The 259,163-nt window shown below is 38.0% G+C and overlaps 7 protein-coding genes and 1 pseudogene across 7 annotated transcripts in view; 2 read left to right on the plus strand and 6 right to left on the minus strand.

The window, feature by feature from the left end:
- Nucleotides 1-5,039, minus strand: part of LOC139744711 (calumenin-B-like) — an 8,473-nt gene extending 3,434 nt beyond the window's left edge. The window contains exons 1-4 of the mRNA XM_071655134.1: nucleotides 4,834-5,039; nucleotides 3,467-3,572; nucleotides 2,057-2,238; nucleotides 470-583 (exon numbers count right to left, since the gene is read on the minus strand). Coding sequence (XP_071511235.1) covers nucleotides 470-583; nucleotides 2,057-2,238; nucleotides 3,467-3,572; nucleotides 4,834-5,028 — 597 coding nt within the window. The 5' untranslated portion in view covers nucleotides 5,029-5,039. The remainder of the gene's footprint in view (nucleotides 1-469; nucleotides 584-2,056; nucleotides 2,239-3,466; nucleotides 3,573-4,833) is intronic.
- Nucleotides 5,040-6,957: 1,918 nt separating this feature from the next.
- On the plus strand, nucleotides 6,958-76,448 carry LOC139744709 (uncharacterized; annotated as a pseudogene).
- Nucleotides 29,610-33,625, minus strand: LOC139744702 (torsin-1A-interacting protein 1-like). The gene is made up of 2 exons (XM_071655125.1): nucleotides 33,528-33,625; nucleotides 29,610-30,941 (listed from the first exon to the last, which is right to left on the minus strand). The coding sequence occupies exon 2, from the start codon at nucleotides 30,939-30,941 to the stop codon at nucleotides 29,712-29,714; it is 1,230 nt and encodes a 409-aa protein (XP_071511226.1). The 5' UTR covers nucleotides 33,528-33,625; the 3' UTR covers nucleotides 29,610-29,711.
- Nucleotides 46,961-50,336, minus strand: LOC139744704 (torsin-1A-interacting protein 1-like). Its single transcript, XM_071655127.1, has 2 exons — nucleotides 50,234-50,336; nucleotides 46,961-48,157 (listed from the first exon to the last, which is right to left on the minus strand). The coding sequence occupies exon 2, from the start codon at nucleotides 48,155-48,157 to the stop codon at nucleotides 47,009-47,011; it is 1,149 nt and encodes a 382-aa protein (XP_071511228.1). The 5' UTR covers nucleotides 50,234-50,336; the 3' UTR covers nucleotides 46,961-47,008.
- LOC139744710 (uncharacterized) lies at nucleotides 54,485-105,905 on the minus strand. Its single transcript, XM_071655133.1, has 5 exons — nucleotides 105,731-105,905; nucleotides 68,198-68,393; nucleotides 61,462-61,601; nucleotides 60,113-60,400; nucleotides 54,485-56,042 (listed from the first exon to the last, which is right to left on the minus strand). Exons 1-5 carry the CDS (start codon nucleotides 105,849-105,851, stop codon nucleotides 55,717-55,719), a joined length of 1,071 nt encoding a protein of 356 aa, XP_071511234.1. The 5' UTR covers nucleotides 105,852-105,905; the 3' UTR covers nucleotides 54,485-55,716.
- Nucleotides 105,906-117,868: 11,963 nt separating this feature from the next.
- On the minus strand, nucleotides 117,869-132,495 carry LOC139744695 (uncharacterized). The gene is made up of 7 exons (XM_071655117.1): nucleotides 132,468-132,495; nucleotides 130,835-131,072; nucleotides 129,475-129,617; nucleotides 128,574-128,690; nucleotides 120,942-121,241; nucleotides 118,591-118,742; nucleotides 117,869-118,204 (listed from the first exon to the last, which is right to left on the minus strand). Exons 1-7 carry the CDS (start codon nucleotides 132,493-132,495, stop codon nucleotides 117,869-117,871), a joined length of 1,314 nt encoding a protein of 437 aa, XP_071511218.1.
- Nucleotides 132,496-149,676: 17,181 nt separating this feature from the next.
- Nucleotides 149,677-162,562, plus strand: LOC139744696 (NMDA receptor synaptonuclear signaling and neuronal migration factor-like). Its single transcript, XM_071655119.1, has 13 exons — nucleotides 149,677-149,680; nucleotides 150,280-150,472; nucleotides 152,635-152,703; nucleotides 153,414-153,568; nucleotides 154,150-154,248; nucleotides 156,664-156,788; nucleotides 157,992-158,069; nucleotides 158,699-158,732; nucleotides 159,304-159,374; nucleotides 159,801-159,886; nucleotides 160,431-160,533; nucleotides 161,907-161,982; nucleotides 162,436-162,562. Exons 1-13 carry the CDS (start codon nucleotides 149,677-149,679, stop codon nucleotides 162,537-162,539), a joined length of 1,197 nt encoding a protein of 398 aa, XP_071511220.1. The 3' UTR covers nucleotides 162,540-162,562.
- Nucleotides 162,563-175,798: 13,236 nt separating this feature from the next.
- Nucleotides 175,799-243,283, minus strand: LOC139744712 (spectrin alpha chain, non-erythrocytic 1-like). Its single transcript, XM_071655135.1, has 46 exons — nucleotides 243,125-243,283; nucleotides 233,302-233,565; nucleotides 232,554-232,580; nucleotides 226,803-227,069; nucleotides 226,205-226,288; nucleotides 225,470-225,574; nucleotides 225,054-225,145; nucleotides 224,438-224,582; nucleotides 223,898-224,014; nucleotides 223,431-223,604; nucleotides 222,880-222,981; nucleotides 221,709-221,846; nucleotides 219,384-219,494; nucleotides 218,906-218,983; nucleotides 218,159-218,314; nucleotides 217,177-217,381; nucleotides 216,415-216,527; nucleotides 215,519-215,704; nucleotides 214,589-214,838; nucleotides 213,894-213,961; nucleotides 213,428-213,577; nucleotides 212,838-212,930; nucleotides 212,121-212,150; nucleotides 207,684-207,818; nucleotides 207,002-207,147; nucleotides 206,123-206,237; nucleotides 205,573-205,656; nucleotides 194,866-194,970; nucleotides 194,277-194,368; nucleotides 193,723-193,867; nucleotides 193,032-193,148; nucleotides 192,367-192,531; nucleotides 191,575-191,723; nucleotides 190,473-190,521; nucleotides 189,581-189,831; nucleotides 188,373-188,620; nucleotides 185,564-187,217; nucleotides 184,979-185,155; nucleotides 183,947-183,967; nucleotides 181,933-181,987; nucleotides 181,319-181,413; nucleotides 180,550-180,651; nucleotides 180,116-180,169; nucleotides 179,131-179,277; nucleotides 178,075-178,222; nucleotides 175,799-176,314 (listed from the first exon to the last, which is right to left on the minus strand). The coding sequence occupies exons 2-46, from the start codon at nucleotides 233,539-233,541 to the stop codon at nucleotides 176,189-176,191; spliced, it is 7,311 nt and encodes a 2,436-aa protein (XP_071511236.1). The 5' UTR covers nucleotides 233,542-233,565; nucleotides 243,125-243,283; the 3' UTR covers nucleotides 175,799-176,188.
- Between the last annotated feature and the right edge of the window lie 15,880 nt (nucleotides 243,284-259,163).

A 259,163-nucleotide genomic window follows, 5' to 3' on the forward strand; every position in this document is an offset into this window, starting at 1 on the left:
ACTCAATGATAGACTTACTTGGATATCTTTACTAAAGAGTTCATCAAAGTGTTCATAAAGATCTCCTCAACTGATAAATAAAGAATTATCTGCACATTGATGGCAGTGCCTATCCTTTTTTTTTTTTTAGACCACTTAGCATGCTCCCATAAAATCATCAATATCTCCACAACCAAGTACTTTTCTGAGATGTGTTATGTATGCAATTAAAGCAGAAGAGTAAGGGAATAATGTCATGTCATTTTCAGAAAGTCTACCTCCCCTGACTTTTTGATCCTTTTGTTGAAGCGGGTAACATATATTCCTTATTGTCTGAAATGTTCCCTGACTAAGCAGGGAGGTGGAAGGAATAGTTCAGTATCTCCATTCTCAGGTGCATAGAGTTTACATTAAATCCTTCTCTTATTGTAGAGTCTTGTTTGGTTTGTTGCATGAGATCACACAGATTGATGAAATTCCTTGAACTCACCTCCATTTCTCTGTAGAATTTAGGATTGTGAAACATGTGAAATTCCTTGGCATTCAAGAAGCCATCACCATCCATATCAGCGATGTCATAAGTCCTTTTAGCTCTCCTGATGTACTGTAGATAAAAACAAAACAAACCACGATAAGAAAAGAAGAATAAAAACAGCAAAATTGTTCATGAAAGCAAGAGAATATCAAGCACAGGGGTGAAGGTTGAGGGGACAAATTGAAGAAACTTCACACCTCAAAAATCATTCATGTGTGTAAAGTGACAGGCACAGGATTGATATGTCATGACTGATATGAAAAGGACGTCCAGGACAAGATCAGTGGATCATTTACATCCTCATTTAACCCATTGAGGACAAGTCCCGAATATACTCGGGTAAGTGTCTATGGGAAATGCTTGTTGCAGCAAAATCAGTCCATCCTCAATGGGTTTAAGATCAAATTATTTCAATTTCTTTACTGTAGATGAATCTCTTTTTACCATGTGATAAACAAAAACCACTTAAATAAATTGCATTTTCTTTTACATGAGATTCTTCAGTTCACATTGCCCATTTTACCTGGGGATGTTATTATTTTTGTTCTCAAATTTTCAATAATAAGCTCAGAACTATAAAGCCCTTTTGACTTAAGGCATTCAAACCAGCAATGTTGTCACATATATGCACAAAAACTGTAAACAGTGCAATGTGAAAGCCAAACTTAGTCAACAGAAAAATTGGGAGGTCTGAAATAAGATCATGAGATTTGCTCTTATATAAAATGAAAGCTGGCGTAAATTTGGTCTCCTGACTTCAAACCACTGCAGGTAGATATCATCAAAAATTAACAACAGATAGCCCACAACTTTTCTTTGAGTACCTTAGTACATGGAATTTTCCACTGACATTTAGAATGTTTTATGGCTCCATCTTCAAATCAGAGTCAGAAATTCACAGAATGACAGAATACACTGGATGTGAACAGACATACACTGTACATTTCCATTGCTACACTGTACATTCCATTTCTTCACTGTTATTATCACACAATGTGAGTTATCAGCTCCAGCAATCACAACCATTTCCGTTTAAACCCTCCATCTTTACATTCACCAATGATGTAGGGTCATGGAGTCAGTGGTAGTAAAACCAAGGCAAACTAAGGAGTTCACAAAAACATGAATATTCAGCTGTATGAAACAATCCACAGCAACGATTTTGTGGGGATTAGAAAGAGTTCTCTCTTCCATAATTATCAGTCTATTCGGGATGCCAAAACTTACCTAAAACACCTCATTAACACACATTTGAATTAGATAGCTTTTTTAAATGTAACATTTCCACTGAGGAAGTCATTAAAACATGTCCTCTGACATTCAGTTCCAGCCCTGTATTCATGACCATGTGACCAATACCTGTAAGTCTCCTGTATACTATGACTCTGCAATGAGAACAAAGTGCCTTGCCCAATGTCACTAACACTAATGCAGCCAAGGGAGTCCAAAGCACGGACCACATGACTGAGGGCAAGTAGTGCGGTATTTATTTAGCTAAAGGAACTCCTCAAAGTGAATGAAGAAAAGAATTTGAAGTGAAACCTTTTGATGCTCCTCCTTGTTCTCCTCCTCATCATCACCAGGCATGTAGCCATAGACATGGTCATGGTACTCAAACCAGGACACTTTCCTATCCTGGTTGACGTCAATTGGCTCCATGCTCTCTATTGTATCCTCCTTGTCAACGGTGACCAGGGCCTCGTACATCCAATCTGTCAGCTCATCTTATCCCGGTGGGCGAGGAAAAGAGAACCACAGACAACATAATGAACACTCATGCCTCTTCCGATGGTTACTAACCAGTCCTAAAACACACATACAACACATATACACAAGCACTTGTAAGGCTTTCACACAATGACTCCACCATTGTCAGTGCTTTGTTGTTTTGATTTATCGTAGCTATAATTTTTGGCCCACCCACTTCCCCCCCCCCCCCCTTCCAAAAAAAGACTGAATGATGCAAAGGTGCTCTTTAATAGACATCATGAGATTGCACCTGAATTTGTGCAAAACCATATGAATTATTTCAAATTGCATTCATGTACATGTCTTACATTATACTTTTTACATTTTTTCTTTAACTTGCATTGCTTTCATTTGTAAAGAATCACTCTTAACAAAATTGTGCTTTCCATGTACGTTCATCGGCATGTCATTTGACACACTCTGTACGTTGGGATCAGATCAGTGTATCAAATTAATATCGAATTGAGACTGAATTGAAGTGAGTTTTAATATAAACTGCACGATTTCACACAAATTGAGTCACCTATAATAATCTTTGTGTGTGTGTGTGTGTGTGTGTGTGTGTGTGTGTTCGTGGTTATCAACTGTGTATTTCTGCAACAGAAGATGGTTGAAGACATATCTAAGTAGAGGCTTTTATCAATTTATTTTCCTAAGACTGTATAAACTTTGTAGCGAGCAGTGATAACAAGAAATGAATACTGGCAAGCCTCAGGACCTCATTACATTTGCATGCATGGCACAGGCTATGTTTGGACTATAGAATGAATATCACAAACTTAATCCATACTTCAAGTGATTACTGTTTTGAAAATGACTGATATAATGTAGAAGAGATTAAACCTGTAAACACAAATCATGTGTGACATATCCATAATTTTAGATGAATTCAAATACAAGTTGGTACATTTCTTCAACAGTCTTTTCACAAAGTAATCATCAATAAGCATAAAAAACAAACAAACAAACAAACAATCTTGAAAGGGCAAGCCATAGTTCCGTCAACAAGGATAAGACTTAGATAATGTCTGTTATTGTCCTATTAGGTAAACACTCACAGAATCACACTTAAATTAATGTCCAAACACATTTCTTTGATGCCCAGTATTTCAAAGGGTGTGTAGACCATAAACCAAATCATATCTCTTCACCTTGTTTATGTTACATATATGCATCATAGTGAATGTTCTCTTAATCTAGTACCTTTGTCAATAAGCCCATCTGCATTCACGTCCACAAGAGTGACAATCTTGGCAAATATTTTTTTTCTCTCTTCCTCTGGCAGTTTGCGGAAGTCTGAAGCTTTTTGCTGTCACACACATACACATAAAAAAATAAAAGAGAAGAAAAACATTCAAATATTCACTTAGAGGAGACCTCTGGATGATTTTCATACTTTTATATTTGAACAAGAACAAATTGTTTATACTGGGTACAGAGTTTCAGAATCTAAAGTAATTGGGATGAAGGATAAGATATTTATAACAAATCACAATGAACAAGGATGTTTTTCTTGCAGTTTCCTTATAAGAATACATGAGTGGATGCTTAAGGAAGTAGAAACAAAAAAGAAAGCATGCATGAATTCTGCACAGGTGAACTTGTTAAGCAAGCAGTGTTGTAAAGAAATTACATTGCTACATTTCTAAAATATGTGAGCCTCCTATGTTATCATCCTTGTTAAGTGTATTTTGGTTTTGGTTTTTACAGTTGGATTTCTCTGCTAAAAAATCACAATAAATTCCACAATCTATAGGCCTACATAAAGTTGTCAATTTATGTATTACATGATGTAAAAATCTGAAAATCGTCTAAACGACCCCTCTAAAATAATGGTAGATTTCCCACTGTGCAGATATATTGTTGAGGTAAATGTATTCACTAGGAAGGTGACTGCCTTGCTATGGTAAATTGTTTAGTTTTTGAAAATCTCTCAAGTGTACATATAGAGATTAATATCATAATCATGCAAATTGTGATCTTTTGTGGAAACTCTTTTTCCATGCACCAAATCTCCATGAAAATGCAATTTTGTAATTTAATCCATGTACCACAGACATATGCATATTAAAGTAAGTGTTGTATCCACTCAAAACACAGAGGCAACATCTAAATCTACTGACCACGATTAAAGGTGAAACCATAACACAAATTCAGAATTTGACAGTGATAAATTGTTCATTGTAAAGTGTTCATTGAATTAATTTCACTATCACACATATTTATTACACATACAACAGGCAAACAACTGTCAGCTTTTGAAGATTAAAATGATTCCTATATACCCCCTTACACACTATGTGTGGGCGGGGGTATAAAAATACTGATACTTTGTAGGGGAAAAAACCCCAACATTTTGGAGGCAAAATATTATTTTGTTTGAAAATTGCAAGACTGCACAGTGTAAATGAAGTTTTTGGACAGTATTTTACTTTTAACAGAGTCATAACAATAAAACATATTTGGTGGTTGCTTGGTACACATGAGCTCAAAATCACAAATACACACACAAAGAGAGAGTGTGTGTGTGGGGGGGGGGGGGGGGAGGGGGCTACAGCGGGCAATCATACCTTTCCTCCAATAAATAGGGTCTGGTCAAAGGAGTCTAAGTGCTGGTCTCCTGCATAATGAGGGAGAATGTCTTCAATCTTGTTGCTCTCATCATCATCATCATCATAAAGGGAGATCTTGGGCTGAGCAGCTCTGAGCACCATCAGCAGAATTACTGCCATGGAGATAAGTCTGGCCAGAAAGTGCATTTCCATGGTGGTGTAGTATACTACTACACATATTCAAAACAAAAAAGAAGAATGTCCTCATTTGCAATTGTTGTAGTGTATGAAAATATAAAATGAATAACATGAGTAGCTACATGCTGGGGACCATACAGGTGCTGGTTGTGCATGAAAGATAAATTATACACAGTATATAACTAACTTCATTTTATTTAGAACAGTACTAGTGGATAAGTAAACAGTGGTGAAAGCTAGCAGAGCTTTTTTCTTGATTTATAAAATATGTTAAAACTTAATGTTATTTTGAATCAAGTAGAATATGATTTTAGTGTTCTACAAATAGCAGTCACAAGGGCAAAAACTGAGATTCATTGTGGGAATTAGAATTAATGTACCAGAACAATGATTGTGGCAAGGTGACAGAAGCCCATTGAGAAATGTTTGTATGTGTGTGGTCATGTGTGCTCTAGGAACTGCATTTCTCAACTAACTTGCACTCAACTTGTCATAAATTGTTTAATACAAATTTACATTGATTTTCAGCTCCCAGTTACTGGAAAGATTTGTCACCTATTATTAGATGGCTGACTTCTGTTTCAGATTGTGCAGGCAACATGTGTACACTATGGAATCGTTCGCCAAGCATGAAGAGCGATTTGTTTTGATCAACAGCATGAAAGTCAACATCGATATTGACATTTCCCAATGACCGATTTGGTTCAAATCCATGAGTAATTGAAAATAAGTTATTAACTCAGCTCTGTCACTTTTCATCTTGTTTTGCCTCCTCTCTCTCTCATGTCTATTTTCCTAATTTCTATTAGTTCCTTCCTTCAATGTGCATAGAGACATTCATCTATTTTTTGTGACATGCGCTATCCAAATATTACAGTGTATTATTATTATTATTGTATCCTGTGTGATTTTGGTGCAATTTACACGGGCTATAATCGAGATATCTACATTAAGAAAGTGCATTAGCGCAATCATCAATCCTATCATGCATCACACAGAATAGCTGCATTTTGGTTCTGGAGTTACTGTTTGGATGTCGACTGTCTAGACCTAGAGTGACTAACTGAGTCGCAGAGTAGAGAAGTCAGAGGAGATAGGCCCCTACTTTTATTTTTAAACTTCTCAAGTGTTTGATCATACCCGCCAAGCCCATCTGGCATCTATCGATCTAGACCGACTCATTACTGTAGCCTGTAGGTTCACGGTGAAGTAATCGAAAGTTGACCCAACTTCCAAGGAAATGTATATACGGTTGATAGGTAGTCAACCACACAGATCACTCTCATATATTCATCAGTCTGAGTGATACAGTCAGCACCTTGAGCATAAATGTTATCAATATAAACTGTCTCCAGTACAGACACGCGGTAAGCAACGAGTGGGACTGGGCAAACACACAAGCTGCACACTTTTGGTAACAACACACTTATACGAGGCAAAATAGTTTCAAGACAAATACACATGTATTACGAACATGCCAAATGATATCCGATGACAAATTGAATTTAAAAACACAGGGTATTTACCCCGTTATATTCGCTATATCTCTCACCTCATTCACCGTTTGCCACAGAATGCAAGCATCTAATTTTACTCTTCCGGTTCAGGGGAACGCGTACGCGTACGCCTAAAGCTCAGCTGTCAATTTAAATCTGTCTTTAAAAATTAAACTTAGAAAAACAAATAATCCTGTGATTCAAAAAATAGAGCTAGGTACCTATCTAATAAATATTTGAATATTATTTGTATTTATGATACTTTGAATTAATGTTATATATCATAAAATTTACACAGTGTTTGCTTCTTGAGATGCATTACAGATCTTTTTGTCGTCTGCTAGCAGTAAGCACGCGCGAATGTGACACAGGCTAGCCCTTTCATTCGCTCTCATCTTATGATAATACATTAGAATTGCGTACGCCTATGTGTTTTTTGTACACGACGAGCTGTCGGACAGCTGCTCTGACAAGACATTTTGACAGAAATTAATTGCAGAAAAACGAAGATATCTTGAAAATCTGTACTGTTTAGTGTTTCAATCCTTTTCCTGAGAGTCTGTACTGTATTTTCATCTAAATGGTGAGTAAACAACTGGATGATTTTTATGCGTATTTTCGATATTTTTCGAGAGACAGAAACAAAGAAAAAGAAAGAGAAGGAGAGAGACGACCTAAACACTGTACCTTTTACTGTGTGTATGTGTGTGTATGCTGTACGCGTACTCGGTATTGAGGATCCGAGCTTGAGGGTGGTCTCAGTGTCTCGTATTTTCAACAGAGTTCAGTGACCTAATGTGAAGGTATATTGAGAATCGAAATGGGGAGAACGATATATTATTGTGTCAATGTAAAGTGAGCTCTTATTTCCATTCGTAATAATCTTGAATATCCTATGAAAATATGGGCAGAAAACCGTGTTTAGATTTGTCCGCGACGCGATCTCCGAGCCGAGGCCTCGCACGCTCTGTATACACCATACCTGGGCTCTCTCGGATATCGGACAAGTGGAAAGCTGCTAACTGCTGTCAAGGCAATCTTTTGCACTGTGTATACGTAGTGGACATTTTTGAGCGAGGGAAGTGAGAGTACCGGGTTGGGGGTGGGGTGGGGTGGGGTCATAAGGTAGCAGAGTGGATGGAACAAGATGAAGTGTCATAATCTATGACTATGTTAGGGCTTGGAATGCACAGACATGTGGACAGAGTTGTGTGGATTATCATGCCTCTTTGACTGAAAAACCAGTCATACATAAATACGGTATATATTCCACAGTGAACTCCTGTTAAGTTATAGCCCGACCAGACGCCGGAAACTGTAGTAGAAGTACCCGTAGCGACAGGGCAGTGTAGTTACTGCATAACAAAGTCCTTGGGACCGGCAGTTTTCTTTTGTTATATCAAAATTTGGTAACAACCAAACAAATAACCAATAAAAAGACATTGAGTGGATAGTGTTCCGGCCTTAATTTTCACTTCGTTGTAACGGAAATTTTGTTAATAGGAGTGCACTGTACATTGCATGCTCCACTAAAACTGCTTGTCCCGCTAAAACTACGTCTACATCGTAGTCTTGTCTAGCTTCATGTAATTCCCATGGAAATGTCCTCTGAGTCTGTTATACGAGTCGTATCATGTTTAGGAGGAGAACCATCAAAGCTTTTCTTTCTTTTCTTTTTTAATATTTCATTGTAAAGCTCCTCAAAACAGATTTTCCTGAGCTATCATGCCTAAAAAATACACAATAAGGCTTATGGTTTCAAGATCATAAATTAATATGAATACTAATAGAGCCTATTTCAAGTACACAAAAAAATAACAAATAACTTACAGCCTTTTACATACCACATACATGTATAATTACATCAAGGCTCAACACTAATTTTTTTTTTTTTTTTTTGGGGGGGGGGGGGGGGGGGCGGGGGCAGCAAAGAAATCTGGGGTCTTGATTGAGTCACCAAAACATCTTTTCTTAGGAAATGGCAGCCCAGCATGTATATCTCTGGTGGTCCCAGGCCACTGGGCCACTGTTAATGTCGGGTCTTGAATATTAATAAGATGGATGACACATATAAGAAAAATGATATGATTGTAAGACTAAACCTCAATACTTCGGTACCGGTATCTTCTTTAGAAAAAAAAAAAAAAAGAGCCATCCCTGACACTCGTGTTCATGCACCACACTGATAATAGCATTGCAGTATATAGCAATCAAAATTTCAATGCATAGGAGTCTACCATTGATTCTAAAGGTGCATGTAGTTTGGTGATTGCAAATTTCGTAAGCTTTCAATGTAAAGGTACCTAGGTACCCGTTAAGTTTCCATGAATGTTTCACTCTCAAGCCTACATACACTTTAAAGAAGAAAACTGTGCATGCATACTACCCCAATACTTCGGTCCCTACACTGGTTTTAACTTCAAGATTCTTCTTCTTGTTTACTGTACATTGCGCAAATTTGCCCCTGTCTACTTTCAAAATACTCTTCATCTTCACCAACCACCATGTAATCTCCGTTCATCAAACTCGCTAGAATTGAAGGTACCTCGAATCAAGCATAATTGGGGGATCGGGCTTTTTCATAATGGGCCCAAAACTATGGAATGGCCTACCAAAATCTCTTAGAGAAGCATCTTCCAGTGATGGTTTCAAAAAGAATCTCAAGACATATATTTTCAATTTAAATTGACAATATTGTATACCTGTATGTATAGTATGTGTACGTATAGACCTACTGTTTGTTGGTTTATTGTCTTATTATTTTCTGTGATACTGTTGTAACGTGACACAATATGTACTCTGTTCTATAGCACTTTGAGTATCTTTTTTAGGTAGAAATGTGCGCTTTATAAGAGTCTCACTATTATTATTTAAAGGACAAGTTCACCTTCATAAACATAAGGATTGAGAGAATGTAGCAATATTAGTAGAACACATCATTGAAAGTTTGAGGAAAATCGGACAATCCGTTCAAAAGTTATGAATTTTTGAAGTTTTTGTGCAGTAACCGCTGGATGAGAAGACTACTGCAGTGTGTGAAAAACTTAGATGTCACATGCGTACAACAATATAAGGAAAATATAAAGAGAATTTCACAAAATTTCATCTTATGAAAAAAGTACACATTCCCCCGACTCGTTACCGACAAATGTTATGGGTAATATTATTCCCCCTGCCTTTAGAAAGAGGCAAGTCAAGTGCTCTTTTATTATGCGAAAAAAGTGAAAATATGTTGAATTTTCTTTATATTTTCTTTATACTGTTGTACGCATATGACTCACAAGCTGTAGTAGTCTCCTCATCCAGCGGTTTCAAAACAGAAATTTTAAAAATTCATAACTTTTGCATCGATTGTCCAATTTTCCTCAAACTTTCACTGATGTGTTCTAGTAATATTGTTGCATTCTCTCAATCCTTATGTTTATGAAGGTGAACTTGTCCTTTAAAAAAAAAAATATATATATATATATATATATTTCTAAATATATAATATATGTTTCATATGTATCAATCGCATGATTTACATCTAAAAAAGTGGTTACCGGGGGGGGGGGGGGGGGGGGGGGGGGGGGGGGGGGGGGGGGAGAACACCTCCCACACACATCCCTTCCCCCCAACCCCATCCCCAGCTCAGTTGCTGCACTCCCTTTGGGTGGTGCTTGAAGGGATGGTACTACCTGTGATTTTGGTTGAGATGGGCTTCATGCATCCAATTTTCATGAGATAATGAGGAACCATCTATGAAATATTAAAAAGCATACAATTCTAATTGGAATTCAAAGTTTCTTTGATGAAAATTGGTTTTGAGATGTTTTAGATATACATATCAAAAATAAAGTCCTAGAATAAAAGGTGGGACCCATGTTTTATTAGGACCACTTTTGTTGGTTTTTTTACTTTGTCTTTGGATATCTCAGCCCTTGCTTGAATATAACTGTAGGTCAGTTCTTTTTCATCAATGGAAAACGTTTAAAAATTTTCTTTGTCCTGAGATTCATATTTAGTAATATAGAAGTGTATATATCATATTTATATAATAGTAGAAGAGATGTGGTTCCATACAGTATGTTCTTGCTTTCTGTACATTATACATACATATTGTATCTTATTCTTTTGTTCTCACATTGCAGTTGAACCATGTGATATTGAATTTGCTTGTGGATTTAAGTGTATTGTGGCATTGGGCGTATGCGAATATGTCACATGTTGCAGTGTATTTGCTCAAGCTAAATTACACTGCCTCCATCTTGTTTGCTACAGTCCATGCCGAACAATGTTGTATTGGTTTTAGTGTTGAATGTAGAAACCATGCTGTTATGATCATTCATATGATTTGATTTACTGCCCAAGGTTGTTGTTTTTTTCTTTTTCCCAATTGATGCGATTATGGGTTTGTACATATATCATCCAAGCTTAGACATTGTCTGGAATAATTTTCGGGTAAAGATACTCCCATTGTAAACAAATTAGTACTAATTGTAGTTGTCTGGGTTATGGCAGGCAACAGGTCTGTTGTTTACCTGCCCTAAAATCATCTCCACAGTGAATCACCCACTAACAGAGCTACCAAGTCTCATGCATTGTGAGTGAGACTCAAGCATTTAGGGTCGCGTCTCACGATCTCACGCATAACACCTATTTTTCTCACGCATTGGGAGCATAGCTTAAAGGATTAAAGTAATAGTTGCAATTGAAGGCATATTTCCCTTTTGTCTTTCAAAATAAGTAAAAAATAGTCACTTAACCCTAACTAGGCCGGGGGGGGGGGGGGGGGGGGGGGGGGGGGGGGGAACGAGCCTCCAAGGCCCCCCTCGACGTTTCGCGCGGTGTATCGCTATCATGAAAAGCTATCGCCGCGATGTTTCATGACTTTTTTCTCTCAAGTTGCGCATAAATATGTACGTGCATGTCAGACCAAAAATTGCTCAAAAACGTGAATTCGTGTACAATTTCAGTGCAAACTGTGTTTACAGGCAAATTTCATAAAAGCATGATTATTTGGGGGTTTTATTGATCAAGATCAATTCATAACATATATTCTTGTTCGGAACAATGTCGCGGACAAATTTCATCGAAAAAACAATAAAAAACATAAAGTCTAAAAAACAATGAAATACATAAGAAATTCAAAAAAACAATAGAATACTTAAGAATTTTTTTTTTCTGATAACACAATTTTTTTCTCTTATATTTGCTGAGGACACTAAAAAGAATATTTACGGGCAAGTCCAAGATAATGCGCGCGTTACATATGGGACATTCAGAGACTTTTATGACCTGAAAAATAGTGTTATGGCCTTTGATCATATTGAACTTTATCATAGTGATGGAGAAGTATAATCATGTAAAAAATGGAGAAAAATGACCTTCACAATTATATTCTAGAAGAGAAAATATGTGCCGTTACGTATGGGACCCGAAAAATTTTGTTTTTTTGATCATTTTTTTCAACCTCAAAACTCTCTGAAAGTATTTCATTCTACAACTTGTAACTCACTGTGATGAAAGTCACAACACTCAAGATTATCAGAGGTATTTACTGTAAGTTTCATGTCATGAAGCAAAAAGCTCTAATTACAGGTTCTGTAATTAAAGACAGACATGACGTGTTACGTATGGGACAGTTTCACACGTATGGGACACTTTGCCCCCCATTCGTTTAGTGTGAGGAGAACCATGTGTATGGGTATTTTGCATAATTATTGAAGTAAAAGCAGTTGAAACTACTCAAATACTGATCCAGATTGTCAAGGAAACAATATTCCCCAAATATTTACCATCATAATCACATTCAATCATATTTTTATATTTTTATGACCAACCTGAGTATGCATGCCCTTTGTCCCTCATTCACTTAGTGTGTGGAGAACCATGTTTATGGGTATTTTGCAAAATAATTTTGCAAAATACCTACATGTATAATCAAATTTTTGCATTTTAAGTATTGAGGTAGAATCAGTTGAAATTACTCAAATACTGATACAGATTGTCAAGGGAACAATATTCCCCAAATATTTACTATCATAATCATATTTAATCACATTCTATTGTTTTTATGACCAACCTGAGTATGTATGCCCTGTATTTTATAGTAAGGTAACGTATTTACTTCCATTGATGAAGGGCAGTTTGCCATTCAGTTTCAATAAAAAACAACTTGACACAAGAAATATTAATATGCAATACCTGCTGCGTGGAACCCCAGTAATCGAGTAGATACGTGATGTCTGTCTAGCAATCAGGTCATTGATTCGAGTCACACCTCAGTATGTACAGCTTGTATACCCATGATTTTTGTTGTGGCTACCACTGAAAACTGAATAAGGACAATTTGTTTTTTCACTTGCAATGAAAAAAGAAATGATGCAAAAACACTAATTTGAAGTAACATCTTCATTATCATCACATACATGTGTTATACAATGCAGCTACAATGTAGCTAGAGCTCTACATTGTGTGGTGAACAGTACTCAATATACTAGAAGTTGAACTGCAATTTTTCAGTCTGCTTTATGAAGTGTATTTGGTTTCAGTACCCTTTAAATCAGACATCTCTACTTCAAGGGACTGTATATAGTTCTGGTTCAGATGGGGATTCTGATTTCAACTTTTACGAGATAATTAGCACTTCTTTTATGAAATATTTAAATATCATACAATTCGAAGAGGAATTCAAAGTTAACATGACAAAAATCCGTTTTGAATTGGCTGAGATAATAAGAAACGTCGTGTCCGAATAAAAGGCGGGTCACATTTTTTATTAGGACCACTTCGTTTTACTTTGTATTTGTTTGCTTTTTGATATCTCAGCCATTTCAAATTGGATCTCCATCAAATAAACTTTGAATTCCTCTAGTCTTAGAATTGTATGCTCTTTAATAATTCATATGATTGGTTTCCAATCATCTCGTAAAATGTTGAAAACTGAATCCCCATTTCTATGAAAACTACAGTCTGTGTACCATCCTCTTTAATGCTAATTTTCATTACCGGTATGTATTTTGCCATATCCCCTCCCCCTTTCTGAAAATTGTTTAGTCAAGTACATGTATTGTTTCAAGTGTCTATAACTCAAAAGTAGCTGCAAAGTTGAGATGCTTTCTTCAGGATGATTGACCATTTGTGTACTGAGAGACCCTCCCAGCTAGCTACATGCATTCACATGCAATATGTATGAGGATCATCCGATGTCCCATACGTAACATTTAATTGCCTAGTAATAAAAAATATTTCTTTTACTATTTTTTCTTCCTTCTATGGTATTTAACTTCTCTAAACAATGAATTAGAACTTTCCAAAAGGGCATTCAAATAACCTTTGAAATTTTAGAAAAAACCTAAAAAAATGACCTCAATTTGTTACATATGGGACATCTCATGATAGGTCAAGAGCTAATTTGCGTAATCATTTGCATAATCCCTAAATTTTCATACCAAGATAAACTACTTGATGAACTTCTTATGTCCACATATTAATCAAATATAATTTTGCTTTCCTTTGAATAAATATGAATTTTTATGCCTCCGCCACGAAGTGGTGCCGGAGGCATTATGTTTTCGGGTTGTCCGTCCGTCCGTACGTCCGTACGTCCGTCCGCTTTCGTTTACGCGATAACTTGAGTAATATTTACTGGAATTTTACCAAACTTGGTCAAAGTATGAAGTATGATGGGGCAATTATTTGATTAGATTTTGGGTGAAATCGGCTAAAGGACAAAGGTCAAGGTCAAATCATGAAATTGTATCCGTTTACGCGATAACTCAAGTCTGGATAGAGTAAATTTCACCAAACTTTGTTGGAGGATGATGTATGATGAGACAATTACTTGATTAGTTTTTCAGTGAAATCGGACAGAGGTCAAAGGTCAAAGATCAAGGTCAAATCCTAATATTTATCTGTTTACGTGATAACTCAAAACTGGATGAAGCATCTTTCACCAAACTTGGTCCAAGGATGATGTATGATAGGACAATTAGTTGAGTAGATTTTAGTGACATTGGCAAGAGGTCAAAGGTCAAAAGGTCAAGGTCAAATGCTACAAATGCTGCAATTTCCCCCATATCTATGCAATGCCCAAAGGTATCTTCTTGAAACTTGGTGTGGACATGTACTACTGCGTAAAGATTCTCCAGAGAGTTTCATGTCATAAGGTCAAAGGTCAAAAGGTCAAAAGTTAGGTGAAAATGTCGCAATATCACTTTTCTCGCAAATGGTTCAATGTATCTTTATGGAACTTGGTACATACGCATGTACTGACTGGCAGGGATTATCTAGGGAATTTAGGGGTCATGGGTCAATAGTCAGGGGTCAAAGTTCAAGGTCATCTCCTCAAAATTTTACTATTTCCCTCATATACTAGTATATGCAATGCTTGCATTATTAGTTTCAAAACTTAATACATGCATTACCTAATGGAGATTCTCTGGGAAATTTCCAGCCAGAAGGTCAAAGGTCAATGGTTAAGGGTCAAAGGCCAGGTTTCAATGGCCCCCCTCAAAAAAAAAATTCATTTTGTACCGTCATTACACTCTTTCTTCATACCTTGGAAATTACTCAATGCATAAACTTATAAAAAGGTCTGTCAGAATTCAAGTAAAAATTCTCAATTCCTCAAATATGTGTACCTGCACTCTTAGAAAATTAAAGCAAACCCAGTTCAAGACATTTCTGACAAACCTGTCATTTCAATATTTTGCCAGTTATGTGAAACTGTCATGGATCATACATTGTGAAGACATTGTACTATACGCCTATTGGGAGAATCATACATTATGGCTGAGGCATCAGTCGCCATAGCGACATTTCTAGTTATAAATGTCTCATACGTATTTCACATAATGCAAATGAAGCCCTTGAAATTTGTATATATTTACATACATTGTAGTATCATTTTTTCCTCCATGGAAATCAAAACTTCAACTCATAAGCTTTAGAATGATACCAAACATGTCAATATTGAGCAAAGATGAAATTTTGCCTTCTGAGGGGACCTTATCTTGGACTTGCCCTTACACACACAAAAAAAAAAATGTGCCTGTTTTGAGCTTCATTTAGTGATTTATACCAAATTGTCTGATTTCATGCATCATTATGCATAATTAGCATAATTTAGCAATAATGATAATTCCAAAAAAAATTAACTTTATTGTACTTTAGATTACATCATAGGCAATGTGTGTGCCAAATTTCGTCGCGATCGTGCGGTCGACGGCCGAGATCTGGGAGGCCCCCCCGGCTCTATCATCTACCTAAATAGCCCGGCCTAGTTAGGTTTAAGTATGTACCAGCTTGCACCATTAAGAGCAAAAAATTGAAAAAGTTCAACCGTGGGAGGGTGGACACCCCCCTCCCACACCCTCCCCTCGCTCACGCACATGCGCGCGCGCCGAGACGCCGAGTCGTGAAAATCTCACTCATAAAAATCTTTTGAACTTGGCATCTATGCACTAACCTCTGACAGGCATGCATAAATGACAGGGTGAATTGGGAAGATTGCTTGATTTTTTCACTTAGTTCAAGTGAAAGTGTATTGCCAAAGGATGAGATGAAACATTGAGCTTTAAATAGAAAAATTGTTGCCTTCAAACAGTCTTTGTCCACGTGTACTTTGGTATCAATAAACCATGATTTACATGTCATTGAGAATTTCACTCGAAGGCTTTTCTGTCTCTTTCAAAGAGCAATACATAAAATGTCTCTTCCATTGAGTTTGACTACAAAAAACATCGCAACATATACACTTCATTGTGCATTTTCAGCAAATCTGCTAAAAAAAAAGAACAAAAAAACAAACAAGAAAATAGGGAAAATTTGGTTTTAAATGCACTCAAAGAATAATTCAGAAAGACAACACCTTTCACACAAGGCTTTGTCAAGGTCCTGTTGACTTTTAATCTTTTACCATTTTGTAGAGTCTTAAATTGTATTTTTGTATGATACTCAACTGTCCCAGAATCATTGCTTACCAGTCATACATGTAGGTACAGTACATGTACTTCGCAGCTTAAATTTGCAGTTACTTGGTTGTTGGATAACTTGTCCTGTAATTAGTTTATGATGAGTGTATGACCATTTTATGTACATGCTAGTTAAATTTGTGTAGCATGAAATACAGTCATGAACTGAATTATAGAGCTCTGTGTGTGAAATTCCATTTAAAAACCAATGAAGGTCATCCTATAAAAATCACCCATCTTCTTAGTGGACTACTTTGGTTTTCCTTTTAAAAAGGGAATGTACAGTGCAGCTAAGTGGAATTCAAATGTCATAAAATTGTGTTGTCTGCCATAACACAATGAAGACATATCCCTGAGGCAAAGCAGTACACTATGTCCTTTTGTGGTACATTTTGCATTGACATCACATTGTACAAACATGCACCGAAAAAAAAAAATAGTATAATGCTGTTGCAGAATCTTTTATTACACTGCTGTACGAGGTTTACAGTGCAAAGCCATACAATTAAAGTGTTTTGTTCTCACACTGAAAAATACAGTGTATGACAAAAGGCTAACTTTTAGCAGACATGCATTGTGCTGTTTGAATGAACATAAGAGAGGCTGGTGGGAGGGGGGGGGGATGTGATTTGTTGGTCATCAAATGAGAAATGAGTTACAGAGGAGTGGAATTAGACTTTCTTGATGTCGGTGACCTGCTACATACTGCAACAGTACTCTCCAGATAATTGGGACCTGCTTCGTAGCAAACTTTTTACATGTTACCAAGTAGTTTTACTTTTAGCAATAGGAACTACCTCTGGCTCGATCAGGACACTCAATTGTATTTTGCCCGAGTTCTTCTGTTGCATCTGAAAATAACATTGAAATACTGAGAAAGAATGAAAGAAATATAATTTCCTAACCAGAACCAAGTTTTGGTTTTTTTCTGACCATTCTTGGATACTGTCATTTATGGGACCGCACAAAAAGGTGGCATTGTGCAGGTGGTTATATCGTTCAACATCAGCTTCTACTCACACTCAAACGGCATATTGAAAATATGTTCAAGTTAAAGTGCTGCCTGTATCTTGACATTGGCAGGGTCATAGCCACTGGTCACAATTTGATATGCTCAGTGCAGTCCTGATGATCTGCACAGGTCAATACCAGTCACTATTTAGGTGGGAAAGTAGTATATACATGTACCCGTTCGCACCTCGTGGAGCAGTGGAGCTGTGGAGCGGTGGAGCTCCACAGCTAATGAATATTAATGAGCTCATGAATAGTAATGATCATGAATATGTATGAATATGTATTTATGTAAATGTACATGCATTATGTATGAGTGTGAGATATAATAGTCTGTGAATGGGAGTGGCAATAGCAATAGTGAATTGTGGAGCAGTGGAAAGCTCCACAGCTAATGAATATTAATGAGCTCATGAATAGTAAATGATCATGAATATGTATGAATATGTATTTATGTAAATGTACATGCATTATGTATGAGTGTGAGATATAATAGTCTGTGAATGGGTGTGGCAATAGCAATAATGAATTGTGGAGCAGTGGAGCTCTATGACCTAGCATATCATATTAGTGAGCTTAATTTATGAATATGCATGATTATGCAATTATGTTAACATTGTATAAACTATGCGTACGCGGTGGAGCTATGGAGTTGTGGAGTTGTGGAGCGGGAGTGACTCTCTTGCAACATGGCTAGTGTGGAGTGTATGTTGTGGAGTCTATGATTTTTGCACGTATATAGTTGATGCGAATATAATTATGCAAATGCGAGACGAAATGACGAAATGACGAAATGACGAAATGACGAATCGACGAAACGTCGAAGTGGTGGATATATGTCATTTCGTCATTTCGTCATTTCGTCATTTCGTCTCGCATTTGCATAATTATATTCGCATCAACTATATACGTGCAAAAATCATAGACTCCACAACATACACTCCACACTAGCCATGTTGCAAGAGAGTCACTCCCGCTCCACAACTCCACAACTCCATAGCTCCACCGCGTACGCATAGTTTATACAATGTTAACATAATTGCATAATCATGCATATTCATAAATTAAGCTCACTAATATGATATGCTAGGTCATAGAGCTCCACTGCTCCACAATTCATTATTGCTATTGCCACACCCATTCACAGACTATTATATCTCACACTCATACATAATGCATGTACATTTACATAAATACATATTCATACATATTCATGATCATTTACTATTCATGAGCTCATTAATATTCATTAGCTGTGGAGCTTTCCACTGCTCCACAATTCACTATTGCTATTGCCACTCCCATTCACAGACTATTATATCTCACACTCATACATAATGCATGTACATTTACATAAATACATATTCATACATATTCATGATCATTACTATTCATGAGCTCATTAATATTCATTAGCTGTGGAGCTCCACCGCTCCACAGCTCCACTGCTCCACGAGGTGCGAACGGGTACATGTATATACTACTCACACGGTGTTGCCTTTGTTGGTGCGATAACTATAGTTCTTAGGACCACCGCAAAGCCAGGTTTGAATGAACTCGCCTTCACCAAGTTCATCCGTCAAGTCACCAACGAAATCGCCGGTTTTGGGGTCGTGATGTTGTACTGTTGGGTCTGTTCTAAAGACTACACTATCAGTGTCGTAATACAAGACCCTATCGTTCAGCCTCTGCAAGACAGAATACAATTTCAGTCGCGCCAATGCCGTCGTGAAACTGGCTATTATGATATTTGTGTTGACGTTGTGGTCCACGAAGCCTTCGGCTTGATTGAAATGAATTTCTACCATGTCGTCGTTTAGAACGAGAATGTCTTGTAATTCGATAGTGCGATCCTTTAAGAAATCTAACAACTCAGCGCTGGTTTTGACAAAGCGCGTTTGTTTCAGATTTGGTCTCTCAGCAAATTTCCCCCACAGCACATTAACAATGCCCTTGGCAATGGCGCGTAAACCGGGGTTTTTCGCGATGTTTTTAGAGTCTAATTGAATTCCCTCATGGGCCAAATAATCTCGAATGTATTTTTCACGTTCTTCTTCAGTACTGGCATGGGCGGGGTAGCCTGAGGCTTCCTGCTTTATTTTCATAAAGCTGTCTATATACTGCGCAAACAGTCCTCCCGTTCTTGTTTTGGGATCGTACACTGTATACCTGTCAAAGTGTCATACTTCGATCATTCGGAGTTGCGTATACCCCATCTCTACAGCTTTTTTCAGTTCCTCCGATACCCACACGCCTTCTAACTCACGCTCCCTATCTGCGTGCTTGCAGGGCCCCTGATTCAAGGTGTCTGCACAGGTCCTGCATAACTCTTTGAAAGCATTTGCACCTTCTTCGACGCATTCCCATTATGGATCTCTCTTAGTTGACGTTGAATCAGACGGTCTAATTGACGGCTATCGTGACAATTTCAGCGTTGTTGGTAGCGTGCACGGTAGATAGCAGCGTTCAGGATCTTTGATATCATTTGCAGCTTTTTGAAATCGTCGACCGGTAGCGTTATGCCTTTTTTGGTTGGAAAATGCTTGCCTCCCAGTGTGAAAAATTCTCGGATATCAACGTAGACATTTTCCTTGAAGACTTTGACCGTAACGTATCTGATTTTCTTCGGCGTTGTGTTAATGGGGAATTTGCATACGTCGTAGCCATCACAATTTGTACCCATTTTGCTCGTGTTCCAGACACCTGCCTCGTCGGTTCCAGACGCTGTCTTGTCTTTGTCAATTTGTCCATTTCCAGACGCGTTGATTGTATTGCCATCTCCCCTAAAATCACGATCGCGACGTTGTTCTTGTTCCATTATCCCGACTGGTTCGGAGTTGGCCATAGTGTCTATTTGAAGTTCACCTCTGTTGGCTTCATTATCCATGCCTGGCAGTGCTGCCGTTGAACGAGTATCGTAGGCATTGCCGTAGTATGAGAACATGTTGACAGCTTTTCACGTAGCAATTCCTTCAGGGTATTCGAATGCTCCGTTCTTTTCGGAGCTGAGTTTTTATATCCCCATTCCGAAACTATTCTTAGTAACTGTACGTCGCTTTCCAAAGTTATGCGATGATGTCATACTTTTTAATATTTCTGTTGTCATTATGTATTTCTCCATTTTGTATACATTACCCTGTGATTGTGCAAGGATCGGTCAGAGAGCATGTCCGAACTCGTCACGGGCTCGAGTCCCATTTTTATGTATTTCTTTATTTTATAAGTTCTTTTGTCTTTGATTGCGCAAGCGGCGGTCAGAGTGCACGTCCGAACTCGTCACGGGCTCGAGTCCCATTTTTATGTATTTCTTTATTTTATACTGACTTTTGTCTTCGATTGCGCAAGCATTGCGCAAGCGTCGGTCAGAGGACACGCCCCCATTTTTATGTATTTCTTTGTTTTTTAAAGTTCTTTTGTTTTCGATCGGGCGAGCGTCGGTCAGAGGACAGGTCCGAACTTGTCGGAGTGACGTCATCAAACAAACAAATGTCATGAATACGATTGCAATCGTCATTATGACCATTTCGACCATTGCCTTCGAAAATATCTCTCGATGTGAGAACAAAAGAATATGATGAAACAATGACGCGGATTCTTAAAACAATAGCATATTTTTCATAATTCATTCTTCATATTTCATATCGATCCATAAATATTCATATTTCATAATCATCATTCATCGTTCATATCTATAATTCATATCTCATGAATATTCATCTTTCATTTTTCATATTTCATACATTCTTTTGTTCTTTCCTATTTCTATTGTTATGTAAATATCCATAATTCATATCTATTATCATAATTCATCGATTTATCATAATTCATATCATAATCCATCTTTTTATCATAAATCATATCATAATCCATATTTTTATCATAAATCATATCATAATCCATCTTTTTATCATAAATCATATCATAATCCATATTTCATAATTCATAATTCTTTTGTCTTTTCATATTTCTTTTGTTCTAGAACAATAGAAATATGAATCATATTTTTATGACGCTATACGTACACCTATACTACTTGGGAACCCTGCTCAAAATAACTGTCACGACAAAAACTGGATTCCGCGACTCAGAGAGATATAAGCGGGGACCACTACACTAGCTGCATAGTGCAGTTCACTGAAAGGGCAGACGACATGGCTTTATCTCCAAAGTTCCTGCATAAACTTTTTTTCTTTTTTTTTTAAAGTGGGGAGGGGGGCAAAATAGGAAACTTATCAAGTGTTTTACGAGATATCTTTATGGTCATGTGGCATAATACATTTTGTTTGTCTGTTTGTTTGTTTTTATTGTTCCATAATCCACATTTCAACAAATACATAAACCATAAACATAAGAATACAAAAGCATGTATGAATTGTCTAGTACAGCTTTTAAGACAATTTAACATGTGAAATCTGAGGAATCTACATAGAAGCATTGCTTGCAGGGTGTAGATTCCCAGATGCGGATGTGAGATTAATTCTTACTTAATATATGCAATTGAAGGAATGACAATTTGTGAATTGGGGAAATATAAACGTCGAAGAATAGAAAAGAAAAAGAAAATACAAAGAAAACAAAGTCCGCTGCACAAGACTTCTTGAGAGTTGCGTGATCACCCAAGCGCGGTACAAGTCAGATACGGTGTACAATAGCAGAAATACAAAATATGCACAAAGGAGGTTCAGGAGATAATAAGAAATCACGAGCGAGGCACATGTTACATAATCGATAATGACAGTAATACGAAGTATGAACAGAGAATGTCGAGGAGGATTGAACCTATAAGTATGAATTTAGATCTCATGTCCGTAAATCTCTTCATATACAAGTGTAGTTGCAAAAATGTGTTCGTATAGAGTCCGTATCTGAAATAGCAGTATAGAAATTGCAGCTTAACATTATAACAATATACAAGAGTATTACACCTGCACTATAGTTATATATGCACAGTGCAGTTTAACAAATATGATATGCCTGCAAGATAATACAAAATGTTCTCAAGAGATTTAGTAGTGTAGAATATGCAGTGGCCTCTCAAGTGATGCAAATCTCCATTGACAACTCATGTACTATAGTCACAAAAAATGTAACACCCCCCCCCCCCCCCGAAGGAATGGAAAATGTCAGAAGTTACAACTGTACAACTGTACAACTGTACAACTGTACAACTGTACTGTAAATCAAACAGCCGTCCCTGAGGTACATGTACAGTACATGTAAGTATTGTGCAGTGCTCATTGAACAATCCCAACTTCTAGCCAGCTTGCATGATCAAGAGAAATTACATGTAATTCATTTTTCTGTGGACTGCTTTGAAGTATATTTCAATGACATGAATTGTACTACATGTACCAGTTTTATCCCATATTCATCACACCCTAAAATGCACTGTCCATGAGGTATAAGCTGCACATCTTGAACCTGAAACATTTCTTGTCCATAAAAAATGGAAATTTGAGAAATCACTGAAAATGGTTTTGGGCAAGTTGTAAAAAAAGAAAAAAATAAAGTTTTGTAATGTCCTGAAGTAAAGTCATATCATTACATTTTCCATTCACAACTCATTCTTCACTTTTCTGTCATGCTTTCACACTACAGTTTATCTCCTCTTCCTCCTCTTATACATTTTCTCCCTCCTCTCTTTCCCTATACATGTATCTCTCTCAATTATGGTCCAACCATCAGGCCGATTACTTCTCTGCTCAATGCATCCACTGTGTGTGTGTATGGGGGAGCGGGAGCTACAGTAGTACGTGTACCAATGTATTCCCCTCTGAAGCCTTACACTTTTATACTACCTTTTCCATTCCTCACTCTGGTCTCAAATATTTTAGGGATTTCATTGTGTGCATGCAGCACCAAGTACTCATGAATATGTATTAAATTGTGCTACATGCACAGCTCTATACAACTTTTGTACCTACACCAGCTGACATGGGTGTTTAAGAAAGCACACAATTTAGTAGGCCTACCTGAACATACAATACTGTTACAGTTCATTATTCTGAAGGTTCGTTATTCCAAAGATTCGCTATTCTGAAGGTTCGCTAATCTGAAAATGAAATGTGGCTTGTTATTCCGAGGGTTCATAACGAACCCTATTTTATTTTTGGATTAACGAACCTTCGGAATAACGAACCGTATTTCATTTTCGGATGAACAAGCCTTTGGAATAGCGAACCCTATTTCATTTTCGAATTAACGAACCTTTGGAATAATGCCACAAATGTTCAGATTAACGAACCCTTTTTCATTTTCAGATTGAGGAACCTCTAGGTATAGAGAGTTTTTGTGTTTCAGAATAACAAACAGCACCTGAACATACAATTACACGGCTCAACATTATCAGTGGCCTGGGGCCAATAGAATTGGTGTTGGGCCAAGAGATAAATTTTGTGCCCCGTAACTAAAATTCAAAATAACAACTAGAGTGTTACTTTTGCTTTTATTTTGGACCAATAGAATTGAAGATTTAAAGATTTCAGTGGCCCAAAAGAGTGTCGAGCCCTGAATTAATTCACAGTGACAATGTCAGGCAGTCAGAGCAGCAAAAAAGTAAAAACAAAACAAAACAAACAAACACTGCATGACCATGATGTTACATGTGCCAACATAACATGGTTTATTCACACAATTATTCAAAACTGCCTGAAGTATCAAATTATTTCATTTTGGGGAGATGGTGATAGCTCAAATGCAATAATGGTACATACATGTATGGTAGCTTTATTTTCAATGTGCAATGTAATAGAGAAGAGTTTGATTAATTACAGAATCATGCAAGGCATGGCTATTTCTATGTTTGACTTTGTCAGTCACTGTCAACTAGAGGCCTTGGTCTGCACAAGATGTATGACTGTCAGTGAAACAGAATTAAGTGTACTGATACATATGACACCTAGTGGAAATTGGCAACTGACAATAAATCCAAAACTACGTGTAGATACATTGTATACTTGGGTGACCCGCACCTCGTCATAGTTAATGTTTGCCCATAATTGAATCACATTTCGCCACTGAAATTCTTTGAAATCCAACTCACATACAGGAAAAATGCTGAAAATTCCAATGGAATCACAAGTTCACTGATCGATATTGAAAATTTGCAGCTATCGTCGTCAAAGGCGAACGATGCGAAAAAGTTGCGCGCTAAGGAAGGGGCCCGCAACTCGTCACCCGCTCTCCCATAGACTTAGCACGTAAAAGACGTGTGCGGGTGACCGTGATGTTCCCATAGACAAAGATGCGTGCGGGTGACATATAACACGTATTCCTATAGCCCTATTAAAATTTCACATTTTTGCGAAACACTGTTCGGTTTTCACCACAATTTGCTTGGTTGTGGTAGCCCTGCCAAGTTTCAAGCGTACAGGACACAGTCCCGGGCATACATTTTTGTTCAGTGCGCTCAAAACGATTTTAAGCGGGGTGACGGTATTCGGGCCCCTGACGAGGTGCGGGCACCTGGCTATACACTGTATCCGCAATTTAAACTCATAAGCATTTTCTTTGACTCCAATGTTGATTAAAAATGTTTTGTTTTAAAAGTGAGATTGCAATTGTATCATGGCTCTTTATTCACTGTTCAAAAGATGGTAAGTGTAAACTTCAAATCCTGATTATAACAAGGAAAAGTAGAAATTACGCGGTGCGTAATATATGTCCCCGCCGGAAGTAGCATTTTGTAACAAAATGTGCAATATAGGTAAAAAATCAAGGTCAAAGGTCAAAGAAGTCAAAGGTCAAAATTCTGTGTGAAGTTTTGAAGCCCTCAACTAGTGCCCTCATATAAAGCAAACGGAATCGAAATCGGGTTAGAAATGGTGAAGGAGTAGCATTTTGTAGCAAAATGTACAATATAGGTCAAAAATCAAGGTCAAAGAAGTCAAAGGTCAAAATTCTGTGTAGAAGTTTTGAAGCCCTCACCTAGTGCCATCACATAAAGCAAACGGAATCGAAATCGGGTTAGAAATGGCGAAGGAGTAGCATTTTGTAGCAAAATGTACAATATAGGTCAAAGGTCACAACTGAAATTCTGTGTAGAAGTTTTAAAGCTCCCATGTAATAATACAATACATTTATAAGGCGCTTAATACCGATGTTTCTAAGCGCACAGTTTACCGGAAAAATTAATATCTATACCAGAATAATACCAAAATACCAAAATACAAGTACAAACATACCAAAAAAAAAAAATAGATACAGTGTATAATTACGATAAATAATGAAAATCAAAATCAGTGTGCACCTCCATTGACCGACCCACAACTGGACTATTCCAAAGAACTATCTACTAAAAAGATAAGTCTTAAGTAAAATCTTAAACTGATTAACGGAAGTGGCTTAATGTATATAGGCGGGTAGAGAATTCCAGAGAGAAGGGGCAATTGTAGAAAAAGCACGATCACCGTATTTTGTGGAAGTACGTGGTCCAGGAGTCAATTGCATTGTAGAGGATGAACGGAGGGATCTTGAGGAAGTAATGGAACGTAAAGAAACAAGGTCTGTGAGATACCTGGGGGCTATCTATCTATACCTGGGGGGGATACATGTAGTGCTATCATATAAAGCAAACAGAATCAAAATTGGCTCATAAATGACAGAGAAGTAGCAAATTGAACATTTTGATCACACACGGACGCACAGACGGACGGACGCACGGACGGACGCACGGACACACACACGTACGGAGCCTGTTTCATAGTCCCCTGCTCGAACTCGTTCGGCGGGGACAAAAACATTCTGTGGGTTACACTTAGCCAAAACATGAGATGGAATCACCATACAATACTGATTTTGCAGACCCACAATGAGATCATTGGGACCGAAAGAATTTTCCAGTTATAATGAAACCTCCTTAAAATGAACATAGTGACTCAGGGAAATAATTTCAGTATCACAGACAAAATCCTCTCATACTAAAAAAGATTGGCTTGTATACGTACATCCATATTTATTATATAATAGGATTTGTCTGTACATGTACCTGTTAATATCTCTTGGTGAAAGAGGTTTTTTTTCTTCTTCTACTGAAAATTGAAATAAACATTTATATTCCTTGGTTATACACGTACATATGCAATATATTTGTAAGTACCTTTAACAACTGCATGTCTTCAGACATTCTTGTCATTAAAATGTGGAGAAATTCAGAAGAGGATTATTTCAGAAGGATAATTAACAAGGTTTTGTTTTACAGTTGTTCAGTATTTGTAGTGCAGTGTGATCATCATACAGATTGTGTGACAATATACAGTCTGAATAACACTGATGTAAGGAGAGAGCTGGAGATACATGTACAGGAATCCACATTGTACAGATACATTGCATCAACATACTCTTGTATCTTTGATATTTATAAGACATACGATGCAGAATCAACCTTGGCTTACAATGTTAAGTAGACCTCGCATAAGTCGAATAATTGGCTATTAAAGTCGAGGGTGTTTTCAAGTCCTCTTATCTTCTAGTATTCTACTGATCTTTATATCCCTCATAAGTGAAACTTTCTTTAAGTCAAAGCAACATGTACAGTATTTCTTCAATCTAAAAGGATTCGACTTTAGGCAAGGTTGACTTTACATGACCAGCACACAAACACACAAATGCTAAGTTTGGATGAATATCGTGTAAGCATTAATGTACGACAGTGATTTGTTCAAGGGTCAATACAAATACACCTGGACAAATAATGTATGTACAGTATCATGTCACTGCTTGTACATGTATTTACTATATCAGTTTGCATTTGCATGATAGACCAACATAATCAACAGTATCGAAGGCAAAACAAAAGCACAAAAGAAAGGCAATGGAGGCCCATCAGACTGAAGCTAACCTTAGCTTCTAAACCATGGGATGTAGAGAAAACACTACTGAACTACAAATGTATTCCCTGTGGAAGTTGCCGAGGAAGGGGAACACAAACAAGCTCCGGCTTATTCCAATTACTGTATACGCTATAATTTTCGCGTACATAAATTTTCGCGAATTGCCGCTGTCACACATTTTCGCGAGTGGTTAAATTCGCGATTGGGGGACCAGAGAAAATATGAAGTGGCAAAGAAAGTGTGAATTTTCAACTTACTAGCAAATAAGAATGATACTAGTTATACACTGCATGAAAAAACTTACCAAGCTCTGCGAACTAGTAAGTTGGAATTCAACATTTTTGAAGTGGTTAAGTCCATCGTACTAGATTTCTGACGAGTGGTCCCCTTGCGATAATGGATTGGCTCTCTACAGTATTCGTAAGTAGACGTGGACGTGCGTAAACGTAAACAAGCTGAGCCAGTATGGTCTGTTCGGTAAGCCGTGACATGGTATACTAGTACTGAAATGTTCGTATCATCAAGGCAAGGGATTCATTTTGGAAAGTAATATTTTCGCGTGTTGTTAATTTCGCGAATAGCTCCCGACTCGCGAAATTCGCGAAAATAAAACCCACGCGAAATATATAGCGTATACAGTAATAAACCAGGACAAATTGGAAGCCATCTGAGCTGAAGCAGTGGATTGTGTGTGATAGAGATATTACACGAGGCCAGATCAGGACTCAAAACCTTCACTCATGAGCACATATCCAGCGCTAAAGTGATGAAACAGATTGCGTCTTGCCCACCTTGGACTATTCAGAACATACATCTGTACACTTTTACACGAAACTGATTAATGGAATCTGTTGTGAGTCATGCTGTTGAATTGAGAAGCATTTATGGGTCCATGATAAAATTACATCCATTGCAATGAAAAATGAGGGTGGGTTTGGGGTAATTTTGGGGAACATTGTATCCAAATGTGAATGGCAGATTGAATTTGAAAGTTCAAAGTTGATATCACATGACCTTTGACAGTGTGCTCTATCAATGTAAAACTTGTACGTTCACACAAAGAACCTACACTTGTATGACTCAAGCTTGGTTGCATTTGACAATTGCATTCAAGAATTATAGACAGAATGGTTTAATGTACACTGTTGTAAGTGGATTATATCAAAGTAAATAGCGGAAGTTTGATGACCACCTAGACAGAGACACAGACACAAAAATGGAGGGAAAGCAAAACCATAAGATGTACTACATGTATGTAGATTCACACAGCGCACCTACATGTACCAATCAAGATTGGTGATACATTTGTTGCTGCTCACTAAAATGAAGACATGGACAAGGCAATACCAAGAAAGACTTAGATGATCAATTTGACCTTAATTCATCCTTGGCCATAGCATGTCATCTCGGACAGCTCCATGATAAAAAGATCCCTTATAGTATGTGCATCACATTTGGAGAAATGGCTTCAAAGTCACTAAGCTTGACGCAAGAAAGCGGTGCAGGTAAAATGCGATATTTGTGATGGATGAAAAATGACGGACAACACGCAGACGATGTGCAGAGGCCATACAGATCCCCTAGCCCACCTCCGACAGTTGGCAAGAAAAAAACACAACAAAGATGGGCTATTGGATAATATTTAAAAAAATATGCATGTATAATGGTAAAAACTGATCTTGTATTGGCTTTAACATTTTTTTTCTTTGAAATTGGAATGGAATATATGAATACAAGTGCAGTAGATGTGATGCCTTGTTTTCTCTGGTACTTACAGTAGTATGCATACATGTACAGTGCACTCCCGTTACAACGAACACGGTTATAATGAAATTTCGTTATAAAGAAGTAAATCTTCTGGTCCCAAAATTATCACCATTAAAGTCTATGGTGCAAAATTCGCTTGTAACGAACACGGTTATAACGAAATTTCCGTTATAACGAAGTCTTTTCCGAGTGCCAAAGACGAAGAAAAACAAAAGAAATATGCTCCGTTATAACGAAATGCAAATTGCTTTCAAAAATACGTAGCGGAACAAGCATTTTAGCGTCTCTGCATGGGTGAAAGCTTCACACCAGTGTGTGTTCGCTCCTTGTGTCATGCACAGTTTCTGAGGGTAACTTGCGTTTATTATTGTAATACAGTTATCCCATCACATTTCACATAGCTTTCCAGTGTATGATGAGTATTCAGCAAACATAATATGATATAATACGTGGTTTCCTTGTTTTCATTATATATTGTATTTGTTCGGTTATAACGAAATTTCGTTATAACGCAAGAAAACTGCCGGTCCCGAGCATTTCGTTATAACGGGAGTGCACTGTCTGTCATGACAACACCAATGACTGTATCTTGAATATAATACACATTCAAGTATATTCACCCCAAAACTGCTTGCAGTCTACTTGATGAAGACAATGTTATTGGACACTCTGCTGTGCATAGCCATTATTTTATCACTAGAAAGTTCCTCTGGGCATTGTGACCACACCTGTGCAAGATGCTCCTGAAGGGATTCTTCTACAAGTTTTTGCCCTGCATCCAGTGGCAGTGTAAAATTGAGTTGAACTGTAAATATTAGAACTGCATCTTTGTAAGGGGCATATTCATTGTCACAGTAACTATGGAACAATAGAATGGAGCATGCCGGAAGTTTGTCAAAATCCTGAATAAGTGCTACTTTTTTACCCTTATCAAAGTCTGTCCTTAGTTTGGTATCCATTGCTAACTTTGCTTGGCCAGATTCTTTTGAGAAATAATCACTCCCCAAAATCTCCACAATACTTTCTTCATTAGTACTAAATACTCTAGAAAATAATGAAGCTATAGCTGATGAAACTCTGCTAAGTTTCAGCGAATTAGACTGTGCCACCAACATCAAAACCACTGGTCTAATGGGGGACTTGACTCCTCGCACATGGCTCCATGACGGACCCACAATAAGGTCCCAAAAATTACTGTCGATGTCACTGTGACTTTGCTCAAGGGATTCTAGCTCCAGTTTGAGTCTTTCCCAACGCTCTGACATTGGTACTGTGCTAATTTCTGTGCTAATGTCAGCAGTATTGGCACCAGCATCATGAAAATCATGACTGTCAAAGAAGTATACCTTTAATATTATGACAAGAACAATAAGAAGAAGAAATGTGAGTACAAAATAACCTACACAGTTCCTTTGCTTTACATGGTTTTGCTTGTTATCAGGTAAAGGTTGATGTTCATACTTCCCCTTTGACTCTTCCATTGTATCATTTCGGTTAGAACGATGCATTGCAGGAGAAGCCGACTTTTCCTCTTCACAATCATCTTTCTCTAAAGTTCTTGTGATGCCCCTTCTTCTCGATGCTTTAGATAGACTATCACTGACAGTTTCATTTCCATCCTCGTCAGTTGCTCCACTGATGGTAGTTAGGGTGGTGTCTGCACCAGGTAATGTATCCATGCCAGATGGTGTATCTGCACCAGGAGGTGTGTGTCTTCCATAACGTGTGTTGTCATGCTCAGATGAATCAGTCTCGGACCCAGAGTTCTTTGCATCATTCTCAGTAGCTGTAGTTTCATCATAGTTTGGTCTTGATGAACGCTTTCGTAAGTTGTAGCGTTCATGATTAAGTCTAGGTGAACTTGGCATCTGCATGTAACAGTAATAAAAAGAAAAAGAAACCAAAAAATTTTGAAGTTAGTAACCAATGTTCTATTCAATTCTACATTCTATACAACTTGTACTATGAACTGCATGCATTTGCAACAGGGAAAAAAAAAACCAGAAAAGGGCCTGTGATTATGGCGTCTTCTTCTATGGGTGCAGTTGTCAACTGATATGATGTAGATTCAAGTAATGCTACTTCATATTTTGATATGTAGGCCACTTAATTACAGAAGCATTTTTGGGTGTAGATGACAAATACATTGTACAGAGGAACCAAATGAAAATGGGATCCAGTATCCCATTTTCAACAAAACAAGATGACAGAAGGAAAGAAATTAGTTCAGCCAATTTTCACATTTTGCTCTGCTGCAATTTAACTGTGCTTGTTACAATACATAAAAGTAGGTTCATGTGTTAAAAAGTGTTTAAATCCTAATGAATGTGAAAGGCAATCTTCAAGTTAAGGCTCATTCTATAACTAGTCAGCTACAACATATCCATACTTCCTTCTCACAACTGTGCTTCTTGCTCTTTACATACAACAGATTTTGCAGTACAGATGTCCTGTGGTGAGCACACACACATACAACTATATTGTAGCATTCAGTTGTACTGTTCACTTCAAGATGTCCACACCAATCAAACATACAAGTGTGGGGTCAATGTGCAATATTTGCAGCCCTTTATTTTCCTAATTACATGTCATTTGATACTGCCGAAGTGCTACTCTCAGTTTGCATATGAATTTCCTACTTACTTCCTGAATTAATGCCAACATGTACATACACATGTGTTCAAAGAGTGCAGATACTGTTCATAAAATGTATATTATGACTATTATAAATCAGTCATTCATCCAGGCCATGTAAGTCATTCCACACTATTTTTGCATGTTATCACCTATCAGTTCATACGTAAAGGTAAAGGCACGATTGCACGAGTAGTGAAGTTACTTACAAACACAAAGAAAGGATGGACAAGACCACACTAGTCTAGATTATGGAAGGACAGACTACTCGTCACAGAGTGTGATTTGCAGTTTGACTTGATGGCATAGCAGACTCGCCAACATCAAACTCACAATTGGTACATTAAGACAAGTTCTCGGCCTGGGCTGCGCCACACAACGGCCATGGGTACTGCTGGTACTGACGATACTAAAATTACTTACGATACATGGCCCCACCCCATATACCATGGGCATGATGAGATGTGTATATGGTAACCAGTATGATACAAGTCAGTTCGGGAAACCCACTCACAAGGGGGGCCCCTCCTTATAAGTAACCCGTCCCCCTTATAAGTAACCCCGTCCCCCTTATAAGTAACCCCCGGGGCACCCCTTATAAGGAGTCTCCACGCTTTTTTGCAATGCAACGCGAAAATGAAAGGACTGCGGCAATTCGCTTGATTATGTCCATAAAGCTTCACAAGTTTCCTAGTTACTCACAAAATTTGAGCAAAATCGGTTTGAGGCATCATATCTAAAATCATGGATTTAAATGCGATGTCAAACGACCCATGCGAATGCTGAAATGCGAGCGATTACTGGCGTGAGTGTCGCCAGGCGCGGCGGCGCGGCAATGCTTGAGTGCAGACGTGGCGACTGACTCAGTCGCCACGTCTGCACTCAAGCATTGCCGCGCCGCCGCGCCTGGCGACACTCACGCCAGTAATCGCTCGCATTTCAGCATTCGCATGGGTCGTTTGACATCGCATTTAAATCCATGATTTTAGATATGATGCCTCAAACCGATTTTGCTCAAATTTCGTGAGTAACTAGGAAACTTGTGAAGCTTTATGGACATAATCAAGCGAATTGCCGCAGTCCTTTCATTTTCGCGTTGCATTGCAAAAAAGCGTGGAGACTCCTTATAAGGGGTGCCCCTTATAAGGGGGGGGGTTACTTATAAGGGGGACGGGGTTACTTATGAGGGGGACGGGTTACTTATAAGGAGGGACCCCCCTTGTGAGTGGGTTTCCCGAACTGAAGTAGAGTCGAGACTACCTACATTTGTAGACCGTGTGGGGGCTTACCATAGATCATGTAGATGGTCTACCATGTCTCAACGTCAGATAAGGAAAAAAAAAAAAACGCCCACCGTGAAGAGACACTCAGACGTAGATAGTCACACTGAGACAGACACCGAGATCACCAGCACCATCGCATCACCATCACTATCATCGGTCTATTTAGATAGAGACCGCACTCGTCTAGTGAGCCTGTATTTGAACATTGTTTTTTTTTTCTCAACAGAAATCCATCAAAATGATGAATTTAGACAGATAAAGCCCACGTATAACGTAGAAATGCGTGGACATGCATGATGATGGCGCACACACACGGTACGGCTTTCGTTTTTCCCCCAACTGTGCTGTGATAGCAAACTGATAGTAACTGACACCTGTGCGTATAGGTGGGACTACAATCTATTAAACCATTGTCTAGGTCTAGTCGTAGAACTAAAACCACTCCAGAGATCAATTTAGCATCGTAAAGTTCATCATGTAACTCGAGAATTACTCGATACATCTGAACCAAACAGATTTAGCGCAATAGAAACATACTTTGCTGTCCTCGTCCTTCCTTTTCGAGCTTCTGTAGTGTAATTTTCATGAGCTCCACCAGTTTGTACAGCATTGAAAGTTCGCCGCGGCCGTGGATGGCGAGCATGTAAAAAGGAAGAGCGTCCAAACCTGGCGAGGGGGTACGAGGCGAGGGGCACAGAACTCTGTCTGAGTTCTATGGATCGTCATGGAGGGGACGTACGTGCAGCTAGTGGCGGTAGGTTGATGATCAGCTGCGCCGCCGCCGCCCCGTCGTCTCTCGCACGGTCGCGCGCTGTGATCCATCCGTGCACTTCTCTGCATCAGCGCTATTTGGCTGTACTACAGTCAGGGAGGTGGGAATTCCCAACTCCCTGCTATTTTGAGCAGATGCACAAACGTGTAGTGCACATGTACTACTTGCACGTTGCGAATTGTCTGGTCAAGAGTCATTGTTTGTTTGTTTGTTTGTTTTTTAATGTCTATATTAACTTTCAACATACTGTAGCATAGCCACCTGTCGGTTGGTCACTCCAACAAAAGCCATCCCACGCACGCGGTCCTTTTTTTTTCTTTTCGTATTTAAAGAGTCGCAGCGACATCCCATAGTCTTGTATATACAGTTGTATAAACAGAGAAAATGAATTGTGTGGGTTGCTTTTGTTATCAGACACGAGGCTAGTTAAAAGGTTATGGATCATAAAAGGTTAGTGGAACCTCTAACACAAACCTGCAGTCATGCAGGCTGGCCTAGCTGTTCATTTTACCACTTCCATTGCCAGATCTCATCCACATCAATAAGACATTCAGTGTTCCTTCATAATAATGCTCAAACTTGGAAAAAAACGCAACTTGTCAGTGTTTGTAAAGTGGTGCTGAGTCATGCATGACATTTAATTATCAACACAGGTACCAATGGAAAGAAGAAGAGTTTCCCTTTCCTCACAACCATCATTGCGCTCTCCATTAGTTGATAATTTTGAACCAGTATATACTTAACGCTCACAAGTTGGATTACCGGGTTTTTTGTTTGTTTGTTTGTTTGTTTTTTGTTTTTTGTTTTCTACGCACTGCGTTACATCCGTCTTAATGAGCATATCCAATATAGAGAAGGCATTAGTTCATTTTTAGTGCGTGTTATAAAGTTTTGCCAAATCGTTACAAATATTTCTTTTAAAAAAAAATCTAAGTGTGTGTAAACTCTTCACTTCGATTCCGAAATTCTAGGGGTTGTGGTTGTCTTCTACGTGCCAGCATTACTTTCAGGTTATTCACCCGAAACTACTTCGGTATAATGATTTAGTTTTGCTTTGTTTTTGTTTTGTCACTTAATGCTCGCAGAAGCCGTTCTGTAGTGCGAGTTCCAATTAATTTCTTCTTTTTTTTTTCTCCTATAATGAGCGAAAACAATAGACTCACGAGAAGGTTTAAAAGACTCTGACAAAGATAAACTCGAGATGGTCATGGTGTGTAGAAAATTTCTGCAAGTCTATGCAAGGAGAATAAAGACAAAGAAGTATATACTAGTATAGAATAATGATAAAAAAACAAGGTAGAATAGGGAATGATGCACAATGATTATGTACTATGCAGGAGGGGACAATCGTATAATCCAATTCACATACTGAGAATATCCAGATGCCCTGTCAGATCTACTGCAGTAGCTGGAGCATCCAATACCTCTGATTTGGAAAAGGTCGCATTCTCCGACCTTCAAGATGGACTGGAGCATTGAAAATTGTCTTGGCTCGATGACCAACATCAACCTCATCATAAATGAGCGTGGCAATATCCCGGAGACTCGTTGTTGAATCAGTACTTCTATGTATTCGTATAGTCATTTTTGTGTGAGAATGGTTATGAAGTGTTAATTATTCATTAACACTTGAAACTGATGATGATATTCAAATTTGACTAATCACCATGTATACAAGTATATACGCTATTGAAGAAGAAGAGGAAGAGGCTTATTCGTGAGTTCTTTCCACCTCTCTGGTTGAACACATCGTGTTAGCTACACGTGCAACGTGGGTCACGCAAAACCTCCGTCTCTCCACTCGGTTTTGTAATGCCCCTCTTCAGGATTTGAGTGAGTTGTGTTGATGGACGTTACTTCTTGAACTGCCAGCCAAATTGTAAAAGGTATACTGTATAGGCATACATTCAGTATAGCAGAAGTGAGAATGTTCTAATTTCTCATCGTCTATATCATGTTCCTTGTCTTATCTATAGCTCTTCAGCATCTTCTATAGGTCTGTCCCTTTCATCTCGTTTCATAAAATGACTTCTTCCTCTTCACCTAGCTCTAACCAATATTAGGTTCTGCCCTTCTGTTCCTTTGCCAATTTCTTACATAACACAGCTGATATTGATTTCCCCATGCCCTTTTGAAAGATCTTGCTACATGCTCTATAGTATGATATTTCTGTGTATGGAGAATAATCCCACTCCTGTATATAGATACTGAGTAGACAACTTTGGAATTCCGGTGTTCGTGAAGTTATGAACAGCCAGTGAAGGAAATTACGACATGGTGACCTAATTGTTCTGTCAGTTCAGGTCTATATACCAAGTGTATAATATGCAGTGGAGACGGTGTTTTCAAACTAGGGTTTACGCCATCTATTGGTAGAATTTTACATAACATAATCTGTAAATTGTGATTTAAGGGAATGTTCATCCTCCAAGTGAATGATTTTTTGAGAGGAATTCACGAACAGCCAATATTGTAGGGTATTTTGTACTTATTCATTTACTAGTTTTTTATCTGTCTATTTGTGTGCGTGTGTGTATGTGTGTGTGTGAATTTCTTGCGATCTATTATATAAATCATTATTCGTCAAGAATGTGGACATGAGGGGACCTGAGATGATGTAAACGTAACTGTAATAGGTTGATGCAGATTTTGCGTCCTTGTGCTTGTTTGTGTACAAGACATAGTGTGCGTGTGTGATGTTTGCCGCAATATGAGCCCAAGTCGGAGTGGAGGTTGGAAATACCGTTGGAGTGTAAAATGAGAATGAATTATGCTTTGAATGATCTTATTGATTGTATTTTGTTGTGCACATTCGTGATGAATGTTATATAATAAGCACCTTACTATTTAAATCAAATATATATAATTATGTACATGTTATTGACAAACAAAATTAGCACGGCATATTACATGTATAGTGATGAGTCCATACGGAGGATTATGGGCATGCGCCTATGGATCAGTTGCGTGCATTCTGTCACAAAGGTCACATTTCGATAGTTGGCGGAACATGAATGCAAGTCGGTGCAAGTCCTCCTAGCAAACCAACCGAAGACACACTCTAATTCTTATTTGTCTCGTTCTGTCACACCATAAGCGTGCAACTTTTAATTAGAAAATGTCTAAGTATATAATAATGCATATCTTTTTTATTTGAAAATCATCATCATTATACAACTTAACATGCTATACAATACATTGTAATCATGTATTACGGAGTTACAATGACTGAAACAGATTTAACCAAAATCCAGCTTCTAAAGGAGACCCAAAGAGAAGAAGAGAATTGCGAGGAAAATAACATGCTACTATAATGTATACGTTAACGTGGCCTATACATAAACAGGACACGTAAATCATATTCATCAATATTCATGATAGCATGCAACAATATATGCAATGTACACAATATGATCAAGAACTCAATATACAATATAGTATTCATCCTATTAACATAAGGAATGAAACTGCATATCAGCGTTTCATACCCAGCGCCGTTTAGGACTCTCGTATATGTTTGATATGTTATAGAAGCTTGTTTAATACCTGTGTTTCATAGCGGAAGTGATAAAATTCATCTCCATGTAACCGGCTGTATGTCTATAGAGTGAATTTTCATTTCAGTGGGAAATTCTGAGAAATCATACAGGTATATTGGCACTTATTTGGGCCATATCATGAGAGCAATTTGGTTGAATATTAATCGGTCTTTTCTAATCTTTTGCTATGCAGAAGCAAATTGCTTGAGATATGCAAATAAACAGATCTTGCTTTCCATGGAAGCTACATTTTGTGTGTGTGTGTGTTCAACAGCTTTAACATGGACAATCCCAAAAAAAATGTGTTTTATTTTGCTACGATGATTCCGCAATAAAAAACGCAATGACTGACATCGCAATAACTGACATTGCATTAACTGTCCATCGCAAGTCGATAGCGTTATAATTGCATGAAATTGAGATGAGCAGAAAGGACCCCATTAATGGTAGTTGTGTGAATATGGTTTTGATAGCACCATTTGTTTTATTTGCTGTTTGACTATCTCGCGTCTACCAAACCTACTGTATTGTCATTATTGACGTAAACGAGACGGTGAAGTTTTGTAGTCTTTATATAACTATTTGCATCACACGGGTGCAACAAGGGAGTATTCATAATTTATGCATTATAATACAATTTTGTAATACAATTTTGTAATATATTTATATATTTATCAGTAGTAACCACAACTTAAGTACTCCAAGTTTGTCGTACGTACAAAATGATTCTTATTTTCACCGGTATTCCAAAATGCGCTTTTCCCCGTCATATTTATGTCGATGTTCACGGCAATGTATCCCTGACTTATACATCTATACACCAACAACAAACTCATACTTCCATGGATTCGTATTCATGGATTCGCAATAAGATGTCCACATCCTATTTATCTTTGTTTTTAAGAACGATGTACAGTAATTTAGAAGTGACTCAAGATATTCTTTTAAAGATGACGCCATTTCCAGACCATTATAAGAACAGACAAACTTGTCAACTTACGTAACGGAAGTTGTCCCCTATTTTCATAAGTGAATGAAATTGGCGATTACTTTATAGACCTATGTAGTGATTCACTATTTAAATACCAGTTATTGTGTCACACAGAGTGACTTAAATGAAAGCAAGATACTTTTAGTATTATGAAGCATAGGGATGAAGATTTAGGTATGATTTTTTTTTTTCCGTTTGTACAAATGAAATTTATAAGATTGCAACTGCTGATCTACACTGCACTGTTAGAACGCTGTGTAAAATTTCGTTGTTTAAAATATTGTTGTTTAAAATTCTAAACAATGTTGTTTAAATATAGAAAATTGGAGCTTGATTGCCTTAAACAGCGGTTGTTTAAAAACAATTCGGAATGATTGTCCAAACAATTAAACATCGTTGTTTAGAAATTGATGGGCAACAGTCATGTGATAGTCATGAACCAATCAGCGGGCCTGCATGTATCCTTCGCCGCAATCGATCGGTCGCCGCCGGGCGCCGCGGCCACCGCGCCTCACACACACACTGTACACGTACATCACACGTTTATGTACGTATAGCCCAGCTATACAGCTCCTACGCGGCTATTCATCATGATGGACGGCGGTGACGATGACTGCAATGCAGCTATATGGAGTCACGAACATTCTCAGCAAATGGGGTCTAGCTATAGAAGAACTTTGCCAGTCATTCGAAGGTATTTATTTATTTAACTGATAGTTACATCGCTTCATGCCCATCTGTAATTTGCATGATGTATGAAGCACGGCTCACGCTTTGGGTTCTTGGCCGGGCTGCGCTACGCCTCGCCTTTATGCATGTACGGTACATGTAACGTTAGATCTAACAAACTGTTAATGTTAACGTTAAGTTACATAGGTCGTCTGTACCGGTACGTACATTATGTTTTTCAACCAACTCGTGCTTGTATAAACACTTGCATAATTCAATCCTTACATACATTTTCAAAACTTCACATAAAATACGAATTTCTTTTACAAAAACTAATCTCTAAATCAGCGTACGGAATATTCCCATTGTTGACACAGTACAGTAGCCTATTCGTTGTACAGTATTCTAACTTCTAAGTTGTAACAGGCACCGTATCACATCATGCACAATTATATAGGCGCAGTGTCCGAGTTCGATGATGTAGAAATCTAACACAACTAACAAGTTAGTTAGGCATAGGGTCTAACGTGACGGTTAGGGCCTAGCTAGGCAATGCTAGGGCCTAGTCAAGGGCTAGGGCCTATATTTTAGACTGCTAGTGCTAACTAAGACTAAGTTCAATTACACAATGACATGTCTCGATCATTTCCTATGAATCCTAGTCTTCCTACCTCATAATTTAGAACTTATGGTCGGCTGTATGATAGCCCTACTACATCGACCACCCTCTTGTAATCGAATAGACCGACCGTGTATTAATTGGCGCACTGAACACTTAGTACGCACTTCACTGCACGCAAAGCACATAAAAATGGATTGGCTTTGACTGTTGATGAGGATGGTGTGGGAAAACGCGAAAATTCACCGTTCATTAACAAAGTTAATGGTTTTAATCAAGGACAAAATTTCGAATGAATATTTTCACCGAATCGTAATGTAATGTCTATGGAAGTTTCTAAAAAGCTTCGTACAACACGGTGTTCAATACAACTAGGTTTGCGTGCATTGTCAATGCAAAAACAGCGGTCGATCTCAATAAGGAGCGTTACCGCGGGGAGCTGAAACGAGGCCATGCAAGTTCGACGGCGATATTTTTGCACTGAAACTTCGAATCGAAAAGGGAACAAAGGCATTTGATAGCCTAGCTCTGGATTTTCTCAATCATGTAGGTCAAGTTTTTTGCATGAATTTTAGTAGTGTTAAATATTCTTATCAAGCAAATAAACATTAGGCGGTCGATGAGTAGTAGGTCCAACCGTACAACCAAAATCTACTGTAAACATAACGAACCCCCTAAAATCCAATACTAAAGTGCAAGTTAAGTTCTGCTACTTTTGCTGGAGCAATTCATTCTTTACTGAGCATCATTGCCATCAATGATGCTCGATGAATTAAGGTCTACGTAAGCTTTTAGTAGAAAAAAAGGCCTAGAACCCCTATAGAAAATGAAGATAAAGACAGAAAACAGATTGTGGTGTTTTTAACGCACAATATAGTCTATGCACCACACGTAAACTTAATGCCTGTAGTAATAATATACCACCTTAGTAGAGTTCTATTTGTTTCGTGTAGGTAGGTGGTTGGAACCAATTTTTGGCACTTTTGTCACTTTCAAATAAGTTTCTATGCAAAGATTAGGAGCTTTCTTCTCAGTCTGTCAAGATTTCCATGCCAAACGAAGCACATTGTGCAAATTCACACAAACTTGTGAGAAAAATGTATATAGAATGAACATTTTTGCAGAAGCTAATGATCATGCATAATTCACTCCATCATTTATGTTTTTGTTATTAACATGAGTATTATATCTTTTTCCATTTGGTTTATAGCATTCTGTCTGGGCCACCCTTAATATGATTACAAATGCAATCTTGTTCCCTAATTTGTACAGATCAAGCAAGACTTCAGCCAGGAGATCATGGCTGAAGACAGGATGTTTGCAGCATGGCCATGTATGCTGACAAAGTACTCTACTATGGGGAATCAAGATGTCCATCGTAGCAAACGCTGCTTATTCGTCACACGGGTGATACCGATGGCCTTTCCCAAGGTACATTTTAAATAGTATTGCTCTGTGTAGAGATTCTAATCTACAGCCCCAGTACCACCCTTTCCTTTTTTGCATTTGAGTTGAGGTGAATTTATTAACATTATTAACAAAATACTTACAGTATGAACATGACTATAAAAAAAAAAAAATTGTTAGACCGATAAATTCATTCAATGCTTGTTAATTAATTTCTAAGACTTTGGCAAAAACTTGCAAAAACTGAAGTGGATCTGTAATTTCAAAGCCAATATCAAAGCGATCATCCGGGCTCTTGATGACTCTGCTTTGTCCATCATTCAACTTGCATGTCATGTTCCCGTATTTGGTTTTGTTGCCGATTCGACATCATGAGCTTCCTTGGCATTTATCATGCACTGATCGAGTGACACATTGCATGCCTTTAGATCTTCATTGATGTACACACTTTTCATGTTCTTTTTTCCTTTCAGACTAGAATGCCCAGAATACAGTTTGTTCCTTTTGTTTGCAATAAAGTGGACTTTGATCTGCCTGCTCTTTCCTTCTTGCCTTTTCCTCAAGATGATGACAAGATCATGAAGATGAGATGTCCTCTTTCCAAATGTCTAAGCCAACTTCCTTGGCAACATTTGGCTCGCCCTCAGTAAGCTCTTCCTCTGTCTCCTCAGCCCCCTCTGGCAGGCCAGTCAGGCAGAGATTGTCCCTCCTTTGCTCATGTTGGACCTCGTCCTGCTGGAACTGAATCCTCAAGAGATGACATGTGGATTCAGAACATCTTTAATTGTGCTCATACAAGCTTCTTTCGCTCCTTGTATCACATGCGGTAGTGCAGCTTTAATGACTGTAACTACAGCTTGGACAATTATTTGGGGGAGGCTGTCTCCTGCCCCTCTCTCACATTGTAGCACCCCACGGCCACACAGTTCATGTACACTGAAACTTCTGGACGGTTTGTCCTTGCCTCCTTCATCTACCATTCCCCTTTTCTTCTCCACTGCCTGATCAACTCACATGATAATCAAGCTTTTGTCATTACAGGATAACATTAACAGAGAAGTCTTTTATGAACTATTAAATTTTTTGCATTCTTTTTCCTACTACTTGAAATAAAAATCACTGGACCTTGAACATCCCTTGCTCTTGCTAATCTAATTAAGATATATACATATCAACTGATCTTGCTTTATGCAATGCCAGAATATGACATGAACCTCCTGCAAAAGCCCAAATGTCATTCATATTGCAATAGTCTTTGTTAAGCACTTACAGTAGTGCAAGATTATTCTTATTAAGGCACTGGCTGTCAACACCATTCAACTTTCTTTCATTCAAGTTCATGGTAACTCTGATTGCTGCTTTGTAGAATATCATGATGATTATTACAGCATTATAATTCTAATGCTTGGCCTTACAAGTTTGGTTCTACTCATCCACAATTACTTACCCGTCTTGGTAGTAAATGCCGTTGCCAGAATCAGTCCCTCATTCAAAATGTGTAGTATTTTCTACAATACCCTCCAAACAACTTTAAAACAGCCCCCCCCCCCCCCCCACAGTTAGTAATCCTGGTTGCAATCAAGTACAATATAAGTACATAAGCTAGCATCTGAATATGAGCTGATACTTGTCAGCATTTCTCTTTATCAGCCTTGATTGTGTTAATATTTTTAAAGGGTATATTTGTACTTATCATTCAAAATACTCCCCCTGTGTCATACATTTTGCTCCACAGAGGAAAAAGAGACGCTTGCATTCAGCATGCTGCCGCTAGTTTGCCGAGGCTGGACTGCGAGGGTGTGGGGCAAGTGCTCCTTTCAGGAGTCGTTGGAGTTATTCTACGACTTTCAACCTGTAAGTACCTAACTGTTCGGAGGCTAATCTAAAACAAGTGATGTGTTGCCCTCTTATTAAAATGATGAGATGGACTTTGACATTGCAATACAAAATATAAAAATCATCAAGCTGTGGTCCATAGTTACAGAAATTCCCAGTTTATGCTGTTTCATTTGTTAGTTTAGTCCATGGATTCTACATATTTATGCAAATTTACTATGTTGCTAATGTATGCTGTGAATCACAATAATTTTTTTTTTATGAAAAAAAAAATCTTATATTTGAAATACATAGTCAACATACATATTTACTTTATTTTGTGCCTGACTGCTCAATCACACACTTGTCCAATATCAATATGTCCTTTTCATTTTGATAAAAAGGGGAAAAAAATTTGCATGAAATGCAAAATTGGTCCCAAATGTCGCCAATAAGGAATATTCCATTTATCAATAAATATTGCACTTGACCTATGGTATCATTATATTCAGCAAGATGCTGGAAATATATCACATACCACTCACATACATCCAATGTGATACAGGGTGTCTCCCCCCCCCCCCCCATACTAAAAAGAACAAAGACCTCGCATACTCCTTAATGTTCCTACAATGTAAGTGGACAAAGTTGTTATACTACTAGTATTGGAAAGAGTAACTTACCCAAAATAATGAAATGCAATTCAGAAATAGTTTTTGTTTGATAATACTTTTTGCCTGGGCTTGCCAGCAATAAAATTAATTGCCTTTCAGAAGTTCCCATAGGCCACACAGTTGAAAATTCATTCAGCCAGGTCATGGTTAGCCCTTGCAAGAATAGAAAATGTAATACATGGATGTTATATACTACATAAAATACCCAATTTAGGGTATATGTTTGCAAATGAAATGTTGCAGAATTTGGCCAGGCACTTTATTATGAACTCTACCTTGAACATTGGAGAGGTGTGGGAAATATATCTGTTCTGATGGACTTCATTATACCAATGCCTCAACCCAACACTTCTGCGTAGATTATTTCAAGATTTTATCGAGATGTATATAATGCATATTTCTTTTCCACTTCCATTTCATTTTACAGTAGGGCACAGACCTGGCTTTCTACATTGGACAAATTGACAGGAAGCAGAGACCACAGCCCTTCATCTTGCTGATGGGAGGATCCTGGAAGAAGCCACTGCAAACCTTTGTCATTAGGAAGTTTTTGCTACACGACGCGAAGACCGAGAATACGAGGAAGCGATCACTTGTGACAGTCCCCGTACTCTGACTCCTGTCCCCATATCTATGCAGTTTCGCTTTCCTGTACAGAACGGAGGCATGAGGACAAGATCGCTGAATAGTTGGCTGACTGGCTGGCTCACTCCTGCCCAGCATCGGGACCGAACGCTATTTTGGCCAATTACCGTACTCGTTTTCCCCCGGACGGGACGTTCCTCGGATTTGATCATGTGCAGAAGCAAATTTCGCACACGACATGCTTAACTCCAGGCCGCGTTGTGCTTGCGAAAACTCCCTATTGTAGAGAGACAGGGATTCTTGTTTCCAACTTTGACAAAGGCTGTGGACTGTGCATTCAAAGTGCATTATGTCCTAGATGTAGAGTACCAGGCTCAATGTTTTGCTGCCTGGCAGTTCTTGGAGACAGTTGTGTACAAAATGCCTGGTAAAGTGACGTCCAATTCTGTGAAAGAGATCAGGACATACCTGAACTCTTCAAATCAGGAAGATTAGATGCGTAGAATGAGATTTTCATGGTCATCAGAAGTTTAATTGACAAAGTTGACTTTTAGGTCATTCGTCAAAGCAAAGGTTTGGTATCTATATTTTATTTGTTTATAACTCAATAAGTAATGGATACATGTCACATGGAAAGATCAAAGGTCATGAGAAGATTGTTCTATTAGTGGGTAATGTTGGCCCTTGAAAACTTGTGATAAAGATGGGCTAGAAATGAATTAAAAAAGGTATTTTGCATAGTAGTCACTTAATGAAATATTGGGCAAGATCTTCACAGGTTTATACTGAAGCATGACAGTCAATTTTCAGAAATATAGCAATTGTGAAATTAAAACCTCATATCTGTTGAGCATAATGGAGGTGACACTCTGTACTGAATGTGGCCTTCATAAAATTCAAGATGAACTGTTTCGTAGAATGTATATTTCCATTATGAATTTATTTCATTGTATATAGAGTAATCTTCATTACTGCCATCTCTATCACAGGAGTGACAGAGATGATCTTTGCTGGACAGATGTGCTGTACTTTGCACATCCCAGTTATGAAAAAAAAACACAACTGTATGTGTTGGTAGCAGGTATGACTTCTCAAATTACACCAGTAAACAGGAGTAAGTTTCATTATAATTACAATGTACTGTATATGTTATTTGGTCTGTTCAGATATGCTGAATATAGGTATGGAGTAGAATTTTCACAAGAGATAAAACTTATTTCTTAATGTGAATGGTTTCTCCATCTGCAGTATATTTACAGTCATCATTGTACTGTCAAGGAAATATAATCTAATAACCCCTGACTTACAATTGCAGATGTTCCCCAAAAGCATTGCAACTGAAATGATTCAAAATGTTGTTACATCAAATTGAACATTGTTAAAAATGATCTTTTTAATAGAGAAGCTGTGTAGTGCAATACCTTCAGTAATATTTTCTTAGTGGGGCAACAAAGTACAGTATTGGGACAGAAAAGCAAATCCTTAGAGGGCCATTCCCTTATGCTTCGCTTATGAGATTTCCAAGCGCATGTAATAGTGACAAACACTTCAAGAACAAAGTCAGTGGTTCTAAGAATATCAGATAATTATTCCAGGAAATAAGACTCATTCAAGATTTATCTTGTCTTATCGGGGTATGATCACTATAAAACTGGATAATGTGTCTGTAAGGTGTGCATTGGACTGTAAAAGCATTCTGAAAAATTACATTCTCTGTGTACTGTTCATTCAGTTAGCCCTTTTGGACCCATCTGAGAGCAACTGATGGTTCCCATGCACCCACACAATATGAGAAATGAAGCAACAAAATATTCAATGTGGCACAGGTATAGATAATCTCAAGCTGAACACATCCATGTTATGCATAATAATTAATTCTTTAATTATTTCATGTTTCAAATTCAATTTGCCATTGCAGTTTAGTTGAAATATTGTGAAATGTGATTTTTACGGCATTAAGCGCCCCATTTGTATGTAAGTGGAATCAAAATGTACATTTGACAATACACTAAGCTTTAGATGAGTCGAGGTCAATTCAGCTGGGAAATCACTTAACTCAAGCATAACAAAAGCTCGTGATTTTTCCTCTGCAGTCAAACTGCATATTTTTACTAAATCCGCGCAAGTCGACACGTTTGTCTCGGTTCTCGAGAACTTCGACTTATCAAAGGTTAACTGTGTAAGAAGAATTGTTACTCTGTATATATTCTGAAAATGGATGAGACGATTCTTGATTGGCTCAATTTGTTATTTGTAATAAGTTTGCACATCGATGGACAGATTGACCGATTGAAGGTTTTCTAATGATACGCTGTCAGTGATATAGACAGTGAAAATGTGCTGAAATATATAATTGGCCAAAAAAATAAACATTTGTGTTATTGTGCTTATATACAAGTGAGTTGTACAGTAACATGTGATTACGAACTGTTTAAATTCTAAACATGAATATTTAATATTTGTTTTAAACAACCCAGTTGTATAAAATTACTTTTAAACAACCCGGTTGTATAAAATGACTTTTAAACAACAGTTGTTTAGAGTTTTAAACAACTTTTTTTAAACAACTCAGTTGTATAAAATTACATTTAAACAACAGTTGTTTAGACTTTTAAACAACTTTTTTTAAACAACCCAGTTGTATAAAATGACTTTTAAACAACAGTTGTTTAAATTTTTAAACAACTTTTTTAAACAACCCCAGTTGTTTGAATTTCTTTTAAACAACAGTTGTTTAGAATTTTTAAACAACAAAGGGTTAAAAGTTTAAACAACTACGTGTTGTTTAATTTTTAAACAACAGTTGAGCGATTCACCGGTTAACTTGTGGTTGTTTAAAATTTTAAACAACCTTGTTGATTTTTTTCTAACAGTGTGTTTGAAGAAAACTGTACCTCATACAATGACTTGTTCGGGATGTGACACCCGATTCTCCCAAGAGCATCCATTATTTCATGATTACCACATTATTAGCGACACGGCTGAGCATTGCTTCTGTCTTGTCCGGCGGGATTTCTTCCGGGCATTTGGTCCAACGCTTCTCCAGATGACTTCTGATGGCTTCGTCTGTACTCTTTTCTCTAAAGTCCGTATTCCCCAGTGCCTCTTTCAGCATCATAGTCAGGATGATGACTGCATCCTTGTACGGTGCGCTGTCGTTGTCGCAGTAAGCGTGAAACAAGATGGCCGAGCATGGAGGTACCTTGTCGAAGTCATTGACTAAGGCGACCTTACTACAGCCACTCAAACCTGATTTGAGCTGTTCATCGAGGCTTAGTTTAGCATCGTCGCCTGACTGGCCCGCTAGGCGAGCGCCTTCGATGTGTGCGATGTCTGACGCGTCGTGGTGGACAGCGAAGACTCCGGCGTACATGTCCGCGACCTGCGAAGCGAGTGCTCTTACGTCTGTATCTGCCCCTGGATGTCCGACAAGAAGTAGTACCACTGGATTGTCTGGATTCATGTCTTCGGTGACGTGCGCCATGGACGAACCGCCGATCACATTCCAGGCCATTTTGTTCATAGACAGGAATCGCTTCTTCAGGTTCGTCATTCTCTGCATGAGAGCGTCGTATCTTTCAGATCGCTTTCTCGGAGTGCACTTCTCTGTAACCGAAGATGACTTTGGAGTCTCTTGGAGCAAATACAACCAAGAGAAACCAATCAATGATATTACTAGTATGACCACGACACCTACATGTACTATCAGGAGAATGCTGCAACAGTGTGAAGGCGTGGACTCATGTTGATCCTCTTCCCTTCCTGTGCCCTTTCCCGACTCTGGTACGACACCAATGCCGGAACCGTCATCAGCATGACTGGGACTCTTGTGAGATGGAGAACGTTTAATGGCGCGACGAGAGAGTCCATCTGTCGGAGCATTTTTCTCCGTTGATGCTGATCTTTGTTTAGCCCCCTTCCGTTGTCTAGCATCAGTCCCAGGCACCTTCTTATTTCCCTGTAATTGATCCACGTCTGCGTCTACCTCCTCAACATCATCCTGTTCTTTGTTACCTTGTAAGCTTCCCTCTCCAGCATTCGTGATTGTTTTTTCTTTGTTCTCCATCTTAGTGGAGCTTTTCCCACTTTTTGGCATCTTCCTGTTGCAAAAGAAAGGGGAAAATGAACTTTCGTCACCAAAGTGTACTTAGGGCACGGAACAGGTGATATTCACAGACTATAATGTAGGATGTATTTTCATACATTACGCGACAATCGCAGAACCTGGATGCATCGTAACTCAAGTTGAGTGGCGATTGATGACACTTGAATACTCATCTTTTCTTAATACAATGTCATGTGCGCATAAAGGAGTTGTCTTTGTTATTGTTCATTCATTTTGTTTGTTTCACAGTTGAAGATACGTGTCAGAAGTCTAGAGTTAAAAAGGTCGCGATTGCCGATGATATGTATTAAACACAATATAGATGATGACTGGCGGGGGAGGGAACATATTTATACACCCGAAGGGTTTAAAATGCTATTGAGGGAGGTTATAAGTCCCGAGACGAAGTCGATGGACTTATAGCCTCCCGAAATAGCATTTCAGACCCCGAGGGTGGATCGTTTGGTACATGTTCCCGACAACAAAAGTCATCATCTGTTATATCATAGTGGGTTAGTCAAATACCATAATCTGTTCTGGGTTGATATTAGGCCGTGGAAGCCATGTTCGCAACGTCAACCACCAGCACAAACGTATTCGATCGATCGCGCAGAGCCAAATCCACTGAGCGCGGGTCTTTCAAAATCACAGTTTCATAAGCATTACAATCATCGGTCATCTGCTTTTTCACATCGTATGGAATAGGCAAATTTATCCTATCGATTGCGTGAAAAATATGGTCGTTCAATCGTTTGGTATCGTTTGTCATTTGTTACGCGGAAATGTTTTCCCATGAGAGAACATTACAGAAATATTCTGCCCATGGGCGAACATAACCAATGTGCCTCCATCACGTGACTGTGTTTAGCCAATCACTAACCGGTATTTGACTAACCCATTTAATATTAGACTATTATCACGGACTTCTTGTCTAACGCCACCCGACCTTCAGATTGATCGTGTGTATGAGTAAAATCACACAAACATTGAAACAGAAAATGATAGTTCCATTAAGGAACAGACAAAAAAGGGACACACTTGCTTCTTCATATAAAAATGAAAATAATTGTTTGTGTAAATGATTTGGCGAATATAATCCCCTTCTCTTACAGACACATTTTACATCATCACAGGTTGACAGCGCGAGAATATAATGCAAAAGATACTTATTATTCTACTTACTAATATCAATTTGAAAAAAAAAAAGAGTAGGGCCTAACTTACGTGAACGTCCCCTGATCTCATGAATACGTTAGACTTTGAAACTCTATACTGTACATTTTTTTTTTTCACTTATACATCCGAATTTTCCAGTCTGTTTACTATATCAATAAATGTCAACAGACTAACGCAAAAAAAAAAAAAAAAATCCAAAACTTAACGTCAAGTTAATGATGACCAACGACATTGCGTAGTGGTTAGCTTGACATGTAGAAATACAATCGATATTGTCCGCCTACGATATACACTCTCCCACTCTCTGCGGTAACTATACTGATAACTACACTTTATACCGTAGATCACCCGAAAAGCATAAAAAAGAAGCAGTCACCAAATATTATCAAGTGTCTTAATGACTAATCGACTGATTTGCTACAATAGAGTGTTGATTGCAAATGAAAACCAATATTACTCGAAGTCGGAGTCTGATGAAAGAATCACAGTGAAAGCTTGGTCCGGAAACAATGAACTTGAGATTTCCTGACTCTCCTCTCGGACCATTATGTCGTTTTGAGTAAAATTTATATCGACTAAGAATAACTTAAAGTATATGTCATATACTCGTCAATGCATGCCTGTGAATACATGCTGGCAGGCCTTCATCATAATGTCTCCAAAGCCGCCATCAGCGATCATTAATAATGTGTGATGTCGAAATCGTGGTGGGAATCCCCGCTCGGTTGCATGCAGGCAGGTGATAGACAGCAGACGTGTTTCCCCATCCCTAACTCCCTACCCGTGTATGGAATTTAAGGGAAGTGTCAGCAGGTAAATCATTGGATATCGCAAATGAATTGATCGGCATGTTACAAACGATAGATCACCGCATAATCATATCAACCATACCTCGAGATCACAGGGGTCAGAGTTTCTTCCAGTATACTTCTTGCCTGTAGCAGTCACATACGCAAGCGACGATCGAGCGAGCAGTGTCCGTCTGAATTTGGAGGTCGCTCTTCAACCTTCTTGATCAGAGACATTCAACCAAAATAGCGCCTCCTATTGTCGATGGCGTTAAACGTTTTTGCTTCACAACTATAGTGATTTGTTGCAACTTTCCAAGAACCATTGAGCCACACTTATCATGGGTCCATCCTTGCTACTCAGTTCATCTAGACATCAGACTTGCTGGTGCTTTGATTGGAACTTTTTAAGTATAATTGAGGTTGTTTACAATTATGTTGAGGGGGTATTACTCATGACTTATAATCTAATTCGCAGACTCCAATTACAGTTTTACAGTAACATTGTACATGCAAAGGTTGGGGGAATGAAACTCAAATGTAAATATTAATTGCGTGAATGCAGAAATATTTAGTAAAATATAACAGTGAAGTTTGAGGAAACAGAGAATCCATTCAAAAGTTATGAATTAAAAAAGCCTTGGTATATTGCTATTGCTGCATGATTAAGAAGACTATTGTGATGTCAACCTCACCGAAGGACAATGATATGGGAAATATAAAGCATAATGAAAGGGCACTGGGCTTACTTCTTCCAGAAGGCAACATCATATATCAGAAACTAGTGGAAGGAATGCATGCTTTTCATGAAAAATCACATTTCTTAGAAATATCTTTACACATTACAGTTTCTCAACAGCACTTGACTGAGTGTACATATACATGCATTTTAGTTGTATATCAATGGGATGATTGTAAAAAAAAAATATATCACAGCATACTTTACAGTGTTTTTAACAGATGAACAGCATTTTTTCTCAAAACTGGTAAAATCTTAAATTCCACTAAAGTTAGTCTTTTCTGCAGTTTGCTTGACTCTTCTTATTCTATCAAAGTGAACTGAACATAAGGTTAAGTTCCTTACTTTCCTCTTACACAACATTAGCTCTATCATACCGTGTACCCAAAATAATGGCAATGGAGGCATTATTGTGTTACATATATTTCATCATTCGTTTATTTGCAAAATGAGAAGATGTACACAAAACAAAGTATACTTATATGATGACAGGTCTGTTTAATAATAAAGGCTTTAATTATGTTCCTTGTAATGCTGAATTTCTTTGTTTGTTTTGGAAGAAATTGTACTTTTGCGACGACTTAAGTGCATTTTATCTGTATTACCCAACTTTCCCTCTGCTTCATAGCTATAGTACACTTGTAAATCTCTGTAAGTTATATTTAGTTTATGGACATGTGTGCTTGGGATATTTCAAGTTATTGTGCTGCTGAGCCTTGCAGTTTATTGATTTACACTATTGATACTTTTAACTAAAATTGATGATGAGTACTCAACATGAAGTAAAATTAATTTCAAGTCTTTGCTATCAAAAGTACACATGTACTCTCAGATAAGAAAGTGTAGCACCAGTGGACGACATTGATTTTGAATTTAGCATTATAACTGAAGAATATTAATGTGCAAACTTTTTTTTTCTTCTATAAATAAAGCATCTCACTGTTTGTCAAAGTTATTGGTGTTCTAATTCATACAAAATTTGCAAAATACTGCACACATTTCACATCAGTTGTGGCAACTTCAACCTTACATCAGGGTACAATAAACTGGCTGTTGCATACCTATTACTGTGCTTGCAGCAGTTACTGATCAGTTTTTATTTCTGGACCTTGGAAAGAAAACCAGTTGTATTGATGATATACTGTACATTTTGAATCTGAGAGCAACAGCCGCTTAAGTAATCCTAAGGAGCAGTTAGGACAAATTATTTGTGAATATCACTTTGAACAAATACAAAGTTGCCCCCAAATTTCCTTTAATGAGCAAATACTATACTGTTCATATTTACTAGTTGTTTGATAAATTACAATTACATTGTAACATTACTTTATATATCATGAAGGGTACTGTGAAGAGACTAATTTGAAATATGAATAGGCAAAAGAAAAGCTTCATTCATGGACTACAGTGCAATTCTTGCTTGGATAGACTCCCTTAGATGAAACAAAACAAAGAAAGCAAAGAGCCCCACAGTTTCATATAAAAAAGGGAAAAAATAGTCATAATTTGTATGTGATGCATCATCACAAAAGCCCTATAAAGTTGAGAATATATATATATATATATATATATTTTTTTTTTGGGGGGGGGGGGGTTGGGCAGATATGAATTAGCCTTAAATTGATATTATAATTGCCCCACTTCATTGCAAGCAAAATATAACAAAAAGCAATAAAAAACTAGAAAAATGTTAAGGTTGTACTGTTGAAGTCAGCTTACACGCATCATTCTTCCCTTTATGATCTCTAACTTTATATGGGTAATGTAGTGATGCACCACATATAAATGTTACAAAGAACCAGCAAAGAACTAAAAATGTTAAAACAAGAATTGAAATTAAAGGGTTTTTTTCTAGGTCTCTTCACACTGTTCACTCTATCACATTTACTTGAAATCAAGTATACTAAAAATCTGTGATAATCCAAACATTCAGCATGCCCAAGCCCAAACTTTTGAGATTTTGAAAATCTGTTGAAAATGTGTTGAAATCTTTACTAAAGTATGCACCAGAGTGCACCATTTGAAATGTAAAATTGTCAAAGTTCCCTCCAGTGGAAGGATGGGGGGGGGGGGGGACACTTCCCTTCCACACCATCCCCCCACCCCCACCGTCACTCTGATCGATCAGGTTTGGTCACTCACTCCCTTACAGCATCTCTCTTCAAACTCTCAACCCCGTGACATGCAGTCAATATAAGTGATGAAGAGAAGAAGATCAAACGCATAGTATCATTCCCTTGTAACAGTGCAAGAGTTGAAGAAGTTACAGTTGCAAAGATGGTAGCATCAGATAGTAAACTGAATGTATGTGGTACCTTGACTATAGCAGAGAAGTTGGAATACATTTATATCTCTTTCACACCTTCCTGGCCATACGCGTAAGTTGTAATCGAAATTGTAATAGAATCCCCCTCCACATTCATCACTTTCTGTGGACCAGTAATAAAGATTATAAAACAACAACATCAAATGTTTCTTATCTTGTATTCTCATCCTTTTTTTTTTTCAAATATGAATACTGTACTGTAAAACAAGATGTTTGTGTGCATTTTAATTTCGTGAATTTCATGAGAGCCAAGATTTGCGAAATTAAAATGCACATGAAAGTTCTTGTCTACACTGTATGCATTGAATGCCAGTGGGAATTCACGAAAAAAATTTCATGCTGCGAAAATATCTTGCTTGACAGTATTAGCATTCATGACTATGTTTTGTGAAATCGCTATTTTGTTGCAGCAAATATAATAATATGTCTACTTCATTTCTGTAATTGGGTCCATAAACATGATCTCTTGAAAATGTGTCTCACTTACATTGTATGTGTTATGTAATTTCTTTTGTATGCTCTTTACAATCTGCAATGGGAAATATCTTCAGAAGCCAAACTTATACGTTAACGTAGACTTTAAAATGCTGGTTATGATTTTTCTTCTTTCTCCCTCCCTAACAGGTCATACAATAAACACAAGGAGCTGGAGCATCTTTCTGCTAACATTAATCTAAAGGTAAGTCTGGTTTTCAAGACAGGGACTAAAAAGATATCATACAATGTACTGTACTTTTGTAGTACATGTAATCCATTTTACTCCCAGCTTTTGAAAGAAGGTTTATGTCTGAAGGACTTTACATTGCTCTCAGAGCATGTGGTAAATGTTAAACCTACATCATATCTAACATTTGCACTGAATTGTACAGCATGTGTGTAGAAATTATTTGTGGGGAATAAACATGCTTCCGGAATCTCATATTGCACAGAACACTCTGTGCATCCATATATACACTCTTGTGTGCCCATGGTGTGTGTAGAATGCAGCTGTGCATGTATAACACTCTATGGATCCAGCTTTAGGAAGACACTGTGAGTATTAAGCATTGTCGGCAGTAAAGCATGGATTGAATTGGATATAATATAGTTGAAAACGTTAAGGAGACACAAAATGTCTTCTTAACCTCTAGTGTCTCCTTAAGGTAATAACAAACACTTAGTGTCTCCCTAAAGCTGGATCCATAGTTAATATATGAGTGTCCATGGAGTATATTTCAGTGCCGGATTTTTTTTTTTTTTTTTTTTTGGGGGGGGGGGGGGGGGGGTAACTTCCATGGAATTCTTGGTTTTGATTGGCTGTTGAGTATTGTTGCCATGGTAGTTACCATTGGATGGCAAAGTTACCATAATTGTAACTTTTATGCAACGGGCCCCTGGTCTTCCATGAAAATTGCACAAATACACACTCACACACACACACACACACAAACACACACACACACACACACAAATCAGACTGAGCTTGCAGCATGTTGTTACATTCATGTATTCATGTGTACCTCTGATACTTTAAGAAGAATAAATGAAAGAGTGGTTAGCAAAGAATAGAGTGGAGGATTGAACTGAACAGATGATAAGTGAAGCTCTATACCAATGCTCAATTCCTTTGTAAGAATTGGCCCCTAGTGGTCACAATGTCATCCAGTGCACAATTGTCATCATTTCAATTCAACCACTGACACTTCTTAACATATTCATTCAACCATTGACACTTTAATTTTTACTGTAAAGAAACCAGAAGTTTAGAAGAAAAAAAAAGACAAATTGTATCTGACCAAGCCATCAAACATTATAACTTGTGTAATTAAGCAACTTTGGCAATTTGCTTTGATTTACACCCTGTGTATATGCAATGGGCAATATTCCTTTCACACTGTCCATTATAGTACATGTATTTCCATTTCTTTTAGTGATGAGGTACTGTACAGGCAGTAAAGGTGTAAATGCATTTCTGACTAACTTTTGTGTCATTTCCATGCCAAAACCATACCAAGGAAGAGAAAGACATCATGCATTGAAGTGAAAGGCTATGTTAGTTTGTTCTTACAGAATTGCAACCAATAAATGAGATGAATGGTCATGTAGACCTTTTTCATACAGAACTATGGATGACAACCCCTCCTTCCCCCCTTCAAAAAAAAAAAAAAAAGCCCGAGTAAGATGAACCTTCCACATGTAAGGCAGAACATCAACAATACTATATGTATGAGTGAAATAGATAAACATCAGTTATCATCATTTACATGTGCACTGTAGGTATAAGCTGGACAAGCTCTTCCCTTATAGCCATCAAATGCAATGATGACTGAACAACACAGATTTTACATTTAACATGAATAAAAAATAAGATGCAAAATCTTGCTGTGACAGACGTACATGCATAAATACCTCGAAATGCTTCAATGACAGATAAACATGTAGATAAACAATTCATATATGCACATATTTACAACAAAGAGAGAATGATGTAGTAGTCCATTAGTTTCTCCTCAAAAGGGAAAAGTTCATCCTAGTCAGCCAATCAGCTGAGAGTCTTGTATCCTATCCTCTCGTCCATACTGTCTGTGGACGTTGTGAATACTTCCGAGGGTTCCATGAGGTATGAATCATCCAGATACATGACATCGACATCATTGTAGTCTGTGAACGAGACCTGGTCATCTTGTTTTAGCTCTATTGTCCACAACGGCATCATTGGCTTCTGGTCGTTCCGCCTCCGCCTGACGTATATCACCGTGGAGATGACTGCAGTGAGAAGAAGAACCCCGCCCCCTGCCGCTGCGTACACATAATAGTTGTGCAAGGCATTCTTCCCACTTCCATTCTGGGCAGGATCGCTGGGTGTCTCTGAAATGTCAAATGACAAGAAGACAAGAACGCAAGGAAGCAACAGTGAGTGAATTGAATTAGAGAACACCTGTCATTCAAGGACATAGCCAACCAATAAACTAGTTTGTTGTGTAATGATGTCAAGTCAGGGTTGCAAAAATCTTAGACACCATCACTCAAGTAAGTTTAAGTTGAAGATATTTGACAATACATCTTTTATTCGATGAAAGTTATTTTACACAGCCTAAAATCAGAGGGCATATCAATTCCCATTGGTAAAAATGGAAGCTGGAAAAAAAAATTACATGAAGCGCCAATTTACAGTGTGGAATGATCCTTTTTTTTTTTTTAAAATGGGGAATCACTTCATAACGTTAACAACAATTTGAATAACGCACTGCTTTGTTTGAAATGTTATGTGTATAAACAGTAAAAAGAAATACATTGTACGAAGGGTGAAAGAAAGATATAGGATTAATTGTTCCTGCATTACCATAATGCATACCAATGTCCTCACTGTAATTATGACTCCTTTTGGGGAACAGTGAATTATTTCTTTCAGATAGCAGGGATGATAAGCAGTGAGTGTGGAAGAGAATATTAGGGGTTTGGCCATCTTTTGAGGATATTAGGGGTTTGGCCATCTTTTGAGGATTATTTCAAGGTGGAGTGACTGTGGGATGCCCTAGGCAAAATTTCCTGACCAACTCTCCCCACAGTCCCTCCCAAGGGGAGACTTCCCCTCCTTAAGAATTACTCATTGTTCGTCAAACTGTCCCCTCCCATCTCTCTTTCGAATCTCCGACTAAAATTTTCACCTTGCCGGACATTTCCCTATAACACAAGCCTGTGTTGAAATCAATGATAAGACAATCGTGGTCCGACTGATGTGAAACATTTCGTCAGCTTCCTTCCCACCGAACGACTACTTGCACATGGGCTTATCCCATATCTCTCCTGCCTGGGATTGATGAGTAGATGTGACTGACAGGTAAAAACCACATGCCCAGGCTTAATCTATACCTCGCACCCACGTTAATAACTTAGTGAACAGGTGATTAATGCTCTTGTGGTAATGATTCCATGATGTGAGTTCTAGCTTTTCATGCCTATCCGTAACATTTCTAGTTTGGATTTTTACGAACATGAAGCATAACATGAATTTAATTTACATTGAACTCTTCACTCATTGCTTTGCCATTCATGTTAGACCTCATAACAACCTTAATAAATTCATTCTGGCCGTGCCGCTCTTTCCTTAGGAAGTGCATATCAAGGTAACAGAATGATCCCATTAATTTGACAAGGCTATCTAATTGGGATTAAAAAGGCTGGAAGAGAATGTCTATTATACATTATTTGATGAGCAACATCAGTAAGTGATGCAGATTTCAGGTGGAATTTTGAACATCAATTGTTGACACTCAGGAAAAAAAAAAAATCAATCTTGTTACCCTATCACCATGCAGATAGTAACCGTCAGCTCTATTGACATGTAAACAGCAATAAATCGCATGGAAACTGGAGAAACACGACCTTGACTACATCCCCTCATCTCCTTGGTGAACCCCAGCGGCCAGTGACACAGAAAGGAGAGAGAGGAGTGTTTTCTCAAACTCATGCGGCAATGACTCACTAGTTTTATTTCTTCAAGATTTGATTGAGGCTGACAGACAGGTGCTTAGCTGGCACTCATCTACCCCTGGTATCCTCCAGGACCGGGTGTCAGAAAAGCGTGTGTCCCCATGGCAACAGCCTCTGGAGGACTCATTCATGTGTTCGACCACCATGAGTAGACTTCCGCCAGGAGTCCAGTAGGTGTTTTTTAACTGTTCCATGTTCATGCGGCAATGATAAAAGAATTTGTTTCCACTTAAAAGTTCTTTCTCCTATTAGGAAGTACCATAGCATGGACTGAAGAGCATCGTTTCTAAGTAGATGCTTTACGGATCCATACATATACATATAACTTCAGGGTCACTTCCTTGGGGGGGGGGGGGGGGGGGGGGACACATAGGCCTACAATCTGAGATTAAGTTGACCGCTACCACGCTCCACGACTAGGGGAGACGGTGGCTTTGGACTGTGTCTAACCCCTTGGCATGAGGTGGACAGTAATTAGAAACAGAGCAGGTGAGTTGGCTGTATGCCAGCACCTGACACCTGCTGAATGAGGGTTGCATGACCTAGGATAATTGATTGGTCTGATCAATGCAGACTGCTGATTCAACTTGCAGTTTGGCATATGATGAACATATTTGTGTCACTAATTAAGACATGCTGCAGACTTGATTAAACATGTTCCAGTATCATCTAAATTTATGCAAATTGATAGACAAATCACATCAATTTATGTATGCATCATACAATCTAAAATGCCCTAGAACAGTTCCCTTTACAGGCCATATTTTGACTGGAATGCCAACAAAATTACCAATCATATGTCAGAAGATTTGTATCACCTGCCCAAATTTTTGATGGAGGTTTCTGCAAGAAGGTTGATATACCTTTTGCTAAATGACATCAGTAAAGTCTCTTTGTACAATGCATATGATGTCAGAAGAAATGAAACACAGGCTCTGGACTTCATGCCAAGCTGCTTCACATATTTGACAACTTGTGTGCTTATTTAGTTAGAAAGCACATCAGAAAGTCTTCAAGCAAATTACTGATGTCTAAAAAGGATCAATCCACCTTATATAGCCTCTGTGTGTGGGAGATGGGATAGTGGACACACTATGAGAGAAGAGTTGATGGGAGGGACTGAAGTATGCCCTTCCCAATCCCAGACAGTTTTCTGACTCATTTCCTCCATCACTGATTGGTCCAAGCTTCCAAGGGGGTCCTTATGTTTCTGGATAAAATGTTCTGCCCCAGACAAGCTTACAATAGAGACTTTTGAATATATATTGATCAGGACAAGAATTCTTGTCAAGAATAAAGAATTATCATCCTGTATTCTTATGTTGTGCGTAAACATCATTAAAACATATTGGCTTTGCTGTTTAATGTGGACTTGGCATAGGTGGCAACCGGACAGTAATTTATTTTTTTCTTTTTTTTTAGTGATAGCAATGTGTTATTCATAGTTTCTAATGCACTTGAGTATTCTATCGAATCGATGAAATTATCTATGTTTGATGTAGGAAAGTTTGTCAATCAGTTGGAATTGTGTATTCTATATTGGAGAAAAAATACCATGCTTGTTATGCTATGAGCATGGTGGATTATCACCACTGGTTGCAGGCACTGAAACTACTCTCGAAGTGAATCATGGACCATATTTTTTCTGCGGTGCTAATTTCTATTTTCAGATGCTGCTGACTTGTTGGGTAGGCATACTCAGTTCTTTGCCAGACTTTGGTTTTTACACTCACAGGGTGGATTAGAAGGGGATTTTGGTCCACACAACGACAGGTACCACCTATCTAAAAGTAAGTCTGCCCTGCCCTGGGAGAAGGAGTAGGTCACTCACTGCTTCTTTGTTTTGAGCCTGTCAGGTGACTTCATTGCTCACTGGACTGGACTCTACCAGACATCACCATCATGCTGGTGGACTTAACCCTTTGTTTGCTTTGAGTGTCCATTGCCTCAGAAAAACCCCATAGCATTGTACACACCCTCCAATAGTCCCCGGCACAGAAGGGCTAGGTAATGAAGGAATGAGTATGGCAAAGACTCTCCATTGTCAACATAGAATATCATTATATAGCTTTTCATGACCCATGCATAACATGATGTTTGCGTGTGTGTGTGTGTGTGTGTGTGTGTATGTGTGGTTTTTTTTTTTTTGTTATACCTATACAAACGTATTGTATAGGCCTACCTAATGTAAAAAGCTTACCTTTAACTGAGAAAAAAAAGTTAAAAGTACATGTGCAGTGCAAAGATGAATGGAAATGAATGGCCACTTGAGCCCTTTTGGATCCACCAAAATAATGATTGGAGAAGTTTGTGGGATATTTCACAGAATTCTATACTTTGCTTGCACCACATAAAACTTTGCTCAGCATCAATGAAAATGAGGACATGCCATCTGGCCGCAAGGGTGGTTCTTATCAATGCACAAACTATACTCAGCATCTCACCTATGTTTGTGCAATTCCACATTGCACTGAAGCTATGACATGTGCTGCATTCTTTGACGCTATCTGCAGCAGCATGGGAACATCTACTCAGGCATTGCTGGGAGAAGTTACGACATTCTGCCGGTATGGTTGCTGTTGCGGGATCTGTTGAATTCGGTTCGGCCATCTGGCAGGCTGGGCATGGGGAACAGATGTGATCGCCGTCCTTGTAGTAGCCTTGACCACACGCTCTGGGGCAGTTCTCGGTGATTTTTACAGAGTTTGCGCATGTCTGGCACATTATACTTGCTGTGATGAGATGAGCAAAACACACACACAAAAAAAAATCAAAGACAAACAGCATGACAAATCAATTGCAAAAGTCTCAATTGCATTTACCGGCTAAACTTTTGTGCATACATGTATAACATGATAAAATGTAAACAAATGTGATTCATGCTATCAGAAGTCACCTAGACCTTTTTTTTTGAAGTACCATGCTACATAATCAGTTTTAGTTTCATTTTCAAGCAGCTTGCAGTTGTAAAAAACTTGGTATAACCCCTACTAGTTAGGTCTCTGATATACACTGTAGTAGTAAAAGTGTTAGCAATTTATTTATACAGTGATAAGGCAATGAAGCATCAAAAGCTGTCAAAACTGATTAAATCATCATGTGGGGAGGTTTTGTGGCACCCATAACTAATAAGTGATCCTGTTATGAATGACCAGCACAAAGCTTGCCAGTTTTTAAACCACTGAGGGTTCTTATCATAATTTTGCATCTACAAACTCCCATCACCCCAGAGCTTGGCAATCACTGAATTCCTAACCAGCACAGATAGGGTGAGGGAGCAGGAAATCAAGGGCCTTGTCATTTCTGAGTAACAGATTTCATTGTATCGTATTTCTTTCACAGCATGGGTACTGTAAAACCAGAAATTTTCGCATGCACAAAACTTTCGTGAATTTCACAAGGAGCCAGAATTTGTGAAGATAAAATGCATGTAAAAGTTTCTGTGTACATAATGCACTGAATGCCAGGGGCAGTTTGCGAAAAATTTCATGCCATGAAAAAAGACTGTCGGCTCCAATTCATGGAAGTTTCATGCCACAAATGTTTCCGTTCTTTCAGTATAGAAATTATGATATATCAAATTCTATCACTCATCATGGTGTAATTATAGCTGAGCAGTATTGAGCATTTTCTTTGCTCTCCACTCCCATCTCTCAGTTTCTCTAGCTAAGCTAGTTTTGCTAGACTGGCAATAGATGTTTATGGAATCAAACAGACATTGTGTAAGCAAGACCATTTCTCAGTTTATAGAAATGGCATGACAACACTTAAACAATCGATGGATGATACATACCATTGGTATCACTGCATTTTGCAGAATATTCAGTGCAGTCACATGGCCTGCATGTCTCTCCATCCAACCAGTGAGAGCTATCGGTGCACCTGTCACAGAGGGGTCCACCAATGCCAGGCTTACAGCTGCACTCACCAGTACTGCACAAGAGATACGAAAAGGAATGTATACATGTAATAATAATGATAAATAATAATTAAAATTTATATTATGCCATGTCTATTCATGAAATGCTCAAGATAAAGAAATAAGAAATTTTAAAATATCATTAAAAAAATGAGTCTTCCATTTATTCTTAGATTTAGGTCATCTTTTCACAACCTGTGATTTCAACAACAATATACAAAAAAAAAAAAAGATATCACCATTCAGTGCTTGTTTGCATTGCATTCTACATCATAGTTACTCTATCATCCATAAGAGCACAGTTCATACAATGTGTAGCACTGTGCACGTTGTCAAATCAATAAAAGTCTGGAGCAATGACCAATAACATCACCCCCCATGCAGCTTAGCTGAAGGAAGAAAAAAAACCTTGGTTGAGGACAGCTGCTGGTCATTCCATACTTAAATAGTGTCAAACTCTGATTTTATCGTTTGAGTTTCCGAGCATCTCCCTTGAATCTGGCTGTTCACTGACTAATTAAAGAGCTGCCACCTTATCTAGGATTACTGCTCACACTGAATGATGCCGTAATTATCATTACTACACATATAGGGCCACTAAATGTCTTTGTTTCTGTAATTTAATCAAGTATGGCAGGGCAAATTAGTGCCAAAAATCATGACTGACACAGCCAGTGACACCTTGATGTTCTCAGCTGAGAGGGAAATCATAAAATCTGTGAAGCGACAGAGTTAAGTCTCTATCCTGAGCCGTGAGACAGAGTGATGTAAGAGGCGTGCGTTGTGTTCATCCTTGGCTGTGGTCATGTTTCCAGGGACAACATTTGGTAAAGCTCCCTCAATGTCGATGTAAATCATGAACATGCTGTCAACCTTCTTCAGAACAAATATGATCATAATCTTTAGACTTCTTCTGAGAATAGGTTTTTGCGGTTTATTTCTTTAATCCTTTTTTTTTTTTTTCATGCAAGAGCAACTGACAGTCTTATCATGCATTTGAGATGTAAGTGACAACCACTCACCCTTCAAAATGTATGCTATGAATGTTTGCAAGAGTATGATGAAACAGAAAACATATGAACCAGATCAGTATTAAGGCTGTGCGTGGATATGCTGTAACGTTATGTTTTGGTAAAAATCTTTGTTGCTTCTGCCTTTCATGCAGCCAGTAGGGTTGTATGTATTTTACTTTGGCAGCACACTCAATACTATTTCATCGATGAAAATTATGATATATTAATGATTATCAACAAAGTATACATACACATATTAACGCACAATGTCTGTGTTTGAATGTCAAGGTGACAAAAATGTGACAGAGAACACTGAGTTTGCAATTTTTTGCAAATCATTTATGGTTTAGTCTCACGAGTCCAGATTATTCTTCGCTAAATTGAATTTCCCAGCAAAGACAGAGATACATGTGGATGGCAAATCTGTGATTCAGGACCTGGCAGACTAGTCTAATTACTGTAGATGTATCAAGTAAGGGTCACCTGTCTCTTGGAGGAGAGCTAATTGTGTTTCAATGAGTGACAGCATCATTGGTTCACCTAGTATCTCCTGAGGTTATTCAGGGTCTAGAGGTGCGGAGGTGGTAAGCCTCCTCCCCCCCCCCCCTCCAATCTATCCTTTCTCTCAATTGTTCAAGTTACCCTTAGTGATGACTACAGAATGGGCCAACTGCATGCCTTTAGAAGGCAATAGCTAACCAGAGTGTTTTAGTTACCTACTTGTTAAGCATCACTAGGATGTGGTATTCTGAATGACAGTTAATATTACATGATTTTAGATGTACAACCATATGTCCAATGTACTGAAGGTTGTTGATCATAATTATCATATTTTATTACAGTTTTGAATTAGACACTATCCTGTCACAAAGAGAAAATTTGTTCTGAATTCTTTGAGATTTTTGTTTCAAATATCACTGACTGGAGTGTTTTGTTATGTATGTGGTTATTCCGACTAAGCTAATAAAAAGGTGTGACGTCGTGGGAAATTGTTTGTTTTGCACAAAGTGACCAGAATGACAGAGTCGTAATGTTTATATTGGTTACAAGTAAATGATGATCATCCACACACTCCCTCTGGTCAGTAAAAGAGGATCAAGCAATTATGCTATGATGAAGAAAATTAATGGTCATCTTACAAACTTAACTCTTTCATTGTCAGCCAAGAATTTGACATCTATGGCACATCATTATATCTGTAGCTGGGTATGGGTTAAGTAGGTTTCTGGTATCCATGTCATTGTTGGCAAAGACCTTAACGACAGATCATCCGTCCCTAGTCCTCCTGCTGATTCCCAGTGGAGGAGAAACCGCAGCTTACCGTACCAGATTATCAAATTACAGTATTTGCAAGTCATGACAAAGATATTGCAACGTACATCTAGTGTCTGGTCCAACAGAAACTCTCCAGGACATTCAAGCATCACTCCTTGTCCTACTTCAATAAAATGTCTTTTATTTTTCATTGTCAGTCAATGAAATAAGAAACCAAAAACTATGAAAAAGGTGTATGACATCTGAATTTTCTCCTTTAGTAATGGTTTCCTGTAATAAGCCTGCAGTGGATATTTCATTTTGACCAAAATGCATTACTACATTACAAGGTTTATTTTTTCACGTAAAAACTATCACGCCAAGAACAGTCTGTAAAGACCATTTAAAAACATGGTAAACTGGTGAATGAAACATCACTTGGTCTCTGAAGAAGTCTATGCATGGCCACATTTGTCACAATCAATTTATTCCTTTTAGTGCTTTATGTAATAGATACTCCTGCTGAAAAAAACAAGAAGCAGTTTTCCTCTTTATAAAAACACACATTAAAGAACAGCTGAGATTGAAGTTTAAAATCAGCTTCAGGCTTTAGCAAATGGAATTCTCCAAGTCCCTTTCATAACCAGTGAAGTTCCATGACACTTGCTCCGTTGTCCCCGATCTAGCCTCCTTCTGACCCCACTTTGCTTCTGTTTGTGACTAACCCCCCTGATGACACACACCCCTCTGTCTCCACTTTGAGAAGGAATCAGACCAACTGTGAGCGCACTGCGTGGTCATGTGGGTGTGATCATGTGACACATCACATGATGTCACAGACCACAAGTCTGGACATTTTTTAATAATTATTTTTTGAGAATCAGTTTCATGACACTCATGGCGTCTCCACAAGTGACACATCAAGAAAGCCTGCAGAGAAACAAGAACTTGTAATATATCTGTACAGAAGTTAACCAGTGGTACAATTGTGGTGAACCACTTTTGGCACTAGAAAGGCAGGTTTTTGAAGAAAATTGGAGCTCAGAGAGGGGGCCCCTGGTACCACAACTTTAATGCCATGAAAGATGTGTTTTAGATAGTTTCCCTGGTGATATGCCAAACCACAGCAACAGCCACTAACTAGGCTCCGTTTAGTGGTGGAAGACAAGTGGCTGTTTGTGGTCTGAGGAGGAGTACCCCAGTAAGGTGCAGACAGGTGAAATTGGATGCATGCTTGGTCAATGGCATTGTGGAATTGACATTCAAAAAAAAAACTTTAAAAATTACGTTTTGGGCAGACTGTATGGGATGTGAAAGGGCAGCCAACATGGCTTATACTTGAAGGAAAGTGTCATATAACAGGCCTTTTTGAAGGAGAAGGAAAGGGGTTATGAACCAGCACGTAAATATCAAAAATATTTATGATTTAGTGAAATTGAAGAAATGAATTGTTTCATTACCAAATCTATGTCCTTCTCAAAGTGAGTATTTAGAAAACATAGTGGCTGTTTGATATCCATACTCTCACAAACTACTAACATAAGGTTAGGACGGCAATAGTCGATATATTTCTTTGAAGGTAGATTACGCAGACAGTTACGAAGAAACTAAAATTGTTATCGAAATTCCAAGGCACAGTGTATCACCATTGATTTCCTACAAACATCAGTCGCTTGAGTTACTCGAGTCGGATTGATTGTCTGTTGTGTGTTTGATGTGATGCTTAATACACCTGCCATTTCAGAGGTTGATGCACGCAAGCAATTAACTCTGAAACTATGACTTGCATACATGCGGTGTCTGCAAATGCTCCTGAATTGGACCACAATAAATGAAGGCAATGTTAAGATGATTCTTGCCTGAGTTGCTAGTGATGTCATAGGTGATTTAACAGATCACAGCAAGGTTAGTTGGTTGTGTCTCTTGTGCCTATGATTTCCTGCCATTCATTTGTCACAGTGGTCAGCTGATGGACATATAAGTGTCTGCTGTCCATCTCTCTTTGTTCTGGTCACAAAGTGACTCTAAACCTTTTGTCTTTTCTTGACCATCATTTCAATGACATATACCACTTTTCGACAGCTATAACATCTTTCATCAAGAATGAATTGTCTACATGAGAAACTGGAACTTTGGATGCATACCCATCACACACTCTTGACTGAGATTTTAAAAAGTGAAATAAAAGGTTAAAAGTTCAAATATCACTACAGAAAAAGAGAAGACAGCACATGTATGTCATCTTGAAGAGGTATAATTTTCTAGGAAATGATTCATGTTTCAGCTTCACCACAACACATGGTTTTCAGATTGTAAGAACACTGATATATGTGGTCAATATTGCTTGATGACAAATATACTGGAAAAAGAAATCTGTGACAAAAATGTCATCGGGTCATACAGCAAAACCCACGTTTCACTTTTAATACAATTTTCAGAATATACACCTGTAGTTCATGTCATTAAACACTTAGTCAATGTCTCCAAATTGACTGCCAATCAAGCTGTGCAGGTTCGTTCATCAAGGGCAAGGGATATGTAGCTCACCACAGGGTGAGTCACCCCCCTCCTCCAACCCTCTCCCTCCTATGAAGGAAAAAAAAAATATCAGAGGGAATCCCCTTCAGAGCCAACCATCCAATGTGTCACATTCGGCTGGCAGCGAAATCCAGAGTCCATATAATGTCAAACATAACTAGACTAGCAGCCAGCGATGAAATATGAAATTAGGGATTTTGCAAAGGATAAGTGGTGGAGTAGCATTAGTAGGGAGACACTCTCTGCGATCTTGGTTTACAGGGGAGTTATCACGAGCTTTACAGTCATTTTTACTGTTGTCTTTGTATTCTTCCTTTTCCATTTAAATTCTTGCGAATTGAGGTTTTATTAGTAAATAAAACATCTTCAATCAGAGTTCATTCCCCTTTGACTATGTGCATGGAATCTACAATTGTGCATGCTTTACATTAAACACCAAATAAAATATAATGTGTATACAAATGATACCTATTTACTTACACATGTACATGGTGCACCATTTTATTTTGAACTACAGAAGTATGTGCATTTGCAAGATTTTTGGCTACAAATAGATAATATAAAAAATGTAACTGTTTAAATTTGATCACCCAAATACATTGTACTCTGATTTTGTTTGAAACAGATTATTTTGAAGGACATTTCTGGAACTTTGTTGTAACAGATATATCAGACAGAGTAAAAAAGAGTACATATGCTCTAACAGGCTCAACGCTAAGTTCTCAATATTGAAAAAACATGAAGTCCCGCTGGCAAGTTTAGACATACACAAAACATTTTCCTTGTTTTCTCTTTGTCGGGGGGGGGGGGGGGGGGGGGAGGAGGAGGAGAAGATGGTTACCGTTTATCCACAACGTATGAGCATAATTAGCGCATATGCACATATGATGTAATTGCCATACAATGTGAGTTGATATGGACCAGGGCTTAAGGTATTCCCTGATACACCTGTTCAGTGGCATCCTTCCATTGGTGTCACTGCCCCCACAACTTCCACCACAGGTCATCCACCGCCCTTCCTGACTTTACACCACCTGCCATATTACGCTCTCCCTAGTGATGACATACAGGCTTCCTGGTTTGGGTCATATCCAATGATTATTCCAACCTTCGAAATAAAAAAAAAGCAAACTGCCCAACAAATCTGTATCAGACTGAATACTTGAAAACACCTATAGTGCATTGCCTACACTTTCCATGCTAGGTGGAACTAATTACTTAAATTTTGGCCTGTATTATCTAGTTAAAGAATGCAAATGCAAGTAAATACTGGCCAGGGTTTCAGCTGTTGTTAGCTATGTGAATCACTCAAGAGGTACAGGTTCATAGCACAGGTGGTAACAAGTCCTTTTCAAAAACTTGGTAGGCTGTTCTTATACTGTACACGTATAGGGCCTATGCCATATATTTTGCAAGGTTTCTATTTTCATGAATTTTGCAAGTTGGGTACATACTATTTGTGAATTTCGCAACGTGCAAAATTACTAACTGTGATCTAGATATGAATGCAGCGTGCACATGTACATGTCTCCGTTTATTCTTGTGTGCCACAATCGCGAAATTTTTGCATTTGCAAAATTGTCGGGAAGTCACGGTTTGCAGAAAAAATAGACTCACTATATGCTGTATACAGTATCACAGACAAATATTAATTACCTTAGTTTTGCCACTCAGTTGAAACAATCAAAAGAAACGATCAAAAGGTTTCACTGTCTTCATTTGATAAAGTTTATCTGTAGTATCTATGTCCCTCTTCTGTGGCAAAAGGTCACATGTACACACATACGTTTTCCTTTGAAACCAACCTGATGTTGCATTCAGTGCTGATGGACCCATGTTCATTGCACTGACAAAGACTGCAGTCCCCTGTCCCTGTAGCGTAGAAACCAGCAGAGCAGTCTGAACAGTTGGCGCCAATGAAGCCTTCTTTACAGGTACACATTGTGGTTCCACTGTCACATGAAGTGTAGTTCACTGTTCCCTGACTGCTACACAGACATCCTGTATAGTGTTAAAAAGATTTTTTGAAAATGATGAAATGCTCATTATATTCCACTTGAAATCAAATTCAAAATGCAATTCCATGTAAATTCCAGCATCAATCAGCAAGTATTCTTAACATCATGACTATTGTGATGTTCTGAAAAAGTACTCACAAAAAACACAGATGTCCATATTTATGCTGTAATCATAACTTCATTTGTTTTATGAGTTTGTATGAATGGAACTATGCTTATGGATTCCATCTTCAGGAGAAAAAATATATGATATATAATTATGCATATAAAATATGCATATGTGAAGGAATCAGGATGTGTACATATATTATGCATTCTTGCAGTAATAAAATTATTTGTTTTAGTTTTTTAACCACCATTACATTTAGCATGCAATTCATTTCTGCTTGCTTCAGCTGAGGGAGGAAAGACATGAAGAAGAGGAATGTAGTAATATGGCAGATATGCCATTCTTATCAAATAAAGATACATGATCAGAAAATGAATCTTATTAGTCCAGGAAGATGTGCACATGCACAATGCAATTTGGATGACCGGCTCCTGTGGCAATGGTCTGAGCGAGATGCTGACAGATGAAAAGCAATGATCAAACAAATTGATGTTGAGACTTCCTATCCATATTGCAATGGGCCAGACGGGGAATACATCCATGCACGTGGCTCGCTGCATCCATTAAGACTCGAGACTTGATTTCTCAGGGTATCCATTTCGACATATACTGTCCCTTCGCAGTTAATCTTATAAAGGGGAGATTCTGACAAGACATTCCCATTTGTCCAAATATTAATTGGCAGCAATTTTGCCCGATCCATGCCCCCCCCCCTCCTCATATGATATGGCCCCTGTTACCCATTTCTTCACATTACTCTCAGCTCCATGCTTTACTTCTTATGCCTCATGTTTTTCTCGAATCCTCTTCCCTTACATTTTTTTTTTTTTTTTTGGTGGGGGGGGGGGGAGGGTAATGATATTTCCTTTCACTGTTTTAACCAGCCTTATATCTGTTTTCTCAGTGCACTCATTCCGAGTGCCAGCATATCTTTACCATGACATCCAACTTTCTCTATTTCTTGCTATTTCTCACAGATTAGCTTCCCTTATTTTCTCAAACTAGCAGCCCCCTTTTGTCCATTAATTCTCCATTGTTTGTTCCTTCTGCTATCTCCCTGCCCATATTCTCAGATCTCCTGCTCCAATTTTCTTCAAACTACATGTATCATTCTATCTCCATGTTATGCATTATCATAGCAATGTTATTTTTGTCACATTGTGTTTCACCAACTGTGCCCAACTTATATTCAGCACAGTTCTCTCTATCTCAGTCCAGTCCTCAGCAGGGAGGTGGGATGCCTCCCTATTCTCAATGTAGCTTTTCCCATTTTTTGCCTAGTGTCTTTTTTCTGTTATCTCATATCACCTTACTTTCATCCTTCCATGCATCCATTCATCTGTCTCCCCCTACCCCCCCCCCCCCCCCCCACTCGATTTCCTCTCGTCTACACTGTCACGTTTGCCTGGTTGAAACACTGTACTGATGTGTCTGAGCCCTGCCATATAGGATTACAGCAGCTAAACAAGATTTAGGACATGACATGAATATTTCATTCTCCACCAAGTTATCCCTGCTTGTGTGTGAGCTGGCTACCCTTGAAGCCAGCTGATGCACATCTGAAGAATGAGGGACATGTGCACTCAGAATTCTGAAATTCTGGTAGAATGGCATTCTGTAAAACAAGTTTTGTTCCTATCTACATCAGACAGTAAGCTCTTTGGCTTTACATTCTTAAATCCATTCTTTCTCAAGGTACATAACATTAGATATAGATGCATCAAACTAAGCACTGGCTTTTCATTTGTTTTGGGGAGGGATTAAAACATTCAGTATTCATGATATAGATAATAATCCACACTTGTCTAGCTGGACATCCATATTTCCTAAATAAATTGAGAGGCCGTACTCCAAGAAAACAGAGCAAATTAAGGTATGCCTACTGACCTAATAAGTTGTCCAGTGAAAGCTGCTGCTGAAACAATAGATGAGTGCTCACTTGCACCATAGACATTCTTTTCCTCATTTGGGCAAGTGACTTTCAATGAAGGTGGCCATTTTTTGCCACCAGTTCCATTGGTAATGTGAAGTAAGTAATCACTTAGCATCCTGGACTTCTATTTGTTTAAATGCCAACAACGTGATTAGTGCCTGCCCTCAGACTTGCATCTATAGTCACAACACAAACCATCATAGCCTGGCAATCTATATGGACCTAGATCGTATTCAACCTCCTATATCAACTCAAGTCAAGTTGAGAAGCATATTTCATCACCTCACCACAGATTAATAAGATAAGGCTATACAGCGGTAAGAATCCAAATGCATCTACCACAGAGGCTGTGAAAATGAGGTAATTAAATTTTCTGGCAAAGCAGGTAATTGGTGCCACAGTTGACCACAAGGACTGAGCGACACAGACAACTTGTCATAGCCTCGTTCCATGGCTGTAATTTCTTTTTTTTCACACTTAAATTCAATCTTTGTACAGGTATCAGTCTGGAAAGAGGCTAGACCCCTTTATTTTATCAGCTGTTGTCATACTTTGCATGTAATATCTACCTGGTCACATGCATGGAGTGTGTTGCTGTGAATTAATTTGTATGTTTTGAACACTGTTTGTTATTCTGTATATTACAGACACATATTCCATATGGATGAATATTTTTCTCCCTTCATCGGATTCATATCCAGGTACCGGTAATGAAATGGTATAACACTCACTGGAATGTTCTTGCTCCTTCCATGCAGGTTTCTACCTAAATCGTGCTGAATGTTAATGCCACTTAAAATGCCACCAAAGTATCGTCGCAAGACGTACACGAAGATCGAGAAGCAGATCTTGATGGAGCTCATCGAACCCAACCTCCCCGCCATCACCGACAAGCGAAAGGAGGGCAAGGTCCTCTTCAACTGTGACCGTGCCTGGACCGAAATCACCCTCCTCTTCAACGCCCACCGCGACACCGTGTCGCGGCGCAGTTCCGACGACCTGCGGGGTGCCTGGAAGTATGTGACACAGGTTCAGTTCCCCAAGCTGCCCCCGATGCAGATAGTGATGGAGTACCTGAATGGGCGGAAACGGCTGGTCAACTACCGGGCCTTGCTCCTTGATGCCTCCCACTGGAAGATGGAAGACGGTGCGGGTACAGTCAACTTTCCTTGGCCTTTTTCTGTAGTTTTATCCCCGTTCTTTGCAATCACGTACAACCATTATGACATAGATGGGAAGTATGGCATCTTTTAGCATTTTTCAAAAGTTGCAGCAAAATTTTGTCCATCTTTTTATCTTTCTATTTCAATAAATATTAGATCCAAATAATTTCCATGATTTGCTTGCTGGCAAAGACAAAGCTTATTGCATGCTTGAATGCACAAGCTTTTACCTTGTGCACCTTGGCTCTCCCTTTGTTTATGCAGCTTTGTTGAAGGGAAACAAAATAGATAATCATATTTGTGGATAGAAAGAAGGTGGATTAACTGTCATACTTCCAACCTTTGTCATATAGAAAGCTCTTCAAAGTTGTCATGTGTTTCATTTCTGTTGAATTCCCCATCTTATAATGACTGTAGCAATACATGTAGATAACATGCATGTACTAGTTGATAAGGCATTATGTCCTGTATACATTTGTTTAATTACTGCATGAGCAATATCATAGACACATAAATCCACAAAGCACTTTCTTTCAGATTATTCCTCTTACCTATCAGGAACAGAAGATAGTTGGGATTAAATCTCAACTCTTAAAAAAAGCGAAATCAACTATTCAAGACCACTTATGTTTAAAGTTAGTGGAATACTACTGAATGTATTATTCTAAGAATAAGAGAATTGTTCTCTCACAAGAGAAAAGAATAAATGACAGCCTTGTAGTTCGTGGCCTGAAATTTAGAATCAAACTGAGTTAACTCCAAGCTGTAATCTGTGTTAATATACCTACATATGGAATGGAGCCTGATGCTTGCTTTAACACTTGCACAAGGCTATGCTATTTCAATCAGTTCATTGTAACACAGAATTATTGTCTGTCCAGCTTCAAAGCTGTTTATCATGATTATAAGCCAGTTTGCAGTTCTACTTTGTGCATGAGCAGAATAAAGGTCATTTGTACCAACGGGCATGTTGGTTTCTAAATTCACTGGGATAAGCATCTGTGATGTAATGATTATTCATGTAATCCTTATATGCTGCTTGCCATCATACCCACCTGACAGCAAACATGGTATTTGGCAATATCAATAGAAATTGTTAATACATTCAATGCAAATAATGTAATGGATGCTTTCCCAAGTGTTAATTGATGATCATTCTGGTCATCTGTCTATGCAAGTTCATTCTTTGTTGAACAGGATCGATGAATCCCATGAACTGTTATGTAAAGCTTATACATTTACATGTCGCTCTGAAAATGAGTAAAGCGCCCCTAACTGACTGAGAAAAAAGAGAGGTCATTCATACCAACGTGCCCATGAGTTAACGTTCTCCAAACTGGCTTATTATCTCAACAAAGTAACAGTTTTGTGTGGAAGAGATGCACTTGCAGCAAAGGCTCTTGTAAAAGAATATTTAATATGATGAAAAATTCTCTAGTCTAACCGTTTGTTGCATGTACCAGTAACCAAGCCTGATTTCTGTACCCAATTTGTTGATAATGAATGTACCTTAATGCACCATTATACATTGTATTACGTTCATGACCTCTGTTGTTTCTTCCACACGTGAACCCCTATGCATGTCTATTTTTTTCTTTCCGTTGAACGTGACGTGACATTTCGCATTGACCGTGCTTCCACCACACATGCATGTCATCCCCAAGAAATCCCGTGTCCGCCTCTCACAGACCTGCCCAACGTGAAGCAACGAGGCAAGCGCACTGTGTACAAGTTGTATGAGAAGGAGCTCCTCTTGGAGCTGGTCACCAACAGGTGGTCGGACGTCATGCTGACCGGGCCAGAGCTCACCTGCGAGCTCCGCAGGGACGGGGCCTGGCAGGAGATCCATGACAACTACAATGAGGATCCTCGTGCTGTCACCCAAAGGTACGCCATAAAAACTTGAAATTTCAGTGACATAAGATGGCTTTCAAAGGCAAAGTGACCAAGGAATGTGTTATTTCTGACAATTCTGCAACAATCATATTCTTTTTCTCTCTTTTTTTTACCTGTACATTCAGTTGTGGTTTCTTTCTATGTCTTCATCATTTACAATTCCTTTAGACGCTAGAACAGCACCTTACTTCTGGGACATTTGTCTGGACCGAAAATTTTCAGCAATGGGGGAAAAAACTGTGACACAATTAAAGTAGGAAATTAAAAAAAAAATGTGCTTTCCTGTTCTGTTGACAGTTTGGTATCAATTCTTCAGAGCGATTTTCCTGAATTTGCACTTTATATTCTTGTGCCTTTAATACGCCGTCATGAATTGGATTTTGTTATTTGCCATCTTGGTACACCAGCAACAGGACTCTTTTTCATTTTGTCCAACATTCATTTTGTCCCACACCATAGAACCATTCGTGACTGCGGTACTGCTGGAAGTATATGGTGCAGCAGGGGAGACAGGTGGAGGCCAAGTTGAAAGCACAACAGCCAGGGGATCCCCCGTTCATCCCACCCCAACCGAGGCCGTGTATCTCAGGGTGCGCCAGCTGGAACTTGACTGCGGTAGTCGGTTCCTGCCTTTCTTCTTGCAAAGCCCACAGCAACAGGGCGATGACATGTCTCCTCACAACACAGAGACGCCCTCTCCCCAGCAGGGCCAACCCCTGCAGGTGCCTCAGCAGGGAACCGGCCGAAGGGGGAGGCCACGCTCCACCCAGCGCCAGGAAGCGGCGGAATCCTCGTCCCTCCAACACCAAAGTAATGAAGCCCAGCAGCAGCAGCAGCAGCAGCACCAAGTGGCGGTGTCCCAGCACCAGGGGAATGCCACCCAGCATCAAGCCCCTCCTCAGCAGCACCAAGCTGCTGCGCAGCAACACCAAGGCTTGACGCTCCAACACCAGAGCCAGGCTCCACAACAGGCTCCTGGGCAGCACCAGCAACCAGGAATGCACCATGGATCTGCACATCAGGGTTCGTCACCTCACCAGGTCCAGGTGCCACATCAGGGCCAGAGTCCACACCAGGCTCCAGGACACCCTGGTCCAGGACCACTTCAGGTCCCTGCACACCTTAGCCTCATCCCAGGGCTGACACTGCACCAAGCCCCAAGACCCCAGCACACAGGTTCTTAACAGAATTCTCACTGCACTGTGTATGTGATCCACCACTGTTGTTATCTTCAACATCCTATCATTGCTTACTGTACTTGCTTAGATTTGCTATTGATTACTGTTTACATGTATGACTTTTAAAATGTTTTTTTTTTTGTCTGCCTTAGAATATGTTTATGTAGAAAGATTTGTCTTTTCCTATTTATATATCTTCATTTTTAAAAAGTTTCTTGCCTTCCTCACAAGATTTACTCATCTCTGATAGATAGAGAGTCAACAGGAATTTTGCATGCAGTGCAATAATGACACCATATTTTTGCCAAATGAGTTGATTTCTGTAAGAAAAGAAAAAATGCAACATAGTCACCAGAACATATGCAGAATGAAGAATAAAACTTTCGGTAACTTTCTTCAGAAAAAGATGTCACATTGCAATGGTTTCACTTGTCGTGAACTTTAGACATAAATTCAAAACTCACAATATCTACAGCAGCATTTTCAGTGATACTGAATTTTCTTCAGCCTTCAGTCACCAACTTGAACGACATACCCCATGGTTAATAACTTTCAATGCCGGATGATGACATGCTAGCATTCAAAAGACCTGTTAACCTCAATGTCTTTTTGTATTATAAATGTATATAGCTGACTATGTGACTCGTGGCTGTACATAGCTTTGTAGAGCTAGAAATGCTTACATCTCACAAACATGGCTTTAAAATTAAATGAAAAGATGTATCAGTGTTACATTACTATCATGTTATGTAAGGTTCAAACACTCATATCTATGAGCTTGTAATAAACCATAATTGTGTTAGACTGTGTTGCTAGACTGTAGAAGTGCCAAGATGGTGAATTATACTTTTAACCTATGTTATCATGTGATTATTACATGTACTTTAAGAGTCACCTTCTAGTGTTTATTTCAGCAGTATGTTGATGTTGCTACAATTGCATGGCTATTAAAGTGTTTTTTATTAGTTTCTTTTCTTTCCAAATCATGTGTGTAGAGGATAAGTCATACAACTCCACTCTGCATTATTTTGTGAACTTTGTGACAACACGTTTATCTATTTCATATTCCTTGCATTGTACAAGGATTTTGTGCATCTGAACTTTTTCAGTTTGTTCATGAAAGTAAGTCTGCTTGATTTAACATATTCAGCAGTTAGACTGATATTTTGATTACAGTTTTGTGAATGAAGTACATGTATCATGTGGTGGATTTACTGTCATTTTTCTCGTAAAACAGAAAATGTTCTGAAACAGTGCCAGTCATCTGTGGCATTACACTTGTAAATATCTGTCCTACATTTAGGATAGACTATGCTGATGGCATATATGGTAGAATGAAATGTGCATAGAGTATGGGAATTGCACTAAATTAGTCTTGCAGAAAAAAAAGAAAAAAACAATTCCTGTTCATACATTGTAATCCCAGTTACTATGCTGAGTGTTAATGCTAAACAATGAAAAAGTAAAAATATTTGTTTGGATGTGTAGCTTGATTGTCTTGTTTCTAACCAAAGATGAAAGCATTCATTAATGCTCTTGTGATACACATCTCATGCGTCCTAGTCACTCTTCAGTACATATATGACATATTTTTATGTGTTAAGTTAACTGAGTACATGAATGTTGGTATACTTGCTGTTATTACTTTACGATACACATGCATACGCTTCCAGCAATGTATTAGAGCGCCACATAAAAACATTAACATGTCCAAAAAGTTACTGTATTTGTTTATTGCTACAACCTCCTTCGACCCATTCCCCCCCCCCAAAAAAAAAAAAAAAAAATCATGATTATTAAACAGTGAATGATTTCTCTTCAATGGATGTATTTCAGTGTGTATAGACTCCACCAACTAACCAATGATCATTGTGTTGTAACCAAAAAAAAAGAAGAGAGAATATGATTTAATGAAGATCATTCGATAAATCTAGGGATGTTTTTTTAGTTGTCTCATTGTTGTAAAACACACATATTTTGTCATTTATGGTTTCAACTCTACCTTAGTTTGAACTTATCGAAAGATGTTATCTGATGCTCTCATCCAAACTTTTGCAGGACACTCTAAAATGATTAGTTGTAGTTTTCATATTGTGTCTTGTTCAGCATGTAAAAAAAAAGAAAGAAAAAGAAAATAGGTTGTCTTGTGTAGCTTGAACTATAATTTTGAAGTGACTAGGTCACAGGTATAACAATATATAGTTCAAGACAGAAGCTTTGTACATATAAAAAATAGCAGCAGAACACTAGCATTTGTGACCTTTTGTTATGAATATTATATCTGTCATTTCCTTTTAAAGTTTTCTCTCCGCATGTCTGTGATAATGTTGACCTGTCTGAAGTCGTATGATTTAAACATGTAGATATAGTTGTGAATAATGTGAAACCAGTTGGCATATCTATGTATGCCTTTTCGACGTGAAGAAAATCAGGCATAGTTCTCGTAGTTACTTGATGTTTTGTATGAAAGGATGTAGCTTTCAGTACAAGGAGATCTTGTATTCCTTTCTTGATACTGAAACATGTGAACACAATGCTCATGTTCTAGAAAAGTAATAAAACTCTTCACTACTCAAATATGTCCTTATTCTCACATCTATGGTGTTGTCACTAAATGAGTGGATACCTATGAAAATGAAGATACACGATAGAGAGAAAGATATCCACCTCAACAAGTCTTTAGAGTTGTATTCATTTGATATTTCATCAGACACATTGAACACTAAAGACACTGATGATACTTCCAGGACACATGACATTCTTGTTTTCTTGTAAATTACTATGGACAGAACAAATTACAATAGATGATACATTCTTTTCATGTTGGCTCAAATCATATTACTGCCACTGTTTTGAGTAGTTCTATGATCCAACAGACTATCACTCAACTGACATGTGAGTAAGACAATAAAGTTGATTCCATTATTTTTTCCCCATCTTGGATAAGGCATGACTATTGCTGTGTTTGTATCTTACAAATTGAAACCAACATCACTCGCTTCTGAAAAATGTGTTTGCAAACATTACTGAAAGTAAAGTCCACATGAAGAAAAACAGTAACCATATTACAACTAGTTAAAGAAGAGAGAAATATATTACGGACATATTCTAAGGAACCTTACCATCCCAAGTTGCTATTTTTCCTCAGTTTGCAGCTGCTATATTGACATTAAGAGTGTCAATGCACTTTGTGTTCAGCTGCTGGGGGAATCAAGGAGAATGTAATAAATCTGGAATAGCCAATCACTGCTATCTCTGAACCACACATTTAAAGGGGTTAAACACAGCTCAGAAACAGCAAAAATCACTATCCACCATAAAAATATTGTTTCTGGTTTGAAATTGTAGCAAAACACAGTATCAACATAGACCATATCATATTAGGTTGTTGGCAGAGCCCTTTGAAATTGAATGCAAGCTAAGCCAAGATGATGCCTCTTCAATATTAGGAGCACTCAATTCTCATTCATACAAAAGTTTGATGTTCACCCATTCTGTATGGTGATATGCAGTGAAAATATGTTTAAAATTTCTCTGTAATTCCATCACTTGCCGACCTTAAGTAAGAAGAAATTGTGAGCAATTGATCATCTGGTGGGAAGGATTTCATCGTGATTATTGGAGATATTTTGTTGAAGTGGGGATTCTTTTTGCCTTGAAATCAGGAAAACTGATAGAAAAGATTGGATAAAATATCGTCTACTCCCCAGAATTTTTTCCGTACTACAATCTTGACTTTATATTTAAACCCTTGAACAATACAACTAGTATCCAAAATACAACTCAATGGTAATGCAGTTAGAGTAGAATTACCACTTATTCATTTGGCCATCAGCCGATATGTGTGAGTGGGTTTCACAGGATCTATAATGTAGAATTGTCCTCACAAGGCATGAGAAACAACTAATATATATACATAAATACATACATGCATGCATATACATGCATACATGTATATACATACATATACATGTACATTCACATACAGTTGTATTCACACACACAGAGTATTTACTACTTAATTTGAAAAATGAGTGTACAATGTAGTAGCTATTATACAAGTTAGAACACGATCACCTCTCCACTAGATCATATCACGTGCTTCATGTACGATTATGACAATTTGTTTACATACTGGCTGGTTTAAAGCTGGTTTTAAAAAATTCCAGGAGAAAGTTATCACATGCCACTGCTGGGAAATTGGTTTCATCTTTATGAAAATAAAAACAAACCAAAAAATTCCAGGAGAAAGTTATCACATGCCACTGCTGGGAAATTGGTTTCATCTTTATGAAAATAAAAACAAACCAAAAAATTCCTGTTCCGTATAATGATGCGTGCATTTAGAAGTGACTGCCTTTAAGACAGCACATAAGTACAATGATCCCATGGATACAGTTTTCACAACAACCAAATGTTTTCTAACAACTATCTCCCATGGCTAAGTACAAATGATTTAACTGCTTTAATCCATGTAGCGTGAACTCTAATACTTTCTCTTTGGCACAGACTCAAGCATGCCTTATCAGGGAAGGTGATGCAACTCAATAATATTTTCTGCAGAAGAGAACGAACAAGATAAGAAAACTGTGTGCAGAGAGTACTAGTACCAGGTACATGCACAAGCGTCTACACATTAGTTTCCTCCACTCTCTCTCTTCCTCCCTCTCTTTGTCTAAATTATGTATGTATGTATACACACACACACACACACACACACATATATATATATATATATATATATATATATATATATATATATATATATATATATATATGTTGTATATCCCTCTCTCCCTCTCTCCCTCTCTCACTCTTATTGTCTCTCTGCCTCTCTCTATCTCTCTAAGTATTTCCCTACAGGTCAAAGTGACACTCTCAGGCATTGGTGTTTGATGATTGAACTTCTGTTTTTGTTTTTGATTTTTGTTTTTTCAGGATGTTCTCTCATTTCACTTTCACCTGAAAATAGATGAAATCACTGAAAACAAATCATTCCTTCTGGCCATCCTGATCAGACTAAACCCCATGAGATTTTCCTTCTAGGATACATACAGTCCAATTATATCATGTTTCCTCCAGCTATGGTGTGAAAAAAAAAATACACTTCCCTAGTGCAGGAATGTATAACACATTAACATTTTGCCCTTTACTGTTAAACATTATCCAGCAACAAAAAACACGAGATGGAATACAGTGTACCAGTGAATCAGTGTACAGTGAATCTACTTGAAAAAGTAAGAACAGAACAAGGAAATTGTTGAACCAGGTACAGACACTTTATTATACATAACTCTTTTAATCTCTCATATGAGGGTAGGGTGACTTCAAAATCTGTATCTTAATCTAATTTGCTGGAGTCTTGCATGTCAGTTATTAAGCACAATAATATTTCTATGAGATTTACACATTTTCATATAATGTGTATGTATGCAATTTAAAGTATAATCCATCATATACATCTATTATACACAAAAAACTATGATTATCATCAAAAATTGGTAGCACTATCACGAGCATGAGAATGATCATCATCATTTTTATGATTTTCAGTATATCTGTTGGAGACATTGCCATCATCATCATCATCATCATCATCATCATCATTGTTGTCGTCATCTCCACTAGCTTCAATTTTTCCTCATTCTCACCCAAATCACAAGGAATCATAAGAAATCATGCACATGCCGGTTTTCACAGGGACACAGGGTCATCTGATACAGGTCTCCCGGGCATGACGGTTTTGTGTGATCGCAGCCCCGGTTTGGTTCCCAAAATTCACTTCAGCCAAGTGCAATCAACCAGCACCTATCATGTAACAGACCTCCTCAATACCAGTGGGCCTGTCTCAACTCACCCACTCGTCATATTGCCAATTTGCAAAATAAATGAGCTATGGCATATGAAGTCGTCTGGACAAAACAGATTAAGTGCAGTGACCTTACAGCGACCCCTCCACAGAGTTGGAAATAAGAGACAGGACAAAGGCAGAGGGAGGAGGCTAGGAGGCCTATATAACTATTTGTGAATTTTTATTGGATTTTTTTTAATCTTGTGTGCTATTGGGTCTGAAATATCATAAGTGTGTTGGTAAGTTTCCACACAAAATGCATCAAAATTAGCAAAAGCCTTACCTTTTCAAAATCAAAAAAAGGTTTCATTTAATTACATATTCATGTAATTGAAGATGATGATGATGATGATGACGATGATGATGAAAATGATGATGTCCTTGATGATAACAGTGATAATAATAATTACAATGATAATAATTAGAATAAAAATAGTAATAACATATAAAAAGGAAAGATATACAATACAATATCACATGATATCTATTTGACCAGAAAAAAAAATTTTTTCTACTGATTGAGCATATTTTCACATATTAACCCTCTTCTCAGAAATGAAAGAAAATGGTAGAAAAATGAAACTTAAGAAGGCAGAGTGCATGGAATGGTTATGCACCTCTAAAATGATGCTAAACACGAGGAGCATCTTATTACACCAAAGTCATGGAAAGGGAGAAGGATGTGGTTCCAGGTATCGAGACCTTGCTTCAATCCCCACTACTCTCCACCACACCATTCTCTGGGGTGGTATCACATTAACCCCTCCCCCCCCCCCCCCCTCTTTGCCTTCCTCTGCCCCTTTTTCATTCCTCAAGGAGTAAGCCAATCACCTTCCTGATACTTTTGGCTCTTACCACCCATGTCTGCAATAATGCTGGAGCATAACAGGATACTTGGGCTTTTGGAAACTGAGAAAATGGCTGGATGTGGTTTGGAGTAGTGATCATTGAAACTATCCTGCTGACATCCTACACAATTACCTTGATTGTCTTCCATATCATTCCCTTGAATGATGACCTTATTTCAAACCCAACATTCACAGACGTACTCCTCTCCTCTGCCACTTTATTGGGTCATCTTGAAGCTCATATTACAAGTAGTATAACTGACAGTTGATGAGAATATTCTGTTCATAGTTAATAGCAAGAGTCATTGTGGATACTTATGAAGAGAAAAATGAAGAATGCAAATTAATCAACACAAACTGAATAAGATGCTACACTTAATAATAACTATTTCTAATCATTCTTCTTCATTTTCTGCTTTTGAAGTCTCCACAAGCAATGCTCAACACTCACTGCAATTCCTATGCAAGTACCTTTGAAAGAAAGTAATAGTCATTTGTCTTCCTCCCCTTTTCTTCAGTCTCTCATCCTGCTTTAAGTCTACATGGTAAAATAAACAACAATCCAGACTTTAAAAAAAAAAAAAGAGTTTAGTTTAGCTGTGATTGAATAAAGGAATGAGTATAGGCCCTATCTGAGAGCTTACCCATTATTGTTGATGCAAAAATTGAAAAGTAAATGAATGAAACAATTCCAGACTCTGGAAAAGGCACACTCACAAATAAGATTTATATGAGATAAGATGTAATATTGTCACCATTTTCATCATTTTCCTATACAGTCTCTGAGACTGTCATCAGCTTCTACATCTATTTCTACAGCTGCAGTACCAAAAGTTGTATTCTGATAACCTAGCAACTAAGATAGCATGATGGCTAGTCAGAACATTCACACATAAAAAAACCACACACACACAAACTAACACACACATTGTGAATGATACAGCATAGAATCTTCACAATCATACAATGGGTAGGTGCCTACCACCAAGGGGTGGAGGGTGCAACAAACGATACCATTGGACATGGTATCATTTCTCTTCTTTTTGCCACATCATTTGCACATTTCTTCTGTTTTATTTGTCGGATAGAAAAGATACCATTCAATGTTAACCTCGTCTTCTGCAAGTTGCTTGCACGTCCACTGACTATTTTGTGGCTTTTCTCTGTGTATAACAAAGAATGACTTTCCATACCAGCACATCGCCACTGAAGAAGCACTTGAAAAGAAGGCTGATCTTTGAAACACATTTGAAAGATGACCTATAATGTAGAGAAAGGAGACTGTGATTGAATTCATTCTCCCTAGCCAAACTAGAAAGTAGTTGAGCAATACAAACACTGCCAGGCACTGTATGTAGTGCCAAAATTTTGCCAAAGGAGGAATTGATGGAAGTTGTAAGAGATTTTATATTGTAGGGGTCATGCAAAATGAAATGGTCTTACCCTGTAATTTCAAGGCATTACAGGGGCTTGGAAAAAAAACAAAACAAACATAATTACCGCAATTAAAGATAAAGATTGATATACTCCACCTATCTTGATCTTTAATTCTTAATCATGATTTAAATCTACACACAAATAAATAATAAAACTATAGCCCTTGAGGTAAATGAAGGTCCAAACAAACAGTTTAATGAAAGTACAAGGGAAAAAAATATACTAACACTTATTTCAAATCCCATATGAAGAAGTTTCTTTGGATGCATGACAGCAAAGCTAAGCCGAATGTTACTATCAGTAACAGCTATGCTAAAATGAATGGAAGTGGACAAAACAAGAGTTTGGAAAAGAGGGTTGAAATGATGGAAAGATTTAGACTCCTATGGAACCTGCCAAGGTGTGGTTGTATGACTCGCTTCCCCCTCTCTGTGTGTGAGGGGAAAATCTAAAGATTAACAGGTAGCGGATGATATCACATCAACTTATTGGGCCAGTGCCTGAAGTCATGTTTGCTAGGATTACTAACATGGCAACTAGCATGACTGGTACCAAAGTTCTAGTATCAGTACAGGCAACTCACATTTTAACAAAGTTCTTGCGAATGCCAGTTTTCTTTTGTTATCTGAATATCAAAATTTTGTTACAGTACACTCCCGTTAAAACGAACACGGTAATTACAAAATTTCGGTTACAATAAAGTAAAAATTTAGGCCGCAACATTATCCACTCCATGTATTTTTATTGTTTATCTGTTCGGTTAAAATGAAATTAAGATATATAACGAAAGAAAACTGCCGGTCTGGAGTACTTCATTATAACAGGAGTCCACTATATAGACGAACAGTAAAGTGTATAAAGTTGTGTAGATGATAATGTGGGGACCTGGATTGTTACTTTGTTATAACAAGAATTTCGATACAACTGTGTTCGTTATAACGGGAGTGCAATATCGGCCCTACCAGTAATAAAAAGTATGGTACTGTAGTTATGGATAAACTCGGCCCCCAGCGCGCGCATTATGGATAGTTGTAACGTGCGCGCAGGGGGCCGAGTTTACCCGCTATGCCGAGTTTACCCATAACTACGGTACTTTTACTCTACCCTAAGGTAGTCAATACTACATGTACATGTACAATAGCAGAATGAAGAAGTCAAATTCTATTTGTATTAGAATATGTCACTCATCACAGTCTGGTGACCTACAGTTTATTAATTTCGTATCTTATCAGGGTATAAAATACTAGTATGATCTCGGTTCTTTACCATGACTGGGTAAATTTAATGCATAGAGATGCATTATCAGTCAAGTATCATTACCATCTTGCATAACCCATGAATTACTTCTGTTCCCTCAAATATCAAAAACTAAATGTAAAACTGAATACTTCAGAAAGGATGTATTTGTGAAGAGAGAGCATAAGCAAGTCATAAAATACTTGCAAGTATTTTGTGACGTGTTTACGCTTTCTCTTCACAATAAATGTCTACTGGTAAAGATGTAAATATTCCTGAAAGAATACCATTCCATTAGATAAACACAATTAGTTGAGGCTTTGGGGTCATAGGCTCCTTCCTATACATTGACAGCATAAAACTTGAGTTTTCCTCATATTCTGTACTCTCATTGGATGTCACTGATGACCACCTAAAATCATGCACAAGTAAAACCCAAAATGAAAGTTCCATATCAAAAGTGCATTTTCATTTTCAGAGGTTATCCAGCCATGTAAACTTTCACTCATCAGTGAAAATTACGGTATTTGGTCACATACCTCTACCTATTTTGGTACACTAGACCATGAGGGTTACCACTCTTGTTTAAGGATTCCGCACACTACTTACCTTCAAACCTAGGACGGTTCAAAGGTAAGTAAACTCTCACTTGTTTTTCTGCCAGTGTACAGTATACAATGGGGCAATTTTAGGTTATTTTTTTTTTCTTGCCAAGGTAGATAGGAATCGTGTTCTCATTATCATCAACCTTGTCATCTCAACTATACTGCAGATAGGAAGTTTACATCAACCTGGTATCTTTCCTTGAATCCACTTAGGTTCTACAAACCGCAACACGTCTCTATGGATTAAAAATTTAATTCCCCAGTGCCTGCTGGACACTGACCAATGTCAAAGTCTCTTGGTTAATTGCTTGGTCAACAACGCATGCTGAGAGTTGAATTATACTAATTCACAGGAAAGCTTACGAGCCCTAAATCTAATACTGCTAATTTGTGGCAATGCCGGTGTTTGGTTTTACACCCTGACGTGGAACCAAGCTGTCGTCTTAAAAACGGGATCTAACCAATGATCACCTGGCCTGGCTGCTAATTGGGAATTGAATAGTTGATGGTTGACTTCCAGATAACTGTCATCTTACAAAGAAGCCTGTCAGATCCGTGTCAATTCTTAATCTTTGATCTGAATCTGTTTCCTTAGAGAGATCTTTTAGAAATGCAAGTTCAATATTCAATAAGTTCAATTCAAACTCAAATTTACTAAAGAGTTTTAAGCATTGAACATATCACAAATACTACTGTCATTTTCCCCCTTATTTTCGAAAACAATCAAACAAAACAATGAGATGTACCATTGTTATATTCAAACACATAACTAAAATCATGTATACAATACTGGTAGTCTGACAACAGAATAGAAAGATATGCTGATTTAGAGCTATTCAGGAGAGGAATCAATGGTAATCTGACTGAACTATGATAGAATGCATTGGTGGGATTGGAATTCTGAAGGCTGTCAGAAAAAAAAAGCAAATACCTTGAAGCAAAAACAGCTTAAAAAAGACAAAATGTATAGTGCATTTTGTATGTATATTGCATAAGTACACAGCAAAGGGGAAGCCAAGTTATCCCTTATTCTGGTGTTGGAAAATTAGTAGGTCCTGAGAAATTTACTATTTCATCTTTTTGGAAATTTTCATCAATGGCACTATGCTTAATGTTTTTCTCTCTTCATCAGCTCAACGATGCAGGAACATTAGACCAGGCATTATCATTAGATAATGGGCTGTTAGTGTGAATGATACCTCACTACATTCACCTTAAAGGTACACTTACTTACCCTTGGCAATACGGAACTCTACTCTATCCCACACATCTGTCTAATGTTATTGTAGTTAGTAGTTTAATACACTGAATGTCACAGAAAAAGAAAATTTCTTACAAAGGCTAACCCAGCAAGGTCTGAGTGTCTGCATGTGAGAGTCATGTCATTGGTATGCTGTATGAGCTTTTATTTTCACGTACAGATATTTTCGCGAATGAGGAGATCACTGATGTTTTCGCTAGATGTCGTTTTCGTGAATTGACATCCATGATATCATAAGTGCACTATTACTCAATGGCATGGCAACATTTTCAAGTGTTGTTAAATTCGTGGTCCAACAGTGATTTGCGAAATTTGCGAAAAATAAAGCCTTGCGAAAATAACAGTTTATACAGTACCAGGGTTTGACATTAGTGGTGGGCTAGTGACCCGGTGGCCTGGTGGCCCGGTGACCTGGGGCCACTAAAAATTATGTCGTACCACCAAATTCTTAGAAACATCATCTTTTGGTGGTCCAATCAGGCAATTAAGATTCAAATTGGATTGTTTTATTTTCTTTTACTTCAGATCAATACATTCCTTTTTGGGGCTACCAAAATTTCAAATTCAAAGATTTTAGGGGACACCAGTGAAAAAAGTTAGCATCAAGCCCTGGGTATACTACTGACTAGTCAAAGACAGTGGGAATACAAGAGAAGCAAGGCTTTTGAGATGTAAAAAGCTTGAATATCTTCCACAATACATCAATTTTCTTAACGAGTTTATTACTTATACATCAGCTATCACAGATACCCAAGTGCATCGAGACAATAACTGCATACACTTGAGATAAGGAAAACATAGAGTTAATTTTTGAAATAATTTGAAGCAAACTTGTGATATATAATGAGTACAGGGATGAAAAAAATGGAAAATCATGTCAAAAATAAGGAAACATTTTCAGCAAAAAAGCAGCCATGATTCCATCCACCATGTCATGATCATCTCAATTTCTCGGCTATCCCATCTCTCTGTAACCATCTCAATAACCTCATGAAAATTGTCTAGCGGTGAAGAAAAATTTGCAAGATAGGGAGGGATAGGGGCTGGTACATAGATATAATTACCATCACCATCTGCTGCATTCATTAGCATGTTTTTCCTGCTGTCAGCGCTAAGACCATTAATGGCAAGCCTAATGGGCATCTCCAACTTTCTCCAGTGCAATTTTGTCACTGTTGTGGGAAAGTAGAAAATGGGTCCATTGCAAGATATTTGATGAATTCATCATCAGGTTTATGGCAACCCTTGATAGGTATACCAGGCTAAATGCTATCTAAATGATGTCCAATATGTCACTCAGGGATGATTTCATTCAGTAAACAGGAACCACAGCCCTGGAAGATTCAGGATATTTTCCTCATATCATACCATATTTTTGCTAGTTAATATCTTCTTGCCCAGAAACTTTCAGTGAACTTTGCTTGTTTATAATGTTTGCAGGTAAGAGAATCTTTGTACCTAGCTTGGCATCTCCAAAAATATTGTGGGATATAATTCTAGCAAACATTCAGTGTAAGGCATGAATATTGAGATATATATTGAGTTCCTGCAGGCCTATATTTCAATAATTTGTTAAAGAATAATCCTACAATATATCAACTCTATCATGACTCTTTCTGACAGATATGTCAGACCTGTCAATAATGACAGTAATTAACATCCTATCCCAGTTATTCATTAAGGCATCAGGTGTATTCTGTTCTTGGTTCCACTCTCTTCCACTCCAGGCAGCATCTCCCAAAGCTCTCTTTCCTCCCTTACCCCCTCCCCCTTCACTAAGCATCTCTCTCCAGTGGGTGTTATTACCCACTATCACATCCCTCAAGCCTGTGATTCCACTATCATTGATATAGACAGGTGTGGTGTCAAATTAAAAAAAAAAAAAGAATTATAACAATCATGATAGATTGATGTTCATACATGTTGATGACTCCAATTCTTGGTTGCTGGCAACCATGTGTCCGTGATACATGAAGTTATTTTCAAAAATTACTTTTTTGTGTGAACCTCTCTGAACAATGTGGTCAAATGTACCACAGATGATATTCTAATCAGTGCCAGAAATGATATCCAATAGATGGAGATTCTTTTTTGAATTCCTACTATAACTCTAAGCAAGTGGGATCAGAAATTAATGTTACCTGTGACAACATTGCTATATATCAGGTTCATGCCTTCCACACTCGACTAAGATACCTTCTGTTGCCTCAGGCTTGTGAATGCATTCTGGATGCAATATGGTGGCAACTCATCACAGAACATTTCTGTTTCTTTATGTGGAGTCTTCCACTGCTCTCCTTTTCCAGAGGAACATTTAACTCACAAGGGTTATTCCTGATTCATGCAATGCACAATGATGCAGCTGATTTAGCAAAGCAACAATTTAAACACATACTTTATCATCATAGTGAGCTCCATACAATGAAAAGGATCTACATGTAGGTCTACATAATCTCATATTACTCAAGATACGAGTCCCGAGTATACTTGGGCAAGTGTCTATGGGAAATGTGTGCTGTAGCAAAATCAGCCCGTCCTCAACGAGTTACATTGTAGAATCATCCAATGCATGCTAGGCTAATTACATATCTATAACAAAGTTTACAAAATTTGGCTCATAAGTCCTAATAGTACGCATATACACAAGTCCTTTGATCTGTACAGAGATTGGTTTGGTTTGGAGGTTTTGTTAACCCTTGTGTGTTTTGAGTGCTGATTGGCCCAGAATACCCCATAGCATTCTACACACTGTCCAAAGTCCCTGGCACAAAAAGGGTTACAGTGAACTTTGATTTGTGAATATCATCCATCAGCACTGTCTGTAGAATACCTTCACTTTCATCACTTTGATAATCACTATCATTAAATATTATTTACACACTCAAGAACCCTACTGAATGTTTCATCTTGCGAGACAATGCCATTACACATTTTTAGTGCAAGGTTAGGCAATATGTTAATCTAGGTTACAAGCAAACAAGGAAACAAACAAATGATATGATACATGTCAGCAAGGACAATAAAAGTCAGGATTCTGAGCCAAGTTTTGCTGGATGACTCACACCAACAGCTAGCCTGCGAGAAGTCCCCACAGGTGAGAGCAAGGCAACACTCCCTGTTCTCCAAGTCAATACTACTGTATGAACGTGAAGAAAATAGCATGCAGGAAATCCACTGGAAATCTCCAAAGACATTGCAGCATAAAATGATTCACAGAGGTAGTTATTCCGCTGAAACAAGATAATGACTTTGAAAATATCCTTTTTTATATGGTGCATGCCCAGATATCTTACAATGAATCTTGACAGACTAACAAACATTGGAAGCTTTGTGAAGATAATTTTCATGGAGGCTAGTCTAATGGTTATCTTAACTTGGTTTCAATATTCATGAACTAATTTTTCTGGCTAGGAGCTTTGTTCTGCCATTTTTTAAAAGGGGTTCATTGTACATCAAACCTTTAACATTCATATTTCTTTTATGCATCTCCATTGAATAATTACAAATGTAAGAATGATGGCCCATCCCATCCCACTGTCATCCTCAACACAAGTTTCCAAAATTCATGTGAAAATTTCATCTTGGAAGAATAGATGGCACTGGAATAGTACACAATGTACATAGTAACCTTTGATGAAACTTTAGTCTTGAAGCAGTGCATATAACAAATCAAACAATTTCTTAGATTTCCTGCAATTTCCTTAAAATGCCTGAGGTATAGTAAAGTCATCACAAGATAAAAGAGCCATGGTCATCACAGAAATTCAATTTTGGAAATGAAATTTACTTCTAATGAAAACAGGGCACTTCAAGCAGGATCATTTGTCATTTTCAAGTGAAATCACATTAAAGGTCCAATTTCTTTTTCTTTAAAGTCCTTAAAACGTGATACTGTAAAACGAGGAGTGTTCGTGTGCATTTTAATTTCATGAATTTCGCGAGAGCCAAGATTTGCGAAATTAAAGTGCACCCTAAAGTTTTGTTTACACTATATGCATTGAATGTTAGAGGCAACTTATGAAAATTTCATGCTGCGAAAAAGGCTGCTGGCTCCAATTCACGAAAATTTCACGCCACAAAAATATTGTGTTTTACAGTATCTTCTCACTATGAACAGAATTATAGTTAAAGATTTTTTTCTGGTGATATTGAAAATGAAATACTGAAAGAAAGGCTAATTGAACTATTGATTGTTCTTCTGGTTGTATTTTGTATTGATTGCAAAACAATATCTATATCTAGAAGTCATGAGACTGGATTATTTCCTTCCAAAACCAACAGGCAGCAAATAAAGATAAAGAAGTGCAAAATACTTTCCATATAAACCTGTTAAAACCACCTTGGCCTCCTTTGAGGCTCTTTCTCTCTCATCACTGATGCATTTACTGTCTTTATCACCTGCCTTGCCTGGATGATATGAACTCATGTCACTGACATTTACAGCGTGACACATCCTGAGTAAATGATTTAGGGCCTTATTTCATCAAATGTTCAAAAACTCTCTCTATAATATCATTTCCTAGAGGGTTTGGGGTTTTCGTTTGATGTGTGTGTGTGATGATCACATATATGCCCTAGGAACAGCTCATTCTGTGCTCACAATTGCAATATTATTAGTGACTAAGCCCTCATGGAGCTGAATCAGGGAAAGGGCCCTGGAGAGATGAGGAAGAAGGAGAGAGCTTTCCTTATGGCTGTATCAGATCTTTCACAAAGTCATACTTGGGCCCATGCTGATATGGTTATTATCTGTACTTGAGCCTATAAATTGCTTGTCACGGTGTTGTCATAAATATCATCTACAATATGCACAGTATGTCAAATCCTTCAATGTGCAGCCTTGATATATTTCTTTACATTCTATCATGATACATTCCTTCATCTCAGTAAAGCAAATAACGATTACCCTCTGCATTATCAACTTCATTTTAAAGGAGCGGTGTGAAAAGGTCACTACACACACCCACACAAACACATAGATACAGTGAGAGAGAGAGAGAGAGAGAGAGTATGTAACATTTCCCATAATGAGCAGATTTTGTCTCAGATATGTCATAGAGTGCCAAATATTAGTAATGAGCAGAACTATTCAATTCCACGAATGCATGGATTTCCTTATTCAAAAGCAACTCTTAGCCTAGGATACCTTCAAGTCATACATGTAGTGATTGAGGCAAAATTTTAAACATCTGAAAGTAATGCTACTTCATGAACATGAATCACATAATCTGTAAACTATTGCCAGATAAGTTAGCATTAACCATTATGAGCTACCATGATTTGCCCACAGTTCTCTGCATATGAAGGGTTTCTTCCTTTAATCCCCCAAATCTGCAAATTTGGATTATCACTGATGAGCGCAGAGTCTAAAGATTAATGGGAATACAGGGGATGTTGACATGTGTCTCTCGAGTCTTTCCTGCCTGGTCCGTCATGACATGTGGGAGGGACAACATAAGCCCAGTAAAAAAAGAAAAGGTAGCTGGGACCTGTAAAACATTGGCAGTAACACGTACTACACACTCAGCAGCAGAATCAGGTGACATGAATTGTGTGAGCTGTGTCACTACATCTAATGTTCATGAATGATTAATGCCTCTCTCCTGAATACAATAACCCACAGACGATGACACAGCACACATAGATTTGTGAGATTTTCACACTCACTCAATTCAAGGTAAGTGTTGCCATACAATATAAATGGGGCAGTCAGGACAATGACAGTAAGGACAGCCATGTTTGGTTGTTTTTAATCCAAATCAAATATGTACATAAGCCATCTAAAAAGAATAATCGAAACAATGCTTGGTGTTACCATGCTATTGTCAATCCTATTGTTTTAGTATCTGTGTGGTGCATCAGAATAAAGTGAACATAAATTGCCCTCATCTTTATTTTGTGTGTGTGTGTGTGTGTGTGTGTGTGTGTGTGTGTGTGTGTGTGTGTGTGTACTCTCTTGCAAAATACTTTCTATACACAACGAAATATGCACCTTTCGAGGCAAACAATTGGCTGTGAGTCTAGAATCATTACTAACAAGTTGTATGCAAGTTTAATGTTCATCTTCTAGCAACCTGGTCAACACAGATATATGAAGTAGAAAGAACAAGTTATGCTTCCAGTGCATTTTTTTTAACACAAATGCTCTGTTGCAGCTGCACCATGACAAAAAAAAAGGTTATTGTTTTTATTATCATTAATGCTGCTGCTGCTACTACTACTACTACTACTAATGATACGATTACCACAACTACTATCATTAATATAACAAGTACAGTAGTATCATCACTTCTATCATCATTGCAATGACATATTTTTCATTATTCTATTTAAGTATTTATTCAGTAATGAGACATATTATCATCTGAACAATTTTGTAAGGAAACTTGATAAATGGTCAAATTACCAGGAAAATGTAGTACAATACAATAACGATACAAATTGTGTGGGTCTATCAATGAAAAATTCTGGAATCATTACACCAGCATTCTGTTGGCCCAATGAGTCACTCAGTGATCGCTTATAATTTGATTGACACTTTCTACTATCCAGGGCAACTGACCAGTCCAAGTAAGTCATAAATGCCTACAGGGCAGGGTGTGGGTGTGAGTATCTGTGGGTGATGGTGTGGGTTTGTGTCTGTCTATATATCTCTATCTCTGAATTTCTCCTGTTTCTTTTTTTTTTTCATCGTCTGCTCGTGGGTGGGCCTAATTACATAGATGGCATCGTTCTATCTTAATTTGAAACATACCTCTGGAATTATGTCAAAGACTGGGCAGCGATACAGGGGAACACTAATTAAGACTCAAATTGGGCTGGGGCAAAAAAAAAAACAAAATGAGAGAGAGAAATTGTCAGAGGGAAGATGAAGACACTTGTTCTCACTAATGAGTAGGATGTTGACTAAAGCCTTGGAGATGCCAGTTGTCAATTTGAAGAGCTTTGGGGAGAATACACTATAGACCCTATTCTAAAGGACTTGGGGAAGGGGGAGGGGTGAAGAAGAGTCACCAACCACAGAGACGTGGGTGCTACCCCAACTGCCTGCTAATGAGAAAGGCCAGTATAGTGATCATGATTTAGTCATCATGGGTCTATAACTGATTAAAGGATATGAAAAGTGTCAAACACACAATTCAGAACTGGGGCATCTTTACTTCACCTTAAGTAATAAAGAAGAAACATTATGCATTCACTATTAAAAGCTATCTTCATAGCTTGTCAATGGAGATATTTTACAAGATATCATTGATTATGAGTGTGTCAGGTGAAACCCTTGAAACTCTCCCCTCCCCCCCCCAAAAAAAAAAAATAATAATAAATAAATAAAAATAAAAATAAAAACAGAAAATATGCAAGTAAGAAAGATTGTAACAAAGATGGAGAGCTCAGTTTTAAAAAAAAAGTGTATATGGCATTAATCATGTTTATGAATGAGTTGTTTTGGTAAAGTTGATATACATAAACCTGACTGTTGAACACTGCTGTTACTTCTTAATCTTGGCTGGATAATACATGTATTCCACTATAGATGCTGTAAAAGAGCAAACCTTACCATGTAATACAGGCAAAGTAGTATAGAAATCCTGCATAGCTTTAAGATTAACATGCTCAAACCTAATTCTCATCCAGTGACAGTGCTAATCTTCTTGCTCCTAAGCACCTGTCACAAATGGCCTACTTCGCGGTCACAAATCTTCACAAAGGCACACCTAGATTTACCTCTGCATCTGCAAATCGTAATACGCTTTTCAAGAGGTTGGAGTTGATATGTGAAATACTAACACAATGGAATCTCTTACAGAGGAGCAAAGGAATCTTCCAGTGAAAGTGAAACTTTGTAGCTCTATGATCCTCTTAGAGAAGATAAACAAACAATCTCAGCTTTGTAAACTTACTGGAAAAGGTGAAGTAACAAGGATTTAGGAACAACATAGAGTGTGAGTTGCTATGCTGGCATTAAAGGAAACCAAAACCCACAGAGAAATGTGGATTGAGTGAAAGCAGCAACATTAGTAGAACACATCAGTGAAAGTTTGAAGAAAAATTATACAATCGATGCAAAAGTTATGAATTTTTAAAGTTTTGATGTTGGAGTCGCTGGATAAGGAGACTACTAGAGGTTATGATGTCATGTGTGGACAACAATATAAAGAAAATATAAAGGGAATTCCACAAAAATTCACTTTTCTAGCATAATGAAAGAGCACTTGACGAACCCCTTTCAGAAAGCGGGGGGAATAATTGCTATAACTAGCAATAGTAGCCAATCAGGAAGCTGGATTCTTGTCGTTACCATGACAATTGCCATTCCAGCATGGTATCAACTTTTTTTATGAAATGGGGCCCTGATCTGTACAGTGTAACACCACAAACATTCATAAGGGCAATATGTATCAAATCAATTTAAACATCACTGTGATCAAGGTCAAGTCAGTATACTCTGCTTTAGTTTAAGAAACTGTTTCAGGATCGACTGCAGGCTTGCATTCTTGTAAACAGCAGTTATCTTTCAAATGAACCCCTTGCCAATAAGCTAGAGTGGATTAAATTTCAAGGAAAGTCACCATAAATGCAATACCTCATAGCCAGGTAATGTTCTTGCCAAGTCTAAACATTTGTGAGATTTCCTTGGACTTAGGGTTTGACCAGCCTTAGTAACCTGCCTTAATTGGATGATCTCATCAGAATTCCAGCAAGTCCTCTAGGCTAGGCCCCCTTGCTTCCTCATGGTTTCTTCCCCTCCCTCTCTTCTGTTCTCTCTTTATCTTTTGATTTTTTTTTCTATCAACCTTTGTAACTTATACCTTTGTATCTACTGTTAAGCAAGAAATTTTTGTGGCATTAATTTTTCACGAATTTGAGCTGGCAGCCTTTTTCGCAGCATGAAACCTTTGCAATTGCCACTAGCAGTGAATGCATACATTGATTGTAGGCAAGAACATTTGCGTGCATTTTAATCTTGCAAATGTTTGCTCTTGCGAAATTCACAATTATCGTTCAAGCAACAATTTCTAGTTTTACAGTTACTTTCTATCTATATGTCTATCTATCTATCTATCTATCTATCTATCTATCTATCTATCTATCTATCTATCTATCTATCTATCTACCCAAGTAACTATCTGTCAATTTATCTAGCTATGTAGCTGTCTATCTATCAATATATCTGTAATCTATTTATCTATCTACACTGTACTTCCCTATAGATGTAACTATCTATCAGTATTATTACATCTATCTATCTCCTTCATTATATCATTCTATCTATCTCCATTCCATTCTCTCAATCTATTTCTCCAGCACCACACCAACTAGTATTCATGCTGACATGATAAACATGGAACAGTGACGATGGGCGTATTCAAAATATTAAGTCAAGGATTTACAGAGTTGGCAGCCATGCAGTAAGACAACATTTGATCTTTGAGGGGTGGGGGGGGGGGGGGTGGGGAGGGGATGCAGCCAAAAAAAAAAAGTCTTTGAGGACATCATCTCTGTTTCATCATCTACAATGAAAATAATACCCTACAATCTCTCCTGAAGACTTAATTATTGGCAGATACTTCTACACAGCAGTCAAGCTCACAAAACAGTTTGAGTACTAGGCCTAATACTTTCTGGCTCTGATCCAAATATTGTTGTACAGGAAATGATATATGACCTCTGTTGCAGGGAGGCATTCAGTTCATTCTGATCATTATATAAACTTCAAAGTTTACATTGTTATGTATACAAATGAATATGTTTATACCACAAGTGTGATCTTTGTAGATAAGAACAAACAGGGACCACAAAAAAATCTGAAAGTAGAGAAAGATGTGAAGAATGCATTCCGAAACTTAAAGTTATATGCTAAATGTGTCAAGAAAAAATTAGGCCACATCATGCATATTGTTCATGAAAAAAATCATTGAAGAAGGGGAAAATAACTTGCAAATTTCATAGTTAATGAATCAATTTCACTTGTACACTCGTTTTAAACTTCCCTAAAAGATCAACTCTGATATTTCCTCAAATGATAAGTACATACCACAGTTGTGGTCTTTTGTGAGCATTTTTCATTTTAATTCTATTGTTAGATTACACAATACATACACAGTCCATTTGATAAAATTATCCATTTTGCTGTTATTTTCAGACACTTTAAATTCTCCAATGAGTTTAAGCTTTACATGCTGTTCTACATGAACTACGCTGATGCAAATTACTGCCAGTAATCATAAGTTTAGAGATCACTCCTAGCAACCTCCAAGTAAATACCAGATGGTTAATACAGTGATTTTATCAGCAGGATACAGGTGTAACGGTATGGTCAGTTGATATGTGTATAACATGGTAATTGATACTCTGTACACTCCTTCCCTATACCATGTCACATATCTCAACACATACACCATGACGAAAGTAGCAAAAGTTCACTGAACTTTGTCCACTGGAGAGTTAATCTATTTCACACACCTACACATGGAAATTCATGATCCTACCATAAATTATAGATTTAATTATATACCGGTACTTAACATTTAATAGCTGTGGTATAATCGCTGGTTCTTTCATTTTTTTATTTTTCTCTTTCATTCTTTTTCCCTCTGTCTGTCTGTCTGTCTGTCTCTTTGTCAGCTCTTTCCCAGCCTTACTGGTAAAAATCCTCTTGTAATAGGACCTTGATGTAAATTAGGTTTTCTGTTGTTTCTAATGGCAGTTGGGATATTATCAACGAATACTTTGCAATTACAGTTATCCAAAATATCTATCACACGAATGAAATTTATGTTCTTATGCATTAATTGTGGAAGACTATGAACCAATCAACTGAGGATATGAATCAAATGACAAGTATGGGCAAAGAATGTAACAGGGATAGTACAGTATTGGTGGAGATGAGAATTGGGCTTATAACTTTTTGCAAGATACCAAGAAAACACTATGATATACTGTAGTACAGAGCATACCATTTTAAGAGGAATTCAAAGTTTATTTGATGAAATTTGGGTTTGGAATGACTGAAACATCCAAAAACAAAGTAAAACAAAGCAATCGTTATAAAGTGTGGGTCCCACACTTTATTAGAATCGCTCTTTTTTGGATATCTCAGCCATTTCAAAATCAATTTTCATCAAATAATTGTTGAATTCCTCATAGAATTACATGCTATTTCATATTTCATAATATGTTTCTCATTATCTCACCAAAAAATGTTAGAAACCTGAAATTAGGTCTCAACCAAAACTGTACAATCCCTTTAGTTTCTGTTATCAAAAATTATCTATCAGCTTTAGATTAAATTTTTGGGAAGAATGAAGGGCCAGCACACTCACCATATCTATTACTATTCCAAGCCTCGAAAGCATACATGACACATTGGAAAATATGACATTTACCTTTCAAGGACAGCGAGTACTGTTTTTCTCACTGCTGCCTTATCTTACAACATGTATTGACTTACTGACTGGAATTTGATTTGAAGACTACCTGTTTTGTTTTCATGTGGATTGTACTTTGCTCCAAATGAGATTAAAGTAATACATGTGAAAACTGGCTACATGCATTTTAAAGGCACATACAATTGGTAGTTATGAACACTCAAACCTTTTCTGTCTGTCTTGAATTTTGACAAAATAAAGAACACTTCCCTACTCAAATTATTGCGATGTAAAACCTGATCACATTGCAGTATCGTTTATGAAAGTTGCATGAGTAAAATCTCAAATGCCTTGAAACTGGGTGAAAAGTAACCTTAATTCCCATCTTATCTGTACTTTTACTGATTTTAATATACAGGAGGACCATTCCCACTACACATGAAAATTTGTGACAAAAGAAATATTGAATCAGTAAAAAATGACATTGAAAACATTGCAACAACATGGAAGTTGGTAGGCAATTTTGACAAAAACCACATAAAACATTGTGGGGGGGGGGGACTTATGCACAAGAATTTTATTTTTCTACCCTTGCATTGAAGTTTGTTTTTAAACAAGTTACAGTGTGAACCTTGTCAATAGAAAAATCATATTTTTGTCCCTTCTAATCTGTGTGCAGATTACTTCCTACAGCCAAACTCAAGATGTGTAGCTAGCCAGATAGGTCATTGTTACATCCGTTGCATATTCAGCAAACTGCCAAGCTAATTACACACACAAGTGCATAAGAGTGACAAAAACTCATTTTTTCTTTCTCTCTGTAGAGATATCATACAACTTTTGTAAATGTGTGAATGGAAAAATTTTTAAAAGATCAATACTTTAACAATATTTCCCAATTAGAATGGGTCTCTTTTAACTCTAAATGCAGTGGTTCTGTCCTCCAGCCTCTACCACAAAAACAGATCATACACAATTGTGGTCTGATTCTAGCGACCAGAAAATTCAGTTAATGTGGCCTTTGTCACTAATTTCCATGAAACCATGTGTTATCCTGCATGCTTCAGCTTTACATGGGATTCTTCTTCTAAACAACTATCTGTAATTGTGGCAACAACAATGAGCAAGAAAGAGCTTTTGCATTCTGTGAAACTCTACTAAATATGGTTGGGTATCATAGCAAGTATCATTGACTACCTGGTGGCCTGGTGGTATGACGTAGATTATGGTTTTTGAAGCTTTGTATCCATCTGAAGAGTGGCTGTCATATAAATCACATTCTTCAGTTGTTTAAGAAAATCTTAAAACTGAAAACAATGAGCAGAAACCAATCATATGTCAGATACATTTGTATTATATTTCATCTCATGAGGGAAGGGGTACCTTTTATTTGGTATTTGACATTAAGAATTTCTCTTCCCATAAATCATGTTTTCTCCTGTAGAGTCAACTGTACAGGCAAAAAATGTCAATGGTTCCAATTATATTCTTGTCACATAGATCAACTTCTAGAGGTATATATTCCCTTCACATAATAGACATGGCAGAGTAAAGGGTGATAACACATTATGCTCTGTAACACAACAATCTGTTGATTTACATCATATTTTCAAAAGGAAGCTGTTAGTTTTCTCTCTTGCTATCAGATTTCAGCAAATAAAATTGAGAGAATGGAATTATGGCAGGAAGTTTTTTAGGGTTATTGAATTTCAAAGTAAATGCCGTCGCTGAATCCCTTTTAAGACCTATGTAAGATTAGCCTCTGCTGCTGGTTGGGACTGATTTATATCCAAACAAATATACAGATGTGGCAGTGATCTGATTTATCTAATGTGGTTTGGGGCCACGTAGTACATGTACTACAGCTTGAATCATCTCATAACAGACACATTACATTATGGAAATTTTGGAAATTGTTTGTATCTTTACAGAGATGATTGCTACAGATCCAATACCACCTCCAATGCAGTCTTCAATTAGACACAAGACACGTAGTCCTGATAAATTCAATAATTTGATAAACTGTAAAATGAGGACAGCTCTTGATAAAGATTTCTGGATAGCCATTTTAAAGGCAAATTATCTGTGTTTCATCTGCCCGCTTCCAAGCTGGATCTAATCACATCAAACTGATGCAACCTACCTGCACATCAGATAATAAGGGCAATGCGCATATTTGCCACCATATATGATACATCAAGCTCAAAACTAGAGTATTCTCACTGAAAGAATGGAATAGATATAATTTTACTGCTAGAACCAATTCATACTTCATGATTAGAGAATATGTGAGAGATACAAAACTGTATAACCATGCCCTTTGAAAGCTAAATCAACGTGGAACAACCTAAAATAAATCTGCTCAAAAAGAAATGGGGAAAGGCAAACTCATTACAACAAACGAAACTCACAGTCTGTCATAGGACCTATACTAAATTCATCATCTGATCAAATAATGTAATATATATACACATGTTTCAAGTAATATGCTTGCACAATTTGTATATCTATATGTATTGATTTATTGTTTTAGGAGCATTTTGTTTTCTTTTACAGAAAGAAATTACAAGCCTGCTCCTGTTGCACATCGCTACTAAACCACGATTTGGAGATATAAACAAAACTTGTTTAGGGACTTTAACAGTATTTAAAGAGACTAGCATTGTGATTACAGAAAGTTTTGTCAGTGGCTTCCTTCATGATATTAGAGACAAAAAAGGAAGAGAAGGAGAAAATGAAATTCAGAGAGTGGACAGGGAAAAGAGAGAGGGAGAGAAAGGGGGCCTGGGAGAGGCAGAGAAATGTAGAATGCTAAGGAACAAATATCAAGAGACAAAAACAAGATGAATTTATTTCTTTTTTAATAGAACAAATTAGTTCTTTTCTTCATATCTCCAAATACAGTTCCTTTTCCATAGGAAGAACCTGGATGTCGTTGTGCCCTTTGAATGTCTGTGATCATTCATATCATCTCATAATCATCAAAGGCCTATTACTTTTCATTACTATGGCAACAATGACGTGTGATGGCAGCCAATATTGGTTAATAGATTTCTAGCTGTCAAAGAAGCACAGATTCTACATTTCAACCTTCTTGGGAATGATACAAGTGTGCTGTTGTGAATGTTCCATTTCACTGACTAAAGCAATGTAATCACTCTGACATTTTGGCATTTAAAACTCCAAAATAAGTTTTCACACTCTAATCAAAGTGACTGCCTTGCTGTCAAGCACAAAACAAGCTAAGCTTCAAAATCCTACCCAATGCCTTATAAAACAAAGATTTTATGTTCCTTACTGAGAAATTATGGAAGGTATCCTAGCAGAGCTTCTGCAAAGGAAAAACAGAATTTCCCTCAAAATCAAATAGTCAAAAGCCATTTTCAACATTCATAAATCAAATTACTGAGGTGCAGTTTAATGTCCTGTTCCCATCTATCATAACATGCCCATCACCAGTGGACAATGGAGGTCCCTGTCACAGGTTAAAAGCTAAAGCCTTTAATCTTCGTACACATTTCTTGCCCAGGCTTCATTTATTATTGCAGAGTTTCACCTATGAAAGCAAACCTGCACAGCAGGGATAGGCCTACTGCTTCGTTCACATCGGCACAAATTGTCCTCAATTTCAAGGGTCAAGTAAATTGGAGTACATTATATACACTGTATAATTCGGTTTTGGTTGGAGTGAGAAATCGAGAGTTTCCCTACACTTCACATTTTTCGCTGCATCCATATCTGCTTTGATGTTAAGTACTAGGCCCTATACTGGCTACATGTTATTACACTGAGGAAAGAATTACAGCTCGTTTCTTGACAGAGTAAGTTATCACTTGACTGAAATCAGTAAGTCACTGTGCTATTTATCTTGAGTCCATGCCTGCTAGCCTATGCTGTTATCTATTCATAACTCCACAGCCATTCACACTGACATGGCAAAATTGCACTGAAACAAAATTTCTGACATGACAGGCAAAGCTGCTCATTAACTATGTCAAAAACCAAGCTAGATAAAGCTTATTACAAAATACAACTTATTTCAAAAGCTGTCTCCCCAAATATGAGAAATTGAAAGAAATGCAGACATTATTCCCACTCTTTCACAAACGTATTTGAACTTACACAACAAACTTTACACACTTTGGCAGTATTCCTCTTAAAATTCCACCAGAAGTATATATCTAGGCCTAAATATGATCACATGATGACCAATAAATACAATATGGTACACAGTCTCTTGGAATGAAAATAATTATGCCTCACAAAATGTCAAAGATCTTCATGTGCAAAGCTGAATAAATCCACAGTAAACACAGAAAAAGGTATTTGGTTTGAGAGAGGTCCTGAGAAACATGATTCCCCCAGGAAAACAGGTATGAATGTGAACAGCCCCATTTGAGAGTGATAAAAGGGTATGTCATAAAAGTGTATTGGGGTCTGGAGGTCAGCCTGAACTATGGACAGCATTGTTCAGCCTGGCTTCCAATATATTCATATTAGTCTTATTTCTCGACATACTAGGTGTTTCAAAAAACATTTCCCACTTTTGATTCTTAATAATTCATAAACTATATATCAGATAACACTGTCATTGATATGAGTAATAGCTGAATAGTGTACAATTTGGTTAGAGGTGGTTTAAATATGAAAACATAAATCAGTTTCATGAAATCCATGATTAATTTCACAGTTAGGTTCCAGATTTTGCTCTATTTTCAACCCTCTGTACAAAATTTCACTTTGCACAGGGGTCAATGGGTGTGTATGGGAGTGTGTGGTTAACACCCTGACAATGGTCCTAAACAATGGTTAGGGTTTGAATGCTTCATTATTTATTCATGAGAAATTCCACTATCACAACTAGTCTTTATTCAGCCTCTGGCAGTATCTGTGTAAAGTTAAACGCCTGCCGATACTGTCGTTGGGTCTCGACAGTGCTCTCCCTACTTCTGAAAAACGAAATTACAATGAATACCTTCTGTTCTATCGTAAACATGGTGACAGGAAGTAAAGAAAATCAATTAGAGTATACACTTGTGTAAATGGAGCCTTAAATAAATCTACTGTGAAACATATCGCCCCAATGATAAATGCTGCTGAACTCTTTACCAAAAATGATTTCTTTTTATCAAAAAGCGAAAAATTTGTCAGACTATTTAATTAGTAGACAGTTGTATTAAAATGAGGAACTTTAGATCATTTATGCTTATTTATATCCCAAATTTAGTGATATGTGAAGCAAAAATTGAAAATGATTGCCAGCTGGAACGGAATGTGGTGTTTGCAAGCACATGGAAACGTGTGCTTCCTTTTTCCATGTGCATGCAGTTTACCCTTTACCGTGCATGAATCCAGACTAGCAGTGCCCAGGGCAATCCACATGAATTATTGATTAAGCATTCATGTGCCTGGGAGCACGAGACTGACGCCTAGTCAACAGGTGGTTCAGGCATGTCTATTGTTCAGGGCCATTGTCAGCACACACTCACATACACATCATTGGTTCCTGTGCAAAGTTCATTTTTGTACAGAGGGTTAAAATTTGACCAAAATCTGAAACCTTACTTCAAAATCAATCTTAGATTATATGAAACTAATTTATGCTTTCACATTAAAATTACCTCCAACCAAATTGTACACTATTCAGCTATTATCTATATCAATGACAGTTTTATCGGATGAATATTTTTTGAGCTATTAATGATCAAAAGTGGGAAATGTTTTTTGAAACACCTAGTATCATATCTCTGAGAGTAAGAATTTCTTTGCAGAACTGATATTACATGCATTCAATCTATCCCTCCATTTTTTTTTCTCTCTCTGTAAAAATCTTTTTTTTTTTCTGGGCACTCCCTTCTTTTTCTAATATTCCTGCTTCTCCTCTTCTTCTCTATCATTGCAATCTCCTTTTCCTATTCCTGTTTATTAGCCTTTTTCATTTGTTTCTTATTTTTTGTGTCATTTCCTTCCATACCCCCCCCCCCTTATCTTCTCTTTTACAATTTTTGTGTTTTTTAATCAGATTTTCCTCCATCCACATTTCCCTTTCTGCTGTACTGAGTGCTAATTGGTTGCAAGCTAAGGTATAGGAAAGTGAACTATCAAATTATTACTGCACTCTAGATTGTAGATATAATGCAACTTTAGGTACTAACATAATTTTCTGCGTTAGTGTTTTCTACCCTGTGATCTTTAATTACAAAAGCTTTGAATGTGACATAACTAAGACAAAAGTAGATATCTGCCAAAAATGAAGGATCCTTTGTATTGGAGTAATGTGATCATTGTTATTTTGAGCATGGGATAATCACATGTCCACCAAACCAATGCAAGGTTTGAATTTAGTGTGATTCTTCAATAACACTGAATTCTTCTTACTTGCCATGGGTAAACGCTGTCTATGTGAGAGAGGAAAAGTGGGTTTCTGGCTCATGCTGTTCGCATTCCTGAACTCTAGCTTTAGGGCAGACTACAGCATGACAAATCCACTCCTTTATCATCACACACTGCTAAACCTCGGGCTACAATCTCCTTTTTCTCAATGTGCCTCTCTGTAACTAATAAAATCTGATATATGCTTTCAGTTGAAGTTATATGATTCCTCTCTCCCTGTATCCCCCTGTGCCTCTGACACACAATAATTTTCAGTCCCAAAAAGATATCATCCATCTTTCCATGAATATCTTCAGTCATTATGTGGTACGAAGAGTACTTCATACCTCAATCTGCAACTCATTTGTCATCCTTATCCATCCTCATAAATTGTCATGATTATGAGTAGAAATATGAAAATTATTGATGAAGATAATAATGGGGATGACCATGATATAAGAAATCATAATTGAATTGTAATTAATGTAGTATCTATGCATGTATATCAATCACACAAACACACACAAAAAAAAAAAAACAGAAAGTCACATGATTTACCTTGTTATATGCTTGCCTTTCTAGTGCTGGTAGGTAAAAGACATGGCTTTAAAATACATCCATCTCTCTCTCCCTCTTTAATCCTCCAACCATTTTCTGCACACCAGATGGCAATTTCCTAACATTGAATAGAACTTGTAATGATTTCAAAGTGCCCTTAACACAAAATTCTGATATTCTCCGGTGACTGCTACTCCAACAACATATTGCCATGTGACAAATATGTAGCTACAGTTGGTAATGCTATTCTTTATGCCACATGACAGGTTAGCACTTTATTGGGATTTTCGTTCATTATTTTGTAATATTACAATAGTTCCACATATCAAGAGAATGAGCCTTTGCGTGTCTTCATTTCTTAATTTCTCCTTCTGGAGGGAGGTCCTACACATCCACGAAACAATCTTAATTACAGCCTTTTTGCAGTCTTCAACAAATATTGACGACTTCTAGCCCAGATCTCACCGCAATGAATTGGGCACTTTCATGGCGATTGTGTCACATACCTCTCTATCCATCTATCAATAAGCCTTATGTATATAATTTATATATGTATGCATGAAAATATACATACACAGGCCTACGTATGAATGGATGGAGACAAGATAAAACATTGAGACACTGAAATTCATGAATCACTGTGTGTTTAGAGTTGATTGATGCAAACATACATTGGGTGGTGTCAAACCATCCTCTTTCACTATTTGGCTATAAGCACACACATAGACACACAAACATGCATAGAAATTTAGACACACACACCAAATGTTAGTAGTTTAATATGTCAATATACATGCAGGTAAATAAAAATAATTTCACTTTCCTGATATCATGAAAGAGCCCTTGGCTTACCTCCTTCAGAATGCAGGGAGATTATCCTAATCGATATCTTACATAATAACAAGTCTAAGTAATAAGTCACAGGAATGTAGGCCTACACGAGTTCAACAGAATTCTTATTTATACTATATGCTTTTATATTGTTTTGAATAGTGTTGCGACATCACAGTATATCATTGCAGTAGACTTCTCATCCATAAGGCACATGCATTAAACCAAAATTGCAAAAACTCATAATTTCTAAGCAGATTGTCCGATTTTCCAAGCACTTCAAAGGTGACGTTATTATTATTTTAAACTAACATTCTGCACATTCTATGCATGCGTGTGTATGCTTGGCCCTTGGGGTACGTATCCCTTTAAATGCACTGATATGCAATGCTGAAATTTGATGGACATAAACAGCCAGAAGCAACAGCCCTGCCATGTGTCGGCATGGATATAAGATGATAATATCTCTTATCAAGGATAAACGACCCCTCGTAAATATTTGGGATGATAAAGAACTGTGCGTTCACTGTACTTGACCCAGTATGAGATTGGGGACAGCCCCCGAAGGCTTAGGCGGTGCCGACGTCAAGCGCTCGCACCGGATCAGCTGGTCGGATTCGGTCAGATACAGAATGACGAGATGTAATATTTAGAAATATTCTAAAAATCTTACCGCTTTCTGAATGCTGTGCAGGTACCGTTAATACAAATGATATCGAGACGATTGTGAAAATAAGTACTGCCATATTCGAAAGTCTTTCGACTTTTACAAATATTCCCGTGTTAGGATCCATCTGTCCAGCAGAGAGTTGATTTGTATGCACTGCAGAGCAATAGCCACGCTGAGTTGGCAGTCACTGATGCTGTAATGCAACCTCACGGGCGCCGAATGATATAAATCGATCGCACGAGCGAGAGAGAATCCCCCATGTGTTGTTTGGCTGACGTCATAATCATCGGTACGATCCCCTTTCTTCAAAGAGGTCGTTTATGAATATGCATGAGGGGGCGGGACTTATCACCATGCCTCCTCAAAGCTGAAATATTCTCAGAAATGCGTTCTTGGTTTTTGTACCTTCGTTTTATCGTCGTAAGTGGGTTTACATGGACGGGTGTGTGATTCAACAGTAAGAAATGCCGACGAACAATAAGATAAATCGCTGTACTTCAGGGGTAAAGGTCTACTATTCCACCACTACTTTCAAGTTCTATCTTGAGCCAACCTCTTTAAGTAATACAGATGTATAATCGTCTACATCAGTCCTACTCGAAACTTGAAACTCAAAAACAGAAAACAGAATAGTAGTACTCTACTCTTGTCTACGTCCATGATTAAAAAGAAAGGTGAGGACATCGTATTGCTGGTGTAGTCTTTAGGCTAGAGTGTGATATTAGATAGTAAAGTTTTTACGTACATACAAAGGGGTGCTTATACATGGCGTCAATCGTAGTTGGAGACTGCAGTGGAGTTACGGATTTTGTTAAAAGCTTTTTAATCTTATCAAATTCATTGCTATAGAAACACACAAAGCTATTTATCCTTTATTTTAACAAGGAGGTGAGAGAAAAGTTTTCATGAAAGTGCAAATCTTTAGGGTCATCATGCGCAACCTTAACCATATGAGATTTCTACTGATGTAGAATGCATTATGACAAAAGTGGAAGGTTCTGATTTAGCTCCATGAAATGTGTTGTAGATATTGGTTTACAAAGTAATATGCAATTAAAGTGAAAGCGCAACACATATCTGAACGTGTTATCTAGTACCCAGTGACAAGTTTAACGGACTAAGAACTTATCCGTTTGATTTGCCTCCGGGGATTTCAGAGTACAAATCCATTTACTATACCGACCTCACAATGTAAAACTTCATAATATAGGGGCTAAAGTGCCTTGCTGAACAACCATCTGCCTACAGCAAAAGAGAAAATGGCAACGGGTTGATCATACCCAACAACACATGCTAATTAACTGTCTTAGAGAAAATAATATCTATTCATGCCACAGATCGATATAAGAGTTCTGGCTTCTTAAACTTATTACAATCATAGTTTTGGGAAATTCTTAATGATTAAAGAGCGTTCTTCATGACAAGCATGTATCTAAGGAAAATGTCCCTTGAAAATATTTCATTATAAGAGGACTTTGTAATCCAAATTAATAACAATCAGCAGAGGAGATGGACGGATCTTCATATTCTAATTTGCAGATTTATACCACTCTACAAAAAAAATAATCATAATAATTACAATGATTTGCATTTTATTGGTTTGTGCCAAATGTAAGTGTTGATCATTCTAAAGTTGAAAATTTTCAATGAATTATTGTGTTCATGATTGCCGTTTGTGTTGTAGGACTATACCCTCCTCCGGTAAAACACTCATTCATTGCCTGTAAATTCAGTGGAACATATATTTGTCACATCCTAAAAACAAGAAAAAAATTGACAAAACATGAAGTGATTGCTGTTATGACGTCATTAGTGTTATCTTCTTTCGTTCTCAATCATCAAATCACTCACGGAATACCCGTTTTCCAATCAATGGATAACACAGTCTGTGAGATTTGAAAAGCAAAACAAATCAAAATCAAAATCAAAAACAAAACGATGGCATTCAAAGCTTGCTATGATAGGTAATGCACCGTTTGCCCTCTTAACAATCATATCAAAACCTAATCCAATATCTTGCGGTCATAATCAGTAATGATATAATCGAAATATTTTGGCCTAATTCTAGACTTTGACCTCACTGAATTCCTCAAGTTATATGTATACCGCTGTGTCTTTTCTATACAGCTCTCTGTCAAAAACCCGCCGCTGAATCACGTTCAGATCATCACCAAATATGCGATCACCTCTTGAATACATGCATGCAGATCCGAGAGTTCCTTTTAATGGAATTCCTTTTTAATTGCGTGCCTTTAGCAATGAACTGCTGAATGTACCAATTGTCTACTAGTATATTCACATCTTAGATATGTTTCTACATTCCCTTGTAAAGAGAGAGAGAGAGAGAGTAATGTTTCAAATTTTTACTTTTAGTTTTAACTTGATTTTTTTTATAAAGCCTTGATGTTGTATATAGCGATGTCATCAATCTGTTTTATCAATCTGTTATCATATATCATGGTGTCACTACTATACCATACTACTATACTGCAAGATATAGAAGTAGTATAGGGGTATCAAAGTCATCGTCGTCGTGGTCGCCGTTTTCATCGTCAGCATCATCTTCATCATCATCATCATTACCGTGCCTTCCAGCTGAACTGTGTTTCTTGGGGCCTTGATATCAACTTGAATGCAAGATGAAAGAGTGACTGGTAGAGCACCTGTGACGTCACAGTTCTCCTCGTTAGCAGGTTTGTGATGAGTGATACTATATACGTCATTAATGACTTCCTTTAGCGAAATGTGTTGTTGACATGTCATGATTGCAATTATGTCTGTCAGACTCTGCTACCTGCTACCTTTGGTGTGTCCACGTGGGGATACCAATTGTTACTATTTAGAATGAGTTTGTGTTAGTTCCGGCCATTGCAGGATACCACCCACCCCAACCATTTCCGTTTCTTACAGAAGTCCAAGATGAGATGGCGTCCTATTTCTTAGACAAACTTTCGTTCCTGTCATTTGTGACACAGATATTGAGAAAAAAACAAAAACAAACACAAACACACACACTACGCAAACACACACACACACACACACACACACACGCAATGATATCCTCTGTATAGGCTCTGCATAAATTCTTCAAGATATTAATGTCCCCTGCATGCGTACAATGATGCCATTTTACTTTTCTTCCCGTATAGTTATGAGAAAACATTCGTCCAATTTGCAGTATCGAAAAAGAAATGCTTTTCACTGAACTCTTTGCCTCTTGTGTTGATCAGCTATGCCTAGTTTAACAAAGTATATACACCATCAAAGTCAGTATACATGCATACATGTATTCATTATACATCATTTTAAAGATGTTAATAATCATGTGCTTTTATGTATCATTATGTATTTATGTATAGGGCCTACATGAAAGAGGTACATTGACACATGTACCGTTTGTGTAATGTATTCTTTATGGAAATAAATAAACTATTGATTGAATTGAAAGAGAAAGAAGAGAGTGTGCATGCAAGTGTAATTATATATATATATATATATATATATATATATATATATATATATATATATATACATTATATGTATACATGTATATATATATATATATATATATATATATATATATACATATATATATATATTCACAACAGTAGGTCAATATAAACTCCGTTGGAGACGTAAATTTGACGAATTTTCGCCCATAGGGCTTTGTCAAGTCAAAAGTCATAGGGCTTTGACAAAGCCCTATGGGCGAAAATTCGTCAAATTTACGTCTCCAACGGAGTTTATATTGACCTACTGTTGTGAATCTATACTTTCTTAGGACTCCGAGCAGAAACTATTTATTGCTGTTATTCATTTATATATGTATATATATATATATATATATATATATATATATATATATATAATTTATTTCAACGTTTACTTTCAGCTTCCTTGATACTGTGCAAAATGTGAACGCGTCAAACGAAAAGTAACAGTAGCGGATTCAGGAGGGGTGCACCTGGAAATAAAAAGAAAAAAATGAGGGCGTGCACCCCTCCCTTTAGTTTTGTAAGGCGCCCCCTCCCCCCCCCCCCCCCCGCTCCGAATCCAAAATAAATCTTCTGTTACTAATAGTACTGGGCCCCGTTTTATCAAAAGATAAAATCGAATTTAAATTTCCTTACCACACAGGCTGCCATAGACTTACAGTTGAAATTAACTATGTAATCAATTTCAACTCTTCATAAAACACGGCCCAGTACTTGATTGATATCTCCTTTAATGACAAAAAAGATTTTTAGACAAATGCAATTAATTTAACGAGCTATGCACATTAAAAACATATTCGAAACCATATAGGCTTAGTATCGAACCATGATAAACCTACGTTTTCAGTTTCAGTTTCAGTAAGTTTTATTTCTCCACTTGCACATTACAGAAAATAAGTACAACAATATCATTCATTCACAAGTCATGAAAATACAAACAAGATTTCACATTACAAGTATCTAGGCCTAATCATATGAAATGATACATAAATTTCATTACAGCTCCGTACAGGTGGGGGAGACGGTTATCAATATTAAGTAAATCGCTTGACTTGGAAAACGGTCTCTGAACATTAAATGCCTTGTAACATTTTTTTTTTAATACTAAAGGAACGGAACACACACACGTGTAGAACATTTTAATAACGTAAATCTTTAAAGTATTTCAAATGTTATTTGACCAAAAAAGGACAACACAAGGTGGAAGATATAGACGAAAAACCGAGAATAAGGGACCCGAATAGGAAGAGTAGAAAGAAGAGAGAAGAGAGGAGAAGAGCAGAAAAGCGATGAGATACAGTGTTCAGGAGCAGGGAGCTAACAAAAGCGTAATTTCTAACAAACACGCTCATTCTTGGTAAACTATCTTTAACATGCCCATGTTTTTATCCCTGATTGTTGTCTTTAAAATACCACATCCCGGATATAAAATCTGCGAATTAATATCTCACATAGTTCTGTTTTGTTTTTAGTGCCAACAACAGGACACCGCAAAATATGAAATTTAGGAAATCAGGTCAACCTTTACAGTAACACTCCATTCATCATTCTTCATTTGTCCGCGTTGGTCTTAACCAATGGATGAATGAAATTGCTAGTCATGGAATGTATACCATACAATCATGACAATGGTTAATCTAATCAACAGACGCGCAAATGCAACCAATAGCTGTTTGATGGAAGATTAAAGTCCACAACATTTGAATTAATTATGTTATTCTGCATTAGAATGCTTTATAGTCGTAGATTTGTTGGAAGGGCAATAGATTTTAGGCAACTCAGAACATCTCAAGACAAGGCAATGATTGAATTTTAATAGGCCTTGTCCAAATTGCCATAATCACCTTTTTGTAGCTTCCTGTTTAAACGTTTGCTCTTGTAAGATTAATGTGTATTGCTGAGCGTGTTTGTTTGTTTGTGGTCTTATTCTAACTATTCTAATTAATGTGAATGAATCCGTGGCGAACCTCAGAAGGCATGTTAAAGATAGTTTACTTAGAATGACAAGGGTAGTTAATATGCTTCATATTATATCCCCCCCCCCCCATATTTTCCCTAAGCTCTGTTCTTCTGTTTGAAGATTACTCTAGCAAGTTTTATGATGTGTTGATAGATTACATTCCTTTATGACAAGATACACGTGTCGCTATGGGAACTTGTTCATGTGGTAATATCCTAATGTAATCTTCTAATTTCCTTTAAAACCATTACGGCGGTCGTTATGAAGCATGCAAGAACGTCCTCAAACGTGGGTTGTATCATGGGTTTAGCGTTCCCATATCGATCGAAATGAAGTACCTTAGAAAAATAAACAAACTTTGGTAGAAATGACCAAGATTTGGATACCTGAACATTAATATCCTTGTATCCTGGCCCTCATGAGCCAGATTGTTAGTCTTTTATAGTAAGATCCACTGATGCGAAATCAAAGGGTATAGCCTATATGTAAACCAGTAGACAGAAGTCTGTAACTCTTTGGTCATACCACGGCCATGTTCATACTCCGTGTAAGCTCAACTTCTATACGCAGGGTACTCAGTATCCTAGGCGTGTGTTGAGGAACTCTGAGTTAAACCAGTTTCCTATTTGCTATGGCGCCAGCTGCGTTCAAAACATTATAATGAGACCGTTCTGTGCTCACACCTATGAATAACGTGGACCAGCCCCATATCACGTTTTCGTAGCGAATATACCAAGATAAGTCTTAAAAACAATGACAATAACAGTAGCAGCAGCAACAACAACAACCATATGCACAAAAAGAAAAAAACGGGTAAAAAATAAGCCATAAAAACTCATTAGATGTAAAAGATGAGAGTGAGTTCCTTCTTCAAAATACACATTAACATTAAGCATCTTATCAAAGCATCAAATAGATGATATAGTTATAGATGAAGTTGCATCAATGAAGTTTTTAGGTTTGGTTATAGACAATAAACTTTCACGGAAGTCACATATTGATAGTATTTGTCACACAATATCTCAAAATATTGATGTTATTAATAGAGTTAAATATTATTTTCCCATTCCCACCCTTTTAATGTTATATTCAGCTTTGATTTTACCTTATCTGAATTATGGCGTCATAGCTTGGGGGAACACACATCCAACATATCTCGACAGACTGTCCCGTCTCCAGAAAAAAAGCTCTTCGAATAATTTGTCATGTATCTTGGAGAGCCCACACCGATGTTTTATTTTCTGAAAACAAAAATTTAAAGATAACTGATATTTATTATTATTGTCTTGGCCAATTTATGTATAAACTTTCTAATAATTTGTTGCCGTCTGTTTTCACAAGCATGTTTGCGAGAAACCGCTCGTTCCATAAATATCCGACTCGTCACTCAAATGAATTCCATCTGCCTTTAACTAGAACTATGTTTACACAATCTATTTGCTGGACCTAAATATTGGAACAACCTTTCTAACAGTTTAAGGACATCCCCAAGTTTAAGTTCTTTTAAGAGTAATCTGAAGAAAAATATTTTGAACAGTTATAAGAATTTATCTAAATAGCATTATGAAAATTAATTGTATGCTAATTCTATGAAATTGAAAAATTGTGTTGATTCTTTATTGGTTGCAAAGAAGTGTAAAATCCAACCTTATATTCTGTTGAAATCACAGCTAAGCGGCTCCATCCATCCACTACCTCTCGTGTCCTTCTATTTTTTTTTTGTCTTTTATCTTCACTCCACGCAATAAGCTGCTTTCTTTCCCTCTCTCTCTCTCTCTCTCTCTCTCTCATACACACACACACTCACACACACACACACACACACACACACACACACACACACGCACTCTCTCTCTCTCTCTCTCTCTATTTCTCTCCCTCTCTGTCTTAGTTTCTCTCCTCTCTCTTCCGGCATGACAGCGACTTGGTGTAGGGATTTGTTTAGGGTTTTTGTTTCGGATAAGTTAGGTTATAGTTTTTTTTTGTCTTAGTTTCTTTGTTTCATCCATTTTCAATGTATATCAGTCAATCGATCATAATTTCTTGTATTACGTGTGGGGGGAATGCACCCTACAAGCTCAGCTTTTTAGCATTCCTCCCCATTTCCAACATTTTCCTATACCTACAAGTTTTCTGTAAATTTATCCTTTACTTTGTATAATGAAATTTATGTACTGTATTCAATTTTTGTAATATATTTATATGTTTTTGTTGGAAATAAAAAATAAATGAATGAATGAATGAATGAATCTTATATTATTCTTATGATAATGGTCTCCTGCATTTCTTTTACAATTAGATATGCTTAATTTGTGTTTTCAAAAGCAAGTACGTGATTTTTTTAATGCGTAAAAGTCACCTGCCCGTATTTGTCAATTGTTCACCTGTTTTTATACATTTCATGTGTTCAAATATTACTCAATAACTTTGTACAATTTATTTATGTTATATTCTTGTATTTAAAAAGAGATTACAAAATCCAAATCAAATGAAACGAAATAGATTATATACAGGTCGACGGAAAATTCTGAAACAGAAAAAAGTGAGAGTTTTTAGAGAGGATTTTTTTTTTTTTTTTTTGAGTAGTCATATTTGAGGACTGGAATGAAATAAGTTGGTCTTCTCGGATATGAAACACATAAGACATTGCATCTTTCGTGAACTATATATCTTATTTGAAAGTTCATTACTATTTCTACGGCAAAAACAAAGTAAAACAAAGTAATCGTAATAAAAGGTGGGTCCCACCTTTCATGAGGATTGCTTTGTTTTGGATATCTTAGCCATTTCAAAACACATTTCCATCAAATAAACTTTGATTTCTTCTTTGAATTATATGTTCTTTTGTATTTCATAAGAAGTTTCTCATTATCTAAAAAGAGCTCTAAAACACACACACACAAAATAACAGATATTGTCATGACACTACATGCGTGACATTTCGTTCATAACACACACACACACACACACACACACACACACACACATATATATATATATATATATATATATATATGAAAGGGAAAACAAAGAAATACTGGACTTAACTTGAATTCAAAGGGGGAGACAGACAAACGAAAAGTAGAAGTGACGGAAAAAACAAATAGTTTTATTTATAGTTCAGATACTAAAATAACATGTATGGCATGTAATTCCTACTTAATTACTTAGCTCTTGATTTTGATAGCCATGTCGTTGTTTCTGGGGTAATTTCCTTTCTTGAAAGCCGCGAAAAACACTGTTGTATAGCAGAGATAAAATTGAAAATTATTGGTAACGACGCAACGACATAGCAACCAATGGCAACAAAGGCACAGTTAATCACCTATCAACCGTTCGAAAAGGAGAAAGAGAGAGTGCAATTAGTCAAAGCAGGGATTCACCTCCCTGGTCAAAGCAGTGGTTATTATATAAGGGATTGATGATTATTGTTTCAGTGGTGGTAATGGTGGTTGTAATGGTGCGATGAATGATGAAAGAATGGTTATTCCGCAGTGGATGCAAGGAAACTGGTCGCGTTAATGTACTCAGGATGGCAGTGATTAAACTGTTGGGGGTGTTGCTGGTACTTGTACTGGTAGAAGTAGAAGAGTTGGTGGCGGGTGTTGTGGTGTCAGCTGTCGTGAAAAGGAAGTTGTTCTTCTTGAGGGACGTTACAATGGTTGTGGCTTTTTCGATGGTGCGTGTGATGAGCAGTTGACTGCATGATTGGAAAGGAGGAGCGATGCCGTGTTGATAATGGTAACGATGGCTAGGGATAAGTAAGAGGTTATGAAGATGTGATGGTGCGACCGTGTGTTGTTGCTGCAAGTAGTGGTGGTAGCTGTGGTAGCGATGGTGGTGGCAGGAGTTGTGACGAAGCTGGAGAGAAGTAGAATGAAGTTTGGCTGTGGTGGTAGCTGTTGCCATAAACATCATCACCAGATTGCACTAACATGGGGAAGAGAAACTGGCAGTTAGTCGATTGATCTGCGCATCGATTCGCGCAGAAAGTGAGGGCTTCGTTACCTGTCAAATTCTACCTCGGTTTTGTTCATGTTTGCTGAGCAATATCGGTAAATTATGACTCCAACGACAGCAAAACAATCTAAACCACAACAACAACACACACTATCTGTGGCAGGAAATTGGAAAATATCCGTGTCTTGGGGAGTGTCTCTTGCTAAGCATATAGGCATTTCATCTGAAATCGAACACGTTGGCACGAAAGTGATGCAGGCTGTTGAATCAGGAGAGCCGGTTTCTCTATTTACGAGTGTAATACATACTTCGGCATTGTCTGGTTTCAGTAATTGAACCATAATGCGTCAGAGTGTATGGGTTTCCAACAGTACAGTATGTCGCTATTTCCACAACATATCACTTGCATATCACTGATAATACAGGTGAGGTTCGACGATTTACCGAGAGTACACACTAAACAAGCCGAAATGCAGTGACGTGTACGAGTGGCCCTTTAGACTTGATGGTAGCAATAGGTTTTTACACAAACACCGTTGACATTTCCGTTCAATATTCAAGTCCATTTCACTGGTAGGGATATCCTTTTTGGGATGTATCGTTGTCCAAACTAGCATAGTATCTATCATGGTATTACAGCCTCATACAACGCAGCACCGCATCTCCTATAGCGTATTGCGTTATGTAGTCCTGATTGTGAGGGACAAATTCATCGATGCAAATTGCACGACCAATCATCCAAATTGACTCTTGTCACTATGGCAACGTGATAGCGTCTAGCTGAGGACCGTTCTTATCCAACATCACAGAGCAAGGTTGTGCAGAAATAGTACATCGACACTGTGAACATTAGAATCATCTTACAGAATGTTTCCGGTGACAAAAATTCATGGTCATTTTGATATATCACTAAGCATCCACGTGCGAGAGAGGGAGAGAGAGGCATGGATGAATGACTCACGTGGGTTACGTCAACGGAGAACTCAGTATAATGGGGAAATGGTAGTGATGATCCAATTAATGAGTTAGTCTATAAACAGGTGGAATATTATCAAAGATTTGTATTTCATTTCTTCTGACAAGTTATTGTATTTGATTATTGTATGGCTGTATTATGTACTGGTCATGCTGGTTATGTAAGAGCGCCATGAGCATCATTCTTGATGGACTTCAGCGCATATAAGAGACCACTATTATTATCACTATTATTAAAATGTCATATCCACTGTAAAATCGATTACAGTAATGTTTTTATGTACTGTAATAATCTGTAGATTCGTTTAATCCGAAAACGAAATCAGGTCTCAATTTCGAAGGTTTGCGTGTTAGTACGCGCCACCTTACATTAATAATTTGTATTCGAGACGTGACCAGGAGAGCTGTAAAGGAGGGAGGTAGTCCACATCAAAATCATCAATGACAATTAAGAACACCAAACTGGGTAAATAAGCAAGCATTTAATGTACATGTACTTACAAAAGGACAAATAGTTCAAATGCCGAAGACCAGTGACTTCAATAAAGTTTTCACTCAGGCTTGGACGCCTCCGAATGTTCTTTACAAATGGTGCGACATTAATCCTGCTCCAGTAATCATCATCATCATCCTCATCATCATCATCGTCGTCGTTATCATCGTCATCATCATCATAATCATTATCATCATCATCTTCATCATATTCAAAAAGTCTCTGTTTATTGTTTTTACTTTTGTTTAAGTAATACTTATCGTAATATCGCTTTGAAATTTACATCAAAGAGAAGAGCTATTTCATGCATTTCGTTTATTTTGACACACTTATTAAACACTGTAATTCAATCCAGCTTTGCTTTTTTTACCAAACAAATCAATTTCGTGAAATTTTGCGTATAATGTGCGAAATCATTTATACTCATATAAGTGTCGGCTAAGACAACTTTTTTAAGTGCTAACATGATGAATTATGATGGCTTCTCCACTAATATGCTATTTTATGATTTATATCTCATTTAAATGTTTATATCTCCGGCAATTTTTTTTTTCTGCATCTCCCAAACGTCTCAATGATTTCGTTCCTAAGGAAGCAGTGCATGCACATCTTCAATATGCGAGCTGTCACTTTCAGTCTTGTTAACTGCATAATTATAGATGAATTTCGAAATGGCGGGAATAGATAGTTCTGACAAATTGATCACTTCAATAATTGGTGGAATGGTGGTAGTAAGAGAAGTAAAAGCAGGGGAAAGAGAAGTATAGAAGCCAGTGTATAAGTGATATCGAATTACACCATAAGTTACATTAGTGCACTGTGATGTTCTTTATTATTTCGGATGCAGATGTCTTCTCATTTTTGTTCGACGTCATTATAGGAATCTCATTCCAAGACCGACCAGTCCAAGGTGACGATCCAAAAGGTGAAACTAAGAACTTTCGGTTGCCTTTGGACTCGACTGGGAGCTAAATCATTAGTGTGAACACCTAATGATGTACTCCGCTTCATGTTTCAGATAACATGTATCAGCTAAATAGCATGCCTACTTGTATTCGGGTTGAAAGTTTTTTGGTTTTTTTTTTAATCCTTGTAGGCTGAAAGCAAGGGAGGCTAACCTATTGAAATGATAATATTGTTCATATATTATTGTTATAATAAGAGTCTTAAAAAAGCAATAATGTGAATGAACTTCCTGAGCTTCTTCTCCTTTTTTAACATCCGATGAGCTGAACATGTAGGGACCTACGTCAGGTGATCTAAACTTTCGCTCCAAGCACCTTGATGACTGCGTCACGTAACGCGTAGAATTCCTCCTTAAAGTTGTAGACTTGCGCGTTGAGGCGCAGATATTTCTCCTTCTCGTCCCTCGTGACGGCAACGACCACGCCCTCTTTGGCTATCTCGCGACAGATTTCCCTCAGTCCGGTGGGATGCCAGAACTGTGCAAGACGCGGGGTCTTCGGCAGAGTGACGAGACACATAAAGGGCGCCCGCACCCTCCCCTCCAGTTTGATATAATTCGTCTGCCAGGCGTCGGCCAGCATCTCAGCGGCCCAGATCGTCAGCTCCGAGTTGTAGGCCGTGATTCGTTCCTGTGTCAGACCCAAAATCCCATGTTAGTAAAAGAATTCACTATTGTCGAATCTTTATAACCATAAAAAAGTCGATATAACATCATTATTACATCCATGACAATATTTTCGCCGTCCTTTGAATTAAAGCATTTATGACAAAACAATCTGGAAGGTTAATTAACTGGAACATTATTTTGACCTGGCACGACCTTGATGAAAAAAAAGGTCAAAAGTGGAGAACGATTGCAAAGCTGATTTGTCGCATTTTAAGAGTGTCATTTTGTCGCCTTTAAATGAATAATAAACAAACACAAGAAGTCAAACAAGCAGCAATTATGATGGCAATAACGATAAACATTTTATGGAAGTAACCATTCAAGTATCCTCAAAACAGTGTAACTCACCAAGCCGCCCAAGTAGCTGAGGTAATCTATCGCATGCCCGGCCATATAAAAAGGGATGTAATCTTTGGTGCCCGTGTAGTGAAAACGCTTGTGGAGGTCCTCGGAGAAAGTGTACAGGGACGACACGGCGGTGCGCAGCCAGTGATGGTGCCCTGGACGTGCGTAGAAGAGCGAGCAACCACGGGGGCAGAACAACCACTTGTGTAAATTACCTAGTATAGCCACATAGATTTGAAAAGACACACACACACCCATGAACACAAACACACAGAGACAAAAATAGCATAGGCGAATATATATATATATATATATATATATATATACATACATATATATGATATATAAATATATATGTATCATATCATATGGAGTATATCATACAGTCAGTAAGCTCTCTGTCACAACCTTTCCGTTTGCCATCTTGAAATATTTCCCAGCTCACGATTTTACTGTTTGTTTTGAGTGTGTGTTTTTGTTTGTTTGTTTCGTTGCTGTTGTTTTTAGCAAACAGCATCCAATGATGTGGTTTTCGCTTCCCAGAGTGATTTTTTACATAGTGTAAACACTGTGATCCTAGAGTTCTATACGCCATCAGCATTGCCAGATGCCCATCTGTATACGAGTATAGGCCTATCATACATCTGCTGATTAACAAATTTCCCTCATATCGACGTAAATAAGAAGTAGCCATAACAAAAGAAATCATGGGCATACATATTCGGGTAGGATTCGAACCTACATAGTACAACCTCCTGATCTCTGACCAGCATCTTATTCATTAGACCACCGAGCTTCCGTCCGACTGCCAGTGCTGGTTCTAATCCTAGTGTTTGCAGCGGATGAAACCGCGTATAATTATTCAAATTCATGCTACCATCGAGTTGTTTTTATTGCAGCTGATCAACAAACTGTCCAACATTGACGTAAAGAGGCGCTGTTCAAAAGGGACAGCAGATGATTATTATAGACGTAATGTTTAAGTACAAACAAATAAGCACGCACCAGGCAAGACCGAGAACACGGGCTGGAAGAGAGATTTATTGCAATCTTAGCAAGTCTAATTTTCCACGACCGACTGCAAAGGAATAATATTTCATGATTATGTTTGTTTATGTTATGCAATCTTCCTTTACATGCATGCGTACATGTGTGAGTGCGTGAGTGTGTGTAACTTGGGTGCATGTTAGTTCTTGTGATTGTGTCTGCTACAGCTGGGTTCTTTACCACAGAAAAGTGTGGTACGCATAATTATGTCGGCATTTTCATATTAGTTTGATTTGTTCTCTTTTTCTTTGCAGTCTTCTCGTTGGAAGAGGCCCACAATTTTGTAGATAATTAATCTGTTTGGTTATTTTTATTTCAGTGATGCTGATGTGAAATTGTTTGTTGATGACAGTCATTGTGAAGATTAATCACTTGCTGGTGTTATTGTGTTTTATCTCAGGACATTGATGGAAAACAGCTCAAACTGAGCAAGTCATCCTAAATAAATATATTTTAGTAAATGAATGAATAAATGAATACATTTACAATGGTGTATTTCAAATCTGGTATGAGTTATTTCGACTGTTATAAATGCACGTGACGCATATGCCAGATACGTCTAGTACACCCTTGTTTTGTTCCTGGACTAAATTTATATCGTAGACGAGATTTAAATAACGTTTGTCAATCTAAGGCAACGTCTCTATAAGTTAGGCCTACTCTCTAAAAAAATCGAGTGAAAATATTCACTCTTAAAGGAGTGAATACAAAAAAGAGTGAATTTAGAGTGAAATTGGAGTGAATTTTGAGTGAAAATGCTCATTTTCACTCATTTTGGAGTGACCTCAGGGATCACTCCTAAATCTTCGAGTGATCCCTGAGGTCACTCCAAAATGAGTGAAAATGAGCATTTTCACTCAAAATTCACTCCAATTTCACTCTAAATTCACTCTTTTTTGTATTCACTCCTTTAAGAGTGAATATTTTCACTCGATTTTTTTAGAGAGTATAACAAGTGAGTTAACAGCATATCAATAATCTATATAATGCTCATGTGATACAATATTGCAGTAGACCTACAAATTTGTCTAGTGGTTACAATGGTATAGGCCTAATTAGATTTTACTTCTTGATTTTAATTTGAATGGACGATATGTGAGTGCTCTTTGTAACTTTCATAAATTAATGATCCTTTCCTTGGAAACAGATGTCATTGAATTCACTCTATTCTATACTTTATCTTCTTTCAAGTTTTGTTATCTTATGACCTTCGTTAGTGACTTCCACACAGCTGTTACGATGTCGTTCTGTGTGTTTGTTACACGTCGTGCCTGTTTGATTCCATCGAGATGTGTGCTAGGACTTACCACCATTCACTAGGCCTACATCGCTCATTTGCCTACCGTAATAAAAGTCAGCGCCAAGGTCTTCCAGTCTCAACGAAACCTGGCCCGGCCCGTGCGCCCCGTCTACCGCGCTGATCACTCCCCGTTCGCGGCACATGCTCACAAGCTCTCTGATTGGAAACAAGATGGCGGATGTGCAGGGAATGTGGTCGATCAGGGCGAGCCGGATTCGCGGGTTTTCGTTGAGGGCTGTCACGTGACGCTCGAGTATTTCTTCCGTCGTCGTCTTGAAAGGTATGTGAATTTGTACCACGTCGATATCTTGTGGAAAATAAAATGAAACGTCACTGCATGGAGTTGTGACTACGTAATGCTCCCCGCAAAATAAGAAACTCTTGTAAAGTTGTGTGGTTTTAAGTATAAAACTTGAAATGGCGCTATAAAGTCTATGGCTGGTATGCCTCCGCCATTTTGTATTTGATTCTCACATAGGTCTGTTATACAGCTTCACAGTGTGAGACGACATTATTAAAGAAAAGAAATTACATTTTTTTTTGAAAGTTTGATGGCACAACATCAAAATGCGTTTAGTGTTTATACATTCCTTGAACCAGATTTCATTTGGATGGCTGAATATATTGTTCGGAGGGCAAGTATTCGGGAATAAGGGTATTTTCACTTAGGGCCTAAGGACGGACAGGGGTAGGACGGACGAACGGACAACCCGAAAACATACTAATGCCTCCTGCGACACTTCGTGCGGAGGCATTGTTACGGTATAGACGCTATGTTCTTATTATCAGTTGCCAATGCAAGTGATCAGGGAAAACTCTTTGGGAAACTAAAAAAAAAAATGTGAGAAAAGTTAATGGCATTTCATATTTTGAATTCCGGTGTCTAATAAACCTGTCTGCTGTATACACTATGTATGTCTACACGTGTATATTGTGTCCACATGGATTGTGGTGAGAGAGAGAGAGGGGGGGGGGGGATGAGTAGGGAGTTATCTGAGTGAAGTATTGCTGCATGACTTAACTTGTGTACTGAATTCCTGTAACCCAAATTTATCACAGATAAATATTCCAATTGTCACACCAACCCCCAACTAACATCGAGTACTCGTTCATTCTGCTCTACACATACCACCTTGTCGTTGATGTTGTTGTTCGTCTTCCTTTACATAAAAATAAAGGCCATTCGACGATTAAACTTTGACACAAAAAAAGTCACGTCCCTTTTTGTTTGCAGTTTGGTTACTTGTTTGGTTGCTTTGTGCAGAGGAATTTAAAAGCACACGAGCAATAACAAGAGACCACCACAAATATCAATTGAACTCTCAGCTAAGGGACGCTATGCTTCATGACTTTTACAGAATGTGTTCAAAAGTTCATCATAATGGTGTGGTCTTGATTTGTTCGACCGTGCTCGAGGTTTCTCGTAGCCTCGCCGTTACTCAATTATTATCCCACGGCGCAAATTCTCTGGAATCGAGTGCTCTGCATAGCCGCACTAAGAAGGTTTGTCGTCACGGCGGTGGCGATCTACAAAAGGGCTTTTGTAACTATTCGATCAAGAGAAGCCCACAACCATGGCAACTGCAAAAGAGCTCGGAGAGCATGACCCCCGCCAAAACCACAGAGAGTCACATATCGCAATATAGACCAAAATATAACACTAATGTTTGTCTTGTTTCTCAATATTACCAGTATTTCTCTTTTGTTCGCTTATGTCACTCTCTATGGCATAAAAATTCGTAATGTCAATGTTTGAACTTCAACAGAATGATGATTAATGAGAAAAAAGTCAATAATGAAGGCAAAAGGAAGATATTCAAGTATGTGTAGAGAACACTGACTTCCGAATATCAACATAATAGAATAATGAAAAACCCTCTTTTCTTCACATATTGCATTGTACATGGCTTCTACTTCTGGATCGCCAGATCCTAAATAATAGACTGCGATCTGAATTAGTTTTAGATTTAGAATTAGATTTTAACAGACCTTATCATGGAGATGTTGTTCGTTCATTTAATTTTTTTTTGGATGATACCCCATTTTTTTTTTTGTTTCGCGCGCAAAAAAAAAAAAATCAAAAATCAAAAATCAAAAATCAAAAAGTGCAATGTACCGTCCTCTATTCCGGAAGGCGAATAATCCTAAGTGAAAATCGTGACTCCGGCTCAAGATCTGATACAACATTACTTTGTGTCTCTTGCCATAACGAATGTAGTCTGAAATATCCATCAAATTTCATTTCACAGCTTTTTAAGCGATATTGCAGAAACAGACAATTCCGGCAAATACATCCTTCCTGGCTGAGCTAGTAACAACCCATACCATTTTCGGACTCCATTTATTTACCAAGATTTGTTAATCTTCATATACTTTATGTTCTGCGTTATGGCTAATCGACTTAACGCAGCATTTGACTCCCTTGATGACGATGAACTCTTTGATTTGTTTAGACGCTCGCCTACAGAATCAAGAAGTCAGATCAATTCACGTTCTTCTGCACTTTATGAAAACCTCGTTGCCAATAATGTTAATTTTTTTTTCTAATGATTTGTTTAATGATTTTGACTTTGAACATGATTCCACTTTAATCTCCTCCAAATATGTTACGGTTGATCAATTTAAAGATTTTGTGAAAGATTTTTCAGAAAGTATATTTTCTATAGTACATTTGAATATTAGGAGTATGAATAAGCATTTTGATGAATTACAGGTATTGTTAGATAATCAAAATAAACAACAAATATCTGTAATAGGTTTAACTGAAACATGGTTATCATCTGATATTAATTTACCGTATGCATTGAATGGTTATGATTTGATTGTAAATAATAGAGTGAATAGGACCGGCGGCGGGGTTGCGATTTATTTATCCAATGACCTTGAGTTTGATACTTGTGATGATTTAAATATAATGAATGATATAATAGAGTCTTTGTTTGTTGAAATCTCCATCCCTCAAAGTAAAAATATAATAGTTGGCGTTGTTTATAGACCCCCAAACTCCAGTTCTAAAGATTTTTTAGATAGTATGACGAATTTATTAAAAAGCCCTCGTTTTGTTAATAAATGTATTTATATAATGGGTGATTTTAATATTGACTTGATTAAGAGTGATGATAATACGTCACAAGAATTTCTTGAATTATTTTTATCATCCTCTTTTTTGCCATTAATTTCCAAACCTACACGTGTTACAAATCATTCTGCCACCCTCCTTGATAATATTTTCACTAATTCTTTACAAGTTTTGAATTCTTCTATAATTTTATCCGATATGACCGATCACTTTCCAATTATAACATGCTGTGACCTTAAACATTCAGTTAATAAGTCTTATTTTCCTTTATTTAAACGTAGAGCCACACCAGAAAATTTAGCTAGTCTTGACGCTTGTTTAGACAGGGTTGATTGGTCAAGTGTTTGTGATACTGATGATGTTAATGTATCATTTGATAATTTTATGGAGATAATCAATAAGCATTTAGATGATTATATTCCTAAACTAAAAGATAAGTCAGTAAATTATAAAACAATACCTAAACTTCCATGGATTTCGAAATCTCTTCTCCGTTCAATTAACAGAAAAAATAGGTTGTATTATAAATTCAAAATGAAAAAAACTGAGGAGTCAAAAAATAAATATACATCATATAAGAATATTTTGATTAAGGTCATACGATCTGAAAAGCGGAAATATTATACCATTCAGATAGAAAAATATAAACATGACGTGAAGAATACATGGAAGATATTAAAGCAGGCCATGAATATATCAAAAAAGAAATTGAATATTACAAAAATAAGATTTGATAATAAAATTGTTGAAGATCCTGGTGATATAGGAAATATTTTTAATTCTTATTTTGCAATGATTGGAGAGAATCTGGCAAAAGAAGTACCGCAGTCCGATACGCATTTTGCAAAATTTTTAGGTCAATCCAATCCCAGTTCTATTTTCTTAGCTCCAACTACGAAATATGAAATAATAGACATTGTTGCTGCAATGAATGATAAACGAAGTGCCGGTTATGATGATATAAGTAATTTTATTATAAAGGGAATTATATTTTCTATTGCTGACCCACTTTCTCATATTTTTAATAAATCCATATTACATGGTGTTTTTCCTGATTGTATGAAAATAGCTAAGGTGTGTCCTTTATTCAAAAAAGGAGACAGTTTTGATATAAGTAATTATAGACCTATTTCTCTACTTTCATCCATATCTAAGGTTTTGGAAAAATTGATATTTACAAGAACGATTAAATTTCTCAATTATTATAATGTTTTTACAAATTCTCAATTTGGGTTTCGTCAGAAACACAGCACCATTCATGCTCTTTTGAAGTTTATTGATAACGCCGCACATACTATAGATGACCATTCTCATCTTGTTGGTATCTTCCTGGACTTCTCCAAGGCCTTCGATACAATTAATCACGAAATTTTACTTCATAAATTGTCTCATTATGGTATACGAGGGAAGGCCTTGGAATGGTTCAGGAGTTACCTGCAAAACCGAAAACAATATGTATTTTTGAACGAGCACAGTTCTAGTCTTGAAGTTATTAAATGTGGCGTCCCTCAGGGGAGTATATTAGGACCTTTACTTTTCATCATTTACATAAATGATTTTTGTAGATCATCCGATATACTTTCTTTTATACTTTTTGCCGATGATTCAAACATTTTCTTCTCCCACCAAAATCCAATCACTCTTGTCGATACTGTTAATTCTGAATTTAAAAAAGTGACTCAATGGATAAGAGCCAATAAATTATCACTGAATCTTCAGAAAACTAACTACATGTTATTCAGTAAGTCTATAGAAGTTTTACGCACAGATATCATCTTTGATGACGTTCATTTAGAGCGTGTATCACATACAAAGTTTCTCGGTATTACAGTAGACGATAAACTTTCGTGGAAGCCTCATATTATTAATATTAGTAAAATAATTTCGCGTAATATTGGTATTATTAATAGACTTAAATCTCATATCCCGTCGTCTTCCTTGCTGACGTTGTATTTTTCATTGATATTACCTTATTTAAATTATGGAATTTTAGCATGGGGCAGTGCCCATCAAACTTTATTAGATAGATTATTGTTATTACAAAAAAAAGGCACTTCGTATCATTTGTGGCGTTTTTCCATGTTCCCATGCAGATCCATTATTTGTTAGATATAAGATTTTAAAAATCAAAGATTTGTTTTTCTTTCAGCTGGGTCAGTTTATGTTTAATTATAACACAAATGCACTTCCTAGCATTTTTGATTCAATGTTTCCACGAAATCAATCTTTTCATAATTATCCCACCAGGCGATCAAATGAGTTTCATTTACCCCTTCTGAGAACGTTATTGGCTCAAAATACATTTATATACAGTGGCCCTAGATTTTGGAATTCTTTAAGTTGTGATATAAAAAATTCTTTATCTTTGAATTCGTTTAAGCGTAAGTTAAAATTTTTTTTTTGTTGAACTCATATTAAGCTATATATGATTCATTACCTAGCTGGTCTTTACAGCCTAAGGGTTCATCGTCAATCATTGATTTCATCATTGTGTATTTTTTACATTATCTTATTTGTATAAACTTTGTTCGGCTGATCGAGCTGAAACACCTCAATTCCCTCTTCTGATCCAGATGTACAGCACCTCAATTCCATCTTCTGATCCCGATGTTCAGCGTGTTGGCTTTTCCTTTCACTTCCTTTTTCTTTCTCTCCTTTCTTTCCATTGTTCTTTTGTGTTTTATTACTGTCATGGTATACCCTACTGTAAAGTCATGTAAAGTCGTTGTGTTTCTACTGTCTTGTTCTGTCCTGTCTTGTTCTCTCCTGTCTTTGTAAAAAAAAAGTTCAATGTATTCACAAGAATCCTTTGAGTGGTTCACAATTTACAAGCATGCTTTTCAGTGAACCTCTCAGTTCTTTCTTTCTTTTTTCCCCTCCAAACATAACTTTGTATTTTGCCGACATGCATGTATAATTTCGTATTTGTTAAACATTATCTACCATGTAAAGTCGAATACATGCCTATGTTATATCTTCTGATTCATTTCGTGTTATGTTTGACGAAAAAGAAAGAAGGAATGAAATAAATGAAAAATGAAAAAAAAAAATGAAATCCGAAAACGACTCCGAACGTTCGTTGGTAGGCATTCACGTTTTTCCCATTTTCAGATGAACAAAGTTTCGGAGCATGAACCTTCACAACAAGCTACAAATGTTCCCAATAATGAACCCTATTTAAATTTTGGAATAAAGGATATCTAGGTAAACTGAATTTGTGTGTTTCGATAACACGAACCATTGGAATACCGAATCTTATTTTCATTTTTTAATAGACAAACCTTTGGAATAACCCTGGAGGAATAACGAACGTCACCCGATTTGTCATGCGTGCACTCTCACTATGTGCGCCCGTTCATTATATGTATTTCATGTATAATCTTGTTATTCTCCTCATTCTTCTTCTTCTTCTTCTTTGTTTTTTTTTTTCTTCTTCTTCTTTCATGTGATCTGCATGTTCTTTACAATGTGTCGGGGCTGCGAATCTCACAGGTCCATGCAGCTCTATTCCAGCGGGTGAGCCGAGGCGGAGGGCCGAGGTCGCCACTGTCAGAAAAAAAACGTAAGGCGCCGTCTGTTCCTGTTCGCATATGCTTTAGTACTACTCAGTCTCTAGGTTTGTTTGTTTGTTTATTTGTTTGTTCATTTCCATCTGAGAAGATGGCTGGATAGCTCATATTCAGCTACGCTAAGCTGGTCTTCCATGGGGTCCAGTTGGATGTGAGGTGGAACCACTTCACCGCGTTAAACACCCTGCTCTTTGCGATGAATGAATGAAGCGGGATCTTAAACGTGCATGAGTTGTTACTCTCTCATACACGGGACCTCCATTTTATGTCCTATCCGAGGGACAGAGTGTTTTGCCTCTTGCTAGAGGGGACGGCATGCTTACACACAACAATGCTCAGTCCAGACTCGGGTTCGAACCCGGGCCTTTAGGATCGTGAGACAGACGCGCTACCGACTGAGCCAACTCACCGCCATGATATGTGAGTTCTAGGTTTGGGCTTGGTATTATTGGAGTATTATTGGAGTGATGGTGACCGTGTCCAGATGGTACCATTCGCTACTGTCTGATTGCATGTTTGGGTTGGAGCTGTAGCAAGGGCTCAAGGGTTCCTGCATGCCAACTGAAAGGACGAGAAGGGCGAAAGTCAAGGGTCCAAGGGATACGCATTTTCTTGATTCAAACGTAAAGAATTTTTGAAGGGTCTTGGGTGGCCTTCTGCTTATATTAGCTATACAAGTGTGATTTTCTCTACGAAGAGATGGAGGGAAGATGCATGCGACAGTTCAGGCAGGCGCCATGATCACTGATGTAGGACTGGGAGGCAACGATGATCCCCATGGTGTCAATGAACCATATATGAGGCTATAGAGTTGCCTAACCTCGAATCCTTCTGGTGAGCCTCGGAAACGGCAATATTGCAGGTGAATGACAACACGAGATATGCTATACTGCTAATATTCATGCCTGACAAAAACTATCAAATCCTTTGTGATTCGTTCAAATCTGTTCTAATATTCAATAATGTGTATGCTATCGTCTTTTCGTCTTACCCGGTCTCCGACTCGTGAGAATCTGTACCGTCTGCTCGACCGACATGTACGTGTGATTCGTCATCAATATCTGATCCCCAGCCTCGAAGTGAAAAGATTGCAGGATACTGTTGGTTGCTGCAGGTTGAGACATTCAAGAGAGTTGTGGTAACGATGTGAAAGCTGGGGATTTCGGAAATGATCATGAAATGCTTCATTTCTATTGTTTGTCGCCAAAAAGTTGAAGTGTTACATCTACGACAGTGTGTTGAGGATGGACTTGTTAGACAGCCCCCTACCCAACACGAGTGACACGCACACATTCACCCGCTCCCAGATCAAGAAAGAGACGGACTTGGTTTTTATGTATACATTTTTATGTGTGTGTATAATGTATCATACTGTCTGTTAGTTTTTATGATCAAATGCTTGGAGAAATATGTGAAAAGAGAAAACGTTAATTTGACTCTTATATAATGAATAGAGTGAAATAGTATAAACATATAGTTATAGAAGTTAAATCAAATCCATGGTATGAAAACAAGAAAGTTGTCAAATTGCACAATTTCACAAGTTTTCACGAGACATATTATGGTCGCAAAATAGTGGAGCTAATGGCGTCATCACCTCACCATATTCTCAGCATATCATTATCATCACACCCATTTTTTTGTTTTGAACATGTGCATAATAAAAAAAAAATGACTCCACCGCATATTTTATGACGGTACAAGTTACACTATTTTTATAGATGGTTTTGCAACGGCGGCGTGGGTATTGATAGAGATCTTTACTCCGAGAACACCAGTTCTCATCGAATAAAAAAAAAAAATTTGTTTGGTCACATTAGTGCTTGACTAATCCCCATTGAACAATCTGTTATCACACTTTACAACACAAGACATGACATGCTGTTACCCACCAGTTGTTGCATTTTCGATGAGCAGCAAGTTTTCAGGCTGTGCTGCCACGAAATCGGCTACTTGCTTTGCAGCGTTCTTGTACAAATCCAGCGCTTTAAATCTATACCACAGCTCTGGATTGGATTCCATTTCTTCAAGCATCCTGCATGTGGACAAAGTGCATCAAAAGAGGTTACAACAAGACTGTCAGTAATGTTTCCGGAGGGATACATATTTTATACAAAAGAAAAATCATGATGATAACTGAAAGGTTCTATATGTTTTTGATGCTTCCGCTGTTATGTATAGAAATATTTGTGAAAAAGAAAAAAACGAAAGTGATTTGACGGAGTTTCAAAGGGTCGATATTGTGATCATGAACATTTATGGTTAAAAATAATTATTCGATCTGAGCTGTGTATAATTATGTGTACACGTAAATTACCAACATACCTGCGCATTTCTGGGCCCCGTTTCATAAAACTTGTTATCAGTGACAAGTTGTGATAGTTGTTATAAGCTACTGAAGTCCTTGCATCTGATTGGCTGAGAGTAAATTTGTCATAGAAATGTGGCAGTTTGTCACTGATAACAATTTTTATGAAACGGGACTAAGATTAGACTATAATTGAATATTCATATCTTATTATGCCTAAAAAAAAGCAAAACAAAAAATATCGATGAACGGAGGAAGAATATTAGATGCACGCTCTAGCATTACATGATATACACATCTACGATTTGACGTTGTCATTGGTTGTTAAGGAGAATAAAACCCACGTTTACAAATGCTAATTGAGGGGATGTCGCAATATCATAATAGCTTAACACATAAGCGAAGTTTGAGGAAAATCGGAATCCTTTAAAAACTATGAATTTTCAAAGTTTTGGTGGGCTGGATGAGATGAAAAGACTACAACAGACGTATCACGTATGGGAAACGATATGAATAAAACAAGCAAAATGCAACATATTTTCACTTTCTAGCCTAATAAAAGAGCTCTTGACTATCCTCGTTTAGAAAGCAAGGGGCATGAAATACAGTAACAAGAAAGTGTACTCAACATAAAACATGAATTTTTGCGGAATTCCCTGCATACATCATGCATTTTCTGTATGTCGTTGTACATATAGGTCGTACGTGACATCACAATCTGTAGTTTTCAGTTTTCTCATCCAGCGATGGCGGTACCAAAACTTTAAAAATTCACAACTTTGAACGGATTTGCCTCAAACTTCGCTAATGTGTTCCAGGAGCATTCTGCATTCCCTCATTCCACACGTATTATCGTATATTGGGTTTCGATTTCCTTTCGAAGTTTCGAAGGATGGTGATAGGCCTATACAGACAAAAGAGAGAGGGGAATACAATGAACAAACCTCTGCTGAATTTTCAACAAGCTCTTCGGCACACTTCCGTAAGACCCGTGGTTAACATAGGCCAGGTCTACCGGGATGAAGAACTCTCGCTCCCGGAGACTTCTCCCGAATTCCGGAGGTTCACAGTGCTTGGTGAGCGAGTGCGTGGACATGCTTCTGGCAACGGTTAGCCCATGTCCTAGGTAGTGGGCAGATGTTGCTCCACGACACACCGGTACGAACTGCCGTAAGGTTCGGGCTGATATTAGAGAGACAGAAAATAGCCGAGAAAGTTATAAAGAAGGAATTCGCCCACTCTTCTGGTCTGTTACCATTCTTCTCGTCTTTTTACAAGCAAGAATTGATGAACATAATATGGTTGCATCCCAACAGTGCAAATAACTTATCATGGGTATGTGGGTTGTGGGTAGTTAAGGTCTTCCCATATGCAACACCACGTAAATTCATTTTGCTCATGTTATAAGTATAAACATTGTCGCATAAAAAAAAAAAGAGATGAAAAATGGTTTCTCGCGACTACTTATTTTCTTTGCTCTAGAGCAAAGTGCCGTTATGTGAGACGCACAAATTCTTGCATAAAAACTGTATAGTTGATTCTTTGGCCGCTATACCATGAACTATTAATAGCACGGGCGATCAGTCAAACAGCGGATTCAATTAAAATTATGGATGCTAGAAACAGATGACGACCAAGTAAGACTTAACATTTTAGCAAACTTGATTTACAGAGAAAAGAGAACTGTGTACATGATATACCTGTGTGTTTTGGGTTTTTGTTCTTTTTGTATTTTTACATTTTTACTTATAGAATTCATACATTATACATCTGTGCCGGTTTCAGGGGAACTGGTTGGTTTATCATTATCATTTTTTTTTTGGGGGGGGGGGTAGGTTATCGTGTATTTGTTTTTAAGTTTGATGGGACCACATACTTTACTTGTCTGCACCTCAGACATAGAATCTCAATTCTTATTTACCTATCTGGTTTAAAACATTGTAATACGGCGGCGGTAACAGGGGGCTTCAAAAATATAGGAAGATGATCCAATGGGGGTACGCAAGGAGCCAGGCGTATTGCTGTATGCCAGTGTATAAATCAACTATTTTTAGGCATACTGAACCCCCCCCCCCCCCCGCCAAGATATGACTGATATTAAACATTAAAGGGATGATACGGTATTTGGTGAAGTGTGGATTCAGCTTTCGACCTTTTTGCGAGAAACTTAGAAACTACTTTATGAAATTGTAAAGAGCGCACAAACAATTCTACGATGAATTCAAAGTTTATTCGATGAAAATCGGTTTTGAAATGGCTCGTGAAATATCATAAAACAAAGTAAAAGAGAGCAATCCTATTAAAAGATGGGTCCCTTCTTTAATGGGGATCGCTTTGTTTTGGACAACTTAGCCATTTCAAAACCAGTGCTCATCAAATAAACTTTGAATTCCTCTTAGAATGACATGCTCTTTATTATTCCATAAAAGATCTCATCACCGAAAAACGTTTGAAACCTGAAGCCCCATCTCAACCGAAACTGATCTATCCCTTTCACATAAAAGAGCCCTCACCCAAACCAAAGAAGTCTTTATGGAGAAAACTGCTGCAGCAAAGAGAGGTATATAATTTGCTTACCTGTTACAGTAATGTTGCTTGGAGCCATGGTTGATATCACCGCCACTGTTTGCAGGAGGCTCTGATATATAATTCATGAACGAAATCATGTGGCTTTATGACCCAATTTTGCGTGCGCTTGTCTGATTCTCTCCCCCCCCCCCCTCTCTATCTATCCATCTATTTATCTATTCATCTGCAGTATCTATCTTTCTACTAGGTCTACATGTACTTTCCTGGCAGCGACAATACACCACGCTATCCTTGGTTACCGGCAATGACACGATGAACTTGGAACAACCACCAAGGCCCCGAAATGGCAACATTGTTATGTTAATAGCCCAAGGCTGACAGGGCTTGTCGCATAAAAGACAGAGATTATTAACCCTTTTCGTGCCAATGAGTCAAATATGCACGAATGGCACACACACACACACACACACACACACATTCACATACACACATAGACATTCACACACACACATTCACACACACACACACACACACACACACACACACACACACACACACACACACACACATTCATGGACAGAAAATAACTGGTACACGGATGATGAATGCCGGGGGTGAACATGCACTATGACTTTTTTTTTTAAATTCAATTGTCGCCCTCAGTCATGTCTGTTGAAAGATTGCCAATACTAACTGTACATCTTAGCAAACATTCAAGTCGTGCTCAGTCAAGGAAAAGGTGCAGTCCAATTAATGTCTTCTGTTAATCATAGATTAGCAGTCAGGGGCGGATCCAGGAATTCTGTAAAGAGGGGGCGCGTTTACAAGATTAAAGGGGGGGGCACGCACCCCTCCCCCATTTTTTCTTTTTATTTCTTTTGTTTCAACAAAAAATAAAGGGGGGGGGGGGCTTGCGCCGGTTGCGGTCCTCCCTGGATCCGCCCCTGGCAGTGATTGATATGAAGAATTATGAACCTGAACAAAAGTGGTATAATATTAGAAAATATATCGCAGACATTTAGATATTCATTTGGCCAAATAAGAGATAATCACCGTGTACTAAATCAATTCATGTCAAAAGATATTTGCATTGCACAGGTCTCTTACACTAAGGACAGTTTCTATGGAATTTGTGACTTGAACTTCACTGTCATCTGGAATTGTCATTTCTCTACCTTTTTGTACTTCTTTTTTATGATTAAATTCCTAGTTATTTGATATTGTTATTTTCTAAGCCTCCTAATAGGGCTCGACCAGATCTTACAAGTACATACGGTATATAGGATCAACCATCGGGAGTACCGTACAGTCGTGTAGCCTACCCATACTATAATATAATGGTTCCTGATCCACCCTAAACTTAATCAAAATGAAAGAGAACCATGTCCAATGAATGGACAGTCTTACCTTTCGTAGCTATTCCACTGCTTCTTCAAATTACTTCCACGACTCAAGTGAACAAACAAGCCCAAGATTCCAGACAAATTCGTTAATACGTGAAATGTGGTCTTCAATTTATTTATTTTTTCCTTCACCTAGACCACGTCACTCTGGAAAATTGCAATCCAATATCAAAATTATTTACAAAAAGAAGAAAACGAAACTTTGGCAGATTTTTTATTGTTCATGGTGATGAGTATAATTTGACTTTGTACTGAAATCCCCAATTTGCACTCCGAGTGGGTAACATAATTATTACGCACTTTGTGTCCATCAGTTATTAGATAGAAACTCGCGAGTATAGACAAAGCTACTTATCTTGTCTCGTTCAGTGGAATCTCTTGCTTTTGATGTACGACCCTGGACAGATTGAGCTGGTCAACTGCTGGAGTACCGAAGATTTAAAGGTGACACAGCTCTACATTACATAAAAAAAGTGTAAAACCGTCACACGAGTAGGTCAATTATAAAGCATACCAGCGCTATATGGAGGAAAACATGTCCAAAAACGTTCACAGTCTACAAGCACTCCCTCGTTTACCCGACATCAAGGCATATTCAGCAAAACGGTTGATCAATTCACCTCCTCCCCTGACTCGAATCATTCTGATATACATTTGTTAACGACTGCCCATGCGTAGTAGTAAAGAACTAAAAGATAATAATATATAGAGGAATGCAGAAAAATAGAAGTATAGACAAACACAAGAATACGAGAGTGCAAAATAATATAAAATGTTCAAAGAAGCTCTATTAGCTTTTTTTTTCTCTCCCTCTCTCTTTCTCACCCTCTATCTCTCTCTAAGTATCTATCTCTCCATTTCTGTCTTATTTATTTGATAGCTTATACCCAATCCCCCGTTCTTTCCACTCCCACAAAAGTAGTCTTCCCATGAACCATAGCGAATTCATTCATCCATTCATTCTATTTCCACACAGGAACTTGTTTCAGCCACAGGCTGTTCTTCCTCAAGTCCATAATATGATACAGGAACATAATACACAAATAACACACACACACACAAAATGAAGTATACAATAAAAAAACACACAAATGGATTCATATTTCCATAAAGTCAGATCAACAGACAATGATTGTTGACACCAGCAAGAGGGTGGAAGAGATGAAGAGTCAGACAGTCTTAAAATATAAATTCAAACTTCATCCTTTGAATATGTTTTGTGAGTTTTCGTATGGGATTTTTTTTTTCTGTGATCATTTGACGCTATTAACCGTATATGTTAACTAAACGCCCAAGGCATTTGCTTCCCCACCCCCATAACGTTTTCGTCAATATTGTTATTAAAAGTTTATTTTAGACATCAACTCACTGTTATCTTGTTTCATTCACCACATGGGGTTTCAAACTCACTTTTATTTTCTAACTTGCAATGTTTTTAAACATTTCCATACATGTCTATAGTACGCTATAAATGGCTTTTCTCTACTTTTTTTTTGAGGGGGAGGCGGTAAACATAGAACATAATTATTCAGGTTATGTACGCTCTAAGAAAAATAGGTTCAACCTTGCAGGGGTCCAATTTTGCACCTTTCTGGCCGGAAAGGTGCACAATTGCACCCCTAACGGTGCTCCCAGTGGTCTGATAGTTGCAAAGTACGCACCCGTATAAGTACAAGTCGAACCTTTGTTTTTAGAGTGAGAGGTATTTGGTTACCATACAATTTTGACTTTATAGATGAATGGCTATCGCATAATCTGGTTAGAGTTTATGATTGTAGAATGCGTTCCTTTTAGCTGTAGCTTCGTGTAATTTCTTTATCCGTGTCTCTTTGCAGTAAATATGAAATGTTTACTTTGATGTCAACATATTGGTGTAAACCGAATACTGTTTGGTCTTCGAATATTTATTTGGTTCACGTAATGCACCTGAAATAGAATAGAGTAGGACTAAATTTTAATGATTACTCGAATGATATCAAACACTTTATCCTCCCCTCCCCTTCCCCTTCAACAGAGCCGTAAGATTACGCACGTAAACTTTAAACTGCATTCATCAATGGATTTATTAACAGCACTGTATTAGCTCTATCACTGCTTGTTCTAGAAAGGAATTCGTGAACAGTTCCTTAACGTAAGTAGGGCTTGTACATGTTCCTTTTATACCAAGTGGTCAGTAACTAAAGCTATTATACATTTTCAGCGGTGTGGGCGTTTGTCACAGAACTCTGGTTTCCTGCTTGTTACGGCGCCATATGTATGTACGTGTATACATAACAGTATAATGAGAGCATTTTGCGTGTTACTTGCTTTAAGCCCCATTAACATAGACATGCCGGATCACACCGGATCTGATCCGGGATGACCCGAGGAGAGATCCTTGTTTACGCCTTGGTCATCCCTGGACATCCGGGAGGCCAACACGCAACTTTTGGAGGTCAAAAACATCCGGCGTCATGCGGGGACTGCCGTGTTGGCCAAGCAATCCGGGATGGCCCGTGTGGCTGCCGTGTATAAGCTGCCGTGTTGATCCGTGTAGACGCCGCGCTCTTCCGGCATGGACTGTGTACTTCTATTAGTTGCCTCATTATGGGTAACATACAGCGAAAAATTGAGACTTGAGGCAGACGTTGCTCTCGATCTTGTGCTACCTTTTAATCGAGCTGTCGGCCTGTCATCAGGCCTTCAGGATCTACCATCAGAACGATTATATTAACCTAATGGCATAGTGTGCCATGATATATAACGCAGTGTCATATCAATCTTCTGAAAGTATTACCTTTACAATATGCACAAATTAATCATTTGATTCAACGCAAAAATGCAATCTAACATCATCTTATCAACAAAAATATATGATGTATCAAAAAATGGAAAAATGATAACAAATAACTCTTATTTCAATTCTTATATCAAACTTCTGAAATATAATAATCATGCTTTGCCATCACTAAGCATGAAGATTACAAACAAAATGGTAATAATGTATAAACATATATTCATAAGCATTGTATATTCATATATGCATACATATGCCTATGCGTATATTATGTCTTCTTTTCACTATCAACGATATAGATACAAGATATATGAGATAATATTAAGTCATCCGTCTCCCAGCTAAGTCAGTGAGGGTCAACCTTGAGGAGTCAGAAATGGGGTTTCCCAGGTAGAAGTTTTCTAGATTCCAGCTTGATTCCAATCAATGTCGGTTTTTGTCTGTTTGTTTTGTTTCATCATAATCGCCGCAATAATGATGTGCAAAACTTGATAATTGTATTAGAGACCTATCTGCGAGAAATCTATAAGACGACACAGCATCCTGGGATGGAGAATGGAAACAACTGTCTCGCGCGTGTGCGGAACACCATTTTTCCTAATAAACGTTGTCTTTTGCGTTCGTGTCGCAGATCTAATTTTTGCCGAAACAAAATGATTGAGTTTTGCAACTGATTGACAAATTGCCCTTCATCGACGTAAATTCCATCAATTTGAAGGCGGGCCACCAAATTTGCCCTTTTTTGAAATTTGGTGGCGCGACTTTCATTTTTGGTGGCCCCGAGCCACCGGCCACCGTTAGTGTCGAGCCCTGATATATTAAACACAACTAAGGTACAATAATCAATTCAATTCAATTCAATTCATTTTATTTTCATACTTCTCATTTATGAACATTACAACAGAAACCAGACAAGTTCTTTTACCTTGTGAACAATGTGCAGAAAACAAACAATATACATGGTGATAACACAGTAATTACATGTAATGATAACTGGTCAAGATCGAAATCGAAATGGGGTTGATCAAAGAGAAGTATGACGGGACCTACATGAAAGCTAGCTTGTTTGGCTGTAAGCCCCGAGTAATCAGTGTTTGTGAAAAAGAAACGGAGAACGGATAGAAGATAAGACCAGAATGATGATGTAAGGTTGCCAAATTTTATGTAATAAAAAAGAAGAAGAAAAAGAAGAAGAAGAAAAACAAACAAACTATACATTAATATGAACTTACTGTGACCGAGCCATCATTATTATACAGCCTACTGTGGTATATATACTATAAACTATTGTTGCATTAAAACTTTCACCAGGATATGATCAGTAAGACACAAAAAGTAACATGTACAACTATTAAGCCATTTGGTGCCTGCCGTCAAGCTCTGCATAGAAGGTTAGAGAGGGGCAGAGGGAAAGAGGAAGAGAGGGAAACGAAGTAGAATGTGGAATTGCTAATGATGAATTCAGAGAGCCCGATGGCAAGACCCTAAATGGAATCTGCAACGTGTTGACAAAATGTTTGATCGGACAATAACATACCACAGTATTACATAAGACATTACGACTGTTCAGTGTCTGCAAAATATGCACTCAATAAAAACTCTTTTAATTTACGTTTAAAGGAATATAAAGACGAGATCGAGATCGTATCGTATCAAGATACGATAAACGCCAGGGCTGTAAGAAGAAGAAGGTATGTAAATATTATATGGGAAAGGAGGGAGAAGGAGAGAGGACTGTGCCCCCCCCCCCCCCATTGTAACCAGGCGTCCACTTTACCAAAATGGACAAAAACAAAACAAAAACAGAAACAACATTCTACTTTTCTTTCATACCGTGGTGCGTGTAGCACGTAGTTTGCAACCTCTTTCATCTCCTTTCTGTCTTTTCGCTACCTCTGTAAGACCAACCTCACAATAATTTTATTGTTAAGTCCACTCCCCCTCCCATTACCAAAGTACGTAAATCCCTCAAGTAAGCATTGGCAAGTTTGAATAATTAGCGCGGAATGAGAACGATTGTTTGAGTCAAATTACGTTGAATCGTTGTGTATAAAAACTCTGACTTGCCCACTTAATGAGATCCAAGACAGACTGGACACTAAAAGGGGGACGGACAGGAAAAATTTCCCATGCTTTGTCTCCGAAATTTACTGCAAACATACACCTAAAGTGATGACTGAAAACAGTTCCGCTTGAATTATAGTCCCACGTCTATCCCAGAAAAAATAGACTGATACTCTCATACACACACAAAATAAACCACCAACAAAAGAGAACAGAAAAAGTTGATAATGCGGTTGACACCAGCCTATAGGTATATTCGATAGCATGATGACATCAGTTTGGGGTAAATTCATTCATTTTTCGTGATCGATCTGCATCGCAAAAAGAAAGAAAGAAAGAAGGGGTGATCTGCACGTATAGAAAGCAGTGACAAGGCGAGGTGTTATATAACCTGATTATCTCTGGCTGGGTTGTCTTGCCTTCTGAACTCTTAACCCTATAAAGCCCAAGCTATTTTGACTCTTCCATAGGCCCAAGGAGGGGGGGGGGGATGGGGCGGGGCACATTGTGTCCCCCAATATAACTTTTTTTTTTTAATAAATATGATGTATGACCGCCGTATTTGGCACATGGGTAGAGCAACTCATACTCTATATGACCCGACATTTGAAAATTCTCAAGGTCATCCACTGAGGGCGCTATTAACCAAAATATAAAGAAATACATAGGAAATACACTAAAATCATGTTTTTATTTTTATTTCTTTATCCCCAGTATATATGTTTCTATTTTATATTGATCATTTTCATATATTACCACAAAGGAAAAGTAAGTCAACCTTCACTATTTGTTATGGTTGAACTTTCTCAAGGTCAACGTATGGGGGCGCTATTCATTACAATATAAAGAAATATATAAAACCTATGATGTATTGCTTTGAATGGATACATATATTGGTATCGCATTTCGTATTTTCAAAACATTGAAATTTTGAGTTTGCAGATTGATAATATGATAAACAAATGATATTATAGGCAGAGCTTGTGTGAAGATAACACAAAATAAAAGGGTAGTCTTTGGAAAATGCTGTATTTTCGATTATTTCTATCTTATCTATTGTTTGATGCCTATTTCATATAGAAAATAAAGGAAATAATAAGGCCATTTCAGGGTAATTCACAACCATAATTACTTCACCTTTGGTCCTTCAGCAAATTACAGCCAAGAATACCCCCATTTCATCCATTATCATATTACTAACTGAAATTGGAACAGAAAATCATGCAAAATCTGACGAACATGGTTGTCAGTTTACGGTTTCCATGGCAACCAGCAGTATGGAGCAAAGAAAAATTATACATCAAAATGTTCGTAACAAGATTCTAGGTAAAGTCACCAAATTTGGTTGAAATCGGGTAAAGGGTGTAGGAGTTGCAAACGAAAATATGGTGGGGGCACAGTGTGTCCCCCCCCCCCTCTTGGGCTTTACAGGGTTAAAGCATTTCTCCAAAGTGTTGCCCGCTTAGAGTAACTCTTGTTTGTTTTCAGAGAAGGAATAAGCTTTAGTTACTCAGCCTATGTTCGCTAGTGTATGAACATCCTTTTCCAGTGAAAATGAAGTGATTATGCATTCAAAACTAATGAAAATTTTTCATAATTGCACATTTTCCTCCATTTGCTCCCATTATTGTTGAGTTTTAGAAATTCTCCTAAGGCCCCCTTTAGCCCCACCGTTGGTACGGGACTAAGCAAAAATTTACCATTTACAAGTGTAAAAAGTCCTAAAGTGAACGAAATTTTTCGCATGTCTCCCCTGCTCGATTTCCCGTTTGATTAATCCCCGTTGAATCTCCCAGGTGATCACCCCAGTGACTAGCGTGAAAGGGGTACTAAGTATCAATTGGGTTCGCACGTCAAAGCGAACAGCGCCAACTGTTCACACGCGTGCGCCATCTAGGAGCGCCATCTTGGCAAGATGAGAAGAAAAACCAATTTCAGCTTTGGAAATTGAGAAAGAATGAACAATGTCACTCTTTGAATACAGTCTAAAGTGCCTGATTTGTATTGACCCGATTGTAACACTTTCTTGCAAGATAATAATATATTCTATGAGTCAAGTTAACATCGTTATTTGCAAATTAAACGTTTATGGGCGCTTGACGAGGCGATCATTAATTTGTTGGGTGGGATGACAGGGTGAATGGAAAGATATAATCAGAGCGTACATCTTATACTTCACGTAATAACAAAAGGTAAAATATCGCACGTTGTACATTCAATATTGTCCACGCTGCTGGAGCTCGAAAAACTGGTATCAAAGTTTCCAAATGTTTTGTTCCAAATGTCTTCGTTTGTATGGTGTAATCTTACAGGTTCCATTGTCATTCAGTCGCAGAATATTATAGCAAATTGTGATGCTTAGTCCTTTTTCTGTCACTTTTTTCTCTTTATGCCTTCTAACATGTGATGCATGCCGCTTTGACTAGTGGACTGCTGTTAATCTATGCTCGCTTTTTGGGCTTATAAAGTCTGAACAAAATCTTCTCTCTGGAGATTCGTCTGGTACCACACACAGCGGTCACGAGAACCTTTACGCAGCACATGATGTCGAAGGTTGGAAAACATGAAAATTATCTTGTATAGAGAAGTAACTTCAGGAATTTGTGTTATCTATCTCCCAGTCATTTAGTAAGTCCTTCCCAGACCAGAATCTCAAGATTTTAGTGATATTTTGTACAATCTGCACGTCAGTGGTTATGAGAGTGATGAAATAAGCAATAAAAACGTTGGCATTTGAAACTGTGGGCGTTCAGTTGTTGATGTACTTGGAAGTGAAGTAAATTAGTACCTCTTTATTTTCAGACAGAGTAATTCGCCGTCGGTTAAGTAATTATTGCATATCACTTTATGCAATGATTGCGTGATGGGATTGGATTTAAATTTCAGGAATATTGATTTGGAAAATCTTCAGTCCCAGACCTGATAAATAGATCCATCAAGGAAAGGCTTCTGTGAGGCAACTTGCTGGTTGGTTACACTTCTCTGACTTTGCATAAACTTTCCAAACGTGTTGTGTACACTCCGGTCCTTAACCAGTGAAGTTGAGCAAAGACCCTTGAAGACCATGTTGGGTGAGTACCTACTTATCCTCATGCTGCATAGTATCTTCCAACCGATCGAAGACCAAAGAAAGGCCGTGGCCTGCAGGCCATGATCTTCTCTCTTGGGGGAATGCAAATTTGGAGCTAAGCAACAATGACGTTCCAGTCCATTCTTACTGGTTGACAAAGCGAAAAGCTACACCTAACGATTCCGACCCATACTCTCGCGCCATTCTAAAGCTACTGAACTGTATCCAACCACAAGGAGTCGCTGTTTTCAAAGGACAGGTCTATTGTCCCATACCCAATGTGGCGCCCAGTGTATTTGTGCGCATGTACACAATCGCCTTAACAACGACAGGGAAAGATTAGGCTTCCCTGACAGCGTTGGAAGATACAGTATGTGGGCCCACGCCGCATTCGTGAGTAATTCTATGTTTGTCGACTTCTTTCGTGAGTAATTCTACGTGCGTCGACTTCTCACGTCATAATGTGTCAAGGATGACTATGTCGATACGGAATCGTAGATCCGCGTTTGAATAGATGAAATGAAAACTATTCATTGATAGCCAGAGATTCAAGAATAGTTTGGACTCTAAACTTTGAGACTAGTTCGACCAAGAAGACCCCTTCAAGAAGCGTTATTTGTTTATCTTGTTGTGAACTTTATGCACTCATTCGGAATTTTCACTTCATTGGACGCCATTAATTTGTCAGCTCTAGAGAGCTGTGTACATTTTGTGGGGAACAACATCGACAAGGAAGCAGTATAAACGTGGACATTGACATACCAGGGATTTTTTTTCAGCTTATGATATTAATGAGTACTGTAAAAAATTCCGCGCATGGGCCTACCTGCTGAGCTGATATAACGCACGTCCATAATCGGTAAAAAACTTCGCTGTTTTGCACCGATCCCTGACGCGCTTCTGTGTCCATCATCATGTCATGGTTCTATGTCTGATTATCTGATCACAACTCGGGATATTTAAAGTGTCTCCCTTTTGGCGATTATCAAAGATTCTGTCATAAACTTTTCATTAGACCTGCATTAGTGTATGAGCAATGGGATCCGGTGCGTCTAAGAAGAAACCCGACAAAACCATACAGACGAAATTAGCGTAAGTAAATTTATTTCAAGATAATTGTTTTCATGTACAGTTTTCGTGATTACTGCTCTGTCAGAAACTGTCAACAAGCTTATCATCCTCCATAAAGCTAGCAAAACAGGGATTTTTACCTATTTTTATGGCACTGTCTGCGTGCATACCTGTATAACAAAGGATGTTCCTTACAATATAACCAGAAAGTTTGCGAGGAAGGGGGGTCATCCCACGAGACTGACAACCACGAGTCACACAGCCCACGAGTTCGACATTGTTAAAAAAAAAGCTCCAATAGTCATACAGCCCAGTTTGGCGATAGGCAATTTTGAAGGCCCATGAGTTCGACACATAAGATAAAACAGACCACGAGTTCGACAACACGGGGTTTACTGTGTCGGTCTCGTGGGCCTTGTTTGCTTAGTGTCAAACTCATTGGCTGTTTAACTCGTGGGCTGTATGATTCACGGAGTGTGTGGCTCGTGGCCTGTATGATTCATGGGTGATGTGCACTCATGGATTTAATAGCTCATGAGTATGGGTTCTCAAGGGAAATGTTTTTATACACATACATTTGACACCTACTGAAATTTTCTGTCGTCTTATATTGTACAACATTTGCTAAGATAAAGTATGACATTTGAACATTTTGGTTTACGGCTTTATTATTGTATAAAGTTTCGTGCTTGTTATACTGTGTTTAAACCTGAATACATAAAGGTAACTAATGGAGCCACACGTATATAGATAACTAATTATTTCATACAGCTGCTGTACTCGCGTTCGATTGTTTTCTTTCTTTGTTTGTTTGTTCGTTTGTTTTTATGCAGTCCTTTACAATGGTGTATTGTAGCTCGTAACCAGAGGATCGATAATCTTAATTATTTTGAAAACCATTCCCTGGGTTTAAAAAATGGATACCTATGGATGATAATGAATGCAGGCTTTAGGCGTCTGTATTCAGGTCTAGATTTTGGCCATACTTTACATACGGTTTATAAGTTGGGTGGTCATGACCAGGTGGATGGGGTCAAATCCAAACTTGATCATTCTTCGAAAGATTATCCAGTTCCAGACCGATTTCAAAATGACATGGCAGACGTATTGCAACATAATATGCACTGACGGGAAATAATAAGCATTCACGAATGTCGTCATGAAGGACCTAACACTTTTACGCGCCTCGATGTTGATGGCAGGACAAAGTAATCGTGATGTCATGTGTGTACAAAAAGCGGGTGTCATAATAAGTCATGTGTATTTGTATTTCTATTAATTCGCACCAAGAATGTACAAGGGAGCTGATGCTTTTAAATACAGCACTGATTCGTCATCAGTCCCTTCCCTTGTAGACGCATGAATCTATGATCTTCAGGTATAGTACATGATGTTTGCATTTTTCCGTACCTCATTTCAAAGACCCTCAAAATGGAGATCGTTCTTTTTCGTACATCGCCCCGAAACTTTAAAATTCATCACCCCCCCCCCCCCCATAATAAGCAAATACATAATTTATGTAGTCTTCTTCAAGAAGCATGTTTCTATTCGAAGGGCTATAAATTTCCATCTGATATTTCTGGCTATCTGCACATAACTTTATCATGAGTGATATAGAACTCTTATACCTTTTGGAAAGGCGCTATATAGCACAGTGTATGTGTGTATGTACCGGACTATTTCAGAAAATCTAGTATACAAGGTTGTATTCGTAAGCCCTCCATGTGTTCTGTTACCAAACTATTCTTTCATCATTCTTACATAAAAAGGGAATAGAGGGAAAGAGGTAGATTATTTTGGAAGAAATTCGCGTATCGTATATCACACTTATCATCTTCTATAATCCACTCTCCTCGTTATATTTCTGTTCTGAGCTATCAAGACTACACTTGCACGGTCTCTGTTTCTCTCTCCCGTCTCTTGTTCACTAATACATTCAGCAGAAACAAAATTAAGCTAAATGTTCAGCGAAAATAGTCCTTTTTTCAGCTTTTCTCTAGACTATCCTCTTCTAATGCCATTGGTGTTTTGAAAGAATATTTCCCCATGGTTTTACCGCAGAACTCGATTATATACAATTGTGCATCCTGTAAAACTCATCTCAGTGATGTTCAAAACCGAGCCTATTCACTCTGCAAAATGAAGCAAAGTTCTACCCAAACCAAATACTCAGCTTAGGGCAGGCAGATGAGGGTAAGAAAATGATTCTGATCTCCATCGGTCCAAGGAGGTTCTAGAGAATGGAGACACAAATGTCTAAATATCCTTTGAAGCCAAACAAAATATAGCCAACGTTACAATGTACGTTAGCGATCAAAATGAATTTTCAGATTGCTATGAATAGGCAAGACGACATCATCAAACCCCAATCATCAAAGGCACAATGCACCGGCGGAATAATTTTCTACACAAAACTGTTTGAATGATAAACCAGTTCATAATTAGCTCATGTACACATTGTACAAATAACCTTCCTTTTTTCTAAGTTGGTCAGACACTTCCCTCGTTTTCCAAGCGGTATGATGCATAAACTTGCCCGACATATCAATTTGTGGAATTTGCGTTCAAACGAAATATGTACAGTGTACTTGCGTTTAGACAAGGTGACCATAATAGTCCATCAGTTGACACTCTAGCAGGCATCTATTTCATTCTTCTGTATTAAACGCAATAAAAACCTTTTTCATTTGCTATTGCCAAATACCACGCTTGCTGTAAGGTGGATGTGCTGGCAAACACTATAATTTAGATAAGGATGCTCATCTCAGTGAATTAACAAACCAAAATGCTTGTTGCTAAAAATGACCCTTTTCTGCTCATGCAAAATGTGGAATTACGAACTGGTTATAACTCCATCTCTAAATAAAGCTTCTTGATCAGTCCCTGTGGTAGCCTCTTCTCTAATCTACCAACTGACTTCTGCCATTGTAGTGAATGTACATATTCAAATCATTACATACACAAACCAATCAAGAATACGGAACAGAGTTTGACCGGAGGTCATTATAAAAAGAACCAATGAACAGTTACAAGAAGGTGTAAAAGAGAGTACTGGGAAGTATAGACACATGGAAGAGGAAAGTGGTTGTATAAATGAAAAATAAGCCAAATGTGGATAATTAATCAGGAGTATGTGTGGAAAGTAAACTATAATTATGAAAAGCTAAAGAGTTAAATGTAATATATTTCTCAGACAAATTATTAACACTCTCACACTATTTTGCAATCTCTATACAGAGCCGCGCAAGCTTTCAATGAAGCAGGGGAGAGAGCGAGAAAGAGGAGAGAAACCGAAAATGTTACCAAAAATGAATCAGGTAAGTTTTTTTTGTTTGATTCTTAGTTTGATTGACTGGAGAGGGGTTTGTGCGTGTGTGTGTGTGTGTGTGTGTGTGTGTGTGCGTGTGCGTGTGTGTGCGTGTTAGACTCTGCATATTATGTGTGATACTTTGACACAATGTCATGCATTTTTGACAAACAACAGACTTTGGAGATGGATATAATAGATCGCATGATGAGAGAAACAACAGGAGTTTGGCAACGAACTGCACACCCCATGGAGGAACCGAGATTCCATCGAACCAAATAAAAGCGTCACAGCTTGAAATGATAGCTTGTTAGAAACCGATTTGTTGTCGCATTGTACGTCAGTAGAATGGTTGATTTATTCCAAATAACGCACTCGCATAAACCTTCGTGGGAAAGTTCAATCATTTTAATCGCATATATGCTCTATCAATTTTGAATCATACATAAACAAGATCTCGTCGCTGGCTGGTAATAATCGTATAGAAAGGGAGATAAATCTAGCGACAATGCGCTTAATGATATACAATATGTACTTTATTTCAAGTGTGCAATGCATCGATTAGGGCGCGCAAGGGGTTTCAAATACATATAGGACGTGGGAAAATAGACGGTTCGTGAAGATGACTAAAATCATTCCAAAGCTGCAAGAGCTGGCTTCTATTTTGTCCACTATCTCAAGTCTTGAGAGAGGCAGTACTCTTATCTCGCATTTAAATCTATATTTTCTTTGTGAGAAGAAAGAATGAAAGGGCCTCCAGACGCCAGGAGAGCCGATTTGAGCGCTTCACTGATTTCTTCCTTCACCACAAAGCGTCCTTCTACTTTTGGTAGTGTAGTATACGGCGAGGATTACTGTGTTGTTGAGTTGGCTCGAAGCAATGTGGGAGGAACTGCGAAGCTCTTTGGAGGATCGAAAAGCAATAGCCCATAGGCCGCCAAAACGACTTCCAACTTTAATTTCAACGGTACCAAGGGACTTGCCAAACATTGATCTGAATGTGACTCAGAAGCCGTGGCTGATTTCATCATTTTCCCAAAGATTAATCATATATAAATCATGATTAATATTAATCATAATAATATTAATTGCGAAGGCTTTTGATTCTGCTTGTTTTTGAAATTTATTCTGTACATTGAAAAAGCAGCTAAAACCAACAAAATAATATAAACGACACGTATGGAATGGTAACATCATGTGAAGATTATTATATATTACTATTTCGAAAAAAAAATGCGTGAGACATTCAGTTCTAGTATACTTATTTTGACCAATAAGTTAGAAAACGGTATTTCGACGCACTTCCCGACGTTCCATATTGGGCAAATCGCGTGTCATCTAAAGATGTCACGTAACCAAATAGGCTGAGGTATCTATCAGATAGAGCGCGTGCTTTATGAGACATTCAGTCTCGTTACGTCAGTCTCGTTACGATCATTGATTATCTGACATCACCCAATTTCTAGCTAGTTCATAATGCTCTTACATAGGACGTCACTTTTTATCAATCGTAGAGACGGACTGGAAAGAATGAAAGTTAGTATGCTTTCAGATCTATCCCGTGACAAAGTCTTTTTTCTGACCTAAGTTCATTGACTTTTTCTGACACTAGCGTACTAATCGAAAAACAATGAGACTACCAGGGCGTTTTAGGAGTCACCTCACATCGGGACGGTTTCTCGTATACGCAACCTAATTATACGATTATTGAAGAATCGATCGGTTACCTGTCCACGAGTCCATGCTTGTACTATAAAGGTACATTTTACCGTTTCGAGAATTTGTGTTAAAGTTCACAATGCCTCATTGAGTGCGTTCTTTGATACATAGAAAGCGTATGATAAAGTTACGTAATAAAGCTGTGTAGAAGGCCCGAGTGGTTTCTTTGGAGCGCGGTTTGAGGAGCAGGCGTCAAAACATTGATTTCGCTTCCATATCAATAGTACCAATACGTGCTTACAAGCATACTACTTGAGCGCAGTAAACCTATGGTGATACGTACATGTTTAATGTTGATGTGATTTTGATTACAATATTCAGAAATTCAAATGCACCAAATAGTTCTGTGCTCTAGCTGAGCCATTTGTTAAGTTTGATGTTTTCAGTTCCTTTGCAGTGCATAAAGGCGTGACACCAAATTTCACACTTTATAAAGAAACTTAAATCACGAAATTGTTACATATATCTATTACACATTATTTATCTTAAAAGTGACTTGGCAATTACATCATAAATTGTCAAGGTCGCAAAACGAGCATTAATTTTTAGGGGCCAATGTTATCGATTGATGTATTTTTCCAATTAATTGCACGAAATAATGATTTTCTTGACACTTACAATGCAAAACTTTCTCTTTTGATAAATTGCTATTCATAAGGTTAGAGAATACGTTGACGTTTGCTATACATGGTTGGTTGTTTACTGTTTTGAATGTCCGAGGTCCAATAAACACGACCGTCCTCTAACTTACGCAGGAAATATGTCTAGTGCTTGAAACTGATAGACCTTTTCGGTTTGGGTGAAGAGCTGCGGTATATACCTAACAGTAGTTGATTTATATAAGGCAGACCAATGTACTTGAATCATTGCATAACCTATTGAATCATCTTTTCTTCTTACTTTGGAAGTCCCCCATCCCTCAGTTATCGCCGACATTAAAACCGGATGTCTATACGCTGTTTTAGAAGACATACAACTTCCCCCTTTTTTTCCTGAGTCACATTTTCTCTGCTTGCTTCGTGCAAATGTTTGCAAAGGGATATGAAAAAGTTTTCGAGCCCACAGCAAACAAAGACTGCAAACAACAATAACAATACCAGAACACATCCAAGAACCTCTAAACGCTGTGCATTCATGACTGTGACGAACTTGCTTTGTGCAATTGGTTGTTTACAATGATCATTATGCAACAATTGTGAGCCGCTATTGTAAAAAACAGATGGTAGATATATCTTGAAGATTCCATTTCAAAGAACAAAAGAGAAGACACATTCCTGAACGTGACGAATAAAGACTTCAACGAATTTCACGTCTGTATCGATTTTTGAATGAACCCTTCAGGCTTATAAATACAACTTGATATGGGCACACTAAGACATTGTGTAACATGAAAATTGTCTTTTGAATCGTAAAGCTTGCACGCATGATTCGAGAGTAACAGGTGCAAGTCCTTGCCAGACATTTATTATAAGAAACTATGCCTGTTAACATGAATGCTTTTTATTGTGTGTAATACTTGATGTTAATTCAGAGTTTTCGTTGTGCAAATGGTCATGTCAAACATTGTTTATTTTGATCATTTCACCATGATCTGCATGTTTACGCAGCGAGTTCAAAATGCAAAAGAAAACTTAACAGTAGAAGTGTAGTTCAGCTTTATAGGAACAGGCTGAGATTAAAGCCACACTTACCGAATATAACGCTCAAAAGTTTCGGAATAAGACATACATGTAGTTTAGACACCAAATTAAACATCAATTCCTGAAATTTGGATGTGTGCATATAATTCAGCAGTATTGTATTCATGTTGTCCGGATTTTTTTTTATTTTTTTTTTGTATGTGCACCATGGGTATGTGTATTTGCACGTGTAGACTCGCGTATTTGGCGTTGTTCGCTTCGATGTGCTCCCAGTCGAGAGGGAGAGTCAAAACAAGAGGTCTCATGAATATTATTTTATCCATTACATTGTAATTCATGTGAATTTCCTTACAAAGACGTGTCTGCACAATACTTGGCTGCTTACATGACCCTGATTGTGAATAAGATAAATTGTCACTGAAATACAATGGATGTATGTGCTTTGAATTGGGGCATCGAATGAAAGTAAACTGTAAAAAAAATTAACACGTTTATAACAACAAAAATAAGAAAACACGCCGGAGCACCCTTTTTATTTAGTGGAGTTCTTTATTCTGAAAATCAATTATGCCAGATTAACAGATAGAAAGCTAACGTGGGCGCACTATGGCAAAATATGATCGTTAGAGATGACCTAATTTGTATTCATTCAATGTCATTAATTTCGATTTGCGCGTTACAACACCGAAGAGGAATGTTTGACATCCCAGTGTAATGTTATAGAACATAAACATTGTGTTTGTATGGGTTATACGAAAAGTTATTACTCCATCTATAACATCTCCCTGTTGTATCTATATTTCACCCTAGACGCCAATGGCAATGCAGCTCAGCCGGTATTCATCACAGAAGGCAATTCAAATGACACGGGAGTGACCTCCGAAAAAAGGAACGAGGAACTGGCCGTTCTGACGAACGGCACGGGCGAACAAAATGGCGTTTTACCCGAGGAACATTCAGAGGAGCGGGATGAGATCGCTGATAGAGTCACAAAGATTCAAAGGTTAGGAAAATTTGCTAATAATTGCACATGGATTACGTCAGTCGTTGCGTCATGTGGCAACTACTCATCACAACTAAAACATATCGGCACCCTAACATCAACATAATAAAACCTGCCTTAACAGCCACCTGTCTTTTACGGCTACGAAAATCTCGCTGCATTTTCTTAAACGGCCATTTTTTCGTTACTCTTGGGTATTCACAATAGACAGGTTAACTGTTCATACATATATACACATTCTTATCGACAGTGATCATTATTTCAGGAATCGATTTCTAAGACCGCGCTCTTTTGTTGAATTTCGAATAATTGATTGCATTGTAATTATTTCTGCAGATTATTGCACGACACACAAACACTACTCAATCGATTTTTACAATGGAGTATCACAACCATGACAATAGATTGCTTCTGTCTGTTGCCTAACTCATTAACCGCTATGGATCATCACTGCCATTGCCTAATTAAATATACTGAGTTCTCCGTCGATATAACGCACGCGAGTAATTCATCTATTTGCCTCTCTCTCTCTGCACAATGTTGGGTGATATAATTATGAAAATAACCATGAATTAATGTCAGCAGCAACATCTATAACATGATTCTATTGTTGGCAATGCCCATGTTCTATTTTACATAGCATTGCTTTGTGATGTTGGATAAGAACGCTCCTCAGTTAGACGCTATCACGTTGTCATAGTGACAAGACTCAATTTAGATGATTGGATGTGCATCAATGAATTCGTCCCTCACAGAACAGACTGCATAAAGTAATGCGCAAGCTATGATAATGTAGGAGATGCAATGCTGAGTTATTATGTGGCTATGATACGATGGTATGCCAGTTTGACGATGATACATTCCTGAATAGGATGATTTTCAGGGGAATGACTTTGGATATTTTATGGAGAGGAAATATCAACGGTATTTGCGTAAAAGCTAATCGTCACCAGCTCTAAAGAGGTAATTTGTACGCGTTACTGAGCGAATTACTGTGTATTCCGGGTTAATTGTCAAACGTCACCTATGTTGTCAGTGATGAATGACTTTTGTTGTGGAAACAGCGAAATGAAGCGCCATAGGAAATTGATACACTAATGCATTAAAACGGTTCAATAACTGACACCGGACGCCAGTAATGTATTACACTCGCATAATATAGTTATAAAGAATAACCTGTTTGTCTTGTTTCAACAAACCTGCATCACTTTCGTGCCGACGTTTTCGACTTCAGATGCAGTCCCTGTGCTTTGCGCGAGACATTCTCCAAGACACCGATGTTTTTTTCCAATTTCCTGCGGTAGGATGTGTTTGTTTTCGGTTTGGTTGAAAGAGTTTGGCTGTCGTCTGGGTCTTCAATTACCGATATTGCTCAGCAAGCAAGCGAGAACCGAGCTGAACTAGAACTTGATAGATGACGCAGCCTTGACTTTCTGCGCGAATCGATGCGCAGATCAATCAACGTCTTATTGACAGTTTCTCGGTGATGTTTATGGCAACAGCTATCTCCACCGCTAACCTTCATTCTACTTCTCGTCAGCTTCTCTACAGCTCTTGCCACCGCCATTACTACCATAGCTACCACAGTTACCATTACTTGTACCAATAACAAATGGTTGCATTGTCACATCTTCATAACCTCTTACTTATCCCTAGCCATCGTTACCATTACCATCACGGCATCGCTCCTCCCTTCCAATCATCCAGCCTGCTGTTCATTACACGCACCACCGAAAATGTCACTACCATTTTAACGTCCCTCAACAAGAACAACTTCCTTCCTACAACAGCTGACACCACAACACCCGCCACCAAATCGTCTACTTCTACCAGTACCAGCAACACCCTCAACAGTTTAATCACTGCCTTCCTAAGAACATTGACGAGACCAGTTTCCTTGCATCCACCGCGGAATAACCACTCTTTCATATCATTCATCTCACCATCACAACCACAATCACTACCACTGAAACAATAATTATCAATCCCTTACATAATAATTTAGATATCCAACCATTGCTTTGACCAGGGAGGCGAATCCCTGCTTTGACTGATACAAGTGCACTGTTTTTGCTCCTTTTCGAACGGTTGTTAGGTGATTGTGCCTTTGTTGCTATGACGCGTCGTTCTCAGTGGACTGATTTTGAATTTTATCTCTACAGTGTGTTTCGCGGCTTCCAAGACAGGAAATTACTCCAGAAGCAAAATGACATGGCCATCAAGATCCAGAGGTAAGTCAAATAATAATTCATGATGTATATGTTTTTAAATACCTTAATTCAAGACGACATGGAAACACTATTTCATTTCACTTTGCTCTTCTCTCTTTCTTTTTGCTTTTCCTTTGAAATCCAATTAAATGCAATATTCTTATTTTCCCCTTCGCACTTTTATCTTTTAAACCGTCGAAAAGTCCTTTGCAAAACACGTCTGGGAAATCACGGTGATGCACAAGTTAAATTTCCTTCTTCTCTTTCTGTCGACAAAAAACAGAAACAAAAACACACACTTATAAACGCAATCTTACGATGGCATAACAACCGTGGAATCATTTATTTATTTATTTCACACTGAGGATTATAAAACTGCAATTCAAAATGTTCAGGAAAATTATGTTCTTCATCTGATTAATATTGTCTGCTTGTTGTTTATTATTCTGTTCCCTCTTGTTATGTTGTAAATGTAAATATTTTCATTTTCAATTTTGTTTGATACGCAATGAGCACAGAAAGGTGGACCTGTAGGCTGTTAAGATATAGCCACTATTATTGTTATTATTATTATTATTATTATTATCATTATCATTATTATCATCATCACCATCATCATCGTCATCATTATTATTATCATTATCATCATCGCCACTATTATCAAATATTGTTTTCATCTCCACACTGAATTTTTTACATTTGTTTGTTTGTTTGTTTGTTTTTTTAATTAGGCAATTTCGCCGTCATCGGTCCTCAATCAGTACCGAGGATGATATATCAAGGACCGTGACACCAGCTCCCACCAAACTGCCTCCCATCACGCCCTCGGTACCAGACTTCGATCACAAACCCGTTAAGAAACTGACCAAAGAGGAACAAATGAAATGTAAGTGATATTTCAAATATTGACCTCCCAGTAACCCATGTCTGTCATTTAAACAAATGAGTAAAAAACTAAAACCGTGAGAACATAAAGAAACATATTATCAAATAATCAATAATAATCTAGGAGAGATGATGTATTCTCCTACACACACAAAAAAAAAGAAATAGTTGTCACAGTTGTGTATGTGTGTGAATTATGTAGAATGTACAGCGGAATGTCTCCTCAGCCATCAGTAGTATATATAGTATAATATTACGGTATATTCATTTATGTATACATTAGATATATATCGCATATAATGATGGTTTACTTGTATGTTCTTACATTGCTTGTACACCTTTCCAATTATTGTCAACGCTGGTGGAAGAGGTTAACAATAAAAACCAAAACGAATTGTTTAATTTACCGTATATGATATACAGATATAGTAGCCATCATCTTATGTCAGCGTTTTGTTGCTGTTGTTGTTTTCCCTTTTTTAAGGGGTTGAGATATAGACAGAACTTTAGAGAAATATTGTTCCTCCATTATGTAACATGAAATGTGATGTAACTTTTTGGCGTACCATTTCCTCACCACAGTATTAGCGGAAAGAAAGGAGCAGAGAAGGACGCGAGCAAGGGCGTGGCGTGACAAGGCGGGTTTGGAGGCAGACAAGAAGGAATTCAAAATTGAAATCGGTATGTTTGCTGAGATCAGAACTTAATCTGTATTATGTAGGCCTACATAATGCTACATGCAAGAATTCAAAACAAGAACATTATATTGAAAACACAAGGGTTCCAACGGTGAAACTGTCTAATGCGATTTTGATCGATTTTATTGGGCTATTCAGGACTTCTGGTGTCATAGGTAGACATATTCATTCATTCATTCATTTTTTCATAGAGGTGGCTCTTCCTTACTCTTTCTAAACATACACTAAAACTGCGGAGACTTGCAATCGAAAGAGTGACTTTATGATCTTTATGAGCAGATACGAAAGGTCAGGTATATGCATGTACAACGTAATGAGGTTTGCCAGGAACAGGTCGACTTGCTTTAGGATGATTAAGCACGATCCTTCAAACACGTTTGAAAAGGCATCATGTTCTTTTCTCCTTGTTTATATCATCAAAAGTGAAACAGCATGATTGTTTTAGTATTCAACATACTGCCACATTGTATTTCTCTATATTGTAGTATATTAAAGAGGAAGTTTCTCGAAATATGATACATGTGAATTGAGTAAATGAAGCAATATTAGTTTAACACAATGGAGTTTAAGGAAAATCTGTCATCTGACAATGAAAAGTTGTCAATTCTTAAAGTTTCGATGCCGCCAGTCCGGCTGGACGAGAAGATTATAGCAGTTCTTGATGCAGCTGCAGAACAACGACATACAGTACGAGAATTTAGAAAAAAAAAGCTAATTTTCACTGAAAAGCACACATTGTTTTGACTTGTTACTGACATTATGACAATACACTGTATTTCCTCTGCATTCTAAAGAGGTAAGCATAGGTTACGCCAAAATATTACTCTTTCATTATGCTAGAAAATTACATTTTTAACTCTCTTTATATTTTCTTTATATCGCTGTTCAGTTGTGACATCACAACGGCCTGTTGAAGTCTTCTCATCCAGCATTGATTTGCGGCAGCAAAACTTTAAGAATTCATAACTTTTCAACGGATTGTCCGATTTTCCTCAAACTTTCCTTGATCTGTTCCACTAAATATTACTGCATTCACCCAAACCATGTGGGAGAAATTCCCATTGCGAATCGTGTTAAAAAAAACCCACATACACACACTCACAAAAAAAAACCCTCTGGCCATTTTGTACTATAGTAACTATAGAAGCGCTGGCATTTGCGGCGTAAAACTCAATCAAAAGACATTCTATAATTTATAACGCGCACCAGCACAAAATGTATGCGAACTCCACCGCGTAAATGTTTAAAGTGCTCCATAATATCACGTATTAAATTGTGAAGATTGATTCAAAATTAATGTCTGAGCATTCCATTCTGCTCCCGTGTCTCAAAATGTTAATTGCACGCTAAAAGTCAGTTCCTTTGTGGAAACTGACTAGCGGATAGTGTTAAAGCTTTGTGTGTCGATTCCATGACAACTAGATAACAGATCCAGTGTTTCTTCCTCACATTTCGAATACGCGCACAATAATGTTGTATGGAAAAGAGCAGCTTCGTGTGGACACCATAGCGCATTTCATTAAACATTTGCCAGAGATACGTGCGGTGATAAATGCGAGCGTGTATATTAACAATATTGTGGAGAACAAACAAAGCACATCGACCGCTAGACATAATAATTGGAATCTATCAATGATAAATACCACTGCGTGACAGGGAAGAAAGGTTGGAGAGAATTAGAAAGCTTGCATAGAGGAATTAATAAGAGCTAGAAAACGAACGCATAGCTGCGAAATGAAAATAGAATAATATGGATAAATAGGAGAACAGCTGATAATGATGATGATGATGATGATGATGAAGAATAGAAAAAAAGCCATCGTGACGATGGAACGAACGACAGATCAATGGAAAGGAATGTATAGATAGCTGGTGAATATTCATGGCACGGATTAGCATGTGGTAGGATCAATAGAAAAATTGTCCACATTCTTTTCATTTTTCTTTTTTAAAGGAACTGAAGTTGTTGTTTTTTAAACAGTCATCAGTATCAATTTATCCAATCATGTTTCATGACACCTATTATAGACCTGATGTCGTGGAATTGTGCAAAAGTAGATCTGCGGTGTTGTGTGTCAATACACACACACACACGCGCGCGCGCGCACACACACACACACACACACACAAGTCCAACATGTACATAGAACAGATACTGGGTTTGCGGGCAATTTTCTATTTGTGTGGTTGATATATATTTCTATACATTAGATAGCGTTTCTGCATTTGGGTTCACCTGGGGTAATTTTCCCACTGTGTCCTACAATAGAGCACTCCCGAGTGTAGGCCCCGATGTGGGCAGCGAATGAGAAAGGAAGAACAAGGAAAGCTGCCGATCGGTTTTTCACTTTTCCGCATTGATCATGCCATGCTTTATGTCACTTTTTTTCCGTTTCAGGCACGAAAACGAAACAGGAGTTTGGTGTTTTTCAGTCCGAAATCACGGAGTTGCAGTGGTACGCAGAACAGCAGCTGGAGGTCACAGAGTGCGGTGGACCGGACTACCAGCCTCCCAGGATACTGGTACGTATAGAACGATGGGTGTGTGTTCGCCCTTATCTGGTATAATAATGATAATAATAACAATAATAATAATAATAATAATAATAATAATAATAATAATAATAACAATTATAATAATAGCAATGATAATAATAATGATAATAACAATAATAATCATAATAAGAAAATAAAAAGTAATAATGATAATAATAATAATGATAATAGTGGCTACTTGTATAGCGCACAGGTCCACTTTTCAGTGCTCATGGCGCTTCAAAAATGAAAAGATAAACATGCATATACATGTTCAAACATGGCAACAAAGAAGAAAATGGCAAACAAAAATTAATATATACCAAATTAAGAATACAACATATACCAATTAAAAATACAATACTGTTCCGAACATTAATGACATACAGCAATTACAGTCCTCTGTGTCTCATACCTGTACAGTGCACTCCCGTTACAACGAACACGGTTATAACGAAATTTCGTTATAACGAAGTAAATCTTCTGGTCCCAAAATTATCACCATTAAAGTCTGTGGAAGAAAATTCGCTTATAACGAACACGGTTATAGCGAAATTTCCGTTATAACGAAGTCTTTTCCGAGCGCCACCAACAAAGAAAAACAAAAGAAATGTGCTCCGTTATAACGAAATGCGAATTGCTTTCGAAAATACGTAGCGGAACAAGCATTTATAGCGTCTCTGCATGGGTGAACACTTCACACCACTGTGTGTTTGCTCCTTGTGTCACGCACAGTTTCTGAGGGGAACTTGCGTTTATTATTGTAATACAGTTATCCTATCACATTTCACATAGCTTTCCAGTGTATGATGAGTATTCAGCAAACATACTATGATATATACGTGGTTCCTTGTTTTCGTTATATATTGTATTTGTTCGGTTATAACGAAATTTCGTTATAACAAAAGAAAACTGCCGGTCCCGAGCATTTCGTTATAACGGGAGTGCACTGTACCAGAAAGGGCCTATATACAAGCATGTACACACACTGAGCTCATTCATATACAAGTAATACAATAGATAAATATATGCGTATACCATAATCATGTACAAGGCCTACATTTCTTTTTCATTTAAAATCATTGTCAAGGGTTATAACAACAATAATGTGCCCTTCGTTTCTGAAAATCACAGAATCGTTTTAAGACTGCATGTTATTTACACACATTCGTTTATCAATTTTCATTCCAGCTCATTTCATCCAATGTTCCAAAAGCTGACATGCTGCAAGCAACGGCGCATGAAAAGGGTGTTCTAGTCTTCAATTACGTAAGTAGTAAAGTGGATTTCTTCCAATTGATACTACATTATAGATGTGTATTCTTGTTTAACGAGTGGTAATCGAGATCATTGTTGTTTTCTACTCCTCAAGATAAGCAGACAGCTGTTCTTGAAATGTTTATTGATAGGTTTCATGATGTAATTGTTTTGAGTGGTTTCATGCTTCGACCAACAGAAACACTATAGTTTAGTTTCGTCATGTTTGCATTGCTTTGAATACAGCAGCGCACATGCTGTTTGGTACTTTCTTCATGTAGGGCCTATCGTGCAAAATCATACTGAGTGTAATAAATGCAATTTAGATTTTGTATTCACTGGACGGATGTGTCATAATATCTGTGAATGACTGGTACCTTTATTTATTCAATAAATCAACTTTGCATATATGCCAGAGACTGAACTGCAAATGATTTGTTTAAGTATGATGTGCCTATATATACCAGTCAAAAACAATACTGTACGTAAAAAAAAATCATAAAAAATAAAGTACAATTCAATATCAAGTCGATACACCATATTGTAAGAAGTGTAGACGGGAAAAGTAATTGTAAAAGTATGAATGCGATGAGTACTACGTACACCACTTCTTTGTGTGTGTTTTTTGTTTTTCTTTTCAGGATTTCAATAACGATACATTCGACACATTATTAGGTAAGTTGCATTACAGTCAAGTGATTCAAGGGGTTGTTTCATCATACCATATTTATAATTATCATGTTAATCAAAGTTGAAATGATTGTTGTTAACAATGTAATAACAGAAGATATCGAAACAACCAAGAAGCTGATAACGCAAAAGACTTTGATGAGCTATCAAATTAATTTATGAAATGGGCCCCAGGTAGGCTATCCCGGAGTTGATCTTTATTCATTATCCCAAAGATTGATGTTCTTGTATCCTAACTATACCTGTCCCATTTCTATTCCCGGAACTTGAGCGATCTGGAATATATGCACCGGTATTTCAATACATTATGTTTATTTCTATATCTTCCTTTCTTTTAGATACCGATCTCTATTTCTGGAAGAGATCGGTGAAAATCACAATAGAATGAACTACATGTAGCTCTATTCAGGACGATTAGATAAAAGTAATAGGACCGTCACAAATATATACTTTGATATAATGTAATTTTGGATTCCCTTATGGCAACCCACACACATTTCGAAAAGATGTAATGATTAAAAGTATTATTGACTGCCATGTTTGTATCTTTTCCCAGATGCCATCAGGGTAAACCTACAAGCTTACCGACAAGGCTGCAAAGCAAGATCACTGTGCATATATGCTTCGGTGAGATCTCGATGTCAGGATAAAAGAAGCTTTGATTTCAGTCTAGGCATATTCATTGGTTTTTTTCCCAGAAAACATTTGAGATTATTTATAGTGCATTCAATTTCTCCAAAGCCTCAATTTACTACGAGTGTTCTTCATAATTATGAAAGCCAAGACAAAGCATTGTTTTGATAAAGAATACTAGTATACACTGACGTTCAAAAAAAGAGCCGTTGGAATAGGTAAACTAACACTTTTTGTCTGTTAAGTATTCGCTATCTTAAAGCTCACTTCCAATTATATAAAAGGCAAATCAACTTATGATTTCATTCAGTTCCCTGAAAGAGCATATCAAAGTGATACATGCATCTCCAATGCAGATTAAGATAGGTAACAGAAGGCCATTGATTGTTTATTCTTTCCCCGTATTTTTCCTATGATCAGGGTGGGCCGGGATATCTGTATATACTAAAGAAGAAAGTTCTGACAACGGCAAAACTGAAGAAGGAAAGCGAAGCCGACCAAGTGAGGTAAGAAATGTAAAGAAAACAAACACACACACGGACATTAATTGTTCTGCCTGTTATATTTCGATATTGTAAAGTGTTACAATGTGGTTTATTTGTATGCAAAGTATTGTTTTTTTGCCACAAATAAAACGAAGAGGTTTTGTGTCTAATATCAACTGAAATCGTATTCATGTTATTTAGACTGTTTGTATAGCTACCTGTCAAATTGTATTATTTGTCTTTTCGTATCATATGTGACATCTATTTGTATCTGAATTTTGATAAGTGAAAGAAATTCTTTGTGAAATTAAAAATATATTTCGATTTCATGTACATGTACTTTATTTTTTGAATGTACATGCAGTTTATTATTTCATGTACATGTCCTATATTCTTTGATATACATGCAATTTATCATTGGCGAAATGAATGATGTTGATACTTTGTGTGGCTTCATGCCATAAAACCACTTTTTTAATTCAAAAAAATACATGATTTTTTAGAAGATATCGCCGTTGAAGTAAAAGTCACCCTGTATGTATGAAACTTCATATCAAATTTGTAGGTTTTGGAAGGAGGTGGGTAAGATGATGAGTCGAATCAACCCGGAGGACACAGTGATTCACATTATGGGATGCAACATCCTTGGCAGTGAGAGTGGTCTGCAGGTAAGCACCATTATGTTTGTCAGCCCTCCCGATTACCCCCCCCCCCCAAGTCCTGCGCGCAATATTGTCGGTCTATGTTTACTTGCCGAGGTGATTGATTTCATTGACTTCAGTAAGTGTAGTTCAGTGACACATTCTGTACATTCATCTTGAAATGCAAGTGACTGCAGTAAATCCATGACGCATTATTAGCAAGACATTGTCACCTGGTTCTGCAAGCTAAAAGGTCTAAGAAGATCATATTTCTTGTGTCCATACGGTATTCTTTATTGCAAGTATTTACGTAAATGTTGTTATCCAACGACACATTTGATACCTGAGCATATATCGCTCATTATGGCACGACACACAATCATGACCGGAAATTAAGGTATGACGCAATGTCCATCAGTCTCATTGTACCCCTCTCCTCGATATAGTATACAAATCCGACTCAGAGTAAGTGAATTATGTCTATCATGAAGACAACTGAGTAGCTATGCCTTGTGCTGTAAATCATGCGGTTTCCAAGTGAAGAGATAATCTGATTTTGTGCTCGATTCACGATTCACATCGCTGTCTCTTGAAGATTAAACAGAGACCGAGAGAAATCTATTGCCAGTCTTATTCGTCAGCTGGCACAGTGCACTCCCGTTGTAACGAATATGGCTATGACGAAACATTCAGTATAACGAAGTAAAAATTCAAGTCCTTAGATGATTGACTGCATATCTTTGTGTACTTAGTTGTTCGGCCCTGACGAAATTTTGATATGTAGAAAGAATACTGCCGTTGCTGAGGATTTCATTATAACGGGGATCCCCTGCTAGCGTATTATGAAAACATATCTCAAATGATTTGTTTTTTAGCGAATTTTATACAAAAACTTGATACTGGTTTTCACACGGCACAGCACCGAGCTACCTTCAGGAACTATTCTATAAGTACAAAGCAACTAGATTTCTTCGTTCATCCACTGCTCATACGCTTCGAGTTCCCCGGACCTATCATTTATGGGGCAATAGAGCTTTCACGCTCAGTCTGGCTCTTCTGTCTGGAACTCATTGCCTTTGTAACTGTAAGAATGGAGACCTCTTTCCCTCTGTTCAAAAAAGAGCTCAAAACTTTTTTGTTCCAGTAACGTTGTGCTTTCTTTCAATTGTGGTCTCTTCCTGAATGAAGCAATGAGAGAGGAGGTCTTACCTTTCTGCACCGGGAGTGCCACTGTGTGATAGACATGGTGCATTAAAAGACTCGATTATCATTGTTATTATTATCATTATTATTGTTATTATCATTACTATTACTATTACTATCATTATCATTGTTGTTGTTGTTATCATCATCATCATTATTATCAACATCATTATTCATCAAAATTTGACTCTTTACAGATGTTTGACTACTTGGAGGACATCATGCGTCCAAACATCGTGCGGTTCGAGTCGCCATTGGAACTCACCGGTGAAGGTATAAGTTTCTCTCTTTAGCCACTCGACAAGACATACACAATGTATAACAATTTTTGACCTCGAAGTAAAGACTGATAACTCGGGAGAAAGTTGACATGATAAGGTAAAGGCAAATAAAAGATATTATTAACATGCAGAACAAAAGTGAAATCTAGCTTCTTTCAAAATTGTTTCGTTCCGGGGTAGGTACGTAATTAAAGCGCTGTGTAGAAGCTAAATTCAAGAATTTCCCCGTCCAAATTCAGGGCATGACCAACAAGGAGTAGAACATTCGTATTTTCTAAAGAGAAGCATAACATCTTTGTTTAGGCCGACTTAGAAGAAGCCTACGTCTCAAGAGTATACATTACACACTGACACTTGTACAAACCCAAGAACATTGCTATTTTGGATGAGCATGAACAATATTCCGAAAGAAAAGTGTATTTGTATCACTTGCTTTATGGTACAGGTGCCGAAATGATCAGCTCGTATTTCAGCCCTGTCAAGTACCGCCTGTGGAAGTCGACCAAGTACTCGAAGTCTGAGATGAAGCTTCCACCGTCAATGAGGTGATGCTTGGACGGACATCAAAGAGCCAAAAATAACAAAATCTCCGATTCTGCCATGAGTTTGATCAAACGATATGCCTTACAAGTCTAGACATAGGAACTATATACTAGCAGTCTCGAAATAGCGGGAGATATTGAAAGAAAAGCGATGTATATAATGCATAATTAATGTGTGTTACAGAGTAGTGTGGAGGGGAGGGGGGGGGGGAGGGGGGAGGGGGGAGTTCAAATTACTTACTGAATACCAGATTTGATCTTTATGGCTATGTATATCGACACAACATTCCTCGTATAGTCATAAGAAAATCACACATTTTACAATACCATGCATAGAAGTGCAATACGTGTGAAACGAGAGTTTATTTGAAACATACAAATACAGAAGGGAAGGGAGCATACCTCCATGATATTAAACAGAAAGTATAAATTCAATCTGACAGGGTCAAATGGCGAAGTCCTCAATTTGATAGACAAAACAACAACAATAAAAAAAGAAACTTCTGCTACCAGCACGTCACAGACCGACTCGAGAGAGTTCTAGAGTATTATCTCAGCTGTCACAGTTAAAGGTAGAGTGTCATGTGGTGAGGGCACTGACGTCAGGTGCATGTAGAGGCAGTGCCGGTTGTGTCGCTTGAGCGGTTGAGAGTTAATTTGTCCTTTTCTTGGGTCTAGAAGATGGAATAAAACAGAAAAAAGAGATTCAGACATACTATAACTACATATATAGATACACACAGAATGTAAATTTTTTTTAGTTCCTCACTAACCCAAGTAGAGAGCAGGGCCCTTTCTTCATTGGAATGGTCACAGGGTGTGTTTGTTTGTCATTGGCGCACGTTCGACAGAGAGGAAAGAGGAGTTTACCCTCCTCGCTTCTGTAGGGGAGGACAGGATGAAAGAGTTGGCGTGGAGGACACACCTGACATTTTACAAGTCCGAAGTAATTGCCAATGTCGTCAAAGTTGTCCGTGATCACGGTGGGATGTCCTAGAGGAAATTCGGCATACTTGCAAACCCAAGGGTATAGACTACAAACATCGACATAGTTTATGCGTTCATCATTCTATACCCTATGGTATAATTTTAGCGCATTTTCCTCCCCCCATATAATGCTTCGCGCGGTTGGAGGGGTTCCTGGAACTGGAGAGTGTCAACAAAATTTGCCACCGCCAAATCTTCCTTCAACATTTTTCTGAATTGGCACTCCCACATGGTTACCACCGTGTACCCTTGCTTTCGTATGACGTTCAGCCGGTATGGTGCGGTCATATACATCTTGGACCGTTTCATCGGATCCCGGCAGAACGACATCCCGTCGAGGGTAGCAGCGTGGACAACCGTGCCACAGATTCCCCCAAAGTTTGTAAATGGTATTCGTGGTCCTGTCGTAACCATCGACGCGAAACCTGTCAATACGATGCTCTCCCCAGTTCCTAGCATGGTCAATGCGTACGTTGTTTTGGTGGCTAATCCACTCCAACCATTTCAGTGCCAGAAGAGAATGCCGATCCTTCCATCTATACCCATGGGTAGGTATGAGACCTATGGAATTTGGTTTCAGAAATTTGGTCCTAAACACGGTGTTACGGGCCGAAGCAATGGTTATGTTTTTGAAGGGATCAATATTGCCCGTTACTTTCATGAAAAGCGTACGAAAAGCCATGCAGCCCTCCATGAGAATGTGGACGTCGGAACGACAGTATGCCAGAATTTCTTCTTCGAAGTCAAAATGATCGTTCCTGTGTGTTGAGTACCAAGCTTCGAATTCTGAACGCTTGCTTTCAGACATCCCATCGGGATCGTAAGAGGATTTGTCCGGAAGTGCTCCTTTGTAGTCTTGGTACTCAGTTTTATTGAAAACGGAGGCATAAAAAATGGGGGAAAAACCCTTTCTTCAACTCTTTGAGAGCAAAGGTAGAGGGATAAGAAGAAAGAAGCATGGCGAGATAGCTCAGAGAATCAATGACTTTTACATCATTGATTGGAAGACTACGAATCTTACCACCATTCATGATGACTTCGGGTACAATGCCTAATTGTCTGTGACAGTATTCTTTGAGAAACTGGGTATCGTATGAGCGGGCATTGTGAGCGATGGCAGTTACTCTCTCGTGATCCTCTTCCGTGCCAAATAAACATTCGCAAAATTTGTCGAGCGTGTCGTCCCCTTTGAAAATATGTTCCCTAACAAGGCAGGTTGTGCAAACGTTGCCCCCCCCCCCCCCTTATCCGCAAAACAGTCTTGACACACTCTCAGTGCAATGCACAAATTTGGAATGTGTTTAAAAACAGGCCCGTGGTCATTTTGCCCCACTTTGTCATCCTGTCTGCATTCGAAATCAAAAACGATGAATTTTTGTTTCTTGGATTTCTGCTTTTCCTGATTCTTTTTCTTATTCTTTGTCATGGTTCAGGTTGGGATCAGGAAGAGTTCTCATAAAACACTGATGCCCTTCTTTGATCACCCGTGTTTTGCATCGCTCGCAATATCCCACCCTACAATCGTGTTTTTCGGATTTTTCTCTTCTACTGTCGATTAAAACGTTGCACTTCTTGTACCTCTGCAACAGTTGGCAGATTGATCGTTGTTTTTTCAGTTTGCAAGGGTGTCTGATGATTTTCGAAACACCCTTCGGTCTTGAAACACCTGCCACAGTCAGGGCACTGTACCCAATTCTCTAACCGACAGTTTTGTTTGCTTTTGCAGCAATTGCACGTATCGAGGCAGACGTGCTTCGATACTTGATCGTACCCCTTGAAGCAAACCCTACAGAAAGAGCTCTTACGGAGGAAAGCGGGCATGGCGACGATGACGTCAAAATACCCGTTATGGAAGAAAAGGGTCAACAATTTGCCATACTCCGGTCCCTTGTATATGAGCCCATGCGTTCCACCATTGACATACACAGCGATTTGGTAGCCTTTGTCATGGAGATACCTCTGGAATTGTTTTATTTCGGGTAAACCACATTTTTTTTTTTGGCTTTGTCCACTCCAGCCGCTTTTTGGCGAAATGTTTGCGGGTCTTCATCTTTATTGACATAGGCCACAGCCACGGCTAAAGCCCTCCCACAACAGAGATTATCTGTCTTCGAAATTTGAACGAATCTCTTTTTCTTTGCGATGAAGCGGTCCAAGGGGATCGTGTTTTCACTGGATTTGCCTCCCTCGGGCATATGAGTGTGGACAACCTTTAGATTAAATCCCCCCAAAAGCCGAAAATCTTCGTTGGATTGCATAATTTGCTCAATGATGGACAGGATTCGTTCCACCAAGGAGCTTTAAGCTCCTTAGTTCCACCGAAAGTTGATCTTTTCTCGTCAGAGGTATGCCCGCATCCTGTTTCAAATTTGGAGATGATTTGACAAAGCCTACCTCATCACCTTTCTCAAAGTTTGCCGTAACACGCATTATGATGCTTTTAAACAATGCACTTACCACATCGTGCATAGCGTAGCGTATCAAAAGGGTCTCTAAAGGGCGTATCGCCAGTCTATAGTCCGTGATGCGCCCTCTGAAACGCGGCGCCTCCATCTCCTCCCTCGCAAGGAGATCAAAATATTCTCCGATCTGGTCCTGTGTAAAAGTAAGGAAAAAAATGTTGTTAAACATGAAACCGACAAGACAAGCATAGTTACAAGTTGTTTCAGACACTTTTCCATCAATATTGCCAAAATTGATATCTCATGAACTTACCATCAAACTTGTTTCACTCGGTGAGACGTTTTCACGCGTTGTCTGGGTAGAATTTTCACCGTCCTTCTCTCGAGGGCTGGAGAATAAATCCATCTGGGTATCAATTTCGCCCTCTTGAGAAACCGGATGCATTTCACTGTCGGGTTGTGAGAAGGACCGCGAACTTTCAGGAGGGTTCGAAGCTTCCTCACTGTCCAAGTCGGATGAATCTTCATCCTCGTTCCTCTGTTTTAATTCAAAGCATACACACAGACACAGAAAATAAAGATTACTTGCAACTATTATTCATATCGATATGATATCTAAACTTGATAATATATGACCATATCGTGACATTGCATGTCGATTCGACGTTCAATAAAATGTAAATAAAACGTCTTTTCATATTCCGTACTTACCCCCACATTGTCACCATGCCCGGCTTGGGGAATATCGGGATCGGAGGAGTTCCCTTCCTCTACACTCTCCCACTCATCCCAGTTGAGGGATCTCCTGCGCTGATCTACCGCTTGTTGCCTCTGTTCTCTCCTCCTTTGCGCATGACACCTCCGTCTAGCGCTCGCCATATATGTAGTGTAGAGGGCCTGATGTTCGCGCTCGCGCCGTCTTGGCTAGTCCATTCATATCCTATATGAAGCGAATAAATATGTATTGTGAGCAGACACTTACCACCACGTTGTCACCTTGGCCAGCTTGGGGAATATCGGGATCGGAGTCTTCACTCTCCAACTCGTCCCAGTTAAGGAGTCTCCTGCGCTGCTCCACCACTTGCTGCCTCTGTTCTCTCCTCCTTTGCGCATGACACCTCCGTCTAGCGCTCGCCGTATATGTAGTGTAGAGGGCCTGATGTTCGCGCTCGTCTTGGCTAGTCCATTCATATCCTATATGAAGCGAATAAATATGTATTGTGAGCAGACATTTACCACCACGTTGTCACCTTGGCCAGCTTGGGGAATATCGGGATCGGAGTCTTCACTCTCCAACTCGTCCCAGTTGAGGAGTCTCCTGCGCTGCTCCACCACTTGCTGCCTCTGTTCTCTCCTCCTTTGCGCATGACACCTCCGTCTAGCGCTCGCCATATATGTAGTGTAGAGGGCCTGATGTTCGCGCTCGCGCCGTCTTGGCTAGTCCATTCAGGAGTCATGTTTCCGGACATACTAGTCACGACAAGACAAACGGAGAAAAATCTGCTTACAATTTTTGTCACAATTATAGAAATCAATGGCTATTGGCATTCACGGTCATGCGCTAAGATGCCGAGAACAAGATTATGAATGTCTTTGCGACCATAATAATATGTTTTTCATGCTTACAGCAGTACACGTATACAAACGGTTGAACGTAGAAATATTCGCCTAAAAATTTAAGACACGTTATGTTACCAATATACTCCCTATACCTCAATCACAACATGCATACGCCTTAAGTGTACATGCTTGGCTTTATCTATTTTAACTTTCAATCTCGTTTAAGATGTTAATACGGGCAACACGTTCTCGTCTCACCTGTTCAACGATGAAATCCAGCGAATAATATGTAAAACTGCTACGCTTTTCTTAGTGCCAACGTCCACTGCAAGTCAGAACTTGTCCCGATGATGTCTGTTCTTCCAGAGTTGCTACGTCGTCAGGCTGCGGAGCTCGAATGATGAGGCCGTTGTCAAGACGGCGATATTTATACAAGTTTTTTGTTTCTTGTTTATGTGCCCAAGACTCCTTTATAGTTACAACAAATACCACTGGATGACGGTTGCTACGAATAATGATTATCATTCAAAAATGAAAATCATTCAAATGCGCGCCATTTTCCTCCTTCGTTCCTTTAAAAAAAACCAGCCAATTTTCGAACATTCTACCATTTTTCCCACCAATTATCAGCCACTATGTTATTTGTTTACCCGTTGCTTAGTTACCAGAGACGTACATGACCCTTCTGCGTGACCTCCTATGCAAATTAACCCATTGTTATGCTAATAACGTTACATCATCGCACCCATTGTTCGTGCTCACTCAAGCATTTGGGTCTGAGTGGACTTCCTTATTCTCTTACCATATCGGTATTAGGTACTCCACGTACTTGTGTCGGCGAAATTTTTCGAATCCCGGTATCCCAACACCGGTAGATAAAGCGAGATACCCGTCCGGTATTTCGTCTAATTCGTCATCGACACTTTTTGGTATTGGTGGCACTGAGTAGGGTGGTTGGTAGACTGGTTTTTTATCTCCCACAGATCCCTGCTCGGGTTTATAGGTGATGAGTGCTCGGGTTTTATAGGTGTTGACTGCTCGAGTTTAGGTGATGACGGTTTTGGTGTCGATTTAGAGGGTGCAGATGCTCCCTTGCTCGTGGATGCACTACAGTCTTCCATGATTTACCTGGTTTGCTATCAAGATGGTTTGTGCTCCTCTCGGCGGTTATCCTTAATTATATAGCCAGTGACACCCTTTGTTTTGCACTCCAGGGGAGAAACCGAGTATTGGAAAATTTTGTAGTTTTCCTGCCAATAATCAATTAACCTTATGGAAGGCTGAATGGCGTAGGTGACAGCGGTTGTACGCCGCTCTGATCTGTCCCGAGATCATGAACATTCTGATCGCAAAAGATGAACTGATGAATTAAAATCGAGGAGATGTCTGGTAATGTATAGCCAGAGCTCTTAGAGCAGATACGCGACTCGGCATGGTGTGTGGCATGTATCATAAGTATATATAACTGACCTTACCTGCGCCAAGTTCAATCTTCGAACAATTCCGTAAAGATGAAGGTTCAGATCTCGTCTTTCGACTTGTTCAGAACAATCTTATCCCCAATCCTCTATTGGGCTGTCCTTTCTGTAAATAAAGGAGGAAGGGCTGTAGAATTGCAATTTTGTCGGTCCTGCAGGGTAGCTTCATGTTCTGTAGTAGTGATGTGTGTTCTGACATCTGGTCACTATCACTATTTCAGACCATGAATGGTTGGATAGAATTTGTCGGATCGCTCCCAACAAAGGCTTGAGTAATTTTGTGCCCATCTTCTTACACCTCTTGAAGATTCCTCTACTTCTCCTCCTTTGCCCCCTTTCAGTTTCCCATATTAAGAATTATGATAGGGATTGGGTGTGTCGGGAGGGGCTGGTTCGATTGAATCGAAATTCAGCTCGATCCAAACACAGTTTGGTGTTTGACGTTCTACATCGCTCTTGTAGGTCGTCGTATATACAAGCAGAGAGGTGAGACGTTCTCTCACCTCCCTGCTTCAACAGAATTCGACACCTCCTGCACCCTCGTCTTCCCCTTGTTCTCCTCCACCACTTTCTATCTTCCCAATATCCCTTATTACGGGTATGGGGTATCTTGGGGTTGTTTGAGGTTAGAACCAGGGAGGTGGAAGCATCGAAATCTAACTCCCGAACAGAGTTAAGGATTAATTCTTCTTCGTTGGCGTTCATCCTGGTGAAATGGTGAATCGCGGCGATTTGTATTTCTTGTACCGTCTTTTACCTCTTCTCCGGGCCGTGTTCTCCTCCTCGTGAGGAAGGAAAGAAGGGCCTGGCTCTAACAAGTCGAACTGAAACTCTTCTCCTCCCTCCCCCTCGATCCTTGCCCCAATCACCATTTCCCCTTCGTCCCTTACCACAGGTATGGGGTATGAGGGGGGAGAGGGCTGGCTCTAAGAAATCATCAAAGTTTGACTTCCTCACGCAGCTTGGTGTAAACTCTACACCGCTTTCGATCTCTTGGTCGTTTATTATGGGTTGATAACCATAGTGAAAGCCACATCATTGATACCATGCTGCATCTGAGCGGCGTGATCCTCGTGATGAGCTCTGCGTTTGTCACAAGCAAGAGCTCTCACCAGCTTCTTGTTTAGAAGAAGCGGGAGAGTCTCGTCCTTTTATGGTAAATATAGAATGGTCGTTCTCCAAGTTGAGATAACCAGCTGCCTCCAAATCCACCTTGACAGAATTAGGCAGAAAATCGAGGAACTCCCGTTCATCGTAGTATAGTGTCATGATAATACACGGGAAGTACCAATTTCATACTGGTTCCTTCCGTTAGGACGGCTGGAAGGACTATTTCAGTCAGCGCGTCTGGATCTGTAATAGCAAAGACAAAGCACCGAAATATAAACGGGTAGACAAACTTAAATGAGACGTATTCCTGCTCGGTATTTTGATCCCCGATTCTTTTTATTTTATTTTATTTTTTCCGTGGGATGGGCAGAGGGTGTAGAAAACATATACCATCGTGTGCTTTTACGTCTTGTCCGCTACCGGCGGTTTCACGCTGCGGCGATTTTCAGGCAGACTTGACTTTCAAAGTGATGTGCTTCTGTGTTTATGTGGCACGGTGGATCGGCTTAACGCATTTGCTACTCATCGGACTTTTTGTTGGTAGACTTCTGAAACTCATCAGCAAACACTCCCTCAAAGGGCACAAACTGAACCCAATATTTAATAAGAACCCGATAAAAGTGAGCTACAGCTGTATGAAAAACGTACATAGATGCAGTCATAAAATCTCACTACCAAAAGAGTTATCAGGCAATTCAAGTCACGTGACACGGAACCCAAACCCAAATGCAACTGCCGCCAAAAAGACCAATGCCCGCTGAGAGGAAGATGCATGGAAACGGCTCTTCAGTTTTAAGGCAACCTTAAGACATGACAACGTGGAAAAATTTTACTACGGACTGGCGGGGAGTACATTCAAAGATAGATACAGGAACCATGTTAAATCGAGCAAGCATCAAAAATACAAAAATGAGACCCAGCTCTTACAGTACATCTGGAGCCTGAAAGACAAACATGCAAATTTCACACTAACATGGGACACCTTTCCCCTCCCCCCCCCCCTCCACACACAAACTGGATTATTCAAGTTGTTCGTCTCGAGCTATTTAAGACGTTTTGTGGCCATTCTATTTTAAATCTTGAATGATTTCCTATAAGTACAATTTGTCCATTTCATCGTAATTGAACTTACATTGTACTTCAAGATTTGTCATTAAGATTCTTCTGTTCGTCTATTTTTTCCCCTTGTAACCACTTGGTCTTCTTATCATTGTGCTTGATTGTAAAGAACAAACTTAGTAATTAATTTTCTTACTCAGGACCATTTTAGAGTGTGTGAATGCGTGTTGGCTAAATATGTCAGGTTTCTTCAGAAAGTGTGTGCAAATAGCACACCAAACCTTTTCCAAGTGTACAACTGCTAATTGGTCTTTCATTTGTTTTCTACACAGTGCACATTGCCTAAGCCATATTGGGACCTTCTTCAGCAGGGTTTAACACTTATGGTGGCCCGGTGGCCGGGACCACTGCACATTGGTGCCGGGCAACCAAATTTGCCTTTGGGTGATCCGGGCCCCGTTTTATCAAAATTACAAAATCGATTTTAAATTTCCTTACCACACAGGCTGCCATAGACTTACAATTGAAATCAACTATATAATAGATTTTAACTCTTCATAAAACAGGGCCCCAATCGCGCAACCAAGACTAAAAAAGGATTGCCACTATTGCCTCTTATATTGCTACTTATATTGGGGCACCAAATTTTCCGTATTACAGATTTTAGTGGCAGATGATCACATCTGTAACATGTTTAACTATGCAACAGCAGCAGGTATATTTGAAAAAAAAAAGATTGCAAATTATTGCATTTTCGTAACCATCGATCAACCTCTGGCGAAACTAAAACTCGGGTGAAGATGTTTGAATGGAGTGAAAACTGTGATATTCGTAGCTTCGAACCTTCTGTATCCCTTGCCAGTAAATATTGCCGGTCATGTGAAAGACAAGACTTTTTTTGAATATAAATGATATCATATGAGATCATTACGACCATTCCATGACCTTGTTTACATTGGTGTATTTGTATGTTGTGTATATAGTATCAGTTTGTCAAAATACTTCTATCAAAATATCAAAGCTGATATGATTAAAATGAATATTTTCAGTACCTCCGCTGTCTCTATTGTGTCACATTTTGTTTAATACCCTGGAGGATTAATGAGGAGCATCAATGTAGCTTACACACTACATTCCAGTCACGTACGTAGATGATAGTGTGATGGGTCTGTTTCTCATGAACACAGCATAAACTCGACACATATGTAGCAAGGTAAGTTTACATATATATACCGCACGCTTGGATGTTTGATACCCAGAAGCACATTATCTACTGCAGGAAAATGTGTTGCACAACCCACATCACGCACTCACACACACACACACACACACACACACACACACTCTGAACAACAGGGGAAAGACCCCATTATTGTTGATAGTGCATTTGTGACCACAAGACGCATTTACTGTGCATGACAGATTCTTACAATGTGGTACAGTGGACGACCAAGAGGTATATTGTGGGGGTTCTACCTTATGTTTCGCTTTCTGTAGTCAAGACACTGTGAGGGTAAAAAGGACTACATGTATTTGCTTATTGAAGAAAACAACGGGGTACTCCCACAATGTACCTATTGCTAGTATGTGTGGACTCCCATTATAACAAAGTCCTCGTTTGATATCGTTATATCGAAATTGCGTTATAACCAAACAAACAATAAAAAGAAATGGAGCGGGTAATGTTGGGGCGTTGATTCTTACTTCTTGTAACCAGAATTTCGTTCATAACTGGTCATTATGACGAGAGTGCACTGTACAACAAAATGTTTAGGACTAAGGCTTTCATCAGAGGGCCCACACATGATCAATGGATTCCCATTAAAACGAACTCCTTTTCTGGAATCCAAAGTCTTTTTGTAAGCTTTTTGGTTACAAGAAACAGTCTTCGTTAGTTACATTGCATGTGCAGTGCAACTTGTCTGTGGTTTTTAAAGGGGATGACAGTACTTGTAGTTTAGACGGATCCGCAGGTTTCCAGCTGTGTGTGTATGTGTGTGTGTGTGTGTGTGTGTGTGTATGTGTGTGTGTGTGCTGGCGTTTGTAGGATGAGAAGATACCTCTTATGAAATAACGTACATATATGAAAGAACATGGAATCTATTTGATGAACATTTATTCATTCTTCTGTTTATCTGTTTGATAAATAGTTTATTTGATGAAAATTGGGTCTTGAAATGGCCGAGATATCCAAAAAAGCAATCCTAGTAAAATGTGACAGCCACGACTTCATTAGGATCTCTCTTGTTTTCCCTTGTTTTTGGATATCTTGGTCATTTCAAATCCAATTTTCATTAAATAAATATCCCATTCACCCGAAGAATTGTATTCTCTTTCTGTAACATTTCAGAGTGGTTTCTAAATATCTCACAAAAAGTTACAAGCTGAATCCTCACCTCAACCAATACTATACCATCCCTTTATTGTAAGCCTAAAAAATGTACCATGCAGAAACAATAAATGAAATAAAATGAAATGAAATGTTCTAACACACAATTTGAACGAAACATTAACCGTGTGTGACATATTGCATATGAAGGGTTTTATGTATGTGTGGTAGGGTGCTATGTGTGTGTGTGTGTGTGTGTCATGTAGAAATGAAATCTCTCACCACAGCCAAATAATATGTTACACAACATTGTCACTGACAATAACCACAATGTCATGACTCTCTACAACCATCTTTTGCTATAATGATGCAAGACTTTGTTTTATTAAGAGCCTATTCCACCTTAACTCACACTGGCAACTATGGAGACACAGAGATTAAACGGAAAGAGCCTATGGATTGAGTGATTGAAAACTGGCTGATACACAGAGCCAAGCAATTACCAGCAAACCTGTGACCTTGATTAGCTAAGAGTCACTGTATCTTTCCAACAAATGGAAAAAAAAAAGCCTTCACAGCGTACACCAGCCATGTATACACCATCACACACACACACACACACAAACAGAAAAATTACAGTTCATAAATCTGGGATTTAAGTACAAATTTGTGTCAATAGTACGAGTCAATGTAAAATGCGCTGAAATGCTGCAGTACCAAATTGCGTGTTAACCATGCGTGTAAGTGATTTATCATATTCAGCACAAGAACAAGTTACTTTTGTGGTGACCACTATACTGTGAATAGTATTCAATAATAAGAAAACACTATTTCAGCTTTTTTTAACTTTTAGATAACAAGGAATAGGGCTACGCAGTACAACTTCTTGAGCCCCAAGCGATATCCAGAGTGCACACACTATGTAAATAAATTACATACAACTGAGCCATGAAAATCAGGGTTAAGTTTTTCTTGCTACTTTTGGTTATTATACAAGGTGCTCAAGGAAGGTTTTTTCTTCTTTTTTCGTCTTATTGATGCATGCACATTATACATACTGCCATCTATGCTAACTTTCACAAGACAACTACAGCACTCTCTCCTAGACTAGCTTATGCTGTTCTTATCTCATTCCACAAGGGTAAGTTTACTATTAGTACTCATATCAAGAATACACAATGTTCCACCACAACCTGATCCCAGTTCACTCTGAGATCTCTACAAATAACATACATGGGCACGCCAATGAGTCCACTATGCAACAGATTTCATGGAAATAACTTCCCACAGACTGTAAAATCGGATAAAATTAAATGGCCATACACAGCCCAAATTCCACGAAAATTCTTCTCTGGTCAGGTGTGTACATCCCTGCCAAAGAAAACTAGACCTAAAATACAGTGCGTGAATACATATGAAGAATACACATCAACCAGAATACACACAATGGCTCTGTAGCATATTACAAGGATAATTTTCCTGAAGTGCATGGCTGACATACATAGAGCAGCACAAAACAAGGAATACATAAACATGGTCTGAATGAACTTAATGAATACATTTGATAATTGCTAATGACTTTTTTCAATGAATCCTGATTTGCATGAATTTCCCTTCGCTCTGATATTTTGCTCAGTTTACTTTCAATTGATAACATTTTTATATCAAAAAGCATTGACAACTTGTATCATTTTGCCTGAAATTCTGCAACACAGCATATCATAGAAGCTATCAATATCACAACTAGACATTATTGACATGGTTGGTATCAGGCCAGAGTGCTTGAATCTAGGGTCCCACTCCAGTTTTTATTACATCATTACAAACCACACCCACATAGTCTCATCACCACAGCAACCACATCCACTGCTTGGTATAATTTTTAGCTGTATAAACAGTATCATAAAAGACACTATAACATGAGGCTCTTATATATTCAGCAAAACCTAAGACACAGAGATTTTGATTTACTGGTTTTCACAGAACACTTCAGAAGAGTTGTGGTAATCTGGAAATCTACCTAGGCATAGCCAGTGTGGTCTACATAGAAAAGGTGGAATTCTGACAGGAAAAAAACAAAACAAAGCAAGACATTCCAGGAAACTACTGAAGCACAGAAAGGAAGATAGACGACAAACCGTTCAGTGTTGTATGCTGCCATTTACATCTTCAATACATATTTTGGGATTTCTGGGATCTTTTTATGCTTTCACATAAGGATGATTTCATGATTATTTTGGGCCTTTGAAGGTAATTCCATTGAAATGAAGTTTGTGAAAGTTCTTAAACATCATGTTGACAATAAACATCATGTTGACAAATGTTTAGCTAATTTGACAAAGTTAGTGTTTTGTGCTGTACATCTTTTGCAATTGTTTACAATTAAGTAGGTGAATGAGTAGACTGGATAGATATGATGCAAGGATGATTTTTAATCTATATATATCAGCCCAAGATTGGAGGCCAGTATAATCCCAGTTTCCCTACACTAAACTTATGAACGCAATTCACAATATTTTTAGTCAGTTCCTTGAAGATGAAAACGGCAGTGCTGGAAATGCTTCCACACCAACAGACCAATCACGAGTGTTTGGCCACAACTGGTGTGCTGGTCTGAACTTATTGTCTCTTTAATACACAACTACACCATGATCTTGGAAAAGATGAAACAACCCCACCCTGGCCATCACTGCTACCCTCGGGAAGGCGCAGGGATTGGGAGGGTGGGGTACTAGTTCTGGAACATGTTGTTGGTGAATTTGACGTAGTCCAACGCCCCTGGGACCTCTCTCCCCTTGCTGTCCTTGTATGGTTCCATTCGTAAGATGCAGTACTCTGCCAAGTCGGTTTGAAGATTCTGTGATATACAAAGAAACCACGAAAACAATGCCATATAACCAGTCTTCACTGAATTGGTCGGAACACTGCGAACGCAAGCAAGCAATTATCAGAAATGGAAACTTGACATCAGTCATTTTGATCTCAAAGACATGTGACCAATACAAGCCTACAATGGTTGTAAAAGTTTTTTCTTGCAAAAGTGTAATTTGCAGGAAGACGACAACACTTTCAACTCATGACAATCATCACTAACATATAATTTTATATCTGTAATTTATCATAAGTATTGATATCAACAGTAACAAACACAAATGTGACAGTCTACATGAGTAACAGAAGAAATTATGATACTGACTATTCTTTCCTTACTATGAGTTCACCTGGGGTTGACAAATACAGCTGTGACCAACATCTCTGTTCAGTGATAACATTTGTGACTGTGATATTCTACGACTTTTCTCGCCTGTCTATGGGGGATCCTTCATAAACCGTGACTTTCGTGTGATTTTACTCTAACTAGTATTTGTTGATTTTAAGTTTGACTATGAGGTAGGGTTTCTGCTTTAAGGTCAACTGAAAAAAAATGGTCTGTGCAAATAACAAATCTTAAATCTGGATGAAGGGGGATATATATTGTATATACATATTCCAAGTTAGTTAATTGCCCCTAAAGTTGTGACATTATCAACTTGTTCTACGAAAACAGGTGAACATATACACAAACGAGATGAATTTATGCAACGTAAAGAAATACAACAATGAATTATAGTGCAGACAAATGAAGCTAAATAGAGGTGATTTGACAAACGGACATGGTCCAGTAAGCATCTTAATTGGAGAAATAAACAGAACACACTCTTAATTCAAATTCGTGAAATTCTTCCATCGCAAGATTGTTTTTATGCAACTGATTGACAAATTGCCCTACATTGACATAAATAAGCACTGAATTGATCAGTGTTTTAGTAGTAGCCATGATAAAAGAAATCATGGGCATACGTACTGACATCGACGTACTGACATCGACATACTTCACATTGATGTAGGGCAATTTGTCAATTAGTAGCATAAAAAACAACACTTCTTAATGTTCAGGAGAGCGATAAAATGTGGCAGCAACAACACTGTAACAAATGAGGTTGCCTTTCCTTTGACATGCCTTGGTGGCTACATGTTTGCGGGGGCGGATCCAGGAATTCCGTAAAGAGGGGGCGTGCTTACAAAATTAAAGGGGGGGGGCACATGCACCCCTCCTCCCTTTTTTTTCTTTTTATTTCTTTTGTTTCAACAAAAAATAATGGGGGGGGGGGCGTGCGCCGGTTGCAGTCCTCCCTGGATCCGCCACTGGTTTGTGGTAAGACAGCTGGGGCTTGAATCACCTGATTATCTCATAATTAATTCCCCCCAAGAGTGATTTTCATCAAAATTTGAGACATAAGATTCTGTCACCCAGTGATGATACGGAGTGTTACATGATGAAAAAGTTGAGTTAGCCCTCTACTTGCCACATTAATAATTCCCTTTTATTACACCCATTGATAATATGTATGAAACATGTGCACATTCACAGGGGCAGATCCAGGGAGGACCGCAACCGGCGCACGCCCCCCCCCCCTTTATTTTTTGTTGAAACAAAAGAAATAAAAAGAAAAAAATGGGGGAGGGGTGCGTGCGCCCCCCCCCTTTAATTTTGCAAACGCGCTTCCTCTTTACGGAATTCCTGGATTCGCCCCTGCATTCACAACTCATTGGCAAACAAAGGGTTGACAGACTCACAGCATAGAGCTCTTGCTTGGTAACATAGGGCTTGCCCTCGGCACTGAGAGCCCTGAAAGCATTCTCAATCTCATCCTTGGATTGGACATTCTCCGTCTCTCGGCTGATCATGAATGACATGTACTCCTGGAGACTCACAAAGCCATCCCTGAAAGAGGACAAGACAGATTCATTCCTTGAAAATTTAAAGTTTCATGGAAAAAAAAATGGAATAAGAAAGCTCTCTTCATATGGCTATAATACATGGCAGTATACTTACGGTACTATACACCTGTTATAATCAACATCTGAGACAAAATCAATAAAATCTGAACCACTACATACATGCATTTCTTGGCAAAGAAATAGCTAATATTGTGTGGTTAGGTCACACACACACATGGCTCATATCCTAGATATAGCTTGGCTTGCTTTTCATTTTGATATGAAACACAATGTGATTAGAATACGGGTTTGGGACTATTAACTCCGTTGAGGACGGGGTGATTTTGCTACAACATGCATTACCCATAGACATCTGCTGGAGTATACTTGGGACTTAAATCCTCAACAGGTTAATCATCATTTCTACTGAGGAGAAAAGAAAGGTACTCATCAATCATCCACTTTCACACAATACTGGACTATAACACCACAGGTCTAAGGATATACTGCTATTAGGGACATTTTGATTTGATGTCCTAGATGTGGACATCAAGGTAATGACGTCATTTAAAGGAACGGCCCATGCTCCAGATCCTCTAGCACGTCCAATGCCAGAATCGAGAACGCTTCTTCTTAAGATTTCACGTCCTCCTAGATTCAGGACGTGAGTGATGTCATTGCTTGGCGCACCAATTACCAGCCCACGGGAGGGGACGAGGCCATGACATCATAACAAGTATGTTGTGAATGATGTGCACTGAAAATCGAAATGGGCGATAATACTGCAGACGTAACGAGTGGACTGCAGCATTTAGGAACCGCTCTTGTACAAGAAAGGCATCATCGTCCACACAATCGAAAAGTCCATATTGATGCAAATGAGACATAAATAGTTAGAGAGGGCACCCCCACCTGTTGGGATCGACGATGTCGAGGATGGAGAGGAAGACGGGTTCCTCTTGACCCTCTTCCACCATGGGCAGGTCATAGCCCAGTGACCGCAGGCAGGACTTGAACTCTGTGTGGTCAAGCTTGCCAGATTTGTCCTTGTCGAAATGCCTTGGGAGGGAAAGAGAATTGGGTGGATATTAGGATAAATTGGCTAGGTGTGCACAAAAGATATCTAGAAACAAGACATAAGCAAAGCAGCCTCATACATACCTGCTTACATTGTCACCCAGGATTGCATTCTAATTGGCTAAAAAGATTTTTGTTCTGACAAGGAGGTTGAAACATTTAAAGTTACTTATGAACTGCATTCCAATTCTTGAAGCTGATAAGGTTTCAGAGTTTCCTAATCTTACAACAATGAATATGACATATTTCTTTCTTTCGCTCTGCCAACTAATATCTAAAAGATTCATAATTATGATGCATTCAAAAACACACTCCAGCGTCACTTCAGTTGTTATTTAGCTGCACATCACATCACAGTGCTGAGCGATACTCTCTACCCAGAGTTTTCCAGCGTATTCAATCCAGATCCAGATCCAGAAATGAAACATGTGTGACAATCAATTCATAACAAAATGGCACATTGAATGTTTTGCAAACTACAGAGACCACAAATGAAAGAGGGGCATTTCATGAAATGTTTTGTCAGATATTTTTTTTTGTGACAAACTGTTATAAGCTACTGAAATTCTTGCACCTGATTGGCTGAGAGCAAATTTGTCCGACAAATTTGTTGGACAAAACGCTTCATGAAATTCCCCCATGATTTTGAACTTTCATTGATAAGATTGCTGTAAGTTTAAATGTCATTGTTGAAATCTTTTTAAGAGTCCCAACTGTCCACTTCAACATCTACTACATTACCAGACAGTCTAAATGATTGTCTATTCAGTCATAAATGAAATTTAAAGAGCAGGTTGAAAGCCTGGTAGAGGAATCTTACTTGAACATCATGCTGAACTCCTTGAGGGACTCCTCACTGACTCCTGTGGTGTTCCTACAAGGAAGAGACAACAAGGTCGGCAGTGTTACCACTTGTTGTTACTCGTTGCTTGTTACAGTACGATGTTATTCATTCCCTACCATCCAGTTTGGCTACTCAGTAATATTGCACCGAGGGTGATACAACTGATGATGCTAGTTAATAGGACACAGAAATCCTTCGCAGTGAGATATCTATGCAGAATCATCCCATTACTGACCTTGTCTCAAGAAAGAAAAAAAAAAACATTGGTCATATGAATTGTGTATGGTAGCAAACATAGAAATATACAGGTCAATTGAAAAATATACAAGGCATATTATATGAATATATTTATATTCATAATAAAAAAAAGAAGAAGAAAGACTAACTATGCTGGTCCATTTCTCTCTTACCTGGCCTGGATTTGTTGTTCCAAGTTGTGAGTCATACGCATACCAAGCTGGTCTAGCTGGTCCCACTGTTGGGCCAGTCCCACTGTCGAGTGCTCCGTGTACCTGTGGACATCATAAACACACAACATTATTACCATGTTACGACATGGATAACATCATTTTGTGATTTCATCCCACTTGACTGAAAAATCTGATACTACACTTAAATAATCAAATGAGGGTAAAGAAAGAATGGCCATTCAAATGATGACTGTTTATGGCATGCTCTTTACATCACCCAGCATCACTTAGAATGAATACAGGTAAGTGCCATGCATGAGTAATATGTTATACACTTTACATAACAAACTACTACCTGCGTACTTGTACTGGGGGCTGTTTCAGTCATTATAGGGAGTTCTATGATCTTGACACTTCTTTAAACTATATCAAGTATTGAAATTTGTCACAAAGTGGGAAGGTTTGGGGCTGGAATGTCTCTAAAGTCTATGCTGATGCAACATAAATATACTTGCTCCTTGAAAAACACAAAATAGCCTAATTAGTTGGCATGTGATTTATTGCACAATAATATGAAGAGCTCCCTTTAAAAATCTGCATTCCCTCCTTTTGAAATGTTACTCTTTATGTCAATAAGAGCTTTGCTGAAAGAAAATCCAGACACTTACACAAAAAACAAACATTTTGCAATATGTTCACTGATCTTGACAAATTGTAACAGGGTTTGCACTCCACAAGTTAAATTTCTTTGTTTTGCCACGCTACTAACCGGTTGTCTAGAATGAGGCGTTCTTCCATCTTGGCTCCCAGGTCTTCAATCTTCTTCAGGGTGCTCTTTTGTGCTCTCACTTCATTGATCTTAGCCTGAGAGTGAAGTAAAAAACAATTCTCATGATTAGATTATATGCTCATTGATACAAACATATGAGAAACAAACAAATACCTTACACTACTAAGTATCTTATGCTGCCTCCAATGTTGAAAATTGAAATGCTGATTATACAAACACGCATACACACACAAACAAACATTGAGGTGGTATACAAGCCCAATGATCATTGATGTATGACTACTATTTGGACCCTCTTTTCTACTCCCAGTACAGGGGATCCTCATTATAACGACGTACTTGGTACAATTTGAATTCCCTCATTATACCAGGTAACTCATTGTGTTAGGGATAAAAAAAGAATATCAAAGGAAAGGGACATGCCAAATTACCTCAATATTTCAGGTATCTCAGTATATCTGATGTCTTTATAATGAGGTTCTACTGCATTGGCTTTACAGAAGACCTGTGAAAGTGATTTCACTACATGTCAGTTTACAATAGATTCATTATCTGCTCTGGGACACTCTCATTGTAACAAGTGAGGTTCTCACCTTGAGAGCTTCCAGCTGGGACTCCAAGTTTCCAGACTCCTCCACCATAGCCACTCTGTACAACGAGAGAAGAGGAAACAATGAAAATGGGATCATGCACCACTCTAACCTCAGAGTGCTCATTCCAAGAACCACATGCTCTTGTGTTGCATTAACCATTCACAATGCATGCTTGTCAGTGGTACAACATCCACATGTGGTTTGCAGTTTAATCTTAGCCCATGACGTAAATGTAGGACCAACCTTGAACACTGTTTGAGTCAGTGAAGTTAATATCAATACTCCAACTTCATGCATTTACGGATAAATTGGAAGATCATGACACGTGTCTGGCTGATTGAAAGTCAGAACCAAAAACCAAAGACTATTTCAGCAGTTAGTACTATGTTAGTCGGATGGCAAATAAAAATTTGGCAGTTTAAAATTTGTGAGACAGCTGTCATTGATATCATGGTTTCCTTTTTTTTTAAAAATTGGTACACTGTATTACATCTAATGTGAATTGAAAATGATTTTACCACAAACCTTTGAAAAGACAGAAAAAAAAATACTAGACTGTATATACATTGCCTTGTGAGCATGTAATGGCAAACATAACTAGTGGAATCAGTATCATAGCAAGGTATTCATTCTGAAGTGTATCCAGTATCTACTTAATACAATCTCACAAAGTGACATCAAGTCCGACATAGCTGAATATCCAGATACTATGATCTAACATTATGAATAATTAGTACAATCAGCTACAAGAATGTGACTAGCATGACAAATTAAGTGGTTGTTTGACATCCAGCTGTATTCAGTGTGAAAACAAACACCTATATAATATCCATAAACATCAATTCATTTGTAACATGATTGAATTCTAAAGGGGCATAATGGTGTAATCCAAGGCATCTGCTGACACTGTCAAAATCAAAACTGAAGACAAAGTTAGTAGTGTTAAGACTTGCAGGCATGTGGTGATTGTTGCAGTCTCCTGTTGATGTTAACAAAGTTGCAAAGTTAATTACATATGACAAGTTGTTGGTCTGCCTTCAAAGTAAAGGTAAAGAAGCAGCAAACTAACTCAAAGGTCACTGTCCATGCTTTAGAAGCACATCTCTGTGAAGCTGATTAGAATGCAGAGGAATCCAAGAAACAATGCCAGATGAATAGAGGTAGAATACAGGGGAGCATTAGTGACAGAGTCTTTTACCAGACAGGTAGACAGGGAGGATTGGTGTTAGAGTCTTTTACCAGACAGGTAGGGAGGGGGTGACAGGAAGGCTGGGGAGGGGAGGAACAATGCCAGATGAGGACATATTCAGGGGAGAGACATGCAGACTGTAGGGAAGTAGAAAAGATGGGTAGACCAAAAACAATGCTAGAAATTAAGATGCAAACTATTTAAACCAATCAGAGAGAGGGAAAAACAAATGAAAGTGATCATGTCACAAGCAGCAATTTTGACAGGACTTGAAAGAAATTTTTATTATCTAACATCCATGCCATGCAGACAGGTAATGTACAAGTAAGTTTGATAATCTACATTACTGTTATCAGTGACATAAATTTGTGATGAAAACCATATCTATCATCACAAGGTGTCTACACAAGGAATTGTACCATAGTGTCAATTTGTATTGTGATGGAAGATTAGGGTGCAAGCAAACACAATTTTTTACGGTTTAATGAAAGATCTGCTGAAGGGAGAAATCTGAACTTTAAAATCTCTAATTCTTCTGTTATAACAGGGTCAGTGGTTGTGAAACCTAACACTAGCACAAATCATGAGAGCTATCACTAGCATATTGTCCAAGCTAGGGTTTGTCAAGGGGCTTGCTTATGATTAAAGCAGAAATATTATGTATTATGTAAGCAGTTACTATATCTACGGAAGAATTATTTCTCATAGCATTCAGAGCTCAGGGGAGGGAACAGAGAACTCTAGTCGGAATGCATTCATTGAAAAGAAACCAGAGTGCACTGCAAGATGCAAGAAGGGTGCAGAAGAAAGCAATGCTCTATTAACCGCCCAAAGATGATCTCCTTGCTGTTGATGGCATTTTAGGGGGTTTGACAAGATTTATCCAGGAGAAAGATGTGACCGACAGGCCCAAGTGAAGGAGGAGGAACCCCGTCGTGGAGACGACAGATGTTGGAGGAACAGAGCAAGAGAACATTAGTGATGAGCACACCAAAAACCATATATTTACAGCATATTATATAGATAAGACTTTGAATGAATATACTGTAGCCATTAATACCACACAATATGCATAGAGTTAAGTAATTGTACATTGGTGTCACTCTCGTGTAACTTGTGACTGAAGAAAGATGTCACTTGGAACATATGCTGACACACTCAGCAGTTGGCATTCACTTCCTTTACATCAATATTTCCGTATTTAAAAACTACTCAGGGAGAAAAGTAATCATAATTATGGTGCTTGTAAGTATCCAAGCAGAATATAGCAAGTTTCCAGAAAAAAAAAAGATGGCAGTCTAGAATCATCATTCAACCTAAAAAAAATGTGTCAATATGTGACTATGATAAACATGTTTCTTGGTCACTTCATAGCATACTACATGCTGAAATATCAATTTACAAACAAAGGGAAAACATTCCTTGCAATCTTTATTTTGGGGATCCCCTCCCCTGTAGAACAATTAACATATTCCTACACTGTGTACTAACAAAGATAATTGTAACCCTTTAAATTTGTAAAATCCCTTTCACTCTACAAACATGCAGATAATTCCCATTCCACAATACTGGAGTGCACTGGGTCTTTGGTATCTCTATTACATCTAGTAAAATACATATATACCGACCCATAAGGCAAATTTTTACCTAACCCCACATGTGTGATGCTCCCTGTGAATTCAATAAAGATTTTTCTTTTTTTTTAAAAAATCAGACGGAGAAAAAAAGTATGGTCCCATCCCCACTTAGAGAGGAAATATATATTTTTTTGACACACACATAGTCATGGTTAAATGATATATATCCCCCCTCCCCTTCAAAAGAAAGAAGATAGGATGGCAAGATTTCTAACCCCACCTGGTCTCTGTGATCCATTGGTGGAAGGCGTTGGCCTGCTGGGCAAAGCGCTTCCTCAGCTTGTCGTTCTCCTCCTGTCTCTCCATCTCTCGGTTCAGCTCCACCTCACGCTCCTTGATGATCTTCTGCAGGTTGCGCCAGGTCTCTTCAAGAGCTTCCATGGTGAACCAGGTATATCTGGAAAAGGATTACAAGAAGAGAGAGAGAGCGTTCAATCTTCCATTGGCAGATCAGACTGCTAAAAGAACATAGAGGTGAGATACTGCTCTCCTGACAGCTATCGTTAATCAAATTGCAGTAATCATTGCCACCATTAATATTACTGCCTTCGTTTTCAAGTCCCTCTCTCATGCAACTTCATGATCATGTTTATTCAAAAATACACAGTGCATCTGATCAAATGTTTCCCTTGCATCAAATATTACGTAAATGCTGACCAATCCAGACATTGAAAAAAAAGCTATAGTGTCATTCTAAATGGACTGTTTTAAGAAGTGTTTTTTCACAGAGATACATTTCATGATCTTTGCCATATATGTGATCAAAAAAGTCATCAATGTAGCAGGAAGGATTAGCTTCACTTACGGGTTAGATGTGACGTTGTAGCTCTTGATCTGCTTGTCGAGAGCAGCTAGCTGCTTCAGGTCATTCTGGGCACTGCTCAGGGAGGCAGTGAAGGCATCATGGGCTTCCTTCAAGGCCTGGATCTCCTCCACTGAATTACATCTCACCGGGTCTGTCAGGTCCTCCTCTGCATTCTCAAACCAAGAGTTGAAGGCCGACGCCTTCTTGGCAAAGAGGAGGAAGAGGTCCTCCACCTCGCGGTACTGCTCCTGGGCTCGCAGGAGACGCTGGCGACGATTGTTTGAATCCGACAGCAGCTTCTCCCAGCGGTTCATGAGGTTGGCATGGCGCTGCTGGATGGCTGGGGTCTGGGCGTGGTTGGCAGCCACCAGCTGGTCCTTGAGGGAGGTGATTTGCATGATTCCTTCCTTCTCAAAGGCCTGGAGACCAGCATCAAAGGTTTCCTGCTTGGTCAGAAGGGTCTGGACTGATGACAGGTCACGGCCGTAGTCATCAGAGCGGGCAAAGCTCTCCTTCTCACCAATCCAGGATTCGACAACATCCGCCTTCCAGATGAACTGGAGGAAGGCGGAGTTGTCATCGAGGTTAGCCTTGCGGCGCTTGGCAGCCTCTTCGAGCTCCTCCAGTTTGCGCTGGAGAGCATCATTGCGCTGTGAGATAGCCTCAGCATTGTGGTTGAGAGCATCGATCAGCTTGTCACCCTGTGCCTTGATGTCAGCAACTCTGTCGCGATGGACGGCGAAGTCTGACTCGAAGGCCTTGTGCTTCTTGAGGAGACCTTGGACAGCAGCCAGGGTGTCACCATAGTCTTCACTGGACAACAGGTTCATCTTCTCATTGAACCATGCTTCCTCCTCCTCAATGCCAGCCAGGAACTCTTGGTAGGTGAGGGAGTCATCCAGCTTGCGACCACGGTTGTCAGCCAGCTGCTTGAGCTCATCCCAGTTGGTGGCGAGCTGATCCAGGCGCTGTTGGACTTCCTCCCTGTTCAGTCCAACGTCCTGCATGAGAGACCTTCCTGCATCTTGGACTGCCTGGATAGCGGGCTCATGGCTGACAATCTCTGCTTCCAAACGCTTGTGCTTCTTGCGCAGGTTCTGCACGCCTGTCAGTTCACGTCCGTAGTCGTCCGAGCTAGTCAGGAGCTTCTTTTCCTTGATCCATGACTCTTCATCATCGATATCGCGGAAGAACTGATAGACGCGGTGGGATTCGTTCAGCTTCCCGCGGCGTTCAACTGCCAGCGTCTTGATGCGGTCGTACCTCTCATTGATGCTATCCTTGGTCTGGCGCATGCTCTCGGGATCAAAGTGACCCGCCTCGATGAAGGCATCGGCCTGGTTGTTCAGGACTTGGATTCGGTCTTCATGGGCTGTGATGTCATCCTCCAGGAGCTGGTGTTTCTTGATCAGGTTGGTAACGGAGGTGAGGTCACGGCCGACATCCTCTGAGGCTAGGGCATTCTCCATCTCACCCAGCCAGAAGTTGATGTCCTTGATGCTGATGTGGAATGTCTGCTGCTTGTTGGCTTCCTTCAGCTTGAGGGCCTTCTCAGCGGATCGTTGGACGAGGTACTCCCACTGATCGCCGATGCCAACAATGCGGGCCTGCACAGCCTCCTCGGTACCAGCACACTGGTTGTTGTCAATCAATCCTGGGGAGATCAACATAACATTTCCACATCAATACTATCACATTGCCATGACAACTCATATCATACATACCAGACTGCAACAAATACCCCATCTAATGTACGCAGCATAAATACATTGAAAACGAAACTAACTGAAAGGAATCATGGACACTATAGTGAGATTCCTGAATTTAAAATAAGTAATAACACAACCTCTTAAAATATCACTTTTAAATCATGCACTCATCCAATGAAGTAGCTAAAGTTGCTCTACAAATATGGACATACTCACAAAAATATATGGACATACTCACAAAAATAGTAAAGTGTAGAGTATTGTGTATCAATGGATTCCCCACAAGGTGCTACACTACGTCATAAGAATAAACCACAACAATCCTGAGCTAATAGAGGCAGAGTATGACCTCACAGAGATGGTACACCCATCGCGTTATACTGAGAGCCGTCACAAACCCTTTGCCTTAGACAGGCGTTGGCATCATAGCCTAAACAGGATGTTCCTGATTTGAGACTGGGAGACGTGACTTAGTGACACAACTTCCTAGCTCGTAATTAGTGACTCAATTGTGCCATTATTGGACAACAGAGGGCTCTCTTTACGTCAAGTCTCCTACATCAAAAGAATGCACCTTGAACATCTTTTCTAATCATACTTTGATCTCAGACATTTATTACTTATTCTGATGTTGATAGTGAACTGTGGAGCCTGAACTTTAACCTCTACTATACCTTGATCAATAATTTGCTGAAAGGCTTTTGAAAGTTACCACTCTACTGAAATGTCATATATCTAGCTGTCAATAACTGTTACCCTCTAAAATCAGCCTCCATGTGGAACTGCAATACTTCAACATTGGTCGATTTGTCTTAAACTTTCTGTACAGCTCAGTTTGTGAAGGACTGTTGCCCAAATCCTATTCAAAATATGTTAACCGAGATACACTTTGAGCACTGACATGTAATGCCTTCGCATAAAAAGCAAAAGAGAGAAGAAAAGACAAAAATGACAAATAGTAGGGCAGCGATTTATAAAACTTGTCAGTCACTGATAAATGTTTGAAGCTCCTGCAATCCTTGCATCTGATTTGCGGAGGGTAAATTCGCCAGTGAAAAATCACTGACAAAACACCTGATGACATGCCCCCCAGAACTCACTCTGTCCAACAGCCATGATGGCCTGGATACGTTCAGCATTGGCAGCCACCTCAGCCTCAAAGGCCTGGTGCTTCTGGTGCTTGCTCTGGATGTTGCTGGGGTCTAGGTAGGACTCATCCGTAGCCACCTGGATCTTCTCCGTGATCCAAGCCTCCACCTCATCGGCATCACGGCTGAACTGCTGCAGGGTGTGAGATTCGCCCAGTTTGGATCGTTTCTCAATGAGGGCGGCCTTCAGGGACTGCCAGCTGTTTATGATACACACAAAATAAAGTCACAAGTGCAATGTCAGTTTGGGTTCAATTTTCAAAAAAGAAAGAAAAAAAATATATACATATAGAATGTACAAGGCATATCATGCTAATGAAAATGGCAATATACATATTCTAAATATGTCAAAATATAGCATAATCACAATATAACAGGTTGTTAAGTCAAGATGCATGATATTTCACTTAATTATGTTAAAAATTGATGCTACGGGTATGGGTATATGAAACTGCAGTGTCAAAACAAATAATTAGAAACATTAATTTACAGCAGTCACATCTGTATGATTCCAAATGCATGAATGAAGCAGCAAAGCACAAGTAGGACTTAATAAAAATTGTGTAACTTAATACACGCAATGAAGACGGGTCTTACAAGTTACATAAAATGAAAGCCTCCATGTCTTCTCAAAGAAAATTGTTATGCCAGTAAGTCTATGACAAATCTCTCATTCCCACATAAATGCATATTCTCTTTGCTTTCAATTACTTTACATTCACAGATTTTATACCATATAATCTCTCGTAACATTGTGAAATATTAGTTAAGCTCAAGTTAAATTTTTTTCCCCCCACCCCCTTCATGGTAGCAATAGCAAATTCACACTGCATCTAAATGAGGAATTGATTGCTTGATGTCTGTGTCTATTTCCTAAATTGAAAGTCATCTCCAAATTACCACTGTAAAACTTGAAATCTTTATGAGAATAATTTTTTACGCTCAACCAGATAAGATGAAATTCTGTACAAGCAGAACATTAGGTAGTGTTGCACATAACAAGCAAAAAAAGTGTGCACGCTTTTATATTTGTGCAAGTTTTTTGTGCACAAAAATTTTTATGCCATAAAAATTTCTCTTTTAACCATAATATTTGTGTTGAGAATCAATGATAATGGGAGTGAATTTTCAGAGGAGTATCAGGAGATGATGGTCCTCACCGAGCAAGGATCTGGTCCCTCTTATCGCCGATGGCTGGAGAGTCGTAGTGGTCATTGTTGATAAGCTGCTGAGCAAAGGATTCGATGGCATTGATCTTCTGCTCCTGGAGGGTGATGGCCTTATCGAAGTCCTCGTGCTTCTTGATCAGGGCCTCCACACTGTCCAGGGAGTCGGTCAGTCCCTCGCTGGCCAGGAACGCCTCACGGGCAGCCATCCAGGCCTCGGCTTGCTCACAGTCGCGAAGGAACAACTGGAGACAGGTGTGGATGCAACAAGGAAGCAGGATAATGAAGGCCAATTTTAACATTGCAAAGAATCATACATGGAAAGCAACTCGAAGAAGGAAATAGTTCTATGGGACCACTGTGGCAAAGTGGATAAGACTCCTGACTTTCAATATGAGGACCAAGTTTGAATCCCGTCAGTGCTTACGTCCTTGGACAAGGTGTTTTTACCCGTTTTGTCCCTCTCGACCCGGGTGTAAATGGGTACCTGGGAACACTAGGGTAATAATAATGGCAGGGCCCTCTGGTAGAGCAGTGGCAACACTTATCAAGAGCCTACCCTGTATAAAGAAGACCATATTATTATTACTCGAGAATCACACTGTGCTGGACACTGTAACTAGCATTTCAGATTTTTTTTTTTTGATGTTTATTGAAAATGTTATTTATTTTTAAAACTGGCCACACAGGACTAAAACAACGAATAAAATAAAGTAGCCATTTTCAAAGAATAATGTTTCTATGAAGACCTAAGTAATATCAAGAGACTATCTACCATTGAGCAAGCATGGCAAAAACATGTGGCTACATCACATTATGAGAGAAAGTTCCCATCCATGTGGTAAAGAGATCTCATCAGAAATTTAGACTTGAAATTCATATTCACCTGTAGCTCCAAGCACTGGTCAAGCTTGTGCCTACGGTCGTTCCAAGACCTGCCGAAAAAGACAGACAGAGAGAGAGAGAGAGAGAGGGGGGGGGGGGGGGGGGGAGTAGATCAAGCCAGAGAGAAAAAAGTGATTAATTTGGCCAATATCTATAATCCATGTTATCTTTCTCATAAGACATATCATAAAAAAACTCAGAGTGACTTCAGAAACTAGCATCTGAAGATATTGGCATATTCTGTTGAATATATACGTCAATTCAATTTGACACACCACACTACTCTAGTCACTGCACACTGTGGACTCATCTTGAAACATATCAAACTTTTCAAACTTGTCTGACTACTCAGTGCAGAGAGATCAGGATGGCACTGTAACTGTGGCAACAACTATTTATATCAACGATGCATTTCAAGAATAGCCTGACATTTGGTACTGCCTTCAGGTAAAATCTTGATATCTGAGACACATTTCACAGAGCATCATGATCAGTGATCGGCAGTAATTAAATACTTGAATATAAAAACGACCCAAGTCCCAATTTGGCTTTCGTCTCTGGAGACCCTTTACGAAGTCATGCAAAGATATATAATCTTTTCACATCAGTTTCACATTGAAATTTCTGTAATGGACTTGGCTTTTTTTTTTTCTTTTTTTTTTAGATTCAGGTATTCAATTACTACTGCTAGGTCCGATCCTCAAATCTGAGACATACTGCATTAAGTGCCTCCATTCTGCAAGACAGCAATGCGTGTTCAAGACCCTGCAGCACAGGGATTCATGGAGCAGGTAGGCTGACCAAGTTCAGACATGCCTGAGAATCCTCGTAACAAACTGTGTACAGCTTTACCACTGATCTCTATGTATATGTAAGTACTCACACCGCCGAAAGATCTTGATGAGAGATAAGCATTCACTTTGATGCACAAGACAATTCGCTGACTGGTGCTATATGAGGTTTCTGAATGTTCCCTGGTGGGTAACGAATGAATTGGACTACCCATGAATCCCCATCATACTAGGTCTTTTAACTGAGTGAATGCCATCTGGATCACTGTATTATACGAATCTGAGAAATGAACGAACAGTAAGTAAACTTACGATTCTAAGTCCTCTCTCTCCTTGGCCAGAACGTCCAGTTTCTCCTGGATTTCTGGGGCGGCGTAGTGGTCATTCTTGATCAGCTGCTGACCGAAGGCCTCAAAGGCCTGGAAAGTGCCTGCCTTGGCATCCATCTCTGTATGCAGCTCCTGGGAGTGGACAGTGGACAATATATTTTGACCATTACAGTCACACAATACAACTTCCTTGCAATTAATCCATCCAGATGTCTGAATGTACCATACCAACTGCACCTCATTTCTACGGAGAATTTTCATCAACACACTTCATGGTTTACAGCAAAAATACTAAAACTTGTCCTATCAGTGGAAGACTAAATTTTGAATCTGTTGCTGCACTGATTTCAGGGCATAGGCATCACAACAAACTAAAGAGTGTAGAGTTTTATGTTGAGGGTTCATAAGCAAAGCATACAACACAAGCAATCTTTGGAAAAAATGGTGGTGGTTGTGGTATCAATATTATTTCCTTTGCGTGGAAAGAGAATATTACTTATCATATGCATTCCATTCACACAGAGTTCATTTTCATTTTTTTCTTTCATATCCCCCAAACCCATAAAGATTGATACTTCACTGGAATCCTGCCATTACAATGTCTGGACTGGAACAGAGCAAAATTAATATACCACTGACAATGAAAGCTGTCTGTTTGCCTCTTTGAGTACCCCAGTCCATTTACTACAGAAACAAGGGTCATTCTGAGTATCTAGCAAGAAGTGATCAGGAATGGCAACCCAGTGAACCAGGGTCTACGAGCAGAAGAACTCACCTGGTGTCGCTCTAACAGCGCCTCGGCACCAGTCACATCCTTGGCGAGCTCATCGCTGGCCACGAGCGTCTTCATGCCGTTGATCCAGGACATGAGGTCACGGAAGTCGCTGAGGAACCGCTGCAGGTCGTAGGAGTCCATCAGCTTGTCCTTGCGGCCATTAGCCTTTTTTTGTGAATCAAACAATGTGAGTAATGTTTACCATATAGTCTTTATGAGCTACAGGTAACTCCTTACCAGAATCTTTGTAAACACTGAAAAAAAAAAATGAATAAGCCTTGTCTAAAGTTCTAATTCCATTGTCTCAGTCTGTCTTTCAGTTGCTAAATTTTCCCTTCAACAATCTCATCATTATATTCTCAGGTGAAGTATGGATGATAACACAGTTTTCTTTTAGAGATCTGATAATGAAACCATCCAAATTTTCCGTTGGCCTTGGAAGAAAATTCACACAAATGTTAGCTTTTACAAGAGCATTCATATAGTAGGCTCATTTTCATTCAGCAGTACAGTATATTTCCCTGAAGAATTACACATATGATGTACTCTATACCAGCATTTATCAACTCAACACCCCGACTGTTTTTAGTCCTTTTTCCTCCTTAGCTTCCCACAAGCTAGGAACATACCCAGTATTCCCATATTCAGCTGGTTAAGGTCCTTACCCTGTCTTGTAGATTGTTCCAGGCCTCATCAATCTCGGCCCTCTTGGCCACGATGGGTTCCTCTTGGTCAGGGTGGGTCTGGACCAGACGGTCAGCGGTCTCATCAAGAGCTTGCACCTATGGGAAGGGTGATAGTACAGACAACATGAAGCAGCTACCAGATAAGGTTTACTATTAGGATCCTCAATACTAGCTCTTTGTGCATTAAACATAAGGTATATTACATCAACCCACTGACTTTCATTACATTGCTGATAATCAAATCATATCATATCTGACACCTCTAAAAGCTAAGCTTTTTTCAAAGTTGAACATCAACCTGACTTTCTTTGTGAATATTTCCACCGAAGGGAATGAATTATTTGAAGATGAATATCTATCTTAGTCCTCATAGTAGTCCTTACGCATGATTATCACTATCACAAAAGCAAACACATCATGAGCAACTGGTTCCACCAATACTGTAGAAGTGGATATTTTTGCATGAGTAATTTTTTGTGCTCGGCTGGGAAAGATGAATTTCACATTTTTTATTCCAACAGAATAAAGACAATCATTAGTGGTACAAATGCATATATATCAAGCAAAACTATTTGCTTGCATTCATTTCAGTGCTAGTTTGTGGTCGCGCAAAATGCACAAAAATTTCCACTTTTACAGTGACACTTGGAAATATGTGCTTGGCACAAACCTGTTTGCCGAGGGCATTGAGGTCCCTCTCGAGTCCCTGGTGCTTGCGCTGCAAAGCCTGCACACTGTGGAGGTCATGGCCAAAGTTCTCTGTGTTCAGAGCTTTGTTCTTGTCATCAATCCAATCCTTGGTCTCGTCAGCATCACTGTACACAACAGGGTAGATAGAGAAAAATAATGTTTGACTATTTACACAAAAGGAACACAGACGCAAAGGATGCACATGGCATGAAAAACTCATCAGAAAGCAAATGATAACACACTGAATGTTTCATAGCAGAAAGAGTTTGAAAAGATTCAAAGTAAAATTATGCACAAGTCACAGTTGTGAAATCACAAGGAGGATGTATCACAATTTATACAATAAAAAAGAAGACATATTAAAAAAAAAGAAGACATCTTCATCTAGGATAAGTGAATGTCAAACAGAGATGGAGAGATTGCCCAAAGCTCATGTCCAGACAGAAGGCAGAAGGAACCTTTATATGAAATATTCTCAACTGAAAATTGAAGTTTCTGGATCTTCCTTAAAATGTCTAAAGATGTGGCACTTACCGGAAGAAGCGCTGGACCTCATGGGCTGTACCCAGACTCTCGCTTCTGTCATCAGTGAGTTTCTGCAGACCCTGCCATTCTGTGTTCAGATCCTGTCAAACAAATCAGAAAAGAAATCTTGATACATGGATGCACATCAAGTAATCAGTGCCATCATATTCTTTTATAAAACTTTCAAGAATTCAACAGTAAACAACAATTACAATCGTTGTACAAAATTAGAAAGCAGACCAAAGTTAGCAAAAGATGTTTGTGAGAAGACAGATGTGCTTGCATATGTACATCTGTACCATAACAGGAAAGTAAGTTGTAATTATGACACATTTGTCTGTTGGATTGATAAAACTTTGATCATAACTAAATGATATTCCAAACTACTTCTTTTTTTTTCTCTCTTTTTCTCTCAGAGCTGGACATCTTAAAACGAGAAAAATAGGTCATAAGGTACACTCAAATGGTGTCAACATTCGAACAAAATACTGAAAACATTTCAAGCTATATCAAGCTTAGATTATGAAATCTCTACACTGCACATATCTCTTCAGCACAGAACAGCACAGAACATTTGAAATGAATGAACCATACTCACATTGACTTTCTGGACGACAATGTCAGCTTCTGGCACCTTCTCCAGATCCAGTGTCTCTAGGATGGTGTTAATCTCCAGGAGACGAGTCTCATTGGCCTTCAAGTCCTGGAATAAGATAGGAAATGCGTAAATGAGTACAGATCTTCCACACATATTATTCTAATCTCTCAGAAAGAGAATACATCTGCTCTGAATAGGCAGATACCCTTGAGAGGCCTATGTGATGCACAGTGTATATGTACAGAAGTATTAAACCTTAAAACCAGCAGGGAGGTCACTAGAAGCTAGTTATCTCGTACAGCAAAGACGAACAGCTCCTGAAACATTCTTTAAATCTTCTGGAGTGTATTCGATGAAACCTTGTTGTTATCCTTTGTTATGATAAATAGGAAATCTGCAGTTCATCATATGCATTGTAATTGCATAAGTGAGAAAACCCTCACGGTACATAAACATTGTTTCATTATTGAAAGCATAATTTCTGTGTATCACTGGAAGAGGACACTACAAGTATGCTTTTAATCTATGGTATCTCAATTAACCAACACATTATCATTTCTTGATGTACTTTCTAAATTATAACTAATGCATATGACTTCAGGCTTCACTATACACAATGACTTTATTCCTACAGTGACAATATTAGTTTAATGTCTCTCTCATTCTATGTTAGTTGTTGATGCACATATAGGATGCATTCTACAAGTTGTTCCCAAGGAAGAAAAACAGAAATTGCCCGCAAAGTTTTCCCCTTGAAACAATACAGCATCATATCAAACTTGCCTCCATAGAATAGCAGTATGCATCACCCCACAAGACTAGCGAGGCATTTGTTTAGAAATTCACCCTGCGTTACATGGTCTAACCGTAACCCTGACTAGATGATGTTTTGAAAGCTAGTTTTCAATCTAGTATCCCAAAGTGAATCCTTAGACAAGAATGAAAAATGGATGTTTTGATGTTAAGAATTCAATTCACCACTAAGTTTCTAGAATATAATAAAAACCAAACAAAGGCAGTTACTTCACAAATATGAAGACATTGGTATCAAATCTGTATTAACTTGTTGAGGATGAACTGATTTTGCTATAACACACATTTCTGATAGACACTCGGGACTTATCTTCAACAGGTAAGACTACAATGAAGTGAAGGCGGGGAAGTTCATGTGAATTTTGAATAATTTCGATTAATTTTCTAAACAAGTGGTTCCTACGATTCAAACTGGAAATGTGAATCAAAGGATTTGATTCCTAAACCCTAAAGATATTGCTTCGGGGGGCGGGGGGAGATTAGCAAAAAAATCACATGGCACTCCATGGCAGAGGTGTTAAATTATCTTGCGTGGTTACAGCTCTGTCTGATCTCTGGACATGAAGAGTGGAGCATCCATTAAGGGCCGTTCACACTGGAGCGGTTTTGCGGCAGCGGCAGCGGCAGCGGCGTGCCGCAAAAATCCCTCGCGTGTTGTTCATGTACAACCGTTCACACTGGAGCGGTAGCGGTGACTTTTCAGAGCGGCAACCGCAAGCGGTTTTCTCGAATCGCTCCGCAGAGCGATTTTTCTAGTCTGCCGCTGCGGCGAGGTTGCTATTGACCAATCATAATAGAGTATAGTTCGTGACGTTATTATGTGGGTGGGGTCATAAACTTTAGCTTGAAAAAGAGTCTCGCGAAGGTACAACACGTCGATCGAAGAGCGGAACGAAGACGTCCAGAAAAGACAACTTTTGTACAATAAACTCAATTATGTTCACAAAAACACTCCTGAGGAAAATATCGAATTGGAGACCATTGGTGATGAAATCGGGCTAAATGGTAAGTTGCTCGTTTGGTTTTCTCAAGGTTTTGCCATTTGTTTCGACCCTTGACAGCGGTCACTCTCTTGCAGAGGCTACATTGCAGATTGTAACTTTCCACGTATTTTGCCATAGACGCAGACTCGCCAGCGAAAGAAAGCGGTCTATCAATATCACAGTCCCATATACGCCTATCTATGTCTGATATAGACCCTAGTATTCTGCCAACGTGGTACTGAAGCCTTGAAGTCTAGAGTAGATCTAGAACTACTAGGTCCAGTAGGAGCACTCCTACTGTCCGACTAGTCCCACACCTACTAATGACCAGTAATGTATGGGGTCCATAGATGGGAAGGGCTTCTCATATGATAAATGCCTATGGACCACAATATGGCCGATTGTATACCGGTAGGCAGGCGGTAGGGCCTGCTAAGAACATCCTCATTTAAAAAAAAAAAGAAAGAAAGGTTAGTACTGGTTACGTAGGCGTATACAACCTATTTATTATATGCTTCTTAGTAGACTAGACACTCTAACGTTAGATATGTTTGATATCATAGAGTATTTTTAAATTATTTCTAATGAAATTAAAATAATGTAGAGCATCTAGGCCCTGCCTAGGGAAAATTTTGGAATTAAAGTAATAAAATTTGGCATAAATTAATACGGGGAAAAATGATCAATGATAAACGGCAAATAAATTCAAATAAAAACAACAACAGAAACACCTAGCCTCTAGGCCTGATACTCTGATACTTATAGTACTGTTAACGTTTGACATAGTTCTAGACCTAACGCACGTTAGGCCCTAAAAGGTATGTTCTGGGTATTAACTCTGCCTCTTCTAATCTATACAGGCCTAGATCTAGGTCACGTACTACGTAGGTGTTTTTGTACTGCCATACCGCCACCGCACTGGTATAATAACCACAACTTTGTCCATTGCCATTGCATTGGCATGACAAAGACGATCTACTTGAATTTACTCGCGTTCAGTCTCGCATCATCAGACAGGCAGTGAAGTAGGACTGATTTGTCTTGTTTCTAGAAAGTGAATCAAATCCTCTCAGGCTGAGTCTGACCAAGTTAAGGGTAATGTTTTTGAATATCACTTTAACTGTAACTGTACTGTAGCTGGTAAGCATGTGCATTATCTTGTCTTGCCTTTCCAAAGATGCCCACATTTCCCACAATCAATAGACTTGGACGGTTTCTTCAATGTATGGTAAGGGTACCAGCTATCGGCAGGGTACATCGACACCCTGCGTATCATGGCTGTTTGCGTGTAGAACAAAAAGGTACGCGTGGGATTAAGTGCCATTTTATAGCTATGAAAACAGTAACAAAGAAACGAAATTCAAGCCAACAAAACAAACTGAACACGTTTCAATTACACATCCACTCAGTAACAACGCATGACTATGAAATTCACATGTATTACCTATGGAGGGAAGGGGTGCAGATCGTGAGGTACCCCTTTTCAGCCACGCAAAGAAAATGCATCGCACGCACTAAAATTGCATAATTTTACAACGGAGATTCAGAATCAACAGAACGGTCACGAGATTTGAAACTGCAGTATTTACAGCTTATTTGAGGAAAAACTTAGGCGAATTTGTTTTATACTTTTGGAATAAACGAGCTGCAAATTCATAGGGTGCCGATAGGTGGTACCCTCATTCATACAATTTAAATGCCAGTGATGCAGTGGTTAGTTAATTGCTGACCCTTGACATATTGTATCAAGGGTTGAAGCAGCCACTACTTCTGCTGGGAGGCTGTGCCAGTCCTTTGTTTTCCTTGGTAGGAAAGATGACCCTCTGTATTGTGTTCTGCAGGTAATTCAGTGCGTTAATTCATGTTGGTAGCAATACCAAATGTATATTTTCATGAATAGTTTCATTGATAAAAGCACTTGGCATTTTAGTAGCACTTACACTGTACATGAGCAATTTAAGAGCAAAAATCAGATATCAAAAGTTCAGGCAATCAATTCCTGCATGTGGTGTTGGTTATGGGGGTGAAGGGCTAAGGTGCTTTTTAAAAGAGACCTGTTTATATTACATTTTCTTTGTGCTGAGTAAAAAGTTCCCCCTATTCATGTAAGGAAATAACGCTATAATGCATTGTATATTATCATTTGTATAACACCTCACTTGTATGAATATCATTTACCCTCAGGTGAACAGTGATTGAATCTGCTTCCTTCCTATTCAGCAAATGCAGAAAGACCATGCAAAGGAGGCTGCATCCCTGATCAGGCTTTGACGCAAGCTCACTCATTGACTGGAAAACTGTGAGTTTCAGCTTTCAGGATTTACTGAAAGTGCATTATTCAAAAGATTGACATTCTAGGTACATTTATACCATAACCATTCTTCAGAACTTTACCTTACTCCTGTGGGGGGAAAAACAACAACTTTATTTTGGAAGTGATGGTACATGTATTGCGCCGTACCTGATAATTCTAATGACAACACAGGTACATATTTTGTATGTCACCTAGAACTAAAGAGTGAACTTAAGAGTGAAATTTCTGTGAAGGCACATCTTTTAATCTTTACCTTGCCCCTTCATTCCAAGGAAATGTTCATGTATGTAGATTCTTCTCTTTCTTTTTATGGCAACATCCCATACATTTGATAGGTATCACAATATGCAGCATGGACCAATCAATCATTTTAATAGTGTATATTATAGTGTACCATAGGTGCCTAGGTCTAGTAATTGGCCCATACCAATTTGATCAGTTTCGGAGGACATGAAAATGCAAGTCAAATGTAAATTTGAATGTAAAATTGTCTGTCACTTTTATTTTTTTATTCTTTTTTTTGGGGGGGGGGGGTTGGTCCAAAAAAATTGACTTTAGACAAAGTTACACTTCTTTGCAAAGATAGTTCTGGTTTGTAATTAAGCTAGACATGGGGAAAAAACAAAAAAAAAACAAACAAATAACACCATGAAGGCCAGAATTGTGTGAATTGTTCTGTTGTGATCTGTATCTTTCTTACAGGCCTGTACTACCTCCCCATTCCCTTCTGAAACAATTTTGCCTCCTGTTTCCAGATATCATGTTTGACTCACTCCTGTATGTACATAGTAGATCTTCAGCTTTAAAGAATGACCTTCTGATCTTGGTCACTCTTGCTCCTAGTTTGCTGGAGTTGCAAGTAAATATATGATACAAAATTACTGGAAATATCATGTGTATAAAGGCATAAGAAAATAGTGTACATCAATAAGTCTTCAAAATGTTTACATTGTTTCCATATGTTTGCCTTTTTCATTCTTCCAGGAAGGACTGTTTTAACTGCTCATATGTGGTCGACACAGAACATCCGCAGTCACAGCCCTTCATCCTTCTTATTGGAGAAAGCAAATTATACCCTCTTCAGGTACATGTATCTGCAGTTGTGGAGCACAGGGCACAATCCTCAAGGCATTGTGGGTGCAGCTGATCTTGTCTTCAAGTTGATCTTCGTTCTAAATCGCAACTGCTGGCCACATTGCATTGCAGTGAGACCATTTTAAAAGGGACTCCTGTACAAACAAGGAGGATTTGTAACTTTGGCATCCATCCCTTATTTTCTAAATTTGCCGAGTCAACCATAATGCAACCATTTATTTATCATCTCCACCCTTCCCGTATCAAGTCTGCATAATAAAACAGCATTTGCTTGAGAATTACATACAATGTTATAGGGAAATAGGCACTGACCTTTAATTGTGGTTTCCTCATAACAGTGAACATTTCATTTCACAAGCCATTTGCCATATGGATATTGTTGTATTTTGACTATACACCTGTACCATGTATGAATGATAAGGTACATGTATATTGATACTGTTAGTGGTCAATGCTTTTTTGAAACATGTATTCACTTTTCAAGGAGTTTAGTTTTACTTATGATAATGTAGACATGTATTGAATATGTGAAAAGCTGCTAATTCCATTATTACACACTATGCCCACACATAGTGTGTACAAGTTGACAAGGGATGTAGAGCACCAAACTGTGACATCGCCATGGAAACTAGTTCTAAATGACCTCACCTGACCCAAATATCTGTCAACGCTATTGTTGCTAACCATGCTTGCACCTGGTTCCAACCCAAGTTACAACAACTCTTGCTTTTTTAGGAGCTGACCTAGAACTTGGCATATGTGGCCACTATTACAGGTAAATGTGGTATGTAATTAATGTGTTGCCATGGTAATGAAAAAAAATCTATAGAAAATTTAACCAAAATATTGTGGATCAAACTACTTTCAGTCTTTATACTGTGAATGGTAATTTGAAAACACAAGATATAATTGTCTTCAACTGGCATCCTTCATGAATCACTTGAGTAGTGAAGATGTACCCCAAGCAATTTCATCTATGTTCGTAAGAAGTGATCAAGTTTTTCATGATTATCATACAAGGCAGGCTATTGTGTATCACTTCGCAGTTAGAACTCGACTCAAGAAATGTGATAGCATATACATGTACAGGCCCACAACACAAGAATTCTTTCCATTGCTCCCAGGTAGGCCAGTAGCCATCATACTATTCAAACATGAAATTCCACCTTTCCACTATGCACCTACATAGTACCTGTCACATGTGTGTATTTGACTTTGGAGTATGCATGGATGCAATATTGTATTATGCTGCATGGCAATGAGTAAAATAATTAGCAGTAGAGCAAGCACTTTAAAGTGTACCTGAAGCATGTTACTACAGATTTTTGAAAGCTTCAAGTTTATCTTGAAACCCAAATCTATAAATGTTGACATGGCATCGAATATTATTTTCATTACATGAATAATCTTGAACACTCAGTTTGTACTTTCCTTGCATTAAATTAGTATTTGATGTCAGATAACTCATAACAGGTCATTTGCACTATATGCGTAATACATTGTATGTTGCTATTCTGTTTGCTACTTGATTTTGTTATCTGACTAGCTAAATTGAACCATGTAAGCACCTAGGTGCAGCCCATTTTTGTTGTATTCCTTTGCTTATCCTGATTTTCTTATGTTTGTGTTTGTAACTTCAATACATGTCCATATCATTGTAAATCTCAAGCTTCATCTGATGAACTCTGTTCTGCTCTTTTCTCTTTTCCCTGTCCTACATGTATATACGCGTATCCGAGCAATTGCCCCAGAGGGCAATTACCCCCTGGCTAAATACTGGTTAGTGGTAAGGTAAGAGTAAAGATTAGGGTTAGGATTAGGTTCAGGATTAGGATTAGGATTAGGGCCAGGGGAAGGGTCCGGGGTAATTGCCCAGGGGGTAATTGCCCTAGACCCATGTACATGTAATACAAGTACTTTTTGTATCTTATTGATTAGAAAGATTGGTCCTTATGAGGTTTGAAAGGTGAAATGTAAACGACTGATTTGTTTTATGTTGTAAAGTATGCATTTCTGCTAGGAATTTGCACTGAATTAATTCTTTTTTTTTTTTCAGATGTAGGAGATGAGAATAATATGCTTGTAGAAAATTGGTCCGATACAAATTACATTGGTGTTAATTATCATATATGTACTTCAATCATTCATAAAATCCAGTACCATACTACCATTACTGTATTGTTTTGACAACTCATGTGTATCCGTTCAGATTTACAAAGTTGCTCATACAATGTCAGATCTTGTGAATTTTCATTTTATATGTGAATGTGCTATGTATTACTTCCTTTCGCAAATGTTAACAGTATATTTATACACTGTACTTTATTTCTGCAACAGACTGTCATATTAGATCACATCAAATGAGATTGTATGTTGCAATGTTACAGTTGTCCTGAATTAGTGTCTCAAGTGCTAAATTTGACATGTGTGGTTTGTATTAGTGTATGTACATTGTTTGATGTGTATTTCGAGTGATGTTTGTCATTTACCGACATAAGTTGGTTAAAATTCCCGTTAACTGTTGTTTTCATTCGGTGGATAAATTAATCGAAGAAAAGATTTAGTGCAATTCCACAAAACCTGCTTAAGATAAACCTGACCTCAGTTGGCTTTTGGTAATCACTTTACCCAACAGTTGTGTGGTTCACTTGGAAATCGACTGTGATAAGTGTTAACATGCTATCCAGATTTCTGAAAGCATAGATTTGATGGTGTAATACAGATGTATGAATTTGAAATCTAAACTGAGATCGTGTGTGTGTGTGTGTGTGTGTGTGTGGTTTTTGTTTTTGTTTGTTTGTTTGTTTTTCTAAGAGGATGCAAAACTGCCATTAATTTCTTCCCATGCATAATATAAAACACATGTTGCGGAGAGTGAAAATGCTCTTGTTTTTCCATAGCTGGGAGTACAGTATGTGGGTGAGTTTATTATGGGCCGTTTGTGGATTACATTATACTCTACATACGTAGATCTAGTAGGTTTGAGTAGGAGAGTGAATGGTAGGCATATTCTCTAAAACATCCCCTCACCTTTGTAACTACACTTCCAAAAAGAGCATGAACTGACATAAATCAAATCAAACATTAACATTTCATCCGTATAGAGTTCATCGATAATAATAATAATACAGTATACATTTAATGTGCCAATTCCACATGACTAACATGCTCAAGGCGCAGTAGGAAAAGTGAGTTATGAAGTACAAAAATCATTACACAAACATGCACATGAAAATGAATGACACAATCATGATGATCTAAAAAAAAAAATATATATATATATATATATATATTATATATATTTCATAATACCGGTATACTATTCTATTGTAAAAGATTGGAATGACAAGTAAAGAAGTATGTTGCTGGGTTTTTTTAAGAGCTCATCTTTCATACAGTTGACTACTTTACCGACACCAGAAAAAAGAAATACAGTTACTAGTCATTTTTCTGCTGACTAATTTTGTAAAAAGAAAAAAACAAACAAAAAAACAAACAAACAATAAAACAAGAACAAGGAAAATGTGACATTCGAAGATCATATTTGAGATATTGAGGTGTTGGATGTACACAGTTTATGTACCGCCTTCTCAGTATATATATGGCAGTGGTCCGATGCAATAATTTCTGCGTGCATACCAATATCAGTAACACAAGACTATTTTGCAGTTTCATTGAACAGTCTGTGTTGAAAGTGTTCTTTTTTTTTAAAGGGATTGTACAGTTTTGTTTGAGACCTAATTTCGGGTTTCTAACATTTTTATATATTTTTGGTGAAATAATGAGAAACCTCTTATGAAATATGAAAGAGCATGTAATTCTATGAGGAATTCAACGTTTATTTGATGAAAATTGGTTTTGAAATGGCTGAGATATCCGAAAAAGAGCTATTAATTCTAAAAAGTGTGGGACCCACACTTTATTACGATCGCTTTGTTTTGGGATGTTTCAGTAATTCAAAACCCGATTTTCATCAAATAAACTTTGAAGTCCTCTTAAAATGGTATGCTCTGTACTATATCATAAGTGTTTTCTTGGTATCTCGCAAAAAAGTTAAAAGTCCAATTCTCATCTCCACCAATACTGTACCATCCCTTTAAGCAAAAAGTTGAGAAGCTGAGATTCCAGTACTGATTGTCCAATAGTCTTCTTGCATGTTACGCATCCTTGATTTCCTTTATTGTTTGTTTCGTTTTGGAAAAGTGATTTTGTAAATTCTCAGATCCATGGGGAATGTACTAAGTATTCACGGTATACATGTGCATGATAATTATGTAATTGATTACCAGTAAACTGCAGGTGCCCAAGGGCAACAATCTAATTTGCATATTACGCGCGGCAAGCCGCCCCAGTGTGCACAGCGTGCCGCTGCGGCAGAGTTTAGCGGCAAACCGCCGCCGCTGCCGCTGCCGCAAAACCGCTCCAATGTGAACGGCCCTTTATGCTCCCCAGGAACCAATGATTTAGGAGATCTCTTAAATGAAAGGCCAAGGGGATCAGATGAAGTGAAAGCCTGCATGGGAGTTAGGTTCGCTCTGCATATGCTGGTCAGAGGGACTGTCATGTGGCTCTATAGCCATAGCTTTCAACAGCTGAGGCAAGGTGTAGAAACTACACAGATATCAATATGTGGTGCTACATGACTGTGATGAGGATCATGTAACACTGAATACCTACCTGTTGTATCCTATTATTCTTGACTGTCAATATCTGAAACTATACATATACACAACATTGCATGAACTAATTGGTAAACTTTTTCTTTCTTTCCTCTTCTTTCTTTTTTTTTGGGGGGGGGGGGGAGGGGAGGAGATATTTCACTGAATGTTCCATTCAATCATTCATACTGCTCAACTTAACGTAGATTTTTTTTTTCACAAAAACACTTATTCTTCTCCAGCTCCACTTTATTTGCTTTCTTCAGAGGTGTCCCAGTGCATAGGTAATTGTATAGTGATATGCGTTATGCAAGAAATCTGAATTATCAGTATCATCATTTCTGTTGCCATTACTATGCTGTCAATTTATTCAAATTCCCAGAAATAGTACTGAAAAGCCTAGAATTCATGGGGAAAGATGTTTCAGAACATGTTCATTGTGAAAACAGCTTAAACTTTCAATGGAGCTTTACTTTAGATTAGTATCACAGGAGGCTAATATTTCGCATACTTTAAATTTCACAAAAATTAGCCAACATGAAAAATTTGTGAGAATAAGACCAATGCGAAATATGATTTTACATGGCGTATGCATCACAGCCATTTCACTATCCAGGCAGCCCAGCCTTAAACATGTAATATGAGTTCTGACCATCAATGTTTACCTTGTATATTGACATTTTTTTTTTCAATCTTTCTCTCTCTGCCTCAGAGAGCATTGTTTGAGAGTTAAGCAGTGCAGTGCTGCATTTATGGCATTTAAGACCAAAATGCACAGGTAAAGAAGCTTGGCCATAAGAACCCACTAGAGGAAGAGATTTGTGTTAAAGAGGAAGCTACTAACCTTCTGGAAGTCATCAAACTTCTTCTGCAAGACCTCCACCTGTTCCAAGTCATCACCAACCTCTTGACTCTCCACAGCAGCAGCCTGGACTCCCAGAGAAACAGGGATGGAGAAATCAGTGAACATCGCTGGTAAAATAGGGCAGAGTTAACGGGAAACAAGACTCTACCTACAAATATCTCTAAAATAATCATGTGCTATATTTGGTGAGCTTATTTCTTCAAATTTCTCTACAACAGTCCCAGGTAGAAAAAGATATGATGGGAAATGTGCAGAATTTGAGGGATGAGTCAAGGTGATGATCAACATGTATCTTGTTTCAAGCAGTCACATTAACAATCATCTCTTGCTGGTAAATCATTTCAAAGCAAATCCATGACATTTTTATCCAGAGAATGCCATGTTATTTACATACAGCCATGCTCTTGAGACTATAAACACAAAGCTCCCCAAATATTCCCAATTTCAATACTTCAGTTCAGTTCATTAAGATTTTTTTTTTTTTTTCATGACACATCACTTCAAGAATTTCTGCCAAAAGTTCACTGACCTTGTCATGGACCCACTGGATGAGTTCGTTCGCCTCTCTGACCAGAGAGTGACGCTTGACCGACTCCTCAAGGGCTTCCTTGCGGTCAGCGGCCTTGTCCAGCAAAGATTGGTATCTGATAGATGAGAGATAAGTATCATACCTCACACATAACATATCATGGCTGGTGTGTGTGTGTTTTTTTTTTTAATTAACAACTAAGATTATCTGTATCAATCTTTACATGCCATACAACATCTACCTTTTCATCCTTCTTGGTCAAATATTGCTGTAAATGAAAAAAAAAAGTAAAGCAAGGAAATAAAGGAACTTGAAAATAAGTGAGGCTCCACGTCATAACTATCTTGAGTTCATATGAGGCCTTTACTGTCTCCAGCTAACTTCACACAGAAGTTCTTCCAACTACTGGCAATTAACTAAACCACTGTTCATCATGTTAGTAGTGTGGTACCATTCACTTACAGCAGGCCTTGTGCTTTGATATAATCGTACAAAACAAACAAATTACAGTCTACTGTAGTATGCTGACCCATGCAACTACTCGTTGGGTATTGTTGCACATGAAAACATCCTGGAGATTGGCAGTTAAGAATACAAGACAAACCAGAAAGGTCACACACCACCTTTTACTACATTATGTAATGCCTACCTAAAGAAAAGGTGTACATAAATAGTTACACTGATGAGTGCACAGCTGTTCCTTACAACTCTAAAGCACTTGGCACAAATATACTTGTTTGTTTTTATTGATTAATGTACTCTCATACATCATAATCATAAAGTAATAACAAAGATCTTGAAACTCAAAGGAGGCAAGATATTCACACCAAAACTGAAAAATGAGCCATGGAAGATGCCCAGAGTGAAGTATCTACTCACGCCTGCTCTATGTTCTCCTGTCTCCTCATGATGTTGGCATCCTCCACCAGGTTGGCCTGGGAGGCAGACTGGGCGGCGTCCATCTTCTTTACGTAGGCTGCAGGCACAAATCCCTGCCGGTCGTTGACCTCCACCTTCCACCAGTCCTGATCACAAAAACACCGATACAGCATGGTAAACATTTGTTGCAAACAAGGATCACAGTCACATTTAGCTTTTCTTCTCTCTTTCTCTCTCTTTTGATAACGAGGAAAAGGACCCTGTCACACCGACAGCATTCTTTCTACATAATTCAACCCCAGAAAAAAAAAATACACAAATTCACGTATCCTTTAATAGTTCAGTTATAACATTTTCATGTGTTACAGAAGACTTTACAATGATGAAACGTTGACAGGAAATTGCATGCTATCAGTTTCTAAACGTGCAAATTTCAACCCTGACTACTTAGTTTGCAAATTAATGCATCTACTCATGTTACTAATTCACTTACAATGTTGATAAGTAGAGATTACATAATGTTTTCATCTTTACCGCATTATAGAGAATTCCATCGATGTAACATTAGTCAATCTGACTGATTGGCTGGTGTGACTAGCCATAAGACAAAGTTTTGAAGGGGTTTAACTGCATACCAATGACACAAAGGCACATTACATGTTTAACCTCATTACTGCCTTACCTTGTTTGTGCTGTTGAGCAGTACAAGGACATCTCCCTTCTTCATGGACACCTCACGAGGGCTCTTTTCCATGTAGTCATAGAGGGCCACCACATATTCCTTGCCGACATCCTCTGACACAGGGATGTCTTGTTGCTATGGGATACGAAGAGTTTCAAACAATTGCAAGCATTAGACAAGCAAACTAATGCAGACTGATATCACCCATGACACAAGTGAAACATGAGCTGGTATAACTTTCCAGATCAATACTGCATTTGAGAAAATCACAAGCCTGATAATCTGATTGATAAAAAAAGTCTTGATCACTTCTAATATTGCTTAAATCACAGTTACATGTGGAAAGAATAACAGACTGCTGAAGGAGGTCAGCAATGGAAGCTGACAAAATTGCAGAGTTTTGTCATTTCTCTACGAAGTAAAGATGAATGCTTCTGAAAATTAACGCAGTGTGACATACACACATAACAAAATTGAATCATTTAATACAAGTGTAACTCCACTTTTTTACATTCAAAAGAACTCTACAATGAATATTTCACATTATTCCTACTTTGTTAACGAACTAAATCACTCTGTAAGGGGCAAAATTGTGTGCCTAAATGATATCAAGCAGACTCATTTCCTCTAAAACAAAAGAAAAATGACATAGCTTTGTGCTCAGGAGGAATCAGGGAGGCCTGAGACAAAGTCTTCCAGTGAAACACAAGCTGACCCAGTGGGGTCTGGTTGACTTGCCCATCATACCAACTCCCAGTACCATGAACAGCCAAACCAAGATTGATAAGATAAGGAGTACCATGAAAAAAACCTCAAAAAGAGCGGACAAATTGTTGTTGCTGTCACGACATTTTTCTTTTCAGTGAGCAATGCCACACATCCATGCCCTCAAAGGCTTGTCTATATTTTGTCATTTCATTGAACACTCTAAAGATTGTAGGATTTATTCCTGTAGCCAAGTTACACTGCACTTGTTCTTTTGATCATTCACTAGTAGAAAAGCAAAATAGAATACACGCATACATTGGTCAATAGCAATAACTGGTTCGCTTGGCATCTTGTTGCATGATCATCAAACAGACATTCTTGCTTGGCATGAAACAGAAACCTGTTAATTATGCAGGAATATGAATTGATAACTTTGGTTTTTTTTTAAAGATACTTTGGCCAAAGTCTGCATTGTGTAATTTCTTTTGCATCAAGCATGGTTTGATAACTGCTATTCATGATACAGAGATATTTAGGGAGTCATGCAGGGTATTAAAATTATTACATTTGGTATATACTTTAAGTGGCTTTGGTCAAATAATAAATAAATCATGTTTTGCATGCTGTTAGAAGGCCATACACTCTGCAACCTACACCTGACAAAAAACCAGTATCGTAACACCAACATACTGGTGCCCTCTGCACAAATCAAAACTTTTGGTGCAACATATGACCTCAGCAAACCTGGTGAGAGCTAGCAGTAACAATCCTCAAAACCGTTGATAAGTGATTAGAATATAATCATTTACAATTTACACATACACTCACAGTAAACAAGACAGTATAACATAGGTCATGTTAAATCCTTGCCCAGTGAAAAAAAAGGGAAAAAATGAAGACATTTATAATTTACATCTAATGATGAAAGATTTATGTATGTACAGAGTAATATAATGACATGACTTCACAGAAGATTGGGATACTCTTTCTTCTGCACAAAACAGAGTGCACTAATATAGGGGTCCCAGTGTTGGTTGATCTTGAACTTTGGATGACACATGTATACCAGTATGTAGTAACACAGAATGAGTCCTTTTACCTACGATGTGATAATATGTTCACAATGTAACAAGGTGATTGCCATCTGAACAGAAGTTTATGCAATGTTCATACACAAAAACTTACAAGCCTAGAAATCCTCAGTCGTTCAGCATTCACTGCTGTTGCTATTCTTATACCTACATCGTAACAAGGCCAATGTTGTTAAATATATAACAAATATTGTTATACAAATGCCCACGAACAATGTGACTTTGATGAAACTTCTCCTGTGAGAAAAATGTATTTAATGCAATTCACTTTGTCCACATTATCACTTAGCTTACCAATCTGTACTTGGTAACACTTACCCCAAACTTTTTACTATTTGATATACTCACTGCATATCTGCTGACAAATATTGGAAAATTGATGAAATTCAAATTCACGCATTTACTTTTGTCTCTTCCAGACATTGCATTAGAGCAGCGCCTTCTACGCCTACAATGCCAGACGAAATCAGCACCAATGCAGGAATCAACGAGACTTTAGAAAAAAGAAGATACATTTTATACTCTTCATAATTTCACATAGGGTAGTAAAGGACTCAGCCAACAGGTAAACAGGGCAATATACAGAACAAATAACGAATCAGATTAAAGGAGAGATATTTTAGATATTCCACGACTGGAAAATGTGGAAGTGTGAAGACAAGCGAATCTTGTTAGTTGGACTAAGTTCTTATGCTTTGTATTTGTAGGTGTGCATGTTGCTTTGCCAAAACTGACCCAGACTACCGGTATATAACGTTAACGTCAAGACATGTGCAGCTGCCTAAACTTGAGGGGAAAAAAGAGTCTTGATGTAGAAAGGAACATTTACTTCCATTGAGAAAAGTTGCCACAGCGTTGCTGCATCTTGTCACAGAGCATAGGAAGAAATAAATTCTTGCCACAACCCACCACCGCACATCTTGGTAACAATTGCAACAAGAATTCTTATTAAAAAAACAACAACTCTGTCTGATGATATGGGATGTGTCTTTTTGTACGGCTGTTTAGATTTTAATTATCCATGAAAGTTGCCCTAATACACTTTGAATCGATTTTTACTTAAGTCTTCTTTTTTTTTATATTGCATCAAATTCCCTGACACAACTATAGCGTCAAAAAATCAAGTCAAATATGTTGCAGTAAATACTTGTCAGTACACAATAATTGATCATTTTCTGATGAGGAATTTCTTGGAATTAATAATGATAATGAACATCGATTCAACTCTTGAACAAATAATTGACAACAATGGAATGATTCATGTGGTATTAGATAACATTAATCTACTTGTGACAGGAGGAATACAATCCATTGAAGACCATGAATCCCACGATATGATGCACTCCTGGACGTGAAGACATGGTCACAGAATGAATAACATGTACTAAAACACTTAATTATTCAGCAACAATTTTCAAACATGAATCAAACCTCAACTGTCTCACACTAGATATCATTGATTGACATATGTCACATACATTACTGTACGTATATTGTGACCCCTGAACTCACAATTTCTGCTAACTTAATAAAGGTTAGCAAGCTTCACATATCCCAGCTTTGGCTTCAAATAGCTGAAGTGCTTTCTCGTGGAGAGGCAAGTGGATTATACCATGTTACACAATTTCAGCACCAAACAACCCATTTTTGTGTGTGCTTTTTTGTTGCTTAAAACAAAAACATTGTGAGAACACTCCTCCAAACAGTCTAGATGCATTCCATGTTAGTAAAGAGGTCACCTACATGTATTATGGCTGGCTTGCACACAACACAACTGGTTAGGCTCCAATTATTCCTGCCATATCACTCTGGCACTTACCCCAGTACAACACTCTGTATACATCCATACACCAGGTTCACTGTACTACTGTATTTACATCCCAAGAATGGAGAATAATATCAAAGCTTTGTGAGCTTTGCTACATGACAAATAGGGAATTTATATTAAAAGTTGGTCTGGTGTTGTAAGCCTTTTAAAAAAAATTCATTTCCCCTAGTATCTCATCTTTCTTGTTTACACTGTTACAATGGAAATGAAAACAAATTTTGCTTTATATTGATTTTATGCATGATGATGGCATAAAATTACAAAAGGAAAGTTTTTCAAAAAAATTGTTTGGGAAAGGGGGTAATATTGATGTGCTCCTGCCCTTCTCACATTTTTCTTGAAATTGTCTTGAGTTCAGAGAAAACAAATTCCACTCATGATGTATGTTCCCTTCGATAACAGAAATTCCTACTGCTTTGAAACAATAGTAATCAAAGGAAACCACATCTCTAGTCATGTAGCATAGACTGATCACTGCTCTGAAACACAGCTCTGGTACACCTTGTGTTTACAGTCCAAAGTTCACGGTGATGTCATTACAAATTGTTATAATTCTAGCTGCTGCAACAGAGACAGGTAAGTGTTAGAAGAGATGTCTCAACGATGGGTAAGTGCTGTGATGTCAAAGAAAGTGATGTGAGAGGCAAAGTCTGTCTACTCACTAGCGATGCACTAAAAATCTAAAAGGAGTTTTGCACGCATGAATGAGGGGCTGGCTACTTGGAATTGAAAAAACACTGTCCAATAAATATCAAGGAAAGAGCCAGATGCGCCTGGTCACTCTCTTTCCGTCTTTTCGCCACGACTTACATTTCCACGCTTGGCGAGGAGAGGATCATACTGAAAGGATGACAGAAGAGACGACTCGAAAAATGGAGATGAGAAAGTTCAGTTTAAACAAGAAAAAAAAAAACAGATAGAAAAAAATTAAGTTGGAAATATATAGCTGGATAGCAACTAGGTGAAAATAGAAGAAATAGTTAGGGAGATGTTACCTTTCCTATTAGTCTAACCTAAAAGAAATAAACAGTCAAAATATACTAACCATTAAAATCTATCAAATATGTATCAATTTTCATCACAACATTACAAATTATCATCAGCATTAACTGAACATGAGTTAGCATGTAAACAAATATATTATTGCCTGATGACCAAGCTGGCTACCAAACTGACAAAAAACTTGTTTCTTCTACAAAGAAATGGATGTAAAGCAGCTCTGTACATTCATCTCAGATGAAACTGGGAAGTTTTTGTTTGATGGCCAACAGTCGGGCATTGCAAGAGAATTCACAATGTTTCAGAGCCTGACATCATCTCATACACTGTATGCTAGAACACACACCAAAACTCCCTGCTAACTCAACTAACATTCAACACATTAACCTGATCCTAATTGTCACCATTCTCTTTCAGATTCTTCTTCCTTGATGATACACCTCATCCAGGCAAGGTAAAAGTTTAAGTGTTAGCAGAATTGTGACGTGAAGCAAATATCAGATGTAGCAAGAAGGGTATGTGTCTTACCCGACAGCTCTCTGCCTGTTTCTTGAGAAGGTCAATGGTGGTGCGGTAGGCGATCAGATCTGCCATAAGTGTCTTGTGCTTCTTCAGCTGGGACTGTGGTAGGAGATAGGAGAAAGATTGGAACAATTACCAGTCTTATTCATATTCATGCGATGATAATAAACCTGGTTTAGTCAAATGACGTGAGAAGAATGCATGCAATTTCCTCAAGTCTATGCATACAATGACGATGAGAGAGGTACTTAATGAAGACAGCACGACCAGTGCACTTTGATCCCAAACATCATTCAATTACCATGACACTTACTATTGGTCATCAGGTTACTCTTCACGACATTGCCATTGCCAGGTTCTCTTGCAAGCAATAGATTGTAGCTGTTGCAAGGGCATGCATGGACAATTTATATGAAGGACTGATCCATGATATTGCAATCATGACACTGGCTAATCACCTCCTGGAGTCCTTATTCATGCCATAGTACCAGTATTGAGGGTGCATTCTTAAAATTTGCAAGTCTTCATATGCAACCAGGTCCTGGTCTTGAACCTGGAGGTCTAGACTGGACTATTTGGAACTGATCGGCCCTTACCTCAGCACTGTCTTCATCCTTGCCGTAGTCCTCACTGGCGACAATGGGCTCTTTTTCTTGCATCCAAGACTCAGCCTCATTTGCGTCAGCGAAGTACTGCTGGGCCTCAAGGGAATCCTCAAGGTCCTCCTTTCGTTGAGCTATCTTGTCCTGAAGGAGGCAAAGTGGACATTGGCAAAATATTAAGTCACTTATTGAATCAATCAACTCTGACCAGTTAAGTGCCTTGTGTCACGATTAACTGACATTGTTTGCAAGCAAAATATACATCAATCAAAAGCACAACTATTACTTCATTCTAGCACTCACACATCTTACATTTTACTCAACTCAAATACCATACGCAAATAAAATGCTCCAGTAATTGCTTAGAATATAGCACAGCTCACAACATCCTGGTATTTAATTCTGAATGCGTACTATGATGTGTATGATGGCATATAAAATCCAAGGAATTTGTGCTCACCTTCAGATTCTGCCATTTCTCCTCAAGTCCCTTCACCTTGGTATTAATATCATCAGAAGCAAAGTGACCTAAAAGAAAACATATAAATCTTGGGTCAATGTAGGCAAATTTAAGATAAGTGTTGATTCATTACAAAAATCAAAACAACTTCATACAAGAATTCTGAACAGATTATGGATATTGGTTCATTTCCCCTATTACAGTTATCATTACAACAGGTATTTTTTACATTAATAATATGAAATTTTCCTGTACAAAAACCCAAAACAGTTCATGTCTGCATGAAGTCTCTCCTTTTCTGTGACCTACAGCTTACTGAGTGAAGTATCACAAGTAAATGATTGAGCTAAAATGCAATCACTGTCATTTTATTGTTGGGTTTAGCCTTTCCTTCCACAAAAACAACAGAAAATTCTGGTCAACTCAAAGCCCATCCATCACAGCGCCAAGAGTGGATCTCTAACATCATGAAGTCTCGTCCTCTTAAGATGTCCAAACAAGCCTGAAAGGCTTTAGTGGGTTTCCCACAATGAATATGTTTATACTATGACTTGAAAATGCAATGATTGTTGTTTTTAATGTGGAAATGAATAACTGAAATGAAATGAAATGCCTATAAACTAATGTACATGTTGCTCGACTTGAAAGATGGAAGACAGAAATCTAATGACATCCAGCAGGAAATCAGATGGTACCTTCATCCACCATCTGCTGTCCAGTCTTGCAGACGATCTTGATCCTCGGCTCGTGGCCCTGGACCTCCGTCTGCAGGGCCTGGTGTTTCTTGATCAGGTTCTGCACTCCGATCAGATCCCGCCCGCGGTTCGTGGAGGACGCCAGCGGCTCCTTCTCGCGAATCCACGACTCCTCGTCGTCGACATCGCGCAAGAACTCATGGAGGCGGTGGGCGGCCTCCAGCTTCTGCTTGCGAGCCTGCAGAGGAGCCTGTGGAGGGGAGCAAGAATGGTCAAAACGGGTTTATTCTCTCACCCCTTACATCCCTCCTTCCCTACATAGCAGGTGGCAGAACTCTATCTTTCATGATTTCCACCAACAGAGACATTTGGTGGCAGCTGTGTAAAAGTTGCATCGTCGCAGCTTTCACAGTGCAGAAGGTGGTTTTAAGAAAGTGAGTTTCAGTCCTAATGTATGACTCTTTCCTTGAGGTTATTCAAGCACACACAGGTTGAACGTCTATCAGTTCAGTCCTGATTAGCGCTGCCTATGATGGTGGTATCATTCACTCAGGGCAGGTATGCAATGGATTTCAATACCTGACAATTTTCATTTTTATACAATCTCACCCTTCCTTACCCCCCCCCCCCCCCCCCATCATGTAAAAGTAAGTTAAACTGCACATAAAGGACCTCACTATGCAGTCACATTATCAGATCTTTGTCATATCTATTTTCATCACTGTGATGAAAGTCATTCCCTTCTTCTTGACTGAATTATCATCACCATCATCTCCATCATCACCATCAACACCATCATCATAGTCACCATCATCATAATGACAGATACCATCTTCAGGATTGACATCTTTCCAACAGTTTATTTGTGCTAACTAGGTATATCTCCTTTAGTAATCTAAGTCAGGTCAGCCTGGAGCAAGCATCTTTTACCTTGAGTGCCTCCACCTTGGTGGCGACAATTTGCTCCTTCTCTGTGATCTCATTGGCACCAAAGTGGGAGGCGCGGGCCATCTCTGTGGTCTGTTGCCGGGTGGCCTGGATGGCCGTCTCCTTGGCTCCGATGTCATTCTCCAGGAGGTCCAGCTTGGCCCGGAGCTTCTGCACAGACACAAGATCCTGGAGGGGCAAAGACAGTGTCAATCATTATGAATGATTGTGAGCAGACACATTTCCTATCGACCCAAAATGCAATGCTCCATTGATCAGCTTAGTTATTTCTTCCACTCATGGTAATTGTCGCTTTATTTCTCGCTTTCATAAAGTTGTTGCAGGATATTGTACAACAAAAGTCTGAAGTCTCCAAGACAAGACATCCAAGGATTTCTAAGATAAACTTTTAAAGTTCACACATCAATTACCATTTCTGAACAGAATTCATAAACAGATTGCCAGAACCATGATAACCAACAAACGATATAGAGATAAGAAAACCAAACACAAAAGAATCATCATCCATGATCGGATCTCAGAATCTGTTCCATCATTACTTTATAACGAACATCTAATCCAGGGCTCGACACCAACTTTTTTTTTCTGGTGGCTCATTCAGGCCACTTAAATTTTTAACTCTGAAATTTTGGTGGCCCCAAAAAGAAATGTAGTGGCCCAACATAAAGGGAAACATGACAATCTATTTTGAATCTGGAGTGCACAATTGAGCTACCAAAAGATAAGCTTTTTTCTGGCCTGCCATCAATTTTTATTAGCCCCAGGCCACCGTGTTACTGCTCATGTCAAGGCTTGTCTAATCCCTATCCATAATCTTGTCAACATAACATCCATAAGGCTAACAGACAAGGGAACATGAATCGAAGTACAGCACTCACCTTTCCAATATCATCTGAGCCAAGGATGGCATCAAAGTCAGTCAGGGAGGTGGCAATCTCATCAATGTTACGAGTCACTACAGCAGCTTCTGTGGCCTGGGAGAGTTTCTGGGCTGTAGGGTCATTTCACACACAAAATATCGGAAGGTTGACATTTTGCTTCTTAGTTTTTGAAACAACACAAAGTGCAACACACATACATGTAAGTTCTGCTGCCCTAAAATAAATTTCAGTTGATATACTCAGTAATTGACAATTACTTTAGTTACTCTGAATGCTTCCAGTATTGTTAATGAGCTCTAACAGAAATCACATTTCTGTGTTTCTTTCAACACATTAATTCCATGATATCATAATGTGATTGCGTGAAAGGGTTATCATATGTAAGTACATCACAGTAATAAATAGTTCGATCACAATTAAGGTGCATGACTTCAGCAACGCACACACAAGATGCTACTAGATAGATGTTAACATGTCTCATCGTGTTCTAATGTGTAATCTTACTCTCACATGTTTAATCTATTGCCTTTCTAACCAACATCAGAAAGAAAGAATCTTACAGCATGCAATATAACATGGTATACATATGACACATCCATTCATAATGGCTTTTTGGCACGATCAGTCCGGAATGACACAATGGCATTTATAACTGTCTGAAAGTTACCTAATCTCTGCATAGAAAATCCTTGCAGAAACAAACAAACAAACAAAAAGTGAAGACAAGGAAAGACCAGGATCAGTGCACAAGGAACTCACTCTTCTCCTCAGACTGGTTCAGGAGGGTCATCCAAAGCTCATTGAGGCTCTCCAGGCGACGCCGGATCTCATCCGAGTTGTAGTGATCCTCGGCGATCATGGCGTTACCCTCGTCCCGAACCTTACTGATGCGCTGCTGGTTGGCCTGGAGCTCTGATTCGAAGACGGCATGCTTCTGGGCTTTGCGCTGCAGGTTAGTGGGGTCCTATACCACGAGATGGTGAACAAAAGTACAGTATTACAAGATAGTGAGGGAGATAGCATCAATCAAAGGCTGTCATTTTAAAGCTTGATTCAGAAAAACTATTTCAAGCTCACGCCAGAACCCAGAAACTTCAAAAGAGATTGGCGCAATCACAAGTAACTTTGATGATGAGCTTCAACCAGCACAATGAGGTGTAATCAATGGCAGTGGTAAGTGCTATAAAAGCGCAATATCATTATTTGTCTTAGAATTTAATTTCTTTGCACTGGACAAGAGGAAACTCAAACTAGCTCTAAGGATAATTGCATGATGTTGGAGTATACATGAAATTCACGGTATGCACGGTATTGGTTGGTGGCTTTGCCTGAATGAACAAGTTTACTTTGCACTGTGTGAAAGCCCCAGATTTGCATCATCTTAAAACTGTGAAGGATTGCACAAATGATCACAAAATATCTGAATGACACACATGTATGTCTTCAATACCATGAGATCATACATTTTTCTCATGTGTGGAAATTTCTTGAACAGAAATGGTGCAATGATTGATGTCATGTTTTTGCAAGCGATACGATCACACAAATAATTTTGTTGCTTCTACTCGAACCATTCAGGTTTTTCTTTTGATGCACATTTAAAAGTAAACTGACATCTAGGTCATGTCTATTCTATTATTAAAGCTATTTCATATCACCATACCACTCTCCTGAGTGCACAAAGACTGTGTCCTTTCTCTCCTCTGTGATATAGAGGAGACTGAGACCAAAGTTGGTTTACCTTGTATGATTCATCAGATGTTCCCTTGACCTTCTCTCGGATCCAGGCCTCCACCTCATCTGCATCCCGGTCAAACTGCTGGTAGCGGTAGGAGTCCTCCAGCAGACGGCGACGACGGCTCGTCTTGTCAATGAGGGCAGCGCGGCGCTCCAGAAGCTGACAAGACCAGGGAGAAAAGAGATCATACAAGGTTTTAGAGTGTATTAGCTAACTTCCTTATATTTTCGTACCAAATAAAATGGATATAAAATTTACCAATCACCCACTGGTTTTCCTGAATGCAAGCAACTGGGAGATGCCAGGGAATTGGGTGACTGGGGGCTTAACAAAAAGTTTTCACACAAATTGTTTTACCTCGAGAGATTTTACTGATCATGACAAGTGCTCAGATCATGGGAAATGCAAAAAATGTACTCAATATGAATGCCCCTAGCAAATTAAACAATAGCCACATGACTACAACAAGATGACTTACAGGGCATTCATGTGTCAATTACACCATGCATTTCTTTCCCCTACATCCACCCTCTATAATTTGCCAACCCACTGCTGGACAAGATATTACATGACCTAATAGAAGTTCTGTGTTCATGAGATTGAAGTAATCAGCTAGTTTGCAATCTGCTGAATCAAACATGTCAAACAAATGAGAGATTTATTGAGTCTTAAAACCATTAAATCAGATTCATTGGTCCTTGAAACCATCAAATTGACAGGGCTGTACTACAATGTACAGTATTGACTCACCTCATTCCTGTGCTGGTCTACATCAGGTGCTGCATAGTGTTCACTCTCAATCAGCTTAGTGGCAAAGTCATCCAAAGCCTCCATGGTGACAAAAATGAACACAAGAAATAATGTGATGCATATAACCTTATGCAGATCAACATTTATATTGATTATACTCATATTTTCCATCTCTTTCTCACACTCTACTTCAAATCAACATTTTGCTGTTCACCATTATTTCATAGATTTCATCATGTCAAAAAAAAAAAGAAGTATGCAATTGCGCAATGTTTTAGTCTATCATTACGAGATGTGAGTATATAACCATTGTTTCTCCCATATCTGCCAAAATGCTTATCTGGATTCGCTTATCCAGACAGATGCTGGTCCCGACATGGCCGAATATCAAACAGAGGTCAGACTGTAGGATGAAGTGGGAGAAAGACATATAAGGCAGAGCTTGAAATAACCGTCATCTCCTTGTTTCATAACTCACCTTGATCTTCTCTTCCTGGGCATTGAGTGACTTCTCAAAGTCATCATGTTTCTTGATCAGAGCTTCCACTTCATCGATGGAGTCTCCAAGGTCCTCGTTGGCCAGGAATGCCTGCCATGAAGAGACACACATGGGAAGAATATCACAGTAAATGTAAATAACATGATTGATTTCCACCTTGGACAAGTTGCTATGCTTACACAGATTAGCTCACGAGTGAATCATTCTAATTATAGGCAGTAAAAAACATGTATTTACTACTAAAACTATGTTAAATAATCAATGCAACAATCGCAATTTTGAATTTAAAAGAAAACAGAAAATTCTCATTCTTGCTATTCTATATCTCAGCTGAAATGAACAAAATTGTAGTGAAGATTATTTGGTATATAACTGCAGTGGAATTCAACAGTCCTGCATCTAGGACTTTTGTAGTCATGCAAATATGTGACCGGCGACAACGGTTTCAGGCAAAAGTCGGGCATTTTGAAAATTCATTTTTTCACTGAATCACATTGCCCATTTCCTAAGCTTTGCATTGATATAAAACACTTGCATTCTTCGGCACCATAAGTGGGCATGGAAAGCGAAATAAAATGCACTTTTTAAGTTGTTAGCCTGACAAAATTGCGAGAAAACGGGCTTTGAAGATTCACCTCTTTCTCAAAGACAATGTCCGAGCGGCGATGCGAGGTGAGAATCACCCATCCGTACGATGGTGCCAATCGATGTTAAGCTCCGCCTCTAGCAACCACATCGCCTTCTGATTGGCTCACTGAGAGAGTCAAATTTCCCGGGCACCCTTCCTATGAGCTCAGCGTATGGAGCCGAAAAACAATGCGGTTCGCTCGGGTTTGTTTTTCCATTACGTCTTTCAAGATGGCGGATACGATGGATGATTGCACGTATGGTGTACATGTGTATGGTGCACGCATTACGCAATGGCATCCACACGCCATGACCATGTGCATGTAACAGGAGCGGGTGGCGAATCCACACATTTACAAATCGCGTTTTCATTGTTGTTGATTTGACTTTATCATTGCCGACCCTTTTGAAGGCAGAAAAATGCCAGTGCTGGCAAAGGTCACGCTTCCTGTTTGTTTTGCTTTTACAAGCCGTGCATATGTTGCCTTGTTTGGTGGTGTTAAGTATATTAAAACAAACAAACAAACACGACTCGTTTCGTGCGATCTTGATGTGTAGTATTTGAATATAACTGGTTTCATGTGACCTCTCCTTTCCTCTCATCTACCTTCCCTTGAGTCAGTCTGCTGTCGTAATTTTTACTACATGTACAAGTAGACTATTGTTTTTTTTCTTTTCACACGATTATGTCGTGCTATGTACATGATATTTGTTTCAATTCCGTTGTCGAACATTGCGGTAGAATAGTTTGGATAGAAAGCCAAACGAAGAGCACGCACTACAGCGTATAAAACCACTATACAGTCTGTAGCAAGAACAATGGAGCATGTAATCATGCACGCGTGGACAAAGCATTCCCCAAACGCTGCAAGTGGTGTCTCAGAAAGCCGAATTATGTAAATGTGTGCGACGCACCAGCCAATCGCATGCGAGACCTTGCGCCGTAGCAACGCTGGGGATATTGGCGCGGCGTTCAAAAGAAGCTCGAAACTGACGAGTGCGATCCAACATAGGGTGCTTAAAATTCCATTTTCGATAGGAAAAACGTAGTCTTATGCTACGAAATTTAGTGCAGATGTAGAAAACATATCAAAGATTTGATTTCTGCAAAAAACCCAAATCGACAAAAATAATGGTAAAGATCTTTGTACCCCGCCTAGGAGGAAATTTGCTATTGCGACTTTTGCCTGAAACCGTTGTCGCGGGTCACATATGGTTGGTATAAGGAAAATACATGACTCATAAAATCTATAGCATCATTTCATCTTGTGATGTCACAGACCAAACTAAAAAGACCAAACAAAAGTTGTTTTGTCACTGGCTAAATGTTGATATCAAACATGGAGGAAAGATTTCCCTTTTTCTGAAAGTTTAGAAATGATGAATTTCTAGGAACAGTTTCTATCAGCAGAGGATTCAACTGGTCAGACATGAAAGCCATAATTTCATCTACGGGAAATATCAGCTGGTATGTATATTATTCCTTATCGTGTAAAATTTTGCAATCTACTATATACATATTGTTATTTACCTGAAATATAAACTACAACAGTGTATTTGATATTGACAATATCTATGACACTCAAAGATGGAAAAAAAAGGAAAAAAAAAGAAAATAAGGAAATAATATTTGACTATGACTCTTGACACTCTGCACACACCAAACGAGCAACCTACCTCTTGTTTGGACATCCATGTGTTTGCTTGCTTGGTGTCACGGTAGAAGAGCTGGAGGTCCATGCACTGCTCATACGTGACCCGACGCTCCTCCCACAGGTCTTCCAGGGCCTTCTTCTCATCAGCGAGGGTCACAAGCTGCAGGAGGCAAGGCAGATTGGGGTCATTCAGCAGAGTGAATATTGACAGACATCAATTTAGCAAAGCCACAGAACTGACTACATGACATGTTTTTACCTACAACTGAAGAAATGTATGCTGAAATTTGTAGACAGAAACACATATACATGTGTATATAATACATCAAGATACCAAATTTGTACAATAACAGCCACATTATCATGTCTATCACTCATTAGGTGATATCACGTCAGTCATAAAATTCTTTATCATGCAAATTAAGCAGCATGCTACATTACTCCTTTTCTAATTTCTTTCAGTACAGTGACATCATGATCTGCTTCTCTCCAATAGTTCAACAGATTGTACGATTCTTACACCACAGGAAGGCTTGAATGCCTCGAGGTCTTAAAGGTAGGGGGTACCTTTTACAGACCACCCAAAATGCAGCAAAACATTAAATATGAACCTCAGGGGACTTGTTTAGGCCACTGCTGAGAAATTTGGAAGTCAACAGTTATCTACAATTTGAATAATGCACAAAACTCAACTACTCAGTAGTTCTGTGTGTCAGCCACACTTAAGCCTTTTTGTTGCAGTCTTCTGTATTTTTTTATCTATAAACACAAATCTAAAAGTATAAGAGCTGATGTAATAACATATAGAGTGTGCGGCAAGAATGTATTTAGTTAGTTTTGATGAACTTTCTTCACAAAATATACATGATGGACACACACGCAGTGCATGGGTCTGCAAAGGTAGCCTAGTAATGTACTGGAATTTACGGTGAGCCCCGAAAAAAATTCAATTCAAAATCTAACGGTCAAAAAAATGTACTAAATGTTACCTTCCACTTTCAATACTTTATGGGAGTTTCTAAAATGATACTCTCTTCAACATACCACTGTATTTATACAACTCTTCATTTAAGGCATGCAAATGGGATTCCCTACCTTTAAGGCAGTTCTGCAAGTGAAATACAATACTGTCATGGTTTGGTACATCACTACTCTTCAAAGGCTCGCAATCCAATGAAAGCCACTCTACTTACCTTTTCTTTGACCTCCTCAGACTGTGGATGGTTCTCGTCCAGTAATTCCTGTCCTTCCTCGGCACACTGCTTGAAGCTGTCCTGGTGGGCATCAATCTCACCCTGTTGCCATGGAAATGAGATAATGTCATCTTTCATTCATTGTCCATAAATCTAATACCTCAACTCAGCATTCCACCATTCTACACTATCTTCTGACTGACACAAGGACACATTTCCATTTATATATATTTGTACATCAAAGACAGAAGACATTCCATCATCAAAACTTGAAAGGGGGACTCAAGTTATTCAGTGCATCCTTCCAATAGAGAAAAATGAAGCTGTTTTTGCCTAACACTAACTGACACATAGAACTTTCTGATATTTCACTTGCAGGTTAAGCATGGCTGCATCATGAACAGAATCTTCTTCCCAAGAGTTTGACAGGTTAGGGAAGATATAAGTACAAATAAAATACAGGCAAGAAAAAATTACCCCTATTAACTGGAACAGACAAAACAATATGATATCAAATCAAAAGAAAACAAACAAAACAAATCCTTTCCTACCTTGTGCTCTTGGTGGCGCTCCATCAGGGCCTCAGCACCAGGAACATCCTTGGCAAGTTCATCAGCGTTGATCAGGTTCTTCATGTCACTGATCCAGGCGATGGTGTCACGGTAGTCAGCCAAGAATCTGTGCATCTTGTAGGACTCCTCAAGTCGCACTTTACGTTCCTCAGCCTACAAGACGACAAAAACCACCATGTTAATTTTTCTGTCAATTCATTAATGTGCACATTTTAATGTCATGTTACAAATTCATCAGTTCACATTCATGTCACACATCAAGTTACAACACTTTAAATATACCTTGTGATCAATACTTTTTGATACATTTTGTGATGAGATGACATTAGACATTGTGGATGAATAACACAATATACTGAATACTCTCATGACAGGGGCACATTTGTGCATAATGGCTGCATGTTATCCTCCATTCAGATTTGCATAAGACCTTGGCCCAAACTGACCTTTGTGCGGAGGTTCTCCCAGTTGTTAGCAATCTCCTCCTTCTTGCACTGGATCTCAGGGGCGTGGTCTGTATGGATCTGCTCTAGGCGGTCCGCTTCCTCGCACAGAGCATCCACCTGTTGGGGTGATGAAGAGGTGGTGGTTAGTTGCCATGGTGACCGCATCCATGAAATAAGGTCTCTATCTTGGCATCTGTCATTAGTGCTTTTAAATGAAGATACCTTTTGTTTTTACTTCTTCAAGACAAATTTCCTGCATAACACATTCAAATCACATCTAAGCAAATAGATGGTCATGTACAGCTGTATTTTCTAATTACAAATGTGTAAATGATCGGAAAGACATATCTTTCACTGCAGATGCCTTCCAATACAAAAAAATATAAAAACCAATGAGTGATATGATCGTTGTATGCATAAAATTTTTCCTCAATGCTTGATCTTTGTGGTTCATACACTCTCTTTGAGCTTACACACTATGCTGCCAAGTCCAACTATTGCATAACTATGATATAAAACATTAATTTTGATGATCCTGACCTTGACTTTCAGGGCTTGGAGGTCACGCTCCGTCCCCTCATGCTTCCTCTGTAGAGCCTGGACACTGGCCAGGTCGCGGCCGTAGTCATCGATGGACAGGATAGAATCCTTCTCATTGATCCATCCAATGGTCTCATCAGCATCTCTGAAAACAAACAAACAAACAAACGTAGAGTGAAAACCCACCATCAATTATTACATTAGAAAGAAAAAAAAAATGACTATAAACCCTACAATCAATCTGAAATTGAGATCATGCTCGGATTAGGAAATAAAGTTTTCCTGCACATTTTCACATGTATGCCACCCCAGCTCTAGTTTTAAAAAAAAATGGTGTAAAAACAACAACAACAACAACAACCATGTAGACACTGGGCAAGACTGTTTTTCTTATCTGTGACTATTCATAACTTCCACACTGCTTTTCTTCAAAGCATACAAAGCTTAGATGGTTTTGACCACAGGAATGAAGATAACAAAACTGGAAAACTGGAATAACAAGAGTAAGCAAAGTCTGGCTGTCTACATGTATTGTTATATGCAGCTTGGTATTAATGATGAAGTTTGAATTTTATAAACAGCAACAACAACAAAATTTGAACAAAAATTGTCTAACCTGTTGAATCTTTGGATCTCCATAGCTCCAAAGAGTTTCTCCTGTCGGATGATGGCAAGTTGCTTGAGTCTTTCCCAGGCATCGTTCAGATCCTGCAAGCCAGAGAAACAACAAAAACATCTTTTACTTACGGCCAGTAGAAAAAAAAAAAGTATTCTATAACAGAGCTGCAATATGGTCTGTAATTTGCTCTTTATGTTAACCTGTGCAACCCCATCATAAATTCGGCAACAGAATATACAATTTGTATCGGGTAATTATGATATGAAATAAAATTATATCATACTAATTTGTATCGTGAAATCAAAACGTACTCTTACACTAATTTCATAATATTTTGTATATGTATTTTCTTTGTAGAATTTTGTTAATAAAAAAGTTGCAGAATCCGAATAAGAAATGAGATGAGATGATACCTGTTGTTTGGCCTTGATGGTGTCAGTCTCTGGGTGACCTTCCTCCACCAGAGTGTTGGCCTCTGAGTTTACCTCGGCCACCCTGTCCTCATGGGCATTTAGATCCTGGTAGAGAGAGACATCAGGGAAATGGGAATGATATCTCACATACACCCTCTAAGAGTAATCTTTAATCACTTGCAAACTTGAAAATTTTTGCGCATTTTGCACAACATGAAGCTGATGTGAAAATGAAAACATGCATGTTTTTTTCCTTGTCTGTAATACTACATGATATTTTGATTGCATCAAATTAAAAATGTGAAATTCATCTTACCTGACTGGGTATGAAAAAAATACTTGTGCAAATATGTCCACTTTTACAGTATTTTTTTCTTCCATCTCCCCTACAATGTGAAACTCTTCTTTTAATCAATTTCCCTTTTGACTGAGAGTATGGTATGGGTTAGATAATTCCCGACTGAAACAACAGTCCTGCCATGTTGCAGTGAAAGGAAAGACTGTTCTCGCTGTATCATAAAAGTGCCATCTATATGGATAAAAACACATCTTGTTAGACATAAAACTGAAAGCATGACTTATATTTCTAACCAATCCTTGTCTTTTTGTATTTAATTCAGGGAGAAAAAAAAGTTTATTCATATTCAATGTTTACTTCGAGACATTCTTCCATGCTGCTTTCAAGTTACCACTACATTAATCAACTTTATGTGATTTTTTGACCAAGTATCTCACCTTCTGGAATTCATCAAACTTCTTCTGCAGAACCTCCACATGCTCCAAATCAACACCAGTCTCCACTGATGCAGCAAATGGTTCCTGGGTGACACAACGAATGACAAGAAAACTTTTCAAACCATCTCACAGGCACAAATGGTGAGTAACAAGCCATAGTGTCCTGTTTCTTAACCGATGGGCAGCGGCTCACTGATGTACTGCAAAGCTCTCTCAGGTGGGCCATGGAGCTCTCTCAGATGGGCCAAGATGTTGGCCAAAAAATGAATAATAAAATGATTATATTCTATCTAATTGGGACTTGGAAAAAACTTATAGGAGCCAAAATGGGCCTCAGGTTTAAAAAGGTTGAGAAGTGACCATCAATGTATCATAATGTAGAAAGAGGTTTCAGATACATGACATGTTCAAGCCCTTTTGTTATGAACTTGACCCATGAGTAATTGCACATTTACTTTGTTCTTAAACAGCACAACACTCTCCTGAATAACTGCTGCAATGAAGAGTTACAACTTTCACAATTTTCGAAACAATTGCATTCCTATCATATAGACTTCATTTACTTCGGGAGGCTTTGTGACTTGACCTTTGACCTCACCTTGTCCTGGATCCAGTACATGACCTCCTCACACTCCCTCAAGTAGTGGACCAGTTTCTGGGCCTGCAGGAGTTTGATGCCCTTCTCTCTAAGCTTGGACAGCAGCAGCTCCCACAGTCTGTGGAGCTCTTCCAGTCGGGCGTTGATGACGTCCGAGGCAAAGTGCTGGTTGTCCACCATGACCTTACCTTGCTCGTCCAGCTGCTCGATGACATAGCTGTGGGCAATGACCTCGGCCTCAAAGGCCTGGTGCTTCTGGAGCTTGGCCTGTTATATGGAGGGTGTGAAGGTGTGAATGGTGGGGTGACAATGGACTGGAATGCTCTCAGCGAAGCAACAAATACATTGAGCATCACTTACATGTACATATTTCAAGGGACAATGAGAGAAAACATACACAAAATATATGTATGCAACATGTCAACACCAGACACACTATTACAACACAAAATCCCAAACTCAAATATATGCAACTTCATTGAAAGACCCTTTCACCATCAAAAAATGTGCTGCGGAACATAATGCATGGATAAGTTGATACACTACTAATATTCCAAGTCGTTCACCACCGTCTGATTCTGAAGAATGAATTCCACAATTTCTCATTTTGAAAATCACGGCTGGAAATCTAGCTGGATGTGGTAACTCTCTAGAAACATTGATGCATGTAGTCATCCCAAATATTCATGCATGGAACTCAGGCAGTCACGTCTACAACACTGTGATGATTCAAGTCAATTCACACATCTACAGTGTAGCAAGGATTATCTCTTAATGTTCTGGTGATAGCTATGGATATAGTAAAGTGAGGTGCCCTCACATGGATAGTTTTCTGTGAATTTGCAGGATATAATTTGACATGGAAATAGCATGTAGTATATAACATGAGATGTTTCACACGTAACATTGTTGACGCAATGTGTCAATAGAGACAGCAGTTGTTGGACATAACATTAACCATAACAATGAAAATCACATGAATCAGAATGTACATTATATATTCCCCAAATGAACCGTTGAATGACAGGATATTCATAAGGATGATTTCATCCGTATATACCATGTGACACCGGAGTGAAGATGTCCAATTGAGATTAAATATTTCACAAAGTACCAGTACAATTTACAAACAGAAAAAGCCATGTCATCAGTAATTGCATGTTGATGGGGTGAGGGATAAAAGAAAAGATATTTACTGTCAGTTTAATATGTCACTAAAAGTGATTGTGATCACCAGCAAGATATTGCGACTACGAGAAGCAGTCCTCAATCTCTGCATCACTTTGGTAATAGCTTTAAACTTCTTGTCAAATTTATCTATGCCATGAGAAGTAATATTTCATATCAAAATCTATAACCTTTCAGCTATCATATCTTATCACTTTAAACAGGTTTGATGAAAACAAAAATCATTGACAACTGTACTCCAAAAGAAGACATTAACCAAAGCCAAGAAGAATTTTTGTTTCTAACAAATCATGGGGCCACTTCAAAGTCAATCTTTACCCCTACAAATTGTAGCTTTGCATCTATAAATTTTATTTGTGTGCAGCATCACTTATGGCAAACAACTCAACCAAGAAAAACAGCATGCTGTATTTGAGGCAATTAATTCTGAATTACTTTAATTCAACTAAAGTAAACTTTGATTCACCATTACCAACAAAACTTTCACAGTAAAAATGATAATTATGAAAACTTTGGCTTAAAATAGCAACATATTATGAAATCAAATTGCATTATTGCTATTCAGCATAGTCATGAGCACGCATATATAGCATACAGAGTAAAACACACACAAATAGCTTTTAGCCACATAAAATCCCTTCAGCAACAAATAAAGAGAAAACATTCATAATTCAACAGCAACATATATTCAGAGGACTTGTACACTCACAACCATTCACCAACCACAGCTAACATCACTGCTAATATGATACAAAAATTATCATTATACACAGTTTTCTTAGTGGGCACAGGTTTTTCATCTTAAAGCAACACAAGGCAAAACACATCTAGGCTCTGTTTCACAAAAAGTTGATATGATAGCAACTCTTGCTGGAATCTCAATTGTCATGGTAACAACAAGAATCGGACTTCCTAATTGGCTGTTGCTAATGGAAGTTGCCATTCCAGCAAGAGTTGCTATCCTTTAAACATCTTTTATGAAAAGGGGCCCTGCTCAGCACTCTCTGTACTGCATACCATTTACAGTTTGTTCATGTTTTATCAGGTTTATCATCATCTAGACTCTTTTCAACATTACACTGTATCTCCAAGATGTAATGGATTTATATTCAATTCATGAATTGAAAGAGATTACAATTCTATCACACACAGAAACAACCCTTGTCTGTGGCAGGAAAATGAATGAAAAAAGGTCAGAGATCTATTGTTACTAAAAATGCATTGAACAGGGTCACTCTCTGAGTGCCATCAAAGCCAGTTTAAATTTTATATCAGAAAACCACCACATGGAGAGAAGCCAAGAAAAAACAATAAATTGCTTCATCTGCAGAGTCTCCAACTCTTTTTAATACTTTGAGGCCATTTTCTAAAAAACCTCCCACTGAATGTCTCCATTCAGGCTGTGTGTCTCACTGCTTCTAAAAGAAAAGACATATTTTCTCCCACTTGAAATTTAACTTTCTCAAGCCCAACTTGATATACATGTTGAAAAATAAAGGTAAATACACATAGCACCAGTTTATAACCACATATAAACATACAGTTGCAGAGTTCTTAAATGGGCCATGGAGCAAATCACATTTGACCACAGTCTTCTAATGATGGCTAGATTTTAAGAGCTATAACTTAAACATTCCTTGCCCCAATCTGATAATACAATTATCATAATTAATTTTCAAAGATCTCTGTACTAATCTTTTCATAAAAAGGTGACTTGACATGAGCATTCTGGTTTCCTCTAATAGTACAGATGCGTGCACATAACATTCCACATTTCATAACTACATGTACTCACAGGGGTCTGATGACTACCGTACACTGCTAGAATCGTCTTCCTAAAATTACCACACTACTTGTACATTACACACTTTACCATTAACACAACATATTGAATGCATTCTACAGACACTACACACTCTACATCACACACATGGATCTTTGTAAAAGAGACTACTCTATCACTATAATGCTTGACACTGTATGAAACGTCATCTACATTCTTCATCATCCATCCAGTAAGGCTAGCGGGAAGTCCATGTGTGGGGTCATGCAGATGCCACTTGAAACTATTTTCAGGCAGGCTAATCATTCCTGTCCCCAGGATGACATCTAAGCAGGCCTTCTTGCGGAGGAACAGTTTGACTTTGGAAACTCTGAGGAGTCACTAGCTCTGTGGTGATCTCATCACCACAGGTTTTACAAGACACGTGCTACCACGATTAACTCACCCGACCCCGCAACTTACGGTACATGCACATGAGCAAGTACAGTACCAGAGAGAAGTCATGTGTTCATTTGTTCACTCTCTCAAGAAAAGACTTGCAGTAGTTGTCTGTATTTTGTAACGCCAATTATTTCAGTAGAGATCCAGCTTCAGTCTTCTTCAAGATCATATCACAAATTTTAACAAAACTGAATGTACATCAACTTCCTCAATGTGTACAAAATAAGAAAAATGACATCGATAAAAAAGGAAAAAAAAATCAAATATATTTATTGTCCTTAGTGCTTGAGAGAACTTTGAGTCGATGTTCGTCTATCTTCTGAATAAAAGTGGTTTTACGGGCTTCTTGCCATGGAAATGTTATATGCTGCCACTAGTTTGTGGTATATCATGATCCTGAATTACGATGGATTAATCCATTAATGTGAGAGCTGTTTCCACTATGGACATCATTTAACTCCTGCTGTTCTAATATGACTAGTCTATGTACACTTGTTTGTCAACAATGCGCATGGCTTCTACTTGTACATTGTACTCTAAAAATCAGCTAAAGACACATCATACCTATGCTTTAGAATATCTTCATGCAGGTGTATTCCTGATTTGATATTAGATCAGTCAACGAAATTAAATTTTCCTTTTAAAGTTTAGAGGGATTGACTTTCTCTATAGATTTGGAAAATATTGAAAACAATAAATATTTTTGCAATCGGCTCTTTATCGCTTTAATAATGTAGTGCGAACACTACATCTTTGTGCACGGATAAAAAGTTGAATTACTTATTCTGAGATACAGTGTCCCTGTATTGTAGATGTCACTGTTGTCATCGTCACAACATTCTTATACATTTATCTTCTCACAAATTCATATTGAGCTGACACATCAGTTTACCATAATTTATTTCATTAAGAATATATTCCCCTCTAGGAAAATCTTTTTCCCCATATGAGCACGTATTTCGCATAAAAAGAATATATTTCTTAAAGTAGATGCTCATGATATTGATGTTTAATGTGTCTGGCATTTTTGATCAACACTAGAAGTATTACGCAAATCTAAATGCATACTGCTTGTTCGATGAACATTGAAATCCCTCTGTGAACACAGCAATGCAACATTTGTGAAACCTTTCATTACTACTAAGTTTGCAAGGCTAGAATTAACTATGACTTAAACACGCAAAATACCATCTCACAGACTTTTAGGATGGATATATTTTACTACTGTATGATGCATTGACAATCAGCTTTAAATCTATGAAAAGCCCACTTGAACAATGTGTATGTGGAAAAATTCCTTAGCATCCTGGTAACGGAAAGTTGGTTCAGCCCACCATCATCTGAGAGGTCCAACTCTATAATGTGGCTTTACATGACATTACACATGTACATCTATTTTATTCCTCCACAAATGTTTAATCATTACAGCATCAATGAAAAACAAACAAACAGTTCAAACAGCTTGTATTATTCAGGAAATTGCAAATATTTGCTCTTTTTTTAGGCTTACGTGAAAACAAGTTTTCAAGCTGTCATTTTACAACAATCTATACGATGACTTTTACTCTTAGCCTGGAGTATCAAATTTTAGAAGGAATATTTTTTGACACTTCAAATGAAGTTGCAACATAAACATGCATGACTTTCATTACCAATGATTCATGCTGGTGGTTGCAGTTGTGTCCTATCAAAAAAAAATTGAAATTTTAGTTTGTGTGTGTGTAGGTTCATCAAAAAAACTGAATAAATTATATGGGCATTGCTTGGACAAGTGCACATCATGGCAAATCTAACTTAATTGAAAAAAAAAGTTGATTTTCATGTTCTGAGACATGCAGTCACAGCATGCAAGCAACAAAACTAAGATTGAAGGGAAATCATTTAAAAAAGAGAAGAATTTAAAAACAAAAAATCAGGAGTCTTTTTGGAGTATAATTTTGATTGACTTGAACAACTCTCTATCTCTCTCTCTCTCTCTTTAACCTCTGAGGGGACTGACATATGGTTCAAACAATGGCTTCATACACCTGCATACTGTAGTTCAAAAACAAATCTATTGTATGCACATAAAAAAACATATCATACATTTACAAAGAAAAAAAGAAGAGATCAATGACAACAGGCTTGATTTGCAGAACAGACAGATGACACATAAAACCATGAAATCAAGACACGTGGACATGTAACATGTTGTCTGGAACTCTCATGTCGCATGTCAAAGGAACGACCGTCAAGCAAGCAAACTTGGCATCACATTTGGATAAATGGAGGTTTTCAGCGAGACGAGGAAGGGGGGAACAGAAAGGATGTGGTGGGGGTACCTCCCGTCACTCTCCTACCTTCAAATTTCTAATTTGGGTATAATCCTGGTAAGGGACGGCATTTTTCAGGGGCAAATAGGACAAGAAAATTAGATTCATTTATGATGATCGGTAGACAGAAGAAGAGAATTTCTTCCAGAAGGCTAAAAAAGGGAAGAAATGTAGCAATGAATTTTGCTTGTCAGCTCTAATATTTGTCAGGAAAAGGCAAATACTGGCTGAGAAAATGATACTCATAGTAAAACCTTTCTGGCGTATCGACATCTCAGATGCTGTCATTCTACTGCTTTGTTGTTTCTTGTGTCTTTTTGTATTTGCTTGTAAATCATCATCTAGACTCTAGTAAACACAGTTTGTTTGTTTCATGTCATACATTTCATTCTCCTTTGGGCAAAATTTGTTGGACATGATTTTACATCAGCTGTCCAATTTGAGATTATTTCTTAACACTGAATATCAATTTTTTTTATTTCTATAACATGATAGACATTCAACCTCACATGAATTAAGATCCTTTTTAAAGATCATTTATACTTCTTGAAATAAAAGCTCTTGGGCACAGGAAGTCCAATAAATGTTCAAATCCAATATCAAATTTGCATAAACTGGATGCAACATTAGCCTACTTTTTTTCAAACTATGTGGTTAACAGTCTAGAAACAAAATATGGCATCTGTTACTAGTTAATGAAATGATCAAAGAGAACCCAAACTCTATAATTTCACGAGGATTAAAAAAAAATGAAGACAAGAAAATGATATTTCACCTGCAGGTTGACAGGATCCTTGTAGCTCTCGTCGGAGGCAGTCTGCAGCTTCTCCAAAATCCATGTCTCCAGTTCGTCGGCATCTCGCTTGAAGAACTGGAACTGCCGTGCCTCCTCGAGCTTCTGCCTGCGCTGCCGGGCTAGGTCCTTGAAGGTCTGGTACCGGTTCAGGACCTGTTCTCTTCGCTCCTGGATGTCATCGGCTGTCTCCAGAATCTTGATCTCCCCCCGCTCCGTCATCTTGCCGCTTTACTTTGGACTTCTCTGCAAGATCAAAAAGAAACATACCATTTATGTACAATGCAGTGATGAATATCATCAACCTCCTACCACTCTTGAGTACGTGTACATCATCCACAATCACAGGCTTCACAAGTGTCTCGCATCACTGCAACATGATGATGCGGATAACACTCTGAGGATGTTCAGTCATAGTTTATATCATTCTCCTACACTGTAGTTGTCAAAAACTGAAATATATTTTCAGATGCTCTAAGCTGGCTCTGTATTAGAAGTAATGGTATATTTAGTAATTATTCCAACTTAGCAATGACTATGATTGACAAACTTGAGCCAATCTTCTTGTAATTCTGATTGGCATGGATGTATAACTGTAAGAAATTATACTCACAACTGCTAGCAAATCCCAATTATGACTGAAGTGTTGGCAAAATTGACAGTATGGTTGTAATCTTCGCAGAGATGGAATAATCCAATATCGCCTGTCTGACACAGATGCAGCACACCTTGCCCTGATATGCCACTACACACACACACATCTGAGCGGCCAACCTAGGGACGCTTAGCCCATGAGTGAATGCCGCGCTCAGCGCCTGATTAAATATGCTTGGGTGTGACTCAACACTCCATGAATGCAGGGGAGTAAGATCTAGTCTTGGCTTTGCAGACCCTACTTAAAAATTCTGACAAGAAGATTGTCATTGGCAATGGGAGAGTTAAAAATCATCTTCTGCATCCAAGACAAGAAACAATGGAGTATCACACAAACTGGGATATTAATTGTGCACACTCCCACTCTGTATTGATTTTTTTTCCTATAAAAGAACTCACACACACAAAATCCTTGAAATCAAGGACAGACAAAACATGGAATTGTTATAGGGCCTTATTATTGTATAGCAGCACAGTAAACTATCTGCATGTATGACTGCATTCATGTTTGATAAATATTCAATATTTTTCTGACACTGGTTGGCTGCATCATTTCTTAGTATTTGAAAGTATCATTGCAATACCCAAAACAAAACAGACAATTGATCTAAAAAAAAAAGACAGAGATAATTATAAATACAGTCGGTAGTTGAACACTGACAGTCTTCTTAGTACACCCACAAGCCTGTTCCTTCTAATATGACACTGATCTTACTCATAACCTAGTAGGATGACTTATCAAATATATTTTTTTAATTTTTATTTCAAACCTACAGCTTTGCTTATATATTAACTGGTTGAAAATTGTACATAATATTGCCTTTTAAATTGTTTATCATAGGACCTATAAGAATTTCTGCTCAACTGCCCCACCCATGCCAGTATAGACAAGTATATATTGGCATGAGATATCTGTTCAGAGAACAGATTGTGTTAGAGCATTGATGTGAGCATACAATGTACACGTGCACAGCACACACTCATGTCGTAAAGGACAAGCAGCTGCATTTTGCAACTAGTCTACATTTGATACTATTATGTTTATTTTTTTTTGTCACAAAAAAATGATACTAGTTTCTACGAATATAGTCATAACTTGGTTTGAATATTCTTCATTTACAGCAACCCATAGGTTTTCATCATATAAGGAGTAAATGGAACTCATATTGCCATGTGATAATTCAAAAGTGAAATGCACATGGAACCAAACATCTGTCCTATCATCTCACTACGGAGTTACTTATTAACTTTTATCTTTATTCTATCTTGACCTCATCGAAGAGTCATAGACAGTAAACATAATGTATGCCTTTGTAGAATACATAAACTATGAACAAGGTTACAAGTCCGCATATAGATCCAGAAAATCACCAGAGAATGCATTGTACATGTACTTCTACGCCTAACTTTTTCACTAACATGATGAAATAAGAGTACAAAAGAAAAATAAAATTACTCGTGAGCAAAATTGTTTGGTGACTAGTGCACTGATGTAGGATGCCTAGCAATGTATGAATCAGTTTGATAAAAACATCAATATGATGACTTTCAATATGAAGGATATTATAATGTCTAGTAAGTTTTTGAAGTGCAGATAGCAATTGGCAAAACAGTTGCTAATACACAGAAATTAAACAGAACAGTTTCATACATATTTTTTGGAACATAATTTCAACACTTATTAAATTGTTTTCCAAAGGAAATGCTGAGAAAATTTGAATTAAAGGACAAGTTCACCTTCATAGACATGTGGGTTGAGTGAATGCAGCAATATTAGTAGAACACAACAGTGAGAGCTTGAGCAAAATCGGACAATCCGTTAAAAAGTTATCAATTTTTGAAGTTTCTGCTCAGTCAAGGCTGGATGAAAAGACTACTATAGCTTGTGATATCACATGAGTACAACGATATAAAGAAAGAATAAAGAAAATTCAACATATTTCCATTTTTCTCCCATAACAAAAGAACACTCGACTTCTCTCTTTCAGAAGGCAGGGGGAATAATATTACCCTTAACATATGTCAGTAGCAAGTCGAAGAACTGTGCACTTTATTCAAAAAGTAAAGTTTTGTGAAATTCTCTTTTTATATTCCTTATATAGTTGTACGCATGTGACATCATATACTGTAGTAATCTTTTCTTCCAGCAGTGACTGCGCAAATTCTTAAAATATTCGTAACTTTTGAACGGATTGTCCAATTTTCCTCAAACTTTCACTGATGTGCTCTACTAATATTGCTGCATTCTCTCAATCCTTATGTATATGAAGGTGGACTTTTCCTTTAAGAAACTCGTATGGGTCCTACTGAGACAACAAAAAAGTGTTTTTACCTAGCATGTCATGGTGTGGCTACAAATGTAAATGTGTTTAGTAATAAGTACTTGACAGCCCTGCCAGTTACAAGGTATGGTTGGATGTCTGACTAAGACAAAGCTACAAATATACATTGTATGTGCCTCTGAATGAATAACTCTTTCTCATGAAAGGTCCAACAGGACTGTCAAAGAAGGATTCAAAGATTGAAAACGTTTTCAATCTTTTGCAAAGTTATATCAACAAAGATATATAAAAGAACCTGAAAATCAGTAGATGCACATGTACCTCATCAAGATGTACAACATGGAGTATGATTTAACTTACCAACAAGTCTGGAAGATAGTATGAATGTACAGTATTTCACAATTATGATACTGTAGCTATCCAACGCACAGAGCACCAGTGACCACCATACACTACAGTTTAATACTATTTTGGCTACGGCAGATGTCAAGATACCCCACATCCCTTCTCTATCTCTCTCTCTGTCTCTGTTGTAAGTTGCCCTCATCCATCATCGACATCGTCATCGATGAGGCCAGAAGTAATTGGAAATGGAATTTACAGGCTGATATTGGAAAACTATTCTGGGCTCCACTCCTTGGGCTGAAGCCTCCTTGCATGAAGAAAGCCAAGTTTATTGAAATTCACAAACCCTTCTCAGCTTCACCTACTCAAGGTAACAAAATAGGCATTGCGTTCCATAGTCTTGATGAGTTCCTGATATATCACTTTGAGGCTACTGTAGATATCCAATAAGTATGTTAGGAGATTTTGCATGATTCTAGTGTTATGAAATCTGAAAAAAATCTTGTCATGCATTTCTGAAGTTCATCTTTATTTCATCTACACTGTATATCCCATGATCACTGACATTTGTACATTGTAGGGCTATACACACAGAAAGAGAAAAATAGAAAAAAATATGAGCACATCCTAGTTGTTCAAAAACTTAAACTTAATAGGTCAGACCTAATTTTGGAGTCATTCTTGGCATCTCCACTTCATATTTACAAAATCCTTTTTATGGGATTTAAGGTTGGCCTGCAGATAAGCAATGAACTACACGGTATATTTAGAACAAGTCTGGAATGTCCTGTAATTAATGGCATAGCATTGCCTCTAGTGTGTAGGCAATAACTGTGGTGAGGTTACAGTGGCTTGATATTTATGACAGCATTATATCTAAAAGAAACCTGCATTCTAACTCATTTGAATCTGACATTTTTCTTGAATTTATTTCGGGGAAAAATGGTCATTTAAGGGTTCCTAATGCATTTTAAAAAAATTTCATTTACTACTACAATTCCATTCAATTCAAAGTTTCATTTTCAAACAACAAAAGGGTAAAAAAAATAAAAAGCATACAATAAGCAAAACATACTGTTTTATCAATTTGTAAGAGATACAAATGCAGTGTGGATCATAGAGTATATATAGCAAATTGTATACTTTAGGGTCTATATAATTTGTTGAAAGTATACTTTATATTATTTCCTGAAACCACGTTCATTTAATTCTTTCCCATATCTTTTTTTTTTTTTTTTTGGGGGGGGGGGGGGTTTAAATGAAAATAATTTGATGCTTCTAGAAAAAAATTCGCCAAATTTTTAAATAAAGCATTGATTTTTCTTTCTGAGAGCTCAGTGTATACTGGCGCTAAGAATGGCTGACAGTGCAGTGACAAACTTGCAATCGTGAAACAAATTACATTCTGCCTAACAACGGCAGGTAAATAATGTAATGGAAAGCGGACGATGAAAATGTAGTTAATCATGCAGGGGAACCAACCTGTTTATACCCTTGTTGTACAGGCATGCGAAATTGACATTTCATTTAGCCGCTACCATGCTCACGGGAGTTAGGTAGCGATAGCGTAAGGCAATAACAGTTTCCCCACTGCAATGGAAAGTAATGAACCAATGCTCAATCTCATCAACATCAGGGGAGCAGGGATCTGTAGGACGAAGTGGAATCCCTTTAGCCTCAAACACTCATTACAGGAGTAATTCTGACTTTGTTACTGTTCTGGGGCATTTCTGGGGTTTATAGACTTACAAGAAATGGTTTCCATTTGAAATCCTTGCAGGTTCTCCTTTCATCTTGTAGTCACACTCTTCACTCTCTTAAATATAATGTCAATCTTCCTATATTTCTGTATTTTTCCTCATTCAACATGCAGAGAGATGCTAACTATTTTTTTGTGATGCATGCACTGTATACAAAATGGTTTTACAATTATTATTATAATTACATTACAATTATTACTGAAGCAAAAGTCAATTGAATAATCACTCTTCATTTAGTGACAGTAACATACGGATCCATTGTTCAGATGCTTCTGGTAAACATGTCTGTGCAACATTACAATAGACAACTTCCTGTCTCCGATAAGGTTGACTCATGCTAGAAGTAAATGTTTGATAATCCACCTGTCCTCCAAAGTGATGCAGACATTAATAACACACAAGACAATCTACATAACAGTACAAACTGCCTTGGTTTTGAATACATTTGCAATATTAGTGTAAGGGACTGGATAAAGAGTCTAAGTACAGTGGTGTTGACATTATTTTTTTTTTCATATACACTATAGTTCAAGTTCTGCAAGGAGCACTTTCATACTGGATCCCTAGTATTTTCTGTTGTACATTTTAACAACTTAATTGCAATTTTACATACACTTTGGATACTCATCATTTCAAATACCGGTAGTGCAAAATAAAGAAGAGACATGGTATTAATAATAAACTATAATCACAGCTGCCAGTATGGCTTATTCAACATCCTTTTCTACACAATGTTTGTACATTCTTTTTGTTTTATCATGACTATAAATCCTTTCAACTCTGCAAAAAGCTATAAAAAGATTTGGGTTCAGCATACAGTATTATAATCATAATACTAATATGAATCATAGAGCATTTACATTGCGCTACATAGTTTGTATCTGATGTACGGGTTACTAAATCAGAGGCAAAGACAAACTGGCAGAGAACAAGTCAAAGGAACACAGCTGTCATATCACTATGTAAACAATACATTGTAGCCTAGCAACATCCCAGTTGTCCTCTAGACCTATCCAGAGGAAGTGACCTATTCAGAGGATTTCAATTCAAATGATGCCAAAGGATCTCAGAACTCTATGAGGAAGGGACAATTAGATGGCATTTTTAAAACTCAATAAACAAAATCCTCAGAAACTGCCTTCAAAAAGAAGGAACACACATTTACACAATACACACAATGTACTTCCTGCAGTTCTTTTTCTTAAGGGGGGGGGGGGAGGGTTGTTGTTTTTGTTTCATTCAATAAGAATCACTTGACTTCTTTTGTCTACATGTACGGTATGTATCTTTCCCTAGTACATATACACAGTGCTGAGGTTTGTTTTCCTTTCTTTATTGATAACCATACAGCTGTTCATATTTATAAGAACAAGAATCATGAAATCCTACACGTTAGCGAGTACTGTTGGGTTTGTCTTCTCAAATGACTCATGGTAGACAATATCAAGTCAACAAATTATCGCATCCATATCACATTTTGTGACACTGAATGAAGAACAAACATAACTCCATCTACAGGAGTAGGAAAATTTTGCTGATGCAGCCTCTGTAAAATTAAAAATAGTATTTGCATTCTTCTTTGATACCACAAAAATTAATAATGCAAAATATGATCATAGGAAACAGCCACAGAATCAGAATCTTTACAGATTTTTAAGACACTATTCAACCTCTATAGTCACACCTACTCATTCTTGACGTTGTGTTGGTACAGATTGAAAGGCTAGCATAACAATGTACAGCTGTACACCTTTGGCTCACCACTTTTAAAGGGATAGTACAGTATTGGCGGAGATGAGAATTGGGCTTTAAACTTTTTTTTCGAGATACCAGGAAAACACTTTTATAATAGTACAGAGCATACCATTTTAAGAGGAATTCAAAGTTTATTTGATGAAAATTGGGTTTGGAATGACTGAAACATCCAAAAACAAAGTAAAACAAAGTGATCATAATAAAAGATGGGTCCCACACTTTATTAGAATTGCTCTGTTTTGGATATCTCAGCCATTTCAAAACCAATTTTCGACAAATAAACGTTGAATTCCTCATGGAATTACATGCTCTTTCACATTTCATATGAGGTTTCTCATTATTTCACCAAAAATGTTAGAAACCTGAAATTAGGTCTCAACCAAAACTATACAATCCCTTTAAATTCTTTTATCCCTTTTACAAAGGGCAATAAAACACTTCAGTTCATGTACATATTGTACCCCTTGGTCTTTGCTCTTTGGTAATACAAATCTCTGAAAATTCTGCAATTGTGTATTTGTTCACACTTGCCCTACATGACCTATCTTGCAGTTAATCATAATCATACCACGATTTCCTGTGATGAAGTGGAATCTTGGCTACAGGTTTAACCAATGCCTATTCTGCAGAATGAGAGAATAAAATATAAAGTGAATTTCTTCAAGAGAAAGGGAGAGAATGAAAGAAAGGGCAAGGTAGGAAATAACTTTGTAAAAGTTTCAGATTGAAGGTCTAGGTTGCTATACAAATGTATGACATTGAGATACACTTTAATTGAGGTTTTTATTTACAGTGTACAATACCTCCAGTCATTCTCAATTTTTCAAGGTGCAATGTATCAAGAAATTAATGCAAATGAATGCATGGATTACCAGAAAACATCATGTCTTCAGCTCTAATAGCTACAGATGTAGCAAAGACTTAGACCAGCATGTTACATTTATACAACACAAATCAATCTAGTTTTCAATGCAGCTTTTACAAAAGGGGAATGAAACCCAAGCAAACATAAATGCAGTACTAGCAGAATAAATTGTAAAGTTAATATAATATGTTGAATTTTATTTACATTTTCTGTATATTGTTTTCCATGCGTGACATCACAAAGTGTTGCAGTCTTCTCATCAAGTGAAGGGTGCACTAAAGCTGTAAAACTTCATACCATAACTTTTACCTCATACTTCGCTGACAATGCCGTCTTCTAATATTGTTGCATTCCCTCAATTCATATTATCCTAAATTATGCTTACACCACTACAGGCACACAAAGCAAGAAAGTAGACTCAGCAGTGGGTTACATCCTAATCTGAAGCATCCTGTAGGCCTATTGACAGTAGATTCTAGGAGGGATGTGGACACAAACTAAGGAAGGTAATTCACATTGCAGTCCTCAAAATATTTCTTATCTTAAGAGTCATCTGCATGAGCTCAGTAAAGTTCATGGTCTTCTCAAAGGGAGTACAAAAATAGCGTCTCCTTTAACCGTCTCATACTATATTTCACCAAATGCTAGGCACATATCACCAAAGGGATCGAATACTCATATTACTTTCTTAAAGGACAAGTCCACCTTCATATACATAAGTATTTAGAGAATGCAGCAATATTAGTAGAACACATCAGTAAAAGTTTGAGGAAAATTGGACAATCCGTTCAAAAGTTATGAATATTTTAAGGATCTGTGCAGTCACTGCTAGAAGAAAAGACTACTGCAGTGTATGATGTCACATGCGTACAACTATATAAGGAAAATAAAAAGAGAATTTCACAAAACTTTACTTTTTAAATAAAGCGCACATTTCTTCGACTTGCTACTGACGTATGTTACGGGTAATATTATTCCTCCTGCCTTCTGAAAGAGAGAAGTCAAGTGCTCTTTTGTTATGCGAGAAAAATGGAAATATGTTGAATTTTCTTTATTCTTTCTTTATATCGTTGTACTCATGTGACATCACAAGCTATAGTAGTCTTTTCATCCAGCCGTGACTGAGTAGAAACTTCAAAAATTCATAACTTTTTAACGGATTGTCCGATTTTGCTCAAACTCTCACTGATGTGTTTTACTAATATTGCTGCATTCACTCAACCCACATGTCTATGAAGGTGAACTTGTCCTTTAAATCTCTTGCCTCTCTCCAATACTGATTACATTCTTCCTCAACATATGATCAAGGAAACAGATGAGTGGAGTATGAAGTGTACATAGGTCTCATAAGCTCCTTGGTCTCATCTGGACAAAACACTCTTTCTGGCATGAATTCTAACTTCCATATCCACTTTTCCTTTCTAATCATTTCAGCCGCAATTAGTATCACATTTGGCTGAATCATTCAACAGGACACTACACTGTAGGAGTATAGAATATGCTATTTGGCTTTTACAAGATGTAAAGCCAAGTTGCATAGCCTTTAAAAATTATATAAAAGACTATAAAAAAAAACAAGAAAAATGTGCATCCACTAGTCTACAGCGTTCAAAGGGAGGAATACTAATATTTCAGGCAATAATTCTTTTGTTAATGTAATAAATGTGAGCATTTTAAGCTAAGAGTTTCTTATGTACATACGCAGAAGTTGTATTCATCTACAGTACATAAAGTGCTAGGATATTAAACGGCTTAGAGGGAGACACATCAAGCCAATGCTGCTTACTAGTAAATAAAACCAACAGTGAAGTGTAAAATGGCGGCAACACTGTTGTCATCTTAGATACCAATCCGAGAAGCAGACACGGAGAAACCGTTTCTATCATTAACTTCAATAATGCCTCCGGCGACACTTCGTGGCCGAGGCATAAAAATGCAACAGCACATAAGAACAATACATAATATCATCAACAGACTGCATTCATAAATATCCATCTATGAAAAGCTCATATTTCCAGCCTGAATGAAAACACTCCATCCTCAAATATTCACTGTCATAACACACAAAGGGCATATCATCTCTTCATTTGGAAGTGAAACATAAAGTATAATACAAATATGAAACATGTTTCAACAAAACCTACCTGCCGAATGTGAGATGAAATGTCTATGGTTACACGAGGTACAGAAAAGATGAGGAGAATAGGACAGGGGCCCAGATGTAGCTTATATTCAGGGCAGAATCGAGCCACCACACACCACTACTGTGTAGAATGCCACTCCCTTCGCCAGGCAGATTCAGAAGAAGAGACAGGTTATTACGGTTGGAGCTGTCTGTAATATTTTATCAGCCTGGCATTCTGCATAATATCACCAACCTCCAATAAGTGTTCGCCCTGGCTCCCAGAATGTATGCATAGCCAATGGGGCTCCCGCTGTGTGTGTGTGTTATCTGTGTGTGTTTCTAGCACCGTACGCTTACAAGTACCACGCAGTGCACACATTTATGGTATCATTGCCTTGCATTGAAGTGTGTATGTGTGTGTGTGTTCCAGGAGAGACTTGAAAATGCCCTCTCTCTCCCTCCTAATAAATGCATCATGTGGCATGTGGAGACTCATCTTCATGTTTACCATAGACCAATCAGCAACATGTATCTTAGAATGTCACAAAACAGTTTCTGAGAAATTAATAAAAAGACAGAGATACTTAAAGATCTACATTGAACATGTACATAAATGCTTGTAATTTAAAAAATCAGAAATGAATATTTTATGTTTTCCATTGATTACAAATGACCTTGAGTCCTTTCTCACATACAGCTTGTATTAAACTGCTAACTGTATGTTAGCAGTCATGACATTCACTGTACATGCAGTCCTTTAAAACAAATCTACATACCTCAATCTGTTGAACCAACAGAAATTTGAAATCATTTCAATAATGCAAATTGCATACACTGTCCATCATGTGTCATGACACACTTAAGGACAACGTTTACAAGTACTGGGTGCCCTTCATGGCATAAGGCTTGTAAACAAAGCAATCCAAAAAATTGTACTACATTTAGTGATTTACAATTTTGTATGTAAATTAAAAAGGAATGTACACAATAATTATAAATCTGCTGTCAGATGAGTTTCTAAAGATGACATTATTGTAGAACTACAGATATTGTAGACTGGGGGAGACTGGAGATTCAACACTACAAACTGTATAAAAATGTATGCAAAATTCATTGTAACACACTACGATGACTCTTAAAATATTAACATCATCAATACTGAAAATGAAAACTGGTGGAGCTGCATTCCGTACACATCAAATTCAATATAAGTGGGTCTGAAGTTGGCAGACTAGGCACTGTTGTTGTCCCAAGGTATGGAAATCAAAGGTCAGTGAATTGAATTTCATTACCTTCACAGGGTTGGGCAACGTGGTATTTGTTCAAAACATCAGTTACATTTTTCCTCCATACATTTTTTTTTCTTCCATTGCATATCAGATAGAGAGCTATAACCTGCATTAAGCCACAGAAAAGAGAGATGGTGGTCTTTTTAGAAACATTAAACATACATAACATGTAACTCTTACACAGTGTAACTGCTCTATTGCCTCATTGCTCATAAAGTTTCCAGAGGGACTTCTGTCCTTTTTTAAAAAAATTATATATGGTGATAATAAGAGATGACTACAATTTGTCAGTCACTGCAGAATTCAAGTATCACTGGTACAAAAATAAATGACTGAAGATTAATTGATTCAAAAGAATACTTACAAGCTGTTGAATCATTACCCATCTAAAGATTTTACATGAGATATCTGTACAAAGTGTACAACAGTGATATTTGAACCTCATTCACTAAATATGGAGTGAACACTAAGGCCACCAGGGATGAGATTTTGTAGGATATCAAATGCTGATGTGTATAAAGGTAATGTCATGGCTTAGCCATTTAAACTTCCAAAACATTTCATTACATACTGTTCATGTGTTTTTATACAACCAAGGAACTTCAAGCTCCTTGGTACAAAACATGCATGAGGACTGTGTGTCTGTTCTTTCTTTTTTTTTTTTTGAACACTACAGCATCTACAATTTGTACTAATGACCACTAGTAATTCATCATTACACATTTTAGAATGTGTATTTGCTTCACTAAGGTCATTGCAAATTATGTTTCCATTTCCTGTACATTCAACATTTTTCCTCAAGTTTTTACGGCCAAAAGCATTAACTTTACAAATTATACTTTTGGAATGTAAGATATTTATTTTGACTTCATTTTGCTCTATATTCACATGCCTTGAGCACTCAGCAGAGCGGATTTGGTGCAGTATAAGATATTCTTCTTCTTCGTCTTCTTCTTCGTATCATCATTATTACTATTATTATCATCCTCATCACTTTTATTATAATTATTATTATTACTGTTATTATTATCATTATTACTGTTATTATTATCATTATCATTATTACTGTTATCATCATTATCATTATCATGATTATTATTACTAATCTCCCATCTACTTTTTACAGCTTTGAGGTGTTTTCATTTTCTATCAAGTCAAACATACTGTAAATGCACTGTGCACCATCTCCAATGTGGTATCACCAACTATTCTCCTGAAAAGGGATATGATTCTTTCCCATTCTGTCAATGTGGTTCTCGACTGTGACAAAAGTCCTACATTGTAAGTCACAAAATATTGCACTTACAAATTATATGTTGCGGACAGTAATCTTTGATATAACTACATACTTAAAAATAGATAATGAATAAATACTGAAGAGTTTGCTAGTATACACAAAGGCATTGTGCCGTATACAGACTGCAGTCAGCATTGAAATCTGGCACATACACAGTTGTACACTGTACGTGTATATACATGGTAGTGAGAGAAAATATATTTATACCACATTTTAAATGTTAAGAATCCATAAATTTTTATCCTGATATAAAACAAAATGCACAGTAAAGAGTGAACAATGCACCTCTATGAAAAGCAGAACCAGTATCTCAATGTGCAACGCAAGAAATTTATTTTATGAATTAATTATAAACTTTATATGCTCTGTAGTTTTAGACAGAATAGTTAACGTGTGGAAACAGCCCTTGATTATTAAAGTTGAATAAGTATTGATAATCGCACCTGCTTTTAATTTCACTACCAATTTGTAAAGGTGGATGGTGTAATGTAGTATGAAAGTTTCACACTACAATTCCTGCTGCAATGCTGACCTGTAACTTGAACATTCTACATTGTCTGATCACACTTGCTAGAGCTCTTATCACTCAATATACTATAAGAACTTTGCTGAAGGTCTACAAAAATGAACAGAACTTATCGTCTATCTGTAGGTTTTTCGGCACAGAAATGGCTGTCTCCATAACAGGCAAATCACAATCAATGCAAATATTGCACTACAGCAATTGATGTACAGTGACAACTAAAATATAAAAGACATGTTACCGTATGTTAAAGGCTTAATAATGTTTTCTAGTACAGATATACCTCTATGATATCAACATTATCATAAATCATGACCATGTCAGAAAGGGGCCCTGATCCAGTCACCCTGATCACATGAGGACACATTCACATGATTCAGTCATTCATCGGTATTCAACACATGGCACTGGGCATCACTATCACAACAGCAACACTACAGTATGTTATGTACGCACAGGAAATATACATCACACACACACTGCACTGACATGTAGCGTTAATTACTTTACATCTACTGTGGATAACCACTGCCTAGCATGAAGCACCAAACATCTGCCATCAGCAGTCGTGCAGAATGCTAATGCACATATCATATTTACTGTAAAATTATGACATTCTTATAGCATGGTACTAACATGCATACAGTATCTATGATGCTTGTGTCATGTTTTGAACACTTAGAATTAGTAAAAATGTATACTTTCAATGTTCACGATATTCATAGGAGAGTAATCACAGTATGTAAAACTGTAAAAGACTACAACTGCATACATGTAGTACACTCATTGTACAATGTACATTGTACAAGGGAATGCCTGATGGAAAATACTCAAATAAACCATGCTATCATTCCATTGTGCATTCTCAATATTTCTGCTCCTCGACTAAAACTAAGACACATTCATTTTGGGTATCAAACATACTGTAAAAGCTCTTACATTTGTATATATTTTGACATACATTTTCGAGAGATGTTTTCTTGATTCAATGACACATCATATAATAATTACAGTCTGTATGCTATCTTTTACTTTGCCAATTTACTGTACTGTATATGGCAATATTTTTGCATGTTGGTAAATCAATGGCCATATTTAATTCATAAAAATTGAACCCTTGCAAAAATAACAGCTTTTACAGTATTCTACAAACAGTAAAGAAGAAAAAAGAAAAGAAAAAACCCACTGTTACCTACAATTAGTAATTACTCAGGTGAATACAATGTGAAAAGGCAATACAACAATCTCTCAAGAATTGTAAGTAATGTAATGTATATGTGTATATTTTACTGTCATCTATGATACTTACATCTCCTGTAGTTATATGGCTAATCAATATCTATTTGGTTATCAAACTAGGTAGGTACACTGCACAATCTCTGGTGTATCGGTACATTTTATGACTTACTCTTCTGCTCTACAAGATAGAGGATGAGATATCCCAGCAGATAACAGAGAGCATACAGCGTGCCAAGGAACAGGAGCAGCAGCAAGAAGAGATCGGGATGGTCGTCTAGAAATGGGCAAACTGGCATAACCCTCTTCGTATCAACGCTCCAAAGAGAAAAACAGAAGCAGGCAGCACTCAATCTCAGTGATGCATCAGTGCGGCAGACAGAAGAGATATAAGCACGAAACAAGTAGATGAGAGGAAAATGAGACGGGGGGTGGGGGTAGGTGGGAGAGTTTGGATACAGGAAAAAGAGATGCTCAGCGTTACAGAGAAAATAGCTCCGAGGAGCAGAATTCACCCATTATAGAATCTGCTGGTTTGGGGGATAGTCCTTGCCAGGTGAGTCCATTGTAGAATCATTCCCCTCTTTTTGCTGGTGGAATACCGGCATCCACTTTTCGGTCTCTCACCAGCCTCACCAGCGAGACATGTTAATGAGCCTGGAGGCTCACTGTATACATGATGCACTTGATAAATGCTCTGTCTCTTTGGTGGCCACCGGTTCCAGCTGACAAGATCACATGTTGCAGGATGTGTGACGTGGATCCTATCAAACAGCCAGGATTCAATTATATAACAGCCACTTTCCCCTCCCCTTCACCAAGGAGCAACTACACAGTCAGTCACATTCCTCACATGGCACGTATTACAGCACCAGAAATCGATAGCTTGGCATGGGTTGTGGTTAAACTTCACGATGCGAGCGAAAGAGGAAAGTGAATACTGTTGCTCCTTCTTTCATTTGGCAGCATTTGCTTCAAACGCAAACAAACGTCTTCTCTGCCTCCTGATCAGTACACTCTATCTGCTCACAAAGGTTGAAGCTGAGGTAGACGTAGATCAATGGCAATCTCCAGCAGTCTCCTTAATTCTTTCTCCTTCTCATGCTGCCATATTTTCCATCACCACTCTCCTCCACAATATCATGCACCCAATTGCGACAAATGCAAATAATAAGCTTTGCAGCTATAATGAACTACACACGCCAGCATTCCACACAGATCACGATTGTTTTGCGCCTCGAGAACTTAAATGTGCGCTATTTGTTTAAGGAGCCTAAAATAGTCAGAGGCAGAAGAGGCGAATGGATGGTGTTGAATGTGTGTGGCGAAAGGAGATATGTGAGAAGGAGTAAGAGTGAACCTGATCTTGTATCAGGCAATGGGAAGATATGACAAGTAACAAAAGGTCTTAGACAGAGAATAGGACATACAGGGAGAGAAAAAGAGAAGAGACATTACTAAGTAAATAACAAAACAACAACAAAGAGATGTGAAGAGATGTTTGGTGTGTAACATGAAAGGAAGATGTACAAAGAGGTATGTTGAGAGGTAAAATTGAGGGAGAACTGATGAAAATGACACAAAGTTGGCCCAGAACTGCATCATCCAAGTGAAAAGAGCAAGAAAGATGAAGGCCACGACTGAATTCAGGCCACAGACACACTGACTTCAGGATGATGTGATTAAAAAGACAGAGAGGAAAATAAAAATCCATGTCTTCACAATGAGGACAAAAATAGGAAAAACGCCACTCAGCCTTTAGAAGATGGCAAGGGTGTGCGGTATCTGGAACACGCAAAATGCAATACTAAGGAAACGAGGTCAAGATATGCCAAGCTCTGTGGCAGTGAAAGCAAAGTGGATGACATGGAATGACAAGGATATTATGTGACTTACATGTACTGGAAAGGAGAAGAGAAAACTAAACAACCAAAGAAAGCATTTGTCTGAGAAGACTCTACACGATGCTTTAAATAAATGACATCAACGAAGTGGAAACTTCCACAATGGAGATGTACCCTTGACTTTTTTTAAAAAACACACTAAACAGTGTATGGTATGAAAGAATTATGAATCTTATGTAACGGTATTCAAGATATTACGATCCTCTCCTAATACCTTAAAGCACTGGTACATACATGTATTGCACATTGCACATACTGTACTTTATGCACGACATTGTATATTACTCTACAACAGTAACAAAATCTAGAGAACATGATTTACAATATTAAAGAGTCATTTTTAAAAAAATAAGGGAGAAAAGAGAAAAAAAATTATTAAAAAGAAAGACAAATATCAAGTAAGAACTGAAGAGCAAAACTGAAGAAATAGAAGAGAAACAAGTGTACATGTAACAGTGATACAAGTTGTACATCACAGGCAGGTAGGGGAAAAATATCAGGGTTGCAATTGTGAGGGCTCAGTGCTAATGCTGTTGCCATGGGAACCATGACGTCAGGCTTTCACCGCCTCATGGTTGGCCACAGTGTTCCTCTTACCTCAAATGAGGCACGCAAACTGTCCTTCACGCAAGAACACATGGAAATCCATGGCTCTGCACAGCGGAACTACTGGAAAAAAGCCCTATCAACCATCGCTCCAATACAAATTAAATTAACACACAAGACACAACACTATAAATCTGTGTACATTTACATTATAAATGTCACATGTATACAGAAAAAGGAAGGGAATCATGACTACCGGTGATCTCCTGCATTAAAGGTCTTACAGAGCTTGAAAATACCGTGTAAGTACAGATTGTACTTCATTTGCTCTCTGCATGAGAACACACAGATGGTGTACATTTGTACATGTACATTTAAAAGGCAAGTTCACTTTACTCTAGTACATACACATGTGAATTGAGTGAATGCAGCAATATTAGTAGAACACATTACGTAGTGAAAGTTTGAAGAAAATCTGGCATAATCCCTTCAAAAGTTTTGAATTTTTAAAGTTTCTATGCAGTCACTGCAGGATGAGAAGACTGCTTCAGTTTAAGATGTCACTTGCATAGAACGACACAAGGAAAACACAAAGCATATTTTTGAAAAAAGAAAATCAATTTTTTGAAAAGAAGTACACATTCCCTCGACTTGTCACTGGCATACAGTATGTTAAGGGTGATATAAATCCTCCTGCCTTCCGAGAGAGGCAAGACAAGTGCTTTTTTACTATGAGAGAATAAGTGAAAACATGTCAACTGAATTTTCTTTATATTTCCTTTGTATCGTTCTACGCATGTGACATCATAAGCTGTAGTAGTCTTTTCATCCAGTGATGGCAGCAATTAACTCCTAAAAATCCATTACTTTTAAATGGCTTGTCTAATTTTTCCTCAAACTTTTACTGACTGTGTTCTACTGATATTGTGGCATTCTCTCAATCCACATGTATGTGGAGGTGAACTTGTCCTCTTACCAGTGTCCAACCAAAAACTTGTGAAGCTGTAAATAACACAGGACTATGGATCAGTCACATTATTTCAACAAATCCTATGTGCCTAAATCTAATATGTTCTTTACAGTAAATAAGGCCAAGTAAAAAAAGAAAGTAGTTTCTCGTCCGGGTTTTTTGAGCAAGGCGATGAGGGAGGTCCTTACTATTTGATATCTTACTATTTTTTCGAGGATTGTCAAAATGAAAGTAATATGTATTTCTCGTCCGGTAATTCTGAGAAAGGTAACGAGAGAGGGCTTTACTATTTTCTATATCCAATTTATGAAATGAAATATCACTTTGGTAGCTGTGTTATGAGAGACCAGGTCCCAAGTGTATGTCTTGCCTGCACTCTGTGCATTTTCAAACAAATAGATATATGTACCATACTTGAAATGAAACTTCATGCATGCAGATATACATTTGCTTTTTCTTTCCACTACAGATGTCGAAGGGAAAATGGCCATCTTAATACTGGTATTTAGTGTTGTAATGACATTTCTGATACCAGTGTACCTGCAATTCTGATGTATTGTGCTATTAATTGAAACAGGTATAAAACATGTCTTTCAACAAATGTACGACTGAAATAAATTCCATGCTATTCAAAACACTGCTTTATTTTTCATTAAATTTTGTGTTTGTGACTTCTTGTGTCCACACAGCTGGTATGTATCTGCATTTCTTCACAGTACAATTGTAGCACATTCAACTGGAAACTGGCTTGTACAATTGCAGATGAATATCAAAATGATACTGATATGGCATTATAGCATTAAACATTTAAAGATGTTTCTTCATGTTCTAAAAAGACATTTGATAATCACTTATCATTTGGATGATGAATGATTGTATACCCAAACTACATATGTAGTAAAATATGTACCTGTGAAGGTAAGTCACATTCTCCCTTCATTTCTTCCATGGCCATCATTACAGTGCTACCAAGAAGCAGCAGTGATATAAACCACTTATATGCACAATTTTATACCAAATCTGCGTATATTGCTGTTTATGCATGACAAGTATACCAATTTAACTACACTGTGACTGTATTCATTCAGTCATATCAAGGGTATGGAAAAAATGTTTTTTAACATAAAATAGTGACATTTATTCATCACTTGTTGAACCTATGAATCCAACCATTATCTCTGGAAATGCATAGCATTATTTGTGCCTTTCAACACAACACACACTTATTGAGTTAGATCTTTTCTCATATGAAAACTTATTAGCTCAAGGATTTAAAATGCCGCAGAGAGTACTACCAATTGTCAACCTTGTGAAACAACCACCTGATTTCCTTTTTACTGAAAGACAGAGTACGAACCAGTTGAATACTATATTCACTATTTAAAGCCGTTCGCTGTGCACACGTGCGCTTGAGATCGGTTCTCTCCATCACTCCAAGATTTTTTTTTTTCCAGCTCCATAACGCATGCTATGCTGGCTGGCTGGTCTCCTCTACTACAGTGAAACCCCGTTATAACGCGTTCGGTTATAACGAGGAACCGCTTATAACGAGGTGATCGCGTCGGTCCCGTTTTCCTTTGCGTGTAAACCTAAATGGCAGAATGAATCGGTTATAACGAGTTCGGTTATAACGAGATTCCGGTTATAACGAGGACAATTTCGGCAAATCATGATAAAGAAAAACATAAGCAATTTGATCGGATATAACGAGGTTCCATTTCTTGACCAAATTGCCGCTTTCAAACACGCGACAAATTAAACATTGGAAACCGAAATCTCGCTATCCACGTCTTTTTCTGTTTTGCAGAGAACCGTTCCTTCCATGTTTTCTTCTTAATCACGCGATAAGACACAGGAACACCTTCCGATGTTCCTACTAAATTATTAAACATAATCATTCGATTTTCTTTTTCGCGAGAAACGCGTGCGTGATAATGAGGTCAGACCACAGCGCAACGAGAAAAAAATAGATAACGCATTCAAAAACTTTTCATGTAGCGACAATAAGATTGTGACCAAAAATGGACAATTGGAATGCGTGTGCAACTCATCATTATATCCTTTCCAGTTTTAGTTCCGACTTCCAGTTCTTTTGCTGGTTTTGAGCAAATATGAGTTTGGATGATTAAAGCCGAAATAATAAAATCATCGCCCCGATCCCGCCGGGTGACAGTAGCGTTAAAATAGTTGAGTAACGCATTCTAACCTATACTTAATCGGTGTTCAGAAAAAGAAGCAAACGCATTTATTAGTTTGAATAGATCTGGATTTGTTCATTATCATTTAACAAATGACAATTTAAATATGAGTGTGTATGATCAAAGCAGAAATAATTAGTGAAATCATCGCGATCCTGCCGGATGACAGTAGAGTGAAAATAGTTGAATAACGCATGTTAAGCTACGTAATAGGTGCTCGGAAAAAGAAACCAACGCATGTATTAGTTTGAATAGATCTGGATTTGCTCATTATCATTTAACGAATGATAATTTAAATATGAGTGTGTATGATTAAAGCCGAAATAATTAATGAAATCATCGCGATCTCGCAGGGTGACAGTAGCGTAAAAAATGTTGAATAACGCATGTTAACCTCTTAATTGGTGCTCGGAAATAGAAACAAACGCATTCAACAATTCAAGAACGGATATACAAAACGCGAAGAGATTTTCGGAAGAAAATAAAGAACGCATTTTTAAATCCCTTCGAGCGCAACGATCATACATTGAATAAAATTACAGACAAATGATTCATGAAATTATCGAATTCCCGCTGGGCACCAACAGCGTGAAATATACCTCGCAAGTTAGCGGTATAAACAACGCACGTATTTTACTCTGAAATCATCGCGATCTCGCCAGGTGATAGCGTAAAAAAAAAAAAAAAAATTGAATGACGCATGTTAACCTAAATCAGAAAAAGAGACAAACGCATTTATTAGTTTGAATAGATCTGGTACAGATTTGCGTAAACAGGATGACAACCTCCCACATTCAATCCTGTCGCATATTTTCAAGAACGGTCGTACAAAACACGAAGAGATTTTTGGAAGAAAATACTGAGAACGCATTATCAATCCATTTGGGCGCAACGATCATACATTGTACATGTGTACAAGATTACAGCCGAAATGATTCATGAAATCATCGCATTCCCGCTGGGCACCAAGAGCGTAAAAATACGTAGCAAATTACGTAAATATCAAAAAAGTTGATGCGGCAACTGAAAATCGATGCGGGCGGGGAGCGGGCTGGGACGAGAATTATGAATTTCTTGGTATTTTCAGCGCCATTTTGAAAATAGTAAATAGTAAAAAAATCGATGCGGCGGCCAAAATCGATGCGCGCGAGGACGAGAAACTGGTTTCTTTTTTTACTTGGCCTAAGACATTCAAAAAAACATGTGCAAGTGCAACAGTCGTAACACACTGTCAATAATGACCAGCAGCACCCCTTCTACATGTGTATACATCACTGTGTAATGTGTGATGGTAGCACTTCATTACACACAGTGCATAATTCTTGATGTGTACAAAAATATTTCAATAACTAATGATTATTATTGAATACTGAATCAATTGTATTAAACAAATGCATGTACTGTACCTGTGTAGAAAAAGTTGTTAACATACATGTACAATGTATTTCCAAGACATCCTCTCTGACAATGTACACGACTATCTTCACAAGTTGTCAGTAATTACATGTACCTCTGGAGGTTATGTTTTTGTAGGTTTGTCCGTTCACAAAATAATTTGGATGAATCTTACAGGAAAAGTTGATAATGACACAAGAAACCGATAGCTGAATTTGGTACAGATCCCGCCCACAATCTGGATCCGGGAATTTTTTTTTCTCTTACTATTTTTGAAAGATTATCATTGGCAAATTGGGCAAACAAATAAGGGAGTTCAAGCTGCGCGTACATAGTATTTGAGGTGTGCATACGCACGCTGTTGATGAGCACATGCTCAAGGTGTAACAGGAAGCTTAAATGAGGTAGACATTAGACACTAGAAAGGCTTCTTTATCATTGAGAAATAGGGTGACTTTCAGCATGTGTGAGTGGCTTGGCAGAGGTCCACGATATCGAGTGCTTTTCTTGTTTGTACTCTCATGCTTTAAAAATTCCTTGAAAACATGGTCATGTTCACACACATTAGTGCACTGTACAAAACAATGTATTGCTGTGTCTCTAGCACTGTGAAAGTTTTCTCATAGAAAATGCTCTTGAAAAAATAGCATTTCATTTTCAAATTGTTATTCCTTGAGTACAAAAATTCCACTGATCAGCTGCATTTCAGCTGTAAAGAATGGTTTAAGTTCCTTTGTAAACTTATTTACTAATTTGTGTATTATTTACAGAACACATGTACAACATACAATGTAGTTGAAGAATAAAGTACACATGGGCAATATTGGCAATATAGCTCTTATTTGGAGAAAAGCAAAGCTACAGTGTACATACAACTACATGTACATTGTAACTTTGAATGGTTTAAACAATTAATATTTGGGTCAAGTCAGATGTTTTACCGTACTGGCTCTCTTACTTTCATTCCATATACATGTACAAATTGTATGACATTTACATTTCTGCAAATCTATCACTTCAGGGATCATAAATACAAATGAGCCAGTTAACCACGTCCTTTCAGTATAGTCTCCTCTCCATTACAGCATACATGTACTGTATAGTTCTAACAATATACTTTTTGCATGTAGCAGCATGAAACTTTATCTTACAGTGTATTTGAATCTTCCACTATAAAAATGAATACCACCATAAACAGTGATTAAATTGTTAAGAGACTTGCAAAGAGAAAGAATTTTTTACAGGTTTTGAAATGATGCTTGGCTTTTTAAGCATAAGTACAATACTGCACAGCAGTTTCACAGGCATACAATAATTATGTTGTACCTGTTCTCCTCTGATAGCCACAAAATGCATCATCGCAATAGACCTGGATCAAACTGAATGTAGTGCATCAATTTCAGTACAACAGCACAAAATAAACTAGAATCTTCATTAAAAAAAATAGGAAGCACAGGAGAGAAGACAAATAAAGGAGATGGAGGAGGAGGAGGGGAAGAAAAAGAATTTACCGGTAGATAAATTTTTGTGTACATGGAACAACAAGAAGCAATTATAAAAGATCTACAGTACATAGCATCATAATTTTTGGTAAAACTACCATGAAAAATCTAAAAAGGGACAGTGATGCAAAATACATATGTACGCATGAAAACAAGAACACAATATGTAAAATATACTCAATGTGTCTCCGCAGCAAAGAATTACAACACATATCATTGACATACATGTACACTGTATTACCTGTTCTCAGCTCCTGACACTTCTGTGACTTGGTGGAAATAAAGACATCCAATCATAAACCAAATGAACCAGCTCACTGGCTTTAACCAGATTTAAAGCTCCTATCCCTGAGTGTATTATCAGGAAGGCATATGGTTAAGAAAGCTCTATACCAGTCACCGTCACAAATGTCAGGTGACGGCTCTGTTCAGAACCATATCCTCGACTGAGCAGTCCTGGCGCCGTTCTTGAAAATGCCTGTCTTTTACACTGCATGAATCATTGCCTCATCAGTCTTGCGGTTCAACACACTTGCTGCTTGAAGGCATAATACTGGAAACTGGGAGTCTGCAAGAACATGCATAATTTGCATGTATCGGTACACACGCTCCATTGAGCAGGAGCTAAAGGGTTAATCCTCATTATTTGACTCTTCTCTCTCCTTTGTGCCATACAACCGTACAGCTTGAGAGGAAATGGGTAATTTCCCATCATTTGCATATTTGTACCTGCACATTAGGGCCTTTGTAGCATGAGGCATTGTGTACATAGCACAAGACAGGAAGTGCAGAATACACAAGAAAGTATAATTCACACTATTTCAGCATCTCACACTGACTCTAGTTCATCTGGCTGTATCATACATGTAAGTCTGTATAATCATGTGCTTGTATATTTTCCTTTCAAAAAATACATTATACCATATAAAGTGAGCATACAATGTACAACTGTGTGGATAACTTTTGCACAACTGCAGAACAGTTACCTTTAAACAATACAAAGCATATTACAAAGAATGTAAAAGTTTACGGACACACATTACAAGGTGTACACACGTTCCAAAAGTGAATAAAAAAAAAAATATGTATACATACACGTACATCAAATGGAATTCTAATCAAAGACATTTACTGTATACGTATACGCTATATATTTTGCAGGGGTTTTATTTTCGCGAATTTCACGAGTCGGGAGCTATTCGCGAAATTAACAACACGCGAATATATTACCTTCCAAAATGAATCCCTTGCCTTGATGATACGAACATTTCACTAGTATACCATGTCAAGGCTTACCGAACAGACCATACTGGCTAGCTAAGCTTGTTTACGTACATATATAGCACATCCACGTCTACTTATGGATACTGTAGAGAGCCAATCCATTATCGCAAGGGGACCACTCATCAGAAATCTAGCGCGATGGACTTAACCACTTCAAAAATGTTGAATTCTAACTTACTAGTTCGCAGAATTTGGTAAAGTTTTTTTCATGCAGTGTATACAATAACTAGTATCATTCTTATTTGCTAGTAAATTGAAATTTCACACTTTCTTTGCCACTTCATATTTTCTCTGGTCCCCCAATCGCGAATTTAACCACTCGCGAAAATGTGTGACAGCGGCAATTCGCGAAAATTTATGTACGCGAAAATTATAGCGTATACAGTATAATCTTTGTCATCTGAATGACATGCAGACAAGTACATGGGGCATCCTTTCTACACTAAATATCCTGTCACAGTAAAATTCTGTGTATGGTACTGTTATGTTCCACTGTATTAAAGGAAGTTTACAAAATCAGCATTTAGAGTTCAAACAGGTCTACCTTGTTGATTTTGCTGAAATTAATTCTCCACATTACAAGTATCTTCCTCAACTATGGAAATCACCTTTTCATTTCACGAGTAACAAGCCTTCACAGTCGTCACATGACCATGCAGTATACAAAATGTATGGTTCTCATACGTGTAATCATAATCAGGTCATGTGATTGTATCAAAGCATGAATGGTACAGTGTACAATCCATGCTTTGATGTATAACACATTTAAAATGGGATACTATTAATTGCACAATTTTGTATCTGGAGATTTTCTTTTCTAAACTAAAAAGTTGTTTGAACTACATGTACTGTACATACATACGTGTACAAACATTCACTTTCACTATAAAAAGAATAAAATAGCTAATAGTAGGGGCAATCTATTGATCTCTTTCACATACATTGTATAATGAAAGATTTTTGATGCCACAGAGCTGCATTTCTAAAAACAATGCAAATATGACATTTTTAATCTTCTGTGCTAAAATCTCTCCAATTAGTACAAAATAAAAATACACATGTACGTACATACACTGTTCATGTATACATAATGAAAGAGCAGTAGCATTGCACATCTGAGTGTCATTGTAACGAGTTTGTATAGAGATTACCGGTATAGAGAAAATAAAGACAGTTCTGTAGATACTAGGGGGAAAGCCACTTTTTCTGAACGTGTCCTTTCTTTTTGAAAATTTACACTGTTCCAAATGTTAAGTTATGATTATATTAGCACTCTACCCTTATGTCTGGATAGCTAGACACTATTCAATCACTGTAACTATACTGATTGATACGATGATGTCATAATGTAGTCAGACTGCCTGTAATTTCAAAAGCACCATTTTGATATATAATGTAAACCTGTGAGTAAATTCCGGAAGTGATTTTAATTTTATGGGCCTCGGAGCTCTGAAAAGTATGTCATGTGTATGTTTTACCTTGTATCATATACACGTACAGTAAAACAACTTCATGAAACTACATGGACATTTTCAAGGTAATGGGACCCCCCAACGTTACATTTGGTGTTTCGGACATATCCACAGTGCTTTACATTCTAAATGAAATACAATGGCTTTAAGTGATTCCTGAATAATATTTTTTTCTTTAAATGAGTCACTTATATATTTTTTTATTTCTGCAAATTGAAGATGAAAATTTCATGTGAACGTATGTAACAGGTGGACAGACATTGGTGTACTAATGTATGACGGTCAAATTAAGTATCTTCCATGGAAAATGATCCTTTGTTTACTAAATGAACTGATATGGATGATAAGAGATAACATCATCCAAAGAAATCAAATTACCTGTGCATTAAGGTACTTTTCTAGAGTTTAGGCTGAACGTATGTAACATGGACGGACAAAAATG

Source organism: Diadema antillarum, unplaced genomic scaffold, assembly GCF_040938485.1.
Source record: "Diadema antillarum isolate AM-2024a unplaced genomic scaffold, OU_Dant_1.0 seq00001204_RagTag, whole genome shotgun sequence".
In the NCBI taxonomy this organism is placed as follows: Eukaryota; Metazoa; Echinodermata; class Echinoidea; order Diadematoida; family Diadematidae; genus Diadema; species Diadema antillarum.

Bases quoted from the DNA above. Each gene is read 5' to 3' on its own strand.
- LOC139744702 (XM_071655125.1), bottom strand. From the start codon at position 30,941: ATGCCAAGTTCACCTAGACTTAATCATGAACGCTACAACTTACGAAAG.
- LOC139744704 (XM_071655127.1), bottom strand. From the start codon at position 48,157: ATGCCAAAAAGTGGGAAAAGCTCCACTAAGATGGAGAACAAAGAAAAA.
- LOC139744710 (XM_071655133.1), bottom strand. From the start codon at position 105,851: ATGGATCCTAACACGGGAATATTTGTAAAAGTCGAAAGACTTTCGAAT. The intron at 68,394-105,730 runs GTAAGATTTTTA...AACACTATACAG, and splicing joins TGCACAGCATTCAGAAAGCG to GATGTCTGTGTAGCAGTCAG. The intron at 60,401-61,461 runs GTATGTATCATC...ATCTCATCACAG, and splicing joins AAAATGCAGTGATACCAATG to CAAGTATAATGTGCCAGACA.
- LOC139744695 (XM_071655117.1), bottom strand. From the start codon at position 132,495: ATGGCTCCAAGCAACATTACTGTAACAG. The intron at 128,691-129,474 runs GTGGGTAACAGC...CTCAACCTGCAG, and splicing joins CATCGAAAATGCAACAACTG to CAACCAACAGTATCCTGCAA. The intron at 118,743-120,941 runs GTAAGTCCTAGC...ACGCACGTCCAG, and splicing joins TGTAGGCCTAGTGAATGGTG to GGCACCATCACTGGCTGCGC.
- LOC139744696 (XM_071655119.1), top strand. The intron at 153,569-154,149 runs GTAAGTGATATT...TCCTCACCACAG, and splicing joins CAAAGAGGAACAAATGAAAT to TATTAGCGGAAAGAAAGGAG. The intron at 154,249-156,663 runs GTATGTTTGCTG...TTTCCGTTTCAG, and splicing joins GGAATTCAAAATTGAAATCG to GCACGAAAACGAAACAGGAG.
- LOC139744712 (XM_071655135.1), bottom strand. From the start codon at position 233,541: ATGACGGAGCGGGGGGAGATCAAGATTCTGGAGACAGCCGATGACATC. The intron at 223,605-223,897 runs GTCAGTTTGGGC...GTCGTCTTGTAG, and splicing joins GGGAGAACCTCCGCACAAAG to GCTGAGGAACGTAAAGTGCG. The intron at 221,847-222,879 runs GTAAGTAGAGTG...TGCCTCCTGCAG, and splicing joins CTGAGGAGGTCAAAGAAAAG to CTTGTGACCCTCGCTGATGA.